The 288,358-nt window shown below is 40.1% G+C and overlaps 2 protein-coding genes across 2 annotated transcripts; one reads left to right on the top strand and one right to left on the bottom strand.

Moving 5' to 3' along the window:
• The first annotated feature begins 9,742 nt into the window (after positions 1-9,742).
• On the top strand, positions 9,743-69,035 carry ALDH1A1 (aldehyde dehydrogenase 1 family member A1). The gene is made up of 13 exons (XM_043567471.1): positions 9,743-9,877; positions 23,872-23,976; positions 31,807-31,947; positions 34,109-34,238; positions 36,402-36,463; positions 38,238-38,366; positions 39,802-39,915; positions 44,823-44,925; positions 46,488-46,672; positions 51,229-51,393; positions 56,408-56,565; positions 63,605-63,679; positions 68,419-69,035. The coding sequence occupies exons 1-13, from the start codon at positions 9,812-9,814 to the stop codon at positions 68,489-68,491; spliced, it is 1,506 nt and encodes a 501-aa protein (XP_043423406.1). The 5' UTR covers positions 9,743-9,811; the 3' UTR covers positions 68,492-69,035.
• A 39,368-nt stretch (positions 69,036-108,403) lies between these two features.
• On the bottom strand, positions 108,404-276,531 carry TMC1 (transmembrane channel like 1). The gene is made up of 20 exons (XM_043566852.1): positions 276,375-276,531; positions 213,318-213,365; positions 209,391-209,562; positions 200,598-200,726; positions 179,967-180,057; positions 178,166-178,247; positions 170,648-170,754; positions 167,648-167,746; positions 153,673-153,815; positions 149,312-149,456; positions 148,505-148,699; positions 145,619-145,798; positions 145,331-145,492; positions 138,139-138,267; positions 128,513-128,580; positions 123,169-123,408; positions 118,061-118,186; positions 114,128-114,206; positions 113,974-114,025; positions 108,404-110,006 (listed from the first exon to the last, which is right to left on the bottom strand). Exons 1-20 carry the CDS (start codon positions 276,529-276,531, stop codon positions 109,984-109,986), a joined length of 2,427 nt encoding a protein of 808 aa, XP_043422787.1. The 3' UTR covers positions 108,404-109,983.
• Between the last annotated feature and the right edge of the window lie 11,827 nt (positions 276,532-288,358).

Genomic DNA, 288,358 nt, shown 5'->3' with positions numbered 1-288,358 from the left:
TTTGTCCAAAATGTCAACCTTTTGGCTTTTTTGACTTTCTCTATTTTCTCTCTCTCTTTTTTTTCCCCCATTTAATTAATACCTGTCTTTACTTTTATTATCTCCTTCTTTCTACTTCCTTTAGGTACATACTGCTATGGATTTCTTAGCTATTTAAAATGAATATTCAATTTGAAAAATTCTTCTTTAACCTAAGTTTTCAGGAACAAAAATTTCCTTTGAAGTGTTTTTCTTTTTTGCTGGGCCTCGCAGATTTTAATACATGGCAATTTTATTATTGTACATTTCTAGATATACTGATATTTCATTCCAGTGTAAGTCATCAAATGTAAATCCAATTTAGCTTTATCTCCTGCATGCAGGGATTTTTTAATATTAGCAAAATCCGTAAATGTAACTGACAACATACAGAATTTAAAAAGAAAAAAGAAACATGAAAAGCTAAGATGATATGAAAGAAAATAAGTTTACAACATTCAACATATTCATAATAAAACAAAAGCTGTGACTAAAGTAAAAATAAAACAGAACCTTCTTTAAACTAACAGTGGGTTTTTACATATAAACAAACAAAACCCATTATAAAAATCTATCCAAATGAGAAAACACTAGCAAATGCCGGAGAATATAGATCCCCAGGGTCCTTTTTCCACTGAAGGCAGAAGCCTAAATTGATAGAGACGCTTTGGCGTTATATCCCAAAGTGTAACACTCATGTTCCTTAAGAACCAGAAAATTTGATTTCAGATATATACAGTCAAGAGAAATATACACAAGAATATTTTTTATAGAAGCACTATTCACAATAGCAATCCCCAAAAACCCACTATCAAAAGACTGGATGAATAAACTATTATCAGAAAGGTATAATATCCAGCAGTCAAAATAATATTCAGTGATATTCAATAATATGGATGACTCTTATTGGTATAATATTTAAGGAAAAAATAAGTTCATTTTTATAAAGTTGGAAATAACTTTGTGGAGCACCTAGAAACACAATGGAAGTCAGTCAAGAGAATAATGAATACAGGTTTCATAATTCTCCCATTTGGGTGAGAATGAGGGGACAGAGCAATCAGATGAAGGACCACAAGTATACGTGTAGATTATCCTCCCAGTACTTTGTTTTGCATAATGGCTTGTTGGTACTTATTCTTATTATACATAACTAATTATAGAGCCTTCCTCCCACCCAACCCCACCCTCAAAAGAAGGCCTCTGAAGTTCTAAAAATCCTTTCAGGGTCACTGCAAAAAAACAGAAGGCACACCTGGCTGGAGTTTTGAAGATGATTTAATGAAGGGACTCTTTACAGAACGTGGGCAGTCCACGAAGAGAACTGAAGACCTCAGAACCCGAAGATATAGACGTGGAAATGGTATTCTCAGAGCCCAGTAAATAAGGGAGTTGTAGAAGCCAATGCTCCACAGGGAGGGACACTCAGCAGGGCCTCGGTCTTGGGAGGAAGATGTCGCCCTGCCAGAACATGCCAGAACATGCCAGAATGTGCCAGAACGCACCAGAGTGTCGCTCAGACAAAAAAGAAGCAAGGGAGGAAGCACTCGGGCTTTCCTCTCCTCCTACACGTCATTCTCCGGTCAGCACCTCCTCCCCCACCCCCACCCCTCATTTCTACTGGTTAAACTAAATCAGAAACCAGGGAGCAAGAGAGGTAAGATTTGAGGCAGTAAGGAAATGGAAGTGGAGTGGAAAAAAGTAAGCTTGCCATGCACACAAACATGTAAATAAACATCTATCAGCAATCACATGGATATTGGGAGGGATGTAAATAAAGTGTTTCAAGTATTTGGATGAACCGAAGAAAAAAGTAAAAGCACCAATTAATTTTAGACTTTGATAAGTGGCAAAATACCCTTAGTATCTCAAAGAGCCATTAAAATAACAATAAAGACAATATGTAATCCCTAAACTGATAGAGCGAATGAGGAATTAATTTTTAAATTAATTAAAATGAATGTACACTAAATGTAAAATTAAAATTAGTTTGGTTTAATTTAAAAAAATTTCAATGTTTATTTATTTTTGAGAGAGAGAGAGAGACAGAGTGCGAGCAGGTGAGATGCAGAAAGAGAGGGAGAGACAGAGAACCCAAAGCAGGCTCCAGGCTCCGAGCTGTCAGCACAGAGCCTGACGCGGGGCTCGAACTCCAGAACTGTGAGATCGTGACCTGAGCCAAAGTCCGACACTCAACCCACTGAGCCACCCTGGCGCCCCTAATTTTAAGACTAACATCTTAAGTTAATTTAAAATAATTTTTAGAAAAAAGGTAAGAAAAGAGAGAAAAAGAACGTAGAGTAAGGAAGACCAAAGTATTTCATAAGATGGTAGAATTTTTAAACATAAATTTATCTGTATATTGTATTACATATCAATAAAGGAAATGATGCAATTAAAAAAGAATGTTTATAAAATTGCATAGGTAAATAAAACCCAACTATGGGCCATTCAAAGAACCATATGCAAGACATAAAGATACAGACTTTTTTTTTTTACTTTATTTATTTATTTATTTATTTATTTATTTATTTTAAATTTTGTTTAAATCCAAGCTAGTTAACACGCAGTGTAATAATGGTTTCAGGAGTAGGAGCCAGCAATTCATCACCTACACACAAAACCCACTGCTCATCCCAACAAGTGCCCTCCGCAAAGCCCATCACCCACTCACCCCATCCCCCCACCCCACACCCCTCCAGCAACCCTCGGTTTGTTCTCTGTATTTACAAGTCTCATATGGCTTGCCTCCCTCTCTGTATCTTATTTTTCCTTCTCTTACCCTAGGTTCCTCTGTTTTATTTCTTAAAGTCCACATATGCATGAAATCATATGGTATTTGTCTTTCTCTGACTTATTTTGCCTAGCATGGTACACTCCAGTTCCATCCACGTTGTTGCAAATGGCAAGATTTCATTCTTTTTGATTGCCGAGTAATACTCCATTGCATATATAAACCACATCTTCTTTATCCATTTGTCAGTCGATGGACACTTGGGCTCTTGCCTTAATTTGGCTGCTGTTGGTAATGCTGCTATGAACACTGGGAATATGCAGAGATTAAGTAAGGAGATGGAAGACGACATATTATGCAAACCCTAACTGAAGGAAAAGCTACTATGGGGATAATCTCTCCAAGGAAACTCTAGGGCAAAATCATAAAGAGGAGCAGAGAGAGCTTATAATGATAAAAAAAAGTTCAATTTCCTAGGAAGACGTAAAGATGCTAACTTTATAAGCAGATAAAAATATAGCCCTACTAATGTGAACTGCAATGATTGAGGGGTTGTTTATTGCCAGCCAACAGAGAAACGAAGAAATGCACTTCCAAATAAATCATGAGTCAGGGAAGAAATCACAATGGAAATTTGAAAGTATCTTTAATTGAGCAAAAATGAAAATACTATATTCAACTTGTGGATGTCACTAAAGACACTCATAGAGGGAAATTTAGAACTTCAGAGGGAAGAAGGATGAAAATACAATGATGTAAGTATCGAGAAGTTAGAAAAAAGGGACACCGGGGTGGCTCAGTCAGTTAAACGTCTGACTTCCGTTCAGGTCAAGGTCTCACAGTTCATGAGTTCGAGCCCCACATGGGGCTCTGTGCCTATAACTCAGAGCCTGGAGCCTGCTTCAGATTCTGGGTCTCCCTCTCTCTCTGCCCCTCCCCTGCTCATGCTCTCTCTCTCAAAAATAAAACATTAAACATTAAAAAAAGAAGAAGAAGTTAGAAAAGGGACAGCAAAAACAAATGTCGAGAGAAGAGAATGAAAGAAAGTGAGGTTATGAACAGAAATTAGTCAAACAAGTGAACCTACAGTAGAGAAAACCAACAGAGCCAAAAGTTCTTTGAAATACTACCAACATTGACAATCTCCTGACAAGAAGACAAGAATGTGAGCCTCTACGAGACTCTCAAAGAAGAAAACTATAGCAGAAGAAAGGGCTTAGGTAAAAGAATGAGCAATGGCCAAAGAAATTTTTATATAATTAAGTAAAGTAAAATAGGAATTGATTGAATAGGGCAATAATTATATAATTATGATTCCTTTGGGGCAGTGGAACAAAAATTTGTAACAGGCATATAACATGTAGAACAGGAATAGAGAATCAAGAGATAAAATTTTTAGAGTCCTTAACTTTTGTGTGAGATGGTGATTAAATGTATACATATGCTTCTAAGTGTGTTAAAATTTTTAGGTTAACCAATAAAAATAGATGCCTAAAGTTTGGTGGTACCGTTTTTGCATGATCAGAAACAGGAAATTCAAGAAAGAGATTCGATTTTGGGAAATGATACCAGGTTCAGTTAGGGTTCTTAAAATATAAACGAAAGGACTAGGTTAACTTAATTGAGTGCAACATGCTGTTTATAACAGAGATAGGTCAGGTCTATGTCAGAGCGCAGCGGTTCTCAAACCTAAGCTTGACTCAGAATCACCTGAAGCGTTCATTAAAGTACAGACTGCTGGGCTCTATGTCCAAAGATTCTGATTCAGTAGGTCTGAGATGAGGTCTGAGACTTTGCATTTTGTAGAAGTCTTCCGTGAGAAGTGGATGTTGCTGCAACTTTGGACCTTGACAAAGCGGAGTCAGAACTGCGTCAGTGGTTCTGACAGCTGACTACGCTTCAGAACTACCACAGGACCTTTGCGTGCATACTGATACCTGGGCTCAAACCACTCCCAGGGAATCGGAATCTCTGCCTTGTTTTGTTTTGCCTTGTTTTGTGTTGTTTTGAATTCCCTGGGTGATTTCAGTGGGCCAGCAGGCTAACACCACTCCTTGGGTCTTCTCCTTTAGGAAGTTAAAATCTAGGTCTTAATTTTTTAAACTAAAAGAAGAAACATTTCACATGTTTCTAGTTTTCTTGTTGTTATACACTGCATAGGTTCACATGAAACAAATATGTAGGCTCTTGAGTTTGGAAACCCAGGTATATGACTATGTGACATGCAGCTCAGGTGCCCAACAGGCAGCTGACATGTAAAGCCAGGAAAGTTCAGGAAAAAAGAAAAAAAGAATGCATGGCATTGTAAGTTAGGCTATTGGTGATATCCTAATGTAGGGTGAGAGAAAAGGGGATAGACATGGGAAGATATACAAGGTGGGCTTTGAGGTACTGATATTGCTCTGTTCCCTGACTTAAATATTGATTTTGTTTTGTTCATTTTATGAGTATTTATTGAAACGTACGCTTATGATTTTTACAGTTTTCTATATATGTATGGTATGTTTGACTTTAAATGTTTTTTTAAAGTGTTGAAAAAGCTGGGGTGCTTGGGTGGCTGAGTTGGTTAAGCATCTGGCTCTTGATTTCGGCTCCGGTCATGATCTCATGGTTTGTGAGTTCAAGCCCCTCATTCGGCTCTACCTTGACAGTGTGGAGCCTTGCTTGGGATTCTGTCTCTCTCTCCCTCTCTCTGCCCCTCCCCAGCTCACGGGCATGCATGTGCATGTATGTGCATGCTCTCTCTCTCTCTGTGTGTCTCAAAATAAATAAGCTTTTCTAATATATGTTGAAAAAGTAAAAAGCAAAACCACAGCATTGACACTCGTGTTTGTATTCACCCAGTTTAAGGCACAGTTTCCTCTCTTACCAATAGTCACATCTCTGCTCCAAAACCTGATCATTCACATGAGCCCTAGTGGTTCAATTGCATGATTGAATTAAATGTAATTTAAATTGGAGATTTATCTGGAGGAAAAGGAGTGTTGCATTTATGAAAACTATGTGTAAAACTGAGTGTTATACAAACACCTAACCTTGTCAAGTTGTTCAGCATGTTCTTGTGTAATCTACGCACAAGACCATGGTAAAACAATATGGGAAATGTCATAAAAATCTCAAAGTAGTCTACATTCACATTGCCTCAAAAATGCCATTAGTGTCTTTAATTTCTCTCTCCACTTGGAGGAAACAAGTGCACTGTGAAGGCCATGCAAGATTATTTCAAACTCTGGCAGCTGACCCAGTTCTAAGAAATGTCTTTGGCCCGTAAAATTTAGCAAACACCTATATAAGCTAAACTCAGGATCTGAGGGAGGCTTTAGCCTACTGTTTGTTTCGGTGACTCTACTAGTTGATCAGTGTCCTGATTGTGTCAGATAAGAGGGGCATCTGCCAAAACAAAGAGAGAACAATGGAAGGGTGTGTGAAGGGTAGGAGAAATCAGAGGTGAGGAGATATTGCTAATTGGAGAAGAATGACGGAGGAACAGAAGTTAGCCCTCAAATACGTAGGCTCCTGTACTCAAATGCTGCCTTCCACCTCCATTTTTAACACCAGCACGCCAACCAAGCACAGATACTGTCGCCACATACAAGACCCACTTTTTCCAAATTATTAAAGCCCCAATAGGCATAAGAACAATGTCGTGTCTGCAGAAATTGCAGCGATCCAAAGCAGAGGGATATATCCATTTCTGGATTAACCAACCGGCAGACTCATCCAGCCATGCTTAGGGCAGCACTGAGGAGCCAGGGAGGGAGATGTCACCCAGCATAAAAATTTAGCTCCGACAAATCGACCCTGGATTTTGAGAGCAGAAAATGTAAAAAGAAGCTATTTTTTATTTGACCAAATAATTATGTTTGTTTCACAAATTTGAGTGGTTTCTATTTCAACCACTCATGTGGGTGGGAGAAGGTAAGGTTCCATTATCTTTCCAGCGACTAAGTCTTTTTTTTTTTTTAATTTTTTTTTTTTAACGTTTTATTTATTTTTGAGACAGAGAGAGACAGAGCATGAACGGGGGAGGGGCAGAGAGAGAGGGAGACACAGAATCGGAAACAGGCTCCAGGCTCTGAGCCATCAACCCAGAGCCCGGCGCGGGGCTCGAACTCACGGACCGCGAGATCGTGACCTGAGCTGAAGTCGGACGCTAAACCGACTGAGCCACCCAGGCGCCCCGACCAGCGACTAAGTCTTGAATGGAGCTCTGGAGGGATTCCTTATAAAATAAGACAGTAGTTTCAGCAGTAGCTGGAGTCATAGTTTATATGTTTCTTGGTATAATGACAGCTTTCACAAAGGGCTGGAAGAAGTTATTAGATTCAAGAAAAGAATAAATTATGTTTCTCTTTCTGCCCCATCCCTCTGCCCCATCTATGTGTGTGTGTGTGTGTGTGTGTGTGTGTGTGTGTAATTTAGCTTGTCCATACGAAGGTAAGGAAGATTAAACATCTTTTGTTTATTACTCCCAACTTCAAGTCCCATACATATAAAAATGCAACAGGGGTGCCTGGATGGCTCAGTCGGTTGAGCGTTCAACTTCGACTCAGGTCATGATCTCACAGTTCCTGAGTTCGAGCCCTACATCGGGCTCTGTGCTGACAGCCTGGAAGCTGTTTCGGATTCTGTCAACCTCTCTCTGTCCCTCCCCTGCTTGCGCTCTGTCTGTCTGTCTCTCTCAGAAATAAATGTTTAAAAAAGCAATAAAAATAAAATAAAAATGCACACCCCCTGAGTTCAGTCTTAAAGTGGGTCTCCCCTGTGCTCTCACCAAAGCCGTGTGCGGTGTGTGAAGGAGGGAAGTGGTCTGATAAAGCCTTCCATCCATGCAACCATTCCCAGGAATACACTATTCCACAAGGCAAGCTCTCGGGACAGGACGATGCTTCCTTCAAAAGTAGAGATCACAGGCCCTGTGGTTTCTGGGCAGAAAAACAAAATTTGCCCTTCAAGTAAGATTAAAGTTGGAGAGTTCCTGATACTATAATCACGGGTGCTTCACCCATGAAAAGATACTTGGTAAATATTTGTTGAAATTAAATGGGCAGGTGTGGTAACCTGTTTCCAAAGCTGTTCTTTTTACCTACCTTCAGTAATGTCTGCTGTGAAGGGAAATCTTCTTACGTAATTATTCAGTGAAATAAAATCAAGGATGAGCATGGAACCAGTGAGCTGACACGACCCGTGTGTTGGACAGCAGGTGAACCAGTGTTTGCATCCACAGACCACTGCAAAGCTGGAAACAGAAAGACAGCAGCAAAACACAGCTGTCTGGGCATGGCCGGAGCACCGCTCTGCAAGTTATATAATAGCTGTTGTATAATTGTGCATTTAACTCAAAACACATTTTTAAAAGACAAAACCATTAGATTTTCCAAAAAGAGAGCAAGAGAAAGAGGCAGGGACAGAGACAAAGAGAAAAATAGTGAAATAACACAGAAGTTTCTATCTGGCCTTCAAGCACGTGGTGCGACAGGCATGGTCCTTGGAGATGGTGGTTTTAGAAATTGAGGGCTGGCCCATGAGCCCGATCTGGCCTGCCTCCTGTTCTTGTAAATAAAATTTTTTTGGAAAACACCTATACCCATTAATGTATCTATTGTCTATAGTTTCTTGCATGTAGAGTCGAGTAAGTTACAACAGAAACCATCTGGGCCAGAGAAGCAGAAAACATTTTCTGTCTCTTTAAGAGAAAATGTTTGCTGACCCTATCTTAGATGAGTAAAAGGGCTAATAACTGTAAGTGTGCGTGAGGGTGACTATTCACTTAGGGAACCCAACTGGGAAATGAAATTCTGGTCTTGCACTTGTTGGATCTGTGATCTTAAGCAAGCTACTTGCTCTCTCCCTATCTGTAAAATGGGGAACCAAGCAAGAATGGAAAGAGAAAGTAAGGCTCCTGTGCCTGATTTGGAGCAACTATTTAATAAGCCTACGTTTCCCTACCTAACTCCCATATTTGGGAGAGCTGGCAATTTTTCCTGGAAAAAGAAATTGTCATTCTCAACTCTCAGTAATCAGAATTAAGAGTATCCGTGGTTTTCCATCGTGTTCCTATTGTAACTTTTGCTTGAGCTTCAATACAATAAAGTCTTGTGTTTAAAATGGGACGAGTGCAGTTAATTTTTTTTTTTTTAATGTTCCCAGACTGAAACATTCATTCTAAGAAATTGAACGACTTAGGGTCCTGTTTGAGTCCACTTTTTTGTACAACTGCCCGTATCAATCACTGATAAACACAGCCAACTTCCAAAACCAAGGGTTACTTTCATTTTAGATGGTTGTGACAGATGCTATTGCCATCTTGCTATACGGGTGACTGTGTGTGACAGTGTACTCGGAGATCTGTAAAAATCCTGCTGACCTTTCTGTTCTCCTATATAACAAAGATAACTCGGAGCTCCTGCAATCACAGTAGGTCTGCTTACCCAGCACCAAGAATACACTCGATTGGTAGGATCTTTTAAACCTGACTCGAGGTAGGGTCTGTATGGAGGGACTTTCTTCCCACTCTGCTTTTCTGGCGCATGGACTGATTGGCTGACAGCATTGTCCTGAGGCCACCTGGCCAGGGACCTCCCCTCACCAGCTTCTTCTGAGAACAAGTGCCCTCTGAGACTCTTTTTCAATCCTCAAATTCTCTGATTCCAAGTCTGTCAGAGAACGGAAAGTTTCACAGTAGCATAAAAAAGCATGAAAAGCCAAAAAAATAATAACTGGCCTCAGTGGCCAGAGCAGCTGCACCGCATATCCTTATCACAGGTTTCGGCTTTGTCAATTAATTCGTCTGCAAATAGTGCCCTGTCTCCAGATGTAGTTTCAATGCTGGAGCACTGGTTTCTTAAGGATTTAAGTTTAAAGTCAAGGGCTTCCTGCCCTAGGTGTTACAAATAAGTAGTGTCGTTTTCTTTTTGCTCCGAGTTTGTTCATCCAATCATATTCCAGTATGCAAATAAACCTTAGCCCGTGCAGATAAAAAGGAACAAATAAAGCCAAGGGCTCTATCAGAACCAAATCGCTGAGCCTGTCACCTGTGTTCCAGCAGCCGAACCAGAAATGTCGTCTTCAGGCACGCCAGACTTACCTGTCCCACTCACCAATTTGACATATAAATATACTAAGGTTAGTACAATTTATATTTGCTGCTTTGCTTCAGGTTGCTAAAAACTACATGTGTGGAAAGCATAAAAGGTCAATGTAAGTAAACCTTGTGTAAAGAGCCCTTTGCAAATACAAAAATAAAAGGCTTGCAAAATGCAGGTTTGGGTTTGGTATCTTGATCAAATAATGACTTCTAGATCGTACCAGGCAACTTTTCCTAAATTTATTTCTTAAAATATTTCTAAGTGAAAGGAATTCTCTTCTGTGTGAAAGGTTCTTGCACCAGGGTTCAGTAGACTTTACTAAGCAGTTCTATTAACTTCAGTGTAACCCAGCATGCATGATAAGAGAGGCCAATACTTACTAGAGAAACTTACTGGAAAGAGCCAAACAAATAGGAAATGATCTTTTTTTTTTTTTTTAGGAAATGATCCTTTTTTTTTAAAGGAGAAAACGCACGCTGAAGTAAATGGTTTTTCTATATGTTTAATGAGTGCCAAAATCAAAGGACCCACGTCTGATAACTGGAGGAAAGCTCCTGTTTCAAAAACTCCAAATAGACTTGCATTATTTAGCATATCTAGGGAAAGAAAGCATTCTTATTTCTTTCTTCGGCCAAGTTTGTTGCCATTGGAGCAGATGCATAATTGTTAACTGATAAATATTTAGAGAAACCAGAGCAGGAGCCAGACCTGGACTTAAAAATCCACAGCTAGGAAGAACGAGGAAATGGATCCTGTTTGAGTTGTTCAAAAGTATCTCAGAACTTTGCCTGTTTCACCCTGTTATATGCCTGCTTTCCTGTGAGAGTCTAGAACTCCCAAGCGAACAGATAAAACGGGCAAACAAACCAATCTGAACAAAATCACTTAAAATTGGCTTTATGGTACACTACGCACAGCAAGCGAAGAGAGGCACCGTTTCCAACTTAGGGAGAGCCATTTTGCTTTCTGAATTAGCCAATGAAAAATCAAGAGCAATATAACTTAATGATAAAGCAAAAGCCCCACTATTATTTATTTCTTCCCTTACTTGTAACCAGGGATGGTTTTGAAATCCTAAGGTCGGTTACATTTTCATTTTCATAAGCACAACAAATGAGGAAGTTGCTCAGCTGACTGATTCTTTTCCTTAGGAAAGTATCTGCCGAGATCAGATTGTGCCTTGAACATGGTGATCAGCAGCTAGAAAATGTGTTGAGGTGTTATTTTTTATGATGTTTTATTCAAAAGGAAAACATGTTTTGAATTTAATTTTATTCCAAATGCGAACATGGAAAAAGGGGGTGAGTCCATACCCTCTAACAATTTGCACTTGGGAAAGGTGTGCCCAAACGATGACAAGACTTCAGTCTTCCGAGCTTCCTTACTCCAAATTGGTCATTCACAAAACATTCAGTCTAAAGCAGGCACATTAAGAAATGCATTTCATAAATGTCAAAGTCATTGGCAATGACTAAAAATTATCTTACTACTATTATTACAGGGTCTTTTTTCCCCCTATGATATACTTGGGAAGATATTTTCACAGTTCCAGAATGTCACATTTTAAAAAAAAGGTGGAGCGCCTGGGTGGCTCAGTCGGTTGGGCATCCCACTTCAGCTCAGGTCATGATCTCACAGTCTGTGAGTTCGAGCCCCACATCAGGCTCTGTGCTGGCAGCTCGGAGCCTGGAGCCTGCTTCAGATTCTGTGTCTCCTTCTCTCTCTGCCCCTCCCCCTGCTCGTGCTCTGTCTCTCTCTCTCTCTCAAAAATAAATAAACATTTAAAAAAATTAAAAAACTGCTTTGCAGAAGTTTGCGATCTTCTTTGTTATGTGTATCTTGAGGAAGCTCTAAAGTGAAATATTCTTTCTACCGCATTAAGCTTCATTTAGTAGCTGTGAACTGAGCATGTAAAAAACAGTAGTGGATAAATGAAATGGACCTTAAAAATCTAGCATGCAAACACAGATCTGACGATCCTTTAACACAGAGAGATGTTTTTTAAGATTGGAATCTCCTGTTCACTTCAAAGCCAGTAGAGGAGAACACCCCTCCAAGGAAAATGAGAGCCCTGAGTGTTCAAAAGAAGGTACAATTCAAAGAGCAGCCATTTGTTCTTGTTTTTAAGAACTTTTCTGGGTGGAAATACCCAATGCAAGGGAGAGAATTTTGATTGCTCACACATCTTCTCTATAAATCTGTTCTGCTCAGATAGCATTTTATTGTCTGATTTATTAGTTACAGCGTTTTTACACTTGGGAGGACACCAGTTATGTATGTAATTAAATCTAAATGGGTGAGCTTTTCAAATGCCTTTGCATTCGCTTTTTACTGTGCCCCACTGAAGAATCGTATTGAATTTGCACTTGCAGGAGGAGTTGGAAAAATGATGGTTATTCACTAAGTTGCCTGATTGCAAAGCATGGAAGGAGACATTTTATAGTGTGTGTGGAATTACCTTCAATGGCCAGCCCTTAAACTCTGTTATCTGTCTCTTACTATGTTAATGTCTTTCTCTATTGTCACCAGAAATATCTCGATCACTGGGGCAAGGTGGAGAGGAGGGACAGACAGCAGGGTTGAGTAACAAAAAAGTGATCACAGCTCCCCATTCTCAAGTTTGAGACTGCTTTTCACCCAAACCAAAGAAGTCAGTGTTGCATATCTTTTATGACTTATTCTCTAGTACAGTCTGATTATGTTTTTATTGTTGTTGGGGTGGGTAAAACAGAGGTCAGCGTTAAGAAGTTGTTTTAAAAAGATACAAACATTTTTAGAATTTAAAACCTTAATAACATCATTATGAATCCACATAAACTCGGATTCCATTCTTAACCTGATTTTTCCCCTTTGCAATTGTAAATGAATCCCATATCTACCAGCTCATCCGTTTTACTGAGGCTTTAAATGAAGATCTTCTTCGACACTTAGGTGATTGTTGGGCAAACGACATTGCCTCCCTCTGCCTCGGTTTCCTTCTGTGTAAAATGGTAATAATAAAGGTCCCAATTTCCTAAGGGGGATAAAAGCATTAAATGAGTTGAAAGCATATAAAGCGTTTGAAATAGTGCCTGGCACATGGGAAGTGATTGATTAACATTGGCTATCCCAGTCCTATTTATTTTTCTGCATTCTTTCCAATTTTCCAGAATCTTCTTTTACTCAGCCTTTCCAAGACCTCAGCCTTTCCAAGCCTTTCCAAGACCTATCACATTGGTGCAAAGTTCCCAGGGTTTATCCACTATTTCAGGGATCAAAACTTTTCTCTTACAGGATTCAGTACCTTTGTTTTCCATTCTCACTTTGCAACATTGTTGTTTTACCTTAAAAAAAAAAAGAGAGAGAGGGAGAGAGAGACAGAGAGACAGAGAGAAATAGAAAATTCAAGAAGATAAGCTTTCTCGGATGGGATTCAAACCCCAAAATGTTTACCTTAACTCACTGAACAATAAGATGTTCATACCAGAAAAGATGTTCATCTGCTAATGACATTTCATACACTTACAGACACAGGCGCTTACACGCAGAAAATAGTTGTAGCTAAAATTCATTGTGTTTACTCTGTACTAATGACTGACTAAGTTATTTGCATTGATTCTATTTACTTCTTAGGATAACCCTAGGAGGAGGTTCTTTTTCTTGTTTTTTAGATGAGGAGACTGAGGACCAGAGTGGCCAAGAAACTTGCCTTAAATCATACAGCTAGAGGGGCGCCTGGGTGGGTCGGTCAGTTAAGCGTCCAACTCTTGATTTTCATTCAGGTCATGATCTCATGGTCCTGCGATGGAGCCTCATGTCAGGCTCTGCTGACATAGAGGAACCTGCTTGGGATTCTCTCTCTGTGTCTTTCTCTGCCCCTCCCCCGCTCATTCTCTCTCTCTCTCTCTCTCTCTCTCTCTCTCTCTCTCTTTCTTTCACAAAATAAATAAACATTAAAAAAAAAAACATACAGCTGGAAAGTGACACAGCTAGACTTTGAATGGGACAAGCCCTCACACCAAGTGTCTTGTCTAAGATCCAGACCATTACTTGGGAACATGGAGTGGCTGGATTATTCTGTCCTTTATTCTGACTCTCATTTGTCCATTCCTGATTACTGGAGGGGACCTGACCATGAGCCTTTCCAGCTGCTGCTCAGCTGTTCCCAGGCCAACAGGAGGAAGTTGGCGGCCAACTGAGGAAAAAAAAAAAGGAGAACAATAGGGAAGCTTGGAAGCAAACAGACATTCTGCTTTGATTGAAAAGGTGGGGTTTGGCCTGGGAGAGGCTGTGATGCAGAGGATTTAGAAAGAGGTGTGCAATGTCCATGGGAACTATGTGTCTTCAACTCCTATGGAATCACTTTTGTTTGGAGTAAGAGATGACCTTCCTAGATTTCTGGTATCATCGCATAACACATCGGAGTTAAAGATACTTTTTGGTAGAGAAGAGTTGTGAATCACTGCACACTAGGGGCCACGGGCCAGTATCTCCTCTTTAAATTCTTACAGCAAACAAATTCAGGCTGCGTGCATTTCCAGCTACCCCATTCTCTTCCCTCCTCCCATTTTCCCTTCTGTTTATTTAACAAGTCACTGAATTACCACTCTGTGCTTGGTCGGATGTATAAGGAGGCTAATAGGGTTCTTGCCTTAGGGAGCTTATGTTCTTGGAGGGTGTGGGGAAGAAAACAAGCCAGTCAGTGAATAGTTTCATCATAAATTTTGATAAATGCTAAAGAGGACAACTGACGGGAAGAGCTTGCTTTTGATGAGCTGTTCGGGAAGGTCTCTTTAAGAAAGGGACATTTAAGGTGAGCCTGATTGATGCAGAGCATAAAGTGTCCTTGGAGACCTGGGGGTGGGGGTGGGGGTAGGGGGTGGGGGGGAGAACAAGGAACCGGAGGTGAGGGCAGGTGCAAAGTCCTTTACAGGGAAGAGCCTGCTGTGTTCAAAGATCTATCAAAAAGCTAACAGGGCTGTAGTAAAGGGAGGCAGAGAATAGAGCAGGTGAGGCTGGAGGAGGAGGCTGTGGCCAGACCGCCTGACGGATTTTGTAGGAGGGAGACCACGGAGGGCTGCTTCAAACAGAACGGGACTCAAGTTCAAGACAAAGCTGATTGTGCGGAGGCACTGCTTTCACTTGGGAAATGTTGCTAACTCCCTTCTGATTGAGGCAATATTCTGTTTGCTTTTGGCTTGCAAGCAGTTGAACAAATAGCTGGGTGGCTGCAAGGGACGGTGGCTTAACAAGATAAACGCGGCTTCGATTTCCAGCTCTTCTACTTATTTCATGCTATGACCTTGGCCAGGCTTCTAATCTCCTTGAGTTTCAGTTACCCTGTCTGTAAATTGGGAATAATAATAACTACCTTGGAAAGTGGCCGTGAGAATTAAGTGAGGGAATTTGTGGAAAACGCCTGGCACTTATTAGCTGCTTGGTCCAGGCTCTCTTTAACCCTCTCCTTTCCAAGATGACTCTTGCAATTCTCTAGGGATTCTATTCCTGATGGACATGGAATGAATTCTTGCAACGCCTGCCATAGTTTAAAAATGCTTACATCTACTGCTCTCATTTGAGGCTCCTAAGTAACCCATGGGAGGGAGTTAGAACATGTTACTAGTGTCCCATTTTAAAGCTGAGGGAACTGGAGTGCAGACATCTTCAGTGATTTGCTCAAGGTCACACGGCCCTCAGGAGGCACGGATGGAATGAACTGGATTTCGAAGCTTCTCATTTCAGATCTGATACTTTTCCACACGATACCATTTCCCCCTACATACTAGCCAGGGTCCCACTTGCATCCTCCTGGATGGTCTCTAACAAGTGCTTTCAGACCCATTGCTTCATTTGTATAGTGCCTTCCTCACTCTGATTGAAAGAGTGGACATTTGGATGATGAAAGAAGAGGTATGATTTGGGCACTAGATCCCCAGACAGGTGGACCAACAAGACAGAAGGCCCTCTAGGGTAGTGCTTCTCGAATTTGACTATGCAGGTGATTCAGGGAGGATTCTTGCTGAAATGTAACTTCTGATTCTGCAGTGAGGTCTGAGATTCTGCATTTCTTTTTTTTTTTTAATTTATTTTTGAGAAAAAGAGAGACAGAGCACGAGTGGGGGAGGGTCTGAGACAGAGGCAGACACAGAATCCGAAGCAGGCTCCAGGCTCTACACTATCAAAATGGAGCCCGACGCGGGACTCAAACTCACAAACCGTGAGATGGTGACCTGAGCCAAAGTCAGATGCTTAACCAACCGAGCCCCCCAGACGCCCTTCAGATTCTGCATGTCTAACAGACCTCCACATTTTGCTGATGTCACTCAAAGTGTGGCCACTTGACCAACAGTAATGGCCTAATAGTTTTGGGTCAACCTCATAATTTTACCTGTAATGACCATCACCTAGTTGCTTAGGGACCTGACTTTCTCTTCTCTCAGACACTTACATGTAGCCAGCTCAGAATCACTGACCTTCCCCCTTCAGAAAGTGCCTGAGTCCAACAGGAGCCAGGTGGTGGCCACGAACCCATGGTGGAACCAACATTGATTTTGCTCCCGGGAGGTAACCTTTCAGTACAAATGCAATGTTTTAGCTCATCTCTGAGGACTACTGTTGTGGCAAATCATTTCATTCTCAGGCACCTGCCTGCTTCAAGAAACCTAATCAGCAGCAATCCTAAAGTGAATAACGCATGCTCTAAGGGATAGTTTGAGCCCAGTTTCACGAGGAGTCTCGCTACTTCAAGTGTTCACGTGATTTCTTTAAACTGGACTTCACCTACTAGATTTGTCAATACCTTCTTGCCAGAATGAGAGGGCTGTGTGAGAAGACTCTTAGGGATTATGGGAAAAAGCTCCTTTGCAGAGGAACCCAAAGTTAAGGTCATGCCTCCGATGTGGCATGAGTAATCTGTGGGCTGATGTAATACAGATACATATCTGAAACCTCATGGGAAAACAGGCATTGATAAAATGGTGATACCTTTCTCTCAAAGCAGCGGTCACCTGGCTTGTGGTGGTGTTACTGATGGTGGAAGTTTGGGTTTTCATGATGCTGGTATAATTATGGCCAAATCCCTCACCCATTTACCAGGTTTAAGTAGCAACATAGAGCCATGTTCAAAAGAACACGGGCAATGGTTGCTTCACAACTCAAGCCACTGCTAAAATATCAGAGGAGCGGATATTTGTGTGAACCCTGATGCCATAAACCGATATATTTTGAGCACGTCTGTGTATCAAAATCTCCCCCACACAGACACTGTTTGCAAGGGATGTAAATTGTTGCTAATATTTGGTTTTCTGATCACATGCTGTAATCTCTCTACCTGATGACTGTATTGTAATGCTGAAATCGTTAACGAAAATTTGTTTCCTGGGAACCTATCTGCACAAATATCACAGACGTCAAAACTTTGCCTGAACAACTACCAACTCCCCCCTCCATCCAGGTCCTATCATGGGACTCTTTCCACTGCTCTTCTGATCCTTGAAATTGAAACAAGGCAAACAACACATAACTGAACTGCGCTCTGTGTCTGGCACTCTCTTTGGAAGGGAGAAGTCTCCCATGCAAGCAATTGTATTGTTGAACCTTAATATCGTGAAATATACAGAGAAAAAAAGGACGGACTTTCTGGTGCTTCTGCATCTCACCTCTTCGATATGGTGTATGCGTGATGTGCAGAGGTCATTGATGAGTACTTTTGTCACCTGTGGGACGTAGGGAAGTTGTGGTTCGAAACAGACATGCCTTCTGATCTTTTCCTTTCCTGATTGAAAAAGCTGAAGGGCTTTTTCAAACAAGAGTAAAAGAGTATACATTCGTGTTACTGAAGTCAGACTATAATATAAAGCAGAAACGAAAGGAAAATTTTCTTTCTCCTCCAATTGTTTTGGTCACTCCCACTGTTTTCATTCCTCTGACTACAGTTAAATATTTTCCTCCCTTCTGTTATTTCCTCCTTAATTTCCTTTTAGATTTTTTTTTCTTTTTCTTTTTTCTTTTTTCTTTTTTCTTGTTTTTTTTTTTTTACTTTCAGTCTCAACATTTTGCTTTGCTGCCTCAGGGTTTGGGGTGAAAGTAGTTGCCAGAGATGTAGCTTTGATTCTTTTTTTTTTTTTAATTTTTTTTCAACGTTTTTTATTTATTTTTGGGACAGAGAGAGACAGAGCATGAATGGGGGAGGGGCAGAGAGAGAGGGAGACACAGAATTGGAAACAGGCTCCAGGCTCCGAGCCATCAGCCCAGAGCCTGATGCGGGGCTCGAACTCACGGACCGCGAGATCGTGACCTGGCTGAAGTCGGACGCTTAACCGACTGCGCCACCCAGGCGCCCCATGATTCTTTTAAATGTTTAACACCTCCGCCTGACTTTTGTTCAGCCTCTCCTATTATTCATGCCCCATCTTAATATCCCCCCTCCCCCTCCAAAGTCTTTGGTACTTTTGTAGGTGCCTAATGCTGAGAAGAGTTTGCACATTTACAGCGTATACCCCTTCCTGTACATTTACCCATCGCTCCACATGCTGTGACCCAGGTTCTCAGTTTTGGAAATGCACACAGGGGACATAAGATGGGGAATTCCGTTACCCTCCCTCACCCTTGGTGTATCGCAAAAGAAATTCTCTGTGCATTGAAAATGTGAGCTATTAACATCCCTCTGCCACTGAGAAAGCGCTGGCTTCCCTTAGAGGATCTAAAGCCACTGCTGTAGCCCCAAAGAGGTGATGTGACCTTAGGGCACCTTAGATATCTATTGGAGGGAGTCAGGGCCTCTCTCCCCTTTAAGCCAACAGGTTCCAAAATGTTCTATCAACAGGAAAGGCTAATAGGTTTCATTTTGCCTATTAGTCAAATTCGGCTTGATCCAAGCCAGAAATATTTTGAGGAAAGGGCTTATTTATTTAGAATTGTAACTTTATGCCAAACACATTAAGACATAATTTTTACCCTGGAAAGCCCTTTTTTTTTTTTTCCTCAAAATTATGATGTATTCTTGGGCACTAAACTGCATTCAGGAAACGGCCACTTCTTTTTAAAATCAAAGGTCATGAGGCATCCCTTAAAGGCTGACATATCTAAAATTTAAAAAGTAAAAATCAATTTTTAAGTTTCCTCCACATTCCCATTGATTGTTTCCCCAAATGAGAAGCACTTGATGTCTAACAGCATGCATAGGAGTCTCTAATTCCCAATCAATATTGTGAACTTTAAGCTGAGGTCTAGTTACATATATTATTCACAAGTATCCTGCGTCCCAAACTCATAATTAGCATGTAGTTAATACAACAGTTAAATAGAACCCAAGATTTTTTTCTTTTATACGATGATCCCTTTCCTCCCAAAACTTGCTGAAGGCAAACAGCAAATGGAAAATGAGGTGGTCACCATGATAGATCATTTCCACGGGCCTGAAATAGGTTTCATGATTATTATACCAAACATCCGTTAGCCTACACGGCTTCACATAACCATTTTATACAACAGAAAAGATGATTATTCACAAACATTTGGTCACACGGTTAGCTGGAAGGCAGATGTCAAATGTAAAACCCACAAAAGTAAAGCAGAAAGAAAAAGGTCATTAAGGTAGTTCTTGCCCAAAAACTTCTCCACGGTTGAGGAGAAGAAAATGAAGGGAGGGTACCTGGCCTTTACAGCCACCTTGGTCATCTCATTAATATAGGCTGGGCTCTGTTTGTTTGCCGAAAGGCCCCTGTTTGGGGGAGAACGCATATATCTCGTAATCCGAAGACTGTATTGCTATCTCAGTATACTCTCCAGCCTTATGGACGCATGCCTGGAATGTTAAAAATTGTCTCCCAGCTAATCTCCTGGGACTCTGGCTGCTCTGCTTCAATCCATGTTGGTACATTGACATCAGCATTCCTAAAACACCCATTTGATCCTTTCGTGCCCTTATTACATCCGGAACAGAGTCCAACCTTCTCACTCTACAGACCAGATCAAGATTCACTACAATCTGGCGTCCTTTTCATCATCGAAATTTATCTATGACTTGTTTCCACAAATTCTCTGCCTGTGTCCCGTGACCTCTTCCCTGTGTTACACGTGTCCAGAGGCTGGTTCCTTCCTTTGCTCTTGTTCCCCTTCTTTCCACCAATCCGATCCTATCCTTCACGGATGCATTCTTCTGGCCCATTTCCTACCCTTTCGTGAGTTCCGCTCTGCAATTTACTGACTAAAGCACTGCTCTGGTCTTTACCCTACAACCTTCCATTTTTTACTGGCTGATCCTGATGGGAATACATGCTCTTCTTTGAATTTTTTTTTCAACGTTTTTATTTATTTTTGGGACAGAGAGAGACAGAGCATGAACGGGGGAGGGGCAGAGAGAGAGGGAGACACAGAATCGGAAACAGGCTCCAGGCTCCGAGCCATCAGCCCAGAGCCTGACGTGGGGCTCGAACTCACGGACCGCGAGATCGTGACCTGGCTGAAGTCGGACGCTTAACCGACTGCACCACCCAGGCGCCCCACATGCTCTTCTTTGATTACAAGCCCCTTGAAGGCAGGGGCTCACTCTCTCATGCTTTCCCATGGTACCTTCCAGGTGCCTCAGGTATTTACTATTTGGAAGAACATAAGTAATTTAATAGCAGGATATGAAAGGCTAGTTGAGGAACGAGGGGAAAAGAATGTCAAGTCCAATTGGACCAACTAGTGAAATCATCACGAGGAGATGATACTTTAAGTGAGACTTGAAGTATGAGTAGAAGAAAACAGTGAAACTTCAGCCTGAGGAACAGCATGAATAAATAAAGGAACAGCATGCAGCAGAAGGGCATGGTGTTTGAGATAGTAAAATGAAGCTAAAATACAGGGTAAACTGAGGAAAAAAATAAAAAGTTGGAAAAGCATATTGGGGCTATTTATGGTTAGGAGAAGCATATCTGGAAAACCTAGAAGAACCACCTAAGTGTCCCAAGGAGTGGCCAAAATGTGAATTGGGTTGGTTTAGGAAGATTATGATGGGGGGGGGTGGGGGGGAGATTATATTCTAATGAGGCAGAGGTGGGGGGCAGGAAGAACAAGCCATCTTTTTATGATAGTATAAGACAAAGTGATACCAAAGGATGACTAGGAATTGTGTGTGTCATTAACAAGAGAGGGAAAATTGTGTGTGTGTGTGTGTGTGTGTGTGTGTGTGTGTGCCTGTGAGAGAGAGAGAGAGAAGAAGAGAGAGAGAGAGAGAGAGAGAATGTGTAAACAGCATAAAGCTAGGGATGACAGTGAGACGAATCTGGGACACATTGTTTAAGATGTTTCCCAGCCATCCCTTGGGAAGAAAAATACAAGAAAGTAAGGACTAGGGATGCATAAAGGAAAATACTCTTTAAAAGTAATTACAAGATTCTCTAAAATGTGTTCATGAGGGCTAGAATGCTGATGCACTCGTTGGGCAAGTCAGTAACTTTTTAATTCTTTTTTTAAATGTTTATTTATATTTGAGAGAGAGATAGCACGTGTGTGTGAGCAGGGGAGGGGCAGAGAGGGAGAGGGGACAGAGGATCCCAGGGGGGCTCTGCGCTGACAACAGAGAACCAGATGCAGGGCTTGAACTCACGAGGGGCTCAAACTCACAAACCGGGAGATCATGACTTGAGACAAAGTCAGAGGCTTAACTGATTGAGCCACCCGAGTGCCCCAGGGCAAGCCAGTACTGAATTTTTCCTTCTTCGAGGTGAACTCAGATGACATCATGTTTTTCATGAAGGACATTATCTGCGTGCCATTACCCTTTCCCATACCTCCATGGCTCTGTCCTTGAACCTCTAGTCTCATCAGAACTGCTATGCACCCCCTCCCCCTTTATTTATTCATGCACATTTTTTCCCTGTCAATTCCAGGCTAGCACTACAGTTTTTCGAGCTCCTCTAAACACCTGGGCTGATGCTGTTTTGACATACAAATAATTGTGTTGGTGTGAATAGGCAGATAAGAAAGATCATCCTTCCCTTTGTTTTTTTTTCCAGCAAATCACAAATATCATAGTGTGCTCATGTGCAGAATATTATTGGTCTTACCCATGTGTAGCTACTGGATTGTTGGCCTTTTGATTCAATTTTAAGTTATTTATTCAAGAATCTTTGATGGACCTTAAAAATCACCTGAAGGCTGAGATTGTATTGGACTGTGTGGATAAACCAGAAAACCAGACCAACATAGTTCTCGACCTTATCTTACAAAGCTTACAGCCTAGGAGAGAGGGGAGACATTTAAAAATGACTTTTCAAAAAAGTGACAAGTTTTACGATGGAAGTTTAGGAGACCAGGGAAACAGTTTTGAGATCAGGCTGTCTAAGTAATCTTGTCAATTACAGAATATAGAATTAATTGTACTTAAGCATTTAGGGATACATCATAATATACATTTTACTAATTTGACAGAATATTAAGCTATGATATAGACATGACTTCATAGAATAGCTAAGTTAGTGTAAATTCACAGGTTATTTGAAATATATACAATATGAGTAACTAAACTGAAAATGTATAATCTTGATAGCTGCCACTGGGGAATTTTTAATAGCCAACTGATTTGTATTTAGTATAGCAACAAATTTAAACCTCGGTTTGGGGGAGGGGGGCAGTGTTTCAATACTTTCTTCCTCTGGGTTGCACTGTTAATAATTTATCTTTAAGTATCAAGTAAGGGGCGGTGTCTGAATTAAGATATATGTTAAAAATATAGTGCGTATGTCACCCTTCATTTAAAACTGCATGTATCACAGTGATTCTGTGATTCACAATTAGATACAATAATTCACGTTGTAATAATAAATCTAATGGAAGGTTGTAATACATAATGTTCAATAGCATGCTTTTGGTGACTTTTATGTTTCAAAACTAAATAAGAAAAAGGAGAATAAACAAGAAATAATGAAATGAGAGAAGGGACAAGAAATTCTAGCTTTTTCCAGAAACAAAACATAACTTTATTTACCACAAAAGGAGGACTTCTTAATTAGGCTTTGCAAAATATTTTTACTCTGTAAAATGACACATCAAGACCCTATTAGGCTCCATAATGAAGCAAAAGTTGAAACTCATACTTTTTAAATGACATACTAACATTTTTAAATATTACTATTCTTTCATACGCAGAACAAAATCCCATGTTTTCTAGACCCCTCTGTCTATTTAGATGCAAGTCTCTTAGATATCACTAAGAAATCTAGTGCCTGATTTTATCTGAGGGCAAATAAATGATTAGATAATCTCTTTAAAAGAATACAACCCTTATGCCTTGAAAAAGCCAGTGAAAACATGTCACTCACCAATTTTTTTTTCTACGCAAACTTCTTTTAAAACCTACCTTTAAAACAGTAAAACAAAGGATCAGAAAATAGTCACTTATGATACCAAATCTCCAGCAGCCCGACATGAGAAACTTCAGAATCTGAAGTGAAGAATTGAGATGATTAATCGAAATTAAAGCCACCAAAGCCTCTGTCTTTACCTCAAACTCAGATACAAGCACTATTTCTAGATTTTTTTCTCTGGTCTGTATTTTCTAGGGTTCAAACGACCTCATACCTCAGTGTAATTTCAAAGTATTGCTTTGTTTAAAAAAAATTTTTTTAATGTTTTTATTTATTTTTGCGACAGAGAGAGACAGAACATGAGCAGGGGAGGGCCAGAGAGAGAGGGAGACACAGAATGGGAAGCAGGCTCCAGGCTCTGAGCTGTCAGCACAGAGCCCGATGCGGGACTCGAACCCACAGACTGTGAGATCATGACCTGAGCCGAAGTCGGACGCTCAACCAACGAGCCACCCAGGCGCCCCATTATTGCTTTGTTTTAATAAGTGTGTGTACACACGCATGCACACGCGTGTGTGTCCGTGTGTATAAATGTCTTGAACGGCCCCAAATGCCTTGTAGGGTGGGGCAGGTGAGGTAGGTGAAGGAGGTAAGGTTTTAACATTGGCCTCACTTAGGCCTATTGAAATGCTGTAAGTCTGTAAAAGAACTTCTGAAGTTTGCTGCATATTTAAACGCTCCTTTCTTTTCCTCTCTATAGATTTTCATAAACAATGAGTGGCATAATTCAGTGAGTGGCAAGAAATTTCCTGTCTTTAATCCTGCAACCGAAGAGAAACTCTGTGAAGTAGAAGAAGGAGATAAGGTGGGTTTTGCAGCACATAGGCCGGGTTTCTTTGTTGGTCAACATCCTGAGCTCCCAAACAGGCCACAACTTGTAACATGTCATGAAAATACCATTTCTGGGGCCCTGTGGGAAAATTTTCTTGGTACATAAAGGGCACCCAGTAGCCTTGTGATAATGATGAGCCTAGGTTTCTGGGTGTTGTGCTGGGTTTTTTTTACACTATTTCTCCTTGCTTGCTCTTCAATTTAAATAATATTGGGGCTTATTGTACAAACAGACTATATGTAAAGTGATTGGTCATAGACGGATAGAGTAGAGAAATCCCTTATTCTTATAAAATGGTTTTTTTTGTTTTTTTTTTTTTTTTTGGAGCGCCTGGGTGCCTCAGTCGGTTAAGCGTCCGACTCTTGATTTTGGCTGAAGTCACGACCTCATGGTTTGTGGGTTCAAGCCCTGCATCGGGCTCTGCGCTGACAACGCGAAGCCTGTTTGGGATTCTGTCTTCTTCTCTCTCTACCTTTCCCTCACTTGCTCTCTATCTCTCTCTCAAAATCAATACAAATAAACTTAAAAAAAAAAAAAAGACTTAAAATTGTTCTTTTTTAAGTTGCAAAATGAAACTAAGCCAACAATGTAGGACGTTTGAAATGGTATATTGCCAAGTTAGTTGATTAAAAATCATTGAAAGAACATTGATTAGTACCTTTAAAAATTGAACTTTTAAGTCACTGAAACTGAACCATTAAAGGTATTGTTGCTTTCTAGCTAATCACGCTAACAACAACAAAATCCAATTTTTATCATTTTTTTAAAAAATTCTAAATATTAATTTAATCCTCAAGCATCCCAGTGGGAAACCTATCATTTGCGACCACTTTCACAAATGATAATGAAATAGCAGAACGGACAAGTTGGCTAATTTACTTTAGGTGATGTTGCTAATAAATAACAAAATCAGTATTCAAATGCTGTCCTTCTGACCCCAGAGCCTGAGACTGGCAGGGCAACCTTACTTTGTGATTATTATAAAAGTAAGATAGGGTAATATTAAATAGCCTGGGGCATGAGGAGAGTAAAAGCCTTCACAATTTTTATATGAATATATACCTTAAAATGTATATGTGTTTCTCAGTCTTTTTTTAAATTTTAATTTAATAATTTAATTTAATTTAATTTTATAGAAAGAGAGAAAGAGTGTGAGCGGAGGAGAGGCAGAGAAAGGGAGAGAGAATCCCAAAAAGGCTTTGCACTCAGCATGCAGACTGTTACGGGGCTCTATCCCAAGACCCTGGTATCATGACTTGAGCTGAAATGAAGAGTCAGATGCTCAACTGACTGAGCCACCTAGGCACCCCTGTTTCTCAGTCTTTAGTAGTCCAAATGTTATCAAGCTTTAAATCTCTGTCTCGTAAGGTATCAAAAGGTAAATTATTTCGCTACGTAAAAAGACCACTGAAAGATGAAGTCAGGATAACAATCCAAAGTGCATACCATTTGTGGCACAATGTTCGGTTCGCTGGGTCAGTGCCATGTTCCTACCCAGCTCCCACTCTTTCATTACCTTCTACCCACTTGGTGAGATCACCGAGGTGAGATTAAGCCTTGCAGATCTATTTTAAGATAGCCATAGACCTGAGAGGCTCGTCTGGGTCTAGAGAAGCGCCTGGATTCAGGTGGCAGTATTATCAGAAGACATAAGATCCGTGCCTCAAGGGGCAAGAATGCAGAGTTTAGCCAGAAGGGTCGACAGCTTGGGAAGTAGAAGCCTAATAGAAGGGAGACAAATGTCACCTGCTTTCAGATTTCACTTTGTGTATACACCAGAGTTTATCCGTACATAAATTCTTCACGGGCTTCTTACCAGCTCTGGGGAAACAAACAAACAAACAAACCACAACTCTCTTGGTTTTGGCTTTTTCTCGGGCCTCCCCCAAAATGTAGGAGTCCCACCTTCACCATGCCCAGAATCAGCCTCCATGACTGCCAAGGTCACGGTGCAGCCCTTGGAACCCAGTTCAGATCATTATCTGCAGCGAGACCACAGCTGTTCCATAGTTTATTTACCCTCTTTGCGTTTCTGTTGCTTTTTGGATAAAATGGGGAGATAGGGAAAACTTGGGGGAGGTTAAATAAGAAAAGATGTAAAATGTTTTAACAGTGCCAGGCACATAAAAAAGCCTCGGTCTTTTTTAAAAAAATTTTTAATGTCTTTTTTTTTGTTTGAGAAAGAGAGAGACAGAGTGCGATGGGGGCGGGGCAGAGAAAGAGGGAGACACAGAATCGGAAGCAGGCTCCAGGCTCTGAGCTATTAGAACAGAGCCCGACATGGGGCTCGAACCCATGAACTCTGAGATCATGACCTGAGCGGACGTTGGACGCTTAACTGACTGAGCCACCCAGGCACCCCCAAAAACCTCAGTCTTTATAGGGTTTTACACTTCTTTAAAACACCCCAAACTTCCCAGGTAGCATTGCCCTCTTCCTGTGTCATTAGAGGACATCATATGCACCTATATTATCACCCTTGTGTTGTATAGGTTTGGGTTAATTTGTCTGAGACAGCATGCTTCTTGTAGAGACCAACACTGCATCTCACCTTTATATTTTCAGGGTCTAACACTCTACAGGTAACGGATGAATGAGCTAATCTCCTCCGTCAAGCTCTGAGCTTCCATATACTCCACACACCTCATCTTAAAAATCTAGTACTAAATTAACTGTTGACTAAGGCAGTGGCTCTCACAATTTTGCGTGCAACAGAATTCCCTGGAAGGCTTGTTGAAACACAGATGGCCGGGCCCCACCCACCCCTAGAGTTTGTTTCCATAATTCTAGGGTGGGGCCTGAGAATTTGCATTTCTGACAGATTCTCAGGTGACTCTGATGTTGCCAGTTTGTTGGGTTGGAGGTGGAGGAATATACTTGGAGAACCACTGAACTAGGTATTAATAAGTTGTATCCCCTCTGTTAGCATTTAATGGAGGGCATGGACTTAATAAGTAAAATGTTAGAGTTGGAACCTGCGCTGTGATCATCACTCTGCACCTCTATGAAATGTGACAAGACCAAACTTGAGCAGAGATATACTGATGGTCCCTGGTCACATGCTCCAGGAGACCCGGAAGTCTGTGTCCTTTGGGCTATTCCTAGAAATAAGAGGAAAATGTGTTCTTCACATTCAACAAAGAGGAATGACGTTTTATCAGAGACTTCCAGAGATCTACGCAGCACTGCATTAAAGCACCATATTACATCAAGTGTCCTTCTGGTTGCTTGAGTAGCTCTGGAGACCCTGGGGTGGTGGGGAAAACAATAAAGGGCAAGATAAGGTACATTTGAGCCCCCTGACAGCTGCCTCCTCTTTCTCTTCAGAGGTATAAACGCTACTCAGGAGTAAGACCGCAGAACTGGTTGCAGTTTGCAATTAACAACAGAACAAGTATTCCGGATGCTTTGGCTCTGGTGCCTTGGACATCTCTCTTTGCCACGGGCTTCCAACTTTAGTTTCATCAGTGAAACAAATCTGTGCCAGGAGTTCCAGCTGAATCTCCTCAGGCAGTCTGAGGACTTTTCTTGGCATCGTGGTGGCATTTACCTTCTTCCTAAACCGTAGTGAGGGAGAGCTGATGATCAAACCTGAAGCTTTAGAAACGTTGGTCATTTGTTTGCTGTGTGCTTTTTGGCAGTTTTACTCCTGCTCATAGCAGAGCAGCATTGTCTGTGCAAATGTAGATCAGGGACACTCATTAACATCCAGCAAAGCTTCAAATCAGGTCACAATGCTAATCGAGTTGCTGGATACTTGATCATTTGAGTTCAGTTGTTTATGATATAAACTGTTCGGCGTAAGCAACAGCTTGCTTAATATTTAGCACTCTTGCCATCGTGTTCTCTTTCAGGGGTAATCTACTAACGTTTCTTTCTAAGTAATTATTGCTGGTCTCACAGTTTTGCCGACAAATGTGTACTAACTTCTAACGTTGCTTAGCGAAAGGTACAAATCTAGTAAATTACACAGTCACCGTAAACCTAATATTCTGGAACTGACTCTTTAGATAATGAGCCAAGAGGTTTGGGGGGTTTAATTTATGAGCAGAATGGAGCTAACAATGGGCTATATACCGCCTTTCAGTGGTGTTATAAAGAAAGGAGGAGGGGCAAGAACAAATGGAACTTACAAAGCAAAGCACTGATGTGGGTGGGAACTGTTTTCTTTTCACTTCACTGGCTCTTTTAGGCTATATTGACTAATCCTGAAAACTGCTTTTAATACTAAGCATGACCTAACAAATAATTGGTGGGGATAAAAGTAAATGTCCATTAAAGTAAGTGCTTATGACAAGTGTAAAAGTAAAACTGGTCTGAGAACTATTTTCTCCAAATTGGAATGGATTTACTATGGAAATGCACATCCTGGGAGTGATAGAAAAGTTTGTCTTTCCTTAACCATGTGTAGGAGGACTTTCATATTTTATCTTCATTCAATCCGCTTTCATCCATTCAGCTTTAGTCCCTTACTTCAAAAAAAGGAACATTTTAAACACTCTAAGGCAAAAGCGTGGTTGATGGTGGCAAATCTGAATGTACCAAACTGTTTACTGGTTGATTAAAAAGCTAATGTCCTTGCAGATGCTATAGTCCCGGAACAAAAAGCCAAGAGATACTAGTCGTAAAACTTTTATTATGTTTGTAACAACAAGCTTCATGCCTAATACGGTTAATGTAAAGGCTCTGTTACATAATGCAATTGATTAAAGTACGATTTACGATGTGAATGTCAATATCAGCAAATTATTTATATCAGGAGCACTCTTCTATAAAATCAATGTAATATGATGACTTTAAAAGATAGGTCATTAAATTATTAAATATTTATTAACGGCCTATTGTAGGCCCAGAATAGTAAGGAATAGCACAGCTTTTAATACAGATAGCAATAAATATTCATTGCGAAGATCACTATCAGGATGTTCTTGCAAAGCTATGAAATTGGACTTTGGAGCCAGATGTGAGATCTGATTTTGGTTGCTAGGTTTCCTGCTGGATTTCATGTCCTGTAAAACAAGGTGCGTGGTGCTTAACTGTGGTAGAAACTGCGGGGTTATGGAGGGTGTCACTTAGCGCATAGAGCTTGGTAAACTCTTAACTAGTAGCTATTATCAAGCTGGATTAGCCTGGCAAGAGTTTAGGTAGATTCTGATCTTTTTTTTTTTTAATGTTTATTTTTGAGAAAGAGAGAAACAGAGTGTGAATGGGGGAAGGGCAGAGAGAGAGAGAGGAAGACCCAGAATTGGAAGCAGGCCCCAGGCTCTGAGCTGTCAGCACAGAGCCCGATGTGAGCCTCAAACTCATGAACCGTGAGATCATGACCTGAGCCGAAGTTAGGTCAGGCGCTCAACAGACTGAGACACCCAGCTGCCCCTGAGCTGGGTCTTAAAGAACATGTAGAATTTTCAAAGTAAAGGAGTGTGCTGGTAGAACATTCTAGGGAAGGAGAATGGCAGGAGCAAAGATGAGAAGCAGTTGGGCTAGACAGAGGAGAAAAAAATGTAAACACGAGTTTGGGTAGGTGAGGTGGTGCCCCATAACGCTGGGTCTTGAAAATCAGGAAGAGGAGTATGGCCTTAAGACCGTAGGGCAAGGGGAGACATTGCAAATATTTGAAAGGGAAAGGGATCGATCACGTAAAATTGTTTGAGGAAGATTAGCCTGATAGCAGGAGAAAAGACAGTTTGGTGAGAGAAGATAATGGACATGGGAAGATTAGCAGCAGTATGAGATAATAAAGCCCTAAAATGATACAGGGTAGTGAAAACTGAAAGGAAAAAATTAAAATATACTAGAACTGAGAGTTGTTTTAAGGTTGTTTTGCCGCAAATATGATAGCACTTGCTACCACTTAGTGAACACTCAATGTAACGTCTGTCACATAGAAAATGTGTTTCCAGTGTTACCTTATTTAATTTTCAAAAGGACAGTCTCCCATCTTCGCTATTTTATCGTTAGCAACCTGATGCCGCGACTTACAGAATAGTGTTTGACATATTTTTGGATGGGTGGAAGGATGGATGGATGGAAGGAAGGATGGATATCCCAAAACTCACAGAGATAATAGATGAGGAAACAGAATTCAAACTTGAGTTGTTTTCTTCCAAAGCTGTGTATTAACCACCATTACTCTATTTCTATGCCTGCGAGATAAAATAGAAGATAGGAGAAAAGGAGGATTATAACCCAAAGGACACAACCACAAAAAGGTCTTTATTTCAGGAATGTATTTTCCGTATGACAGAGTTAATTGTCTTGAAGTCATTTTTTCCCATATCCCTTCGAGAGGCCAGGACGCCTACGATAAACCATATTTGGTTAAGGCCAATAGCAGAACACTGACAGAAGAATCCAAGAGAAAGCTGGGGCACACAGGTCTGTTTAAACACAGAGCAGCATATATTTTATAAGCTGTGATATCCACAGATCCTGCTGGCAATTTCAGACTCTTGTGTTTTTGTTTTTTTTTTCCAAACACTGCTGTCTGAAAATAACTTGGAAAAGGTTAGAGCCCATGGCCTAAAACAACGTCCAAATATAAACGATCAGTGTGATTAGCTGAATACCCAAAATACATCACAGGTGTGTGATGTATTACAGTGAAAGGATATTTACTTGTGCTCGGTGAATATTATCACTGCATCACACCAGATTACGCTTCTTTTAATTTTGAAAAAATTTTTATGTATTTTTAGAGAGAGAGAGAGCACAAGCAGGGGAGAGGGGAAGGGGGAGAGACAGAAAGAATCCCAAGCAGGCTCCAAGCCGCCAGCACAGAGCCCGACGCGGGGCTCGAACTCACGAATCATGAGATCATGACCTGAGCTGAAACCAGATGTAGACAGATCCTTCTCTATACCAGTTTCACTCTGCTATGCTTTTTTCTCTCTACACAAGAGGAATGAACACACGATTATGATTTTTCCCCTTCAACAGCAAAACCCAGTTCCTATACACCTGCAGTAGGTTCCAGATGAAAGTGTATAGGCTATAGGGTCACCGGCCATCCAAGAAGATACACACCATTTTAGTCGATCTTGAGCTTTCCCTGGAACTCTTGGTAACGCAGTCACCGAAGCAGTATCACGTAGTGGTGAAGAGCAGTCTCTACAGTCAGAGGCGCTCCGTGTAAAATTGCCTTCTGCCACTTCCTGCCACTGACCTTGGGCAAACTTCCTCTCTCTCTTTGCTTCACTGTCTTCATCGGTATAATGGGGAACGTAATTGTCTCACAAAATTCTTAAGAATCAAATGAATTGGGGCACCTAGGGGGCTCAGTCCGTTAAGTATCCCACTTTGGCTCAGGTCACAGTCTCACGATTTGGGAGTTTGAGCCCAGCGTTGAGGCTCTTGTGCCGTCAGTGTGGAGCTCACTTCAGATCCTCTGTCCCCTGCTCCCTCTGCCCCTCCTCTGCTTGTGCCTTCTCTCTCTCTCTCTCTCTCAGAAATAAATAAACACTTAAGAAAAGAATCAAATAAGTTAATATGCGTAAAGTAATTAAAACATGATTTGATATATGTATGGGAAGCCTTTCAGTGATAGCAATACTTAAATATTATAATATTTCTATTCTAGGAAATCAAGCCTGAGTTCTGTGTGTGGAATTCATCATTCCAAAGATTAGGCAGCAGGTATATAATTCCAGTATACGATACTTGAGTTTGTACAATGTGCTAGACGTTGGGCTAATGAGGACACAGCATCTACTTATGAGGACCTTTAGTCTGTTCTATAGGGTTCCTGCCATTGGATTCGCTAACGCGTTTAGGCTACTGAATTGAATTCCCTTTGACTTACAGGAGGATATTGACAAAGCAGTGAAGGCCGCAAGACAGGCTTTTCAGATCGGCTCTCCATGGCGCACCATGAATGCTTCAGAGAGAGGGCGGCTAATATACAAGTTGGCTGACTTAATTGAAAGAGATCGTCTTCTCCTGGCAGTGAGTATTAATCAAACTGGGCAGGTAGCGAGATCTCTAGAAAGTACTCGTTGTTTGGATTGGCACGTCGGTTATGTTTTAGTCATCACTACATGCTCACTACAAACAAAACGAAAAGACCTCGACCAGCTCCAGTACAGAAAATCTTATCAGTGAGCTTATTCTCGAGTAGTAATCTGCACTCTAGTTCCAGACGATGTTAATTTCTCCTCGTGTAGATTCTATAGTCTAAACCTTGGCAATCCAAGTTAAACCGATTTACACAAATTTCTTTTCTCTATTCTAGAATTCCTTAGAGCCTTCAACGAGGTCACATGCAGTGAATAGCCTAGAATAGTACACTGGGTTTCTCCAGCTTACTTGAACACGGGACTCTTTTTATGGAAAATCTCATACAATTTGTCAAAGGTGCCCAGAATATTGCTCTAAAATAAATCTATTTCTCTTTAATCTAGCCCACCAAGACACTTAATAAATACATGGCTGCTTCTTCCCCTCCTGAAATGTATGCATCCACAATGGTCTCGATTAAATGATATTCTCTTTACAGTTGAAAAAGGTGAAGAAGAAGGAAAGAAATCCAATCGTGCATGGCTTATAATAATTATATTTTATTGTATACTGATAAAAAAAAACATTTTGGCAGTTAGATGAGTCAGTTAAGTAAAATGGGCGGGTGTTTCCTTATTTTCTTCTTAGGTATTATAGTGAAGCCAATTGAACCCAAACCAATACCAACCAAGATCAAGTTTCAGAGCAAATTTTTATTACCTTTAGAATCTTTTACTGGCAGTAACAAAGAAGCCTCTATACTTATTTTTAAATCAACAGGAGCAATTATAGTTAATCAAAGAACTATTTATTATTTAAAGGTTCGGCGTAATTCAAAGTATGCAAAAGTGTGGACTTAGGAGTTACACACAATAATATTACATTAACCAAAATGTCCTGGAGGAAGAAAGCAGAATTTGCCAAAACTTGACTTTTCTTATTTAGCTGCTCTGTGGAGTGTAGAGGGCTTGCTCCCTCTGTCTGATAAGCGCCTAAGGGGGAAAGAAAATCAGGACACGAAAATCACATTTGATCTAAGTTTTGAGATGGCTCACAACATAATGCAGAGACAGAAGATTGTCTGATAAACGAGGAGCTGTTTTAACAGTTTGTCACCTGGACATTCCTGCCCTGGCCGGACATGAGGTCCCAAAGAGCTCTTAAGAGTTCCTGCTTAAGGAAAGGAGGAAAGGAAGACAGGCCATCTGATACCAATAGACGGTTAGAGCACTAGACCAGAAAATGTTGCGCTTTACAGCCTGACCACTCAAACAAGAATTTTGATAATAGTGGCAAAACTGGGAGTTTCACAATTAAAACTTCTACTGAAGAAAACTCATGAACTAAAAGATGCAGGGGTCACTGAAGTTTGTGTAACTTGATTGGTTATATCCAAATGGCATGCGAAAATTAAAAATCATTGAGGCACTATTTTTTTTAATTTTTTTCATGTTTTTTTATTTTTGAGAGAGAGAGAGTGAGTAGGGAAGGGGCAGAGAGAGAGAGAGGGAGACACAGAATCTGAAGCAGGCTCCAGGCTCCAAGCTGTCAACACAGAGCCCGACCCAGGACTCGAACCCACAAACGGCGAGATCATGACCCGAGCCGAAGTCGGACGCTCAACTGACTGAGCCACCCAGGTGCCCCAATCATTGAGGCACTATTAATAGTCCCTGACATTTAACTGTCCCACAGTTGTATTTATGCACTAAGTGAAATTTTGTTGGAGCTCTGATCTAACGAAACTAGGTGCACTCACTCTCACCAACTTCATGTCTATCAAATTGGAACCAATTCCTAGAAAGCTGGTCAGCTGGAGGACAGTCAGAATGAGATGGAAGAAAGGAACACTAGAGGTTAGTAACCAGAGTCTCACTGCCCTTTCTATCTGGATCTTGGTATGTGACCTTAAGCAAGTCTAAGTAAGTCATTTTAGCCCTTTTCTGTTTTACCCCCTTTGTTAGAAAGGGAAGGTGATATAAGATGGCTTACAGGATTTCTTTCTATTTCCAAAATTCTCTAACACATGATCATTGAAAATAATAATGCTGTATTTTTTAATCTAAAATGTTTATGGAAGTTTATCTTTGCGGTTTGATTTCTTTTTCAGACAATGGAGTCAATGAATGGTGGAAAACTATTCTCCAACGCATATCAGATGGATTTAGGGGGTTGCATAACGACATTACGCTACTGTGCAGGGTGGGCTGACAAGATCCAGGGTCGCACGATACCCATCGGTAAGGAGCTTTGAGAAACCACCAGGGATGGGGGGTAGGTGCGAGAAGATTACTGTAGAGCTGAATTATTCCAAATCCTCCTTTTTAAAGATGTCACCCAAAAAGGCAGTCTTATTTTCACCGTGACTTTGAGACGATGCAGCTCTGAACTTCTGCTAAGATTTATCACATAGCTTTTTAACGTTGTTTCTGCATAGTCACACAGAAAGTACCACTACAGATGTGTTAGACAATTTTAAAGCAAGAGCAGTCTTGTGCCCACAATCACTGAATTAGGGCAATTGTCTCTCTCACGGCACAAACTTTTCAAAGCTGGCCTCAAATTATTTATTGTGTATTCCAGTAGTGGCATTTATACCCCTCCTATAATGTAATTATTTAAGTGTCTTTGCATGTTCCAGAGTGAGTCAGTTATGGTCATCTGTGCCTGGTCTAACTCAGTAGTTACAGCAGATTAATTAAACAAACCAATTCACATTGATTTATTTCAAGTAGCTTCAAAGCAAGATGAGACTGTGTTTACAGCCCAATTTAAGAATTTGTGTGAGTAGATGTGTATGTACGTGTTTTATTATTTCAGTAGAGAATGCACATAATGAGATATGAATATAAAGAAGCATCAGTTTGGAAAACATGATGGGTAGAATTTAATTCCTATAAATGCACTTACTGGCTGTAGAAGTACAACACCCTCTGGGCTGGCCCTCCTGGGTATTTTCAATCTCATGACAGCCTCCAGCAGGTTAAAAGTGATAGCCAGGAATTAAAGGGGGGGGGGGTGAGACCATGGTAAAAAACAAGAAATGTGGCTATGTTAGAAATTCTTGCTTTACCCTTTGACGAGGGAGAAACCATTTTAAGTACAAATAGACTTGATAAGGAGCTTTCTTGCTATGATAGCCAGGAAGTTTTTGTGAGAACTAGAATAGAACAGAACAAAATGTGCCATGTAACCTCAGAATGACCACATCAAACTTTGAGGTATATCAATCAATGAAATCCAGATTGCAAAGCAATGTCTTTTACTTCTGACACTTTTTTTAGCAATGTCTTTTACTTCTGACACTTTTTTTAGCAATGTCTTTTACTTCTGGCATTTTTTTTTTCATGGATTAATAGAGTCTGCTTTTATTTTTTGGTAGGGAAAAAAAGCCTTTAGAATAAGCAATAGGCTTGTAGGGAGATACTTTTTTTTTTTAAATTCTACTCTCTTCTAATTTTATTAGTTTTACTTCAAAAAAATTCTGCCATTACTGATAGAAGTTAGAACTGTCAGAAATAGCACTCTAACAGGTATTTTCTTAGTCATACACCTTTTACCTTTTTTCTTTTTCTTTTTTTTTTAAGTTTATTTATATATTTTGAGAAAGAGAAAAAGAGAGAGAAAGAGCACATGTGCATGTGCGTGTGCACGTGCATGAGTGGGGTTGGGGCAGAGAAAGAGGGAGAGAAACAGAGAATCCCAAGGAGGCTCTGCACTGTCTGCACAGAGCCCAGCACAGGGCTGGAACTCACAAACCATGATCATGACCTGAGCTGAAACCAAGAGTCTGATGCTCAACTGACAGGGGCACCTAGGTGCCCCCCTTTTACCTTTTTTCTTAAGAAAGAAAGTAAACTTTGAGAATGAGGATAATTTAGAAAATAGCCCTTCTACATGGGTGAGAGATAGAACTAAATATCTTTCAGATATTTTCTGGTTTCACATCTTTTCCTTGACCTATATCAGTTTTATGGTTCTTCTCATTTCAAATTACTATTTCAGAACACAATTTTTCATTTTGTAAGTGGTTGGAGATATGTTTTCTTGGTTTCCTAAATTTTTGGTTTTGTTTTTATTATTATTTTTTTTCAATGTTTGTTTATTTGGAGAGAGATAGAGATAGAGTGTGAGTTGGGGAGAGGCAGAGAGAGAAGGAGACACAATCCAAAGCAGGCTTCAGGCTCTGAATTGTCAGCACAGAGCCAGACGTGGGGCTCGAACTCATGAGCTATGAGATCATGACCTGAGCTGAAGTCAGATGCTTAACTGACTGAGCCACCCAGGCACACTTGTTTTTGTTTTTAGTTATTGTGTATACCTTTCTGTAAGTATCAACCCAAACCACCATCCCATGTATGTCAAATATACTTGTCCATAAATGATTGTGTTTTATTTTCCAGATGGAAACTTTTTTACTTATACAAAACATGAGCCTATTGGTGTATGTGGCCAAATCATTCCTGTAAGTTGGTTTTCTATATCATTTTCCATTTTAAAAAAGAAAAAAAAAAAGAATTCTATTTCATTTGGTAAAGAAGCTTTATCCAACATAAATACGTTCTCGGAGATTTGCTAAATGTGGACCAAATGTAGTAACTGATGAGCTTAGGTCTCCCTGTGACTGAACTCTTTAGGTACAAATGAGTTAGTCCAGAATCGTGTCTATATTGTGGTGTATCTCTTGAGTGTTTCAGTACTTGAATGTGTTTCAGCATTGACATTGACATTTACTGTATGGTTTGTTTTTAAAATGCTGTGTTATATACTCTTTTTAAGACCCGTGTTTCACATGTAACCAAAGTGGTCATCACCAACTTCTCTGCTTCTATTCTTCACTTTTTATCTCCTCATTGAGACTTATCATGGAGAATAGTAGCAACCAGTGTTCATGTCCTAAATGCCTGTTTTCAATTAAAATGGAAGGAACTGTTGGACCACTGTATGGAATGTATCCTACCTTTAGTAGTATTTTTAAGCAGAATCATGAAGATTTTCTTTTAAACCCCCAAAAGAGGAGGCTACCTAACTGATTTCGCCAACATATTCAAAGAGGCCAAATAAAAAGTTGGCAGAGTATTCTGAAGTTTTTGATTATTTTTTAAAAATGTTTATTTATTTTGAGAGAGAGAAAGAGAGCAGGTGCGAGTAGGGAATGAGCAGAGAGAGAGGAAGAGAGAGAATCCCAAGCTGGTTCCAGGTTGTCAGCAAAGAGCCCCATACGAGTCTCCATCTCTGAATCATGAGATCATGACCTGAGCTGAAATCAGGGGTTGGTTGCTTAACTGATGGAACCACACAGCCACCCGTGAAGTTTTTAAATGAGGAAGTCACAATGAATTAGCTTCTGCTCCAATGAGACTGAAATGCATACATACAATTTTTTGAATGAAATTGCTCATTACTTCACAAATCTCAATAAAATTAATAAAAACTACGAAACCCTGGGCACTAATAATGGCTAATAGTTATTGCATGACTATGATGAATCAGTCAGTCTGTTAAGTCTTTGGCCTACTTTCTTGAAGAATCCTCAGGATGACCTTCCAAAGTAGAGAGGGTTTTTATCAGTACTTACAGGTGAAGAAATCATCCAAGGAGAGCATGTAACTTGTCTGAGTTCACTGGGCTAGTCAGTGACTGAGCTGAGATTTGAACCAAGTTCTTAGCCACCAGATGCTAAACTTTAATGTCTTCAGCGAGGTATTTGTCTTAGAAATAAACACATACCCACATACCCCCATACCCACACACACACTCACATACATATAATTTTTATTATTGAAGTATAGCTGACATACAGTGTTATATTTGTTTCAGGTCACTGTTAAGTCTCACTATTGGGTGTGTAGTTACAATAAATGATCTATAAGGAGGGAGGAATAATCACACTTTCAAACACGTACAGATAACTTCTAGTGTGTTTAATAGCAAGGTTTGATTTTTAAACCATGCAGTGATTTTTTTTCCCCTCTAGTAGATGAAGAACTCATAATAACAGCCCTTGATAAAATTGTATGGCTCTCTTCCACTCCCGTCCCACAGCTAGCTTATTTGGAGCTTTTTAGCATTTATGAGTTTGCTTTTAGCAGTTAACTGAATTCGAATACACCAGTTGACCACACAAAACTGCTACAATTATTATTTCACATCGATGGGTAGTGGATAATGTAGAAGTTAGATTGGCAAATGTAGCTTTCAGTGATACAAAGAATCTATTGTTATATATTGCTTTCTAGTGGAATTTCCCGTTGGTCATGCTCATTTGGAAGATAGGGCCTGCCCTTAGCTGCGGAAATACAGTGGTTGTCAAACCTGCAGAGCAAACTCCTCTCACTGCTCTTCACGTGGCATCTTTAATACAAGAGGTGAGTTTCCCCCATCAAAATATGCACAAGAACTCGGGAGCCTTCATTTACAATAAGAAGACCTCACTTCGTGCTCCCCTAAACTACCACCCAATGGCTCCTGGCCAGTGATGAAGACAAATTTAATATGGCTGCCAGTTGAGATTTTTTGCAATCAGCCCAAATGCACCTCTGCCCAAATAGAGATTAGATGCCAGATTCAAAGGCTTCATGTCAAACAGTCACCTTATGATCACTTTTGTTTGTTTGTTTGTTTCTTTTTAAAAATTTTTTAATGTTTATTCATTTTTGGGAGACCGCGCCCCTTGTTTATTTGTTTCTTTGGCCTAACTCTCATGAATGTGACTTCATGTTGAAACTGAAGTATCCTTCTTTCGGATATTGAAATGAAAATTGGTTTACAACCGGTACCGATGGCCTGGAGGTTCTGCGATTTAAAATTAAAAAAAAAACAAAAAACTAGTCCATTTGAAGGTTGGAGGCCTCTCTGCTCACTTGTAATATTGTGCCACATAATTTTTGAACACATCTACCCACAAGGGGACATGTTTATGTTCTGTTTTCTATTCTAGTTTCCTCTGCATTTGCCTTCTTGCTTAACAAGTGGCAAAAAAAAAAAATTTGCACGTGAAATTTATTTCCATCCACTGTCTGGATTGTGTTAATATCTTTTTTCTTGCAAACAGTTTATTGCCCATTGTCCTTCATGTCTTTCCAGAACTTAGAAAACAAGCTTTAGTTACTAGACACTTAAATTCTAAAAACCTGAGTGTAAATCTTAAAACTATTCTTCACTTTTAAAAAAAGGCAAAGATATATCAAAATGGGGCACGTTGGTGCCTACAACATGAAATGTGACTGTGCCCATCTCAGGTACACACTGTTTTCTACCTCATCATTTTTTTAACCAGGAATGAAATCAGTCTGTGCCACTTAATCATGCACGGGATGACAATTCTTATCTAATGTTTTACTGATTAAATGTTGCCAGTAGGCTTTTGCCACCCAGTTGGTATGCCCTGCACAATCAATAGCTAGAAACTAAAAATGTAAGATCCTTTTAGATTTGCCGATAGGTTAATAAACGCATTGCTTTCCTTCTATGTGAGTAATTTACCAAGTTCTTTTACCCACACTATCTTTCTGAGTTACCGTTAGGAAACTTGAGACAGCCATCACTGGGGCAATGACCCATAAAAGTCAAACATGGTCTTACCCCGCAGAGAAATACTTCCCCAGCAATGCAACTCTTGAGGTTATTTTAAGTGGGCTGAGAAATGAAATAATAATAATAAAACCACATAAACGAATCTTTCCTGGTAGAGAAACTCGTAAGCTCGGCATAAAGAGGCAACTTTGATCCCATACACGCCTCTTTTTTGTCGTAGAATGAGATTCTCAGTTCTGTTGTAAATATTTTACTTTGTATCTTCAGGCAGGTTTCCCTCCAGGAGTAGTGAACATTGTGCCTGGTTATGGACCTACCGCAGGGGCGGCCATTTCTTCCCACATGGACATAGACAAAGTGGCCTTCACAGGATCTACAGAGGTAATCAGTTACTCGGGCCAGTAGTGAGGAATGTCTGTATCTCCAGGTGTCAGAAGCGTGTGTTTTATGTTACTGTTTTTAAGCCGACATTTCTTTAAAACAAAAGTTCTTTTTAATGATTTGTTCCTTATTCGAGCCTTCAGACGTGTTTATAGAACATAAGCAGATGTAGTTGAGATGAAACGGAATACCTGTGACAAACTCGGACTACAGGGAACTGCTTTTAGAATGTTCATTCCTTTCCCTGATGAGAACTAGAGCCGATTGGATCCTGTCATGTGATTAGTATGGTTTATGATAGAAATTCTAAATAGAGCCACAGTGATTTGTATGAATGAATGTAATTTTACCCTGTAGATTACGAAAATTAAATTGCAGAACATCACCCTTAGCTCCTTATTTGGGGTTCTCTGTTTCTTGGTCGTTCTGAAAGGGAGCCAGCAACTCGGGCTTCCTGAATGTTACTGCTGGTTTAGCCTAACTTTTATGCCTTTTTGGCTCCAGTGCGACCTTCTGGAAGGCTAAAGAACAGGGTCTCAGCCATGGGCACTGCAAGAAGAGGCAGGAAGGAGAGAGAGAGAGCACGCTTCCTGGAAAGTGGAGTTTGGGAGAATAGATTCCCACCTATTGAGATGATTTCCTATTGCAAGCAAAAGACAGTGGAAAAATCATACTGTACCAAGTAAAACACAATTTGAGTCCTCTTATTGGATTATGTGACATTGTTAGAAGATCAGTGCAAACCTTTTACTGGTATTCAGTAGAAAGTTTGAAGAATGAGAATGCTTTCCTATAAAGTGGCTGTTACAAATAAGATACACAGCAAGACGTGATAAGATACTATGATATGTATCAACTGCTCTGAGGGCATTCACAGGAAGGAATAAGGAATGGTGATGTCTACGAAGGTGTTAGGACTTGCTCTGAATTTTGAAGAGGGGTTACTTTTTTAACTCCCTTGGAGATTGAGAAGCAAGAAGAACATTCTAGATAATGAGGAGAAGCTAATTGGATTATTTTATACTCCTACTTAGCCACTCCAGTATAAAGAAACATCTACATAGAGAATTAAAATGGTGGAGGGGCGCCTGGGGGGCTCAGTCGGTTAAGCATCTGACTTCGACTCAGGTCATGGTCTCGCGGTCTATGGGTTTGAGCCTCGCGTCGCGCTCTGTGCTGACAGCTCGGAGCCTGGAGCCTGCTTCAGCTATTCTCTCTCTCTCTGCCCCTGCCCTGCTCACACTCTGTCTCTCTCTTTCTCAAAAATAAATAAAACATTAAAAATTTTTTTAAATGGCGGAAAATCAAAAGTTACTCTTCTTGATTTTTTTTTAAAAATTAAATACTTATGTACTTTTTCTTACATTTCATAGACATAGAATAGAAAAAGTTTGGGGGCGCCTGGGTGGCGCAGTTGGTTAAGCGTCCGACTTCAGCCAGGTCACGATCTCGCGGTCCGTGGGTTCGAGCCCCGCGTCGGGCTCTGGGCTGATGGCTCAGAGCCTGGAGCCTGTTTCCGATTCTGTGTCTCCCTCTCTCTCTGCCCCTCCCCCGTTCATGCTCTGTCTCTCTCTGTCCCAAAAATAAATAAATGTTGAAAAAAAAAATTTTAAGAATAGAAAAAGTTTACATTCTGCAAACCCCTAGTTGATGCGAGGGAAAGCAAATCCTGCATTCGGTGGGACAAAATAATTGGAAATGAGACATGGCAATAAATTAGAAAGTGGTAAAGTCACAAATCAGAATCATAGCAGAGGAGATAAGGGCATGAAGGTACAAACTCCTCAGCTGAGCATTCTAGACCTTCCCCCAAAGGACTCCATGCATATTTCCTCCTCTAGATCCCATGCCCACTCATTCTCTAGTTCATCTGGGCTGTTGCCTGACCCCCTCTCTGGAACCACTGCCTATTTGCCTTGGCCCATCCCCAGGCCCCTGCAGCATTTTGGGGGACTTTACCTGCCAAAAATGGAAAAATTTTGAGGTTAACAGACTAGGCAACATCTGGGCTCAAATTCTGACTCTATCCCTTTACGCAGTGTGTCTTCCAAAAGTTAAGTATCATTGCTAAACTTGCATTTCTAATTTGTGAATGGGAATAATAATGTCTACCTTAGTGTACAGAATAAAATTGACAGAGCTAATGAGTAGTAAACACCTTACTAGCGAGCACCCTATAGAGGACTCAGATGTATCGTTTCCTTCCTCCAGGCTTGTGCCCACTGGTGGCCACACCTACTATGATAAGGCCTGCTGCCACATGTTACCTCTATGGCTCTCTCTGCAGTTCCGGGGGCATGCTGAATTTTTAAAATGCTGATTTATTTGTTATTGAGAGAGAGAGAGAGAGACGGAGAGAGGCTGAGAGAGAGGGAGAGAGAGAATCCCAAGCAGGCTCTGTGCTGTCAGTGCAGAGCCTGACACGAGGCTCCATCCCACAAACTGTGCGCTCATGACCCAAGCCGAAATCAGGAGTCAGATGTTTAACCGACTGAGCCACCCAGGTGCCCCCATCCTGAATTTGAACCTCCCCTCCTGTGTCCCCATTAACCATGGTACATGATTATAATAGCTCGTGCTCTTTGCTTGGCCGTGGATCTCTCTCCTTTGTTGACCGTCCTCAAAGACTATTTTATGCATTGTTATCTGCAGAAGCCAGTACAGTAACTACTTCTGAATAAGCATTAAATAATCAAGTGTAACCAAGATGATTTTAGAGGCCACGCAGAAAACTCGGTCTTCCTGGGCTCTCTTTTAGCTTCAGGTTTGTGTTTAGCACATAGCAAGAAACTTGCCAAGGGCCGTGAAAGAGACAAACAGGGGATTCCATCTTGCGTGGTCCTTATAGCAATGACACTCTTTCTAAAAATCCTTCTGGTAAGAGAAGAATGTTCATGCCTCATTCGATTCGTTTAAAACAGAATCCAACATACACTGTGCACGGTGAGATAAGCTCGGCTATTTTCACGAGCACCTGCTGTTTCTGCCCCACATGGCAATGCCACGTTATCATGCCACATGTTGTTGACCATGGTCTTGAAGGTTCTCATCCTTCTCATTGCAGAGCTTTTTAAAGAAAAATGATAAACGTTTACTTTTTTCCAAGTAAAGGAACAAAATCACAGGACAAAAATTGATGTTTCCTTCTTTTAGCGTTAGCTAGACCTTTGAGAAAACTCAAGCAAACCTTTTGTTTGCCATCTAAACTTGTCCTAAGCAGATGTGTAAGCCTTCCTCTCTTACTCATACTTCTAGCCATTCTTCATTCTCATTCTTCTGACATATGTGGCTTTAAGAAAAATATCTCCAATCTTATTCCCTTCCCCAAGACAAAACTTACCTACTTTAATCAATTTTCCCCAGTAAATGTTTCTAAGTTAAAAAATTTAAGAAAAAAAAAGATGCAGAAAGAATTAAATTCAAAGGAGGAAAAGAAAAGCATATTATGTAGGAAATACAGAATTCTTAATCATCTTAAATGAAAATTGAATAAGAAATATATTACGAAAGAAAATGGTATATAAGAAAAATTTCAGACAGGATTTCCCCACTGCAAGCATGTTAGTTTCTCTTTATTCACCCATATTAAAGGGTTTGTGCACAACATCTTGAAATAAGATAAAAACATTGACAGATTAATTAATGCTTTACTCTGTAATGCACAGTAGCATTTGGCTCAGTAACCACGTAAAAATCAAACACACACTCAGCAAGCATCTACTTATCTTTTGTTCCATTGGGATACTTTTTATTTAACTCTGATGTGTCAAATAGGAAAAGAAACCCAGAAGCAAGCTAAAATGAATCATCTCTCAAAAAAGAAAAGCAAAGATCATTTAAGTACATTCGGACTTCAATAAAACTAATGAAGAGGAAATAGTTGTAAAGCAGGCCAGGTTTTAGAGATGGAAAAATAAAACAACTACAGAAAATAATCTTGATGGGATGTGATCCACAAAGAAAAAAAATGAAAACAATGTCTTTCTCTGAAGAGAGGCAGCAAGCATTAAAGAAGAAACCAGAACAGTAGGATTCCAGCTAGCTGAAGTAGCAGCAGAGAGCACAGATCCAATTTCTTTTTTCTAGCTCTACTGTTCAAAGGTGTGGAGGGAGAGGGGAAGGGAGGAATGCAGGGGGGAGATAGAGAGAGGGAGAGAGAGAGAGAGAGAGAGAGAGAGATACCTGTCAGTCAGTTCATAGTTAAACAAACCCCCACCGCAACAGATAGTGCTAACAAGAAATACGCAATGATAGGACTTTATCACTGCTACCAAGGAGGTGATACCTGTTTGGGAAATTGATATGGACACAAATAATACAATCCGAGGTAGACACTGAAACAATCCTCATGAGCGTTGTATGGGGCAAAAGAGGAAGAAAAGGTCATGTCTACCCAGAGTCAACAGAGCAGGCTTCAAAGAAGTGTTCAGATATCAGCTGGACCCCAAGGAAGGGCAGGACTGGAGTCAACCCAGGTCACAAGGAGCACGTGATGAGAAACAGAGATGAGATTTGGGGGTTAGTGAATATGACCGTTCGGACAGAGTTCTCTGGATTGCTGTAGAGGGATAAAATTAAAGTAGGTAAGTTTTGGCTGGACCGTGACATCTCAAGTCCATCAGTAGAAAGGGGAAGTTCTGGTTAAAATGAAAACTACCTCCTGTCCAGTGGTGTTCATCAAGGTCAGCGGTGGATCTTTTCTCATGAGCGTTTTTCGGATTCATCACATGTGTGCTCGGTTGGAGGAGACTTTGATATCTGAAGGTGCCAGTCTCGAAAAATGCCACTAATGTCTCTCCCTAATGAAACTTAACTATGGCACAAACATTGTCTAAATTTAGAATGCCAAATAAACCCACCTTCACGGGAGCAGACTAAGCCTCCTCCTTTGTAATGCTCCGTTACAGGTTGGCAAAATGATCAAAGAAGCTGCCGGGAAAAGCAATCTGAAGAGGGTGACGCTGGAGCTTGGTGGAAAGAGCCCCTGCATTGTGTTTGCCGACGCCGACTGTGAGTGAAAGCCACTCTTAACTTTTCACCCCTCACCTTGGTGTCCCGTAATGCCGTACGGAGAACCTGCAGTTTATAAAAGGGTTTGCCCCTAACGTCAAAATGTAAGGCATTAATGAGAATCTAGAATTACTCGTGAAAGTCTCTCAAACTGTCCTAAAGTACAACACCTAGATAAGTCTAACACAGACACTCTTTCCTCGTGATTTGGAATAGTTTGCTATTTCCTCAGCTGAACTCCAGGCAAACTAACTGTTTTGCACTTAGGAGCCATGGTGTACTCTTAATTAAGTCTATGCCTTTAAATATTAGCATTGGGTTAGGCAGGGTGAAATTGTACTGGGACCAGCTAGGGAGACAGTAAATTTCACATTTGTCCTTTCCCTTTGCTCTGGGTCATACACACATTAAATGAAACGGCCAGGGGAAAATGACGCCTATTATTCAAGGAATTTCTCCCTCTCTTTCTCTTCCTAGCAAGTGTAGTCAAATTTACATATATTCAATCTCCAATCATGATCTGACTCCACTATACAATATCCCAGGTTCATTCTCAGTATATTACCGAGTAAAATCCCATAGTTATTTTCTAAATGGATGTCAATTAGCAGAAATAGGTTGTCAAGCATTCATCTAGCTCTTTCTTTAGCAGTTGAGGTATGTGGCAATGAACAAAAATGGCTGAATGTGGTCATAACTGAAGCTTTTCAGACCACACTACCTTATTATATAGTCTACAAACGAGATTCCTGATTTTTACCAAACCTTTCTCTGAACTGTTTCCACTACAACGTAAGTAGGTGTGGTTAGTTCACAAAAGAAATACAACAGCACTCGACTGACATATGTTCAATTAAGTGCTCAGCATTTAAAAAATTAAAATGCAGAGAAAACTTTCTTCATGTTGTTTAGGACTTAATAATGATGCAACCTTTTCCTCCCTTTCAAGACCCATTCTACCATCTCAAATACATAGGGAAGAAGAGCTTATAGGCATATATGAAATAATACAGTATATTTTAAATAAAGTTGGAGAATGTTTTTTTCTGGACCAGGGTTGTAAGGCTTGGTGAATGATTCTGAATATTGATTTTTCTTCAGAAATAACACTTTTCTTATTGATCAGGGTGTCTAAAAATATTTTTAAGTTATTTAATGCAATTGATAGTTCATATTTTCTTTGTCATGTAGTTAAAACTTGGAGCCTGAAACATTCATAGTCACCTAACTAAGTATAAATGGAGATATTTATAAAAATCGTTTGCAGGGGGATTGGATCTTGTGACACTTTCTATATTCTTGGTAATCCCTACATCAAAATTGTAATAATAACCACAATTCTTTTTAGATTCAATATTTTTTGCTATCATTTCCATATCACAGAGAGGATTAGAAAGGGTAATTTGTCACCCTGGATGATAAGAGGTGGGATGTATTGAATTTATGTCTGATTCTGCAACTCCTAAGTTTTCCACAGCACCATATTGCCTCTGACAGATATGTATAAAAATATGTGACCTTTCGAAAATAACTCTTCTTCAATGTGAGTGTCTTCTTTGCAGTGGATAATGCCATTGAATTTTCCCACCATGGATTATTCTACCACCAAGGCCAGTGTTGCATAGCTGCATCCAGACTCTTTGTGGAAGAATCAATTTATGATGAGTTTGTTCGAAGGAGTGTTGAACGGGCTAAAAAATACGTTCTTGGAAATCCTCTGACCCCAGGAGTCAGTCAAGGCCCTCAAGTGAGTATAAAATGGAAGGAATAGCTTTCACAGAGGACAAGAATAAAGTGCCCTCTTTAGGCTTACTTATTACTGAATAAGATTATTTCCTTGCCACAGATCTTCCTAGGTGACAATACTGTATCAGTTTGGTATTTAACAAAAATAAATAAATAAATAAACAAATACAGCGCCCGATTTAAAGAAAGCATCCTTTCTTGTGTGTTGCCCACTCTTCATGTCTTGAAACAGTTTAGAAGCATGTTGGAAATGAAAGATGTGAGGAGAAACAACAAATGCTGTAGGTTTCTTGTTTTTCTCCACCTGCACACCTCTTGATTCCTGTATGTGGTCTCCGTCCACTTTGGAAGTTTGTATACAGTCCTATCATTTATATCTTCCTCTGAGTCAGTCCTTTTTCTCAGTTTACATCTCACAGATGTGGGTAGGAAGCATACCTCTAAACTCTCTTCAGTCTTCAGTTACTCTGATTGGCCTTCTAATGGTGGCCTGGGTGTCCTAGAAGGTCCTGAGTTCCTGGCTCTGTGACAAACTTCTCATTTTAGGTGGAGAACCCTAGTTCTCCAACAACCCTAGGCTTCCCAGTTTTTTCTGTCTCCTTAGACCCATTATCAACATGAGAGTCTTGTTCTTGCCCAAAAGCTATCTTTGCCCTTTCCTTCCTTCCTGTTCATTGTCTGTTATGCAAGCTCCTGGATCTTTGGTTCTAAATTTACTCCAACCCTCTGGGACCTTGATGTAGAGCAGTGGTTCTCAGTTGGGAAAGGGGGTGTTTCTACTGTTATCTAGTAGAGGGTAGAGGCCAGAGATGTTATAAAACCTCTTACAATGCAACAGGCGAGCCCCACAACTAAGAGTTATCTGCCATAAAATGCCAATAAGGCTGCTGTTTAGAAATCCTTCTCTAGACTGTAGACATTAAGCTTAGAGTCTCTATTCTTTCACACTAAAAATTATACACTGTTCCATGCTGTTGATTTGAAGCAAACACTAATCTTAACTTACTAAACCAAAAATAAATGTGGTTTACCAAAATACTGAATTTACTGGGATACGTACCTGGCAAAGCCAAAAGGAACAAGGAGGATATGATACCTGACCTCATGGAGTTTACAGTCTGGAAAGGTTAAAAGGATGTTTTGGGTTCTTCTGCTCGTGCAAGATAGCCAAGTGGGAAAATCTTAGGATTTAGACAATGCCAGGTATTGAAACCTAAAAGCCCTAAGATAACTCAGCTGGCAAATGAAGTAATACATTGATTTATCTCAGTCACATGTGTTCTGTTTTTATCTTTGAGTTAATGAGTACATAGAAGTAATTGATGACTTTGCTCATATTAGGTAGGCTTTCAAATGGATGCCAAGACATATAATAAATTTGATTTTGATTTGGTCCCCAATTCTAAAAGAAGGATGGGATTCTAAGTTTTCAGTTTGATTATTTCTCTCTATAAATGACTACCTATCTATGTAAAAGTAAAGCATTTTTCCCATTTGATGTATTGATAGATGATAGATAGATAGATCCAAAGAGGAACAGGGAAGGAAAGAAAGGGGAAATGAAGAGAACAGAACATGTAAGATACTTAATATTAAACATTGTTGGGCAATACACTCTCCCATTGGGGGATCGGTGCAATTCAACCAGAGGCTCAAAAATTGATCTAGAATACCTCATTATTCCTAAGAGAAGGGAGTTAAAATAGACTTTAAGAAGATTCCTATTCATAGAATCTTAAGTAAACAGTGATCTAACTGCTTAATATGAGGCCTTAATCTCTATAAGCAAATAGATTTTCATCGCAAGTTTTACTGAGTAAGTAGAATAAGTAGATTTTTGAGAAGACTGAAAAGGCCTTGAAACTTCTTCACCCTTAAAAATATCTGTTGTTATAAGACAAAACTTACAGAAAGAGACATTTGTGCACTAGGTACATTTATAGATACAAGTATATGTAAATACATATTACATATATACACACACATATATACATGTGTACATATATATGTGTGTGTATTATATATACATATATAAATTTCTTAATGGGTAAAGTGATTTTCCAGTCTGATTTCACAGACCAAAATGTGCCTTTTTCAACACCTGGAAATATCTATGTTTTCATTTGAAAAAGAAGTAATGATACCAATATTAAATGTTGTAACATTATCAGCACAGTTGCATTTGTCTTAATGCGGAGAGATGGGCTTTGGAAATAGAGGTTGGATTTAAAATCTAACCTCCCTGAGGCTCTGTTTTCTCATCTGTAAAATGGAATTAGTAACACCAATCTTGTGGGGTCATTGTGCAGTGAAATGCAATAATCTATATAAAGCATCTATCTAAGTGCCTGGCTCACAGTACCTGCTCAAATGTCTGTTAAATAAATGAGAATTGCAGGCTCCCATTTACAACTGTGGTGACAATTATTATCACAGATCAATAACTCCATATATCTGCTCTCATTGCTTTTGTTGATCTATGGTTTCCAAATAAGTTGAAGGATGTGTCCGTGTCATTTCCCCCTTTTTCTTCTTTCTCAGCCCACGAACCCTAAGGAATGAAAGAATTTGCGCATTCAAACACATCAAAATGTATACTGTGAGGCTATTACAACGCCATGCCCTATTACATTTCAGACTAGCCCATGAGCTAACGGCCCATCGCACAGTAGAGAGCCCCTGCTACATCCTAGCATTATTGAGAAGTTCCTGAGGGCCAAAAGGAGAGCCAAATTCAGATACGGCCAGTCTGAAACCTTCTGAGGAAGATTAGTATGTATGGTGAATCAAAATCAGCGGGACTCAACTGAGTATGTCCCTAAGTATAACTGAAAACTTCCCTCACTAGGCCTAGCTCTAATGCAACATGCCCAATCTTTCCTGTGCATTTGAATCACCAGAGGATCTCATTAAAAAGACCAATTCTGACGCAGTAGGTCTTGGGTGGGGCCTGAGAAATGCATTTTCGCCACCAAGTAATGCTAAAGTTGCTGGTTAGAGAACCACATTGTCGGTAGGCAGACAGTAAAAGATGAATTCCTATATTTTTAGAGGTTATTGACCATCGAAGTCTTCCAATAGTCAAATCCTTTCAGTCTTTACCTCCCAGTGCATAAGCCAGACTAGCACGGTCACCAAGTATCCACTCTGGTCATAGGCAGGGAAAGGTTATGGCTTAGGGCCATAACAATCACGATTGTTTTGAGGCCACAGTCAAGTGACTATTTTGGAATAGGCCAGGGAAGCTTTGCACGGAGACACAAGGATGCTTGGTTATTTGCTGACAAACCAGAATATTTTCACCAGGCAGAACTAACAGCACCACTTAGTCTGGCTGTAGAAGGTATTATGCAGCAATTTAAATATCAAACCAACCTTTCTTAAACCAACCCTACGACTTCCTTAATTTGCTGGAAATGAAGGAACATTTTCTTTGGAGACTATTCAATTAAATATCGTGCACTACGGAGGATTGAGCAACGTCGTACCGAATATCGTGCCAGATTTTAGAAAACCGTTTCTGGTTTCAGATAGCACGTAATCTAATTGGATATGGGAGCTGGTTTGTGTGGTCAGAGGTCTTTGAAACCTTTTTCTGGGATTTAGAAGATGGGGGAGATTGCAGGGTAAAAGATGATGAAGAGCAACACTTTTTAAGTAGTGAGAAAAGACAAGTTGAGCTAGCAAGAGGGTCCCCCCCCCCACTTGACTCCTGGATCTTCAATCGTTTTCCTTTAAAAATTTTTAATAATGTTTGCTTATTTTTGTGAGAGAGAGAAGGGGAGGGGCAGAGAGAGAGGAAGACACAGAATCCGAAGCAGGCTCCAGGCTCCGAGCTGTCAGCACAGATACGCGGGGCTCTAACCTACGAACCGTGAGATCATGACCTGAGCCGAAGTCATGACCTGAGCTGAAGTCGTAACCTGAGCTAAAATCGGATGCTTAACCGACTGAGCCAGGCAGGCGCCCTTAATCTTTTTCCTTTAAAACTAAACCTTAACCTGCTGAGAGGGACCTGAACTGAAGAGGATGACCAGACTGTGGTCAGCATGGATCTGGCCAGAGGAGATAGGAATGAGGAGAACCAAAGAGAGGTCTAGGGATCGGCAAAGTCCCAAAACATCTGCTTGCCAATTGCCATATTTAATTAAACCCATTCCCAAAGTTCTTTTTTCCTTTCACTCTTTATTTCACTTTGGACTACAGTAGTCAAGTAAGTATGTTTGACTATGAACAGGCATTTTTCCAGGGTAAATACGTAAATAATGTAAATAAATAACACTTGTTTGCAGTGATCGTGTGCTTTTCTTATGTAACTATAAAACAGATACTAAATACAAATATTTATCTTTAAGTGTGCTTTCCAGAAAAGTCAGGAGAATAAACACAGAATTAATCTGAGCCTCTGTCAGCTATTTTGATAGGATATTTGACTTCATAACAATATTCGAGCATTTTGAAGCCCTCATTAACAGGCTGGGTGATGTATTACTTCCATAAACTTGCTTTCTTAATTCATTCACTTATTTTCCGCTCCGTATGATATTTTTCAAATAGATCGACAAGGAACAATATGAAAAAATACTTGACCTCATTGAGAGTGGGAAGAAAGAAGGGGCCAAATTGGAATGCGGTGGAGGCCCCTGGGGGAATAAAGGCTACTTCATCCAGCCCACGGTTTTCTCTAATGTTACAGACGAGATGCGCATCGCCAAAGAGGAGGTAAATGCTTTCATCCTGCTCTGTTCCCTTTGTTGCCAGGTTTTCTCTACGTGTGTGGGTACAAAGTGTCCCTTTAAAATTCTCGGTTCTTTGAACATCGTTATTGGTTTGCATGTAACTTTCCATTTCTGTTACCGATAAACGTTCATTTGTGATCAAGACTCAAAATAGTAAGGGAGTCATGAGCCTGGCCAAGAGTTTCCAGCCAAGGGCAGATCAGGATGCTTAATAACTTCTAGGTGATTCTTCCACAGCCTGAGAGATGAAGAAAACTTCATCTTCATTGTTCCTTTTTCTCCTCTGGAAATAATATATTTGAAGATTATTGGATTGATTATTAATGATTATTATTACATGATATGAAGGATTTTTAAAATTTTTTTAAGTTTATTTATTTATTTAGAGAGAGAGAGAGTGAGAGAGTTTGGAGGGGCAGAAAGAGAGAATCTCAAGCAGGCTTTGCACTGCCACCACAGACCCAGACACGGGGTTCGAACTCACGAACCATGAGATCATGACCTGAGTCAAAAGTTGGACACTTAACCGACTGAGCCACCCAGGTGCCCCAGATAGGCAGAATTTTTTTTTTTAATAAGGCACTTAATTGTGATATGCACTGGGTGTTATAAGGTAAGTGATGAACATTAAATTCTACTCCTGAAACTAATATACACTATACTTTAGCTAGAAATAAAAAAAAAAAAAAAAACTTGAAACAAAATTAAGCCTCTTATTTTGAGGTAATTGTAGATTCAACTGCTGTTATGAGAAATGATGCAGACGGGTCCCATGTGCTTTTTACCCTGTCTCCTTCAAATGGGAACATCTTGCACAACTATAGCATAACATTACAGCAGGTATGTTGACGTTGAAACAGGCAAAACACCGAATGTCTCCTCACCACATAAATCCTTCATGTTTCCTTTTGAGTCAAATCCATGTGCCTCTACACACACTATCCTTCAACCACTTATCTGTTCTCCATTTCTATTACTTTGTTGTTTCAAGAATTTTACATAAATAGATTCATTCTCCACGCAACCTTTCAGGATTGGCTTTTTTGGTTTTTTTCTCACTCCGCTTAACTTTCTACAGATTCAACTACGTCATTGCGTGTAAGGATAGTTTGTTCTTTTTTACTGCAGAGTAGTACTCTGTTGTATGGATGTACCACCATTTAACCATTCACCTACAGAAGAACGTGTGGATTGTTTTCCATTTGGGGCTACTATGAATAACGCTGCTATAAACATGGGTGTGCATGTTTTTGGAAGAACCTAAGTCTTCCTTTCTCTGGGATGAATGCCCAGGAGTACAATTACTGGGCCGTATGGTAGACGGAAGTTTTAAAGAAACTGGCAAACTGGTTTCCAGAGTGGCTGAACACTTTCACGTTCCCATTAGCAATGTATGAGCGACCCAGTTTCCCTGCACCCTCGCTCACATTAATGTTGCGATTGTTTTTGATTTTAGCTGTTTAGCACTATGTTGAATAAGAGTAGCAAGAGCAGACACCTTTGCTTTGTTCTCTATCAAGGGGGAAAAGCATTCAGTCTTTGCCATTGAATGTGATGTTAGCTGTGAGATTTTCGTAAATGCCTTTAATCAGGTTTGGGAAGTGCCTTTCTTCTAATCTGTTGAGAGCAAAAGGAGAATGGTTTTGTCAAATGCTTTTCCTGTGTTAACTGAGATGATTATGCAGTATTTTTTTTCTTCATTCTACCAATGTGGTGTATTATATTAATTGATTTTTGAATAATGAACCAGCCGTACATCTCTGGAATGAATCTCACTTGGTAATGGTGTGTAATTCTTTGTATGTATTGCTGAATACTATTTGTTAATACTTTTTAAGAACCTTTGCTGTGGTTGATATTTGTCTTTAGTCTGAGGGATATTGGTCTATAGTTTTGTTTGTTTTAATAATAAGAACCATTTAGTGATTACTTATTATATGCCAGATATAGTGCTAAATGACTTATCAGGACCAATATAAAACATAAATATGTTCCTATGAAATATATTAAATATAAATATTTTATTTATATCATCAATACATATTTATATTTATGACATTTGTATTCATTTTTTATAAAGTTTAGTGTATATAAATATATTTTTATAAATAAATATAAAATATTTACTATAATATAAAATATTCTCATTTCATTCTCACATCAACCTCTTAAGAGGAGTATTATTATATTCTTTTCTTTAGTCTTTTCTTCCCAGAAACAAATGCTCTCTTTTATTATTTTCACCTATTTAGAGTGGTAGTATTTTTCTAATAAAAACCTCAGGGCATTTATAAGGTGTAAATTCCTACGTTACATTTTTATGACTGGTTATTAAATAAAATTAAACATAGTGTTTCAGTCCAAGAATTTTCCTAAGTAATGACATGGTAGTTGTTTTCAGCGTCTACACATTATACCTATTTTATTACCCCTATGAATATAACATGTCAAACTTTTTTGAACCTTTTTGTATTGTTATGTGTTCTGGGTCTTGAGTTTGCCTTTGATCCACAGACTCAACTATGATTTGGGATTCTTGTCCTAAATAGTAAATGAAAAACCTAAGTTCTGGAGCAGAAAGGGGTAGGTCACATGGCTAGCTAAAGGCAGCTTAGGAGTACAGCCGATTCTCATGACCCCCATTCCCCGCTCTTTCTACTGTGACCTACTTTTGCTCATCCCAACTTCATTATCCATCCAATTCCACTTAACCGGACATTGTAGAACCCCGTGGAGCATGTGGGAAACTTCCTGCTAAAAGGTGATAGAATGTTAATGCTACAAGGAACATTATGAATGATTTAAGCCAAATGTCAAATTTATAAATGAGGTAATTAAGATGCAAAGAGCCTAGGTGACTTCTTACTGTTACAGAATTGTAGATAGCTTCATCAAACTAGAAGGATCTCTTAAGCCCACCTCTCCAATCTCCACTATGTCCATCCGTTTGCTCCTGACTAATGGCCAGCCAGTGTCTCTTTAAACAAATCCATCAATGGGTAACTCATTATTTCTTAGGCTTTTCCATGTTTAGACAATGCTAAGCATTAGAAAGTTCTGCTTCTGGCGGCCTACGAATCCCTCCTCTTATGTTCTATCTATTGGCCTCATATCTGCATCCTGCCCTTTTCCACATAAAAGCCATCCGTATAATCGAAAACAACGTTCGTCCCCTACATTACTCCTTACCTTCCCTACGTTCTTGGCCCTGTTTTCAGCTCTTACACTTCGTAATTTTCCTAGACAAATATATTTCAGCTAAATATTTTGTGAGCACAAACCAATTGACATCAAGAAGATATTATCCAGAGATATGATATGTAACTAGGAAAGGCTAATTTGCACTTGGGAATTACGAATAATCTACCTCATGGAGAGAGGGGTTTTAGCAGATCCAGAGATAGATTCATTGACCTTGGGCTACGAAGGTGTTACACAATATGCACTACAGCAGCAAGGACCTGCCAACTCAAACACACTGAATCAGAATCTTTTCATTCAATGAACTTGTATTTCATGTTTGTTATACAATAGAGAATCTGGGAGAGTTATTTTCTCTACCCCCCAAAATGCTATCAGGGAAGAGGGGAAGTGCAGAATCAGATTTGCAAACGGTAAATAAATAGGAAAAATAAACCATAACAAAACAGATGCATACGGATAACCAAACAGTTTTTCCACATCAATTCAGCCCTCCACTGATTTTTTGCATTTATTTGCATATAATTTTTGCGTGTGTTGACAAATATTTGTCTTATTAGAGCTGCCGTTCTTGCATACCATGGGAAAGAACAAAGAAAGACACCATTCAATCCAGGATGCATTTATTGTGTCCCTATAATATACATAGTAGAGTAGCTTTGCTTGTTTCAAAGAAGACTTGAGCCACGTGCTGTACTCAATTAAAATTATGTAAGATATTAACATACTTATTACGGTCGCTGCTATATATCTGGTTCCCAGGTTACGGTATTATTAGATTCACAGCCTTAGGATTTGCACTCAGCCTCTGTGGAATGGTAGCCCCCAACTCCCAATACTTAGGTCAGTGATGAACACTGATTTTTGTTGCCTCCCCTGATTTCCATTTCCCAGAAAATTCTCATAACACTCCGAAGGACCCCTCTTCCTTTAGTTTTAATATATGCTTTATAGAAACATAATACAGGAGCTTAAGTTTTAAGAGAAAACTCAGTCGCTTTTCTCCCATCTGGGGAGGAGACAAAGAATAAGTTGACTTCGGGCTGAGCTAACTAGAGAATCCAGCAAAAGTGAAAGAGTAGTTTAGGCTTGAATGAGCAAACTGTGATTTTTGTTTCCTATCCTGTGATTATGGTCATCGTTAATGAAACCATGTTTTGGTTAGTGGTTGAAGGTTTAAGCTCTTTCAGTAATTAGACTATTTGGTTTGGTATATGTGAGTTGCATAAGATTTGGCCGAAGAGTAGGAGCTGAACAAAAATTCATGTTGTTTCACCTAATTTGACTGATTGTGAAAAGATCTAAGTCCAATAGATTTCAGTTGATGGTACACTGATAGCTAAGACAAATAATTATAATTATCATCCATTGTTGCTTTGCTCATTTATCCAGTAGAACAAGTATTGGTTTCTTGGGTTTACTGTTTAGGTAGTGATTTGGATGATGAAGAAAACAAGAGAGAGAATATAACACATTCCTAAAGGTAAAAGAAACTCAAAGTTAATAACTTTCTACACAATGGTAAGTCTTGGAAGTCTAATTCCAACACCAAGAAAATAAATATTGCCTTATTTATCGGTGCTCCATTTTGTTCCAAAGGGAATTTAACCCATGACCATTGCCTGTCCTAACCTGCCAACCCAGGACCTACCATTTTGATTCCTAAATTTTAAAATACAAAATAAAATCTTGATCTGGGATAGTTTGTAGGGGAATAAAACTACAATACCATGTAAAACATTTAGTTTTAACCTGCCACTCTGATTTATTTCATTCATTTTCTTTTTACGGTATAGATATTTGGACCAGTGCAGCAAATCATGAAATTTAAATCTTTAGATGAAGTGATCAAGAGAGCAAACAATACCCTTTATGGCTTATCAGCAGGGATCTTTACCAAAGATGTGGATAAAGCCATAACAGTCTCCTCCGCTCTGCAGGCTGGGACAGTGTGGTAAGTCAAATCTACATCATCTTGCCTTTTCACTGGTAAGTGCGTTAACATGTTACTTTGAATGTTTTGTTTCTTTATTTACTTATTTATTTTTGAGGTATTCACATTATATTAGTTTCAGGCATACGACACAATAATTTGATATTTGTATCCGCTGCAAAGTGATCACCACAATAACCTAGTTATCATCAGTCACTATACAAAATTAAATTTTTTGTGTGTGGTGAGAATTTTTAAGATTTACTGTCTTAGCAACTTTATCAAATATACAATACAAAGTTATGAACTAGAGTTGCCATGTTGTATATCATATCCCCATGAATTATTTATTTTATGCCTGGAAGTTTGTACATCTTGACCCCCCTTCACATATATCTTCCACACCCCAAACCCCTGCCCTTCTGGCAACCACCAGTATCTATAAGTCTTCTTTTGTTTGGATTTTTTAAAATTCCAAATGTAAGTGAAATCTTACATTTGTTTTGTCTCAGATTTATTTTACTTAGTATAATACCTTCAAGGTCCATCCGTGTTGTCACCAATGGCACGATCCCCTTTTTTTATGGCTAAGTAGTACTCCATTTTATATACGTATACATCTTTATCCAGTAACCTGTTGATGGGGACTTAGGTTGTTTCTATATCTTAGCTATTGCAAATAATGTTGCAATGAACATAGGGGCACATACATCTTTTCAAACTAGTATTTTTATTTTCTTTAGATAAATACCCAGAAGTAGAGTTGCTGGATCATATGGTAGTTCTATTTTCAATCTTTTGAGGAATCTCTATGCTGTTTTCCATAGTGGCTCCACCAATTCACATCCCCACCAAAAGCGCAAGAGAGTTCCCTTTTCTTCACATCCTCACCAATAGTGTTATTTCTTATCGTTTTTGAAACTAGTCATTCTAACAGGTGTGAGGCGATATCTCCAGTGGTTTTGATTTGCATTTCCCTGATAATTAGTGATGTTGAGCCTCTTTTCATGTGTCTGTTGTCCATCTACATACCTTCTTTGGAAAAATGTCTATTTAGATCATCTCCCCATTTTTTTTTACTGGACTGTTTGGTTTTTGATTGTTTGTTGCATGATTCTTTATGTGTTTTGGATGTCAATCTCTTATTAGGTAGATGATTTGAAAATACTTTCTCCCATTCGGTGGACTTTCATTTTGTTTCCTTTCATTTGGTTTCCTTTGCGACGCTTGAGTCTTTTATGTTGCTGTAGTCCCCACTTGTTTACTTTCACTTTTGTTGACTTTGCTTGTAGAGTCAGATTCAAAAATTTATTGCCAAGACTGAAGTAGCTTACTGCTTATGTTTTTTTCTAATATTTTATGGTTTCAAGTCTTAACTTAAGTCTTTAATTTATTTTGAGTTATTTTTTGTGTATGGTGCCCAACAGTGGCCTAAAGCCAGTATTTTGCATGTATTTCTCAACAACACTGATTGAAGAGACTGTCCTTTTCCCATTGTCCGTTCTTGCCTCATTTGCAATAAATCAATTCAGTATACATGCATAGGCTTATTTGGGGGTTTTCTATTCTGTTCCATTGATCTGTGTGTCTGGTTTTATGCCAGTACCATGCTGTTTTAATTATTATTGCTTTGTAGTATAGTTTCAAATTGAGGAGACTAATGTCTCCAGATTTGTTTTTCTTTTTCAAGATTGCTTTGGCTTTTAAGGATTTTTTGTGGTTCCACACAAATTTTAGAATTGTTTGTTCTGTATCTGTGAAAAATGTCATGGACACGTTGACAGGAATTGTATTAAATCTGTAGATCGCTTATGGGAGTATGGACATTTTAACAATAGTAATTCTTACAATTCATGAGCACAAAATATCTTTCCATTTATTTATGTCTTCTATTTCTTTCATCAGGGTTTTATAGTTTTCAGTACACAGGTCTTTTACTTCTTTAGTTAAATTTCTTCCTCGGTATTTTTCTTTATCATACAATTATAAATGGTATTTTTTCTTAATTTCTCTTTTTGATACTTCTTTTTTTTTTAAATTTTTTTTTCAACGTTTTTTATTTTTGGGACAGAGAGATACAGAGCATGAACGGGCGAGGGGCAGAAAGAGAGGGAGACACAGAATCGGAAACAGGCTCCAGGCTCCGAGCCATCAGCCCAGAGCCTCACGCGGGGCTTGAACTCACGGACCGTGAGATCGTGACCTGGCTGAAGTTGGACGCTTAACCGACTGCGCCACCCAGGCGCCCCGATACTTCATTTTTAATGTATAGAAACGCAACTGATTTTTGTAGAGTCTTTTCTTGAAGTCTATAAGGTTTTCGATGTATAAAATCATGTCATCTGCAAGTAGTGACAGTTTTACTTCTTCCTTTCCTATTTGGATAGCTTTTCTTTCCTTTTCTTCCTAATCACTCTGGTAAGGGCTTCCAATATTATGTTGAAGAAAAGTGATAAGAGTGGATATCCTTGTCTTGTCCTTGATCTTAAAGGAAAAACTTTCAGCTTTTCACCATTGAGTATGATGTTAGCTGTGGGTTTGTCATATATGGCTTTTATCACATTGAGCTATATTCCCTCTATCCTCACTTTTTGAGAGTTTTTATCATTAATGGATGTTGAATTTTGTCAAAATTTTTATGCATCTATTGAGCTTATCATATGATTTTTACCCTTCATTTTGTTAATGTGGTGTATCATGATGATTGATTGGCAGATATTGAACCATCCTTGCATCCCTGGAATAAATCCCACTTGATCATGGTGTATGATTCTTTTAATGCTAATGCAAACGTTGAATTTGGTTTGCTAATATTTTGTTGGAGATTTTGCATCTATGTTCATCAGGGATATTGGCCTATAATTTTCTATTCGTTTTTTTTTTTTTTTGGTGGTGTCCTTGTCTGGTTTTGGTGTCAGGGTAGTGGTGGCCTAATGAAATAGTTTGTCTTTAAGTTTTTGAAAGAGTTTGAGAATGATAGATATTAAATCTTTGAAAGTATTGTAGAATTCACCAGTAAAGTCGTCTGGTCCTGAAATACGTTTATTGGGAATTTTTTAAAAACTGACTTAATTTCCTCATTAATAATTGGTCTATTCAGATTTTCTATTCTTCATGATTCAATCCTGAAAAACTCTGATTTATATTTTTTGGAATTTATGTATTTCTTCTAAGTAGTCCAATTTATTGGTGTATAATTCATGGTATTTTCTTACGATCTTTTTTATTTCTGTGGTACTGGATGTAACTTTTCTTCTTTCTTTTCTGATTTTATTTTTTAAATCTCTCTCTTTTGCTCTTGGTGAGTTGAGGTAAAATTTATCAATTGGTTTATCTTTTTAAAGAACATGCTCTTGGGGCACCTGCATGGCTCAGTCGGTTAAGCGTCTGACTCTTAATTTTGGCTCAGGTCAAGATCTCACAGTCCTGATTTCAAGCCCACCTTGGGGCTCTGCACTAAGGGTGGAGCCTGTTTGGGATTCCGCACCCCATCCTCCCTCGTCCCCTTCCCCACTCTCACACACAGGCTCTGTCTCTTTCTCTCAAAATAAATAAATAAACATTTTTTTAAAAATAACATGCTCTCAATTTTATAGATCTTTTCTACCATTTTTCCAGTCTCTATTTCATTTATTTCCACTATGATCTTTATTATTTCCTTCCTTCTACCAACTTTAGGCTTCATTTTTCCTTTTTTTTTTTTTTGGTTTCTTTAAGTTAGGTTATTTATGTATGCATCCATGGAAAAAGGTAAGTTCAGGATGCTCTTATACTACTGCTTTGAGTTGCTCCTCCCTTGAATTTTTTTCAGACTTTGATTTTTTTTTCCTAGACTCACCTGTCCTATTAGACAAGCAGTTACTGCCTTAAAAGCCAAACCACACCAAAAACAAACAAAACAATACAAAACAAAATAATAACAAAAATCAAATTTGTTTTAAAATTTTTTTTTTAATTTTTAAAAACCTGCTATATTGGAAGAACTTCGGAAGGGTATTTTCTGTCTGGCCTCCTAATAGCTCCCCTAAAATATTTCATTGTCTGGCTAATATAGTATAAGTGTTACTAATTTCTAGGTAGTTGGCACTATGCTATACACAAAGGAGATGAAAGTTCTGCTTTCATCAAGTTAATTAAATTCTAGGACAATATTTATTCAATGTCCCTATGTCAGAAAACATTTAATTCTTATTTCAGTTTCTTTTTCTAAGATTATTAGAAATGTCGGAAGGTCTTAATTTGGGAAAACATAGTGAGTTTTGAGGAACGTGTCTATTCCTTTTTAACTGATTTATACCCATTTTGAGAGAAAAAGAGAGAGCTGCACAAGCGGGAGAGGGGCAGAGAGAGAGAGAGAGAGAGGGAGGGAAACAGAATCCAAAGCAGGCTCCAGGCTCTGAGCTGTCAGCACAGAGCCAGACGCAGGGCTCAAACCCATGGACTGTGAGATCATGACCTGAGCTGAAGCCGGGTGCTTACCTGACTAAGCCACCCAGGTGCCCTGTGATTTATATTATATCTTTATTTATATCTCCAAATTTTATACTTTAAGCCTATGCCTCACAAACTGTTACACTTCTGTCCAGCCCCCAATCTCTGGACGGCTTTGTTGGTAATGCCCCCCTCCCCAAACCTCACTTTGTTCCCTCAGTCTTGTCAACATTCAAAGTTTATTTTCTTTCCTGATGATAAGTCACATCTACTCAGGTTAAAAATCCACTGGACATTGAAAAGTATTTATCTTTAAGAGACAGCCAAGCAGTCCTTGCCTCTCTCTGTAGCTCTGAAATCTTTTTTCCTAATCAAAGAGAGTCACCATTAATTAATACACTCTATGCTAGGCATTATTCTGCATTCCTTATGTTCATTATCTCGTTTCACCTTACAACTGTGCAATTGTTAATCTCTGTAATTTGTGTAATTTGTCAATGAAAAAACTGAAGTTTAGTGAAGTTCAGTCATTGATCAAAGCTAACACAATAAATGGCAGCCGAGATGCAGACCTATTTCAAGACTCTAAAGTAGTGATTCTCAACCCAGCTGTACATTAGTCATCTGGGGAGCTTTAAAAATAATAAACTGATTCGGCATAGGGTGGTGCACATAAAATCCATCAGTTATATCAATCTCTGTGATTCAATATGGATTTTTATTTAAAGAGTATTTTTCAAAGCTCCCATGTGATTCTAGGACTGGGACTAGGACTGAGAAATTGCTCAAAAAGCCTGATTCTTTTTATAATGGGATGTTTTCTTTCAGAGGCTTAAAGTCAAGCAATAATCAGTCAGGATAGTGATTAAAGTGGGATTTTCCTACGATAAAATTATTTGTAGGATTCAGCATTCCTAATGCATGTATGTATATTATCTCCAGTCAGTAAAAACTTACTCAGTACCAACCATTCTAAGAAGCACATTTGATGCATCATCTTACTTATACCTTGAAATAACCCAATTAAATATTGTCACTTCCGTTGTACAGAGAGAAAGCATATATTTAGAGAAGCCAGACACCTTTCCCAGTGCCAACTAGGTACTAAGGGGCAAAGCCAGGATTTGTGGGCTTGGAACCTTCCTTCTTTATAACAAGAAAGGACTGTGGAAGGAGAACCAGTTGGCCGGGCTGATTGTTTTGAACTTGCAGCTTTCTCCAACTGGATATTTCTTAGTTCTCCATTTACTTAAACTAAAATAGTTTCATTTCCAGTATAGGGTCAAAAGACTAAACTCATTTTCGGCACCTTTCAACAAAGACGAGTTTCAGGTTTTTGACTTCGGAATGCTATATGCCTGCTGGATCAAGAAGCTTAGGACATCATTCTGCCCAGTGGCATGGAAATCCCCAGTCAGGAATTCCTCTGCTATTAAAACAGAGGCATATTCTTACTGCTACTTATTCTAGAGCATAATTCTAGTTCTGGCATTGTCCCAGGCATAGTTTCCACATGGTGTATTCAAGATAACTACTGAATCCCAGGGTTGCTGGGATTTTACCCATAATTTCAGAGTAGGGATCTTATTTTGCAGTTTAAAAGGCAATTAAACAAAACTGAGACAAGTTGTCTTTTGAAAGCATACATTTTTTTAAGGAACTATGCTCCAGAAGGAGAGACTTGGATAAGAATCTGTAGTCCAGTGAGAATATGGAGCTCTGGGAATCGGGATTGTAAATGCTTCACTGAGGAAATTTGTGGATATTATTTCAGGATCAAATTAGTAACCAAACTTCATGCGTAATACAATGTATTTAGAAGTCCCATTGTTGTTTGCCTATTATAATAACATCAAAGGAGAGGAAATACTTTAAAAATATTGTTTCTCCTTTAAATAATATATTTTTCCTCTTATATATGATGAGAATCATATAGGTAATTAAATTTTGCTGTTGACTTTGGCCACCAGGAAATTTAAACAAATTGTTCATGTCCTGCGAGACTACATTCTAACCTTTCCTCCTTGTCTTGACTTTCTACTGTAACTTTTTTTTTAATTCTAATTATTCATGTTTTTGTAACTATATTTGTTCATACAAGCATCTTTAAACATTTTATGAAATACAGCACGGAAAAAACAAATTAATAGTGAAATCCAACTCCTGCCAAGGCCTGTTGTATGAAAGCAATTAATGAAAAAAGGAAACTGAGGAATGTGATACATGTTATAATTCCAAAAGATAACTGATTCTAGCCTGTTAAGTACACAGTCCTCAAGAGAATTATAAAGGTTATGAATATAGGCAGTAGAGAATATCCACCCACCAAACTCCATTCTCTGGCAAACCATATCCTTTCTCCTATGCTATGTTGGCTATCCTATTATCATTCAAAATGGCTCTCTACACACAGAGCTGTACCATTCTATTTCTTTCTAGGCAGTACTTATCCATATACTTATACTTCTGCATTCTAATTTATAGTACTGCTTTTTTGTTAAATAACAATGAGCATGTAACATTGAAATTAACAAAGTTGTTAAAGAGCTTTCTGAATTTCTAAAATTCCAAATTTAGGAGTTATTTCATAGGTTATGTATGATCTACATATACTTCTTTTTTTCCTCAGGGTGAATTGCTATAGCGTGGTATCTGCCCAGTGCCCCTTTGGTGGTTTCAAGATGTCTGGAAATGGAAGAGAACTGTAAGAACCACTTTCTATTAAGACAAATGTTTACCTTGATAAAAATGGTTGTCACTCAATGGAATTAATCCATAGTTGCTATTTGAATTAAAACCTACCTCTGTTCTTCCCTGGAAATTCCTACTGTCAAATAGCTTTTAAAAGCCGGATTTAGCCCATGAGTGCAAAAAAGTGATGGCATAGGGGAAATATAACATATTAAGCTCCTACTATTCATAAGGGACCATGCTAAGCACTTTACCTTAGTTATTGAAATAATGCCAACTTTTACGATTTCTTCCTGTATATAAGAATGTAATCCATCTGGGAAACATTTCCACAAAGGAGGCAGAAACTACAAATTGGTGACTGTAAGAAGTGTGATTATAAGAACACTCTAGTCATTTAAATATGCCTCTTAAACAAGTAAATCATGTGACTTTATCTCAAAAAGCTTTTCAGCGTAAGAAGAGTGATTCTCACGTGTTGAAATATTTTTGATGTGGAATCTAAAACTTTAAATTACCTCAACTAATTATCTTTTTGTACTAAAATATAAGCTGAAAGGGAAATTTAACTAAGGAAAACATGTTTTATAGTCATGACTATGCTCAGAATATATATACAAAATCATTTATAAGCCTTTAGTTTTTAGAAACCTGGGTGTATAGACTTTTTATAATGTGCATATACACGTGTATACACAGAAAGGGGTGACAAAATGTTTGGTTGATTTTATTCAAACAATTCTAACCATTTTATTTCTTAAACATTTCTTGTATTTATCAACACATTTTAAAAGTCATGCGGCAAAAAGACACATCATATACAAACCCTATGGAATCAAACATAGTTAAAGCTGTTCATTCTGTAAATAGCAAGAGCAAATGAGTCTCAGTTTCTAAAGGTCATGAATGCATTAGGTAGCCATCTACTTTGTCATTTGAATAAATCAGCGAAATTGAAATGACGCAATCTCCTTGGAGAACCAATAAAAAAGAAGGATGATAAAATGATCCATCCTTCTCCTCAATACTCCTCAATACAAGTACTTAACATTTGTTAAGTACTTTCCCAGGAGCCCCAGAAACATGATACCACATCCCATCCTCCACATAATTGTGGTGGCAGGAGGAATATGTCAAAAGATAAGTAGTGCAAAATAACCTATACACACCATGAAGTAAATAGTCATAAACTGTGAGTTCATAAGTCATGAGGTAGAAAAGTAGATAACATGCAGAGCACACAGCACTGAAGGACAGAAAACCTGGGCACCACCAGAATATAACATCCGTGGCATGGCTCTATCTTCCACAATTTTCACCCATCAGGTAAAATCAGCAATTGTGGGTGGGGATAGGAGTGGGAGAATGATGTAGAAGGTCTACGAGCTCCTTTCCATACTTAAGATTCTATAGTATTAACCCCTGTGATAACTCAGTGGATAAGAACTTACTGGCAGTTGACCCTACAGAAAATACAGGACTCGATCTAGGGCAGGAAACAAATGTAGGATGTCAGTAAGCAGAGAAGAGAGCATTCTTGAACACAACGTTACATGTGACACGTGGAGGGGGTTGTGAATTTGGATGGCTGGCGAGGATTTGTGGAGTTGGGGAGTATGATACCAGAGTTAAGTAGGATATAGATTAAGAAGTCTTGGCTTACATTTCATTAGTAGAGCAGTGAAAAGCCATGGCTATCTGTAGAATGGCGTTGGGGAGGTGGAATGGCAAAGGATCAACATATAAAGGGAGCATGGCCCGGTAGAGGAAGCTTAATTGGACACTAAGCGACCTGCACTTGAATCCCAACTCCACCTTTTGCACTTGAATCCCAACTCCACCTTTTGCTGGCCATGCAGCCTGTTTCACGTTGTCCGACTTTGGAGCCTCCATTTCCTCTTATTCAAAATGGCGATGTTAGCAAGCCTCTTGAGATAGTCGTTTGAGAGTGAAATGACACACCCTGTGCCTGTTCGCCAGCATTCTGTCACAAGGTGAGGACTCTGCAAATGGTTCCTTCCTTCCCTGGTTTCTTTTCTTTACAGTATTCATTATTAGAGAGTGCCTTGGCAGAACTACTTTGTACAAAAAGCTGTAACAAAGGTTAGATTATTTTGAAGGGCGGAGTTCGCGGCCCGCCCAGCTACCTAAGACATTTCCCTAGGAATATTGAAGATAAAACGATCAAAGGGGACAAAATGACTAAGAAGGACCAAATAGGTCAATTTTGTTGATTATAGTTTGGTCCAACTTTATGGTTGAGGCATACAGAAATCAAATAAGGGAGGACGTGGAATGTAAGAATTAAACTTCAGTAATTTCTTAAAATTCTGGGAAATGAATACAGATAATTCCTTTTTACATCTGTACAAATATAAAGAAAAGAGTCAGTCTGTAATTTTTTCCTTCAAAAATTCCAGTTGAGGATGCTGTTAATTTCGACTTGAAGCCAAATTTGGTGAACTTAATAAACAAGTCATTTGCTACAAGATGTTTAAAGAGAATTACTGAAGCAATAACCTCACACGACTCCTAAGGGCTCAGTTACAATTTATCCTCAAAGATAGGAAGGTATAATTGATCAGTTGGGAACAAATTCCTTAGAGAGCCAGAAATAGTGGTACACAGACCTCAGTGTGGTGGTAATACAAAGCGCCCAAACCAGGGTTTGGGTCTCAGATCATGGTGCTGGCCCTGCAATGAGTCAAATGGTAGAAATTCCTTCCTGTGTGTAATTGTACTAATTTTCACTTCAGTTAACATAAGTCACTTGAGACTTTACTAGTATATCATTGCAAACTCCGTTGGTTCTCAACCCCTCACAAGCTCTTTCTTTCCTCCTGTCCCTTGGAGAAAAGGGGAGCATGAAATTGTTGTGAACTACTGAACTTACAAACCAAGCTCGCAGGAATATTTTTTGTTTGATTATGTTCACCAAGTCAGTCTAACAAACATTACCTCTGTGCTTAATTAAGTAGTGCCAGGCTCAGTTCTGGGTACAGAGTGAAAAAAAAAAAAAAAAAGCAGATGTAGCTTATTTACTAGTACCTTATTACTACAGTGTGGACCTTGGGTGAGAAGCAAGGTTATCATGTGTAAGTTTGTTGGAAATACTACTACTGAAACAGAATCAGCATTTTAATAAGGTCCCAGGTGATTGGTACATTGAGGAATTTAGCACAAAACTAGTAGCTCATAGACTGGCAAGATAATGAGAAATGCAAACAGATATAAAAACATAATTTTTAGATATTAAGACAGGAATGTCTATGCATTGGAATACTCCAGAGTGGGACTTAGTTCAACCTGCGTATGACAATAATGACACTTAGTACTCTCCTGAGAGTTTCAAGTGTCCCTGTAACAAAATACAATGGAAAGCCTATTGGCAGAAATCATGGGTTAATTTATCTAACTTTGTGAGATAAAATACTTACTAAAATATTATCCCTTAATGGGTTTCAGACAACTGAGGCTAAGCCCTTTAATTACTTTGAAGAACATGTTCATTGAAGCTTTTAGAAGGTATTTTCAGAAGCTTAATTGCCCAGGAAAATAATCAGTGTAAGAAGATTAGGTTACCCAAGAGAAAAAGATGTCTTCTACATACCTGTCGACCTCACCAGAAGGGAGGGGTAGAAAAGGATCAAGATCATTTTCTTCTGCAAGCCTGCATGTGCCTGAGTGTTATAATTTTAAGAGTGTTTCTATGTACATGCGATGTAGTCCTATCATCAAAATAATCCAGAGAATAAGGAAGCTCAATGCTTTTTGTTATTTCTTCAGCAGAGGGTAAATCACAGTTTCCAAAATGGGTAGGAACTCTCAATGAACCCAATAATGGGATACCAGGGTCCTAATTGATTAACTCAGGTTAATTCTTGGTCATTTGGTTTGGATTTAAGAGTTATAGAAGCAAATGGCAGTGGTTGTCTGAATAGAAAAACCCCAAACCCACAAGCAGGCCAAAGGTCTGAAATTGGGCCAATGAACCCTGTCTTCTCTCCCTTCAAAACAAAACAGAAAGAAAGAAAGAAAGAAAGAAAGAAAGAAAGAAAGAAAGGAGGGAGAGAGGGAGGAAGGAAGGAAGGAAGGGAGGGAGGGAGGAAGAAAAACTGTAACAATAAAAGTCAGGATTTGTTTTGTTTTCCCAAAAGTCAAGAGATACTGTTAATACTACTGCTAGAAAATATTTTGTGTCAAACCGTATCAGGGCACTTTAGAATGAAAATAGAAGTCTGGCCATTTTTTGGCCCCTCATCACTTCCAGGCCAATCACACACAGTAAAAACACTAAGCTAAGCTGTACTTGAATTTACAGTTTTACTCCACTACTCAAGTGATTGTATATTACTACTTCTCCTTTTGTACTAATATGTCTTGTTTATTTGAACCTAAACTAGAAATGATACAATTCTTCTTGGACTGAACCGTCTTTTTTCGTGTGGTGACTATTTGTTTATAGTCAAATAGAACAATGTCAAAACTGGACAATTTCTGTGCAAATCAACAGAATGTACATGGTCATTTAAAATGCAAAAAAAAAAAATTTGAAAATTTGCCCCACAAGGGGATTTATGTGAGACCAGATATCTTATGGGTGGCTGGCTGGCTACTATTTGAAATGCTTCTGTACGCAGAAAGTATTTTCCATTGTCCCTAACCAGATAGGCAAGAACAAATTTGTACCAAATCATAGACTAGTACAATTGTACTGCTGTGCTAAATTCTGTGGGTTTTCCCCCTGTCTAGGGGAGAATATGGTCTCCACGAATACACAGAGGTCAAGACGGTCACAATGAAAATTTCTCAGAAGAACTCATAAAGAAACTACAAGAGTGGAGCAAAGAATCCTCAGTGGATAAACATCTCCTCCAGTCGCTAATATATCGTAGTGGGTTTTAAATATAAAACTGTTCTTTTCTTGATTTTGTTTTAAAACGTAAGCTAATCATATTAGCATTGAGATTATACATAGAACACTTGACATGTAGCTTATTCTGAAAGAATCCTTTTTCTTCTGATATGTGACCCCCAAGTCCTATTGGTAATAAAAAGGATGGATTAGAGGCAAGATCTCTCTAAGCTCTGTGATAGTTACGTGCTTCTCTTTGTAGCTACTTGTCCGGAATAATCATGTTATAGAAGAGGACCAGTTGCCATGTAGCTTCTTTCTCTAATGACCCCTTAAAGTCCTCAACACACCCTTGAACTGCAGACTAGATGTGTTCTGTTCCCAATAGTTTTGACGTCACTGGAGTTTGTTGAAATGTTTCCTAGAATGTCATGTCTGCTTGTCAAATGAAGTCCTGCTTGAAATACTTAGCTGTAATCTAAACGTAAAGCTTAATAAAAACAACCTTGCATGATTTTTGTCAAGTTTGGATTTTTTAAGTAGAAGTTTTGGTTATGGGGATTTATTACTCTCCCTGTCATTCAAAAGCAATGCTAAATTGGGCACAAATATGTATTTAAGAAGAAAAGTCAAAACCACTCATTCTCAAATAGGTAAAGAAAGAGATTTTCTTTTCCAGAGGAATTCTTGAAATCAATAGTAAACATTTAAAGTAAGTGGCTTCCGTCTTTCAGCAAGTATTTATTGAGTTTGTAGATAGATCTGTGCACTACATTAGGTATTATTGAAAAAAAAAAAAAACAGGTGAATAGTGGATGTTCCATTACCTCAAAATGCTGTGATTTAATGGGGAACAAAAACGCCATACACCAAAAAAAATTTTTTAGTGATGGGGCATAGAAAGGGAATGAGAATTGAAGAAAACTAAAGAGCATGATAATAATGTACCAATGGGGTAGAGATGACCTTTAACTGAGGGAATTGGGAAGAACCTCATGGAAGAAATTTAACAGGATATGAACCTGAATAATGAGCAGATTTGCAGTGAATAAAGAGGAAAGAGGCTCCATATCATACTTTCTCTCAGGGCATATTCCATTGGAAAAAATGGAAAAATTCTATATCATATTTTCCTCTCCTGGAATTTCAAATTGCACATTGCTGTTTTCTAGGTTCTGAGAAGTTCTAGCACCTGCTCAGTTTTGTTTAATACATATTTTCTTCTCAATTTATTTAACCGTAGACCTTCCCTTTCTCCTGTCAGTTAATACTGATTAACATTAAGGAATCCACATTGCTGGACACTGTCCTACACAACAAATTAGCACTGAGTGCTCTGAGGAGAGCTAGAGATCAAGGCGGGGCAGCTGGAAGAATGAATGTCCTCAGTGTAAATTAACATATTTATGCCCTCAGACAAAGAACTTCTGCCTGGGTTCCCATGTAGAAAGTAAAAACAAGTGAGTATTTTGTGTGCACATATATTCTAAAAGGCTCTTCGTTCAGCAACCTAAAATGGTTAGATTAACATTTTTTTCAGATTCAGATTTTATAAAAATAATTATTTATCGTCTTACATCAGCAGATACCTCAGTAACACTGTGGTTAGGACACGTAACAGCCGCCACAATGTATGAACAGACGCAATTCTTTGGCTTCTCAGACCCGAAATAATCCGAACTCCAACTGCAAGAATTTCTTGGGATTCTGTGGGCCTATAAGATTTGCAGTCTGGACCACCTCGTAGTATTTGGGACCTCATTACTTTGAAATCCGGAGAAGTCAAAGGCATAGGGAGAACTGAAAGGTCTTTGGGCGTTGGGAAGAAAAAAATATCCAAATACAGAGGAGAATCGCATTTCCCCAAAACCAGACAATGTCTACATTTTTAAAAGATGTGTTTAAAACTATGCACAAATAAATTAATAGGCGGACAAGTTAATATTGTAATGGCAACCCACCAGAACATTTTAAGATGTAAACCAAAGAGGGCTGATCCCAGAGCAAGATAAAAGCCAGAAGCAAGTTTAAATATTTGAAAATCAAATCTTCATTGTATAAATAAGACATTACAGGATTAAACAGAAAATATCTGCTTTATATTGGCTTGCCCTGAGCCTGTAGACACTATTTGTATTCCTTTTCTTCCGATTTATAAAGCTATGCTGGCAATAATTCTTAAAACCTTGAAAAGTTAGAGGGTATTTTATTAGCCTATGCGCTACAGAAAATACAAGGAATTTTATCATGAAGAATTGAGTTCTGCCATCATGAATGTGCTATCATTGTCCCCAGTATCCACGTGGTAGAAAGTGTTTTCTGTTCCAGGAATGCCAAATGATGTCACAGACGTGGGAACCACTGTTCCGGTAGAGACAGCGTCAGGGATACGATACAAATGTCCGAATGTCTGCCCACCTCCTTTCCTCCCCGCACCCCGCCCCTGCCCAGTTTCTATGATCCATGCTTCTGGGTTCCAGTGTAATAGCCAAGGGGAAACGGGGGAAAGTATTTTTTCTTAAATTTTTTTGTGGCCAATTGAAAATAGAACCAACTCAAAGTAGGGAATTTTAGCCTCACATACTCGGAGGCAGTGATGAATTAGAAGACCCCCTTCCCTGGGTAATGCATGATTTTTTTGAGTCACATTTCACTTGGACCTTTAGAAGTGTACATATACCATCTACTGAAAGCTTTTTTTTCTGTTTATTTTCTTTTCTTCTTTCTTTCTTTCTTTCTTGCTCTCTTTCTTGCTTGCTTGCTTTCTAGTATATCAAATAACCAGGTTATATTTTGACATGAAGCGGAAGTTCCCAACTGAATTTCACTCGTTGATTTATCTTGGGATTTAAAAAAAAAAAATTATTTTATATATTCTCTGGAGATGCATTTGAGCCTTATCATTTTGATGGTAAAAGAATATACTGGAACGAATTGGAGATGGTGGCTGTTCTCCCTCGATATCAAAATGCAGTGACTGCCAGAAGGACAGGGAAGCTTATTCTTACAGCATGCAGGGACTGTGGTATTCTGGAAGATGCTATCCTGAGTCAAGACACAAATGAGAGAGAAACAGCTCAATTATCACTCTGACATTCTGTGGAAGGGTAAAGACGGCCACAAACTTCTTAGTTGGGCTTAAGATTGCAACACAGAATGGGGTGCCTGGATGGCTCAGTTGGTTAAGAGTCTGAATCTTGATCTCGGCTCAGGTCATGATCTCACAGTTCCCGAGTTCGAGCTCTGTGCACTGATAGTGCGGAGCCTTCTTGGGATTGTCTCTCCTCCTTCTCCTTCTCTCTCTCTCTCTCTCTCTCTCTCTCTGCCCCTCCCCCACTTACTCTCTCTGGCAAAATAAATACAGTTAAAAATAAAAAAAAAAAAAAGATTGCCCTACATTATGTCTCCAAATGGGCCCTTGGATTCTGAGCAGTGGGTTTATCCCAGGGAAAAATAGTCACATCTGTCAACACTTATTTTGGCATTATCCTAATTCCAAAATCCCTAGAAAGTTAACTTTCTTTCCAAATGAAATATCTACGGCAAAGGTATAGCAATGCTTTTCACATGTTTATTTTAGTGCCATGTGCTCCCTAGCCTTTTGTTTTATTTAGAAAAATGGACATCTCTGGGGGGGCACCTGGGCAGTGCAGTTGGTTAAGAGTTGGAGTCTTGATCTCGACTCAGGTCCTGATCTCACCGTTCATGAGTCGGAGCCCCCCATCGGGCTTTGCACTGATGGCACAGGGCCCACCTGGGTTTCTGTCTCTCCTTCTCTCTGCCCCTCTGCCGCTTGTGCTCTCTCCCTTTCAAAATAAATAAATAAACTTTTTTTAAAAAGATAGAAAATGGACATCTCTGAGTTTTATAGAAATGTTCACAGGAGGCTGACATAGTGTTTTCCAGGAGTGGATTTCACCGGATTTTAAAAGTTTAGTTTGTTTGTTTTTTGTCAAGTCACTTAAAGATTCGTCAAGCCTAGGGGTGCCTGGGTGGCTCAGTCAGTTAAGCTCCCGACTCTTGGTTTCAACGCAGGTCATGATCTCATGGCTCATGGGTTCAAGTCCCATATCGGGTTTCATGCTGGCAGTGCGGAGCCTGCTTGGAATTCTTTCTCCCTCTCCTTCTCTCTGCCCCTCCCCTACTTGCTTATCTCTCAAAATAAATAAATAAGACTTTAAAAAATAATAAATATTCATCATGCCTAGAAAAATATTACCAAATATAAGAACACAAAACAGTTTCCTTCAACTTATTATTTTAAAATAACCTCACTTTTGGAAGTGTTGCTATAGCAGTTCAAAGAACTCTCATATATCTTTTATTCGCTGATTTCTAATATTTTCCCTCATTCACTTTATCATTCCAATTCTCTGGATAGATTCACTTTTTTCTTGAGGGAAGCTCTGGAGAATAACTCTTGGATATCAGGTCCTTTTGCTCCCAAATGCTTCAATATCTTTTTCTAGGAACAAGCTCATTCACAAAAGCCACGGAGTAATGACCTAATTCAGGACATTTAACATTGACAAAATATTAGTATCCAATATACAATCCACATACTATTTTCTCAAGTTGCCCCTATTGTCCTTGATGGCATTTTTTTCTGCCTGTGGTCCAAAACTTGATCCAGGATCACGAATTGCATTTGGTTTTCATGCTTTTCTTTCGTCTTACTCTTCCTTACTAATGGTGGTGTAACATGAAAACACATCTAATATTCTTCCAGGCTGGTTAATGTCTTGGCCTGGAGAGAAACCTAGGGAACACACAAAACTCACAGAGTTAGCTAAATTAAGAGAAGCCAGAAAAGAGCATTAAATAGTTTTAAAGAATAAATACTTCATTTCTAGATTGATTATTAATTGCCATCCTTCATGATAAAACTGAGAAGGATTCTATACATACAGACTGACAAACAGGCTGACAATTCTGAAGAAAAGTTGTGTTCCCTTGAGGACGCTAGTCCCTACTTCTTACATGCATTATTGCAATACTGCCCGTTTTCATTTCATTCCCTAGATTATTTGAATATTTTCCCATAATAACAGGCTGTCTGCATTCTGATGACATCTAGGGAGGCACCATAATTGTACTTGGTTACAAATCCCTTGGTGACTTAGAAACATCTTAAATGACTTTACTCTCAAAGTACGGTTGTGGTAGGAAGATCTTGATCTTTGGAGTCAAAGAGACCCTAAATTCTGGTTCTACCACTCACGAGTGGTATTAGCTTAGGTCAATTATTAAGCCCTTCCCATTTAGCCATCATTCAACAGGTAATGGTGGCTGTTGATATTTAGAAAGCGATATAATATTGTACATAAGCCCATGGGCTCCTGGAGTCCAGCAATCTGGTTTCCAATGCCTATTCAGCACCCACTGGCCTTGGGATTTGGAAAAAAATAACCAACCTTTCTAAATTTCAGGTTTTTGTTTTTGCTTTTTAATCTGTAAGGAGGAATTAATACTGTACTTACCTAACTGAGTTATTCTATTAAAAGAAATAATGTCTGTAAAATGCTTAGTAAGCTTCGTAGCATATAACAAATACTCAATACATGTTACTGATCTACTGATGAAGATTCTGGAATTAATAATAACAATATCGGGGCACCATGGTGGCTCAGTCGGTTGGGCATCCGGCTTCGGCTGAGGTCATGATCTCATGACCAGTGAGATCGAGTCCCGCGTTGGGCTCTGTGCTGTCAGTTTAGAGCCTGGAGCCTGCTTCAGATTCTGTGTCTCCCTCTTGCTTTCCCCTTCCCCTGCTCATGCTCTGTATCTATTTCTCAAGAATAAACATTTTAAAAATTTAAAAAATTAATAACAATATCAACAAAGATAATAAAATTTCTTTAGACACTATAGGAAGTATCTTTCTCTTGACCCTGACTTTGTATCTCCTGTAAGTTCTTTCTCTGGTTTCCTGTGTCCTAGCTATTAGGCTACCTTCAGTTAGGGCCATATAATTATGATTTGCCCATCCCTCCCCACCATCTTTTTTAAAAAATATCATTCCTTTAGACACAGGTGAAAATTATCAAAGAAAGAGCAGAGTGGAGGACAATGTGAGCAAAAAACTTGGCTTAGAATCGAAGTTAGAAACTTAAGTATATTTAGTACCAAAGTGGGGCTAGTTCTAATTAAATGAACCCAACTGCCTTTCACCCCTGAGTTGCCAGTCATAATGATTAATCCGTAAGCTAATAGTCAGGGACAGCGGGACTAAGAGAACAACAAACTGAAGAGGCTGGTTTCAAATGCAGCACAGGAGCCTACAATGACATTGGTCATCCGGTGATTGATTCAGAGACTCAGCCCACATGCATTCAGTGAGGATTAGTGGACTTAAAAGCACATGGCTTAGCATTTGTGTTCAATGTTCAGTCACCTTGCATTCATGCGACCACAAAATGTCAGAGCTAGAAAAGAACTTAGCGTCCTTCTAACCCAATAGCTTCATTTCACAGAGGCATGCAGAAATCAAGTGATGCTTGAAGCATCACTAAATTATCAGTGGCAGGGTTTAGCTAATAACCCCTATATTCTAACTCCTCGTTCTATGCCACTGCCTGTGTCCCATGTGGTATCGTAGATGCTTACATTGATACTTGATTAAATATGTAACATGCAGTGCTGTATTTTATTTATTATTTTTATTCCTTTTGTCTAAAAAAAGTAATGCTGCATTTTGTTTGCATGTATTTTATTTATTGGAATTTACTCCTTTTGTCTACAAAGGGAAAAACCTCCAAGTGATAGTTTTTTTTTTTTAATAAGCCTTCAAACACTTGCAAAGCAGAGTGTCTTGATAGAGTTACAAAGATTAAAATCCATTAAATGTGCTAACTTCTTAACTTATCAGAAGTCTACTGTGTACAAAATATTGTGTATTGCAAAAGAAAGGATGAATATTAAGTCCTTGTCCTGTGCAAACACAATTTTAGGTGCCTGAAACAGGTTATTTGTTTCATATAAAAATGAAAAATCCTGCTCGTACAGTGCTTCCATCTAGTAGAGGAGATGAGAAATATACACGAAATCATGAAAAGAAAAGATTAAATGTATGAAGTACCGTAAGATGGATAGCAACAAAATCTGCAATTGTTTGCGGGAAGGAAAATGGTCAGTTTCTGGAGTGACTTTCATGAAGTAGGCAGCACATGGCCCAACCCGACACAGAGCAGCAGACCCTGAACACGAGCAAATAAAGCAAGGACATGTTCTATCCTGGAAATGAAAAGTAATAGTGGAAAAGCCCCACTTTATATGGTGAACGGTGAACTTACATGGCCCTGGTGGGTGGAGAAGTAAAGGTGGACAGGCAATTTGGGGCAAGATCATGGAAAACTTGAATTCCAAGTTAAGCCATAAAAATTTAACAAGGAGAACTCTTAAAATCAACAGTAAATACATTGTGGTGGGATTTTTCTTTTTTTTTAAGTGGATTTTTTTCATTTAAGCTCTTAATTTTTTAATCATTATAGATTCACATGTAGTTGTAAGAAATAATAAAAAGAGATTCGGGGGCGCCTGGGTGGCTCAGTCAGTTGAACATCTGACTTCACGATCTCACAGTTTGTGGGTTCGAGCCCCACATCGGGTTCACTGCTGTCAGGGCAGAGCCTGCTTCAGATCTTCTGTTCCCTTCTCTCTTTGCCCCTCCCCTGCTTATGCTCGCCCTCTCTGAAAAATAAATAAACATTTAAAAAAATGGAGATCCTATGTGCCCTTTATCCAGTTTCCCCCAATGGTAACATCTTACAAAACGGTAGTACAATATCACAACAGAACATTGATGTCATCGCAGACGAGATACGGAACCTTTCCATCATCACATGGATTCCTCAAGTTGCTCTTCTATGGTCATACCCTGTCTCTGCCACCTTCTCCTTCTTTAACACCTGGCCATCTGTCCTCCATTTTTATAATTTTGTCATTTCATAAATCACACAGTATGTAACCTTTTTTCTCAGTATGATTCTATGGAGAGTCATCCAAGTTATTGCGTGTGGTAAATTATAATATATGGCTGCATTTTTACCACTTGTTTTTTTTTTAAGTGTATTTATTTATTTTGAGAGAGGATGAGGGGCAGAGAGACAGAGAGAGAATCCCTAGCAGGCTCCACACCCCTACTCAATCTCACAACAGTGAGATCATGACCTGAGCCAAAACCAAGAGTTGGAGGCTCAACTGACTGAGCCACGCAGGTGCCCCTGCATTTTACTACTTGTAATGGGAAGCGTCTTGCCAGATCCTAAGATAGATACCTCTAGAGAGACATTCATTATTTTTTTCTTTAATAACTTCTCAATTGAGTGGAATTGTCTTATCATATTCCAACCAAGTATGAGTGTACGATAACAATGAAAGGGTAGGTAAGTAGGAGGAGGATCTGTTGGCAGAAACAGAGAATGTTCCATTTCCTCACTTCCAGAAAGTGTAACCGAATCTCCTCTGAAGTTCTGAGTTAGATTTGAGAAAATAGAAGAAACAATTCTTTCAGCATCCGTGTTAGATGCTCAACAAAGGCTTGAGGGTACGGTGCAGGGCACCATGGGAGAAAGGGTGCTTCATAGTCTTAGACAACCAGGTCAGTAGATTTTCGACACTATGTGTCTTCTTCATTCATTTCCATTCGTGAGTGCTCCCCAGAAAGCTCGAGGAAGAAAGCATGTAATTTCTCCCTCAGGAGCTTTTGACATACTGCCAAACAGACTGGTTTCCTCCTGCTTCTCCCCCCCTCCAGAAGTTAGATCGGCTCCACATGAACCTGGATTGTTCTCTACTCTTCCAACTGCTAAATCCGGCTATGACTATGGTGACACACAGAAGTACTCGTGACCCTCCCTGCAGAGTGGAAGGTGCAGCCGCCCCAGAATACCACGAAATACCATGGGATATCACCCAACACCAGAGAATAGCACACAGACCAGCAGCACCCCTCTCTGACCACTTAGTTCACTCCAGCCACTATTGTAGGCGCACTCAATGAGTCATCTCATCACCTCTTGTCAACAACTACATTAGACCAGAACTACTTTCCTGAACTTGTGGGCGAAGAAACTGAGGCGCAGAAAATTCAGCTTACATGTCGAGTAAGTAGCAGCATGAGAATTCAAAGCCAGGCAGTCTAACTACATAGCCCTCCTCATTCTTAACCAATAAACTGTAATAACTGGGCATCAAAGCACAGTCAGGCAATCCCAAACTATAGAGTATAATTAGCAAGACTTAATTTTTTTTCCTTTTGCCTTAAATGTTGCATGAAAAGTCATTGAGACTTTTCAGATTTCAAGTATATTTTATTTTTCCTCCTCTTTTTGACCTTTAAGTCCAGATGTCCCAGACTTCTCTGTTAGATTCTTCTTGACTTCTGCTGTCAAAAAGATCCATAGGCTGGGAGGTCTTGGTGGCAGTTAACCCCCAAAGACACAGCTGCTGGAGAAGTCCCTCCATGTCTCTTTCATGCTCATTTTCACGAAGGAGCACACAAGGGAAGCCGCCATCTCATGCATTAAAATGTTCCCCAGCTCCATGATGCTCAAAACACTGGCATCCACAACTCCAGTGCCCAAGGTCTTCTTCAGCCAAGGGAATTGATTGTCATACTTCTGTAACATCTCAAGACTTTTAAGCTGCTCTCAGCCAATGTTCAAAGATAAAAGGATTTTATTAGGGCTCATCGCCTCCAATAACCAAGGGAGTGCTCGTTTTCGGTCAAATCAAGTCTGAAAGGAAAGGGTGGAGGAAGATGTATTTACTTTTAAGAATTTTTAAAGAGCAAAGTGATGGTTCAGGGGAAAATCAGGGTAAGATTTGTAGAAGTAAGGAATGAAAGCACAAGGGGATTGGAGTCACGGGTGCTGAAGGGGAAAGAACAACTGTATTTTCTTACAGCGTTGACTTTGGTGATGCTTCTTCATGGCTTCAGTCAATGGTCACCTTAACCCAGAAGCCTCCCTACTGCACACTTGTCTCCCAGTCGTCTAGTTATTTGGCTCTCCTATGTACTCCCCAAGATGCTCGGTCGATCTCTCACCTGGAAGTTATTGGTCCAAACTGTCACCCTCTTCTTACCTGTTTGCTTTACTCATCGGATGGAAAAGTTGCAACCTGAGATTGGATGCTTTGCTTTTATTTTACATTTTGAGATCCAGTATCGTGCTTTACCATGTATTAGAAGTTCAAATAAAAGCAACTGAGTGAATTTGCGCTCCAATACCCTGGTCCTTTGCAAGCTCTGTTTACACTTCCAAAAAATGGTCTCATATATAAATCATATATGTTGGATTTGCCACGACCCTGGTTTTGGCCATTGGCTCTTCCCACTCCTCTATGTCTGGGAATGATGGAAAGGGTATGGAACCCAGTGATGAAGAAAAAGAAACTAAGAGAGAGAGCCAGAGCTGCCCGTCATTGCATGGGCTGCAGGTAGAAAAGAACAAGCTAAGAAGATCAGAAATCCGCCCTTCTTCACCCAGGCAGGCACAGCGATCCTTACAAGAAATACTATAGAGATCTTGCACGAGAGAGGTAACTCGAACATCACACAGACTTGCTTCAAAAGAGCCAGCTCCCGACTCTGATGTGAGTAAGTGAGCCCCTTTGGGTGGAATAACCGTTCTAGGTTTTACTCTCTTCATCTTCTCAGTGAAACGGGGACATAACAGTGAAAACTCTGGAGGGTTGGAAGAATCCACGTAAGTAACTAACTTAGCCTGATTCTCGGCTCACAGCCCCTGGTTCGTAAAGGTTAGCTGGGAAATCGTTAACTATGAAATTATTCACGACAGCTAACATTTTTACTGCATTTTATATGGTAATTGCCCACACTTTATTTTATTTGATCCTTGTGATGTCTCGTGAAGTGATCTGGGAAGGTACGGTTATCCCACTGGATATATAAGAAATCCCAGCTTCTGAGAGATTTACCGACTTGCTCGGGTTCACACAGGTAAGGCATAATGGCACAAAGATTATGCTGAAATCTTCTGATTTCATTACTTCAGGCTCCTAGACAGTGCCCTTACATCAATAACTGTTCTTTCTCTCACCATACTTTTTTTTTTTAATTTTTTTTTCAACGTTTATTTATTTTTGGGACAGAGAGAGACAGAGCATGAACGGGGGAGGGGCAGAGAGAGAGGGAGACACAGAATCGGAAACAGGCTCCAGGCTCTGAGCCATCAGCCCAGAGCCTGACGCGGGGCTCGAACTCCCGGACCGCGAGATCGTGACCTGGCTGAAGTCGGACGCTTAACCGACTGCGCCACCCAGGCGCCCCGTCTCACCATACTTTTAAACTCAGAGCCTGCTGGAGAAGCAGCTATGGCAAAGGACAGTAGCTCAGTACTGGGGAAAGAGTCAAAGGGAGGAAGGAAGGTGGTGCATGGAGGCAGTGTGGCATTTCTCCTTCACTTTGCCAATGAATGTCAAAGGAGAGCTGCATGTGGTTAGCTCTGCATAGGGAAGGGATGCACGTATGGGATACAGCGCTCAGTGTTCCTGGGATGACGACACCGTAACATGACTTCCTCAGGGATGCTCTGTTTCCTTTCAAAACTCTGACCTCCTAACCCTTACTTGTTTCCTTACCATTTCTAAATAGTAAGTAGAGCATAGGGCAGGGTGGGTGGGGACAGTGTAAGAATAGAGGCTGTCTGTACCTCCATCCAGAAGAGATCCCTCTCTGTTTGGAGCTTGTGAATTTGATCGCAAATCCCTTCATATCTAAAAGACCGACAAAAGCTTCAAAAGAAGGTCTGAATGGTGATGGAGGTGGAGCAATATGGAAATTTCTGGATCTGTCATCCAAGTAAATATTAGAAGCAAAATGGCCATTATTAAAGAGCCAAAAAACCTCCCCCAAACAGGATTTGCAACATCAGGCATTCTAAAAGGCAAAAGCCCTGAACCTTGCCAATCCTGGACCTTTGCATAACTGAAACTGAGAAGTCTGTCACAGCCTCTCCTCGGGCAGAAAGGGTTGAGGGTAGATGAAAATGTTTAGCTACAACCTGCCCTTGGGATAATTGCACGTTCCACACGACATCAAACAAAAAGGCAGTCTCGACTTTATTGGCATGAAGTGCTATTAGGTTGTCAAGAATCCTGTGATCTCAAACTGCAAGAATAGGCAGAAAATGACTATGCAGAGGATATTAAAGGATTGCAGGATATTCTCTCCACTGTTGCATTATCATTTTTTTTCTCTCCAATCATTTTGAGTTACTTTCTGGAGAGGAAAAACCAGGTAGGATTTTCCCATAAGGCAGACGAGGCAATTTGAAGAAAAAGAATGGCTTTGCTAGGCTTATAAATATCCCATCTGATCTTCTCCTGGTTTATAAGCTTTTTTAGAATCAAGGAAATGTGGGCAGCTCTGACACGATTATACCCAGCAGGTAAAAGAGAAGCACTGAAATTCCATTTCTGTAAGTCATCCACATTGCAATGAACTTTCCAGGGTTCTTCTGGCTGTGACAGATTGTTCGCTGTAGATGTGAGGAGGAAGTCAGCATCGAATGACTGCAAAGTCAAAATCAGCCCTCTAGAAACAGACAAGATCATTCTATACCTGCCACGGGGCTATAAGGGAGAAGGAATCATGTATACATTTAGCCCAGACCTATCATTATATAGATGAAGATACTGAGGGTCCTAGAGGTAAAGTGAGATGGTCGCTATCACACAGCTACCTAGTGGCAGCTTTACAACTAGAATCTAGGATTGCTGATTTGTCGCCTGGGATCTTTCCCAGCAGCTCGCAACTTACAATTTTCTAAACAAAAACTGTTTGCTATTTGCACCTTGAGTTGGGAAGTGACTTGAGGGTTGCTGCCATACATATTGGTGGTGGTTGTTTTGTTGTACCAACTTAGTATGTGTTTGGGGAGCCAGCTTTACTCCATTCTCACTTCATATGGTTTGGGAAAGTTGGAACCCGTGCATGTTCTCTAACTGCTGGGATGGGCATTAATTCCCATCCGGTTGACTCTGAGTGAATTCTGATCTTCCTGCGTTTGTAGTCCCATGCCAGTGACCTGCTTAATTTGCATCCTATTGAGGGTGACAGCCTACCATATGTGGAACGGTCTTGCTCTTTTAGTATAATAGCCTTGCAGTTCAGTTTTGATAAGAGGTTATCATTCTGGGGCTCAACAGGATGGAGGTTTGTTTTAAAGTGACAGCCTGCTTCTCGCGCATTCGTTCTGGTTTGTGCAAACTGTCCCACGTGGCCTGCTTGATGGAACGCGGCAGAGGTGTTTTGCAGCAAGGCAAAGGGTGAATGGCCAGCTTTGGGGAGCTCTGCCTGCTCCTTCCAGCTCTGACCAGAACATCTCCTGTATTAGTTACATACTCTGCTTCAACAACAGATTTTTAGTTGAAAATGAGATACAGAGGGTCACCTGTGTGGCTCAGTCAGTTGAGTGTCTGACTCTTGATTTCCACTCTGGTCATGATCCCGTGGGGGATCACAGGGTGGAGCCCCGGGTCAGGACCTGGTCATCCCAGGGTTCCTGAGGCACATTGAACATGTTGGACTCTGAAAAGCTGTCAGGGTCACTAAAAGCAACTTGTGGCATTATTTAGTGACTGTAACGCCAAACCAATAGATTATGATGTTTTAAAATTTCCCATTTCTTGCAAAAAAATAAACAAAAAAAGGATAGGTCCCGTAAGAAAGGTAACAAATGGTTTCATACCACTGCAAAATTAGGAGGGAGAAAGAACGAAAGAAAGAAAGAAAGAAAGAAAGAAAGAAAGAAAGAAGATTAAGAAAGAATCCAGAGGAGAGATACCTGTAATCAATAATGCCTAACCCCCTGGGCCCCTGATGAATTCCAATCTCCCGCTGGGAGGAAAACAATATTCCATCCTCTTCCTTGAGATGTACCCAGGTATGACATAAAATTCCCAAATGGAGTCCATCCTAAGGCACGGGCCAGTGAGCCAATAAAGTTTCCTTTTAACTTGTATCTTTGCCCTTGAAAACAAGACAAAAGCTGGCTAATTCTCATTCTGTCTCTTTTTCTTTCCCTGTCTCTTCCCCCATACCCCCCCCATACTCATAACCAAATGAGATATTCCCATATTATATACCTACTATTTCCTCTCTCTTGAGCTGCCACCATACTTTTGATAGAAACCATTTTTCAATGTTTGGGCAGCTTCAACTCTGCATTAAAAAAGACACAGGGCAGAAGGTGACAGCAATCACCACAATTTATTTTTTGTTGTTGCATGTCCTAGAAAAGAAACTCATCATTCTGGGATAATTCAATACTTTGAAGAACAGCCCGGAAACACAAGTAAAAGGCTTCAGTGCTCTTCTAGGCAATGTAGCTACAAGAACTAAGGGGTCCAACTCTGCTTTGGAAGAGAGCTCTAAATGCATCTCACTATTTTTGAATATGTGCAAAGGATCTTAAAATGTCTCTTCCTGGATTCCATGTTCTGTTCTGTTTTGTTTCCTTCCTGTTGTTCTTGGGGAGTATGGATATGGGAGACGGCATCAGCAAAAAGGACAAGGCAGAGAATTATTTCTTTTCTTGAGTTTTCTTTTTGCCACTGAAATAAAAATATAATAACCATGATAGTTATTGCATATTAAATTCTGCTATGCACATCATGGTTTCATTTAAGCCTTGAAGTTCATGCCAAGAAATAGTTGTCTCTATTGTATTGATGAAGGCTGTAGCTGGGGAGGTAGGGATGAGAATTTGCCCAAAGTCATAGGATGTCCTCGTTGCTAAGAACCTGTGTCCTGAACGAAGCATTTCACACGGACTATTTTGTGAAATCTTCACAAGACCCCTGGAATAAATGCATGATTATCAACAGTTTTGTAACTTGTCAAAGTAACAGGCTAAGTGGTAAGTTCAGAGCAAAATTAAAACCTGGATCTTTCTAACTCTAAAACAAATGTGCTCTGACTATACCATAAACATTCTCATACCTCATCAAAACAAATGGCCTGAGTTTTAGTTATACATGGTTATACATGGTGACCATGCATAGCCAATGATAATAGATTTAGCTTTTTATGGACTTCCTGAAAAGCATTTTTTCCAACATCCTTCAGCAAGCATTTGTTGAGGCCTCTGGGCCCGGCGTTGGGCTGGACAATGGAAGCATGGCCATGATAGACTTGCCCCAACACTTGCCCCCAAGGAGTTCGGAGTCTAAGAGAGTGGGGAGTGAGGATGGGGGAAGAAGAAGAAGAGAGTGAATTAGAGCACACAACACAAAGTCACACCCTTATACAACACAAACTCAGTGAAACAGAGACCCAGTAAACTCTAAAGTAGAGTTTTCAGCCATGGCACCATTGCCATTTGGGGCTGGATAGGTCTTTTCTGTAGGGAGTGCCCTGTGCGTTGTGGGATGTTTAGCGGCACCTCTGAATTCTACCCACTAAATGCCAGTAACACTTTCCTTCCTCAGATCTGACAACCAAAAATGCCTCCTGGGGATGGGAGGTAGGGTAGCCCCCAGTTCAGAATCATGGACCTGGGGGTACACCATGGCAGAGATAAGCAATGAAACAAAATTGCAGGTTGTTAATAATGCTGTCTGATTTTTCTAATTTTTCTTAATTGTTTTTAGCATTTCATTTTTTGATGAGACAGACAGAGAGAAAGAGAGAGAGAGAGCACGAGCAGGGGAGGGGCAGAGACAGAGGGAGACACAGCATCTAAAGCATGCTCCAGGCTCTGAGTGGTCAGCACAGAGCCCTATGCGGGGCTCGAAACCACGAACATGAGATCATGACCTGAGCCGGACCCTCAACCAACTGAGCCACCCAGGTGGCCCTGTCTGATTTTTAAGTAAGGGCTTGTTACGTGCCAAGTACTTTAGAAACCTGCTATCATCCCACCCTGACAATAACCTTTTGATGTGTATAAATCATATTGATGGCCCTTTTATAGGACTAAGGCTCCAAGAACTCAAGTAACTGACCCTATCAGCTATGTAGTAGTTTCAGGTAGAGCTAAGATTTGAATCCTGGCCTGTCATCTTAATCCATGCACTGACATATGAACAACATTTTTTAAGTCTTGCTGGTTCTCTCATGTTCTTTACATGTCCACAGACTAAACATAAAACTGTCAACATAACAGAACGCATATTTATAGGTTTACCCACTTCTTTTGTGGGTATTCTATCTTGTCCACCTCGGACCTAATTAATCTAGTTAATTCTAGATGATTCAGTTATGGGAATAATGCCCATAGGCCATATATCTAGGAAAAATATGGGCTTTAATTCTGAAGAGTGGAATAAGTTTCATATCTTGGTTTATCTTTTGGCCATCCAACCACTAACTGTGGAAATAATGAAATACTATTGGCTGAGGCTAAATGTTTCTAGATATTTTTATTGGAATGAGTTAACAGAAGGCAAACAAAACAAACAAAAAAAAACAACCTGGATACCTTCTCTCCTTTAAATAAATACCTACAAAGGATCTCCTGGATTACTAGAAAGTTTTCATTTAAATTTCCAATTCTATCATTCCAGCAATACAAGTGCATTAGTTATGTTTTCTAGGTATTTCTCAGAAAATTCTAAGTGGAATATTTCCTTTATGGACAGAGTTTTCTTTTTTTTTTTTTTTAATGTTTATTTATTTTTGGGAGAGAAACAGAGTGTGACCAGGGGAGGGCAGAGAGAGGGAGACACAGAATCTGAAGCAGGCTCCAGGCTCTGAGCTGTCAGCACAGAGTCCGACCCGGGGCTCGAACCCACACAACGTGAGATCATGACCTGAGCTGAAGTTGGTCACCCAACGGACTGAGCCACCCAGGCGCCCCTAGAGTTTTCAAATAGTCCATTTGCTAGGCTTACGTAGCTAAGCGAGAATAGTGATCATTTTATACTCATTCATTTACTCCAGTAGACTTTTAGGATCTGCTTCCTGTTCTTCAATTTTTTGTGTGTGCATCTGTGGTCTATTAATATGTATCCCAAATCCAGTAACTATAAGAACATCAACACAGGCATCAGAATTGTTACTGGAGCTTTATTAAATCAGTACACTAATTGTGGACTGTTATCTGTGAAATCAGGACCTGGGGACAATAAGGCCACCGGTAACCTTGTGACCCAGGGTGGCTAAAGTGCTGATTCACAATTAGCCTGCCGCACTGTGGCTAAGGATTAGGGAGAATTAGGACTGTATGTCAGATCTCTGACACTCAAGTCTACACCCTGGACACAGTGGCACCAGATGCGTGTCAGGCGGTGTGTGGGGACGTTCGACGACTTGATTTAAAAGAAAAATCATCTGTAGATAGGACGTTGTTTATTTGCCCGGCTCAGATTTGACTTTGTGCCGTTTTGGTGGAAAGAAAGAGAACCAGATCTGCTAGTGTATGTAATAAATCTCCCCAAGAGGCAGGGAGTTTGGCCAACTGAAAATGTGAAGCGAGTTATTTGCATACACTTTAAGATTACTTTAGGAACAAGCATTGGAAAACTTTGTGTCAGTCACAAATTGATGATTTCTACCTTCAGGTACTACATAAAACAAGTATAAAATAAAAAAACCAGGGGCGCCTGGGTGGCGCAGTCAGTCAAGCGTCCGACTTCAGCCAGGTCACGATCTCGCGGTCCGTGAGTTCGAGCCCTGCGTCAGGCTCTGGGCTGATGGCTCGGAGCCTGGAGCCTGTTTCCGATTCTGTGTCTCCCTCTCTCTCTGCCCCTCCCCCGTTCATGCTCTGTCTCTCTCTGTCCCAAAAATAAATAAACGTTGAAAAAAAATTTTTAATAAAATAAAAAAACCAGTCTGAGTGGAATAGCACTGTGTATATTTCAAAGGTTTTTACAACAAAGGTTTTTCACTAATTTTGATAAGATTTCCACCACTCACCACAAATATGTATGCCCCTTATTAAAATAATAAGGTACTTAAGTAATAAGACTTCTGCCTATGTATATACATAGAAAATAATTGGATTCTCATTCACACACTTTGTAACTGAGCAAATTTGCTTCTTCACTCTAATTGGGCCGTGAGTCGTCTTTTTAAGTCCATACTTAAATGCCACTTAAAGAATTTTTTCCCATAACCTCATAACTGTAATTAAGTCCCCATGTTACACTGTCTCTTAAAAGCCACGCATTTTATGCGGAGCATTTATAGTGATTTACAATTTTATATGCATGTTTGTTTAATATCTCTCTTCCCTATTAATGTCTTATCTACCCCTGTATCTCAAGTCCCTAGCACCATAGCAGAGACTTTGCATATTCATGAATGAATAATGAATAAATGAGAACCAGACATAAGAGCGAGTATGTGTTCCCTCAAAGAAGCAAAGAGCAGCCCCCGGTAAGCCTTTGCTGTGTTTTGTTTCTCTTCCAGAAATGTCTGTGATATTTCTTCTTGTATATTTATAATAAAATTCTCTTTTCTTGAGCCAGCTGGAATGAGTCTCCATTCCTTGGAACGGAAGAGTCCCAAGTCATAGCTGGAGAATGGGGCACATTGACAGAATTGTCAAAGTGAATATAATAATAACAAGGTAACGTTCTAGCAGGAAACATCACAGGAAAGCAAGAGTCCCCTTGGTATTGTTTATCCTTGCTTGGTCCAATCTGAAACTGAAACTCCCAACCAATTTGCTTCTTAAATTTAACCCTTTAAAACTGGCCTCTGACTCCACCTGGTGGAGATTCAGAAACCTGTGGAAATAAACCAATCCAAATGAGGATAAAAAGGCACCAGACTGATTTCATTTCTCAAAGAAGAAAAGACACATACTGAAAAAGTAAAATAGATGACCTTCTGGAACGTTTCACCCACTCAGAGTCCCTGACAACAAGTAGGCTTGCTGTTCTCAGCTCATTTCAGAGGGTCCAGGGATCTGCATGTTCCATTTTCACAGATTCGTGCCCCAAGCTTCTGGGATCCTTTCTACCAATGGGAAGTACAGGCAGGAGTCTTGCAGGCTGGAGTGGGGAGACGGGATTTGCTTCCTGTTCTGGATTCTGTTGGCACTTTCCAGCAGCAAGAGAGCAGCCAACACTCCATCATCATCTGATGGCACTTCTGGCATCCGCAGCAACGGTAGGTACCATCGCATGCTGGCCAGTAGCCCCTCAGCTGCCCCAGTACGGGTTTGGGTGGTGCTTTATTTCTGGTTTCAGCACTGGCCCAGACAGACCCCTTCTCCAGGATCCTGGACTCTGATGGCCCAAAGCCTCCAAATATTCCTTCAGGTAGAGGGTTTGTTGCTGGTCCCACAGAGCTATCTGAGTATGACCAATTCCCTGTATTTGATTCCTCTGTATGAAAACCTAGAGTGGATTTTGACCCACTTCTGCCTCGAGGTCTGAATATCCTGATTCAGATCAATTTCACAAACGAATTAAAAATTAAAAGTTGGGGCGCCTAGGTGGCTCAGTTGGCTGAGCGTCCGACTTCGGCTCAGGTCCTGATCTCATAGTTCCTGGGTTCTAGCCCCGCGTCGGGCTCTGTGCTGACAGCTCAGAGCCTGGAGCCTGCTTCAGATTCTGTGTCTCCCTCTCTGTCTGCTCCTCCCCCTCTCACACTCTGTCTCTCTCTCTTTCAAAAATAAATAAACATAAAATAAAATAAAATTTAATTTAATTTAAATTAAAAGTTAAAAGTTAACTTTTTTTAAACCATAGAAGAAAACAGAAGAACCTCAAAATTTGTTTTAACTTTAGAAGTTACGAATCAAATCATGATGTAAGACTGATATGTTTGCATACAGAGACATTTAACTTTTTTAAAATTTTCGATTCAAAGAATAAGAATACACAAATGAAAAAGAAAATCTCAGGTTAAAAAGATGCTTGCAATCAATACCTTAGTTCAAGCTTTTATCGATTACATTACAACAGGATCCTCTGAACGATTCTCTCTGCTTTGAGCCTCTCCCCTTTCCAAACCACTTAGCACATTGGCATCAAAGTTATAATTCTAAGGAACAAATCAAATGTTATCACTCCCTCTTTAGGGCACCTGAGTGGCTCAGTTGGTTTAGTGTCTGACTTCGGCTCAGGTCATGATCTCACAGTTCATGGATTCGAGCCCTGCGTGCGGCTCTGTGCTGAGAGCTCAGAGCCTAGATCCTGCTTCAGATTCTGTGTCTCCCTCTCTCTCTGGCCCTCCCCTGCTCATGCTCTGTCTCTCTCTCCCAAAAGTGAATGGACATTTTAAAAAATCATGTAATTAGACAAGAAAAATAAATAAAAGACATCCAAATTGGAAAGGAAGAAGTGAAATTATCTCTGTTCACAGACAACTTGATCTTATATGACTCATAAAACTTTATACAGCTTTAGTTCATAGTAAAGAACTGATGATTCCATAGACACACACACACACACACACACACACACACACCTGTTAGAAGTAATAAATGAATCGAGCAAAGTAGCACTATACCAAATCAACACACAAAAATGAGTTAAACTTCTATGCATTAACAATGAACAATCTCCATAGAAAATTAAAAAAGCAATTCCATTTACAGTAGCATCAAGAAGGATAAACTCCTTCAGGAGGTTAATTTAATGTGCTTTTCTTTTTTTTTTTTAATTTTTTTTTCAACGTTTTTTATTTATTTTTGGGACAGAGTGAGACAGAGCATGAACGGGGGAGGGGCAGAGAGAGAGGGAGACACAGAATCCGAAACAGGCTCCAGGCTCTGAGCCATCAGCCCAGAGCCTGACGCGGGGCTCGAACTCACGGACTGCGAGATCGTGACCTGGCTGAAGTCGGACGCTTAACCGACTGCGCCACCCAGGCGCCCCTTAATGTGCTTTTCTACTCCCACCACTGAGCTGTATCCAGCATCTAACTTTTGGTCTTTAATACTCTGGTGGACTGAAGGGACACAGGATCCTTTGGAGGAGAGCTCTACCAAGCCCTAGAGAAAAAAAAGACAAAAGTCTATGTAGATCTGGATTATACTGTTTTTGCCAAACAACTACTCCTTATAATAAATCTACTCCTTACAATAAATTTAAAATTTCTCCTGTTAAAAAACATGTTTCTCACCGTTTCTACACTTGAAATTTGGTTTCTTCCACACTCCCTCATTAATTTCATTCCAGAAGTTTACACTCCTGATGATTCTCCCAGTAATCATGACACCCTCATCAAAATATATGTAAATTTCCAGTGATGCCAAAAACCCTCAAAATGAGAGGACTACCAATCAGTATTTGTCCATTTTCAAGCATACATTATTCTTGGAAAAGTATCAAGTTTCAAAAACAGATAATTTCATAAAATATATGGTCTCAAGGTCTCATGATCTAACAAGGGAGATTGATCATTAGAAAGGACTTATCCTAAGCGTTGCATCACTTTGAACGCAACTTTGGGTCCTGCAACTCAACGAAGAATCAACTGCTCTAGAATGTAAACCCTGGACCTTGGCAAGTCAGAGAGAGTATTCATTTGCTTTAGGGTTTGCAAATATTATCACCACTTCCGGTAAAATTACTGCAATTTTGGAAAAGTAAACACATAAGAGCAAAAATAAGAATGTAAATATGTAATGAAATCATTAATTAATGCAGATAAATGCTTTCATTGTTATCTTTACAGCTCCAGTTGGCCCTTGAACAAAGGCAGAGGTTAGAGGCTCCAAGCCTCCCCTCCACCCTTATAGCACAGTGAAAAATTCTGGTATAACTTTGAGTCCTGAAAACTTAACTACTACTATCCTGTTGACTGGAAGGCTTAGTGATAACATACGGCCAAGTAACTCATATTTTGTATGTTGTATGTATTATATACTGTATTCCTATAATAAAGTCAGCTACAGGAAAGAAAATCATAAGGAAGAGAAAAATGCATTTATACTATAAAAAATCCACGTATAAATGGACCTGCACAGTTCAAACGCATGTTATTCAAGGGTCAGCTATATTTGAATTTTACTCTAGTATTTGTAATTGGTGTGATATTATGTCCATGTTTTAACTGCTCCTTAAGTTGCTAAAGGCATTTAAGAGATTTTCATGTCTTATGTTTTGATTTTAATTAAACATTTAGAAGAGTAAAGTGAAATAGGTTCCTAATTGTTTAAATATTTGAGATATTCTAACTTTAACTTTAAAAGTTTTGATGGATTTGCTTTATAAGTAGTACAGAAATATTTAGAAAGTCTGTGGTCACTCAATGTTTAAGTGAGTGTTAATAACAGAGAGGTTTTGAGTTTAGTGAATTAAGCATTAAACAAAGTAAAAAAAGTATGTGTTTTCCATTGTGGAATTAAAGGATCTATCAGTGTATTTGACATTCTGTGTAAATTGCCACACACTGATAGAGGTATGTATTATTCGTTGGGGTCGGGGGAGGGATCTGTCAACTCACTGGTCTCTTCCTCCTCCAACGCCACAGATACCAGAACCAGGAGCCCAGCAGGCCATAGCTTCAGCTTTATTTGGCTTTTAATATAGCCATGCCTTTTAAATTGTATACTTTTTGTCCTTTACCCATCACTGGCATATATTTGAAGCCAACTGCAGTCATGATGATCTAGGGCCATCTTAACTGAAAATCTCTCCTAATGGGTTTTTAAAATTGAACTGGAAGTACATTTTTCAGATATCTGTATCTCCTATTTAGTTACAAACTTCTTTAGGCTTTATTCTTCTTTGTATCTGTAGACACATAGAAAAGCATTCAATAGGGGCACCTGGGTGGCGCAGTCGGTTAAGCGTCCGACTTCCGCCAGGTCATGATCTCGTGGTCCGTGAGTTCGAGCCCCGCGTCAGGCTCTGGGCTGATGGCTCAGAGCCTGGAGCCTGTTTCGGATTCTGTGTCTCCCTCTCTCTCTGCCCCTCCCCCGTTCATGCTCTGTCTCTCTCTGTCCCAAAAAAATAAATAAACGTTGAAAAAAAATTAAAAAAAAAAGAAAGAAAAGCATTCAATAAATATATTTGAAGAAATTACAAAAATAGTAATATTTTGTGAATACTAGAAATGCTGGAGAGGACAGATAATATCGCTCTTATATTATTGATGGGCAAGTAAATCAGTCCACCTCTCTGGAACTGATGTCTGCAATGTCTTATAAACATGTTCATAAGTTTTGACTACACTTATAGGAATCTGGCCTTAGGTAATAATGAAAAGGAGGCAAAACAATACAAAAAATATTTGGAAACAAAGTGTATATCCACCCATAGGGACTTGGTTAAATGAATTACAGTTCACTCACTGGATGGAAAATTAACCCTCCCTTAAAATATGTGTTGAGTATCATATAGTAATATGAAAGATTATTTGTGGCATAAGCTTATTTTAAAGGCAGCATTTAAAGCAATTATGACAACATTATGAAACATATGGATTAAAAACTGGACGAAAATAACATCAAAATTGTAACAGTGTTAATTCCATCTCTCTTCCATTTCTCAAATTATGTAAAATGTGGTTTTGTAAATTGCCTTGCCTTCTGTCCTTAAATTTGCATCAGAATTAGATGCAGTTTTAAAATTGTTACTTCCTCCAACTATATATTTAGTTGCAAGAATCAAACAGAATATGCATTTTGGAAAATGTGATGTTTCATCCAGGAACAAATTCTACTTTCAACTTTTAGCTTAGAGTAAGCATGAATTTAATTTCAAGCACCCTATTACTTTTAATATATCATATCTCTACAAGTTTTGTGTACACGGTTAATGTAAGTAAATGTTGCAACAGCTTTTGGAAAAATGAGAAGGAAGGGAAAAGAAACATGGAGTTGAGATTACAACAAAATAAGGTTCAGACAGACTTAAAAATGATAGTAAACATCCCAGTCTATGACCACCACCCACAGGAGAGTGAGGCCATCTTGAATCTTCCACCCCACTTAGCTTCCGATCTTTCAGATCATCACTACATTTGAAATCATGCAGGAGTTTCTCTCTGGAGGAGAGTACTTGTCGTATGCCATCGTGTTGAATGTTCTTTTATGATCTTGATAATGGAGATCGTCTGGCACAGAGTCAACAGTCCTGGCAGCTCTGAGATTCTTCCCAATGAGCTCAGCAATCCAGGAAACTTCATACCCCCTGGAGCAACATGCCTTCTTCAGTTGGAGGTGGTGGGGAACACATCTCCAGAGACTTAATTTCCTCCAGGATTCCTGTTGGTTTAAATAGACAGAGCAATTGAATGTTATCCTGCATAGATACACCAAGGGAGTCTGTTAAAAATGTAGAGTTCAGGGTCCACTCAGCAGGGACGAAGACTGAAAAGATAAAAAAGATAGAGATTAGAAATTTGTATATTTAACAAGCATTTAATAACCACTCCCATCCTTACCAGTGAATCCATTGAAGATGGTATGTATGTCCTATTTATTGGTAAATAGTGTCTTACACATTTCTCAGAGTAGTCTCATGCTATACATTGGTTATGAAACTGTTTCCAATTCAGAGGCCTTCCCTAAACTCATCCAGAGATGGTCAGACTGGGTTGGCTTCCCTCAGCCTTCCGTGACCTTCAGCAGCTTCCGAATCCACGTAAGCCGCATCCTATTGACTTGGTCACGAAAGCTTTGGGAATTTGTGCTGGGCTCTCTCGTGGTCTGTGTGAAAAATTTTAGTTCCTCTTTTTGAGAAATATATGATAACGAATCTGTTGACCAATATACCAAACATCTCTTCAAATTCACACTAGTGTAGTGATGAGTCATGGGTCAGGATCCGCTTGACATCTCAACTTAAGAGTGGGTTCATTTGAATCTCGGGCTTCATTTCTTTTTTTTTTTAATTTTTTTTCAACGTTTTATTTATTTTTGAGACAGAGAGAGACAGAGCATGAACGGGGGAGGGGCAGAGAGAGAGGGAGACACAGAATCGGAAACAGGCTCCAGGCTCCGAGCCGTCAGCCCAGAGCCCGACGCGGGGCTCGAACTCTCGGACCGCGAGATCGTGACCTGGCTGAAGTCGGACGCTTAACCGACTGCGCCACCCAGGCGCCCCTCGGGCTTCATTTCTAAGCGGAGGCCCTGTTGCCTCGGAAGAAGAAAAGATGGCAGCTCAAGATATGACACCACTGTTTACGCTTCCTTTCCTTTTTTTTTTTTTTAACCTTTATATCCCCTGAGTGCTAAATCAATGCTCAATCGCCTGAAATAAATCTGGCTACTGGTAACCGGTACTGGTATCCTGGTACTGTTGTTTCAGATTACAGAAGTTCTCCTCACCACCTACTTTTCTGGCTCATATTCACCCCTATCACTGGATTTTCCCTGAAAAAAACCCAAACTCACCACATGTCATCATCAGCCTCATTGTTGTCGTCGTGGTCATCGTTGCCATCAACATCAAACGTTTATTAAACACATACTAAGTGACAGGTATTTTTCTGAGCACTGTAGCTTTCATTGAGTTACATTTCAGTTTCCCATTCTTATGAGGTCTGTATATTACCCCTAATCTGTAGGTAAGGAAATTCCATAGTGGCTTTTTCCCTTTCATTCCTACTTCCACAATCTACAGTGAAAACCCCCTCAAAGGAAACCCATATAGTTGCAGCCTGGGGCCTTTTGGTTAGTTCTTTTTCTGAAATAGAGTTAATCTTCTGCTTGTTCATGTCACACATACTTGAAAAATGTGTAAGACTGTTGAGTGCATATGTTGTACGGAAGATTCTCCTCTCCGAAAAATAAAATATGCTAAAAGTATTCAGTCAAGATACACACACACACACACACACACACACACACACACACAGTATTTTTCCCCTCAGTGGGTTTCCAATGGGTAGCATGTCTTGGTGCATCACGCATGTGAGAGTCAAAGAAAGTTTCTGACTGACTGAGCCTAAGTCACATGCCGGCTCTGTGGCTGTATCAGAATAGAGACAGATGTGGCCCCTTTGGCTTCCACAGGGGAGACACTACTCCAAACAGAAGTTAACCTCCCCAGTGGCACTGCAATGGCTCATTTTATGTGTCAACCTGACTGGATATTCTGGGTATATCTATGAGGATTTTTTGGGTGAGGTTGTGTTTAAATTTTAGACTGAGGAAAGCAGATTTCCCTCCTTGAGGTGGGTGGGACTCATCCAATCAATTGAAGGCTTGAATAGAACAAGCCTCCTATTTGAACGTACTATTTGAACGTAATGGGAACTAATGACTGCCTTGAGCTGGAATGTTGGTAACTCTGGCTCTGCCTGGATTCCTAGCCTACCAGCTTCTGGACAGGATCTATACCAACAGATCTTCTGGTGCTCAAGCCCGACTCAGATTGTAAAGGCATCATGGCCTTTCCTGGGTCCCCAGCTTGCTGACAGCAGATCCTGGGGCTTATCAGCCTCCATCATCATGTGAGCCAATTCACACACACACACACACACACACACACAACTTATGGGTCCTTTTCTGTTTCCCCAGAGAACCTGATTAATACAGGAAGTCAGCCAAAAAGTGTCAAATTTCACTACAACAGAGTCTTCCACCATTTGGAACATGTTCTTAAATGTATTCTTTTCTTTCTCATCTACACACCTCATTGAAGTGTTAGACGTAGATCGGGGTTTATCATTTAAGTATCTTTTAGAGAAGTCCGTTTTTATTTCCGTGGTATTGTTACTTGTTCCTCTTTAATTTTCCCATTTGTCACCTTTTAGTAAAATAAGATTTAAAAATGTCATCGTTTTTATCCAGTTGTCTGATACCAGCATTGCCTGGGTTAAACTAAAATGCTGGGTTGCAGACGGCGCTACGAATTGATGGCTTGTGGTGCTCATTTTTCAACCGTATGAAATTTCACTGGGAACATGCTAGTCAAGGACTTCCGGTGCCCCGTGTCCCTTCCCATGAGGGATTTAATTCATTCCTCCTTCCCCCGCTATAAAGCAAGACTGATGGGAAATGCTTTGGTGGGGGAGGGTCTTGGAGGGAGACTTTTCTCATTCTCACTCATTCTGCTCCTTTACCTGTAAAGTGTTCACTATACAAATTAAAGCAGAGTAACAAAGAAACGGGCGTCCTAGAAAGCATTAGGATTGAAGCCACATTGACTATTCTAACACTCACATGGTCCTGGGGAGGGCAGCTGTGAGCAGCGAACAGATTTGAAGCCAGATTTGCTCATGACGTGAAAGTTGTCTCTAATCACGCAGCCAGTCATTTCAACGGCACGGTATAATGAAATATGGCATTTAGTCAGAAAGCACTGATTAATCTATCAAAGCAGTTGCAATGAGAACGGTTCGTTTTATTTTATTTTTTATTTATTTATTTTTTTAATATATGAAATTTATTGTCAAATTGGTTTCCATACAGCACCCAGTGCTCATCCCAAAAGGTGCCCTCCTCAATACCCATCACCCACCCTCCCCTCCCTCCCACCCCCCATCAACCCTCAGTTTGTTCTCAGTTTTTAACAGTCTCTTATGTTTTGGCTCTCTCCCACTCTAACCTCTTTTTGAGAACGGTTCGTTGTTTTTTTTTTTTTTTTAATTTTTTTTTTCAACGTTTATTTATTTTGGGGACAGAGAGAGACAGAGCATGAACGGGGGAGGGGCAGAGAGAGAGGGAGACACAGAATCGGAAACAGGCTCCAGGCTCTGAGCCATCAGCCTAGAGCCCGATGCGGGGCTCGAACTCACGGACCGCGAGATCGTGACCTGGCTGAAGTCGGACGCTTAACCGACTGCGCCACCCAGGCGCCCGAGAACGGTTCTTTTTAATAAAGATTAAAAAAAAAGAATCAAACCACTGCTCGTCAAATTACTTAGTGCCCAGGCACAGGTTATAGGAACAGCTCAATATAGCACCATTTTTCCCTAAAGCAGGGGGGACTCCCACAGCTCCTTCATTTCCAATACCACATTTACAAAGAGCGTCTACTTATCTCTTTACTGAAGGAGTCAGTTTAGAAATGGCATTGCTAAACTGTCATTTCAAGACATTGTAATGGTTGCACTCTTTCTCACATCAAACCCACAGAGATGACAGAAAACACATTTTAAAGGATATTCAGCCACGCTGAAAAATAAAAAGAAGACATCTCTTATAATAGATAAGAAATTGTGAGAAATTCTGGAAATACAAGAGCCCAACAGGTTGGATTTATAAGGAAACTCATAGCGCAAGAAAAGTGTGAGAAATTTCCCGCGGAAAAGGTGGGAACAGCACCCAGAGTATCTTGCACTGCAGTGTCAGTGTGGATATTCTTGCCCAGGATGTCATTGGAAGTCATGTTTTGCAGAATCTCAAGAAAGCTCAGTTGAGGTATTAAGGTGGGGGGGGGGGACTCTAATTCTTCTGCAAGCTAATAATCAACATGGAGGAATTACTGGTTGTAAGGAATTCACTGGTATCTAGTAGAAAGCAAGACATCTGAAGGACTGAAGTTTGGGACTAACCTTTCCAGAAACCTGAACGGGAATACAGAGGACAGAAGCAGGAATGATTTAATCCAGTATTGCCGTAGCTCTTGTCATGTATAAATGAGAGTTCATGGTCCAGTCTGCTAACAGTTATTCTTGTCAATGAAATAGATACCGATAAGTTTATCTCATGGCATATTTTAAACAAATCCAATGAGTGGTGTGTCAAAAAATAAAAAGTTTGGAAAACAGAAGATGTCCTTAAATTAGCAACTTCAATCAGTGATTCTGAACAGTCCTGTGAACTTCCTAGGAGATCTTACTGTCATTCATTCATATACTGCCCAATGGTATTTTCTGGCATTTTGAGGGTCTGAATAGTTGCTCTAGGCTACAGTTCTTTGTAAATGCCTTAAAAGAGGAAATGCAAGGAAAAGAAGATGTAAATATGATTGAAGGATTATCCCTTGGGAAATCAGAAATTGACCTAATATCTGAATGAGCAAAAGCATATTGATTTCAACAAAAACTCGACATTGTTTAAAAAGGAAATAAACTTATATGAAGCAATGTGTATCCTAATACCTAACTTAAAGATGGCTACGGGGTACTTGGGTGGCTCAGTTGGCTGAACATCCAGCTCTTGATTTCAGCCCAGGTCATATTCTCATGGTTTGTGGGATCAAGCCCCACATCAGGCTCGTGCTGACAGTATGGAGACTGCATGGGATTCTCTGTCTCCCAATCTCTCTGTCCCTCCCCCACTCATGTTTGCTCTCTGTCTCTCTCAAAATAAACTTTAAAAAGAAAAAAAAAATTCTTTTGGATGAGTGAACAAACACCAATGCAGAATAAAAGCGATCTTCGTTGCAAAACAGATCATGGTTATCAACGTGTTTTTTTTTTTTAATTCAAGGATGTTAACTTTTAAACATTAAATACATGTAGTATGTGGTAATCTTTACATTTTAAATAATTTTTATTTGACAATTGTTTCGGTTTCATGTTCCAGTCTCCCAATGCTAGTCATTAATTCGTAAACTTTCTTCATGCTAAAGATCATGGAAAGTAAAATATTAGCAATCTAGCTAGAATTTTCTTTCAAAAAGCTTAAAAAACTGCCTTGAAAGCTATGAGCTATGTCACAGTTTGAATTCCAGGAATGTCAACTCAGCAAGGTTCATCCACATCAAATGTCTGCTGTAACTCCTAGCCCGTCTGAAGTTCCATGTGCCAGACCCTGCATGGAGCGCTTCGTGGACTTTAATTCAACTTCTTGCAAAGCCTCATGGGGGAAGTGTTGTTATTCTCCAGGCTTTACAGGGAAGGACAATAAGGCTAAAGGACAGTATGTCTTTCCCCAGGTCGCTCACTTGGTTAACAAGGGGCAAATGCCACCCGAACGTTGGACCCTGGAGCTCCCGCTGTTCACCAAGGCTCCATGGCCCCCCTCCTCCACGTGGCATGGGCACCCTCGAGCTGGGACAGTGACAAGACTTGGCCTCTAACCTTCAAAAGCCAGACTCTAATGGGGTAAATAGATGCATAAATAAGTAGCTGTAATGATGATGAGGAGGAGGAGGAGGAGGAGGAAGAGGAGGAAGTAAGGGAAAGGAAAGGGAAAGAGAAGGAGGAGAAGAAGGAGAAAAGGAAGTTATAGATGCTAAGATAAAGCCATGAAACCTGTGCTGTACCAACCTGTCTAACCTAGCAGGGGGAGACTCGCCCGGTTCCAGTGCCATTAACCGTGCTGGCACAGCCTCTTGCTCTCCACTGCCTCAACTGCACGACGAGGAGAACTTTCACACAACCTCCCGGTCTAGTGTGAGCCTGCCCGAGTGAACCCCTGTGTGGTGCTCAGAGCCTGTGTTAGAACTTCTTACCCTCAGGGAAGACGAGGTTAGTAAAGCGGACCGAGAAGGTCTGGAGAGACTTCTCAGAGAGCTTTCGATTCCAACTAAGCCTGGAAACAAGAGGTATTTGCAAAAACAAAAACACAAAATGGCCACGGTCTAGGTGGGCCAACAACTCACCTTCCGGACAGCAGGAACAACCAGGAGACAAAACCACACACAGGCTACATCTCAGCTCAGGGCGTGGTGTGTGAATGGACGTGTCAGGAGAGCGAGCTTGACAGAGATGCCGAGAAGCCTGAAGGGACTGAAGCCGGAAACCTAGGAAACAGCTAGATTCTAAGCTGGAGAAGTGTCTTTATGTACCTCAGCCTAGAGGGACTAAATGTAAGTTTTCGTTTGCCTAAATGAAAACCTATTTCTGGTCTCTCAGAGAATCCTGGGTTGTTGTTTATTTGTTTTTAATTTAAAATTTGAATTATGAGCCGATAGGCCCCCAAAGCTCTGTACTCTTCCTGCTCCTTTACCTCTGCCTGGAGCACATAGCGTCGCTCAAAAAGGAAAAAAACAAAAACAAAAACAAAAACAACAACCCTGAATTAATTTGGAAAACAAAAACTATACAGCGTAAAATAAAAATAAAAATAAAAATAAAAATAGATCGATAAGGCTGTAAGGCTGGCTCTTAGCGGAGTTTGTTTGCTGCCTGATTTTACAGTTATTGAAACAATTCTTAACAAAACCAAGCCGCATAAACAATCTCAGCAGGAAGAGGTAGCCGGAGACGTCACAGGATGAGAATTTCTGCTACTGCATTAATTAGCGTTACCTTCCAGTGAAACTTTAAAAAAAAAAAAAGTTTGAGCTCCCCCTTGTGGTGGTACATTTTGAGAGCTGAACCCAAATCCTGGGGGTTTTTTGACCCTGAGGTCCCTTGGACAGCATCCTGCTGACAGATGGAGTGTGCCTGTGTGCGTGTGTGTATTGTTTTGTGCTAACTGCTAACATTTAAACTATTTTGGTTCTCTCTCTCTCCTCTCTCTCTCCCCCTCCCCCTGCTCTATCACTCTCAAAATAAATAAATAAACATTTAAAAATATGTTTCTATTTTTTTTTTAAAGGGAGCGCCTGAGTGGCTCAGTCGGTTAAGTGTCCTACGCTTGGTTTTGGCTCAGGTCATGATCTCATGGTATGTGAGTTCAAGCCCCACACTGTGCTCCAAGCTTGCTTGCGATTCGCTCTCTCCTCTCTTTCTGCCCCCGCCTCTCTCAAAATAAATAAATAAACATTTAAAAAAAATGATTTTAAAATAATTTGGTATGTGACATAAAAATTCAAGTTTCTGGCTTCTCTTTAAATATCAAACGATCTGGGGGCACCCGGGTGGCTCAGTTGGTTAAGCATCCGACTTTGACTCAGGTCATGAGTTGGAGCCCCACATTGGGCTCATTGCTGACAGCCCAGAGCCTGGAGCCTGCTTCACATTTTGTGTCTCCTCTCTCTGTCCCTCCCCTGCTTGCAATATGTCTCTCTCTCTCTCTCTCTCAAAAAGAAATAAACATTTAAAATTTTTTTTTAAAAATCAGAAAATCTGAGAGCCCTGGTTCTGCAATAATTAGCTAAACTGAGTAGTGAAGGCTCCCTAAAGATAGGACAGTTCTTTTCATTTTTTCATATGCCACTAGACAAGTTCATTCATTGTGTTATTTTCTTGGCCTCTGTCGGCGGCTGGGTTTGTGGTCCCTGATAAAGCAGGAAGTGCGTAACAAAAAGGCGCCAAGGTCCTTGGAAGAGCACAAAACACGAACTAAAGGGTTCTTCTATTTCTCAGCTTTGTCACTTCCTGGCTGGGTGACTTTGGGGAAAAACAGTCCCTATCTTTAAACCTCTGCATGCTCACGGTTTCTTGTACTCATCCAATCCTGCTGGGCTTTCTTTTTTAACTAAAGAGAATAAAACTTACAGTATGTAAATGAGGTATGGCTTATACCCTGCAACACTATTTTTTAAAGAAATATTTCTCTAAAACAAACAAACGATGGTCAAGCTTCCAAATGTCTAGTTCTCTGTAATTTAAACTCGTTTTGTGAGGTCCCTCCCACTCCCCAAGAGGGAGTAAGTAATCAAAACAGACAAGGAAGTGCCCTCTGGGTGTCCCTTTCTTATCAGCTTTGTCTAACTATGGTGTCACCATCCCTGACATGCTTCCCCAATGACCTTGCTAAAGCGGCCCTCCGTCTCCTCCATCACAGTGACCTCTTTTTACCTTTCTCTTGGTCATTATCAGGGGCAGAAGTTGCTTTATTTATTTTTTTTTTCAATTTACTCATGTGTTTATTCAGCGTGTTTATTTGTTTTTGTAACGGTTATTGTCTGTATCGTCTTCATGGAAACATCTCTTGTGTTCACTGATGGGTTCTGGAGCCTCCTACAGTGCCTGACGCTAATTGTCCCGCAAATATTTATGCAACTTATACTGAAGGCTCGTTGGTTCTGTATATCCTCACGGAGGATACATTAGAAAGGAGGGAGATTAGAAAAGGGGGAAGGAGGGTCATGGAAGTCCAGCTGATGTTATTAAGGAAGACAGAGAGCAATCAAGGAGGTAAGGATTCACTTTGCTGGGTTGTGTGCTAGCAGGGGGGAAGCAGTTCTCAGAAGTCAGTATGACCCTGAACGTGAACCCCATGAACCCAAAAGCCAAAAGGATTCATTGGATTCATCGAGGAATAGTTGGTGTCACTTATGAGTCACAGAATTGTGACATTTATGTTTCATAATTTCTAACTATAAAGTAGGTTTAAGAATAAAATAATTAGGGACACTGGGAAGAAAACTGACATCTTGATCCTTATGTCCTTGATCTCTTTTATTAATTTTTCATAGTTTATCACAGATCCACATGCATGTTAACAACAGTAAGAAGACAGTCAACACCCATGTGAAAAACGTGGTTAAGAAAAGTTAACCACAAAAGCTATTGTAAAGTAATAATTTGATTTTTTTTTTTTAATTCATAGGCTCAGGAAATAGTACGAGTTAGTATTCAATCTCATCATTGCCTCAAGAATATTATCCCTGGGTCAAAGAGAAGGGAGCTCTGGGATCCCATTTATATGCCACTGGTTTTTAAGCAACAGAAAAGGTGATACAAAATTGTCAAGGGGCATGTCTGTCAACACTTTCTTCCTCCCTCTTCACAGACCCCTGCACCTCCAGACAATCTAGGCAATAACACCGTGAACCAGCTGCCTTCTCTTTGACCTGGCATGTCATTGCTTTCAAAAAACTCTCATTTTTATTCTATATTATTTTATTTTAGTAATTTCTACACCCAACACGGGGCTCAAACTCACGACTCTGAGATCAAGAGTCGCACGTTCTTCTGACTGAGCCAGCCAGACGCCCCAGGAAACTTTGATTTTTAAAAGATTATTATCGCTGCTTAACTAAAAAACTTCCCTGGGTGTTACCAGCCTTAAGTCCAAAGGAGGTATTTATTCATTAAGATCCCAAATGTATTGCACCCATGTCTCAGTACCTACGCACTGGTACCCTGCAAAGTGCCACCTGTTTATGTGTGTTGGTCCACAGTTTATGAATTGATCTCTCAGGCTCATTCATCATGAAGCTTGCGTTGTACTCTCATTTTGCACCTCCAGTCCCTCAAACGAATATCTGAGAAGTGCCTGTCATGGATGTCTGTCGTGCGGATACCAGAACCCTTTCAAGAGGGCCATCTCCCGTGCTCCCCAAGCTGTCAGTTGATGGCAGAACCACAGTGATGTCATGCTCCATTCATAGGGGTGCAGAATGTCTCTCTTCCCTTCTCTGTGTTAGATTTTATTCCCTGGCCACAAGTAAGCATCACATGTAGCCCACTGTCCAGAGTCCCCCTCCACCAAGTTACTCCATCAGGCTCTGTGTCCAGTGGACTCTAATCCATTCCTATTTCCCTTCCCCACTTCCTCAAAGGCAGCATCCCCCACCCCCAGTGCAAATCAGCTGCTGAAATTAGATGGGCGGGAGCCACCAGCCCTAACAGTTTATCGTCAATTTCCTAGCACATCTGAAACCCAGCTCTGCGAACGATGCACTGGAAACCTTCACAAAGTCTTATTTCATAAACACAGTTTGGAGAGCAGCGCTCAACTGTCCAACAGAAAGGGAAAGCAGCCACAAATGTAAGCCACGCGTCACTTAAAACGTCTTAGCAGCCACACTAAAGAAAGGACAAAGAAACAAGTGCAAGTAATTTTAGTAATTCAGTTCACTTAGTCGAAAATACACAAAATGGTATCTTTCCCACACTCGAAGTGAAAAAGCAATATTAATGAGATATTTTTACAGTAGCTTTTTCATACAGCCTTCCAAATCAGGGTGAATCTTAAGTCGCTAACACATTTCAAGTGCCAAACATGTTGCAAGGGCTCCGTAGCCCCACGTGGCTGGTGCCTACCTGACACAGCGGGTCTGGTTTAGAGCACAGGAAGGAATCTGAGAAATCACGCGTGCAACCCCCTTATCTTGCCAATGAGACCGAGGGGGGCTGCACCCTTCCCAACAAGTCAGGCAGCTAATCAGTAGCAGAGGCAGGACTAGAACACAGGGCCCCTAATGCTCAGTCACATGCATGTTTATTCATTGAATGCTGCTTATATTTGTTAAGCCACTCTGCTACTACAACCACCCTTCTAAAAAATACTAAGGATGTTCCAAAAAACTGAGCTGTTTTTTTTTCTTTTTTCTGTTTTTTCAAAGTAGCCTCAATGCCCAAGGTGGAGCTTGAACTCAAGACCCTAAGACTCAGTTTCCTGCTCTACTGACTGAGCCAGCCAGGCACCCCCAGACAGTTGTTCTTATTGGGTCTGTGAAAGATTAGGTTTTCCCGACCAAGCAAAACCTTCTTTGCAATTGGTTTCTGACTAATAGCTCTCTGAAGCAGATCAATTTAAAATCATCCTAATTTTTTAAACTAAAACATGACTGACGTCTTCAAATCAAAATATTTGATTGACAAGAAAAGGAGAATTATGGGTGATATTTATCCAGTTGTTCACTGCGTCCTCCATGCCAAACGGTGCCAGGCGGTTTTCAGCATCATCACCATCTCATGCAATCCCGATAGCAATTTGAATGGAGACAATTATAATCCACTTTAAAGGTGACATAAATGAAACTTAGTGACAGTCAGTAGTTAGCCTGGGTCAAAAAGCTAATAACGAACATCAGAAAATCACATGGCCAGTGAACAGCGCTTTTCATCGGAAACAGAACTTGAACTCAAACCTTGGCCTCAACTCCCAGGTCAGCACTGTTTACCAGTCATCCCACTCCTGCCCGCTGCACTCCATTCAGTCCCCAGTTAGTAGCCTGTTGAGTTGACATATATGGAGCCTTTTCTGTGATACAAAGGTTGAGTATTTCCACTGGATCTTATTACTTCACTAGGGATAAGCATTTCCCATGAAATCGACTCATTCCATGTTCCATTGAAGTCAGTTGTCGTTCCAGCCAATGAATGGTTCCTTCTGCAGCGGGGTAATTTTCATCTGCTGATGGGCCATGCCATCGTCATTTATGCAACTTTGAACTCCACTGCAAATGTATTTGTCAATTCCGAGGTCTATGTCCTAAGCACCTTGCCCTTCAGACCTTCTAATCTCTCTCTTTTCCAGAGGTATCTTCACATCATGCATAACAATACTGCATTCACAAAATTTCTTTGAATTAATGTTGACCTGCCTTAGCACACACAGGATTATTTCTCAAAACGTGTATTGAAGCCATTTCTCCACTTACTCCTATTATCAAATCTGTGCTATATTCACACAGGAAAAAAGTCTGATCCCCAAAAGAAAAAAGAAAGCATTTTAAGATTTTAACGTTCAACTCAGTCACGCTCTCTGTTCGTGTTGACTCACGGTCCTTATTTAACCCATTTATATAATCCTTGCAAAGTGCTAACCATGCCCATAGGGCCTTACACTCTAAATTATAAGCACATCAGATTGCTAATTCCATGTCTGGATTATACGATACAGCAAGTAAGCAGGTGTTTAGAGAATCAGCAAAGCAGGATTTTTTTTCTTTTTTGTTTTTTTAGAAAGGAGCATCTGACTTCAGCATCCATGTAGTTTAGTATTTTAAGACTAATCTTGTTTTTGTTTAAAGTTAGATGTTGGGGATCACCATAATATTTTCAGTGTTCCACCCCTATAAGAACTATGATCAGGCTCTGGATAAATCTTATTTCAGTAGTGTTCTCGATTACTTCACAGAGCTGATATGTATAGTCAAGCAGAAAAAGTAGTTGTAGGATAACTACAAATATTTAGAATTCCATGATAACAAGCATGACAACTGTGTCTATTCCTGAACGCTAGCTGCAGGCCAGGCCCAGTGCTATATTCTATAAAGGTTCTATCTCTTTTAACCCCAAATAGACACTTTATGGAGCAGGGCTCTTATTAGCTCCATTTTTATTTTTTTTTAATTTAAAACCAAAATTTTTTTATGTTTGTTTATTTTTGAGAGAGAGAGAGAGAGAGAGAGAGACCAAGTAGGGGAGGGGCAGAGACAGAGGGAGACAGAATTCAAATCAGGCTCCAGGCTCTGAGCTGTCAGCATAGAGCCTGACGCAGGGCTCGAACTCACGAACTGTGAGATAATGACCTGAGCCAAAGTTGGCTCAGCTTAACTGACTGAGCCACCCAGGCACCCCAGCCCCATTTTTAGAAATGAGAAACATGAGGTTTTGAACAATTTCCTTAAGGTCACGTGACATATTTTATAGCCATTAAAAAAGGTCTCGAAGTTATTTCATGGCATGGGAAAATGTTAAATCAGGAAGTAAGATAAAACTAAATATATCTCATGATCCAAAATCTTTTATTAAGTCTGTGTGTCTGTGTGTGCGAATTTGAGGGAAGGAAAGTACACCAAAATATTAAACAGCAGTTTTGTTGGGGCGCCTGGGTGGCGCAGTCGGTTAAGCGTCCGACTTCGGCCAGGTCACGATCTCGCGGTCCGGGAGTTCGAGCCCCGCGTCGGGCTCTGGGCTGATGGCTCGGAGCCTGGAGCCTGTTTCCGATTCTGTCTCCCTCTCTCTCTGCCCCTCCCCCGTTCATGCTCTGTCTCTCTCTGTCCCAAAAATAAATAAACGTTGAAAAAAAAATTAAAAAAATAAAATAAAATAAACAGCAGTTTTGCTGGGTGGTAGAATTACAGGGTTCTTTCACTTGTTTTATTTTATTCAAACTGTTTAAATTTGCTATAGTGAACATGTACCTCTATTGTAAGTTTTTAAATAACCATAAGGATTGATATGAAAACTTCCTGGTATGTGTGAAAAAGATGTGTGTTGTCCAATACCTAAGTTCCCAGAAAAGGTCAAGGATTCCTTATATATGTTTTTCCATTACTCACAGTTACCAAGTCACCAAGACTGATCCTGGAAAAGACAGCTGGACCATCCAAGGCCAAGTATCAAAGCAATCCATTACAAGAGAAGTCAGAAAAATAAATCTAATAAAAGGGCTTGAGAACTGTCACCACCATACAATGGTATTTCCTTCTTGCAGGAAGTAAACACAAAAAGAGGCCATGACTATAGTTCATTTAAAAAAATACATGGTTAAGTCGCAGTGTCTCTCTTCCAAAAAACGAAGTGCATACCTGCATTGAGAACTGGGAACATTTGCCAAACCCATTCTTAAGTCTCTTGTTTTTGAGGCCTGCTTACATCTTCTTTTGGGATATATTTCTTTACGAATAAACTGTGGAGATGCTTTTACCCTTGTATACCAAACAAGGCAAAAGAAAGTTATAACTGGACATTATATTTTTTGACTCAAGGAAGGAAATAAAAGTCATTAGACACCTATCTCCTTGGTTTCCCTCTTTGAAACACTCCCTTAGTTTTCCCCCAAAGAACAAAGCCTAAACTGTTTTGTTTGCCTTCCACTCACTAAGCATGTGATGCCAATTCTGCATTCCAGGGTTATTTGTCCATCAAAAAATCCTAGTTGTGGATGAAGGCTGGAAAAGGTGAGAATAACATCTGGATTTTGCTCGGCATTGCACTTGACAGAGAATGAGAGAGAGTAAAACTCTTTTCCAATTTCTGATAGTGTATTGTAATAGCTGCCTCACTGTGAAGAAAGGGACACTCTTGCTTCGAATGGAAAGGTATCATTGATTTTCCTCAATCTTAAAACAGTTTCATAAGTTCTAGTATCATTCTAGAAGATTCTGGAAACCAAGAAGATCAATATGGCAGGTGGTACAAAACAGTGGGAGAAAGTATAGAGAGTAGGTGATACTTGGGGTACATTACGTTTAATAAACATTTGACACACAGTATGTGATAAATGTTTATCAAGTGGATGAAGATGTGCTGGCTTCATTGTGGTTCCTAACGATCACACACCCGGTGTGGTCCCAGCATGTATGAGAAGCCCACTTCCCCACAGTCTACCCATACTCTTTTAGGAAGGGGCTGGTAAAGCAAAGTGAAATATTTCAAGTTCCAGTAAAGTCTATTAGGTTAAAGGCAGGGCTCCAGCCCTTAAGTGTTAAACAGAGAAGTTGACCCGAAACCTCTTCCTATTAACTCATCCACTGAGGAGTGAAGATAGCAAAGGCTGACCCCCTGTGGCAACGAGGGGAACTATACCCCGCCGTATGATAACATTCTGAGTCACCAAATAATATTTCCAAACCCTGGCTAGCTCTGGCTCTGGTACTTGTAGGGATCCATCAGAATAAGAAAACATAGTTCAGGTCAAAGTATTGTTAACACGAGCCCCTAGGTATGGTTTACACTATGTGCTACTCTCAGAAGTCAAAGGAGATAAGTCAAAGAATGTGTCGAAATGCAGTTTTTCAGTTTTCAAATGAATGGCGAAGCTCTGCAGAAAAGTAAATTTCGTTTTCACATACATTGGTCAGAATTTGTTCTTTATTCCTCTTAGAAAAAAAATAAAAGGTGCAGTCTGGTTGGTTGGTTGGTTAGGTTTGCCTTCTCAAATTTTTCCTATGGTTTTGATCATTATATAGAGAAACAATGATAGAGAACTAAATCATAGCAATCAGAACCTTCCCAGTACAAGGCCAGTCTCCGAATTGTGCTCAAACAGCTTTGGAAATGGCACTCACCGTTTCAGATGCTTGTTCATGTAGTAAGTACTATGGAAATATTTTTGCCAGCTCTCTGGAGACGAAAAGGGTTAAATTTTCTAAAAATGCTTAGCTTAAATCAGAGGAGTATTTAGGTGCAATCAAAATCCAACTTAATTTTCAATGTATACAAAGATTGAAATTTAGAATGTCATGTCTGAATTCTTTCTTATACCCTGAGCGTTTGTTCCCAAAGTACATTGTTTGAAGAGGTACAAACTTTCCGTTATAAAATATGTAAGTGATGGAGATACAATGCACAGCATAGGGAATATAGTCAATAATATTGTAATAACTTTGTATGGGGACAGATGGCAACTCGAGTAAAAAAAAAAAAAGTGCATTGCCTACCTTGCCTTTCCGGAGATGAAGTCCTTGGGTGAGAGTTTGTCAGCTTTCATCACTTCTCTTATGAAGTAGATCAAGAACAAGGGAGTGTCATCCACATTGTAAATTTGGCAACACATGTACACCAATTCTCTAATCTTATTACTACACAGTACAAAATGATCCAAGTAGAAATAAGCACTAACTTTATTTACTCATCTGCATTATAATCGAATGAGGCAAGAAACCCTGCATCGCAACAGATAATTCCATTTCTTCCATCATAATAACACTTTTCATGCAGATAACACAAGTTTTTGTTTCACAGTGTGACTGCTGCAAGTTAAATTGATTCAATTTAATTAATAAGCATATGCTCAGTGCCTACCTGTGCACAGCACTATCCTAGGCATACAAAAGAGTTAAAAGATATGATCCCTGCTCATAGGGAGCTTACAATCTGGATAGGAAAGACGATGCATGCATACAGGAGACAGTGAAGTACTGTTAAAAAAGCACAGGAAAACCTATATAAATAATAGACTCTGAAATAAAGCCAGTAGGGTCCAAAGAAACCTCTCAAGTTTGGAAATGGAGGCTAATCGGGAAAAGTGGACCAGAGGAAGGAAATCTTGAATTTGTGTCATGGCAGTGATGGGCACACGGATTGGCAGAGGAACAGGGCATCCTTTTGTGGCCAGAAGAAGAGTGAAAAGAAGGAAGAACTCCGGGACAGGGTAATAAAAACCAGCAAGTCACTTGCAGAGAATGGCAGGCAAATTGGCTCAGCTCGCGAAAAGGACATTGTGGGTTCGCATATGTAACTGAAGTCACACAACAAGGCTGGCTGAGGGCATTGATTGGTGCTATTCAAAGTTTAATCAGATGATAACGCTTAAACACATCTATAAGCTAAAGCCCCCTGTCGAAGTGTGTGTTTTCCTAACCTTAACAAGAAAGCAAAGACAAATTATGGAATATTAGAATCCAAACTCAGGAAATGTGATCCTTGGAGGTCATGATTAAGCTGTGATGGAGTTGCAATCATGTAGAATGCCTTTTTTTTGTTTTTAACTCATAAAGAGGTGGGTTGTCTAAGGTGAGAGACTTTCAATCCAATGCTAATCAGGCCCCTACTTCCCTTAGGATTTTTCTTTTAAAAAGCCCATTCCTTTTCCTACTGAATCCAGCACTTAATAAAAAATCTTGGGTGTATAGTCATGGGGGCCCTAGATGGGGAGATGGAGAAAAAAATGGAAAAACAAGATGTTGGTTTCAAAATGCAAGTTAATGAATAATTACAGTGACCACTTGATAAAGATATTTCTTAACTTTGAGGGTAAAAAGAGGTGAAGTATTTCTGTTCCCAGGCAAAGAAAACTAAGGCAGAAGAAGGGTATAAAATGAAAGTCCATATACCCAAAGTTTTTTTTAATTAACCCAACAGGTAAACCAGTAACCTGTATGGTTGAATCACATCCACTTTTAAATTCCATTAGTTAGAAGAAAAGCCAGGGAAATAAGTCAGGGGAAAAGTTGGTGGTGGGGGAACAAATCCCTGAGTTTGGAACAAGGTGGAGATCCTTCTTGCTGAACTAAGACTGGTGACGCCTTGATTGACCAGCATGACCTTGACGATACATCAGGGTTAGAAGAGGGGAACGGCAACTTCACAATGCTTGTGTTCTTGCCCTTTTCAGAAGTGGCTGGTTTTGAACAGCAAGGTGAAGAGTCCTTCTGGGCCCCCAGTGTACCTGGGAATGCTACTGGCCACCAGCAGCTGCAGCTGTTCAAAAGAGAGAGAGAGAAAAGATGAAGGAGCAACAAATCAAAATTTAACTTTCAGGGGCACCTGGGTTGCTTAGCCAGTTGGGCATTAGTTCAACTTTGGCTCGGCTCATGATCTCGGGTTTCGTGAGTTCAAGCCCCACATAGGACTCTGCGGTCAGTACGGAGTCCGCTTCAGATCCTCTGTCCCTCTCTCTCTCTGCCCCTTTCCTGCGCATGCTCTCTTTCTCAAAAATAAATAAACATTTTCTAAAAAATTAGCTTTCAGTGTGCTTAATGTTATGAATGAGGTGGTCTGAAATCTGTATCTTCCAAATGTGCTCCAGGTCGCCATAATATTTAGCATTTTTACCTACAAAATATTTCTATATTTCTTACTTTACAAGGGAGTGAAAGTTCTGCTCTTTTTATATTTAGCACTGTTTTTATAATTAATATAACAATTTATTCTTTTTAAATTTTTCAAATAAAAGAGTTCCTTATTGGCCAGTAGAAATTTGGTAGGCCTTTCCTGAATGACTGTTATATAATAAAGTTCTGTATTAAGTTCTGAGGAAACAACTATGAATAAGATAGTCTCTGCTTTTGCAAAGGTTGTAGATGTTTTTAAGTAAAAATTATGGGAAAATATCAAATAAATAGCATGCTATACTATTATATCTTTAAAGCAATGAAGATAAAAACTAGCCTTACCTAGAATTCAGATCTTAAAAGTCAGAACTTTTGGCTCACCATTCTTTTTTTGTAAGATACTTTTAAAAAAATGTTTCTTTCTTTATTTTTGAGAGAGAGAGATAGAGCATGTGAGAGTCAGGGGTGGGGAGCAGAGAAGGTGGGGGACAGAGGATCCAAAGCAGACCCTGTGCTCACAGCAGCAAGCCCAACATGGGACTCAAACTCACAAGCCATGAGATCATGACCTGAGCCGAAGTCGGATGCTTAACCAACTGAGCCACCGAGGTGCCTCTTCATTCACCATTCTAAACACGAATTTGATGATGTTAAGTTATAGTCACAATCTATAGCAAACACAAGAACAGCACAGATATGTGTGACATGCGTGCTTCAAACTAAAAGATGCCCACAAAGGTCTCACGTCAGCTTTAAGGACACATGTAAACTGATAGCGAGAAAATGGAAAGAGATATTCTGTGCAAGTGGAAACCAGAAGGAGGCACAGCTATACTTATTTCAGACAAAATACATTTTAAGCCAACGCAGTAGTAACAAGAGACAAAGAAGGTCATTATATAATGATTAAAGAAGACACAAATAAATGGAGAGAAATTTCATGTTAATGGATTAGAATTGATTTTGTGAAAATGTCCCTACCACCTAAAGCAATCTACAGGCTCAGTGCAATCCTTCTCAAAGTTCCAAAGACATTTTCAAAGAAATAGACAAAAAAAAAAAAAAATTCTTATATTCGATGGAACCACAAAAAGATCCCTAGTGGCCAAAGCAATCTTGAGAAAGAACAAGGCTGGGACATCATGCTTCCTGATTTCAAACTATATTACAAAGTTGTAGTAATTAAACAGTATGGCATTGGCACTAAAATAGACAACAAGATCACTAGAACAGAACAGAGTAACAAGAAATAAACACATGCATATGTGGTCAGTTAGTTTTTGACCAAGTACCAAGGATATACAATGAAGAATGAATATTCTTTTCAATAAATGGTGCTGGGAAAACTGGATATCAACATGCAAAAGAATGAAACTGAACCCCTATCTTACAACATACACAAAAGCTAATGCATGATGATTAAAGACTTGAATGTAAGACCCTAAACCATAAAACTCCTAGAAGGAAACCTAGGAAAAAGCCTCCTTGCCCTTGGTCTTGGCAATGATTTTTGTACTTGGCACCAAAAACAAAGGCAGCAAATGCAAAAATAAACATTAAACTAAAAAGCTTCTGCACAGCAAAGGAAATCATCAATAAAATGAACAGGCAACCTATGGAATGGGAGAACGTATCCGCAAACCACATATTTGAGAAGGGGTTAAAATCCAAAATAGACAAGGAAGTCATACCATTGAACAACATCAAAACCAAATAACCTAATTTAAGATGGGCAAAGGATCTGAATAGACATTTATTCAAAGAAGACTTATCAATGACCAATATCTGTATAGTACATGAAAAGATGCTCGACATCACTCCCAGGAAAATGCAAAACCAAACCACGATGAGATAACTCCCCACACCATTAGGATATCTACTATCAAAAAGGCAAAGGACAGCCAATGCTGGTGAGGATGCGGAGAGAAGGGAACCCTTGTGCACTGCTGGTGGGAATGTAAACTGGTACAGCCAGTATGGAAAACAGTATGAAAGTTCCTCAAGAGATTAAAAATAGAACTATCATATGATCCAGCAATCCCACTTCTGGATATATCCAAAAGAAATGAAATCATTAATTTGTATTCCCATGTTCATTGCAGCATGGAAGGATGGAAACCACATGAGTCTATCTATGGAGGAATGGATAAAGAAAACGTAATATAGATATACATAGATAGATTGATAGAGATATAGAATTATATAATATTTTTCAACCTATAAAAGAAGGAAATCTTGCCATTTACAACAATGTGGATAAACCTGAAAGGCATTATGCTAAGTGAAATAAACTAGACAGAGGAAGGCAAACAGTACGTGGTGTCACTTACATGTGGAATAAAAAAAAAAAAAGGCAAACTCATGAAAACAGAGAGCAGAATGGTAACCCAGGAGCTTCGGGGTGGGGGAAATAGAGTTTGGTAATAGAGTACAAATTTTCAGTTGTAAGATGAAGAAGTCTGAGGAGGTAATGCATCACATGTTGAACTATAGTTGATGATACCGCATTGTATACATCGCAATTTGCTGAGACAGTAGAACTTAAGGGCTCACACACACACACACATACACACACACACAAAGGTAAATATGTGAGGTCATGGATGTGTTAATGAACTCAGTGGTGGGAGCTCTTTCATAATGTATGTGCATGTCAAATCGTCACATCGTACACTTTAAAGGTTTTACAATTTGTCACAGCTGAAAAAAAATGCTAATGCAATTAAAAAAAACAAGTAGCTTTACGGTGGAAAAACCATCTAAGACAAATGTAATTTAAGGACATAGCACTGGAAATTGCTACATCCTCTCCTGTTGCCATAAAGGTCAGCTGACACGGAGGGAGAGCAGTGTTGAAAGAACCATAAAGAAATGGGGCTCAGCCCTGCTCACTTCTAAACTTGGGATAAAACGTGGTCTCAGGCCATCCACACCACTCTCCTATTCATTTGTGTGGACTAATGAAGTTTTTTTCTACTTAAACCAATTCGGACTGACTTATAGTACTTACAAGGGGGGAAAGCCCTAGTAATATAAAGAGTTTTAAAGTCAAGAATGAGGGAAAAGTTTGAAAAAATGTTCCCTGAGGTTCTTAGACATTACTTTCCCATGTGGAATGCAGAACGTATCGGGAATTTTGGCAAATAAAGGTATGCCTTATTTTACTGGTTTAAAACTTAAGAAGGTTATAAAAAAGAGAGATTAATGAATTAGAAAAGGCTCCAGGAAATCAACACTGGTGAGCTCAGAAGAGCCTAGTGATATCTTCCTGGTGTATCCATCTATGTATAAAAATGGCCCCAGGGGGCAGAACGTCTGCATTTGTGTCTGCTATTTGTACATGACTATGTGGATGCTGTCTTTTTCTTCTGTCAATTTGCAAAGTCACCTGTCTATTACTAGCGCTAAGTTTCCATTTTTCAAGTTTTCTTTCCCTTGCCTTTCCTCCACTGGAAAAGCTGAGAGGCTCTCAAAAGGTGAACAGTAAAAATTGTGGAATGACTCACGCAGGGCAGTAATGGTATACTACATCAAATGCCCACTTGGAAAGAAAAAAAAGGAGGAACACTTTATCCATAGCGGGGAGATTTTGCAATCACAAACATTTCTCCAACCTGCTCGGGCAGCTGCCATTTTCTTGTTGCGCATTTTGTTCTCCAAAGCTTGCTACACAATACAAAAAGGAGAGAAGGACGTGAGATTTCCCGGTGTTTCCTACTACTTGACATTAATAAAGATGATACTTTTATAAAATAAATTGTATCCTACCTGTTTCATCTTCTTCTTTAGATCCAGATTTGCTGCCTTCTGGCCCTTGGCAGTAGCATTGAGATAATAGATGGTCAAACTACATTTTAAAAAATAATAAAATATATGGTAGTTTTCAGTTCGAGATTCTTTGGAAATTTACATTCACTAAATCATAGAATCTAGATAAAAGACTGAAGTACACAGAAGTAAAAAAAAAAAAAAAATGCACTCGGAACATGGTTAGTAGAGCTGGACCTGGGAAGGTGGGACTCAAGGATTCTCTTCCACAGCATCAATCTGTCTACCATACCTCGCTGCCTAATTGTATCTTCTTGGAAATGTATTAACATCAGTTTAAACTATAATTAAAAGTAACATTTCAAATTGATGCCAAGGGAATCCAAGAGAATGGAAAATCTACGGAAGCTTAGGGAATGTGTGGAATAAAAAAGAAATTGACTTTCTGCCTTAAATTCCCTCCTTTGGCTTTCACAACAAAGAATATAATCCTCATAAGTCATAGTCAATTAACACAGATATTTTTTTCCATAGGATGTATTGTTTGCATTTCTCCCTTCTTTGAAACGAGAATGTTTTATAAAGGAATATCCTTGGCTTTTAACTGACATTTACATTTCTAGAAAGAGCAAATTCCAGCCAAACATTTGTGTAAAAATAAATATGTTCATCTTCACTTAAAGCAAAATAAACAAACAAAATGCATTAAAAAAAAGGTAACTGGCATTGCTCTTTGTTGCAAATAACTGGATACTAAACACATTTCCTCTACTCCCCAACCATGCCAGATTATACCCTTTACGAGCCATCTGGTGCTAGCAACACAATTATTGATATTGTTTAGCTGGGTTTGTTTATGTTTTATATGAGTGATGGGAATTTGAATGAAATTATATACACGAAAGCATTTGGCATATACTATTTGATATGAAGTAGGTGCTCAATAAATGTGTGTGTGTGTGTGTGTGATAAAGATTTTTTTAGAAAAGTGCCTGGATTTGGAGGGTGAACGCAAAAGACCCCCCAAGTCATTTGCAGTTCTGGAATTCTCTCTTTATTTGCCACTTTTCTGTCTTGTGATGCACCTTAAATAAATACTCTTCATAAATCATTTTCTGGTCTCCAAAAGGAATGAACCTGGCTGCAGAGAACCTGAATTCTATTCAGTTATCCCAAAATCACCCAAGCTGATTTAGTATGAGCCACTGGGGAAATTCAAAATGTTTGTAACATGTAACATTCTCTAATTAAAGGTAATAAAGAGCCAGGCCAATTGTGTGAGCCCCATAAACTAGAAGATGACATCTCAGGATTTGAAAAATCAAACCAGCAATAAACTGAAATTGGGTTTTAAATCAGAACCTCAGAACTACAATCAACCTTGCAGGACATCTATTTGACCTTGTATCCTGCCAACTTTTCTTCTGCACAGTCTGTATGAGGGGTTGGCAAACCATAATCTCCAGGGTAAAACGGACTCCCAGCCTGTTTTCCATGGCCCATGAACTAAGACGGCTTTTACATTTTTAAATGGTTAGGTAAGTGCTTACAGAATATCCTCAATTTTTCCTTTTGACCCATACAACCTAACATATCTACTATTTTGCCCTTTTAGAAAAAATGTGCTGACCCTGAGTGTAGACCATCCCTGACAAGTGGCTTCTAGCCTTTCTGTCTATTCCCACTCATTCCAAACTCACTGTTTGGTGCTTCAAATGATTAGGGGAAATAATAGATGGGAAATAAGACATGAGCTTGCATTGACTTATCAGCCACTTGATTTGGGGCATATCTTCCATGTGATAGCAATAATATGATTAATGAGGCCAACCTTTTAAGATTATCGTGGAAATGCAATGATTAATATACGGGTAGTGCCTGGACATAGGCCATACTAGTTCCTCTTCCACACTCTTGGGACAACTTAGTCAACTTTCAACCACTGGCATCAGAACAATGTTGCTCCTCAGTTTAGAAATAAATCTGTCTCTTACTAAGGTAAGACTATACTCATAAAATCTAACATGAACTTTGATCTATTTTTTTTTTTTAATTTTAACGTTTATTTATTTTTGAGAGAGAGAGAGACAGAGCATGAACAGGGGAGGGGCAGAGAGAGAGGGAGACACAGAATCCGAAACAGGCTCCAGGCTCTGAGTGGTCAGCACAGAGCCCGACGCGGGGCTCGAATCCACAGACCGTGAGATCATGACCTGAGCCGAAGTTGGATGCCTAACCGACCGAGCCACCCAGGCGCCCCTGTTTGTTTTTTTTTTTTTTAATACAAGATCTCATTTATACCACTAAGGGGCTTTGACTTTTAAAAACCACTTAATAACTTAACATCGTCCCACAAGCCACTGTATTACGAAAACTTGGAAAATAAAAATCACTTCAAGGGCCATCTGGTGAAACAGGTGGCTTCCAGCAGGTCATTTTCTTTCTTTTTTTTTAATGTTTATTTATTTTTGAGAGAAAGAGACAGAGAGAGAGAGAGACAGAGTGCGAGCAGAGGAGGGGCAGAGAAAGAGGGAGACACAGAATCCGAAGCAGGTTCCAAGCTCTTGAGCAGTCAGCTTGATATGGGGCTTGAACCCACAAATGCGAGATCATGACCTGAGCTGAAGTCGGATGCTTAACCGACTGAGCCACCCAGGTGCCCCCAACCAGATCATTTTCTAACATATCTGCACCAGAGATTCACCATCAGATTCTGAATGCCACCAGATGATCAAGGTTCTCTAATATACAAAAGTAATCTGTTTTACCGTTTAATTATTCCCATGGGCTTTCCTTCAAAAAAGGTGTCATAGTATAAAGCGGGAGGTAAAGGTTGGATTTACTGTCAGAGTCTTACTATTACCATTTTGCTATAGTCCTACCAGGGGAAAATCATCTTGTCCCTCTAAATTGGTGCCTTAATAAAATTGAAGATGAAACCTGTCTTCTCTGATGTGACTCATGACCATGATCATCACAAAGTAGATGGTAACAACTTGGCCCAGAACCCAGCTCATTTATTTCAAATCATTGGGATTTCTCTCCCTGAGCTTTCCTAATTTTACCTTTTAAAAAACAAATCCTGTGCATCAGCTTTATTTCTAAAGTGTTTCTGAGGGTGGTTTCATACTTGCCCTCCTTGACTGCGAGCAGTGACAGTACCAGACTTTCTATTTAGGAGGGCCTCAGGGGTTGAAAGGAAGGACCAGGGTGCTTTTCCTAGCTCTTCAATAGCAAATATATTTTTTTTCCTTAGAATGTAAGTTTATCTCTGTGCTGGTCAAGAGTCAGAAGCCAATGAAAGTTGCAAGGGAACAAAACCCCCCTCCCAAATTCTCCTTTGGATATCACCTCTGACTTTTGAAGGGACAGACTAAGCGACCTTTCCAAGACCCTTCTGGGCCTCTGATTTTATTATCATGGACCCACACTTACTGATAGCCTTTGAGGAACAAGGACATGATGGTTTTTAAGACCCCTTAAACCTTTAGCCCTAAAATGCAGCCTATAGGGTCCCCAAAGGGAATATTAACTTAGAGACTCATCATTTCTGTGTGTTCACAGCCATCTGCTTTATGGGACAAGAGCTGGGGGCCAGGAGATCGGGGGAGCTCAATGTGCTGATTAGATTTAGCATTTAGCATTTATGTTTCCCTTGCTTTAGCTGTTTACTGATAATTATTTTGGTTACTTGGGAACAAATCTTATAATCCTAGGCAGGCAAAGACAGATGCAGATGGCTGGGAATTACATTCAATAGGATCAGAATATGGCTCATGAATTTCAGACTCTCACCACCATGTAATCAGCACTGAATTTGCTGAGGTTACAGCACAACCCTTAGAGAGCATGAGAAAGCTAAGAAAGCTGGAAATTAAAAGGAGCCAGGAAAGACATTACAGAGTCTCTTCCTATGAGAGGGGAAGCACATACGCCATAACCAAAACGACAGCGATAACCAGTCCGGGGTTAGAGAGCTGTCTCAAGATCTTTGCCATCCAGCTTGGGAAATCATGCTCCAGTGTTTCTCCAATGACTTCGAACATCCTATTTTTGCCACTGAAAAACAAAAAGGGGGGGAGGGGTGGAGGACAGAAGTTCATTTATAACATATGTAAAAGCCATGGTTACAGCAAGAAAACTAGACATCTTTCTCAAACACCACCTAAGTACTCTTTCAGATTGGGAACCTAATGTTTAGCTACAACTCCTGGCACTTCGACCTGTTATTATCAACATATGGGTAAGACATGAGAACTGGTATCCCAACGTAAACACGCAGTCGAGCAGTTAGGAAATTAACCACAGCATTAGGAGAAGTCTGGTTTTGTTTTGTTTTTTTCTCAAGCTCTATCCCTAAGATTTTGATTGAAATATATTTTATAAATAACTCGCAAGTCTACCCCTTAGCCAGCTGTCCTTGTTGGAGAACATTCCCTTTGGGCTGCATAAAGAGTGCACTTAATTGTTGAATTAGCCTTGGAAATAAACATACAGAATAGCTTAACAGAATCAAGTCCACAAATAATCCAGTATCTCTCCCCATGCAAGAGCTGCTATCTCATTTTCCACAGAGCTCTTTCATCAGAGTTATTAACAGGTAATCACACTGAAGGGTGAGTCCTTTCTCTCACTGTCTTTCTTGTGGACAGGCTCTAATGACCGCCAGCTCGGTCCTACGGCTAAGAACAGACCATGCGAAGAGAAGGAAAGAAGCCTAAAGGGCCAAAGTCCTTAATGGATTTGTTCTCAACCCATTGAGGTAAGAATCAGCCCCTATAAACTAGAGAAATGAGGGCAGGATGTCTGTCTTATCTTAATATGTAATAGTCAGAATTATTAAGTAATACCCATCATGTCAAGTTATTTTTTCTGTATACGCATATTGATTCTACCATGAAAAGCTATAATTTTCAGAGCAGAGATTAGGTTATTTACCACCAAGTTCTTCATAACATCAGGATAAAGGCTGGTATAACACTTAATATTTTTGTTTCACTATCGTTTATTGATCTTCATACACTCTCAACTACTAAACAAACATGACTCACAAGTTCCAGATGAGATTTTTTTTTTTTTTTTTTTTTTTGCCTCTGGCCTCACTATAATAAAGTCTTTCAAAACACTGAGAGTAATTCCAGATATGTGGTCAAGGGGTTGCTGGACTGCCGAGGTGTTAAGTTTTGCTTCACAAATTACAGATCTGCACCCGGCAAGACCTGTGATATATTAAGGGGGAATGGAGTTTAGAGATAATTCAAGATTATATTGATTATTTCTCTAGGGTTTCTTTGTCGCCATCCATTCTACCTGGCCATGCTTTCTTCCCAGCCATAGGGGATACAGCGAGAGTAAGAAGGTAAGCAAAGATGAGAGAAGGCAAGACATTCCGCTCCCCAGCTTCTTGGTCTGAAGCTGATGGATGTGGTTAGAATAGGGGAACTGGAATTTTACCAAATGTTCCCCTCCCATAAAGGTCTTCTCTGCATTCAGTGTGTCCCAAAGTCAAAGTCTTTGGCATCTCTGGGGATTCTCCTCTTTCCAGGTCTGGTGTTCTTACTAGGAGTCCAGATCTCTTATGTACAAGCTAAAGAAGCTTCTACTAATCCCTGGTAATCCTTTTATCTGACAGTTAGCCAAAGTGTGCCATGTTTTTTCTGGTCTGCTGTGACTCTACAGTCAAATGAAATGATAATGAACTTAAGCTTCTATGGGTGTGGCCCCACCCACCCTGGCTTAGAATAGTCTATAAGCAGACCTACCTTCCCAGTGGACTGAAAGCTTCCCAGGACCAGAATCAGTGTCCAATTTACTCCTACATCTCCTCTAATGCTTAGTGTCCAAAAAATAGCCATTATTCATTCATTACTTCAAGTTACTGGCCAACACTCTACTGTGCTTAGACTCACAGACATAAAATACCTTTTTTTTAAAAAATATTTTTAAAAGTTCATTTATTTTGATAGATATAGAAAGTGAGTGGGGGGAGGGGACAGAGAGAGAGAGAGAGAGAGAGAGAGAGAGAGAGAAAACCCCAAGCAAGCTTTGCACTGTTAGTGCGGAGCCCAATGTGGGGCTCGAACTCACGAACCATGAGATCATGACATGAGGTGACTTTGGACACTTAACTGACTGAGCCACCCAGGTGCCCCCAGACATGAAAATATTCTATCCCCAACTTCTGAAAGTCAGCCACACTATTAAAAAAATAAACACATAAGGTATAATGGCAAATAAATAACACAATGGCAATGTCGCAATTTAAAACAAAAAAAAATAAATATAAAAGTGTCACAATATAAATCTGCACTTATTGTTTGATCTCAGTTATTTTAAAAAACTGCATAAAAAGAAAACCAGAATACAAAATTCCGAAATGTTGAAATGTGGAGGGTTGTTATTTCAGGTCTTTGGGGCCTTTGAAAAGTGTTTATTTTCAAGGAGAAACATTTTTATAATTTCCAGGTTTTCTGGGAGAAACACATAACAAGGCCTTTGCAGTGAGATGAAAATACATAAAAATATAATTACCATAATGCTAGCAGGGAGGTATGTGAGAACCCAGAGAATTATAAATTGTTCAGAATTATTAGCGAGAGGTTGGGGGAGAAGCATCGTGTCAGCAAATGTGGTGGGAGAAATTAGAATTTTCTTCATCTGGGTACAAAATAATTGGTTTTAAAATTGTTGAACTGTTTAAGGTGAATCCACTTAATAGCCTATTGGAATAATTTTCTGACAAATTCACCCTCCCAAATCAGGTCAAGCAAGAATACCTCATCAAATTTCTTACAGAATTCCTTTTTTTTTTTTTTTTTTAAGTTTTATTAGAGAGAGAGAGGGCAAGAGCAGGGAGAGGTGGAGAGAGAGAGAATCTTAAACCAGATGCAGATGACCAATCAGGAGTTGGACACTCAACGGACTGAGCCATCCACGCGCCCCACAGAATGGGTCTTCTAAGGTATTGTAGCCACTTTACCTGCGAACATACCTGTCCCTGGGAGTGATTAACCATCACTGTGCTATTGGGTGGGTGTGGCCATCCATTAACCTACCACAAATGCAAGTTCGCTGCCCACCCAGGTGCCAAGTAGAGTCAGACACTCTTCTGGAGGCAGGCTGACAAAACCATTCCAAACTCAGGATCCTTGAGAATGCCAAGCCATGAAGATCCTAATTCATGCTTTCTCACCTCATTTTTAGGGCAGAGCAACCCTTTCAAACTTCTAACTCCAAACAAATAAATGAAGTATACATTTTGCTCCAAAATGAGTAAACTGACAGGAGAAATAGACTAGTTAAATAAGATAGAGACACCCCTTTCCTGACATGCTACTGAAAATATTTAAATTTTCTTGATCTCAAAATAGTGATATATGTGCGGTAATTTTGCCTAAGTCTGCCAATCAGGGAACACTTGGTTAAAATCAGCTACTATGCCTTAGATACAGGTTCTTTTTTTTTTTTTTAATTAAAATCATAGCAACTCTATGTGATATAAAGAGAGGCAGAAGAATTAGGCTCAAAAAGCTAAAATTGTGTGGCCATTGTGCCTGTCTAGCTCAATGATAGTTTTCACAGGAACGCCCCCTGTGTAACCACCATCCAGCTCCATGTGGACATTGTGGGGTTTCCCTCCCGTTGATACATTTTTCTGAGAAGCATCAACTTCCAGTTAGAAAGCCAAAAGCACATCTAAAACCCATCCCAGATATTTAATTGTGTGGGTAATTTGCAATTAAGTAAAGTCTTTGAATGGCTTATCTGTTGAACTTTGTACCCAGAGATTCATTAGGGATTTATGAAGACCAAGCTCTTCTTCAAGACTGCAATTTCATATTTAGTCTCCAGATGTCACTGTCTGCATTATTTATTTCAGCCCAGAGTGGGGGGGGGGGGGGGGTTGGGGGTTAGGATTTGTCAGCATCAGCTTCCTGAGTATGACAGAACTCTAGTGGTTTTTGCCCTATCAGCTGGCTTAACATTTTCTTTCTTTTGTTTTGTTATTTTTTTCCCCCAGGAAAGCAATAATAATAACTCAGCCTATTATTAGAGTGAAATGCCTCTTTTATACTTAAGTGTGTGGGCAACGAAACTTTTGACTTTAATTTAATAACTTGCGTCTGACAGCACGACGGGGATATTACATGTGGCCATTATTGCCTCACGCTCGTCATTCACGTGGCTTTTCACATTCACATTTCTTTCACTTGAAAAGGAGAAATAACTCAAATGCATGCTGAGCAGTGACTCAACAGGCAGAGATTCTTGCGGTTGCAGAGAGGAACTTGTGGTAGATTCATTTTTAGGGCCCTATTTAGGGAATGAAATCTCAATTCCCCTGATCCCGGCGACTGGCTTTCTTGATAAGTGTCACCATCAGAACTCTGTCATAGAGAACTGGAGAAAAGGACCTTTCAGCTTGGATCAGAGAGACCTCTTGACTCTTTATTACTGACTTGAGCGATCTGTCCTTGTTCGGGGAGAATATATAGGAGCGAATGTCACCCTCAATTGTTTTGCCACCAGGTAGCATTTTGGATTGTGAATTGTGTGACCCACTTTATAGTCACAGTTATCGAATGATGATCCCATTTCCTAGGTAGCTTGTGGAATAATCTATTTTTAATTAATTAATTATTATCTATTTGACGTGACGTAGCACGTCAAAATTCCTTCCGACTTTTGGACACGCTGGCCTGGCACCAAGAAAACCGACACATCCCAACTATCGTAACCTAAACACGCTCTTTGCCATCCCCTTTGAGCTCAGATTTATCATCCATATTTACCCGGGTAGAGCCTGGCGCCCTCAAATCCTTTTCCCTTTTATGATTCTCAAATAAGAAACCAATGCAACTTGCCTAAGAATCTCCATGTTACCTAATGAGCCTGGACGCTCAAAGAATCTCATTTCTACAGGCCAAAATGCCATTGTTTGGAGAAAAAAAACAAAACAAAACAAAGCTTATAGGAGTGACCATTCCTATCTCCACGCCTGGAAGAAAACGACACCCGGATGGAATTTCAAAGGCAAGAACCTGAAGGGGCCACAATCAAAAGATGGCGGGAGGGATACGATCATGTACAGGACAGGCATGGTGGACAGGAAGAGAATGAGCAATAGCATGCCCAGGTAGAAATTATTCGATCTGGAAGCTTTGAAGACCCTGGCCTCGGGAACGTTGCAACACATCACGGCCCAGCACTGGAAGTACATGGATGTGTGGAGTCGAAGGATATTGATGCCTGGGAGGCTGGGGGCGAAGAAGGAGCCCATCCTGGAAAGAAAAAACATGGCTCTGCTCACTTCAAGTCGTCTCTTCGTAACAAAGTCACACAGCACCTTGCTTATCTCACGTCATGTTTATTTGCCAAAGGCAGAAAATGCAGTGCCGCTTTCAAGCACACAAACTCTTTTCATAAATAAACTTGCCTAGTCAATTTCCGTCTTTGATGCACATGTTACCATCTTTCCCTTTACCACAGGGATTGCATACATGATGCTCTCACGGCAATTATGCTGTCCGTTAACTATATCTGTTAGCATTAATCAATTTAAACTACACCAGAGAATATGTTACATATATTTACTTCTCTCTTCTACTTCTAAAATAAACTTGATTTCCCTTAACACTCAAATTATCAATTAATAACTAAAAATCTAACCTCTTTCTACTGTTACCCTTAAAACCACTCATTCTATTCGAATAAACTACACATCTGGATTAATTACTTTTCTTGTGGGCTAATTAATTTTTGCTTAATGGAAGAGAAAAAATAAAATGAATTTTTCTTTTGCTGATGGTTTTCCCTATTAGCTATGTAGCTACTATGGTGCTTTAGAGCTGATGTATGTATGCCCAGTAATAGACTGTGTTTTGTTGATAATCTATAGGAAGCTTTATGTGTTTGAGATGAAAATGCAACACATCCATTTAATTTAATTTAATTTAATTTAATTTAATTTAATTTAACTTAATCTGTTTACTTCCTTACACTTCTGTTTGTCCTGGAAATCTACCACTTTGTATATCTGGCTTTTAAAAACTATTTTTAAATGCCACTTTTAAAAAGGAAGTAGTTAGGTGAGGTCACTTTTACTTGATGGCTTAGTTGGTTATTTTCAACAAAATAAATTTCACTTTTCTTTGATGAGAAAATCCATTAGCATCATCAAACAGTATTAATAGCAATGTATTGGTCCAAAACCAAAAAGAGGATACATGTGCACTTATTTTAGAAGTATAACCAGAGTCACATCTTTTCAACTGTCCCAGCTATGATAAAGCCCTCAGTAGCTCTAGTTAGGGCCAGCAGTTTAGATTTCCTACATATGTAGAGAGGCTGTTTCAACCAATCCAATGTGAATTTGGTATATTATGTTGGAGGGGGGCAAGGGGTGAGTTAGATGAAGAAATTCATTTCTGCTATTTCTATAATTGAAATGCTGCAAACCAGCGTTAAGCTATTTCATTTAAAAGTGGAATCTTCCCCAAATCTGGATTTTCTTGTTGATAGGATTTGATACCACAGATCTGAATGACATTTGAACATAACGAGTGGACCAGACACTCTGAAGAAAGATAAACTATTTTTTTTTTTAATGGTACGGACTTCAGGCGATGACCTACCCATGCAGGTTCATCAATCGTAACCCATGTGCCACTGCGGTGTGGGATGTCAATAGTGGGTGCGCCTGTGGGGGCCTGGGGGCGTATGGGAACGCTCTGTACTTTGCACTCAGTTTTTCTATGAACCCAAAACCTCTCTAAAATATAAATTCTATGAATTAAAAAAAGTAAGAAGATAGACTTTGGAACAACACGGGGTATCTTTGTTACAGGATAGCCAGAGAGAACCCGGAGCCTCAAAAATGTGAGCGAGTGAGTGACAGTCTCAGGTAAGGGGCGACAATTACATAGCAGTGCACTGTATTCTCAAATGCCAATATTAGTCATGTTAGATGCTTGTGAATGATTATGTGTGTTCCCTTCTAAAGCCGGGCTTGGCCATACGATTTGTTTTGCCCAAGGAAATGGAAATCAAAATGAGGTGTCTCATTACTGGATAGAAACGTTGAAAGCCCTGTGTGGATTTTTTTCTCATGTCTCTGCTACCCTATCCAGTGTTGTTCCAGATGGACTCATTTTGGCCGGTCTAGGACTCTGGAGTGAGAGTAACTCACAAGAGCAGATCCCGCTATCAACCCACATTGAACATGCAGAGTACATAAGAAGAAAACTTTTCCCTTTGTAAACCACTAAGCTTTGGGGGGGAGGGGGTGGTGTTCAGCTGCTATACAACCTAGTTTACCCTCAGACACAATTCTGTATATAATTTAATACCTAGACTTACCTAAAGCCACACATATTTGTATATATATATATATATGCATCATTCATCTGTATACGTATATATGCACACACCTAGGTACGTGCACCTATAAACCTCAGATTTTCAAAATAAATATCAAATGGGCACTCTGAACAAACAGGTTCAAGAACCATAACCTAGAAAAACAGATCCTGGCACAGTGATAGCTGAACCCTAATGCTCAAACTGTCTTTGCCGGTGACTCACTAATCAGCTCGGCTCACTAAGTCCCTTACCCACACTTGATCCTGTCATCTGTCAGTTCAAGATCCTTGTAATACCTTAGCCTTATAAAGTGCTTTTCTTCCAAGAAGATCAAAGCGAATGAAAGCTTCTTTCATTGAGCTCTCCTTATTACTCCAGTGACATGGTACATGTCAGGTAAATTATTCACATCTGATCAACCAAGAAAATGAGGTAGCAGACAGGGACAAAGGTAGAAGAGGTACACAAAGAGACAGTGTTGGAGCAATGTCCACATCCATCTTCTGTCTCACTGTTTTCTGCTGCCCCTACACCCTGTACTGATAGAGATATGACGTGTGTTTGTCGTTTTAAAATACGATGACGAAGCCCTGTGCTATCCATTTTAAAATGAAGTGCGTGATATAAAAGTGTACTGATCATGTCAGCCAATTACATGCCAAAATGGATTTTACCTTTAAAGTTGGACTTTAATAACATCCACTAATTAGAAACCCCTAAAGCTGTACCTGAATGTCTCCAGTCACAAACCAACGGACGTGAGTGCAAACGTCCCATAGTCTTTTGTTTCTGTGTGACCAAGCTCCAGTATCAGTTCCTTGTGCCTCATAAGATAGTAGTTTACTGTGTGTGAGTCCCCTTGTGCGGGGGAGCCTACCACACTTGGAATACACACTCCTCACACCTTGCCCACCAACCACATCCTCCCTTCTTTACCAACTTTCTGGGAGTTAGGAAAAAGACCATCTGTCCAAAGGGTTAACCTGAAAGTAAGCAATAGTTCTTTTGCTTCTGTGACTCCGGGGTGTAATTATCTCTGTACGCTCAAAAAAACACCATCACATTCTAATGTCCTCTTCAGACCAACAAGAAGCAAGGCTTGACCACTATCTAAAGGAGGAATACACAGAAAGGGATAGTGGAGAGATTTTGGTAATGGGTCTGCCCATGAGAGAATGGGGGAAGGGTTTTGGATATTTAAGAATTTCAACATGAACCATAGTGGACTAAATAGTTGCAAAATTATAAGCGAAACGAATCAGGACAGCCATTTCAACGGCTTTTCTGATCATGAAAATGAATTTCTAGGCCAATCTGTTGTCTTTGCTACGAAAGAACAAGAAACAGACATGTAGCATGTGTCTGCACAAATGGCATCCACCAGGCCTGAGGGATTTGTGGCACTCTGTGTAGAAGCCAGGGAGTTTTAAAACTGATACAAGGTGATGGTTTCTCATTGTTCCAGTAGTGAAGTTAGCCATCTTCTGCTGTGACAGCAGAATCCCCTCCAGAAAATGAAAGATCCAGAACTGCTAGAAGCTTTTCCCTTTACTCTCTCTGTTGGTGGTCATATGTTGGACCAACTTGACTTTCCTCCTTGCTTAGAGAATGAAAGATGCGTTTTGCTCTTTAATGACTCTCTGGGCACATGAGCCATAACTTGCAAAATTTAGAAAGCGAGAGGGCAGGAATTAGATTTTTAAATGTACCTGATAATGGAAAAGATCATCTTTTTATAGCCTTTTCTTCATATGTATTGACCTAGTGAGGCACAGGAATTGGACAGACCCCAGGGCAGGATGATGGGGTCCTTGATTATGGTCTTTATATCACTAAAGCAAGATAATTTTAACATTTGCAGAGAGGTGCAGTCTTGCAAAGGTTTACCAGCTCAATGCAGCTATGGTTGAAGGATTTAAGTGCTATATAAAGCTTGTGCAAAATTTGAGCCAAGTTACTAGGACTAGTACATAGGACAATGGCGTGGTCAGTGGCACGGTGTTATATTAAACAAGTGTCAGTAAGATAAAGATGCTCAATTGTAGCTTGTGGGTTGGGTGTTCTTAGTTAAAAGTGACAGATTTCCAAGACACATGGTCCCTAGATGAATCGCATGCCATGAACCAATTTTTAAACTCAAAAACAGTTTCTACTATATCGGCTCATCTTAACCTGTCAAGGTTTACAGTGAGAATGCTTTCATTTAATAAAAGATATGACAATCCTTTGTACATCAAAAGACATAATTCTGATGTGTAAATGGCCTGTGAAACAAGTTACGAAACAGTGATCGTATTTTTAGCTTGAACTTCCTAAAACATAAGTTACATCTCCAGTAGTCCAGTTACCTAAAACTACTGGATTTGGTAAGATATTTTTTTCAAAAGCAACAAGTTGTATTCTAAACATACTCGATAATGACAGAATAAAATCAGTTTTTCAGAAGGGCCTGACATTAATTTATTTCATACTTAACATGTGGCTATGGGACCATTAATGTTTCACCGGTAGACCCTACTGTCACAGGATATAAAAGTATAAAAAAGCTTTCAAAGAAGCTACAAAGCGGAAATACACTCCCAGTATTTGATAAAGGAACGCTCTGCAAAACAGGCAGATGTCTTTGAGGACGAAGAGTTAAGATATAAATATAAATATAAATAAATAGAAATATAATATAAATGTAATATAAATATAATATAAATATAAATATGAATAAATACAAATATAAGTATAATATAAATGTAAATGTAAGTATAATACAAATATAAATATGAATATAAATACAAATATAAATATAATATTAATATAATATAAAATAAACATAATATAATATAAATGTAATGTAAATATAATATAAATATAAATACAAACATAAACAAGATTTTCCTATCCACTTTGCAAAGGCAACAGTTGAGTTAGACCCAGACTGGGGACCTCTCTGACACCAGGCTACAATGCATTATGCAATAATGTTCTTTGCGGCTTTTCTGTAAGTTGTAAACAGTCCAATAGCAGACCTACCAGATCATGCCTTGGTTGAAGATCAGAGCGAGGACATTGCCGCTGATGTCAAATTCAGTGTATGAAGGCTACAGAAGACACAGACATTTGCTGGATTAACATATCAAATGGTGCAAACTGAAAAACCCGAGCGGTACATGTTTCTGCATAGGTATGCTTCCATGCAGCAATAATCACGGAATAATCAATCTAATAAACGAGTAGTGCTAAATAAAATAATGCAGCACCCTTTTTAACAAAGTAAGGCTCATTTTCTAAAGCAGTCATTCAAAATGTTGTGAAAGCGTGGACCACTGGGCTCTCATGCATGGCCCATTGTAAAAATTGGAGCAACCTTCTGGGAAAAGTTTGACAATATGTATTAAAAACTTAAGAAAATCTCAGTCTCTTTGGCCCTGTGAGTTTACCTCTGGGAATGTGAGTTAACAAATCGAGCTTAAATGCTGACAAAGTGTAACAAGCAGAGATGACACCATCTAAATATCCAATAATGACTCTCTGGGCACATGAGCCAGAACTTGGAAAATTTAGAAAGTGAGAGGGCAGGAATTAAATTTTTAAACATACCTCATAATGGAAAAGATAACCTTTTTATAGCCTTTTCTTCATATGTATTGGTTAAGTAAATACAGTATATCTATACTATGATATACAGTGCACATAATCAAGGTCACCGTTTGAAGAATGCTTACTTACACAAAAGAAAACCAGGATTTGATGTTAAGCAACAAATATATAAAATTATACATTCATTATTTTTATCAACTGAATATGAAATTATGCATAAGGAAAAGACTTGAAAATGCCCAACAAATCACCAGGTGTTATATAGGTGGGGGATGTATCATGACTTTCATTTTCTTCCTTAAGTTTGCATACTTTAAAACACCGTAAAACCTTGGTTTGCGAGCATAATTTGTTCTGGAAACGAGCTTGTAATCCAAAGGACTCATATATCAAAGCGAGTTTCAAGAACCATTGGCTCACTTGTGATCATGTGACATTCAGCGTCACTTACTACTTGCATTGCAAGGCATCCTTGACTATAAAGTAAAGATTTATTAGAAATGCTTGCTCGTCTTCTGGGATACTTGCAGAATAAGTTACTCGCAATCCAATGTTTCACTGTATTTTTCAAAAAATGTGGATTTCCTTTACAATAAAATGAATATAGAGAGAGACAATTAAAGTTTAAGAAGCTGTTCAACTCAATATCCAGTGTTTGTCTCCTAGATGCCACCCTGCTTAGGGTGCAGCATCAGGCTGTTTTTTTTGTGCAGAAGGCCCACCAATAGGAACTGAGGTGGGCATCTGTCCCAGGGTGGCCTGTCGAAAGGCTTTCTGGTAACACATCAGGCATCCTAGAAGGAAAGCGTCTATCAATGGGAGTAATGCTAATTAGCAACAGCAATGAAACTGGCTCCTACTTGAGCTGGGCTAGAGAACAGTCAGGAAACTGACTAACCAGTGACAAGAGAAAGAAAAGCAAAATTGTGAACTAAGAGCACCAAGAAGACCATGAAAGAGAGACCAAACGGGAAGCAGGTCCTTAATCCTGTCCCAGATCCTGGCATCTGCAGAGGTGGCTTCAGACCCCCTGTATCTTCATCAAAACTCCCTGCTGACACACATACACACGCAGCCCACACACACGCATGCTCACGCCCACACACATGCACATGCAAGCGTCACTCTTCTTTTCAAACCCAAGAACCCCTCCTAAAAATATCTGTAAGAAGATGGGAGAGTTGTCTGGTTTGGAACCCCAACAGAACGATCACAGCTTTTGAATGCCTTGCCTCGAGAGTTCTTGAATCCAGGCCCCAATTTCATCAGGAGCGCTTTGCTCTGGACCACCTTTCCCTTTGCCTGAAGCCTTGTGAGCTCACAGAACACATTTGACAAATGCTCAGCTGGGTGGCCTGTGCCATCTGTGGCCTTGGAACGGCTCTTCTCCATGTCAGTTTAAGAACCAAACCTTCATCTTTGACCTCTTTAGAATAGTGCCATGATTTAGCCCACCAAGCTATGTAAAATTTAAAAAATTCAACCCTTTAGAAGTGTATTTTCTTTACTCTCACAAATACATAAGCCTCTTAAAGCCCATTTGAGATATTTTTATAACTAGGTAACTATAAAAACATAAAGGACACATTGGGAGCCTTTGTTCGCATACTGTGTGTGCAGCAGGGTCAGCCGGAGGAATACAACCTTTGATGCACAAATTGACCTGATGCGAAAGATGGGTAGAGGGTGTCCCTACTGTACCAAGGGTTTGGGGTCCACACACTTGTCTGAGTATTAGACCTTGCCCTGCCACTTCCTAGCTGTGTGAGCTGGGCCCGTTGCGTATCTCGTCAGGCCTCAGTTTCCTCACAGATAAACTGGTGCGAAAATCTAGGTCAGTGGTTGTCACACTGTGGACCAGAAGCCCAATCTGGACCACTGTCTGTTTTTGTAAACAGATAGTTATTAGAAGACAGCGGCCTTCGGTCGTTTATGTATTGCCTGTGGCTGCTGGACACGAAAACAGGAGAGCTCAACAGTCCCCACCGAGACCATATCGCCTGCTGAAAGCAAAAGTGTTTTCTACGCTCCATGCACAGTACTTGCTAAACAGTGCCCCGATTCTCTACGGACATAAGCCGGATGCTTTAGCATTTAACTCAGTTCTGACACTGACTGTCCTGAGCTAGTGCAGACCCCACAGGTTAAGGGCGCAGTCCCACAAGAATGCCGCACTGCAGACACCAATCACAAGTTCACATTGTCGCCTATGCCGAGTGACTGGCTCTAAGTCAGAGGATCCTACATCTCCCTCCTCAAGTTTGATAATTTGCTAGAACGGCTCACAGAACTACAGAAAACAGTTGATTTGCTCGGCTACTGTTTATTATTAAATATGGCAAGAATAGACAGATGGAGGAGGTGCACATGCATAGGGCAAGGTATGAGGAAAAGGGCACAAATGTCCTTTCCAACCACACCACCCTCCCAGCACCTCAACGTGTTCAGCGACCTGCTAGCTCTCTGAACCCCACAGGTCAGGGAGTTTTATGGAGACTTCATCAGTAAGCATGATCAATCATTAACTCACTCTCCAGCCCCTCTCCCCTCCCTGGAGGATGGGGGAGATAGGGCTGAAAGTTTCAAGCTTCTAATCGTGGTTCGGCCTTTCTGTTGACCAGTCCCCATCCTGAAGCTATCTAGGAGCCACCAAGCATTGTCTCATTGGAACAAGCAATGTTCCCGTCACCCAGGTAATCCCAAAGAATTTGGGGGCTCTGTATCAGGAACCAGCGTCAAAGACCAAATATTGGAATAAAAGATGATCCTAGCACCTGAACCGCTTAGGAAATTACAAAGGTTTTAGGAGCTCTGCCCGGGAGCTGGAGCTGGAGACCAAAATATATATTTCTTATTTTATCACAATATCACACCTGCAGAAGTGAGAACATTTACCATCCAGCCCTTTACTTTACAGGGAAAGTCTGCCAACTTCTGAACTAGATCATTTCTAAGATCCTTTTCTAATCTAAAATCTGTAATGGGTTGAAAAATTAGATGCAGTTATTAAAGAATTGCTTCTCTGTAAACATCTTAGAAATGCACTTGAATACTATATGAGTTCAACTCAGAAAATCTCACTCCAAAAAAAAAAACCAAAAACAAAAGTAAGGAGGCAAACACACATGTGCGTGCACACACACACACACACACACACACACACACACTCACACGCTATAAAATTCAATGCTCGTTCTTTTAGAGATGGATTTAATGAAAACCTGAGATGATATTGTATTTTAAAGTTTTAAAAGCAATACTTTAATAACACAAGCATAAATCAGTTTGCAATACGTTTGCTTAATCGCCTCTAAAACATAAATAGCTTGAAGGTAAATGATGCTTGGGAAAAAATAGGTTTTCCTGAAAACTGAGAAATGAACTGATTCAAATGGGATGCATATAACAAAATCACTAAGGGCTGCTCATCCCTGATAAGACTTTTAGGGGCCAGCAAAAGCAGATCCCATTTGGATTTAGGCTGAGGTCTGTAACAGTCAAGGGATTGGAAATTATCTTGTTTTATTTCTGGACCTTTGTGGCGGGCGGGAGTCAGTCATCTGCCCACAACGAAGACAGATGGTTGTCACTGGACTGAAGAGCCATGAAAACTCATCCTCTGTCTGCAAGCTTAGTTATTTGGGACAGATCATTAACCTATGGATATTGTGGAATATCTCAGAGAGAATTCTGTCATTGCAATGTCCTGTCTGACATACAAATCTCACTTGCCCACAGCTGAAATCACTCTGGGTCAATGGTTCTCAAGACTATTCTGGTCCCCAGACCAGAAGCAGCAGTATTACCTGGGAGTTTGTTAGAAAAGTAAATTTTGGGAGCGCCTGCATGGTTCAGTCAGTTAAGCGTCGAACTTCAGCTCAGGTCATGATCTCACGGTTTGTGGGTTCGAGTCTCGTGTTGGGCTTTATGCTGACAGCTCAGAGCCTGAAGCCTGTTTCAGGCTCCCTCTCTCTGCCCCTCCCCCACTTGCATGAGTGCTCTCTCAATAAATAAATAAATAAATAAATAAATAAATAAATAAATAAATAAATAAATTTTTAAAAAGAAAATGAAAAGTAAATTCTCCGGGACCTGTCCCAGATCAGAAATGCTGTGTTTTCACCTGACTTCGGGGGATTCTGGTGTCTCCTCAAATATAAGAACCACTGATGTAGGACAAATCCTAGCCTCGTCTACTAGGGTGACTCAGAAAACTTGGGGCTTTGTACTTCAACCCTCATTGTCTGCACAAATACTGTCCAATGTTCAAGTGGAACTTCACATCCAGAATGTACTGTCCCTTTTCCCATGTTGTCAACCCTTCATGGGATACTCAAGACTTCTTACTGACTCCTTAGCATGGCATCTTCCTGGACTGTTAAATAATACCTCATTCCCAGCTGGAGAACATCAGTTTATTTCTAATCGGAGCCTGACGCAGAGCTCGACACAGGGCTTGATCTCACAACAGTGAAATCGTGACCTGAGCTGAAATCAAGAGTTAGATGCTTAACCAACTGAGCCACCCAGATGCCCCTCTTTCTAATTGTACATCACAGGCTTTCTTGTTAACTCCGTTCTATTGCAGGTGACCTGTCTAATCTTGGGAGTGCTTTGAGTTACCCATGTCATAGATTGGCTCATGAATTCATCATGACTTGACAGAGTCCTTGAAATTTCTAGGGTTAAGCGTTACAGTGAAAATTTAACATGACAGAAATCTGGTTGATGGTCTTGAAGCTGATTCAACATGAGTTTGAGTCCTAGTTCCACCAATGATTAGGGATATGTCTTTGAGCAAATTATTAAACATCCTCTAAGGCTTATTTACTGTAAAGTCGGGGAAAAAAGGAGCTACCTCATAGCATTGCTGGTATGAATACATGCAATAATATGTGTAAAGTATTTTGTAGAAGTTCTGACATATAATAAGAACTACATAAGATATACTATACTATGGAGTCCACTTTTATGATCTGTCAAACATATGCCTCTCATTTATTAATAATCTTGAACCCCTTCATCAGATCTCAGGGAAACCTCTTATATTTTCCATTTATGTAAATTTAACAAGGACCACCTCAAAAATGTAACTTGAAACAAGATGCTGAGGTTTCATTTGATTGACCATGTTCTAATACCACGCTGTGTATTCAGTTCTATTTCTTCTTGCATACCTGTTACCTTTTTTATTGATGAATAGCAAAGGTAATGTTAACACAAGCTAAACTGAAAGTAAAGGCATTCTGTGTTGAACTGTTGCAGGAAACCCAAAGAGTTTACGTGAGGCTTTAGGGCAGTTGTGCCGAACCTGGGGGGCTAAAATCCCTCCTGGGGGAAACCATTCCACGTCCTATGAGTCAGTGAACACTTCAGAACATTGAAAATTGTCTGCTCTGCTTGGAGAAGCCTTGGAAAACATTAACTTACATTACGTGCTCTAACAGCCTACCATTAGCCAGTAATTTTCGCAGCTCAGCTCATCTTTATAGGTTTGTTGTGATAATACTTCGGCCATAAACTTATAACCGGACAACCATATGGGGTCGCTTTTCATTCCAGTTACTCTGATACGACCAGTATATACCATTCAGCATATTTAACATAATGGCTGTGTCCTGCCCTCGTTTATTCCCTGGCGGCCACACAAGCCTAGGCAACTCACTTCGATTCATAAGCTCTCAATTTTCAGGTGTGAAATAAAGGATGTATGACTGTGTCAACATTCCACCAGACATTAACATTCTGTGGCTCTCTGGAGCTGAGGCGGAAGTCCACAGAGTTTAGTCGTTACAGAAGCTGTTGTAATAAAAGTGACCGAAAGTTTGTGCTGAGAATGGAGCCTGTTTAAGATTCTCTTTCTCTCCCTCTGCCCCTCTCCCCAGCTCGGATGCTGTCTCTCTCGCTCTCTCTCAAATTAAAAAAAAAAAAAAAACGATAATAATTTTTTTTTTAATAGAATAAATAAAAGTGAATGAATTTTTTAAATTCTACATTCTCTAGGACTGGGCAATTCAACGTAGAGAAATTTCTCTTAAGGAAACAATCTGTGCCTACCATTATAATTTATCTGTGAGCATATTTATCTACATGCCTATAAATAAACGTAACCATAATATTTATTACCATAACTAAAAATTAGATAAAGTTTAACTGACACCCAATAAAAATTTAATCAATGCTGGGCCCTGTCTTACGTTGGTCCCTCCACTGAGAACCCTTGCTTCCACTGGACCTTTGAAATTCTGAGGCTTTCTCAAGACCGGCTCAAGGCCCTCTTCCTACAACACGCCTTTGCATTTCTGATCTCTCTCTGTCCCTCTTCCTCTCTCTCTCTTTCTCCCTCTCTTTCTGTTTCTCTCTTTCCTTTCCTCCCTCTCTCCCTTTCTCCCTCCCTCCATCCACCCCCCAAAGTCATGCAACCATTGGTTTCTTCTGTGGCATTTATATTTTCTGCTCTGTACTAATAACAAGAACTTGTGGGATCAAAGGGCAGTAAAGAGTATGCGGGCCAGGGGATGCAAATTCCATCTGCCGCCAGGCAGTGGCTTCTCACTGCAGCCAATTTCTGCCGTGTGGGAATGTGAATCTAATGTTGCCAGCCCTCCCAATATGTCACGAAAAGCAAGAAATCCATATTTTTTTTTTAATATAAAACTTCCAGTTGTAAAATATGAGCTCATTAAAAAATAAATAAATAAAAACCAAACCAAACCAACAAACAAAAACACTCTGTAGACAAGAGAAAAATACATACATCGGAAAGCTGAATCGAGGCATCTAGCCCAAGTGTGCAACCTCTCCTTAGGCTTACATCGTCTACATCTCTGTACCCCTATCACCCAGCACAGAGGTTTGCTCATACCGATTTGCACCTGGTAAGCACTCAACCGTGTACCCTCTCTACGTGATGGGCCAATGATAGTAGGATCCACATCGAAGATCCACCAACCACCCTTCACTGTTTAAAACTTGTTTTGATATTGGGCTTCTTTCTAAAGAGCCTTCCAAAAGTAACATGGGAACAAAGTCTCTGTGACCTAAGACAGGAACTCGTCTTTTTTCCTGTACTTTGTACTAACCCAAGAGCACCGTCAGCACTCAATAAATAATAAATTACAGTCATTTAATTACAGCTTTTATGCATCCAGGTCATGTTTTATTGACTTCATATTTGAAGCAAAATTTTCTAGCACTTAAGAAGAAAGCAGTAAGGGATAAAAGGCAAGCATAAGCCAAGCAATGGCCTAAGAAAAGAATGGCAACTTTTACGTCGGCCTCAGAAGAGCTGAATCAGACAGGGAAAATAGAAATGAAACCAAGCCAGCTGAATACCTCATAGCAGGGAATGGGAAAACAATACAACAGCATCCTGGATCCATAGCATTACCTCACTGGAGTTCACCAAAGAGCATTACCTAACCACTTCTGGCCCGTCCCAGAGGCACTTTCAGTGAGGGTGGCAGAGATGACCTAATCATCAAAGGTACAATCTCAAAGTCAGAGAGCCACGCTGAGGATCCAGGCTGGTGTCTTGGAAACCGTTCTGAGTATAGGATTTGTCCGGAGACTAGAGGGCATGGGACTGAGGAGAGGGCGGCAGAAAAGGAGACCCCTCCTCCAGCAAGGGGAGAAACAGCATTGGCTCCGCAATACAAAGCCAGAACTGATCCCATGGGCACGTCCCTGGAAGCAGGCAGAATTCTGTCAATAGGCGGCGTTGCCTTGATGGTGTTAGAAAGCAGAGGTTCGACACTGAAGCAGACAGTCAACATATAATGCCTGCCATGTGACAAGCATAGTTCTAAGCCGAGAGGTCAGAGCTTCTGTTTTTACAGGGCTTTCATTCAAACTGTGAGAGATAGGTTATAAAGTTGTTTTTAAAAGGAAATGTCAGATAGTTATACATCCTATGAAGAAAATTAATCAGGGTGTTGAGACAGAGTGCCTGGTAAGCTCTGATAGATGGGAAGGTCAGAGAACAGCTCAAAGGAGATGACATAGTAGCTGAGTCCTTAATGACAAGAAGGCATCAACCGCACCAAATTCTAGGAATCTGCACCCTACAGGGAAAAACAGCTAGAGCAAATGCGAGGATCATCTTGTGTTTGAGCATAAGAGAGAATTCCCAAGTGTACTGACTTTGTAAAGCAAGAACAAAATTGGTAGAAGACGAGCTCAGAGAGAAATAAGAAACAGATCCCATAAGGTATTGAAGGCCTTGGAAAGGGATTTGGAATCCATTTTAAGTACTTATAAGCCATTGGAGGATCTAAAGCAAGTGATTACAGTCAACCCTTCAGGTCATAGTTCCCAAGATGACTGTTACACTTGCAAAAGAGGGACAGCGGTCACCTGACAAGGTGGTAGACCAAGAGTGATGTGTGCCCTGCTGCTGCCCTTGAACTTTGCGGGGGGCACCTGGGGTTTAGCGTAGAGGGTGAGCTGGGGAGGGAGTCAGAGAAACTTGCACTGTTGTTGTGGGGCAGGAAATCATCTTGCCAGAGTTCAGAGCTCAGGTTCACCACTCGCCAAAGCTCTATCAGCACCCTGGGCCTTCCTTGAAACTTCCACATCTCCCTGCTCGTGTCTCTGCTGAGCTCTCATTACCCCGCGAGCTTTATGAAATTAGCACCATATTTGCTGAATTCTTTTATCCGCCAATGCACTGCACAGTAACTGTCCAGGACTCTGTTTTGTAGAAACAAAGGAATCAACAGAATGTGCAGTTGATACACCCATCTTGCCCTGCTTCTAGAAATGTCGGCAAGCTTCAAGGGGAAGGGGCTGCCTATGGGTCCCAGATCGATTGAGTTCATCACATTCACGGAAAGGTTGAGCTCCGCTGCTTTAGCCATCCCGGGCTAATTTTACCAGAATGTCCGAAATCATGACACTCCTGTCTGAAACCCTTCTGAATCAGAACTGTATTCCCTGGTCTTCATTATTAATGTCTTACAGGTGGCCCCACCTTCTAAAGTCTTTTTCTTGCATTGTGTGTGCAAATGATAATCCACAAAGGAATAATCTGATAAGAGAAAAGTGAATATCATACTTACATATCCATATTCCAAATCCCAGCACCAACAGTAATTGCAAAACCTCACAAAACATGCCCTGAGAAAGTCCCCAACGAGGATTGTGACATAAGTGGTCAGAACATCAGAAACGGTCAGCCGCACAAATTCCTGTTGGGATATTAGCCAGATTAAAACGAGCATTTCTCCTTTCAAATGGCCCTAGTGTCAACATCAGGTTTGTTCTGCTTCTGCATAGTATTAGCTTAGAAACCACAATGAATAGTTAAAAAAAAAAAGGTCTATCTAGCAAGTGAAGACTATTTCACCCTTATTTTTTTAGTCTAAAAATAATTGTCTCGGGGCGCCTGGGTGGCGCAGTCGGTTAAGCGTCCGACTTCAGCCAGGTCACGATCTCGCGGTCCGTGAGTTCAAGCCCCGCGTCAGGCTCTGGGCTGATGGCTCAGAGCCTGGAGCCTGTTTCTGATTCTGTGTCTCCCTCTCTCTGCCCCTCCCCGTTCATGCTCTGTCTCTCTCTGTCCCAAAAATAAATAAACGTTGAAAAAAAAAATTTTTTAAAAAAATAAATAAATAAAAATAATTGTCTCAACATTCCAAAGCCACGGTATCGAAAGTCTTCTTACTGGGAAACTTTTATAGGTATGACATAAGAAATAAAACCAGGAATATATTGACCACATGTTAGTTTAAGACTTTAATCTAGCAAACAGCAATATTTATTGAGTTGAAAAGACACACTGGGAAAAGTACTGGCAGCAAATGTGATACAGGATTAGTTTGTCTAATGTGTTAAAAATGTTTATAAGTCAGGGGCACCCGGGTGGCTGAGTTAAGCATCCAAACTCCCGGTCTCTCGATCTCTGCTCAGGTCATGATCTCACAGTTTGTGGGATGGAACCCCGTGTCAGGCTTTGCACTGACAATGAGGAGCCTGCTTGGGATTCTCTCTCTCCCCGCCCCTGTCACTTGTCTGCTAGCTTTTTCTTTCTCTCAAAATAAATAAATAAACGTTTTAAAGATAAGATAAGATAAGATAAGATAAGATAAGATAAGATAAGATAATTCGTGAGAAAGAATTTCCTCATGGGGCAAAGGACCATTTGAATAGCAGTCATTAGGTGAATTTCCAGCCTCACATGTCAGAGCTATGCTTCCCGAAAATTGTGTACCACCTCCAGGATTCTTGGTATGTCCAAGTACCATACGGAATAGAATTTATCTCTTATTTCTTTTAACTTTAATATCCCTTGTTCTTAAAAGATAACTACTACTCTTTTAAACATCATCTGCCATAAGTAGTAGTTAACTACAATACGGATGGAACAAAAGCAAAAACTATGATATTAAACACTTTAAAATACGAACTTTAAAACTTAGCGTTAGTTTTCACCACCAGCAATGCCTGTGACAAGGGCCTGGAGGCCAGCAGTATATTTTGGGAAGTGTTGTGAGAGAACAGGAGTGGAGGTTGGGAAGAATGAAACAGAAGGAAGGAGAGCTTTGGCCCAAGAGCATGTTAAAATCACGTGAGTCTTACCCTGGTGGGCACCCACCTGGAAGCCTTGAAAGCCATATAGAATAAGCCTCCGAACTGTCCATGCCAGAGACAGAAGGGAGACTTATTTAACCGGCACCGTCCCCCCACTAGTCAAGGGTGGCCCCACGTGGAATGATCACCCCACCCCGTGACAGCACGGAAACTTGGAGGGTGATGCAGACGGCTGAATTGAAATGCTACCAGGTAACCGGGATGCACAGCTGTTTGGGGCAGCAAGAGCCGGAGTAAAAAGTGGACCAAGAGAGCGTGGGGTTCCTGCACGCTCTGGAAGTTTCTGTATAATCCGACGGCTGTGTAGCTCCCCATATGCTTCTGGTATTGCTTTTCGCCTCTTCTTCACTCCAGCCCCACTGGCTTTCCTTGAGAGCCTCAGTCTCCATACTTCTTCAGACCACAGGGCCTTCGCATGTGGTCCTCACTCCACTCAGTCATTCTCACTTCACTTCTTGACTCAGTTTACACACCAACTCATACACATCACTACAGCATCCCTGAGTGGGGAGAGTTTCACTCCCCTCGGTGACAGGGGCAAGCCTCTCTGTACAAAGTTCTCAGATTCCTTGCATTTCATCGTCACCCTTGTAAATTCGCAAATTTGGCAAAATTACTCAAGAACATAGTTTCACAAGGGCAAGGAACCAGCCCACCTTTATGCCCAATGTACCCCTAGTATCCAGCACGATGCCTGCTTCTCAGCGGCTGTTCGATAAATACAGAATGAATGATTGGGTGATAGTAAATTCCTGAAGTTATTTCCGGCCACAACTTTTCCCTTCCCTGTTCTGATTCTCCTTTTCATTCCCCAACCAATTTGAGTTCAGGCTCCAATGACTAGTATCAATCAGAGGTAGGCGATGAGGGATATTTTTTTGGCTTGCACTGCCAGCTCAGGAGGGCCTCCTCAGGTAAGAGAAAATTTCAGAGCGGTTTTGAAGTTCCTACATGTTCCTAAACATCCTCACCCAATAACAGAAATCCTACTGTTCCTGAGCAGCGTTCTGTCACTTAAAATACCAGAAGTGCCTGGGTGGCTCAGTCGGTTAAGTGTCCAACTCTTGATTTTGGCTCAGGTCATGATCTCACAGTTCGTGGGTTCAGCCCTGCATTGGGCTCTGCGCTGACAAGGTGGAGGCTACTTGGGATTCTCTCTCTTCCTTTCTCTGCCCCTTCTCTCTCTCTCTCTCTCTCTCTCTCTCTCTCTCTTTCTCTCTCAAAAATAAATAAATAAACATTAAAAAATGTACCAGAAGAAGATCCAAACATTATACCGAGACATAAGAATATTTATTCACCAACCATTAGAAGAAAACAATGCTTGGGGCGCCTGGGCAGCTCAGCCAGTTAAGGGTCTGACTTCGGTTCGGGTCATGATCTCCCCGGTCCGTGAGTTCCGTGAGTTCGAGCCCCGTGTTGGGCTCTGTGCTGACAGCTCAGGGCCTGGAGCCTGCTTCAGATTCTGTGTCTCCCTCTCTCTCTGCCCCACCCCTGCTTGCGATTTGTCTCTCTCTGTCTCTCAAAACTGAATAAACATTAAAAAAAAACCCAAACAATGCTTTATAAGAGAATCCCCCAAACAGTGGCTCAGCTCACCTCAGGGGCACGTCCAATCCCAGTTCTAGCGTGTTAGTCAGGATGGGAGCACACTCTCCACACAGGGGCCCCGTTGAGCACCACACCTCACACTTCACAACTTAACACTCAGTCAGTTAAAATGTCTAGGCAGCTTTGATCAGTAAACCTAAGAGTCATGAGTATATAACAGGAACACCATAGACAAGGGGCATCACAGAGGACCACAGACTCTAGAACTCTAGACGTCCCATAGTAGGACCTTGGAGTGTATGTGTTGATGTTAATTATGTTCCTAGTGACAATTCAGCACTATGGGTCAGGATGCAAACTCTACACAGACTATATGGGTTAAACGTGGGCTCCCGTCATTGACGTCGTTTAAGAGCTTGAGCAAATTATTTTACTTTTTTGGGTCCCAGTCTCCTTAACTATAAAATAGAGATAATAGAGATAATATGATTTATCTCAAAGGATAATTTCATATCCAAGGAGACAGCGCTGAGCACATCAGAGCCATTCAATAAATGCCAGACCTTGCTGTTGTTACGTTTAGCTGTTGGCTGCTTTCTCCTTCCCCAGAATGCAGACCTCAGTATATAGCTTCAAAGAGCAGTCTCCCAAGGAGGGCTTTGCTGCCTACCCATCAAATACAATTGGAAATGGGACTAAGTGGCTACATCTTGAGATTCCCTGGAGGGATAAAGGAGCCACCAAATCATCTCATATCCAAACTCAAAGAGAGGTTTGAGTCTTACATCATCCTTAAGGAAACAAAGCAGAGGGGATCCATGGAGAAGAGGAAACATCTGGAATGTTCTGACGGAACAAAGAATGAGCCTTTGGGGTGTGTCCCCAACATTACATGCAAAGTAGATGCCTCTACTATTTCCCCTGGAGTCACTATTTTTAAGTAGTTAAAAGAAATGTTTCTAGGTGCATGGATAGAGATATTGATCTCGTAAAGACCAGACTTTCCAGACTTTTCACGGTTTTTATGTTCCCTGTGTTCTCTTTGTCCCCATGGACTCTACCTCCCTCATCAATAGTCTATTCAGAACCACAACCTCATGGGCCAGCTCCTGCAGACTTTCCTTCAAGTGCTGAAGGTCCTTCTTAGAGAAAGGAAGGTGAATGAGAAGGGGGCAGTAAGGCAATATAATTAAGCATGAAGATGGGATTAAAAAAAAATTTTTTTTTGAGCAGGGGAGGGACAGAGAGAGAGGGAGACACAGAATCAGAAGCAGGCTCCAGGCTCTGAGCTGTCAGCACAGAGCCCGACGCAGGGCTTGAACTCACAAACCGTGAGATCACGACCTGAGCCGAAGTCGGTCGCTCAACCGACTGAGCCACCCAGGCGCCCCAAGATGGGATTTTTTTAAAAAAGATCGAGACAAGTAGCATGGTCCCCAGAAGAGTGAGACAAGTGACTTTTCCTTTATTTCAAGTCAGTCTGTGAGGAACTATTGCAGAATCTTCTGCATAATCAGAGACATAAGTAGCCTCCTAGATTGCATTGGCATTCCTACCTAATTAATCACTTTCTCTTCCCCAGAAGTGAGAAGCCTCAATCGTATTCTTTTTTTAATGTTTATTTACTTAATTTTGAAAGAGAGAGAGAGAGAGAGAGAGAGAGCGTGTGTCCATGCACAAGAGGTGCAAAAGCGGGGGGGGGGGGGGGGGGTGGGGAGAGAGAGAGAGAGAGAGAGAGAGAGAGAGAGAGAGAGAGAGAATCCAGAATAGGCTCCAGGCTGTCAGCGCAGAGCCCATGCTGGACTCCATCTCATGGGAACCATGAGATCATGACCTCAGCTGAAATCAACAGTCAGATGCTTAACCAACTGAGCTATGCAGGTGCCCCGCCTCAATTTTATTCTTTACAGTTTGTTCTATCAAGACTGTTAAAGGGTAAATTTCTTAGTCCACATGCCAGTCTGCGTTCTGGGATATATAAAAGAAAACATTTCCAGCTCTTTGAGTTTGTGCAAGAAACTTATTTTCCCAAGTTTTTCATTTCTTTCAACTTTAGCTGCAGAGTCAAGGAGCAGTGTCCATGTGATAAGATTTGTGTTAAGCGCCGTGACCAGACTTCGCTTCAAGACCCTTGGAATCCAGAAACCTGTGTACTGCTGTGTATTCATTTCCCATTGCTGCCATGAAAAATTAACCACAAACTTAGTGGCCTAAGAGAACACAGATTTATTTTCTTACAGTTCTGGAGGTCAGAGGTCTAAAATCAAGGTGTGGGCAGCAGGAAGGAGTCTGTTTCCCCTCCTTGTTCAGCTTCTGGAGGCTGCCTGCATTCTTGGGCTCAGAGCCCCCTCTCTCCATCATTAAAGTACATCTCTCCAAACTCTTCCATGGTCACATCTGGTTTTTCTGACTTTGACCCTTTTGTCTCCACTTGCGATTTCATCAGGTTCGTCCACATAATCCAGGATAATTTTCTTATTCCAAAGCTCATCACTTAATCACATCAGCAAAGTCCATTTTACCATGTAAGGTAATATAGTCATAAAGACTCCAGTGATTAAGACACAGACGTCTTTGAAGGTCCATGATCCCATCTACCCACACCTCGGATCACCACGCCTCTCTACTAAGTAAAGGCAACCTTCACTTCACTCCACTCCATTTCATTTCATTTCATTCCATACATAATATGTGCTATAAACATGTATGGAATGTGCATGTCTAAGAATTGAGTATTTAATAAAATGTAACTGGAAAGGGAGTTTATCTGGCCCCCTGAAACCTTAAAAATAAAATAAAATAAAATCCTTAATCATGCCAAACTTTTTGGACACAGTCTTCGAGGATGTGTGTCTAGCATCATACACATTTTTCTTAATTTTTCCCCCCACATTTGAAATCACAGTTGATTGGCTTAAGTCTGATGAGCATCTAACTGAGCATGAGGGTATCTAATGATATCCACTTTTGTTTATTTTTTTAATTAATTATTTATTTATTTTTAATGTTTTATTTATTTTTGAGACAGAGAGAGAGTGCAAGTGACGGAGGGGCAGAAAGAAAGGGAGATGCAGAATCCAAAGCAGGCTCCAGGCTCTGAGCTGTCAGCAGACCCCCACGCGGGGCTCGAACCCACGAACCACGAGATCACCACCTGAGCCAAAATCAGAGGCTAAACCGAAAGAGCCACCCAGAAGCCCCTACCCACATATGTTTAAATTATATTAGCTTTATAAGGTTAACACTAACTTTTAATTTTTCCTTTTATATTTCCAAAAATAAGTACACAGCAAAAAAGGGCTCAAATAATTCCACAAGACCATGTTACTGCTGAAACTGAACTCTGGTCCAACAGGCAGGCAGACTCATGATGACATATTTAAAAATACCTCTTCATCATCCATGAACCAAAGCCCAAAATCGGTTTATGAAATTCACATTAAAATTAAAGGCTTTTCAAAGTAAAAAATGGATCTGTCTAGAAGTAAGACATGTGCAACAGTTTATCGTTGTTGCTTTTGCTTCGTGTGGTTTCCTCTATTGGACAGAAAGCCATGTGATGCGTTACTTCTTTTCTCTGGTAAAATAACAGTAGTGTTGGACTGGGGCCATTTACATAATTATCATGAAAGCAACTCGCCTAAAATAGCATTTCCTTTAATACTTAAGGGACAAGTATCTGACAAAAGTGGACTCATTCTTGAAATGAGTATTAGTGTGTGCTCCCAAAAGAATCTTTTTTCATGGAAAACAGGTAATGATAGGTAGAGTTCCATTTAAATATTCACTTGAGCCTGTATCCAAATCTAGGTGCTTTATTATGACACAAATGGAAAATAACCATCTCCTCACACCACTTAAAAATATCCTTTCTTTGTACACAACTGTAAAAAAAGGTGTAAAAGTAGTACTTACCTCAAAAATGGCTGTGAGGACTGCATGAGCTAATAGATATGAAACTCACAACCAGCACGTGGTAAGCATTCGATAAAGCTTAAGTATTTTTTTTTTTATTAAGCAATGAAAACGATAGGCCACCCTTATGAAAAGGAATAATTGATTCTGCTCTTTTTTAAGCCATTAATTGTCATCCACTTGTGTTTGTGACATTACCTGTCCCACCATTGTTTCCCAGCAGGGTCCTCGAGGTACATCTGCAGGGTGCACGAAAAAAGGTGGCCCAGTGCTATTTCCAGAGAGCGATGCATTATAGGCCTTGATCATGTTGGCTTCCCAGAGGGTAATATTGGCCTTTACCAGCTTCTCTTCTTCAATCTTGGGAGCAAAGTGATGCACACAAAAATGGAGACAACACAGATTTCAAAGGCATTTGTAGCAATCCGGAGACAGGCAATTGTAATAACACTCTGATGCCAAGAACAATCCAGATACAAGACTCACCTTGTTGTTAATCTCATCCATCAAGGCAAGAATAAATACGTACAAGTTGCCTAAGAGTAGAGCAAAAATGCGTCCCAGTAGCCATTTCAGAGCAATTAGAGGATGGTAGTCTTCCAGTTCAGCAAATAAGTCAAACAGGGTTGGACAGAACATCCCCAGGAGGGACATGACCATGTTCATCTACAATGAGACACAATGAATCAACTAAGTTAATGGTATTTTTAAAAATATTATTGCTTTCCTCCAGAATTTTGCAAGATTTCAGCTAGGTTTCCTTTATCTTTTATAAGATTAAAGAAGATTATCTTATGCATCTTTAAATTTTGATCTTCATAAAACAACAAAGACATTATTCAGCCCCCATTCTCGAGATGTACTTGTGTATGAGCTTGTGTATGTGCCAGTAATAATAGTCTGTTTCCTGGTATAATGAGGGAAGTAATTGACATCACGCTCTATCCAAAGAACACAAATTGTTCTGCCTGAGAACTGATTCCGACATGGTCATACACTTTGCAACAAGATTTCCAAAGGAAATGGAAAATGGTCTGATTGAGGAATGAGGTCCAAATTGGAACTACTCATTTGACAATTACCAGTTTATGGGCTGGTTCAATCAGTTAGAATAAATGAGCTCCCTGAGATGGGCTCAAGACTAAATACTGAATTCTGGGGAATATATACTATTAGGAGCAAAAAAAAAAAAAAAAAGGTAATGGGTTTATCTAAGAAAACAGGATATTCAGAGAAACAAAAGGAGAACACACAACACGATGTTATCACAGCCAAGGTAGGAAAGTTGCAGAACTGGTTTATAATCCCAGTGTGTGTGTGTGTGTGTGTGTGTGTGTATGAGAAAGAGAGAGAGACAATATATGAAAAGTAGCAAATGTCTGACACCGTTACAATTGCCATATGAGGCTAAATTAAGTCAGGGAAAAGAATCCAGTGCATGTACCACTTTTTTGATGGGGAAAAAGCCTCCTTAAATGAAAAAAAGATTTCTGGTAAACCTTGGCAATGGTCTTTCCCAAATACCTGCTTCAGGACTGTCACCACTAAACATTTCCTATTTCCCACTTCTTGACTCTATGTTTTGAAAGATTGTAACTACCAGACTGTATTTATAGTATTTTTAAAAAATATTTATTTATTTTTGAGGCAGGGAGGGGCAGAGAGAGAAGAAGCCACAGAATCTGAAGCAGGCTCCAGGCTCTGAGCTGTCAGCACAGAGCCCGACAGGGGGCTCGAACTCATGAACCATGCGATCCTGACCTGGGCTGAAGTCAGACGCTTAACTGACTGAGCCACCCAGGTGCCCCACTACCAGACTGTATTTAGAAAATAATTGTCAATGTGGTTTTTCCCATTTGTATTAAGAACATTATAGGAGCATGACCATAAGGAGCATGATATCATTTCAGCCTAAAGTAAAAACTTGGTAGACCCCGTGCTACCTGTTACAAGGTCAATTTAAATCCTGTTTCAGCAAATTAATCCCCATTACTACCTTGGCTGGCCCTGAGGACTTTAGGGGTAAAATGGCTGTTAAACAGACTCTTACACAAAGTGACCCTTCTAATGAAGGTCATTGGCTATGACCTTTACTGTGGTTCATTTATACAAAAATATGATCAAATATGAACCATGGATCAAAGTGGCATGATAATTTTGCCTGTGATAGCAACTATCACAACCGTAAGAAGAAACTTTGACAGCAAGCTTAATAAATGCTTTGAGGTTCTCCTCTGTTTTAAATAAATAAAATCACTCTACCTAAAGAAGTCTGACAGTTATAGTCTCTTAAATGTATGGTCTCCAATCTCTACTGCTACCAGTTCTGAAATACCTAGAACGTTTTGGAAACTTTTATTGTAAATAGGTTATCTTATATCTTGTCCAAGTATTTCTTTCTAGGAAATATATGCTTATAAAGGCTTTCTTAATCTTTTTGGTCTCCCAGGCTTTGTAGAAGTTTTGGTGTGGGAAGTCTACACTTCCAACAGCCTAAATCTATATATGTTTTGAAAATGCCCAAGTTTCAAATGATGCTGCATCATATTCCAGAACATTTTATGAAAGGGAACAGGCCTTAGCAGCAACACATAACCAATGATTTCCTTATTCTCAACATCTAAATTTCCTTATTCTAAATGTCTGACCTCCTTCCTGTGGCCCGCTAAATGGGTAGATATCCTGAAGATAAATCACAGGCATATTTAATTCCAGGCAAAGAGCTGGCCCTCCTTATTTGAATATCTCTTGAAGGGGGAGGAAATAAGGCAAGGGGAGGAGAAGGTGGTAAATGTGAGGTTAGGCTGCTAGGGAAAACCAGAGAGAATTCCAGACTTGCCCAAGGTGCGGGAGGCAATCTGAATGTTTCCAATGAGCTAAACATAGGAACCACGGGCTCTATCATCGCTGCTTCAAAGAATTCAAGCAATAATTGGATCTTTCAGAGACAGGTGCAGAGTCAACAGAGAAAGAAACATGGAGTCATGGAAGGACGTTGGCCTTGAGATAAAGATTCCTAAATTTTAAGTCACTCTTCTCCATGGTTCTGTGACCTTGAACACATCTCCTCCTCTCCTGACACTCATTAACCGCATCTGTAAAATGTACTGGTGGGAATGTATGTGTTCTAATATCCCTCCCAACTCTAACTTTCCACAAAGTCACAAAACGCAAAACAGACAGCAGACAGTAGACAGATTTGGAAATAAGGCTGGAATAGAGTGAAAATGCGTGACAGGGCTATTTAACTGTCAGGGCAGTGTGGAGAAGACAGGCAAATGATGGCCTTATTTAATGTTCCACCATAGAAACATAACCCACACAATCTCAAATGTCAGGTTCTAAGCACATAAAAAGCATGCAGAGACGAACTTCATTCTTTTCCCACCACCCAAGGGTGTCAGGATCTTGCTGTGCAAATTCCTGGGATCGCTTCACAGCCCAAAAGATGAGGTATCCACTCCCTCCAAGTGTTAGAAACACGAAGAAGTTAGCAAGAAACCTCAGGAATCTGATCAAGTGGACGTTTTCTTCTACTTGGGCTGCTCTCTCCTCTATGATAGCTTCCTGTACCCAAGCAAAACAGAAAAAGAAAGATGTGTCCGAGTTACAAAAAAGTATCATAATCTCAGAAAATATTCTGCAAACATCAAAACATGAGAAATGAAAGTCTTTGCTCTACCTGGGATTCCACAAACCAGGTGAATATCGCCAGCAAGTGAGGACAAATGAGAGAATGAACGACGAATTCTTACAAACTCTGATTGGTCTAATGCTGAAATAACCTTCTTTCTAAATTATTTTCCAATAACGTGTTTTTAAAGCTACAAAAATAATACTTCAGAGTCATTTTAAATATTGAGCTAACCTATTCCTGTAAATAATTATGAGCATCGTCTATTATTTAAACTATCTGATTCTGATTACTAACGGTCTCCTGTTTCAAGTCAATGGCATTATTTTTATTACCAAATTTAGAGAAGAAATCGTGCCATCGTGGATCATCAGATATTTTCCAATCTCAATCAGAACAATGTCCGGATCCTGCTAGGCTGAAATAATGAGTTGCTCTTTCTTTTAATTGTCAGGATATTTCGTTCACTTTATAAACCATACAGAGTGGCTCCAGTTTTACTCTTAGAAATACAGAGGAGTGGCTCTTGAAGTTGATGTGTTTACCTTAAAGTTCATGGTGATGGAATTGAATTTGTTGTCTGCTGTTTCTGGATTGCCAATCAGGTAGTCCCAGCTGGTGAATACCTTCCAGCTGAAGTTGAAGGTGTTGTCATCACCACCCCCATCGTCCCCGATATTTTTGGTCATCCTGTAAAAACAGGGAGTTTAATCCAGCCCCCAAAATACACACAGAAAGGGAGAGGGTGGGCAGTGGTAAAATACTAGTTATAGGGAAAGTGGAGAAGCAATATCCCAAAAGCATGTATTTTCAAATGAAGTTTGCTCATATCACCAGAAAATCAGTATATTTTTAAATTTTGGTTTTGTTTTACTTTTCAAAACTGTTCATTTTCCAGGACTTTCAGGATCAAAAGACTATGAAGCATTGATGATTTTAACTATTAAGCAGGTTTTATAAAAATATATGTATTTCTCTTATTTTCCTCCACTGTTTTCATAGCATCTTATACTTGGTTCTTAATCCTCTGTGGGATAAAGATCTCTTTAGAAATCTGATGAAAATCAATGGGTCCCTCCCCCGGGGGGGGGGGGGGGGAAGGGGCAGGTGGAGGTGGGAATATGTGTAGACTCAAACTGCTCTACCCAGTTTTAACTTATTTCCAGATCCCCCTGAAGCTAGGGATGAGCTAACCTAGGGCACAGCAGCTCCTGCATGGATCCAATTCCCCCCCAGAATCTCTTCCCAAAGAACAGATGGAATGCATGAAATTTTTCCATACTATACAACTCTTGAACAAAAATCAAAATTCTTATACACACACACACACACACACACACACACACACACAATTCTTATACAACCTTAGTGCCAACTTGTTATGTATATTCTAATCTATGTATTCTAGTATATATAAATCACTGATTGGAATATATATATATATATTTTTTTCTTTGTGTGGTTTTTGTTTTGTTGTGTTTTGTTTTGTTTTTTCTTGGGGAACTTTAAATGCATTTACTTACAGTTTATTTCAGTGGTTAGAGATCTATATTCCACTCACTCCACTTCCTTTTTTCCCCTTATTACTATAAATAGCAAAATTAAAATTTCATATGATACATATTATAAAATGATCCCAGAAGGTTTTGGTTTTGTGAATGTTATAGTGATATAGAACCAAAAAGGAAAGAAACACAATGACATAAAGCTGACATGATAGGAATACAGGCATCTCTGAGGTCACCCACATTCAGCTCCCCTTCTTTTTAAAAAATTTTTTAATGTTTATTTATTTTTGAGAGAGAGACAGTGAGAGTCAGGGAGGGCAGAGAGAGAGAGAGAGAGAGCGAGGGAGACACAGAATCCAAAACAGGCTCCAGGCTGTCAGCACAGAGCCCGACCTGGGGCTCGAACCCATGAACTATGGGGATCATGATCTGAGCCGAAGTTGAACACCCAACTGACTGAACTACCCAGGCGCCCCTCAGCTCCCCTTCTTAGAGAGGTTTATACATTTTAAATGAGTTAATGTGTTATGAAAAAAAACCCTGAAAACAATTATCCTTTTCATCAGTCTATCACTTTATCCTTTGAAATTGTGTTTTGCACATTACCATATTTGTCCATTCTCAAAAACTGGGCAAAAGGTCAAGGTAGTTACTATTATTCTTTTTTCACAGATGGGGAAGCTAAGGGTTTACATTATGAAGTGATTTGCTGGACGTTATTCAGCAGTTAACCACAGAGGGAGGTCAAAGGCTTAGGTTCTCTGATGTCCCTCTGGTGCCCAAGCTAGGACTCCAAGAGATCCGTCGAATCACATAAAATGCTTTTTTGAAGGTCAAAAGGTGTTGAAATTAAAGATTCCCAATGGTTTAACCTAGAGAGAAAATTATTTGCTTGATTAATATGCCACTATCCATTTCTGTGCTGTCCCTGAGGAAAGGGAAGGGCCTCAGGTAAACATCTAAGTTTTGAATGGAGCTTCACTGGCAAAACTGTGTAGCTGAGACAGCCTTCCAGATAAGGGAGCGTGAGCTGCACCAACAAATCGGGAACACCTAGTGTGCGGGAATCGACAAGAAAGGGAGTGGGATGCTGAAAGGAGTAAGGAAAGATCCCAAAGACAAACTGCTTATAGCATATTTTTGTTGAGAGGCAACCCAGATATCTATAAAACGTTCCACGGACAGCTCTATCCCTTGCCCGTAGAGGGAAAAAGTGTACATACCTATGAAAAGTCTTCCCTTTTCAAGAAAGCTATAGTTTTGAACTACTGTTTCTATGAGAAGCAACCTTAACCTATCATTGGCTTTTCTGAGAGGTTGTATCTTTTTTTTTTTTTTGAGAGAGAGAGGGAGGGAGGGCACGAGTGAGGGGCAGAGAGAGAGAGAAAGAGAGAGAGAAAGAGACAGAGAGAGAAACCCAGGAAGGACAGAGAGAGAAGCAGGGTTCACCTGAAGTGGGGCTCAAGCTCATCCAATGTGGGACTTGAACTCACAAGCCATGAGACCATGACCTGAGCCAAAGTCAAATGTTTAATGACTGAACGCCCCAGGTGCCCCTTTGTGAGGCACCCCCTTTGTGAGAGGTTGTAGTAAGTAACTGTTGCTGTAATGCCTTTGTCCAGGGTTTTATACTGGACTTCCTGCATTGGACAAGTTTATATCTCTGTTTACATGCTGAGGTTACTTGGTCATTTTGTGGATGTATATAAAGGTTTTTACTAAATCAAATAAATGCTTCCCTAAATCCTAAACCAACAGGGTCACTACAATGTAGCCTCTGCTAAAATGAAAAGTCAGGAAAGGAAAGGGGATTGAAAGGCAGGTAGGAAGCAACTCTCTAGAAGCTCACAGGATAAGCCCATTACAGATGGGGGGGTGGGGAATTATAGTAAGCACTATACTATACTAAATAGCATGGATTACATTCTTGAGAAAGAAGAAATTGAGGCAAATATTTGACTGCAAAGGATAACATATATATTATATCCATAGATATAATATATATGTTAACTGTATATTGGCCACAACCTCTGTTTGTTCCTTAGTTTACAGACTGTTACTTCAACTGAGCATCACGAGAGCAAGAACTTTATTTTGCTCACCATTAAATCCTCAGGCACTGAGTAGCTCCCTCTACCCAGATTGCCCGTAACAATTGCTCAATTTTTAAATAACTGAATAAATACATGAATTGTGATTTGGGAAATCAAGTTAGCAATTGACTGAAGGACCAACATAGAAACAATACTCCTGAGATCTCTGGAATGTAACTGACGCCCCTGATTTTAATTTTTCCAAATCAGAATGTTTAAAAGACCAGAAATAGCATAGATTTTGGAATGTGGTAATACTTTATTAGGTAGACAGACACCTTACACTTAGGATCTCTGATTGCATTTGGACAGGTAGATCAATATTTGGAAGTGAGGTCTACATTAAGGCTTTCTTCAAGTCCTCTCAGGACTTGAAAACTAAATAGGAATGGTGTTCTCCAGTGGAACCAGTAAGTTTGACAGACAAGGCACAAAGCGTGTCACGGACCGTTCCAGAGAGCTCCTGCACCGGGTGACATGGACCCTCAGGCAGAGGTCCTTTCCTGCAATGAAACAAAAGGCCAGTTCACCTTGTTCATGGTCAAATAAAAGGGCCGGGACATTAATTGAGATGTCTTGAGACTTCTAAGCTAGCTCAGAGAATTAGTCGGAGGGTTACATAGACGGCTCAAAGCCCCAGATGGCTGTAGTCGGTTTCTGCAATGTCTTTGAACAGGGTGTAACACATATATTGCAGGCAGGGGGGGAAATGAATGGCATCATTATCACTTCTCCAATGAAAGTCTTCTCCATGCTCTAATAAATGTTCTTCCAAGATAAACCATGATTCTGCAGTTCATCATGATGGTCGCATTGGGCCCCTTTGTTTTTGCTGTCTTACACAACTGATTTTTTTTTGGTTGAATGACTATTGTGTTTTTGTTTTGTTTTGTTTTGTTTTGTTTAATGAACAGAGAACGATTTCTGCCTATTGAGCTGATTCTGCAACGTGCAAACTTCTCTGCACACAAAAACAGGGGCCAGCAGCTGTTTCCCTGTCTTGCTTGCAACGTTGATCCATACCTTGAAATCCAAAGAGGCAATCTCTTCAAAAGATGCTTAAACGCAGGGTAGGTGTGCAACCCCGTGAGGTGATCCAAAGGCCTGTACTTGAGTTCACCCCTTTTGTTCTGGGGATGTCATAGTCTAACAGTAGCGTCGATATTAAAACTACATTTTATCTCTTACCGACTCAATATCCTCTAGGTATAAAACAGAATAAGAATTATATCCAATTCTGAAATTAATTCTTCCCTTTGATTCTAGACATCATTGCTTGCTTCACAAGAGACCAATAAAACTTACGCTTTAAGGACAACCAGAAAGCTGTATCCAATGCTCATGATCCCCACCAGAAAATAGGAGAGCGGCAGCCTGAAATTCATCCATCCAATTGTTCGTTTATTGTCATAATAGCCATAAAAGAGGATGGAATATTGCGCCAAGCCCTAAAATCCAACAACAAAGCCACTTAGCAGATGTTATGAAGAACAACTCAAAGAAAAAAAGATCGACTTTTAAGAGAAACAGCAAAATGGCATGAATTTTCCAACTTGGGAGTTGAGCCCTATTGTTTTTGCCTCGTAGAGCAAATGTCTCCACTGCCACGTTGATTGGCAAGGCTCTTGATTTACTCGAGGTTCAGGGACTTCTAAACAGGCCAAATTTTTAACCGAATACAGGCTTGCTCAGCTGTGGAGCCATTACTGTGAAATGCCCATTGATTGAAACATCAAAACACACTTCATGGTGTCATTAGATTTCCAACGTGAGGAGCCTGCTGCACATTTGGGGAGGATCTGAGATGTGCTTCCTCAAAGTGTGGTGGCAGGTGTCCACTTCCAGTCACCTGAGCCACAGTTAGATTGCTTCTTCTTGAACTACAGAGGCGGTGAGTGGCTCAGCTCACACTGAGAAAACCTGTAGAGCAGGTGAGATGTCATGGGAACCGATCTGCATAGCCTTGTACGCATCAAGACCATGAGAGCATTCTTCCATAGCAAGCATGTTCAGTCACGCCAAGCCATGCTCTCTCCTTACGATTATCTGCCAGATAATTGGTATCGCCATCTCCCAAGGCTACCTGAGTGACCCTCTTTCTACTCAGAACATTGGCATATTCTGATGCTCTTTCTTTTATCATGGTGTTCATCTTTCTCTCCTCGAATTCACTGTGTTTTTCACTCCCAGCTTTGAAGCGTGTTTCTGTATCACTGCATATACACTTCCCCAGCTTCCTTCTAACTTCTGTGGCAAGAAGTTAAAATTACTATGTTTTGTGAAGTGAGACAGTAATCACTTGCCAGAGGCTTCCTCTGGAGATCAAGTGAGTCACCCTTGAACCTTGGAAAGTCCAACTGGCTACCTTTAACATCATTTATCCGCAGCCAGGGACTTGAAAGCCCATTACTGAAGAAGACAGGAGAAGTGGGGAACAAGGGTGGAAGAGGAGGAGGAGGAAATACCCTGGATGCCAATTCCCAGAGGAAGATTGAAGAGAAGCCATTTAGAAAATTGCCTTAAACGAAGATCGTGCCTGGCTCAAAACAGAGGCCAAAAAAGATCTGGAATAATGATTGCTTTCAAAATTTGCAGCAAGTCTATGTCCCAATACTGTGTAAGAATTAGCAGGGAAAAAAAAATAGGAAAAAATAAAAATAGGAAAAAAATAGCCAAAAAATCTCAGAGGAGCTCATGAGTTTCCAAGAGGGTCAGCATGGAATGAGAGAGACGTAGGTAAAAACTGAAGGACTTCCCTGCACCACCCCTGCCTGTTGTCTGCATTTTTTCAGCTCAAGAAAAAAGAAATCTGACCCAAAAGAAAATCTGGGACTAAAGAACTAGTAGAAACCTAGGGGAGCCTGGGTGGCTCCGTCAGTTAAGCATCCAACTGTGGCTCAGGTCGTGATCTCATGGTTCATGAGTTCAAGCCCTGCATCGGGCTCTATGTTGACACTCGGAACCTGGAGCTTGCTTCGGATTCTGTGTCTCCCTCTCTGCTCTGCCCCCACTCGCGCTGTGTCTCTCTCTCTCAAAAATAAATAAACATTAAAAAAAAATTGTTTGAATAATAATAATAAAAAAAAAAAGAACCAGTAGAAACCTCAAATTGAGGAAGCAAATGGGCTAATCTCTGCCCAAGATAAGAAACCACATAGAGAGGGACTGATCAACTGCCCAAGACCCAGAAATAAGGCCAGGAAAATAATCACTGGCAGGATCTCTGCACCTAGTTCAATGATATCTTTTTGTTTCATACCCCTCTAGTTCAGGGCTCTGCTTCCTCTCAACTATTTGATTTTTAACTTTATTCACTTATTTTGGGAGAGAGAACATGAGCAGGGAAGGGGCAGAGAGAGAGGGAGACAGAGAATCCAAGCAGGCTCTGTGCTGTCAGCACAGAGCTCAGTATCAGGGGCTCAGTATCAGGAATTGTGAGATCACGACCTGAGCCAAAATCAAGAGTTGGATGCTTAGCTGACTGAGTCCCCCGGGCACCCCCAGTCAATAACTTTTGCTGAGCATTTAGTATTTGCCAAACACATTTCCTCATCTCACAGAATGCTCGAAAGAACCCTCTGGCGTTGTTATGGTTAGGGCCAATGGTTTTCCTCCACTCTTGGTGTTGCCTTCCATGTGGGGAAGATCCGTAAATGTAACACTCCCAGATCCCCCTTACTTCCTTCTCCTCCCCGGGAGAGGAGAAACCAGTCTGATAACAAAGCATAGGTGAAGAAATGGGGATGATGCATTCCACCTCTCTTTCCCATCCAGAGACAGCACACGTGGTGCTCTACCCCGGGAGGGGGCGTCCTGTTGTGCTCTGGAGCTGCTGGGCAGAAAGTTCTGGCTATGAAGTGCACTTGCCCATAAAGAGATGCCACCATCTTTAAAATCAGCCTTAGCAATAATAAAGCTGGCATGTTGACCTCCACCCATCTAAGGCTTTGTCTTATTTCTGGTTATCTCACAACCTGGTTGAAGAAGGTAGGGGGTGTTATTTACCATGACTCTCCCACCCAGCAAAGACTCAATAACTCTATTGCTACTTTGGGGACGAAGAAACTGAGCTTTATTTTTTTTAATGTTTATTTATTTTTGAGAGACAGAGTGTGAGTGGGGGAGGGGCAGAGAGAAGGGGGGAGGGACGGAGGATCTGAAGCGGGCTCCGCACTGGTAGCAGCGAGCCTGATGTGGGTCTCAAAATCAGAAACCATGAGACCTTGACTTGAGCCAAAGTTGGACACTCAACTGACTGAGCCACCCAGGTGCCCCAAGAAACTGAGCTACAAAGAGGTGAAGTAGCTTGTGCGCACTTACATAACCAGTAAGTGACCGTCTGAACTTGAACTGGGTCTGATTCAAATCCATACACTTAATGACTGCTTTGCTGTACCGCTTCTCCCACACATCGCTTTCCACCCCTTGTGTCACGCTAGGGCCATATCTTTCCAGCAATGCAAAGAAACAAGAAACCCTACCAACTTAGCCGGGCCTTTTGACCTACACCCTTGGATGGATCCATGTTGGTGCCAGGACCTCTGGAGAAGGACCTGAACACCCTTTCTGAAGATTTCAAAGGGCCTCATCTTCACGTCCTTAACCATCACAACCTGACATCTTTTTCTAGTTCATAATGACAGTACTGGGATTAAAAAACACCTCCAAAACAACATGAAAGGAGAAAGTGGATACATAACAAACATCTGGTGAGCCTGTTAGGTTAGCACAATAGCTACTGGGGCAGCTGGCTCCTCTGGTGTATGTACCATTCAATGGCTGGCACTTCATACATATTAGATGGCAAGCAAAAGGCATAAGGTTTGTAGCTGTTTTTTTTTTTTTTTCCTTCTTTGGAATCCTGATTATTTCACAAAGGTTTCTTCCATTTGCCTATCACTACCTAAGCAGCCAAGCATGTAAATGAAAGAGGCACTATTGAAGAACACAATTTTAAAAAGCTTTTTCCAAGTCATCTTAGTGGCATATTGAAGGGTGACTTTAAACAACCCTCCCCTTCCACCCCGTGGGCCCCCCACACTCCACACATCTTTCCTTTTCCCTTCAAACTCCAACGGCAGACATCTGGAAGTGACTAAAATAGCAACGACTCCTAGCCTAGCCAAAGTTCTATTCAGTTTCCATGTCAGCGCGCATGGCTTTCCCTGTGGGAGCACTCTCCCACCCCAAAATCTGTGACAGAGAAGCCACAGTCAGAGCCAAGTTTCAAATGAGGACGAACCATTCCCGTCCAACTCTGGGTTCTATGCTTGCACATCGTCTATTAAGCTTCTAATTTCTGTTTGAATGCTGCAGCTGGTCTAGGAATCAACTCATGTATTTGTTTATCTAACTAACTCTGAGAATTTACTATTTCCCCAATACTATACATTGATGGAGTAACCTATCCCTAAAGGGGATGGCGGATGCCCCCAACAACATTCTGCATGCAAAATATCCCCTTCGTAAGGATCTGTCACCTGAAATTACATTAGAGCTCCACCCCTTTGGCGTTTCTCATGACTACAAATAAATACCCACTGGGAAACATGACATTCCATCCCTGGGATGGGAAATGAATTTCATTGGCTTTAGCAACTCTTTATAGTTGGTAGTAACCGTCAGACCACTATTTTGTAAAAACAAACAAACAAACAAACAAACAAACCAAAAAACCAAAAAAAAAAAAACCAGAAAGAAGAAAAAAGAAAAGAAAAAGAAAAAAAATTCTTAAAGTCAAAACTAGTGGAAGGGAAGATATGATTTCTGACCATGCCTGCTGAAGACATGTGAAGGGAGAGTGGCACCAGGTGTGTGTGTGTGCGGGGCGGGGGGCAACTCTGTTGCCACTTATCCTCCCCATTTCAGAGCCTAGTTCATTCCTATTATTTCTTTAAAACCTTTTTAAACAACCTCTGTAAAGCCTTTACTGACCTCTAGACCAGAGCAACTTGTTATGGGGAAAATGGTCATTTCCTCCAGGTGCACAGAGCTTTGCTAGATGAAATACTTGCCAGGGCCCCCACCCCCTCTACTCACTTTGTCCCAGGGGAGGTGTTGTCACTTCCCCAATCGATACTTTTGGAATGAATTAGCTGTACTTGCTTGGCCCAAATATAACTTTATTCCAGTAGGAAATAAGCTTTCCCGGGGTAAGATGCATTTGGAGTCCCATATTAGCAAGACCATTTGGCTAAGAGTCCCAGATTAGCCCTCCAACTTGGTCCCTATTAGTAATGAATGTGAAATTTTGGTGCCCATCTGCCTCCCCTCTCAGACAAATCATTCAGAACTCAGAGGAAAAATAGAGTTTTTGCTTTCTGGGGCTTCGCAAGTCTCCAGTAAACTGAACTCCAGTGAAATGTAACACAGAATCCTCCCTCCATTATGCCTCCCTGTGCCTAGGACATGTGTCTGTTGGCTTGAGGTTGTCTCAGTGTATGACAATTGTTTGCACATCCAATTAAACCAAAAGATCCCCGTGGGCAGGGAAAATATATTAGTTATCTATGTATTTCCAGCATCTCACATTCAACTTATGTTTGTGGAATGACCGATTGAATAGAAAAATTGCTTCCGGTGGTCATTAACAGTCCTCAGTGAGATGAAGCTGTTCCAAATTATCATCTAAACTACCTTTTTCCATTTTTATTCTCTCTACTACCCATTTTAATAAAATAGAGTCAATCATTCAAGACAGTAGCATGATGATAACAATGAATCAAAACACCAAGAAAGTGTCTGAGAGACACTCACATTGGCAAAACTCCTTAATTTTATCTACTAATTGTCTAAAACTCTTGTAAAATAAGAAATTCTATTTCTTATAAAATGCTATATAATGAGCTTCTACATATATTTTCATCCCAAATGAGAAAAATGGTCTTTTGTTTCACAAGATGGAGATTAAAAGCATTATATTATGGGGTTTTATTGTTCAGTTGACTTCCAGTCTTCTAAATCTGCTTACTAATTCTTTCAAGTAATGAAAAATGAAGCATCATAAATTCATATATGAAGAGAGATATGTCTGATTGTATAGACACAGCCTATAGTGGGAATTACCTTATTATTATCTATTTTTTAAGCTTATTTATTTATTTTGGGGGGAGGGGAAGGGCAGAAAGAGAAGAAGAGAGAGAGAGAGAGAGAGAGAGAGAGAGAGAGAGAGAGAGAGAATCCCAAGCAGGGTGCATGCTGTCAGCACAGAGCCCGATGCAGGGCCTGAACTCACAAACCATGAGATCATAACTTGAGCCAAAATCAGGAGTCTGATGCTTAACTGACTGAGCCACCCAGACACCTCACTATTATCTATTTTAAAAGAAGTTATGAACAAATGAAAATACAAAAATAAAAGTAGAGAAAATAAGAAACTACTTGAAAAAAAATGAAGTTTAGAAAATTTCAATCTTATATGAGCAGCATATATTTTATTTCAAGCATTTAAGATCAATGGATGTAGGGGCACTTGGATGGCTCAGCCCAGCTCTTGATTTCGGCTCAGGTCATGATCTCATGGTTTGTGAATTCAGGCCCACATTGGGCTCTCTGCTGACAGTGCAGAGCCTGCTTGGGATTCTCTCTCTTTCTCTCTCTCTCTCTGCCCCTCCAAACTCTCTCTCTCTCTCTCTCAAAACTAAATAAATTTAAAAACTGAACAAAACAAAATCAATGAATGTAATTAATTTAAAGTACAATTCATAAGCGAATAATATTTATTGGAGATACATGATGCTGGAACATAGGATGGAGTTTTTACTGAATTGTTTTCAAATGTGACTTTAAGTAATCTATTTTCACAGCAGACGTATCAGACTCAAAATGTGATGCCATTCGGTTGTGTTATGGAATATAATTTAATGGATTGTGAAGTTCTAATCTGGCTCAATGGCTCAGCCTTTAATCTATTAGGTTGACAGCCAATATTCAGAGGTCAACAAATTCCTATCAGGCAAACTGAGATCTTGCAAACAATCTTAGTCTCTCACTTACTGATATTTATCGACACATGATATGCTCACATATCGTTAGACTCTTCTTGGTCTCCTCACATTCAATTTCCTCCTCTCTGATCTGTTCACCTTTTTAAGTTTCAAGTTTGATAATGCCACTACTCATCCACCACTCCCTAAAACTACTTTCAACTGCTCTGAGAAAAACACAATATCATGACCTAGATTCTAAAGAGTTCCACACATCTTGATACCCCTTCTATCTCTGTAAGGCCAACCCCCCCACCCCGATGCCCTTTCACAGTCTAGTTTCACTAACCTCCAGTCAGTCTCTTGAGTGAGGCAATCTTCTCCCACCATAGGTCCTTTGACTTGCTGTCCTCATTTTCTAAAATGCCTCTCTGCTCTCTCAAACTGGGAGCTCGTACTGACTCTTCAGAGCCCAATTCAAGGGTTTCTTTCTCAGAAAAATTCTGCCATCCTCTACTTCCCTCTCTTAGGCTGTGAACTAGGTCAGGATCCCTGCTGCATGTTCGCTTAATACTGTTTACCTTTCTTACTTGGCACAGTTGCATTTATTTTTGTGATTACCTCACTACTCGACTAGACTTTAAGTTTCCAAGGGCAGAGACCTTGTTGGGTTTTGCTCACCTTTGCTTAGCACCTGGCACATTATCTGGCATCTGGCAAATACTAAATAAATGTTCACTAAATTAATGAAAAGAAGACTTGTTCTGGGACCACATCCAAAGAACAGATGCTGTTTTCATGTTGTAAGTATGACATCAGGATCATAAGCATCCCAAATTTTTGCAAAAAGAAAGGTCAGCTTTGGTTTGGCCAGGTGCAACTTGAGATGTTGAAAACTGGAAGTTGTTGTTGAATTAAAGAAAACATTGATAGAAGTGAAGACCCGAAGGAATCAGTTTTCCAAGTCTACAGAACAAAAGGATCCCAAGAAAGCCAAAAGCAGACCCTGGGATCTCTTCTACTGCAAGCTATAAATGTGTATCAACAAGTCCAGGAGTAGCAGATTAAGAGGCCTATGAAGCAAGAGGAACTATGAGTGAGAGCAGAATTTGACATGGCTTTTCTGTTAATGGAACCTACTGAGCCTATTGAGAGGGACCTGGGCTGGACACTGAGGAAATGAAGCAAATATGGCGGCCAGGGATGGACAACCTTTGGATGCTGCCAACCCCGGCATCCCTTGGCTAAGCTGCACCCACCCTGTTCAGTGAAGTCTTCTAAGGAGTCTCACTATGGGTACAGAGGAGAGGATCCTGGCCCCTTCCATTCTTAAGATTTCCATTTCAGGGGAGAACTATCCTCTGTCTTGATGAGCATGGTAATCTACAAACCTAGTTTTGTCCCAAGAGGCTTAGCAGTCTGCCTCGGGGTCCTACTTTTGCCCTCGGTGAGGGCACTAGATGTTTATCATCTAGGGGTCTGGTCTTTGCTGAGCCAGCTCTGGGTGAGGCTGAGACAAGGGCTGAAGCAAAGAGGTTATATTGGTGTACTTGAAGCTTGTTGCAACTAAGTAAGAGCAGCAGGAGAAACAACAACAACACTTCTGACCTAAAGTAGAGGAACCAAGTCACACATTCAAGCCCACAGACCCTGACAGCAGCCATGCAGGTGTGCTACTCAGAGAGCCTTTGGGAGATGGCCTCCAGATGCCACCACTTTGAATCAACCAGAATGTAATATCGCGTGCTCGTCCTGAGACTACATCCTCCCAGGTGGCCTCCAGCCCATGACCGAGAATAGTGAGAAATAGTAGAGCCAGTGATATGGGGTTCCTCCAATGGACAGACTTTGCTTGGAGATTCACCATTAGCCTCGTCAAGACTTTTTTCCCAGAGCTGTACTGCAATCTTGAGATTCTTCCTACTCAGTGTCCCCTCCCTCTCTCCCTTCTCAAGAGTCAGGCTGGCTTTGCCATCTGGACACTTTCCCCACCTACTCATGCTTCCTCTCTCCTTTCTTGTTTGTAGGTATTCCCACCCTGCCTCCAGGTATCTCCTGCATCTAATATTGTTTTTGTGTGTGTTTCTTGGGAAGCCAAAAATGACTTGCTCCTTCAAAAGGGCTCCCTAAAAAAACCCTTGTGCACTGTTTGTGGGAATGTAACTTGGTGCAGCCACTATGGAAACCAGTATGGAGGTTCCTCAAGAAATTAAAAATAGAAATGCCATATGATCCAGTAATCTACTGCTTGGGATTTATCTGAAGAAAATGAAAACGCTAACTTGAAAAGACAAAAGACACCTGCACCTCCATGTCACCGCAGCATTATTTACAATAGCCAAGACACGGAAACAACCTGTGTGTCTGTCAGGAATGGAGGAGTGGATAAAGAAGATGTGGTGTGTATATATACAGACATATACATGCTGGCATATATTATTCAGCCATAAAAATGAGGAAATCTTGCCATCTGCAACAACATGGATAGACGTTGGGCATTATGCTAAGTGAAATACATCAGATGGAAAAAGACAAAGAACATCGAATCTCACTTGTATGTGGAATCTTAAACAAAAAAACAAGCTCATAGACACAGAGAATAAACCAGTGGTTGCCCGCGGCAAGAGTTGGGGATGGGAACGATGGGCGAAGGAAGTGACAATGTACAGATTTCCAGTTATAAAACAAACAAGTCGTGGGGGGTGCAACGTACAACTCGCAGACCATAGTTTGTAGTACTGCATTTCATATTTGAAAGTTGCTAAGACAGTGAATCTTAAAGGTTCTCATCTCAAAAAATAAAAAATAATTCTGTAGCTATGTATGTTGCCAGATGTGAACCAGTCTTATTGTGGTGATCATTTCACAATGTCTCCAAATATTGAATCGTTGTGCTGTACACCTGAAACCAAGGTGATGTTGTATGTCAATTATACCTCAATAAAAAAGGGGGCACTCTCTGAAAATAAAGACGTATTTGAACTACTAAAACATCCCTTAAAAAAAGACGAGTTATTCCATATGTATATCGCAAAAATATCTCTTGTAAATGTGGTCAGTACCATAAGACATGAAGGAACTTAAGAGAACTGAGGGGAGATGCCGTCGCTCTGGAAGATTATTATTTAAAAAAAAAAACAAACCTGTTGATACTCATAAAATAAGGAGTGGACCTGCTGTTTGAGAACATTCAGAATGTCTGTGACAGTTTCCCTTGAGGACAGACTTCAAGGGTGAGATGTGGCACAGGTGGGCAGGGCAGAAGGAGTCGGCTTGGGGTGTGTTAGAAGTAAACTGACGATTTGACATTAAAGTCAGCCACGTTTTACTTTGAATTTCAGCACCTCCTCTAATTACCTTTGTCGTCTTTGGCAAACTGACCGACCTCTCCGAGTCCCAATTCCCTCAACTATAAAAAGATTATTGATCTTCATCCTGAAGGGTTGTTACGAAGATGAAACTTAATGTAGGTGCCTGCTTAACACATACAGGTGCTAAATGTCCTCTCTAGGGCCCCTTTTAGAGCCTCGCCCCACCAACAGCTACGACGACCAGCTGAAAAGGGGGACGCAAAGTTGACTCCCGTTTATCCACACGCAAGGTACAAGACGTTCACAAGCTGGAGAACTGAGTGCCTTTCCCTTTATCCACAACTCAAATGATCTCACCCTCTGATATCATTCTTGTGTCTCCGAGTATTTTGACAACAAAGACGTCCTCTTCTTCTTGACCTAAACTCATTCTTCCAATTCTGTTGCTTCAAATCATATCATTTCTGCTGATTCGATCCATAACACGCATATTAGACAATCTCCCTATTTCTTACTATTTTAAGAAAATATATTTCCCTCTAGGTTGGTAAGACCCGCCACTAGGTACTCAGTACAAGCCTCGAAAATATGGTGCTTTGTAAAGCACGGCTTTGAAAAGCTGTCAGACTGGCTGACCTTTGCAAATACCAAATGGCATTTGTCTCCTATTAAAGTGAATGTGGATGAGTTATGACATGTGTTTACAAATGACAGAGCACTGAGCTCCAGGGAGATACTTCAGTGGGGAGGGTCCGGAGGGAAGTTCCAAGGTTCCAACCTGAAACTCCACTGCCCCACCTCCACCCCACTTCCCATCCTATAAGCTCCTCTACCACAAGAGGTCATGCTTGCATCTCTGTCCCAGCATTCTATCAATCTTTTTCTGTTTCTCTTCACCTGCATCTATATGGAATTGTTTAGCTAAGCGGTCACACTAAGCTTCTTAGATGCGACAAACCCATGGCTTAATCAGACCATTCGGGCATTTGTTAACTCTGCCTTAGTCCTGAAACACGTCTTTTTTCCTCCTTGCGTCTCTGGGCTCTTTGGAAGTGCAGAATTCTGAGTTTTCAGGGAATCTCAAGGATATTTTGTTGATGGTTTCCTCCATGGTGCCATGATAGATGGAACACTGTGCTGTCCAGGAAGATCATCTTATAATACAGAGAGGGCACCTCTATTGTTCAGAGGACCAAGTAAAGAATTCGGGCAAGAGTAAATATTGAACCTACTATTCTACTTAAGAAGCTAATTTGGGAATTATATTTATTATGAAAAGTGAAAATGGGATCCAACTGTTTCAACTCCTCCCCAGTGAGATAGCTATGGCACTGAAAGGAGTCGATCTGTGTTCTAGAAACAGTAAGTGAGAATGCTGTTGGAAATCAATGCAGGAAAATTAGTTTTTTGGAACCACTCAATAGCTATAAGACCCTGAGTAGGCTTCTATAACTCAAAGTTTCCCTAACTTTATAATGTGAAACATGGGACTGAAGAGGTCTAAAAGCACTTGTATCTCTAAAAATCTCTTATGTGGGGAGTACCTGGGTGGCTCATTCGGTTAAGGGGGTCCAACTTCAGTTCAAGTCATGATCCTACGGTTCGTGAGTGTAAGCCCCACATGGGCTCTCTGCTGTCATCATGGAGCCCACTTCAGATCCTCTCTCTCCCTCTCTCTCTGCCCCTCCCCTGCCCTCTCTCTCTCTCAAACATAAATAAACATTAAACAAAGTAAGAAAAATTTTAAATCCCTTATTTTATGATACATGCCAAATAACTGAGTGGTTACCATACGCAGAAAAATTAAGAAAAGCTGCAAATGAATAACGCCACTTTAATGGCTTTTCATATTTTTTCTTGGCCGTTTATATTCTCTCTCTCTTTTTTAAATCTATTCTCTTATTGCTTTAGAACTGTTTTCAGGCAGGCCTAGATTATAAAGGAAAATGAGTATCATAGGATACTCTGGTTTCTGTCTTCCTCTATCCGCTGCTAAATTGCACTTCACCAAACTGAAAATGAGACAGCTGTCAAGGGCAGTAAGAAAATCTTGGCGAACCTATGTGTTGCCCAAACCCTCTCCCCTGGCCTTTTCCTGTATTCACCTGTTAGAGCTTCTGGTTTGACCCTCAGAACCACATTCCTCTTTGTCTTCCAATCAGCTGATCAATCTCTTTCACGTCGCTAATGGACTTTTTCCCCCCAACATTTTTTGTTTCAGTTAGTTGACAAATTTAAAAGTGTTTCAACTTCATTGAATATTTGTTCACAAACAAAACACGCTTTTGTTCAGACTTTCAGTTCTTCTTTTCTCTGGTTTGATTAAAACATCAGAACATGCCAATGATATTATTAGTTTGGGCTCTTACTAACCAGACCGGAAGTTTATTATCTTGCTAATCAGAAGATGAGAATGGGAAGGAAAAGCAGATTCAAGAGAACACAATAAGAAACGATTTGAAATCTAGAGAGAGGGAGGAAGAGAGACGGAGGGTAACAGAAAGGAGAAATACACAAGAAGAAGTAAAATCTAACTCAGATGCCATATCCTTCATAAATCCTAGACCTTGCCAAGCAAAACTAGCAATCACTTCCTTGGGGCCCCCCCCGTTGTCTTTTTCTTTTTTCCATTTTGCTAACTTAACACACAACATGTGGTATACTGGTTGACCAACTATCTTCTATTATCGTGAGTACCCTGAGGCCGAGAAGCATGTCACATTTATCTTTGTAAAACCAGTGCATGTTTATATTCCAGAAATGAGCGCTGAATTGAAAATGAAAAGTCCAACTGACAAGGATGATCGGAGATTCCAAATGCCACAAAGTTGGGCCTGCTGATGCTTATAAGCCTTATGCTTATTTCTAGTGCTTACTCAGAGACTGGGAACCTTTCTTAAAGTTTACATTTTCTGGTAATGCTCACGTAATTAATTTCTATGGTTCCAGGGCTCTACAGATCATCCCTCTACTTGGGGTTGTCAGTCAAGAAGATTCACGAAGACTTTATTGGTTGGGTATCATATTAAGGGCTTCAAAGAAGGTGTAATAGATAGGATCCCCTCTTTAGGAAGCTCATAATTTAGGGAGTTTGAGGACAGAATTCAAAATATCTGTGAAATATACCTATCAGCACTATGAACATGAAGAGTGTTCATTGTTTTTCTCTCCTCCTTTATTCCCCAGGTTACATAAAAGCTTGTCCTCATTTGCCACTGTCCAAAAATTCCTTGAATTATCAATTCCCCAATCTCCACCTTGCTACTTTCTTATCTTCTACACTTCCAACCATCTCCAATCTGGTCACTATTTAGAAAAGAAATGTGTGAAATTTAATAATTGCCACAGACTTGACTCAAACTCTTGACATGATTTTTTCAATGGGTAAAAATGAATCTCTGCCGTAACAATAATCCTCACCCAGGGCAGCTGAAAGAGTGAAACTTACTCCCATACTATAGTGGAGTCATGCTCATACAGGTACCACAATCGTGTGGTACTCATTTTAGTATTATTTATCAGTTAATATTTAGTACTGTTCAGTATTTAATATTTCGCTGTGTCTGGAATTGACTATTGAATAATACTAAATAGACTTGTTTACGAAGCAAAGCTCTAATTCCCTAAGAATCCTATGAGATTTTTCAAAAAGCACATTTGCAAATTCTTCCTTTGTTCTTTTCCAAAGCCAGAGATAAAGATATTTGTTTCAAGTCTTTGAACTCTGAGCTCACCTTCATTCAGTCATCTATATTCCCATTTAATCATATTATCATATTATTAAACCTATTCTTTTTTTTCTTTCTCTCCCTTCCTTCTTTCCTCTCATTCCTCCCACCCCCCTCCCTCCCTTTCCTCCTTTCTCTTTTTCCCCCTTCCTTCCTTCCTTCCTTCCTTCCTTCCTTCCTTTCTTATTTTTTTTTAACAAGGGACAGGGACATATCTCTTAAGACCTTCGTCTACCCCAGAAGAGGAGGCCATGGGGCTTCAGAGAGTAAGGACAAATCCATCCTCCTACTAACACAGCTATGTGGAGACACTTACGTTGAAGTCGTACAACACACCGAAGTTTGCCGCAGATGCCTCTTCAGCTCTGGGAACTGTTTTCCTAGGTAAACTGCCATATGGCAAACCCCAGAGGTACTGTATAGAGAAGCAAAGAAAGCAGTTAATAATTGGAAACAAAGTCTGAGCCACACATGTGATCACAAATGGTTTTGTTTAAAAGCACTTCTGAAACTTTTTCATGGAGACTCTGTGGATCTCCACATGGGGTCCCATTTTCTGGGAATTGACTACTAAATCCAGAGTTAAGAACAAAGGGAGTGCTAGGAACCCTTCCTTCTAAGTTCAGTGGACCACCAGCAGTCGGGCCAACCACAATGCCCAGAAGGCTTGCTGAGAAGCCCTACGACCCACCACCACCTCCAAACTGGTCTCCTTTAGGGGAGGTCTGGAGAGGAGAAAAGAGGCCTTTGGGGGAACTATAGTGTTCAGACAAACCATACTACCCACATCTTCATGTGGGGCTGCTTCTTAGGGTTGGGGGTGGTGGGAGATTCTCTCCTTCATGTTAAGAAAGAGAAGACTCAAGGGAATCACCTATACAATTTGAGAGGGTCAAATGGGAGGAAAGATGGGTCCTCTGATTATATCTGCTTTACCACTAATTCAGGTTTGCTCCCCTGATCTTATGCTACCAGATTCAAAGAGGAATTTTTAGGGGCCGAGCCAGCCAGCAAGGGGACAAGAATAGGGTCCTGGCAGATTTCTTGGTGAGAACTGGTAAAAGCACCCCGCTAGGGCAGGCACAAGGCTTGCCAAGCAGATGCTGCTTCTTATGGGATATGAAAATTTCTTCCCTGGGGCTGGGGATGGAGGATGAATGTGACTGGACGCCTGAGTGTGCAGCTTTATGGAAGTCAGCCCCTACTCCTACCCTCCACATAGGCTGCACAGCTTCCATGGAAGCTTCTTGGCTTCCTAGGACTGAACAGAGCAGAAGGTGGGTCCTACCCTGTCTCACTCCAAAGTTGAGGGCCACAGAGAACAAAGGAGATTAAGGTCTCAGGCTTGGCCCTTTGGGCGAAAGGGCATTTGAATCAAAGGAAGGCTGAATGAGTCTGTGGGCTGGAGGCTGCTGAAGAATGGAGCCTCATTGCCAGGAGGGGACCAGTCTTGGCCTCTGGCGGTTCTGTAAAGCTAGCACATGAGGTTTCTATCCTCTTTTGTTCTTTTGCTGGAGCTGGTAACCAATGCCCAGAAAACAGGATGCCCCTCACAGCATCTAACACAAACCTATAAGAAAGCATCCAAAGACAATATGCTTCTTAGTTCTAGGAATACATCCAATCAAACACGTATTAACTCCCTCCACTATACACCGGGCATTCTGTAATTTCATATAGTTGGAACAAATCAGCCATAACCTTTCATTTCCACGGAGGCTGTGTGCTGTAGGGGAAAGAGTAAGTGCCGTTGATAAAACTCCACGTATGCCCCGAGTCTGACACTAAGGAGTGTCATAATAGCCAGTGATGGAGTTTCAAGTTTCCTTAGAGACATGAGCAGAAATAAAGCTGGGGTTAATCTGAAATAGATGAAATACATACATTCTGCTCTATCGCCTGAAAGTTTTCACTTGAGAAATGGACTCGCCAGACTTCTGATCTATGTCTACTGACTTCTAAGAGCCACATAGCTGTAGAATGCTCCGAATTATCTCAGGGATTATAAAAGTAGTGGATTGGGAGGCAAAATCTTGGGACAAAAAATAGAATCATGATCCCAGTCCCAGAACGACTTGAAAAAAAACCCTCACTCTCAGATATCGGTTAAGCCCAATAAGCAACCCGTGACTCTGTTTCCACATTTTTAAAGGGGAAAGAAAATGCTTCTGTAGTCTACTTCTTACATTTGTTGTGAGGCTCAGCAAGTAAAAAAAATGAAAGTGTTTTGCACTATTAAAAGCAAAATTCTTCATGAATGTAAAGCACTATTGGGATTGTTATGCCCATGGGGAGGCTCAATGCAGAAGCTGGCCCTGATTTAAAACCATGGGGATTCGAGACCAGTGCTCTAACCTAACAATCTGAGGGTTGATTGGGGGTGGGAGGGAGGGCAGGGTGGGTGATGGGTATTAAGGAGGGTACCTGTTAGGATGAGCACTGGGTGTTGTATGGAAACCAATATGACAATAAATTTCATATTTAAAAAAAAACGTGGAAATAAAAAATCACTCAAAACGCTTAGTTTTGGCTGTCGGCAATACTGTTCTGAACAAGTTGGCTTTGAAATAATGGCACCTAAGAGACCCTCTGTAGCCCGAATAAAGCCTAAACTGACTTCTGTGTGATAAGTAAGCATCCAAAGATCAGAGCCATCTAACCTCTTATGACTAAAGACTCCAACCTCAGTTTTGTTTGTTGGCCTTAGTTGATTGACTCTTTTCCCCGCATCAGCTCAGGGCTTTGCCTCCTTCTTCACTCTGGGCCCACTATCTGCTTTACTCTCCTCTCTGACTTTGATCCTAAAAGACCCCACCCCACTGTGCATGTGTGCGTGTGTGTGTGTGCCTGGGTTATCTTACTTTACGTGTGGAAGAAAACTGCTCATGTTGTGTTTCTTCAAATAGAAAAGACAGATGCATTAAGGAGTATTTCTTTTCAAGCAAACTTGGCAAAATAAATAAATACAATTCACAAGGTGTCAAAGCTTTCCTTTTGAGCAATTAACATTTGAACACAGGGACCACCTTGGGAATCTGATAGAAGCCATGAACCCTTCCATATAAAAATGTACATTTAAACAGACACACTACATTTTATATATGATTTCAGGAAGCTCATGTACCCTTTGGAGCAATGAGTAGGATCTTCGGCCCGCGGGCACCATTTTGAAGATTAACCTTGTTACGTGGGCTACAGCTCTCAGAGTGGATACGGCCAGTTAATCATTCTATTTTTCAGAAGAGGAAAGAAATTTTCTAGGACAGGAGAAACTTGTTCCAGCCAATTTTTTGCAACCCGGAAGTCAGAATCTTACCTCTGGCAACATGATGAGGCTGAATGTCAAGATAAAGAGAACCATATTTACTCCATACATCCATCTCAAGAAGAGGAAGTATGAGGCCACCGATGAGCCAAACTGACCTACCAAAAAGAAAAGTTAAAAGATTGAGAGACAGGTCAGAATCAAAAGGAAACAAAAGCCACTGTCTTGGTGCTTTCCATAAGAGATCTGCTCCTGGCGACACTTGGGTTCTTTTCACGTGGACATGATATCGACAGTCTCTGGCGTCCTCCTGTTTCTATCCTGGAAGAGGGAAAGTTAATGGCGATGGAAGTGCTCTCTACTGTGTAGTTGCCGTTGTGTAGAATGACTGTGACCTATGCCTTTAGAGTCCATCCGAGGGAAAGCTGCCTTGTGCTTAGCAGCTAGAAGTGCTCCTTGAAGAGCCCATTTCATGCCTGGAGGTAGTACAGTTGTGTGAGCAAATAGCTGTAAGGTGGTTGCTGCAGTACCTGGCCAGCAGTTTTCCGCCATTATCATGATCATCACTGCCCTTCTGCCTCCTTCCTGTCAGCCAACAAGGCTCTTCTCAAAAATGTTTACCACACCCTTTCTGGACAGCTGTCCTAACAGACCGCCCCGTGCTATTTGTCTGACTTAACTGGCATTTTTTAGGTACAGCAGAGAAGCTGAAGGCCATTCACTCACTCCTCACATATTTAAAGTATCTTCTGGGGCTCCTGGGGTGGCTCAGTTGGTTAAGCATCCGACTCTTGGGTTGCAGCTCTGGTCATGATCTCACGGATCCTGAGATGGAACCTCACGTTGGGCTCTGTGCTCACAACATGGAGATGGCTCGGGACTTTCTCTCTCCCCTCTCTCTCTCTGCCCCTTCCCTGCTCGTGTGCTCTCTTTCTCAAAATAAATAAATAAACTTAAAAAATAAATAAATAAAATAAAGCATCTTCTGCCAGGAATTACTTTAGATGTGAAGCACAATGTCATAGATAGGGTTGCTGCCCTAATACAACTTACATTTTAGTGAGGTATGAAAACAACAAAAATGCAGGAATTTAAAAACTAAATACATTAATTAAATATATGTATTTATCATAATATGTTATATGTTATATTATACATCATATCATGTGTGAATAGCATGTATATTATATATCACATATATGTATATTCACTTTATACATTGATTAATGCATATATATTATGTGTGGTATAGCATGTATGCATGCATCATTTATATGATATGTATGTATTATATATGATATATAAGATTACATATGATTATATTTTTGTAACAATTACATATATGTAATTATTATAACCAGATAGGTCCTGATTATACAATATCAAGAGGGTTGCTTTCAATAAGTTCATTGAGGAAGGTATATCAAAGAGGGTAGCATTCGAGCCTTGGTCTGAAGTTGGAGGAAGAGGCACAATGCCCAGGCTGGGGAAGAGCCACTCAAGCAGAGGAAAGAGCCAGAACAAATATCCGGAGGCAGGCAAGAGCTCGGGACAATTGAGGAACAAAGCAGAGGACTGTGTAGTTGGAGCCCAATGAACAAGGGAAATTGGTGACAGATGAGGACAGAGAGACAAGCCAACCCACACTGCGTAGGACCTCTTAAGGCAAGGTAGAAAGTGAGGCTTTTATTTCAAATGTGATGAGAAGTCACCAACAGGTGTTAAGCAGCTGGAGTGGGGTGGCGGTGGGGGGACCGTGACGTTTAAGAAGTCTTCTCCACTTTGGGAAATGAATTGGGAAGGGACAGGCAAGAATGTGCCATCGACACTTGTGCGCCACCGTGGATAGTGATCTGTCCAAATCGTATTTGCTGAGAAAAAAATAAAAAACATGATCTTGCAACAGAGAATGGAAGAGGAAGAAAGAACAGGAATTTAAGGTCTCACGTTGAGATTTCACCAATTAACAAAAGCCAGACTTTTCTTTACCACTTAAGGTTCAACGTTAAGTTACTAGTTTCCTTAATCTTCCCAATTCCCATTTTTGGTTGCCCAAGAAGAAACAATGAACACTGGCAGTCACCCCCACTGCATCGGGCCCTTTTTCCTGACTCATTCAGCAAAATACCTCCAGTGACCAAAGCTTTTCTTGGCCCTCTGGCTTTGCAACATTACTGGTGGGGAAACATTATTGCAGAAGGAAGGAGGCTGCTCTGAAGCAAATTCCAGCCTCTGCTTAGTAACATGAGGCTGAGATCACATGAGAGTCATGCTGCTATTTCTGGAACTTAGAATATTCTTTAGGTGCCACCTTGCCTATTCCCACAACACAGAGGCAATTTTTATAGAAACTTTAAAAAAGTCAATGGTTAAATGAACGTTTTTAAAAAAACACAATGATTTTGAAATCTGAATCTTTGGATTCATTTCACTTTGTAGAGGGATACAGAGTTCTACAGGATTTCTGAAAGCATGTGGTTTTGCTAAACACGCCCGCAGGTGCTGTAACCAGATGCGCTGGTCCATCTGCAGAAAGGCTAAGCAGATCTGCCCCTCCCAGGACATCTGATCATCCACCTGGCTCCCAGTGATTTCATATCATTTCATGGCTGTTATCTATGTTCTCTGGTAACAATTGCCCAAGGACTGCCTCAGCCAGGTTCACTTGTCATGTTTTATTGAAGGCAGTAGACTTCCAGCTTGCTAGTCATTATAGTTACTCATTAATTGGAGAAGAAACTTTGTCTCTAGGTACCTGGAGTAAGCTTTTCCCTGAAACACACATGAGATCTTCTGGTATAGAATCCCAAGCATGGGATGCTGACTCATGCTTTCCTCCTTCTCTCCCTCCCTCCCTCCCTCCCTCGGGGCCTTCTTCCCTTCCTCCTTCCCTTCCTTCTTTCCTCCCCTTCTTCCTTTCCTACTTCCCTTCTTACACAGTTTTGCTCTACTCATTAGCACCCACGGCTAATGGTCCCCTGATTGGGACTAAATCTGCCATTTACTAAAGAGAGAAACCTGACTATAGTGTAGCTAAAAGATAATTGGAAAGAACATCCATTCCCATGTGCTTAGTCTCTTAGATAAAATTGTAAAGAACAAGAATAGGTAGTAGTAGTGGTAATGATAACAACAACAACAACAATAACAACAACAACAACAACAATAACAACAGCTGGCATATCTCGCTGGTCAATTATGCATACTGAAAACTTTGGCATCAACTCGTTTAACTACCTCTAGAACCCAATAAGGTTAAGTGTTATTAGGCCCACTGTGTGGATGGAGAACTCCAAAATTAAACATAAGCATTGGACTGAACCAAAACTTGACTAATGATAGTAACAGCTGATATGTAATGAATGTTTGTTTCAGACATCTGTCTTGATCTTGTGTATTAATTCATTTCGTCATCGAATTCCTGCAAGAGGAGAAATACTGTACTCTCATCTTACAGAGACTTAAGCCCGTGGGTTACACAGCTAGGAAATGATGAAACTGGGGTCATGTGGGTAGTTCTGTAGGTAGAAAATGATGGAGCCAGAGTTCTAAACCAGGCAGCCTTGATTCCTAGGTGTTTGACTCTAAATCTAGATCTCTTTTAACCACAGTGCTATATTGCTCGTCAGGTAGAATCATAATCAAATTATCTTTTTAAAACTATAATATATGGAATAATTATGCCATGTGCATGTATGTCTGAAAGAATATAGGCAATATCCATGAATCAGCCAAGGCCATGCACATTCATAAATTTGGATTGTGCCCAGAAATGACCTGTTCTTTTTTTCCTTAATCTAACTAATAAATCCTGTTTCCATAATGAATTATTCATGTATTAAAACAGAGTCCTTGGTATGTATTCAAGTGAGACCTTTTAAGCTTATGCAATATTCTGGTTGCTGAATTTTCTTGCATTTCTTTTAAATTCAGGTTAAAGTTTCACCTCTCCCTCTGGTTATTTATTATTAAGGCAAAGCAATTTGTAGTCTGTCATCATGGATAATTTCCTCTTGAACAGTTAGGTAATAAGACAGGCAGACAAATATGAGCATTTCTAAATGGGAAAAGACCAATTAAATCACCTGCTGCATGAGTACAATATACATATCATCTTGTTGGGCTAGGACAAAAAGCATAGTTTCTTTCAAATTGGTCTAGGAAAATTAAATGTGGCAAATTTGATCTGTATTATCTGGAGCCAGTAAGGGGCAAAAGGACCTCAACCTTTAGAAAAGGTTGGAACATGATTGCCTTTCCCATCTCTTTTCCACTTTCCATTTAGTTAAGTTTCAAAGACCATCGCAGATACATGCTTCCCCATCTTTGGTAGGGTACTTTCTATGGGATGGTTACTACGACCCAAGGACTTTGCTAGTACAGTCTTAGAGAGGTTTCATACTTTTCAACTAACATAATAGCCCCAGAGTCTATGGTGTATTTATGATTATCATTATGATCATAATGCATTAAGCATCTTATAGAAGATGAAGTATACAATTAAATAAATAGCTCATTCAAAACTAAATGCATGAGAAAATGGAAAATAATTCCCCAAGTAGGATAATGATCAAGAAATTCTGTAACTACCCACCCTGCCATTGCCCTGGTAGAATCCACTCTGGGAACTGTTGCCAAAGAAAAAGTTTATAAAATGTTCTGTAAAGTGATAAATGAGCAAGCCACATTGAGGAAACCACAAGCTTTGGACCCAGACAGACTTCACCTTGCATTTCAGCTCCTCTAGTGACTAATTCTGGCACAGTTAGGTTAATGTGCACATTGCATGCATGGTAAAGAGTATATGAAATGTCTGCGGAGTATCTGAGTGATGCTCAAAGGGCAGTGGTTGTGGCAATTGTTGATAGACTAGAAAATGAGGGTCAGTTCTTCACAGGGAGGCATAGCACCATGAAAGGTGAAGAAATCAGGGCAACCTAATCAAATCATAAATTGCATAAGGAAGAGAAAGTAATGTGCTTGACATCATCCAGCTGACTGTTCCAAATTTTCTGGAGGAAGAAGAGAGGAAGGAAAATAACTAAGAGTATAACTGAGTGGCCCTCAATCTGTCTTCCCCACAGTAACACACATGATAGATGGTGGCCATATATGTAACTCATTCTTGTGTGAAATTCTGGCAATAAAAATAATCCCATCTGTTTCTGGCCTCCTCAAGATAGGCTACTGCAATGCAAGCGGGCATGACATTGTTATTGAGACAAGTTAGAACTGCTCTAGTGTACCTTCGAAATAAAATATGTGCAAATGTACATATTTTAATGATCATTCTTACAAATGTATGGGGATACATCTCAAAACTGGTCAAGATTCAACCCTATCATCTCACAGGTGAATGGGACTGAGGCCCAGAGAGATTACATGACCACCGAGGAGCAGAACAGCTAATCTGTAGCAAAGCAAGAGCAGAACCCAGAGTTCTTTCCACACAAATTGTATCAAGATCTTCATGTTCCAAATGTCTTTCTGTTCCTCCATACCTCTCAGGGGAGCGTATTTCAGCTGCACACTTGAAACCTAAGGATTCCGTGATGTCTGTTCTTTTCTGACGTGTCTAAATTCCTTTTTCCACTTCCTAGAATGGTAGACATGTGAGGAATGTCTACTCTTTCATTTTATTCAACACGTATTTATTACAGTCAAATTCTAGGTCTGGCAATCCAGGAGGAAGAGAACCAAACCTCTTCTCTCATGTCTATTCGAAGAAATAAGCACGAAATGAAATGAAATGAAATGAAATGAAATGAAATGAAATGAAATGAAATGACAGTTAAAAATTAAATTTAAGGCATGCCTGGGTGGCTCAGTCAGTTGAGCGTCTCACTTCGGCTCAGGTCATGATTTTACCGTACGTGAGTTCAAGCCCCCCATCGGGCTCTGTGCTGACAGCTCGGAGCCTGGAACCTGCTTCAGCTTCTGTGTCTCCCTCTCTCTCTGCCCCTCCCCCACTCACACTCTGTCTCTGTCTCTCTCTCTCTCTCTATCAAAAATAAACATTAAAAAAAATTAAAATTAAAATACAGTATTTAAAAAAATTTTTTAACAGTTATTTATTTTTGAGAAACAGATTGAGACGAAGCATGAGCCGGGGAGGGGCAGAGAGAGGGAGACACAGAATCCAAAGCAGGGTCCGGACTCCGAGCTATCAGCACAGAGCCTGATGTGGGGCTCGATCCCACGAACTGTGAGATCATGACCTGAGCTGAAGTCGGAGGTTCAACCGACTGAGTCACCCAGGTGCCCCTGTTAAGATGTATTTAAAAAGAAATCACATTCATAGTTTTTTAGAGCCTTTTTTAAAATGTTTATTTATTTTTGAGATGGAGACAGACAGAGTGTGAGCAGGGCAGGGGCAGAGAGAGAGGGAGACACAGAATCCAAAGCAGGCTCCAAGGCCTGAGCCATCAGCACAGAGCCTGATGTGGGGCTCGAACCCACAAACTGTGAGATCATGACCTGAGCCAAAGTCAGATGCTCAACCGACTGAACTACCCAGGCGCCCCTAAAATACGGTATTTTAGATAGTAAGTGTTAAGGAAGAAAATAAAGTAATAATGTGATCATACAGGAATATGTGGGAGGAAGTGTGATTAATTAGCTGATGTGTTTTTAATTCATTGCCACTTGATAATGAGAGACAGAGGACCGAGGACAGGCACTCCTAAAACATGCCCAATCATGTCCATGAACTATCCATCAACTGTGTTATCTCCCTGTGGAGCCTCCATTTTAATTATGCAAGGCCAAGTTTAACCAGCAGGAAAATCTGCTTCTCAGTCTGAAAACTCAGGGAGGAAATTCAGATCCTAGTCGAAACTCTTAGAAACCAAAACATGGCAAGATTATGCTCACCCTCGTTTTAAATATGACCCTTTTTCTTTATATTCTGTATTATATTCTTTCTTATTTAAAAACATTATTTATTACATTTACAATATTTAAAAATTTTATTGGCTTTATTCCAAGTCTAGAGCACTGTTCTAAATAGGCTTTTGATCAAGTATATTCTCCTGACTTCTCTGTACCCTGTGAATACTGTATAAAATGAAGGCACAATAACGTAATGGTATTCACATAACAAATTCCTGGATGGTGATGTGATTAACTTATTCTACTTCAGATGTGAAAATGAGGCTTTAAGATTTCTTCAGTCTTTGTAGACATTGTTCAATTTGATTATTGTCTAAATCTCATAAGAATATATATTTTCGATGTCATGTTCATTGCCAAAATAAAATCACTGCCTTCCCAATGATATATATGACTCAGTGTCATTGTGCACAATATTGACTTCCCTGTATAGGAGAGAACACAAGGTCAGAATGAGAATATTTTGGTCTAATATACGAAGGGAGAGTGGAGTCTCCAGGGCTGTGACTGGTGAGTACTAACAAATTTTCACAGTAAACAAAAAGAATGTTAAAAATGATAACTTTTGTTTGTTTGTTTTCTTTTTTTTAATCTTTCCAATAGTACAGAAACCGAGAAATACATCTGATAAGCTTATGAAACAACCTTCCCATCTAATGAGATCTCATGAGCACTTACTTTCAATTGCTTTGATTTTGTTTTCCCACGGGACACAAGCAGCTTTGAAGTTTTCAAAATCACGAAGAAATTTCGCCCATTTCTGAAAAGAAAGCCAAATAGAACAATAAAACCCAGCCTCTTGTTTGTCAAGATGTTTTATCCTCCACCCCATCCCCAAATATCACAAGACAATGAACTTGGAAAGATCTCTCTGGTGCCACATAACGTTTTTTGTAAAAAGAAATAAAAACCAGTAGGATTCACTTGCTTCTCTGTTCCCCACCCACCTTCACACCAATTCAATTAAAAAAACTTTTATGGACCCCCTATTTTATAAAAAATATGCTGAGAAAGATCTGTTTATTCTTCCAGACAATAAGGGAGCAGGGACTGGGGTAGCACCTACTAAGTTGACTGGCAAATTGTATATGTTTAATTAAATACTTGTTGCATGAAGAAATTAATGAACTATGAATAAGACATCGTTCCTGCCTTGAAGGGCTTCTGGGACTATTAGAGTAAGCTGTACCTAAACAAGTAATTTCGATACAGGATGGGAAGTGTTATGACATGGGACACTTTTTATTCTGGGAGAGGTAGAGCAACTAACCAAATGGAAAGTCATGGTATCATAGGAAAGGGAAGAAGAAAAAGAATCATACATTAGCTTTTTTAAAAGTTTATTTGTTTTGAGAGAGAAAGAGAGAGAGTGCAGGGGAGAGGGAGAGAGAGAGGAAGAGAGAGAATCCCAAGCAGGCTCCACACTGTCAATGCAGAGCCCGATGTGGGGCTGGGTTCCACGAACCATGAGATCATGACGTGAGCCGAAATCAAGAGTCAGATGCTTAACCGACTGAGCCACCCAGGCCCCCCCTACATTAGTTTTATAAAAGACCTTCCTTCCATTTTACTCCACAATGTTGGGCCATCCATGTTCAAGAGGACCACAAGGAAGAAGGGGAACAGGGAAGCTAACTTTGCATATGTGCACACAACGCTGGGATAATGTGTGAGATGGACAGGTGCAATAGAGCCCAAATAACAGTATGAGACAAGTCTGAAGTTCAAAAGGTTACCCAACCTAGAAAGAGCCCAAATATCCATCTACAATAGAACAGATGAGTAAATAGTGGTACCTTCATACAATGGAATACAACACATCGATAAAAATGAACAACTACCACAACACAGATGTGTCTCATGAATATAATATTGCGTCAAAGAAGCCAGAAACAAAAGCATAAATATTATGATTCCATTCATTTAAATTATAAAGACAGACTTATTACTCCCTGATATATATCATAAATCTATATTTCATATTTAAGGTGTGAATTTTATTCACAAAACCTCATCTTTATGGAAATGAATTTAGCTTACAAGTGGTATAACAATTATAAAGAGGGGATAATAATACCTACATACCTATTTTGCTTTGAGAATTAAATATGGTACCTTCATAGAGGGATTCGATTCAGTGCTTGGCATAAGTAAATACTAATGAAATGTTAGTTTCTCTTCTATCTTTTCCAAGGATCTATGTTTATATTACTGTATCATTTGGGGCTTTTTTCATATTCTATTCAATTTATAGTTAATGTTCCTGGTAGCTGTATGGCCCTGAAACTTGTAGAGCAACAAACTTTGACCCAGAACCCCTTAACTACCAGGGAATGGAAGTGAAAGGGGCACAATCTTTGCCATTTCAGAGTGATAAAATCACACAGGTAAGTCTTTTTGCCATAAATCACCATTTCATTTGAGAGGTCGCCACCGAGAATATACAACATCGACCAAACTGAGTTGTGAAAATGCTTACCTTAGCCATCATCATCTTAAACGCAAACCACCGCTTTCCTTTTCCTTTCCCAAGGGCTCCTTCATTTTCACTCACAAATTTTTTTGCTTCCCTGAGAAAATAAAACAAAATAAGGGGTAAGAGGGAATGGGGTATAGGTTGAGATGCATAGAATAGAGGTAGTGGACATTTCATTTTATCAGGTTTGTAGCCTTATTTCTTCCAGACCCTTAGCACATGAATTTAAGCTCTATTTCAAGCTCCGGACTCATAATAGATGTTTAAGCTTTTTAATTCCGGCCAGGAAGAATAAGATATTTTAGTCTCACTTATTAATCAGCTGGAGTCATCAAAAAGCAAGGAATTTATGCTCAGTGTCAAAATCGAGAACTCTAGCTCTTTTCATTTCCACCACATATAAAATTGAATCCAAAGTTGACTTCAGCTTCTGGCAGTCAGAATGTTTACTTTAAAATATTTTCTCTTCTTCTTTTTAAAGGGTTCCTTTTGTAAAATAAGGCAAAGAGTTTAGGACAAACTGACATGGAGCACAGTTACTGACCTGGTATTTAATCTCATAAAACCAATTATGAGTTGAAACAAAAATGTTATGTACAGCAAATTGGGTTGAGGGAAGGAGAGAAAGGGAAGGAGTACTTTTGGCCTCACATTCAGAAAGGGCCTCAAAGATAAACTTTAATATTATTCCCAAATAGTTATACCTTTCAGTAGTCACACTCAGGTCTCTCTGTATGTGTGTGTGTGTGTGTGTGTGTGTAGAAAAGCATCAGTTCACAAAAATGGAGAATGTTAAATATACTATAATTTTATAAACTTGGTTGGCCAATTTTGCTATTGCTGTTTGTTTGATATACGAAAAACTTTTAAAAATAGAGGTGGCCCAGGTTTGTCTTGACTTTTCGGGACAGCAGAGGGCATAACCCAGGAGAACCCAAACCTGAACTATGGTTCAATAGCTGCAACATCGTCCTTCGGTTGGAAGGCCGCTGGACCGTGAGATTTTACAGAATATTATTGACACAAAAAAGCAAATTAAAAAAAAAATGAAAAGTCAGTGAAGGATTTTTTTTTTTGGTAAGGTGTTCCTGAGTAACAGTTCTAAACTCAAGATTTTATAATACCCAGGGATTGAAACACAACATGCACCTGCTGACTTACCCAATAACTACACAGTGGTGCCTCCTGAATTGCCTGGGCATGTGAACCCACCCATATTCTGCCATAAAAACACAAGTGCAACAGAGAAGATTCACTGTAGGCATCAAAGAGAGCTCCCAAATTAGTTCCTTGATGGCAGAGATGAAATCCTGTCCTTGTGTATCTCCCACAGCACCGACCACTACTTTGACCAGAAGAGGATGCTTAATAAAACTAGACCTTCTGGAAGTGGAGATGAGAGGCATAACTTGGAATAGTTGCCAGATTGGGGAGAATCTGGTAATTGTATTTTCCATATTAATTAATGCTCAAATACAAGGTCATTCCCAAATGCTGGGATTGTACCCTTCTTCAGGAGTCTACTCGGAAACTATGACAGTCTCCTGGAAATGACAAGGGTTACTAGACTGGCGTTGTCAAATGGCCTGACCATTTGACATGACCTCAGAGCTATGAAGATTAATTTGATAATGGTTTCTAAAACACTCTACAGATCCTAAAATGTTTAATGCAGCCACATCACAAAGTATAAACTGAGCTCTCATGGCTGGGTTTCTATATCCACGCAATCAGAAAGCGCACCACATTTAAGCCTTAACTATGTGTTCTAGAGGAGACAGGGCAGGAGTGAGTATGGCACCTCGCTGACATTTATAAAATGTTGAAGTGACCTAAACTAAACTTGACTCTGACTTGAGTTCTCAACCAGCCTCTGATTTGTCTCTGTGAGCAGGGGAGGGGCAGAGAGAGAGGTAGACACAGAATCCGAAGCAGGCTCCAGCCTCGGAGCTGCCAGCACAGAGACGGACGCAAGGCTGGAACCCAGCAGCCATGAGATCGTGACCTGGACCGTAGTCGCAGGCTTAACCAACGGAGCCACTGAGGCGCCCCTGATTCTCCTATTAATACTTGTTTCAAAACTGAAAATTTGCTCTAACATGATTGATTCATTACAGAAGAATTTAAGCATAACACAAATTTTGCGTTTGCTGACACGAGATTGTATCTACAAGAAACTCGAGGGGAATGCAGAAAAACTGCATCCAGCTAAACTTAGCGTATTCGCGAAACGTGCACACCTCACCCGGCTACCTCACTGCGCCCCCTGCCTTATGGCTGCAGCCATTCACAGCTGGTCTTAAAGAACTTCCTCCAAACGCCACATCCCAAATTGCAAACCTGTTGAAGGCCACTTCCACGAGCAAGCTTCAGGTCTTTTGCAAAGGAAACTGCCATCATTTATTGTAGCTTTTCTGTATTTCTTAACCACTTAGCGTGTGCAAAATGTTGCTGCCGTTTTATACCTATCTTTTTTAATGTGTCACTGATGATATTCCTGAGTATTGTTCCCTTATTCCCAGGTTTCCTATCAGCCCTGTGGTTTTCATTGCCCTATTTTGCATAGTGTGGTGGATTTTAGGTACCCATACAATGTATGACAGCCGAACTGACTACAATTCAACTATTTGGTATCAAGAACTTTGAAATTCGTAAAGTCAGGTCTACATAGGAATCATCACATCACTCTATTATAGTAAAACATATAAATAGAGAGTCAAAAATTCTTCCTGGTAGTAAAATCAAAATTTGTTTTTCAAATGTAAAGTGCCTACTTTATATGGGCATTTGCTACTCTAGATACTTAGTTTGGTCTATAGAGTTACATCACTTTCTAGATGAGTGGCCAATTAGAGAACATGACTGCTCTAAACAGCCATTATTCTACTTCATATTTCTGACAAGATTTTTAATTTTGTAAACTGATGATTATGTAATAGGATCATTAAACTGGCAAGGTTTAAGAGAGAGAGAGAGAGAGACAGAAGTCAGGGTTATAAACAAATTAAAATCATCACAAAATTAATGGAACCTATTTCCATGGCGTGCATAGGGTTTTTTTGTCAGTTATTATAAGTATAATTTTCCCTGGAGCCATCTAAGCAAGGTTTTATCGTTTGCCTCCTCAATTGCCAAGTTTTTCCTGATGCTAGGCACAGTTTCATACTTCCCTCCAAAGCACTACCGTCCCCCACCCTCAACATATGTATTCTTTTTTTTTTTAATGTTTATTTATTTTTGTGAGAGACAGAGACAGAGTGTGAGTGGGGGAGGGACAGAGAGAGAGGGAGACACAGAATCTGAAGCAGGCTCCAGGCTCTGAGTTGTCAGCACAGAGCCCGACATGGGGCTCGAACTCACAGAGTGCAAGATCACGACCTGAGCCAAAGTTGGGTGTTCAACCGACTGAGCCACTCAGGTGCCCCTCAACATGCATATTCTGGTGCTGGTTTTCAGATACCAGCCTGGACCGCACTCAACTCCATGTAATCTCGGGTATACATTTCTTCTCTTCCTAATGCCTTACCCCCTCCTCCATTCTCCAAAAGGCCTGTCTCTAGTTTCATTCCTGAAGGATCCCTGAAGAGCCATTCTAGCTCCTTCTGCTCCCCACTGCCCACCCTTGCCAAAATAAATCCTAGACTCAACACATCAGAAGTCTTGTGGGGGTGGGGGTGATGTTAAGACAAAGCCAGGGGTAATGGAGTAGCCAGAGAATAATTTTTTTTAGCAAGTACAGATTCTTGAAATTCCTAATAGGGTGCTCTTCGGATATAAGGAAAAACTCTTGCATCTTGCTGGTCTAGAAGAAGGGACATCAGATGGGAAGACGTAGGCGACTCTGAGAGAACATCCTTTCACACTATTTTCAAGGCTAACCTTTGTAGTGAGCTGCATGACCTCGGGATGAAAAACAAACAAACAAAAAGTAGTACGGCCCAATCCCATCGTCTCCAACAACAGATTTCTTACCCAGAAGACAGCATCTTTCATTGTGCTATTAGAAACAAGATACAAAAAGAAAATATCCAATATGGAGAGGAGCACTGACTGATACTTATCACACTCAAGTGCCCATTACCGATAGCAGAATCCAAGTAAATAAAGAGTAGAGCCTTCGAAAACTGTAAAGCAAGACAACTTCTTCATGGTTTTCTTACAGGTAATCCATTTTCCTACCCATTTGTATTCATCTGGATAATTTAAAGGGATTTTTTTTTGACACGGATAACATGAATAAGATTGTGTGGATAAACTTGGAATATCTGTTGGCTTCGAACCATCCAAATGTCTGACTGAAAAATGTGTGTCATTCCCTTGAACTGCATTCAAAAAAAGCTGCCTGCCAAGACCATAATCCGGTCCCCAGGTCTCAGAGCTCCAGCCGGCCCTGGTACAATATGCACAGGTCCATGAGCTGTAACCCCAGACCCAGGGATAAATAATTGAGTGAGATCTATTTAATGACAATGATACCTGGCCTCATCATTCATTTATCAACCCCTTGTGTTGGTAATTAGAATAATAAGGTTTCATGGGCTTTCAAGAATGCTTTCACAGTTAGTTGGAGGAAGACACTTTGGTCCAACTTACAAAATAGATAATTTACCCATAACACATGATACAACCCTGATCGCCCAGGGGAGTCAGGACATGCAAGGTTGCCTTTGACACATTCTCATCCCAGGAAACATGTTCTCTGTTTGGGTTAGGTTAAGTTGACTTTTCTTCCCTCTTGTTTTCAGATTGATAGTACGATTGGGCAACCAACTTCTTGCTCAAGTAAATGAAAGACATTTCAAAACTAGTCTTCAAGGCAACTGTAATCAAAACTTGCACTCAGGAGCACTTCCCAGTAAAGGGATCCGGGGAATGAGAAGCCTTTTCTTAGTAAACACAGTTGTTAAAAAAAAAAAAAAAAAAAAAAGACCAATGTAAATTGACTCAAAGTCAGAACTCTGACTTTTCCTAAAACAGTACTGAGTAAATTGAAAGAAAGGAGCAGAGGTTGGAAGCTATTCTAAGCACAGAGATTGGAAATAAAGACTATAGGCTACTAGACTACTAGGTAATGTAATTCCATAAGGAGACTGGTGACATAATTTAAAATCATCCTAATCCTGGAAGTGATGATTCCAAACACCTGTGTTTTGTTTTGTTTTGTTTTGTTTTTTATAAAGGAGACACTGGTGGAAGTGGGTGCAATGGTTTGAGGCTGAGTTGCTACAGCTATGAAGTAAGATCATATTAGCTCCATCATGGGGCTGTCCTGTGTTTTACAGGAGATAATGCATACAATGTGTTTAGCAATAGCACATGTAATGGGACCATGGCAAATTGTAAGAGCTCTATAAACAGGAACTATTATTCATAGCCCTAGTACTGGTGGTACTGACTTCGATTTTTGTGCCTGCGTCTCCAAATTACAAAGTTGAGAAACAACTAGATATTTCCAGGCAAAAACCCCTCAGAAAGCCAGCCCGTTTCCCTTCACATGATGAGACGTGGGAAGAGCGGGAATAGTTCTTGCCACTAAATGAGCAAGAGAGGAACCAGCCCCGCATTTAAGACGCAACGTGAGGGCCCTGGTGTCGGGCTTCCGAAACCCCGCTTATGACTCAGCCTGAGAGGAGGCAGCAGTGAATTCCAGCCTGAGTCCTGCTCCCCCGGGGGCTGTGATGCCTCTGAGAGCTCAGGTCAGCCGGGGAGTCTCTGTGCTCAGGGGCAAAAAGAGATCTCTCTCTCTCTTGAATAGGACTATATGCCGTTCAATTCTGTGATCTGTGTCTTATCCGCGAGACACGGGTTTGGATCCTGGCTCCGCCATAGACTAGCTGTGTGCTCTTGGGAGAAGATTACTAGACTTTATGGATCCCGAGCGTTCTCACCTGTATAATGGGATCAGCAACAGCAATGGCGGTGTCAGCTAACAAACACTGAGTGCTTGCCGCGTACCAGGCATGATGGATGCCCATCGACTCATTTTCTCCCCCACAAAATCCAGCAAGACAGGAACTATCTCAGAGATGAGAAACTGAGGGTTGGATTAATGGAATAAAGGTCCAAGCTTACCCAAAGAGTAAGTGTCCCAGCTTGGCTGGGATTTGAGCTCAGTGCCCTCCGCCCCACGCCAGTTTTCCCCTGATAACAGCATCATCTACCTCGTGCGACTGGTATATGGACACATATGAGACGACATAAGCAAAGCACTGGTTGGTACACTTAGCCATTTTTTCTAAGCATGTGTTGAGTGTGTTTGTTCTTAGCAGTGCGTTCAGTGCTTTGAAAGAAATAAAAGAAACATTGATTCTTTTCTGAAGTTCAAACTCTGTTAAGAAAAATGAGATACAGACCCATAAAATTGTTATATAACAGTGCTAGACAGCTTTAAGTGAAAAAGGAGAGGAAAAGGGAGGCCTGAGAACATGTTGAAGATGGAGATAAGGGAAGAATTACACTGGACATCAAAGGGCTGATAGAATTCAAGTAGGCAGAGAAAGGCATTCTAGGCATTGGTTTGCAGGAATTTTTCTAACAAAGGAGATATTTCCACCATGGATCACATATACAAACTCATAGTCTCATATAGACTAACAGCCTTTCATGAGGCCATTTACAGGGCTTGGTAGGCACACTGAACTGATTTTGCTCAGTTCGGGTGCATTTGAATCAAATGCATGTGACACATTCTCAATGCCGTAAACAGACGGATTTACAAGGTGTTGCCTCAGAGTGAGACAGGCGTTGTGCTTTGGAAGGTTGAGTAGAATGATTCTGCACCATATCTGTGTGTTCCTGTTTCTACCCTATGCTAAACATTTCTAAGTACTATGGAATATTCTTCCAAAATGTTGTGTTGTGATGATTAGGAGTGCAAAAAAGTCTTAGTTTTCTGGTGGAGCAGTGTGCTCTGCCTTTTGATCCTTCCTTGAGTGGGCAAGACATTTCAAATGATGGCAGTTCAGTGAGCTCTGAAAATAATTAAGACCACCTAGTAAACTTGACTGCTTGCCACATGGCAAACTTAGCTCTCGAGGTCTGTCCTAAGCACTTGGCAACACAACTTAGGTGAGGTCACCCACAGAGAATTCTACACTCCTCTGTGAACTAGACTTTCTACTGAGTTGACGTATCTCTTACAATTTCACTGTTCTTTTGCATAGCCTCCCTTCTAAGCTTCCCTGATCCTTCTGTCCAAGCACTGGTCAAGAACACTATAATAGGATATACATAAAATAAACAATTCGTCCAGAGTCGTGTGTCTTTATGTAGATATCCCAGTATGTATGTATATGTCTATATGCAAGAACATAGACATATATATACATAGATATGCAAATTCATGCATGTATACCATAAACACATAATTAGCAACTATTTGAAATAAGTGGTTTAGAATATTTAAAAATTTCTAATTTTCAGGACTGTAGAAAGAAATTTTAGACACATTATACTGAATATATGAAACTACTCCCCTCTCTTCTTCCCGTCTAATTTGTCATCATATTCTAATACAATGTTTTCCAAATGTTTACTTTGGTATATGCATTTTAATAAGGCATTTTAATAACCACTTTTATTCTACAACAGGCTTACCTAAATCCCCCAAAGTAGTATTCCATTTGCCATTCTTTTGTCCTATACATAAAAACATCCTCAAAAATGCCTTGGCCACCCTCTTATTATAATCCTGATAAAATAAAGGGTTATCTTCAAAATTCATACCTTATCCAAGATCTGGATGACACTCCCCCAAACCAAAAAAAAAAAAAACCACATTCCTCAAATTAATGGTATTCTGTGCTTATCATCTACACATTTGCTTTCCTTTTACTGTTAATATATTATGTCAAACACACTTAAAAGCATTTCTAGATAATTGCAAGTGGTAATTAATGCATTTCTCTTCTTAATCACCTTTCAAAGATAATATATTTATGGAGAGTCTAATAGCAAGTTGTGAAAATTAGCTGTCACCAGCAGCTGACATCCTAAAGAATGTGAGTTAGGTGAAATGGTTGGAGAGTAGGACACCCTGGCAGCCTGGGAAACCAATTCAGTTTGCTTTACCACACCTAATATATTGACTGATAACACTCTAGGGAAGTCATAGACAACGGAATGCAATTAAGAAGATAGTAACTACACTTTACCTACCTAGAAGAAAAGTTTAGAACTTTCTTTTGTCTCATATTTACTTTTTGTTGTAAGTATTATTATCTGATAATGCACTCTAAAAATGCCTGTCTATTTGAAATTTGAGGTTATCTGAATTCTGGATAAGCAGATATTTCCGGAAGGTAGTGAATAATATTGATTGACAAGATGAATATTAGCATATATTAGACCCATTTTCCAATGACCGTTACCCTTCTATCAACCATCTGGGCACAATCTCAGGCTGATTTAATGAGGCTGGGAGCCTGAGATCTTGACATAGGTACAAGAGCTATAAATGCCTTTACAACTGTCCAAAAGAGATAGGACCTGTGGCTCATGGGCCATCTAAAAACCATGCCAGGGGCGCCTGGGTGGCACAGTCGGTTAAGCGTCCAACTTCAGCCAGGTCACGATCTCGCGGTCCGTGAGTTCGAGCCCCGCGTCAGGCTCTGGGCTGATGGCTCAGAGCCTGGAGCCTGCTTCCGATTCTGTGTCTCCTTCTCTCTCTGCCCCTCCCCCATTCATGCTCTGTCTCTCTCTGTCCCAAAAATAAATAAAAAACGTTGAAAAAAAAAATTTAAAAACCATGCCAAACCAAGGTGAAGAATAGGACATCTCCAAGTATCTCTGGTAAAATGATGCAGTATAGATAGGAAAGATGAAATAAATCAGGAAACAAACAGAGAAGAAGAAAAGAATTTTTGGTAGGCAAAAGTATATTTATCCCCAATGCTTCAGAGCTGACTTCCTTTTTCAAGTCTCAAGAAAAAGAAAGAAATATGATTTTGTCATGTGGTTCCTACCAGCATCCTTTCAGGGAGAATTTCAAAATATTATGTGAAAAGCATTATTAAAATTACCCAGTGATTTTCTAAGCATTATTAAAATTACCCATAGTGATTTTCTAAGCACTTACAATAGCACAGAAAATATTAACAGGCTAAATCTGAAAGAGAAAGAATTATAAAGAACATTGTGCTTTTATTTAATAAAGAAAGATCACCCTTAATTCAGTGACAATGATAAGATAGTTAGGACAAGTGAACGCAAATGTGAATGATAATGGGAATGCAAACTGGTGCAGCCACTCTGGAAAACAGTATGGAAGTTCCTCAAAAAACTAAAGATAGTACTACCCTACGACCCAGTAATTGCACTACGAGGCATTTATCCACGGGATACAGGTATGCTGTTTCGAAGGGACCCATGCACCCCCATGTTGATAGCACTATCAACGATAGCCAAAGTATGGAAAGAGCCCAAATGTCCATCGATGGATGAATGAATAAAGAAGAGGTGGTATATCTCTACAATGGAGTATTACTCGACAATCAAAAAGAATGAAATCTTGCCATTTGCAACTATGTGCATGGAACTGGAGGGTATTATGCTAAGTGAAATTAGTCAGTCAGAGAAAGACAAATATCATATGACTTTACTCATATGAGGACTTTAAGAGACAAAACAGATGAACATAAGGGAAGGGAAGCAAAAATAATATAAAAACAGGGAGGGGGGTAAAACAGAAGAGACTCATAAATATGGAGAACAAACAGAGGGTTGCTGGAGGGGGTGTGGGAGGGGAGATGGGCTAAATGGGTAAGGGGCACTAAGGAATCTACTCCTGAAATCATTGTTGCACTATATGCTAACTAACTTGGATGTAAATTAAAAAAAAAAAAATTAAATTAAAAAAATGTGAATAAGTCAGAAGAGATGTCTTATCCTAATCAAGACTTGTTTATTCTTAAAAAAAAAATTCTCTTTAAGATGAATTTTAAAAGGAGAGAAAAGAAAAAAAAGAGATAAAATCAGACTCTTAAATACAGAGAACAAACTGGTGGTTGCCAGAGGGGCAGTGGGTGGGGCATGGGTGAAATAGGTGATGGGGATTAAGAGCACAGTTAAACATGTTGAGCACTGAGACATATACAGAAGTGTTGAATCATATTGTACACCTGAAACTAATGTAACGCTGTATGTTAACTATACTTCAATAACAGAGAGAGTGAGAGAAGAGCAGAATAGGAGAAGGTAAAGGGAGAAAGATTGAAACTCTTGGTCATGCTCACAGATTTGGGAAGAAATTCTAGAATACAAAATGAAAGACATTTAGCAGGGTGTTGAAATAGAAACTAGAATAAGAGGTTATCAGTGCACTTTGGACCTTTATCTGGAGTTCTGAAGTTAAGTCCTTAATGCCTGCTTTTCTCACAGGCAGCTCTAATTCAAGCATTTCATTGTTGGTTACCAATTAAATAAAGGAAATATGTTATATCATAACAAACAGTTCTTTCTTTAGCCTCTGTTTTCTGTTGTTCCAGATTGAGATTCCTCTAACACAAACTTAATCAAAGGGCATTCTTAGATCCCCCTATGAGGTGCTGGAACTGACTTGGCTACTGATTGTTACATTTTCAGGGATTCTGTAAACTGGTTCTTAAACTGTTAGTTGAAATGGATTGTAATGGGAGTGTTTATACCATGGAAATTGGCAAAAGGTACAAATCAAGGCTTTTTACCAGCACATTCTTGCCTTTTATTCACACATTCATACAGACCTTAAAAGGCTCCATCATGTTAATGATTCTCTTGCCTTGATAATGAGTGTCCAACAACTAAAGAAATGATTGTTAATACCGTCACCCACACAGGAGGCAGTAATTCAATGTTTCTGACATACAGAGCGTTATGCTAGACTCTGTAGAACTAAAGAGCTCACAGTCTGTTTTGAAGAGAAGGAGATTTTTGTACAATTTTTAAACTGTAATGCAACACAGCCTAACAGCAGAGTCAAAGGAGGTATAACTGGAAGAAGCATAGGAAGAAGAATAGCAGAGAAGTGGACAGGAGACTCGAGTACAGTGGGAAAATGTACCCAGAATATCTACAGAAAATTAAAGTCATCTTCCTGGAAAACATGGTTCAAATGAGAAGTGATGTGGCACAATAGAGAACGCATGAGGTTTTGGGGATGGAGAAATCTGGATTTAATCTTCACCTTGACAGTTACTGGCTGTGTGAGGCTACTTTACCTTTGTCAATCTTAGCTTGCCTATCTGTAAAATGGGTATAACATTCTGTTTTCAAAGTTCTCATGAGGATTAAAAGAATTAATGTGTGCAGCATCTCCTAGCACAGAACCTGATATGTAGTAGACAAAAAAAAAAAAAAAAAAAAAAAATTAAAGATAGTGTTGTCCACCTTCAAACCCTCATGGTCATTGTCATTAGTACCTAATGATTTGGAAGAGAAGCTGGACTTCAGAGTGTGAATCCAGATTGTAGAGCTCACTGATTTGCTAAGCAAAAGCTTGTAAACTTTGTTGATTACTAGGGAGATACGGAAGGCCTTGAACGTGGGGATAACATGTTCCAAGTGGTGTTTCAAAAGAACACCCCAGGGGCGCCTGGGGGGCTCAGTCGGTTGAACGTCTGACTCCGGTTCAGGTCATGGTCTCATGGTGTGTGAGCTCAAGCCCCAAGTCGGGCTCTGTGCTAACAAACAGCTCAGATCCTGGAGCCTGCTTCGGATTTTGTGTCTTCCTCTCTCTCTCTCTCTCTCTCCCCCTCCCCTGTTCATGCTCTGTCTCTCTCTGTCTCTCAAAAATAAATAAATGTTAAAAAACAAAATTTAAAAAGAACACCCTGGCAATAATGCGTGAACACTGTCTTTGGATTAATATAGACTTGGGTTCTGTTACGTGAGTTTGCTGTGTTTTTTGAGAGCATTGAATTATGCTATTACAATGAATGGAACTCATCAGAAATATTACGCATAGGTCACAAGAAAGCTCTTGGCTCATAATATTCAGGTGAAACTCATGGGCAGAGTAAATTTGGTGTACTGTGACTGTCCTGATGCAGAACCATAGATGAGCCCACTGCCTACTTTAATGCTCTGCCATAGGTGTCTTGAAATTCTTTTTTTTTCATGTTTATTTATTTATTTTGAGAGAGAGAGAGAGTAAGCAGGGGAAGAGCAGAGATGGAAGGAGAGAGAGAATCCTAAGTAGTCTCTGCTCTGTCAGCACAGAGCCTGACGTGGGGCTCAATTCCACAAACTATGAGGTCATGACCTGAGCTAAAACCAAAAGTCAGATGCTGAAACCGAGAGTTGGATGCTTAACTGGAGCCACCCAGTTGCCCCTTGAAATTCTTAATAATTGACGTTCTTAATTATTTTTTTAACAAAAGGCCTTACATTTTCATTTTGCACCAGATCCTGCAAATGACATACCTGGCTTGGCACATAAGAGGTGTTAAGTGTAGCTAATAAATACACTTTAAATAAACTTGTAGCATGTGACACACAGGCATAATTTATACAATGTGTTCCAAAACAGATAGCAAGTAAGTTAGGAACGTGTAATACCTGACAAGGAAAGACAAAACAGCTGAACAAATAAGAATATTAAAGTTAGAAGTGGATGGAAAGACCAAGTTATGATCCTGTCGCTTTGGAACTGATATCTGTCACCACTAAATTGACCACCCATTGGTGTCGTCCAATATGTTTCCGTTCTCCTCGCGTGTGTTCCGCTCAAGAAAAGCAGCTACCACTTGTGGCATTTCAACAGGCTAATTGACAAGGTACTACTATCGTTGAGTGTACTTGCTCTGTGTCATTCTGATAGAGCAAATGCCTATCATTGGCCCAAGTCATCTTCATTCTGTGGGGGCCTTTGGGACCTCAGCCTTCTTAATGACACTGCCAGCAGGATGGTGAATATCAGTAGGGCATGTGAGCATCGTGAACCCCAAGATTCAAGAAATGTGATCCTGTGGCCTCCCCCACTCTATTGCCATTCCTTGCTTGGCATGTCCATTTATGCCACCTCTTTGCTCTTGCTTATCACTATACTTTAACTTGACTTAACAGACCATGTGAGTTGAGCATGTTAGTTTGGTCTTTCAGTCCTATGGCCAGTGGTCAAGCTTGCGTAGTAGTATAGTTAAAGACCTCCATCTCATCAAAGTAAGTTCTACACAAGTCCAAATCATAGTTCTACCACTTAATAGTTGTCTGAACATAAACAGTTACTTATCTCTCAGAGTGCTGGTTTCCTTATACACAAAACCAAAGTAATGATACGTGGTTGAGAGAGATAAATGGAATTATGACAGTAAAATAATAATAGCTAACACATATAAAACAATTCCTACATGCCAGGCACCACTCTAAGTGCTTTAGATCTTAACTGATTTAATCCTCCTAATAATTCTATGAAGTAGTATTACTTTTTATCCCCATTTATAAGTGAGAAAACACTAAGTTCCAGAAGAAAATTGCCCAAAGTCACAGCATAGCGCTTGATACCTACTAAGCCCTGATTAAATAATAGAACAATTGAATGTCAATGTTACATTTTGATCAACAAAATTCAGCCATACTGACTTCCAGTAGTCTCTATTCTTTGGATGAGAAAATCAATATACTTCAGATACCTGTAACATACAAGAACTGAAAGTTGATGCTTTGGTTGAGCTATTGACTAAAAAGAATCCCAAATGGCTGAAGGGTGTGTTAGTAGGTGTGTACATGTGATTAAAGGTCCTCTTGTGTGGAATCCCTCATTCCTTCTCAATGACAGATGAAGGAAAGGCCTTTGTGAACTGAAGGAGAAATCATGGTTCTTACCTATAAAAATCTCAAGCTCCAAGGAAACTTGAGAGAAAGGGATGAAAGCCAGGGGGCTATTTTCCCAGATAGTTCCAGCAGAGAAAATCAACCCCAGTCTATTCTTACTGCCCTAGAAATATATTAGTTCCCTCAACCAAGAAAATTCAATAAAATCAAAAACGATACAAACAAAAAAGAATACAGGATTGTGAAGGAAGATTGAGTAAGGAAGAATGTTACCTTAATGACAATCTGCCAGTTTCAAGCACATGTTTAAATGCAAATGAAATAGTAAGGATTCCTTTCGGCTTTATTGAATGTTTCACTAATAAATCACTAGGCCAAGTCGGCCGATGGACAACTCCCAGAAACACTGGATCAGGGTGCCACACAGCTAAGAAATTAGAACAGTCAGTATAAGAGCTAAATAAACATGCTTGTTATCAAAATAAGTGCATTTGAAATGGCTTCTACCCAAGAACCATTTCCTTGCAAAAGTATATTGGAGTACTCCCATATCTTACTTGGTAGACTCATGAAATGTTAGAACTGCTCCGTCCCCAAAATAAGCTCCTTTAAATATCCAGCTAAGTGAGGGTTTTTAATGATTTCTTATGTTGATAGGCACAGAAGCATTTTTTCTTCAAATGGGTGCTTTAGACACAAGTACATTCTGAAGAAGAAAGAAGTCATAGGTCTCTGCTCGAAGCTGGTGCTGTTGGCCAAGCAGCCCCCCTTCTTACCTCTGCCTCCCTTGCCCTGAAGGGATTTCACCAAACCGCCTTAACTTAACATTAATTTGCAAACCATGGGCCACAATCCAATCCCTTCATTTTACAAATAAATACAGGAGACTCAGAGAGATGAAGTCAGAGGTAGAGCTCAGCTCGGAGTCCGTGTCTCTTACTTTTCAATCCCAAAACTACCCTACTATAACAAAATAAAGTGATTGCTTCATCAGGATTAGTCATGCAAGCTTTAAATCTACCATGTAGAAAGTTGTGGTACAGTTAGGTTTTAGGTTTCAGGATGAGTAATAAGTAGATGGTTATTTTCCACCCAGGTGTTTTATTTCACCTGTGATGGTTGCTCTCAGATCAGTGTAGCCACCTATAACAAGGAGGAAAGATCTAGTTAACCCACTTCTTTTTTTTTTATTTTTTTATTTTTTTTTAATCTTTATTTATTTTTGAGAGAGAGACAGAGTGTACGCAGGGGAGGAGCAGAGAGAGAGGGAGACACAGACTCCGAAGCAGGCTCCAGGCCTGAGATGTCAGCACAGAGCCTGACACGGGGCTCGAACCCACAAACCGTGAGATCATGACTTGAGCCAAAGTCGGATGCTCAACCGACTGAGCCACCCAGGTGCCCCTAGTTAACCAACTTCTAAGTGAAACCCATTAATAACTTCAAAATAGATATGCCTAAAATCCTATGTTTTTAGTTCATTAATAAGAATAGGAACTGATGGGAATGCAAGCTGGTGCAGCCACTCTGGAAAATAGTATGGAGGTTTCTAAAAATACTAAAAATAGAACTACCCTACGACCCAGCAATTGCACTACTAGGCATTTATCCACGGGATACAGGTGTGCTGTTTCGAAGGGAGACATGCACCCCAATGTTGATTGCAACACTATCCACAATAGCCAAAGTAGGGAAAGAGCCCACATGTCCATCTATGGATGAATGGATAAAGAAGATGTGGTATATATATATATATATATATATATATATATATATATATACATACAGTGGAGTATTACTTGGCAATCAAAAAGAATGAAATCTCGCCATTTGCAACTATGTGGATGGAACTGGAGGGTATTATGCTAAGTGAAGAGAAAGACAGAGAAAGACAAATATCATAGGACTTTACTCATATGAGGACTTTAAGAGACAAACCAGATGAACATAAGGGAAAGGAAGCAAAAATAATATAAAAACATTGAGGGGGACAAAACAGAAGAGACTCATAAATATGGAGAACAAACGGAGGGTTACTGGAACGATTGTGGGAGGGGGGATGGGCTAAATGGTTGAGGGGCACTAAGGAATCTACTCCTGAAATTATTGTTGCACTATATGCTAACTAATTTGGATGTAAATTCTAAAAAAATAAAAAATTAAATTAAAAAAATAATAATAGGAACTGACTTTCTTTTTTTTTTTTTTAATTTTTTTTTTCAACGTTTATTTATTTTGGGGACAGAGAGAGACAGAGCATGAACGGGGGAGGGGCAGAGAGAGAGGGAGACACAGAATAGGAAACAGGCTCCAGGCTCTGAGCCATCAGCCCAGAGCCCGACGCGGGGCTCGAACTCACAGACCGCGAGATCGTGACCTGGTTGAAGTCAGACGCTTAACCGACTGCGCCACCCAGACGCCCCTAGGAACTGACTTTCAAATAGTTGGAAAACATACCACTATTTCCCCTTCCCTGTCTGCCAACATATTCTCACCCATTCAATAAATAGTTTAGAGTAAGGTAAGATGTTCTGCTTCTGAGGTTTTCTGTTTCTCAGAATTGAAAGACGGTGGCCCTCAATCCTTGACTTTCAGAGTAGAAAATTAAAATACACATAGCCTGGTCTGGGCCAGACACACCTGTCCCCTCCACCTAGAGATTATTATTTGATAGGTTTAAGGCTACCTGACTGTGTGAAACATATTGAAACCACATTGCAAAACACTGTTCCACAGTGACGGTGGAAAGGATGTGACCTCTCTTCAGTCCTAAAAAGCCAATACTGCTGCCTTCAAAATGCTGAGCTCCAATTCCTGAGCCATGTTTGAGAGTCATTAGGGATTAACAACCCATTTTTAGAGCTTCTTGCCTATATATTAACTGCTTCTTTTAACTGTAGTTGGGTCCTCAGCTCTGAGGATGCTTACCTTGCTAGCGATAGATATTCTTTCAGAATGTGGGACTCCCTGAGCGCCACCTCCCAAGGCATCCTCAGAACAATAAGTTACCGTTCCTGAAGTTTACTCTAAAACACATCTTGAAAGCCTGATCCTCCATAGAATCTGTTTTAGAAGTTTCACAAGCTCATCAGAGTCCAGAGCCAGATGGAAAGCCTTGGAATCCCGACATAAATCCAAACCTGTGATCAAAATATCTGCTCCAGTTATACTGAGACTAGTATCTTGGTCTCCATGTAGTTAGCAAGGATTGATGACTGGAGGCAAATTCTGGGAATAACACGGTCCTCAGAAATGCATTCTCAGAGTCAGAAGTCCCTGAAAGAAATAAAGGGTGCGAGAAAAGCTCCCTGACCGCCATGTTTCAGTGGCATTGGGGCAGAGAAACCTTTATCTCTCCACACTATCAAGTATTCACCGCTTGTCCTAATAATGCGATTGAGATCCATGCGGGAGAAGCTCAATACAACATTCAAAAACCCACAAAGGGAGACAGGCTGGCCACAGTAGTGCCAACAGCTTCATCCCAGAGGCTGAAACCAAGAGGATCAGGCTGACCATGACCACTGGTACCAGCTGTGCAGAGAATTGCCAAGCTACAAAGCAGGACTGACTTCTGGCCATGGAGAATCGTTGTAAGACAGTGAGCGTTACTAACAGGTGAGAAGCCATAGTTTCTTCTTCTCTGGGCCTAAATCTGTGCTTCCATTCTGCAAGCTGGCTTTGAACTTGATGTTCTGAATCACTGCCTTGGTAACATGCCTAATTCGCTCCGTGGCTGCACGGGTAGGAGGCAGCAGACTGGAATGCGTAGAGGGTTTAACCAAATAGCGTGACCAACTGATGTGGATCGAGAATTGTGCGCACTGAAGACTGAATTCCCTGTTCCTAAGTGCAACTATCACTGAGCCCCAGCTGCTATTTTCATGTAAGAATGTGGGACCAGATGCTCCACTTGTCCAGCAGGAGCTGGACATGTGGATTTTTTTAGTGTGAAATCTCCTACTTTTTAACATTTGACAACAAAGAAAAATATTGTTAAAAAATACACCCCAGGGGCGCCTGGGTGGCTCAGTCGGTTGAGCGTCCGACTTCAGCTCAAGTCATGATCTCACAGTTCGTGAGTTCGAGCACCACGTCATGCTCTGTGCTGACAGCTCAGAGCCTGGAGCCTGCTTAGGATTCTGTGTCTCCCTCTATCTGCCCCTCCCGTGCTCACGCTCTGTCTCTCTCTCTCTCTCAAAAATAAATAAACATTTAAAAAATAATTTAAAACAAAATATACCCAAAAATGGTTAAAATGGTCAATTTTATGTTATAGATATATGAATAAAAAGAACAAAAAAAAAAAGAATAAAAAGAAAAAAAAAAGGATGTGTGCCAAATAAAAACCTAACACTCAGATCTAAAACCTAAGATCTAGACTGAGTTGCAGACTCATTTTCAACCTCGGCCCTAGCATTAGGGCCATCCCAAGCCTCATCTCTCCACTTCGCAAAATGGGTTAATTCCTGGACTCAATTCAAGGCCCCAGGTCCTAAAATCTGCCACAGGATTACCCTGGGTCCATTTGGAAGAGCTGAACGTGGCCTGGCCCTCGATTCTGCCAAATTGTCAAGAGGCTCTATTCTTCGCTGGAACGTCAAAATCAGTTACCCATCTAGACTGCTACCAATGTGTCACCATCCCCCAAGGTGGCTAAGGTTATCCCTGACCAGGTGTGCCTCCACCTAGCCCTGCCGTGCCTCACACTCACTCTGTCTCTCCTGACATGCTGCAGGGGACCAGGCAACATTGACTCTGTCCTGAGGTGAAATAATAATTACAACTTGTGCTTCCCAGCTACGTGCTATGTTCTGGCAGCGTGCTAAGTGTTTTATGTAAATTATCCCACTTTATGATTCCACTAACCCGGTAAATTAGCATAATTTCATAAGGAACCTGAATGTCGGAGAGCTAAACAATTCATTCAAACTTGCACAGCTATGAAGTGAAGGTCTGAGATTCAAACTCAAATCAGAAGCCCATTCCTACTCCATTTCCCGGCATGGGACAGACAGACCAGGGAGGGTGGGGGTATTTCTACACTTTCTGCAGGTGGAAAGGGAAGATACGCTCTTCGGCATTCTTACCCAATTTCACACCACGCTTTGAAAGTTCACAATATCACTGCTTTCCAATTTTACAACTTTCTACATACAGTTACTTGTGGTTTCCAGTTTTGGGCATTTTATGGCCAATCGTATTTCAAATGATATTTTGGAAGCAACGTAAAGTGGTTGCCAAACTCCTGTTTTGCCAAGCAAGGATATTTTTATATCTATCATTTAGCGTCATTATCACCATGTCGAATGCGTACGCGCACGCACACGTGTTACTAGCTCCAGGGAACCAGGAACCCTGCTTGCCTTTGTTTTCATTCAGGGCTGGTGGGTACAAGCACATGCATATAGAGTTCCCAGCCTACGACTGTGCAGTGTTATAGAAGTTTGCTGGGAAAACCACTGTTTGGAACTTGGAAAACTTTATCCGCAAACAAAACAATGCCATTACAAACGATGGCTAGGTTCCCACTTCACAGAATAGATGGAGAATTTCTTGTTTTATTTTGGATATGAGGCCCCAGAAGTCTAAGCAGTGTCCTCAAATAACACATGCTCGTTTACAAAGCTAAGATTAGAAGAGAATTATCCTGATAGCTATTTCAATTCTTTCTCTCATCACCAGAGACAATAATATTCTCCTCTATAATATTTAACATTATTAGTTAAATAGCCTGGTGGAGAGACAGCTTTGGAAATTTACCACTACTTACAAAAATGGTTCTATGGAAAAATGCAATCGGTAGCACCACTGAAAGATATAAACATGGCTGTTATCACCGACACATTCCCTTTTATTCATGCCTCATCTCCCCAACAACCGTGGCAAGGAAATGTAGTGTGATCCTCAGAAGTGATCAGAAGCGAAGATGCTTCCATCCCCCAGAAAGAGATAATCATTTGCCTTTTCATATAGGAAGTTTGTAAATCCGGGTGCCCCGAGTGTGTTTGTTACCCCCGTCAACATTCAACGTAAGAGTGAAATTGGGTCACTGACGTGTCACCATGGAATAGCTATTAGCATAATCCTTAATTGGAATCCTATTTACTCTTCTGTTGGCTTAATATCTTCCCTGTGCTTTAAAGAGAGCTGTCACATGATTATGTCACCTGAGGCTGGGACCCTGCAGAGAAACAAGAATCTGCCAGTCACACAGACTTGTAAAATTCAAATACATTATCTCTTTCAGAGAGAAAGTAATGAATGCATTACATTAAAGAAATTCTCATGAACAAATGGCTAAAAGTGACCAGAGGTTATAAGACTCCAAACAATGAATTTGCTCATAATTTTTTAAAATTTATAGGGGTGCCTGGGTGGCTCAGTTGGTTGGGCGTCCGACTTCGGCTCAGGTCATGATCTCACGGTCCCTGAGTTCGAGCCCCGCGTCGGGCTCGGTGCTGACAGCTCAGAGCCTGGAGCCTGTTTCAGATTCTGTGTCTCCCTCTCTCTCTGACCCTCCCCCGTTCATGCTCTGTCTCTCTCTGTCTCAAAAATAAATAAACGTTAAAAAAATTTTTTTTAAATAAAAAACAAAATAAAATTTATAATCATTAGCCCAGCCTCTCTAATGATGATATATATATATACATATATATGCATATATGCACACGTTTATGATATATGATATGTTCACATACATGACATGTAACGTATATAATATGTTGTATATGTGTATATGACCATGAACGTTATATATAATAATGAGCATTTTATATATATGATATATTATATATAGCACTATGTACAAAACGTAGGTAATAGAGGAGTTGGGAGATCAATTATCAAGGACAGTGTTTCTAATTATGAAAAGAGGCATCGTACTTGAGAACTTCAATTTTCTTCTCCATTTTCCAAGGCTTGCATTTGACAGTAGCAATCATTTGTCTTTTCTCATCTAACTCTGCCTTCAGTCTTTCCAATTCCTCCTCATCAATTTCTTCTTCTTCTTCCCTTTAAAAGACAGAAAAGAAAGAAACCTTAATAGAGTTAAGCTTTGCCTGACTACCAGACTTAAAGAAGAACGCTCTCGGATACTCAGTCAATGGATATCAACTCGGTTGTACATAGAGGAGGCTGAGATTTATAAGCCTTAGAGCTTGCAGATATCTGAACACTGATGCGGGATTTCTGGAATTATTGCAACTTTAAAATAATAGCGTTTACCTTCTGAAGTCCTGAAACAGTTTTACATCCATAGCCTCAGGACATAACTCTCAGGACTAGAAGACCTGTGGAATATTAGTTGCAGATCTATCAAGATATTTTCCTCTCTACTTAGTTCCCTTGTATGCTTTCCCCAACCAATTCTACATTTCATTGAGAAACATTACTTTTTGATAAGGATGGTAAATGAGAGGGGAAGATGTCTTTGAAGTGCCCTTACAAATTTGTTAGCCATGTCTCAAGAGAAAGAGAAAAATTGAAATAGGAAAAAATTAAAAAAATCTATTTCTCGAAGGTAACTTAATCTGTTAATTAAATTCAAAACTTCAGTTGATAAAATTCAACTTGAAGTTTATTTGGTAGAAACGAAACCTTTGAAGGGACCTTCAAAGGAACTTGGCTTCTCACTGAGCAAATGAGATGTTTCTTTTCTCTTCTGTGTTTCTCGGATTGCAAAAATGCCATAGGGTCCAGAACTAACGAAACAAATCAAAACAATCTAAACATGAGCAGCAGGATTTTAAGGTGAGGAATGTAATGCCCCATTTTGTAAAGGTCAACTTTTTTTATAGATAGCTTCGTTGATTGAGCTATTGTCCTTCAGCTCCAGACTCCCCTTCTATACTGAATATTGGGATGCTGGGGCTGGGGCTCTGTAGGGCACATTTCTGCTTTGTCAGCTGCCTCAATAGTAGGCTGTCAATAAGAGATACCCAGAAGAGACTTGGGATTCCTGTTTGCTTCCTGGGGTGGTACTTCCTCCCTGGTAATGCTTCTTCACCCCACTAGCTGAAGGGTCCTCCCACAGCTACAGGTGAATCCAGCTTGCCAATTTCCCCAACACTAACAGAACCAGCTTCCTCACCACCCCGGTAGAAACCAGCACCGCTGGTGGATCACCCCCTTTGCAATGGTTTCAGCCCCATACGTCTTTCCTCTATGCTTCTTGGGTTTCTTTATTTTGAGAGAGAGGGGGAGGAGGGGCAGGGAGAGAGAATCCCAAGCAGGCTCCTCGCTCAGCACAGAGCCCGACTTGGGGCTCGATCCCACAACCCTGGGATCATGGCCTGAGCCAGAATCAAAAGTCAGTCGCTTAGCCAACCGAGCCACTCGGCCACCCCTCTCCTCTATGCTTTTAAGTTTAAATTTCAACCTCTCTCCTCTGTTCCTGTAGCCCTTGGAGAGGTAGCTGCTTCATATACTTGTCGTCACCATGATACCTGAGTGTTGTCTTTTCACCTTCCCAGTAACCTAGACAACAATTATTTATCCCTACTCAACAGTTCTCTTATCAAATACTTTCTGTTCAATTAACTGCAGAAGTTTCTTTCTCCAAACTAAACCCTGACAGAGAAATTGCAATCTGACTCAGTGTTAGTCAGAAACATACTTTTCTGTGGGGTACCTGGGTGGCTCAGTGGGTTAGGCATCCAGCTTCGACTCAAGTCATGATCTCGTGGTTTGTGGGTTTGAGCCCCGCATCGGGCTGTCTGCTGTCGGCACAGAGCCTACTTGGGATCCTCTGTCACCCTCTCTCTTTGCTCCTCCCCTGCTTGCATTCTCTTTCTCTCTCTCTCTCTCTCTCTCTCTCTCAATAAATAAATAAATAAACATTAAAAAAAAAAAAGTAACAGGGGTGCCTGTGTGGCTTAGTCAGTTAAGCATCCAACTTCAGCTCAGGTCATGATCTTGAGGTTTGTGAGTTCGAGCCCCCATCAGGCTCTGTGCGGACAGCTGAGAACCTGGAGCCTGCTTGGGGTTCTGTGTCTCCCTCGCTCTCTGCCCCTCCCCTGCTCGTGTGCTGTCTCTCTCTTTCTCTCTCTCAAAAATAAACAAACATTAAAAAAAAATTGTAAAGAGAAACATACTTTTCTGTTGACTATACTCATCATGACTACACACAGTAAGACCATGGCAGAGCTGCTTTTGAAAGTTCCAGCTGAGGGACACAGCCATAGCATTACAGGCCACCGTACAAAATGACTGTGCACCCTCTTTTCTTTCCCACCAACCCAGTTTTTAATCATGTCATGATTACTGAAATAAAAACTCATATTAACTTTCTAAAATAACACTTCCTGTTGACAGTTGGGTTTCTTTACCAATTCAAATGTTTTGCTTAGAATAGTAATTTGGGGTGCCCAGGTGGTTCAGTCAGTTGAGTGTCTGACTCTTGATTGTCAGCCAGTTGAGTGTCTGACTCTTGATGACTCTGGTCATGATCCCGGGGTCATGGGATCAAGCTCTGTGTCAGGCTCCGTGCTGAGCATAGAGTCTGCTGGAGGTTCCCTCTCTCTCCCTCTGCCCCTCTCCCACACTCTCTCTCTCTCTCTAAAACATATTTTTTTTAACTTTAAGAAGAATAGTAAGAGACCAGTAAGAGTACACTCTAAAATACAACTCTGATTGCCAGTAGGTTGTTTTCGTTTTAATTATTTGTTTGATTATTATATAAAATTTCATGGCGGTTGCAACTCTGACATTTTTACTGCATCTATATTCACAGTTTTTGTTTGCTTAATTTGCCAATCAGAATAACAATATGTGTGTTGATTTGTCACAGGAAGAAAATGTATGTTTTAGTAAAACTGATTGTTTTGGTTGTCACATCACTATGTTGAACACCTGAAACTAATGTGACATTGGCTGTCAATTATACTTCAATTGAAAAAAAGAGACTGTTTTACTGAATATTACTCAAAAACTTGTTTCCATGTAGACATAGACTAAATCCAAATTTAATAAATATTCAAAATCCATGTAAAGCAAGAATGTGCAATGGGAAAAAGATAATCTCTTCAACAAATGATGTTGGGAAAACCAGACAGCTTCATGCAAAAGAATGAAAATGGATGATTTTCTTATTTCATACACAAAAATAAACTCAAAATGGATTAAGGACTTGAATATGAGACCTAAAAGCATAAAAACCTAAAAGAGAGCACAGGTAGCAATTTCTCTGACATCAGCTGTGGCAACATTTTCTATATATGTCTCTGAGGCAAGGGAAACAAAAGCAGAAATCAACTATTGAGACTACATCAATATAAAAAGTGTCTGCACAGCAAAGGAAACAATCAACAAAACTAAAAGACAACCTACCCAAAGGGAGAAGATATTTGCAAATGACAGAATCTGATAAAGGGTGAGTATCCAAAATATTTAAAGAACTTATACAACTCAACACCAAAAAAACAAATAATCCAATTTAAAAATGGGCAGAAGACATGGAAAAGACGTTTCTCCAAAGAAGATAGATATACAGATGGCCAACAGACATGTGAAAAGATGCTCAACATCACTATCATCATGGAAATGCAAATCACAACCACAATGAGATATCACCTCACACCTGTCAGAATGGCTAAAATCAACAGCACAAGAAACAACAAGTGTTGGTGAGGATGTGGAGAAAAAAGAACCGTCATGCACTGTTGGTAGGATTGCAAACTAGTGCAGCCACTGTGGGAAACAGTATGGAGGTTCCTGAAAAAATTAAAAATAGAATTACCATATGGCCCAGTAATCCCACTACTGGATATTTATCCAAGGAATATAAAAATACCAATTTGAAAAGATGTATGCACCCCCATGTTTATCACAGCACCGTTTACAATAGCCGAATTATGGAAGCAGCCCAAGTGTCTATGGATAGATGAATGGATAAAGAAGAGGCAACACAATGGAATATTACTCAGCCATAAAAAAGAATGAAATCTTGCCATTCACAACAACATGGATGGATCTAAAGAGTATTATGCTCAGTGAAATGTCAGTCAGAGACAGACAAATACCATAGGATTGCATTCATATGTGGATTTAAGAAACAAAACAAACAAACAAAAAAACCCAGACTCTTAACTACAGAGAACAAACTGATGGTTACCAGTCTGGGGGATGGGTGAAATAGGTGATGGGGGTTAAGAGTAAACTTATCATGATGAGCACCGAGTGTTGAATCACTAGATTGTGTGCCTGAAACTAATGTAACACTGTATGTTAATGAAACTGGAATTAAAATCTTTTTAAAAAAAAGGAAAAAAAAAATCCATGCAATTCAAAACCATGTTGTTCAAGGGTCAACGGTATCTACACGTAAGTACCTTAAAGCTTTACATTAATGGATTCCCGTTAGGAATCATATCTGAAACAGTATCTTGCTTAATGTAATATCATCAAAGAATTAAAAAAAAAAGATCTATTAGGATGTGGATTTACCATGTAACTAAAGTTTATTTCTTTACATGCCAATTTTTAGAAACCACTTAATGGAAATCTTCCTAACACGAATTCTATCCTTTCCTGCTATCTTAAATCCAGTTCTTTATGCATTTAAATTCTATGATTCCTTAAAAACTTATGTCAAATCTCTTCAACCCTTTTCTGATTATTCATATATATTATCCCATATAATAAATAGATTTGTCCTTTCCAAGACTCCAAACAACCTTGTTCTTCTCCGACACATTTATACTGTCTTACTTCACAATGATTTGGGTCCAAGTAACCCCTCCCTTACGCTATTACGAACTTCGGGAGAATACAGTCAATTGCATATTCATATCCATGTCTTCCAAAGAAATTAGCAAATTAGCTTCCACAGCAGTGGAGCTGGATAAATATTAATTAAATAAATGTTTATGTACAGAAATTTTCTGGATGACAGGGTTATCATCATAAATCCACTGCTCAAAGTCCAATAAAATTGAACAATGTCCTCCAAGATTAGTATGGTATGGAAAGATAAGAATAAATTCTTACACTAAATAACCCCAGACCGGTATATTTTTAAAGTCTTTTTTGTTAATTGTTGATTGCTCCAGACGGATTGCGTTGTGCTACCAGGAATGGTTCTTCAATAAGTTATCTTCAAACAGGCAGATAATTATAACATTACTTTCACCAGCATATAAGGGAACTGTTTTCCTAAGAATCACTCAAAGAAAGTGCTAATCATATTAAAAGAATATCGCAGAGGTTTGCTTCATCTTCTAAACTGTAGGGCTAATCTGTGCAAGAATGGCTTTCTATCTTCAGTTTGATTTATTTAAACAACAGTTGTTAGGGGGAAAAGAAGCATAATGTGCTGAATTTCTCACTGCTATGAACATATTTCTTACACTTAAAACTGGGTCAGGAAAAGCCTGTCATATTATTAGAAATCCTCCAAAATGTCTAACGAGGCAGTATTTTTTCACTGTCTCCAAAGATAGTTAGCATTGCAACCTTGGTTTTAGTTGGCTTCAAATGTTTTGTTAGTGCAGGGGAAATTCCCTCAGGTGTTTCACTTGAACATTTAAATTTTAAAAGACCATAAATCAGTTAATCTAAATAAACATGCCCTGATTTGCCTACAAATCTTTCTCGCAATATATTTGCCTACAAATCTTTCTCACAATATATTTGCTAATATATTTTCTTTAGAAAAAAAAACAAATGCTTGGTGGGAAGCCTAGATGGTTCAGTCGGTTGAGCATCTGACTTAGGCTCAGGTCATGATCTTGCAGTCTGTGAGCTCGAGCCCTGCATCAGACTCTGCTGACAGCTCAGAGCCTGGAGACTGCTTCGGATTCTGTGTCTCCCTCTCTCTCTGCCCCTCCCTCGCTCATGCTCGCTTTCTCTCTCTCTCTCTGTCAAAAATAAATAAACATTAAAAAGAAAAAAATTTTTTAATGTCGTCAAAATGAACAACAGAAAATGAACCTTCATATTGGGATTGGAACCATCAATCACCAGAAATAATTTATGATACTATTTAGACGAGTTGCCCAAATTATGGAAGTAATCATGTAATTTGAAAAACCTTTGGAGACAAAGCTCACTGTAGCCAGGTTTGGCTGTTTGGAGGAGTGAGGAGAAAGGGGAGCAGGGCTACCTTGGGCCTCTGAGAATCAGGGTAAGACTGGTACCAGCTAAGGACAGACACTGTCACAGGGACAACTTTCCTTCAGGCAATAGGGGCCAAGACCCACTGATTTATATGGTCCGATTTCTAGGAGTTGAGCAGTTAACATGTGGGCCTTAAGCAGACCGAGAGAGCACAGAACTTTTCTTTTTCTTTTTTATTTTTTATTTTGTTAACGTTTATTTATTTTTGAGAGAGAGAGAGAGAGAGAGAGAGAGAGTGTGTGTGTGTGTGTGTGTTCAGGGGAGGGGCACAGAGAGAGAGACAGAAGGAGAGAGAGACAATCCCAAGCAAGCTCTGAACTGTCAGCACAGAGCCCAACATGGGGCTCAAACTCACAAACCACAAGATCATGACCTGAGCCAAAGTCGGACACTTAACTGACTGAGCCACCAAGGCGCAACCTCCAGCCCCCAATTCACCTTTTTGAAAGGACCTCTCTGAGGCACAAGTGGAGAAGAATAGCAAATTCTGGAACACAGCCTATATCATGCATGCATCTATTGTTGAAATCTCACTATCAGAAAATGCAAGCTTTGCTAATAGGAAATATTACTGCATCATAATAGTGATGACAATAAGGACATAGAGCTTAAATGTATGAGATGAGGTGGCTCATTTGGTTGAGTGACCAAGTCTTGATTTTGGCTCAGGTCATGATCACATGCTAACAACATGGAACCTGCTTGGGATTCTCTCTCTTTGCCCTTCACATGCTTGTAAGTGTTCTCTCTCTCAAAATAAATAAATAAACTTTACAAAAATTTTAATTAAAAAAACCATGAGATATTTTGTTTTCAAAAGTAAAAAGCATAAAATGCATAAAAAGAAAATAGAAAAAAGAATACCAGAGGCAAAAATTTTAAAAAGGTGATGTCTTGATATTCAAAGATGGAAGAAAGGAGTTTGGGGAGGAGGAGAAAAAGAAAGAAGGGGAGGGAGATTTCAAAACTGAAATCAACAAAAATATGATGAAGAAGTAGGTGGGGTTAGTCTTTCATTTTAAAAGGAACCATCAGCTATCAATGCTAAGCTTCTTTACCTGCCAAAATTTCCATACAATTGTATTTAATTACAATTATTTACGAAAAGGAAAGTAATAGCTAGTTGTTGAACACTGGAATGTATCATTTGGGGAGGACATCTTAGAAAATTCCTCTTCATCTAAAGTCCTAAGAGTGTTTTGGAGGAAATCGTATCACCTTGTAGTGGTTCCCATGACCCTACTACCTGAGAGGGGCAGAGTAGCTGCTCTCTTAAAGCCTTTCCAAAGGGTCAAGGTTTTCTATTATTAGATGTGTATTACACGCACGCTTTTCCTACCAGCCCGCCATCTGCAAATTTCCAGAAGGCAAAGACTCGAAAACCATTTCATTAGATTTTTCCTAACTAGCATTTAACAAACTATTCTATATAAAGTCAGTGCTCAGTGAAATGTTCGCCTGGTGGAAATGGTTAGTGCAGGGTTGTGTTAAAAAGGAAATGACAGCCCCAATGCTCTTCTGTAAAAGAAGAGATGCTTAATATTTTAGGCTTTGAGGGTTACATACAGTTCTGTCCCATATTCGTCTTTGGTTTTGTTTGTTTGTTTGTTAATCAACAACGCTTTAAAACTCTAAGAACCACTCTTAGCTCTTGGGCTGGAATTAGCCATATTTTTCAACCCTGGCTCCCTAAGCTAAAGTGATTTGGGCTCACTGTTTAGGAATTTTCCACTTAACTTTGATAACAATATATGTCATTAATGGGATAACTTCAAAATACCTAAATGAACTATTAATATCAATTAATAGCAATATCAATACTAATTAATGAACTATATTAATAACCATGACAATTTAGATGTCTCATTAGGAAATTTCTCTTAGCCCATTCTTTTTTTTTTTTTTTTTCCAATGTTTATTTATTTTTGGGACAGAGAGAGACAGAGCATGAACGGGGGAGGGGCAGAGAGAGAGGGAGACACAGAATCGGAAACAGGCTCCAGGCTCTGAGCCATCAGCCCAGAGCCTGACGCGGGGCTCGAACTCACGGACCGCGAGATCGTGACCCGGGCTGAAGTCGGACGCTTAACCGACTGCGCCACCCAGGCGCCCCTCTTAGCCCATTCTTAATACATGTATTTGTTTTTAAATTCTATTTAAATTGTAAAATACATTTAACTGAGTGGAGTAAAAAATGGCAGCATTGGATTAAGCCTGTGTTTATTGTTTTTAAATTTATTTATTTTTGAGAGAGACAGAGGCAGTGCGAGTGGGAGAGGGGCAGATAGAGAGGGAGGGCTCCGTGCTGCCAGTGCAGAGCCAGACATGGGGTTCGAACTTATAAAGCCACAAGATCATGACCTGAGCCAAAACCAAGAGTCAGTCACTTGAGGGACTGAGCCACGTAGGGGCCGCCAAGCTGTCTTTCTAAAAGCAGTTTTTAATTACCAGTTTTAAGGCCACAGAGAGCCTAAAGGGTGGGGGAGTGGGGGGGGGTCCTCTTTCAGAGTCAAGTACTTTTGAAGGAGTCACAGTTTCAGTTACAGATCAGAGCGAACTTACGCCCCCCTCTTCAGCCTCCTCCTTCTCTCCTTCTCTCTGGCCTTCCTTGTTTCTTCATCCTCTGGTTCAGGTTCTGGGTCATCCTCATGGATAACATCTCTTTTTCGCTTCCTCTTTGGTCTCAAGCTCTCTCTTCGAGGTAATTTATCTTCCTCCTCCTCTTCCTCTTCGCCTAAACATAGCCATGAATGCTTCAGTGAACAATATCAAAAAGCGCTCTCTCCCACTACCAAATGTATGCTTACCATTGTCACACGTGAGATCATAATTCAGCAAGTCTCCGCACCATAAGAAGATGCACTGTGCCATTTATGTATTCCATAACTTGTCTTTCAAATACACTCATCTAGATTTTCATTCCTTTTGTGGTTCATCTACTCACATATGTGAATGTGGATCCCCAAATTGTAATAATCCTTAGAATTCCAATCTTCATTTAATGTCATAAATGTCATACCATGACCTCTCAGACAAGTATAGAGGTTACTGATATAACACATAAGGGTTAAGTGATTAACCACTATATGTTTACTACTACTTCTGTTTTGAAACAAAGGACCGGAAGAACAAGGAAATGCAATAAACTAGAATAATTTTGAAGAAACTAATTCAGTCCCTGAGATGTCTTCTAACTCAAATTCTCTTTATTCCTGATTCCAAATTTTTTCTTCCTTTTCCTAAATATTTTTCCCTTTCTTAAATGAAATTGATACTAAATATATTTATTTACATAAATAGTTGCTTGACCATAGCATCTTTATGAATAGAAATAACTTATAATTTTAATGTAAAACTGAGAGAAATGACTTTATTTTATTTTATTCTATTTTATTATTTTACTTTATTCATCAACTAACAATGCTTCCTATGTCCATAGCTTCACTGGAATCTTCCAGGTAAAGAGTAAAGAATTCAGTTCCTTCCTTCACAGTTTATAACACACAATCTTACTTCTCTTTCATTTTTGTCACTTCTTAACTTCTGATATTTAGATTCAACCATCAAAAAAGTCAAATATTACTCATAGTTATCACCATCCTCTTTAAATTTTTTTAATGTTTATTTATTATTGAGAGACAAAGAGAGACAGAGCATGAGCACGGGAGGGGCAGAGAGAGGGGGGAGACACAGAATCGGAAGCAGGCTCCAGGCTCTGAGCTGTCATCACAGAGCCCGATGTGGGGCTCAAACTCACAAACTGTGAGACCATGACCTGAGCCGGAGTTGGACGCTTAACCGACTGAGCCACCCAGGTGCCCCTTTATCACCATCCTCTTAAATATAAGTACTATAAAGAAAAAGTTGTCTTCAATGGAAAACTATAAATTGTCTGCAGTGTATCCTTTTGTGTTATTTGATTCTGATTCCATGGGAGCGATTTTGTACTTTTGAAAGTTCTAGATCACTGCATAGTGATATAAATATGTGATATATAGCAAAATAATAGCATAGTGATATATAGCAAAATAACCCTTGTCCATAAACATGTCAATGAACTCTGTTCAGTGGAGACACAAACCTTCCTCACCAGAAAAAAAAAGAAAAAAAACTCCCACAAAACAGTGATGCCTCCGTATGCAAATCATTTCAATCAACCTGACCTATAAATGTATCTGTTCTTTAAATTTTCCTTTGAACTGGCCATAACAGCTCACTAGAGTTCTGATTCATTAATGAAATATGTTCATTATGCCAATTATCTTTTAACATTACTTGCCAAAACTTTTTTTTATTGAGATTTCAAATATGAGGCCTAAATATTACCTTTATTACTAAAGTTTGGCTAGCAGAGGAAAACAGGAGGTTAACTGTTCAAACTAAGCTTTGAGAACTGTACCCTGTCATCAAAACCAAGAATGGTTTTTCCATTTGTTAAATATGCGGCAGATGTTGTATGTTACTTGAATCCCATTCTGACATTCTGAAAATCTGCCCAGTCTTTATTAGTCACATTAGTCACTAATTATAGAAAGGACAAGACCTTGATAGGGATTGAGAAGCAGTTTTCCCACAAATAACTCAAAAAGTCAAGCAGCCACTTAGTACGCTGCATGATAGTATATTTTGTATTAAGCCTACCATATTAAACTAGCAGTTCTACCATGGACAAAAAGTGTTTCATTGGAATTCTCTTGTACCATGTCGGAACAGAAAGACTGCCTCTGGCGCCTTAACTTGTTTCCAAATATTCCAATTCTAAGAAAAAAAAAAAAATCAATATTTTACAGTTGCCTCCTAACTGTAGATTTGCCTACAATCTTACCATTTGAAATGGGCTCCACTCAGGACGGAAGCATAGCAGAATATACTACCTACTACCTCAAAACATGACTGTAGGAGTTAAGGATACGCCACTCCAAACTACGCCACTTTGGTATATTGATTGTTTTGGGCTGTAGACGCTTGAAAAACAGCAAATTCAGTGAGAGGTTTTTTTGTTTTGTGGTTTGTTTGTTTGTTTGTTTGTTTTTCTGAACTCCCCTCATCTGCCCAAACACAGACACTTCAAAAGGAACTCATTGTCATAAATCCCCTCACCAAGAATTTCACCCTTAGGGAAGATTGACTCTTCCCACAAAGGAAGATGCTAGAAGTCAATACCACACCCAAACAAACTTGGTCACAAACTATCAAACTTCCCATCTTTTTCTAAAGGCCCACTCATCTTTCTTTCAAATTATTCTCTCCTGAAAGGCTTATATCTCTATCTTTTTTTTTTCCTTATTAGGATGGTATTTGAGTCTAAATTCTAAGCCACCTCAGAATGTTACATATTACCTGAGTATCTCTCATGTACACATGAGGCATACATGCTAATGAATTTCTGTATGTTTTTTCTCTTGTTAAACTGTCTTCTAGGGGTCTCAGCTAAGAACTCAGAAGGCTAGAGGGAAAATTCTTTTTCCTCCGCTACAGTACGAACGCCATGACTTGCGGAATCTGTATGAGACTGAGCTGTTGGCATGTAGAATGCACTGACTGACTCAAAACACCTGGCATCGTGAACATGCCCTGGCTGCCATATTGCATTCAGGTTATTAACTTGATTGTATTGATGTATCCCCTAATTGAACTTTTCTTGAGCTACGGCTCTTTCTTTCAGTTTGAGTACATTCAAAGCTTTTGCTTATATAATGATCTTTCTCATGCTCCAGTCCATGAGGGGTCTGCCTGCAAGGGATCACAACCCAAACTCTTGAGCTGAACCTACACAGGTTAAAAACGGAGCAATTCTGATGAAATACCCATGAATTCAGTACAAAATAATGTGCTTATTCGTTTTAATTCAACCACCTGATCAATTCAGTCAAAATGGCCAATCTATTCTATTATAATAGACTCAGCCCTAGAGAAGAGCTTTTAGGACAAATGCCTTAATAGAGAAAACAGTAGAGACATTTTAAAAAGCAAATTTTGGGAGAACCTGGGTGGCTTAGTCGGTTGGGCATCTGATTCTTGATTTCAGCTCAAGTCATGATCCCAGCCAGGGTCGTGGGATCAAGCCCCCCGTCTGGCTCAAGGATGAGTGTGGATCCTGCTTGGGATTTTCTCTCTCTCTCTCTCTCTCTCTCTCTCTCTCTTTCTGTCCTTCTGCCCCTCTCCCTCCTTTGTGCTCTGTCTCCAAATTTTAAAAAAAAAAAAAGGTGGATGGGGATAAAAAAGCAAATTTTTGTGGACTATCATCTATTGGATCATGAGTAACTTACACATTTGGTAAAATGTGTGTGGGCCAATTAAATGGAATCTAGAGTGGAGATCCTATTTGCTGGACTTGATCTCTTTTGTGAGACCATCAAAAATCACCCACATAGGTGGTAGCCTGTGCTCACATGCGGCAGCATGATCCCACAAGATAAGACGACAAGTCCTCTGAATTCACTGCCATTTCCCAGGAAACACATTCCATGCGGGTCCATTCTCACTTACTTGAGCTTTCCTCGGTGTCATCTTCTTTTTCCTCCACTTGAATTTGTACTGTTGAAGAAACGAAAAATACGGCAATTCTTTAAATGACAGTACAACCGTTAGTAATGGGCTTTTATGATTATTTTCATCATAAGGTTTTCTGTGCAGTTAATAAAAGCATTTTTCAGTGAGCTTGTCAAAAAGAGCGTTGTTCATTAAAGATATACCGCTACCGTATCTTATACAGTGTTGTGCAAAGACTTCTCTGCTTCACTGTCTTCGAAGATTTGCAAAACACATCAATTATAAGCCTGTCAGCTCCATTGAAAATAACTGCTACTAAAATAAATTCTGCACTGCAGTGAGTAGTCTCGGGGTTTGGTGGATTATTTCATTCTATGATAAATTGACTTGTTAATAAAGCTATATCCGCATGCACAAACACTTTGGTTATTAGAACCAAAGGAATTTATTAAAACCGAGAACAGTTCATTCTGAGCAGCTACCAGTGTCCAAGAGCCTTTCAAAAAATGCCACAAGGCTGATATTTCCTATTTCAATTATTTCTGTAGGCTGTATACGGACACAGCCTAAATTTTCCAATGTATGATTTACCTTGACAGTGTGGGGACAGGTAATTTTCCAGTTCTTTCCAAGACAAAGAACATCTCTTCTGTGTATTCCTCACCTTATACTCAGAAAGCACCTTGCTTTCAGTTTTGCTCTATTTTTGTAAAGACATATAGAGCTTTCATAAGAATTTTAATTGACCAATAACATGTGAAAATATATTCATTGGCAGATGTTTTTCCACTTGTCATCTACGGTCCATTCATCACAGATTTCAGCAGACGCAAAGCTCTGCAACTTGCCCAGGTAAAAATTAGAGTTGACTATTTTTTTTAAAGCCGTAGCCTCGTAACTTGCTTATAAAATATTAATTGTATCATATTTTCATTTAAGTTGGATGAGCATCAGTCTGAAAAAGCAAAGATGACAAAACGACGTTGCTGTGAACAGAGGAAACAACCTTCGTTTTGTTTCTGCTCGCACACCGTCAAAGGTTATTTTTCAGAACTTGACAGGCATACTGAAAACGGAACAGTTGCCAAGAGTTTCAATCCCATTCACAAAGAAGATTATTGTGAAAGCCCATTTTGCCTTTAAACAGCATCTGCATAAAAATTTTTAGGATATGCAAAAACGTTATCACTCAATGTCAGCCGCGGAATGTGAAAATAAGTCTGCTTTTGTTCAGAGTGGACATATGCCTTCTGTTACTGGCTGTAACTGGATCTTCACGGAACAAAGATCTTTATGTCACCACTGAGAGTCCGCCAATAGTGAAGGCAGACACTTCTAAGAAGATATTTTACGTTTAACAATCGGTCTTGGTCTTTTGTTTGTAATTAATGCTGCCATCAAGCTTCTCCGGCCAAGGAAGAATTCCCCAGGAAGGAATTTGAATGATATAAGCTTAGCTTTGGAGCAGAGTCAGCTCCGTGTGTATATAAAAACTGCTAAGGATAAATAGCAAAGACGGATATACAGCCTGTTCTGCAACCTTATAGCCAAAGCGAAATTCACACAAAATATTACACTGATTTGTAATAATCAACTCACTAGCCGTGATTAAATGAAACAGAAGAAACACCAAATGGACAAAAATATAAGCAAATCTTTAGGAAGGATCATATATTAAATAAAAACAGCAGAATGAAATGTCCCACGCCAAGGAGATGAGCAATGAATCAATCTCCTCTGATAACCAGGGGAAGGGAAAAAACAGGGCTGGAGTCACGGATCATCTTCTCAAGTACAGGAAGGATAGTAACAAATGGCTATTAAATAAAACCTAAGAATCCATCAGAGGAGACATCCCTGTGGTTTCAAGTAAAGAACTAAAAAAGAGCTATGGTTTCTAAGTGACGTAATGGAGAGTACTGCAGAAATAGCCCTGTCCCTCCTCATGAGGTGACTCTCCAACAGTAACATCATCTGTGTGTAATCATCTGCACCTTCTCATCAGGTGCCTTCTTTGCTCAACAGCGTTTCTTTGGCAGTTGAGTCCGGGACAATGAAACAGTTGTTTGTATAGTTGTTCTGATAATAATTGATGGGTTCTGGATTTGAACCAACAGCAAAAGCATCATCAGCATCAAGAACTAAACAACAGCACCGTGACCAAATTTAAGACTCCTTCCAGGGCCTCAGACCGAGCTTGATTTTAATGGGACATTATTTGGTCTGAAAAACAACTGTCCATGGTGGTCTGCATCTATCTCCTGCAACTCCAACCAAGGCTGAAGAAGCAAGACAAGAAACCCCTCCAAGACAAAAAGCCTGTGCAAAAGAATTACTCAGAACACTTAAATGGGAGCTACAGAATGTCTTTCTCTCCTCAGACAATTTTTGGCATGGCCTGTTGCCATCCCTTCTCTCAGCAATCCCCAGTAGCTTATTCCCAATCATATGACCCCCCTCAGGCTTTGGCTGCTTCCCAAAGCCTATTGATTATGTACTTTAAAAATAACCTCTCTCCTGTGGAGTGATGGGAGGGCAGTGAAAGGAGGGGGTGGGGGTGGGGGTCCTGTCAAAATGTTGAAGGCCGGCAAGGAAAATTTCCCTGAAGTATGCTATTTAAGAGAGGAATATGCATTCGGAGCAGATGAATGCCTAGGCAACCCAGATCTTCATTTCATGCAAATAGACCCAGTAATTAAAAACAGTAAAAGGAAACAACAGCAAAATGTCACATTTTAGAGGCATTGGAATCGTTCAGAGAAGTGGATGCTGTTCCAGACTTTCTTTTTTAATCTATAGCCCTGAAAGTAGTTTATGGTTCACAGTAACCAAGGGGCCAGAAAAGTTAAGTGGTATTACCTCTTGCTCGACGCCACATTTGGCTCTTGAAGGGATGTTTGTAGCACTAGGTTATTACTCTGGAAACTGAAAGCTTGTTTGTCCAATTAGCAGTTATCGTCCACTCACAAGGAGTACAGAGCAAAATGCTCAGGGAGGGAGTCTGTAGAGCGCAGAAGAAAATACCACTGCCTTTAAGGAGTCTTGCTATTTTATGCAAAAGAACGACTTTCTAAAGGAGATCCAAGATTAGGTACCAACATCTTATCCAGCTTACTTGCATGCAATGTATTTGTTATGTTTCTTAGGCTTTTTGTGTGTGTTACTTTTCAGGGTTCTTTTTTTGTGTGTGAGGAAATGTCAACATTGGCCATTCCTGTATAAGTGCGGTACATGTCTCACCTCAGACTAAACAGCATTGGAAGGGATATTCGCCTATGCTGTAATAAGTATTTTGCCAAATCTTAGCGGAAGAACCCATACCATCAGTATGAGGTGTGACGTGGAATGTGAAAGAAAGAGAAGAATCAAGGACAGCCAGAAGGCTTTTGTCCTTGGCAGAAAGATAGATTTGGAAGAAAAGGAAATGAAAAGGCCATAGGAAGAGTAGCTTAGGTGGGAGGACTTGAAGATCAGAAATTTAATATGACATGTTGGTGTCAGGATGCCTGTAAGACACCCATACACGAGTTGAGTAGGCAGTTGGGTATTTGAGTCTAGAGTTCAGAAGAAAAGTCTGGGCTGGAAATAGACAGTTAGGAATTATTAACATATTGATACTATTAGGAGCCACAGGACCAAGTGAGATCACCAGGTAAATGAATATAAACGAAACAGAAAAAGAGGGCTCCAAAGTTGAGAGGACAGGGAGAAGAAGAAAAATCAACCAAAGACACTGAAAATGAACAATCAGTGACGTAGAAGGAAAATAAGAAACGTGTCGTAGGCTTGTAACTCAAGTATAATGAGGCCTAAAGATCGACCTTTGGATTTTGCCATATGGATGTCGATGATGATTTTGACAAGAATAGATTTAGTGAAATGGTATAAGGAAAAGCCTGAATTTCAGTGGCTTTACAAGAGAATAGGCAGTGAGGAATAGAGGACAGCTAGTGATGTTGGCCAAACTGTTCTTACATGTTGATGGCAAAGATCTAGTAAGAATGAGCATTCGATGTAGGTTATGAAAAGATAATGTTACTCAAACGACACATACTAGATTCCAAATTCTTTTATTTCATTGATGTTTTTTGTGGCTTTGTTACTGGGCTGTGTGTCTCTGACTGAGACTTTGTTAAGAGACTGGCAACTTGCTGGGGTGCCTGGGTGGCTCAGTCGGTTGAGCGGCTGGCTTCAGCTCAGGTCATGATCTCACAGTCTGTGGGTTCGAGCCCCGCGTCGGGCTCTATGCTGACCGCTCGGAGCCTGGAGCCTGTTTCGGATTCTGTGTCTCCCTCTCTCTGCCCCTCCCCCGTTCATGCTCTCTCTCTGTCTCAAAAATAAATAAACGTTAAAAAAAATTTTTTTTAAAAAGAGACTGGCAACTTACTAATATAGCCCTTGCTTACGTATATAGTGCTGACTGTTTAGCAATTCAAAAGTATGGGACTAAAGTATGGTGAGGGAAGAAGAGAGAAAGAAAAAGAGAAATGGGGAAGGGGAAGAAGGGAAGAAGATAGCAAAGAAAGGCAGTTAAAAGGGCAAAAATGAGATGACATTGCAGTAAATGAGAGGTGAAAAAGTATACATGTAAAACAAAACATTATAAAAGTATACATGTAAACAAAACATTATAAATAAACATACCTGTATTTATACTCATGTAAGTAAGTATTCTAAACAGAAAATGTTATCAGTTCTAAATTTACATACTTAATATTATTTCATATTTTAGAAACACCTTGGGTTAACAAAGTCTAGACCATCTTCAACTGGTTCTCCTATCAATACTTTTTCCTGACAAGAATTTGAAGGTGAAAAGGCTAGACAACGTGAACAAAATAAAAATATCTTTTTTTCTTAAAAGAGAATATATTCCAAAGTAAAGGTTGCCTTGTTCTGTAAGGAAGACAAGTTAGGATTCCCTTACCCAAAACATGAAATCTCTTTTTTTTTTTCAAGGGAAAAAAAAGAAGAGAGAAAACTGACCAGTGAAACTATGAAAAATAAGCTATGATTTTAAAAAATCTCTTTTAAATGTAGCCTCTTTATGAGTAGACGCTGTAAATTTTATGTTTTAGGTCTGATGCCTTCCAGTAGCTGCTCAAGTGGATGATTATTTATTTATTTATTTATTTTATTTATTTATTGTTGAGAGAGAGAGAGAGAGAGGGAAAGTGCAAGCAGGGGAGACGGGCAAAGGAAGAGGGAGAGAAAGAATCTTATTTAAGGCTCCATGGGCAGCACGGAGCCCAATGCAAGACTTGATCTCAAGACTGTGAGATCATGACCTGAGCCGAAATCAAAAGTCAGTCGCTTAACTGACTGAGCCACCCAAGTGCCCCACTAAATTTGATTATAGTAATGATGATGATGGTGGTGATTCAATTATGATATGGACAAAATTATATGTATGCATATGTATGTGTGTATTTATAAGCTGTATATAAATTATGGCCGAGGATAGCATTTAGATATTTTGTTTTCTAAAAACCAAACAGAAGGTAAACCAACCAAAATCTCAAAAGGAATGAGTAACATTAGCCATAAAGAAGAATTTCCCGTCAGTGGGACACTTGGGTGCTAGATCAAGTCACCAAACCATAATGAGGTATCATCTCTTCTGCAAAGAACACCCCAGCATCCTGCTTTCATTCAATTATTGATGGGCGCTAAGTAGGGAACAGGAGGCACTGTCTGCAAAACGGAATTAAAATGTTGGGATGTGGGGCGCCTGGGTGGCTCAGTCAGTTGAGCGTTCGGCCCTTGATTTTGGCACAGGTCATGATCTTGCAGTTCCTGGGATTGAGCCCCACATCGCGCTGGGCTCTGTGCTGTTGCACGGAGCCTGCTTGGGATTCTCTGTCCCTCTCTCTCTGCCTTCTCTCTCTCTCAGAATAAATAAATAAACATTAAAAACAATGAGGAAATGTGATTCTTCTTCCTCAAGAGTAGTATGTGCCCAAGACATGAAATCTGATTCAGTTTAAATCAGCAGCTCCCTTTACTTTTATTACTTCTAGGGAAGGACAAAAAGATGCCCGTGACATTTGTGTATAACAATCCCAAGTCCTTCAAACGGTGGAATTAAGCATAATATTTGGAAGCCATTGAGTAAAGAGGAAACTTACTTAGTTCTTATATCATTCAAATGCCTTAATAAACCCGTAAACTATAAGACATTTACAAAATCCTTGGGGTGGGAAAAAACAAAATGAGATCATTACATTTGAATATCATGAAGGTATCTGGGGAAAAGGTGTAATTTGACAGGTTGGGGCTGCTATTCTTTCTGCAGGTGCTAGCATCCTTCTTATCTGCCCTAGACCATAGAGAAAATGAACCGCGGAGCACATGCGTTCAAAAACACCCTAATGAAAACTTTTAAAACAATGCCAAAAGGCTGCTCACATTTTCAATCATTATAATATCTTGGAGATGCTAAGCAGTTTAAATTGCTGTGCTTATAAAACTACAACGATAATAATGTTGATGTTGACTTTGGGTAAGACGCAGCCGACCGGAAGAAGCGAGTGGGCGAGAGATTCAGCTGCTATAGTAGCTGTCACTCTCCAATATTTTTCCTTCTAGATTATATTTATTTTTTGAGTCTGTGAAACCCTTAAGAAGCAGAGAATAAATAGCCGCTGATGTCTGCTTTATTAAAAACACAATATAAGATACTGCAGTTGCCAAATCGAACAGGATGGATTCTGGAGAGAAACGTGTTGTATGATGAGGTCCTGGAGAGACAGTAGCTAACCCCAGGAAGAACAGAGAGGAAAAAAAAAAAAAAAAAAAGAAGATCCACTCAAAAGAAAAATCCCCCTTCTATCTTTTCACAATGATAATAATCTTTTTTTATAGACATAAGAAGGAGGGGCAGGAGATGCACACCAATTTTTTTTTTTTGCACTTTTTCCTTCTGTTTTTATGGTACACGAAATTAAAATGAAACACAGGCTGAGTGAAGTGGGTAGCTGATACATTTCCAAATTCTACCACCCTTGAGCTCGAAGAGCAAATATGAAATGCTAAAGCATAGTTCTTCAAATAGTGAATTATATGCTAGAGTATTTGGGAGAAGCTGTAATTAGATAGTTTATGACACCATCGGTCTACAGAAAAACAAAAACAGTTCTTATTCTCAACTGGTTTGGGGGGGTTGGCTTATTTTTTTTTTAAGGTTACATATTCAATAAACAAATAGCTATTAAGAAAGGCATTTGGAGCTCCCCGTGGTTACGAAAAACTAAGTGGTGAGTCTTGGCTTTTTCTTTGCATTTAGAATATTCTGGAGGAGGGCACATTTCTTATTTAACCATGCTGTCACAATATATATTCAGAGTGTGTGCTCTCACATTTCAGTTACCACCATAAAGAGCAACCCGTGTAAATAAGTGTGCTGAAATGAAAATATATTCTCTTGTGTGAGTTTTTGTGGCTCAGATCTTTTCTAGTAATAGGATACCAAAATAACAACCAGATGAAAATAATGTGTTGTAAGCCCTTGGCATCCTTATATCCTTGGATAACCTAGAACAAAAAAAGGAATGTGTCTGTCCCCCAAAGCATTTCTGCAATATTCCAAGTCATGAAGGAGAATGCTTGTCAAGATTCATGGTTAAACAAAGCGAAACAAACAAAAGGCAGTAAATAATTGCGTCACAACTGAAAGCAGACAATTCCTCCAGCGCAAAGAAGCAGGAAGCAAGGCTGACTGAACTCGGTGGGCCTTCATCTTTCCTTCCCAGCAACGCACAGAAGATGCTAATTACTTCTCATTAGCATACATTAGCAAATGTTAATGAGTGTCTTCTACAGAACAAAGGCAGTGTGGGGAAGCACTGAGGCTGGAGGATGGCTGAGCTGTAAGTTAAGGGCTGCAACCGAAGACAGACGGAGAAAAAGAAAAAGAGAGTGGCTTCGGGATTGTTCCCGAAAATTTGGAACAACTGGCTTCCTAACAAAATAGTAATAGCACCAAAATGGAGGAAAGGATTTTGTTCATTTTTGTTTCTAAAGAAAATTTAAAAGAAGGAGAAGGAGAAGAAAAAGAAAAGAAAAAGCAAGTCATTGACTAGAATGAATCACTCTTTCTATTCTTTAGCGTTGGGGGAAAATCATACTTTGTAGGATTTGCTACCCAACTTTTAATTAGGGATATTAATTAACATCATCACCCATTAAGGGAAAGGAACTCTGAATTCTAGGTGTCCTCATGAGTTTATAAAAATTGTGACCACCCACCTATCCATTCCAGTCTTTTGCCCTACAGGCTCAATCTATGATATTCAATAAAACAAAACTTGCAAGTAATTTGCATGTGGTATATAATTTTATCAAAATAGTTCACATAGAATGTATTCATTTATACCCTAAAGGCAGCTGAATCATTACAATACATATTATATGCATATATACTATGTATAATTTCTTATAATAAATAAGAAAATACTTTTGGGGCACCTGGTTGGCTCAGTCAGTTAAGCGTCTGACTCTTGATTTCAGCTCAGGTGATGATCTCAAGGTTCCTGGGATTAAGCCATGTGTCAGGCTCTGCACTGAGTGTGGGCCCTGCTTGGGATTCTCTCTTCCTCTGTTTCTGCCCCTCTCCTGCTCACACACACACACTCTCAAAATAAGCAAATAAACATTAAAAAATACTTAAAAAAAAAAAAAGAAAGTAGTTTTTAAAATGATAAATAGAAAATATATAAAGCAACTCTAAAATAATAAATAAACTAAATTCTTTATAATAAATCTCTTGATAGATGACAAATGATAGAAAGAGAGTGGTAGATAACCTACTGGTCTGTTTCTCTGGAGAACCCTAATCCAAAGTCTTCTCTTTAAGATGACCATGATGGAATCAGACGAATACTAGAAACTAGAAGCAATAACACAAGATATAATTTGACACGTTTCACCAGAAAATACAAGCAGAAGGTCTGTTAGAGTTCATAAGAGAGAGGGGGAAATCATGTTCACTAGGGAATTTCAGGATATTGCTTTTTGTTACATTTCTTCAAATTTTTCTGGGAACAGGCAAAAGACTCATCAGGATAAATAAATGTATGTTTCACTACCTGATTTCCTTTGGATGAATCCCAATTCCTTCAGGACCATGGCCATGAAGAGGAAAGTTTATTTCCATGACTAGCCAAATACTGAGAAATATGAACAAGAAAGAAGTTTTGTTCATCTGGCTCCCCAAAACTATTGCACTCATACTGTAGAACTAGAAAAGACAACTCAGAGCTTTCAAGTAAGCAACCGATTTAGTAGAAAGATCCCGAGTTTTTGAGTTAGACGGATGAATATCTGTGTTTTGGCTCTGTTGCAATTTTATGCTATCTTACAACTTCGGATAGTCTATTTAAATTCTCTACGTTGTAGTTACAGGAAGGAGCACTAACCACTATACACAGGTGCTGTGAAACTAAATGTAATAATAAATGCATGTGATGTATATAATATAGAGTACCTGGCATATAGCAAACGTTACAATAACCTACAAGAGCTGTTCAAATGCTTTACCACACACCTGCACCCAAAACTTCACCTAAAATTCTAGGAAGACAAGGAAGACACATCTACTCTGACCTTCACCTTAATATCTTAGACTCTGCAAGTAGAAAATTGCCATAATTTCAGTCTGTGATCACATTAAAGGCAATTTAACCAAAAGATGAAGACAAGGAATAAAATATTTCCCTAAACTCTCCGTCCCCTAAAATTGATAACTTTTAACTGAAAATAAGACATCACTTAGTGGGCACCTGAGTGTCTCAGTCAGTTGAGCATCGGGCTCTTGATTTCAGCTCCGGTCATGAGCCTGCTTAAGAATCTCTATCTCTCCCTCTGTCCCTCTCCCCTGCTCGTGTGTGCTCTCTCTGTCTAAAATAACAAAATTTTAAAGTTATCAATTTTATCTTGGTTAAATACCAAGAGGTTGGGACTGTAATTTTAACTATTGTATGCCACAGGGAAGGGAAATGGTTAAAAACTAAGATCTAGGGGTGACTGGGTGGCCCAGTCAGTTAAGCATCTGACTCTTGATTTTGGCTCAGGTCATGATCTCATAATTCATGGGTTCAAGCCCCATTTCAGGCTCTGTGCTGACAGTGTGGAGCCTGCTTGGAATTCTCTCTTTCCCCCTCTCTCTGCCCCTCCCTTTCTCTAATAAATAAATAAACATTAAAAAAATAAATAAATAAACATTAAAAAAAAATAACCAACCTAAGATCTAGATCTAGTTCTATGACATCCAGGTAGAAGGTGCTTTTATATTTATAATTACACACTATCCCTTCCTTTCCTTTCCATAAGATGAAATTACTTTGATTTATTAAGACCTTCTCTAATTTCTTTTAGCAGTGTTTTGTAGTTTTCAGTGCTTAGATCTTAGAGTGCTTTGGTCAGATTTGTTTCTAAGGGCTTTGTAATTTTTTATTCTGATATTGAAATGATAGTTTTAGAAGTTCAATCTCTGATTGTTATTTTTATACATTGGCCTGTAGTTTTGTTTTCTTGGAATGTTTTTGTTTGATTTTGGTATCAAAGTAATGCTAGTGTCTGAGAAAGTTGGAGAATATTCTCTCCTCTTTGTTCTTCTAAAAAAAAAAATGTGCAGAATCAGAATTACTTCATCCTTGAATATTTGGTAGAATTATCCACAGAGGGGCACCTGGGTGGCTCAGTCGGTTGAGTGTCCAGCTTCAGCTCAGGTCTTGATCTGGTGGTTAGGTTCATGAGTTTGAGCCCTGCATCAGGCTTTCAGTTTGCAGCCCACTTTGGATCCTCTGTCTCCCTTTCTCTCTGCACTTCCCCCACTCAAGTTGTCTCTCTCTCTCTCAAAAAATGAAATAAAGGAAGAAAGAAAAGAATTATCCATGAAAGTAGTCAAAGCTTGCTATATTATTTGTAAGACAATTTTTTTAATGTTTATTTATTTTGAGAGAGAGACAGAACGAGCAGGGAAGGGACAGAGAGTGAGGGAGAGAGAGAGCTCCACGCTCATCCCAGAGTCCAATGTGGGGTTGGATCTCACAATTGTGAGATCATGCCCTGATCTGAAATCAAGAGTCAGATTCTTAACCAATTGAGCCACCCAGGTGCCCCTGTAAGACAATTTTTAACTATAATTTCAATTTCCTTAATACATGTAAGGCTATTAAGTTCACTGATTCTTTTCTTGAGTGAGCTTTAGTAGCTTGTCATACAAGTAATTTGTACGATGTATCTAAGTTATCAAATTTATTGGCCTGAGTTGTTTCTAACACTGCCTTATTATCCTTCAAGTATCTGTAGAATTTGTAGTGATGCCACATTTTTCGTTTCTATCTTAAAATTGTTACTTCCTCTTAATACATTTCTAATCAGTCTGACCAGTGGTTTACTAGTTTTACTGATCTCAAAGAACATATTTTGGTATCATTTTCTATATTGTTTTCCTGTTTTCTATTTATTTCAGTTCTGGTCTTTGTCACCTACTTGCTTCTGTTTATTTTGGATTTTATTTATTCTTTTTCTTTTGTTTCTTAAGGCAGAAACTGAGATCATTTTTTTCTAAAATAGGTATATCATACTATAAATTTTACTCTAATTACTACTTTAGCTGCATCTCAAAATTTTGAAGCTTGTTGTGTTTATTTAAATTCAGTTCAAAACACTTTCTAATTTCTCTGTTGATTTTTTATTTGGCCCATGGGTCATTTAGAAGGGTGATATTTAGTTTCCAAATATTTTGGGATTTTTCAAATATCTTTTGATTTCCAATTTAATTCCATTGTAGTTAGAGAATAGAATTTGTATAACTTGAATCCTTTTAAATGTGTTGAGATTTACACCTTACAATATGATATATCTTGCTAAATTTTCTGTATGCCCTTGAAGAGCGTGTATTCTGCTGTTCTTAGGTGGAGTTATATAAATGTCAATTAGTTAAAAATGGTTGATAGTGTTGTAGAGGCCTTTCATATGTTTACTGATTTCTTTTTGCTTTTTCTATCAATTATTGTGAAAAGGTGTGAAATCCAACTGTAACAGAGGATTTGTCTATTTTTTCCTTGCAGCTCTATCAGTATTTGTTTTATGTATTTTGGAGTTCTGTTATTAGGTGTATAAATGTTTACATTTGTTATTTCCTGTTGATCAACTTACCTCTATCATTATGAAATAACATTATTTATTCCTGATAATATTCTTTTTTCTGTAATAAAACTCATCCAACATGAACATGGCCACTTTAGCTTTCTTTTTACTATTTTTTATGGTTTATTTATTTTTGAGACACAGAGTATGAGTAAGGGAGGGGCAGAGAGAGAGAGGGGGAGAGACACAGAATCCAAAGCAGGCTCTAGGTTCTGAGCTGTCAGCACAGAACCCGAGGTGGGGCTTGAACTCAGGAACCGCGAGATCATGACCCTTGCCAAAGTCAGACGCTTAACCGACTGAGCTGTCTAGGTGCCCCTCTTTTTACTATTTTAATATAGTATGTCTTTTGCCATCCTTTTACCTTTAACTTATTTGTATCTTTATACTGAAAGTGGGCTTGCTATAGATGACATTGAGTTGGATATTGAAATTTTTATCTAATCTGATTATTTCTAACTTTTAATTTGGGTACTTAGACCATTAATATTTAACATTCATACCCACATGGCTGAATGATGAAAGCTCTCCTCTTGCTATTTAATTTTTATTTGTCTTGTCTCTAGCTTCTGCTTTGCTCTCTTGCAGCCTTCTTTTGGATGAATTAACTTTTCCAGTGATTCTCTTTTATTGCCTTTTATGGCCTATTATCTATAACTAGTTAAATACCACTTTGCTCTAAACCAGATACTTAATACAGTACCAGAGAAATTTATATAAATAGCAAGTGATATTATGCCATTTCATTTAGAGGATAAAACCTTACACCAGAATGTTTTCATTTCTTTTTTTCCAGACTTGGTGTTGTCGTCATACATTTTTTTCAAGTTCAGTAATCTTTTCTTCAGCAATGTCTAATCTTACATTAAGCCCATAAAGCATTTGCTCCATCTCACATATTGTATTTCTCATCTGTAGTAGTTGAATTTTGTCTTTTTACTTTCATATGTGTCCCTATTTTTTTTCCATTAGCCTTTTGAATATGTACAATGCAGTTTCATGACTGTCTACCAATTATACCAATTGTGTAATTTATGGGATGATTATGTTTAATTGATTTTTCTAATTACGGGTATTTTCATGTTTCTTTGTATTCATGGTAATATTTGATTGCATGATAGACACTATTAATTTTTCCTTTCTTGGGTGCTGGGTATTTTTATATTCCCAGAAATATTCTTTAGCTTTGTTCTGGTATGCATTTACGTTATCTGGAATCAATTTTATCCTTCAGGGTCTCACTTTAAAGCTGCTGGTATGACCAGAGCTATGTTTACTCTAGGACGAATGTTTTCCTACTGCTGAAGCAAAACCTTCTGAGTACTTTACCTGGTGTCTCATGAATTAAAAGGTGCTAAACTCTTGTTGGTGGCAAGAGAAGCCACCCATACCCGTGTGAGCTCTAGGGATTGTTCCCTTTACTCCTACTGGGTGGTTCTTTCCTAGCTACATGTATACACTGATCATTATTCAGTTGAAGACTCAGAATGCTCTGCAGATCTCCAGAACACTCTCTCCATTCAGCTTTCTCTTCTCTGGGACACTTCCCTGGGAATTCCAGCTGCTTTAATATCCCCACTCTCAGCCGTAGCTCCTCAGCACTGACAGCTCACTAGTCTCTATTTCCATTCCCTCTGGTTGCTTCCTATTCCTCTCTTTTTGTCTCATACCCAATCATCTGCAGGTAATTCCACATGTAATTACCAATTTTGAGGGAATAATTACATCAACTAACTGTGCATCCACTAAATGGAAGTAATGCTCATAAAGATCTTAACATGCAGAAATGTTTACAATCTATACGGTGCAAAAATATTATTAAAATTCTATTTATCTGTATATCTGAAATAAATGCCTTATGCAAAAAAGGGGGGATGGGTAGGGGCTGAGATGAAATACGCCGAAATGTTAGCAGCCACGTCTGGATGGTGACATTGTCAGATTTTCTTCTACTTTAGATTTTTTTCCATCTTTTCCAAATTATTATAATAGATGCGTATTATGTTTAAAAAGGCAAACTTGAGGTTTTTTTTTTATTTTTTAGAATGAAATTTAGGGAGACAAAAAAAATGAGAGACAATTTCGGTAAAAACTACAGAAAGTCAAAGATTCTTGCTTCGCCGTCTCCTAGGATCTCATGCACTGTTTTTTGCTTGGCCTTGCAGTTACAAACATACCCCTACGTCCCTCTAATGAAAGCCTGGATTACAAAACATCATGAAAAAAATAGGAATTGAGCAGCCAGAATTTAGCAAACAATGTTTTATTCTCCTGGTGTCGGGAAGGAGCCAACTCATAAAATGTTAATAGTGCTTTCTTCAGTAATGGCTAAAATGTTCCACCTTGTAATGGAGCTCTGGAAAATGCTTCTGAAACATTCTGGAAGATTAAAGAACATTGATGGGAGTGAGCTTTAGTTAATGAACTCTACTTTCTCTCGGTTGCCAAATTAAGAGACCTCAGTGGACTATTTGATTCTTAGGTCAGGTTCCTACCGTGATCATTTTACAGAGAACAGTAAGTAGTGAAAAGAGGTCCAGAGAATTCATCCACTAATTCACTCAGCCACCAAAAATATACTTAGTGTCTCTGGAGACAGGCACCTACGGAGGGCTGTACAGCTCTTTATAGCTGAAGAAGCACTATCTCCTTCTTAGGATTAGACGGACCTAAATTCAGACCCTAGCACTGACACTTCAGAAAGTGTAACCACAGACAAAATTTTAACCCCTCTGAGTATCAGATCTCATCTCAACAAATCGTGAAAACAAGTAATCTCACGGGAGTGAGGTGATCAGGAAGTGAATGATATGTGGCAGTTTCTAGCATAGGAAAGGCACTCAAATCTATATTAATCTAACAAAATCTGGGCAGCCATAAAGTGAATAAGATATTTTCTTTTCATTCCAGGAGGTCCCCACCTAGCTAGAAGACAAGATATGCACAACAAAAAGAGTTGTTGTAGGTGAAATATAATTGAGCATCCTGATATTTACTATCAAGGATAGAAGCTGAGAATGGGAAGACATCCCAGGGAGCTGAAATGGTCAGAGCATGTAGACTTAAATTGAGTCTCTAGATGCAAGAAAATGTTTTTGAATATATGTACACAATTTTATATATAATGCAGCATCACGTCATGTAAGACATTTACTTTTCTTGTTTATATTCAGATATGTTCAAAATAGCTCTTAAGGCTACAAACAGAACATAGAAACACAAACAGGAATATATTCAATACTTATAAAAAGTGATACGATCAAGCATATAAAGTACTATTTTCCTTTCAACACTTCAAAAGATATGTACACTTTTTTTGTACAAGTAACATCACAAATAATCACATCTTCACATGCTTTTAAGTATTATTTGGACTCAGTGTAAGGCTATTGTCGTTTTCATACATAAAATTTTTCTAGCACTGTAACAAGGCAATTTTTCATCTGCGTAAGTCATCACTCTCATCCTATAAGAGAAAAGCTAAGCAGAGTGAAAAATCAACTCTTCTTAGATCTGTCAAAGAATGGAACTTCACAGGGAAAATCGTTGCCCCTCAAACTGGAGAGACAGATAGGCAGATGCCAAGAACCCCAGTTTAACAGAGCAGAAACGCACAAGCAGAAACCTCTGTGGGAACCGTTGCCAGGGTAAGAAAATTTCAACCGTAATCGACAAACTACTGGAGGTTCTACATGGACAACTCTGAGAGTTAAAATGAACCTCTAAAAAAGAAGTAGTGGGGCCCCTGGGTGGCTCAGTCGATTAAGCGTCTGACTTCGGCTCAGGTCATGATCTCGCGGTCCGTGAGTTCGAGCCCCGCGTCGGGCTCTGTGCTGACAGCTCAGAGCCTGGAGCCTGTTTCAGATTCTGTGTCTCCCTCTCTCTCTGACCCTCCCCCGTTCATGCTCTGTCTCTCTCTGTCTCAAAAATAAATAAACGTTAAAAAAAATTTTTTTTTAAAGAAGTAGGATTGGCAAAGAGGAAGGACAGCCCACTGAGTGATGGCTGAGTTATCATCTCAGTTTTAAACAGATTAAGTGGGTGGATCCATTTGGATGTGATAGATTGTATACATGTGCTGGTCTTTACCACTTCTCAAGATCCAACCACACAGAGTAGTAAAGGGAGTTTAAAAGGTATAGACCCACCACACAAAAGAAAAGAAGGAACGCCTGTAGATGAGGGACTTCTATAACACTATGAATATGAGAAAAAGAGGAGAGGTTTCTAGTTTATCCAGGCCAAACAGGGTAGTGAGGCAGCAGGAAAGAGAAAGGGAGCTATCTTCCACTGCAGATCTTAGAGACTGGAAGGAGAGGGTAAGGATGAGACGCGGAGTGGAAAACTGCCCCAACCTAAAAGTCAACACTGCAAGTTTCCCTTGCCAATCTGATTCACTGAGGGGGCAAGAGCATCCAGACAGATGGAGACACCAAAAACTACACGATCACTAGTTCTCCTGCCCTTCTTTGATTTTCTACGTAACACCATCACCCACCCAACATTCTGTTATCTAGTTATTTGTTCATTGATCCACTATTTACTTTCCCCACAAGCAAGTAAGTGCCAGGAAGACAGGACCTTGGTTGATCTTCAACTCTTTGTCCTTAGTGCCTGGCAAATAGTAAGCACTCGGCCAATATTTATGACATGGGTGAGTGAATGAATGAATGAACCAATCCATCAATGAGCAAAAGGGATATTACACAGCGACTTCCTTCTAGCCTCAGGCTTACCACATTTCCTCCTGAGTCTTGGGGTCTTTGGATTAGTATCGGAAATTTTTCTAAGAGGAGGGAAGATGTGGAGCAAAGTCACCTGGAAGAAGGAGGCACAGGCCATGGAGGGGAGAGAGATTTGCCAGACTAGATCGGGACAGCTTCTGCAGGGCTCTTTCATATTTTCTTTTCTTTTTATTTTGTTTTTTTTTTTTAACGTTTATTCATTTTTGAGAGACAGAGACAGAGTGCAAACAGAGGAGGGGCAGAGAGAGAGGGAGACACAGAATCCAAAGCAGCCTCCAGGCTCTGAGCTGTCAGCATACAGCCTGATCTGGGGCTCAAACTCAGGAACCACGAGATCATGACCTGAGCTCAAGTCCAACACTTAACCGACGGAGTCACCCAGGTGCCCCTTTCATCATTGTCTGAAAAAAGATCCTCTCTTTCCTTAACTGTATCTCTCGTGGCTCTCCATATCAAAGGATGTTTTAATGTAGCCATTATAAATCATTCCCTTGAAATTTCTGGTTTTTTTAATTTGCCATCTTCTCCCTACCGCATTCATGCTGGCCGCCAGCTCTGTCCCTCACACAACCCAAGCCTCGGCCATTCAGAGGAGACACAACTGCAGGGGATCAAGGTCATGGCAGGGAACTCGGGCTGTGTTCCCCATTTCTAAACATCGTTATACAGATCCTTTCTCTTCACAGAGAAAGCAAACGTCTGTCACTCGTGAGTGAGATAATTTTCCCTCCTCGCAACGGGTGCCGAGAGCCCACGAGGATCCAGCGTCCTCGCCTACATTTGAACATAGACCAAGAGAGATTTAGAGGGGGACAAAAATCCACACAGATTTGTTTTAATGAAGTAAACTACCGAAGGGTTGCCAGATTAACCTCCAAGTCTGCACACTGCAGTGACGTCACGGTGCCAGACCTCACACCCAGGTCTCCTGACCCACAGCCTGAGTCACCAGCTGCCAGACCGGCGGGCTCCAAAGAGTCGCTTGCATTGGCTTATTTCAGTTGACAGAGGCTTCCACCCGTCCCATCACAGGTCACTTGGATGCAGTGTTAAAGCACCCTGGATGTGATGTTCGACCTGTGAATTATCTTTGCACCACTTTCTATTGCAACCTACTTAACTACGTCACTGAGTCTAAAAACAGACCTACTTCCTTCAGTTCTGCCTTTGATTCCATGGAACCTACAGAGGAAAATGGTACCAGAGGCCACCCTCGTTTTCAAAGACCTCCTACAAGCATGAGCTAAGAATAGGCAGTGGGACCCCAACCTAGAATTACGTCCTCTTATACCCACCTGAAGGCTGGTCTCAGGAGGTGTCTTATAAAACCTAGTTTCACTCACTCATTATGCCTATACCTACTCTTATAGTGGGCTAGTCACTCAATAAAAATGTACGAAGTCTTAACTATTCTTGTTGCAGTAAGGGATATATGGTATGAAAGGCTTGCCATGTCTCCACTGTCCACAGATTTTCTAGGGCAATTCGTGATAGGATGATACATCCTAAATTTCCAGAAGAGTCCTGATTACAAATGTTTTGCAAGCTATGATATATTGCTGCAGAATTTTCTATTTGTCTTTATTAAAAAGGCAATAGAGTGTTGCATATACAGCTTCTTAAGTGAGCACACTTTCTCTAATCTCATTTAAAAAACACACACAAACAAAGGGACGCCTGGGTGGCTCAGTTGCTTAAGCGTCCAACTTCAGCTCACGGATTGTGGGTTCAAGTCCTGTGTCTGGCTCTGTGCTGACAGGTCAGAGTCTGGAGCCCGCTTCAGATTCTGTGTCTCCCTCTCTCTCTCTCTCTGCCCCTCCCCTGCTTGCATTCTGTCTCTTTCTCTCTCAAAAATAAATAAACATTTGGGGCACCTGGGTGGCTCAGACGGTTAAGCGCCAGACTTTAGCTCAGGTCATGATCTCATGGTTTGTGGGTTTGAGCCCCGCATGGTGCTCTGTGCTGACAGCTCAAAGCCTGGAGCCTGCTTCAGATTCTGTGTCTCCCTCTCTTTCTGCCCCTCCCCCACTCTCACTCTGTGTGTGTGTGTGTGTGTGTGTGTGTGTCTCAAAAGTAAATAAACACTACAAAAAATTAAAAATAAATAAATAAAATTTTTTAAAAAATTTAATTAAAAAAAAAGAAAAAATCCAAAACTTTTATGTGTTATTAAACACCAGAACATAATGGATAAGATCTGTCATATGCAAAACCTTCCTAAAGAGACAATGGTTCCTAGAGCAGAACAAGTAGCCAAAATGACAATATTGATACACATGAAAAGGAAAGGAGTTGAAAGAGAGACAGTGATCAGATAAAGAGGCACAGAAAATGGGAACCCAAAGAAGAAAAGTGCTTACTAAACATTATCCCGTTAAAGAGATCTAAATGTCCAGGAGAAGGCAAGCCATTCCAATGTGTTTGTTTGTTTGTTTGTTTGTTTGTTTGTTTGTTTGTTTGTTTGTTTTCCTGCTGGCGAAATTGGAATGTTCCATCAGACCCGGCTGAAATATCCCTCAAGTCTATTCGTGGGTCCTTCCAGCAACATGTGCATTACAGTGTGGTTCCCCATGTAACTTTTCTCTAGGCAATATTGTGTTGGCCAGCAAACACAAACCACCAGTGAGTTGAGCAATTAGCCAACTGGCCACAACAAGCGCCTTTCATCTTGAAAATTTTCAAGTTCACCACCTAACAAAACAGAATTTAATTTTATAAGTATGTAAAGAAGTTATACAGAGAAACCCACAAACTGGAAAAAAAAAAAAAAAGGTCTGGCTAAGTATGTCAATATTTGGTTTGGAAAAAGTGGTCACTAGCTGTATAAAGGACATAAACAACATCTCCACTCCAAAGCACTTGGAGAAGAGTAATAGGTAAGAGATGAATACTTAATGCCATAGGAAATATGAAGACAAAGAAATGATATTTTGCTGAGGAAACCCAGGAAAACATCACAGAGGAAATGGTAATCAACTGAACCTTGAATGATGGATAGGATAATGATGAGCAAAAATTGAGAGAGGTTAAGGTGATTACTCCAATAAAATAAAACACAGAGGTTGAAAAACATCTGCAGGAAGTGGAGAGTAAATCAAATAAGTTTGATATGAACTTAAAATAAGACTAAGTTCGGGGCACCTGGGTGGCTCAGTCGGTTAAGCGTCTGACTTTGACTCAGGTCATGATCTCACGGGTCGTGGATTCGAGCCCTACATCAGGCTCTGTGCTGACAGCTCAGAGTCTGGAGCCTGCTTCGGATTCTGTGCCTCCCTCTCTCCCTGCTCGCCCTGACCCTGCTCACTCTCTGTCTTTCTCTGTCTCTCAAAAATGAATAAACATTTTTAAAAAAATTTAAAAGATTAAGTTCAAATGGCAAAAGACCATGACATACCAGATTGGGGCATGTAAACATTACACGACAACGAGGTAAAACCATCTAAGCTTTCTAATGAAGGAAAGGACATGATGGAATGATACCATGGGAATTAGGCAAGGCTGAAAAATGAGCCAGCGCTGAAAACTGAAAAAGCACTCTTTTAGCTACCAATAATTTACGTTGTAGTGTAAAAATATTGCATTCATTTTTTTCTACCCAGGTACCTGCAAGAAAGCAGCTAAAATGAAAAATGGAAGACCAAGGCTTTAGTGTACTGGATCCTAGATTACAGTGGTATTATAGTAATATGGGGAAGCCATGGGAGGACATGAATCCAGGCTTACTTCATAATTTTGACTGAAACTTGCAAGCTTTCACCTGCAGGGTCCAGGAGATGGTTTTGCAAGAAGAACCTTGCCATAAAGATATTAAAAACTAGAATACATTTATTCTGTAAGTATTCAGCAGAAGGTTAGTATTGCCACCATGTATGTATACGCAAAATCTTTTATGTGGAGTCAGAAAATCTGGAACTCTGAAAAACCGTGTATTTGGGAGTTGGAGCAAAAGGAGAAAGGCAGGAAAACTTTTCTTGAGACAAAAAAATTTTTTAAGTCAGATAGAATTGGGGAAAGAGAGGTTATTGTATTGGTCACTGCTTCTCAAAAACCAGATGTTTAAGAACTTGAGAACTGACCTGAATGCAACTCAGTAAATTCAGTGAAAAGGAAGTATATTTGAAGTCGAGAATTCCATTTCACACAATCACCATATGTGAAGGCTTGAGCTTTGTAACGTTAACTTGCACACAATATTGATTATGGAGTGGAAAAAAAAAAAAAAAACCAAAACAGCAACTATTGTTGGGAAGGCTGTTTAATTCTTTATTACTCAGGAAGTGTCATGGTGTTGCACAAATGAGGGACCCATTTCCAGTTTAGACTTTAAGCAGAAAATAGCATTAACATCAAAGAGGGAGAAAGGCCTCTTCAATCTACATAGTGTGTAGACAACCCTCCCCTTCAAGAAGAAAGGACAGACATGAGGAATAAGACAGAACATTAGCCCATAGGAGTAGAAAGGGACTTGTAGCATCATGAAGTCATTCTCAGAGTTAGAAAGCAAAGATTGTGAACTCTTGGTCATAGGTTATTAACGAGCAGGAGTCACAACTAGTGATCTCAGCGAAGATCAGGCCAGGAGCAGCATGAAACCAGAGAATGCTGGATGAGCCATACCACCCCCTAAGCAATTCCTTACCTGTGTTCCTTAAAGGTAAGTTGTTAGTTCCCTTAAGACAAAGAACTGAGTATTCTATCAAAATCTACTATGTGCCCTACTAACTACAACTATACTCATGTCAAAAAGTGTGGATCATTTACTTAAAGGGTAAATAAATGCCACCTTAATTCAGGCTCCATTGGATTTCATCTTCCCAGCCCTGGATAACATTTCAGGCAGATTCTGTAGCGTTCTGGTCTTTTCCAGTTGTAGGTACCACCTCACTTTGATAATTCATACCCATTTTCTGGTAGTAAGGTATTAAAGTACCCAATCCAGTTCAAATTAAAACTGAAATCCCACAGCCTATTCAAAGCTTCTCCCTTCTCCTTACTCATGCCAACAATTAAGGCCTGGAGTCCTAGTTAGGGAAGGAAATGGAAGCATATCTTCGAAATATATCCTGACCATTTCTCCTACTCACTATGTACCTTCTGTTTCTTGCCTGGAATAGTAGAATGAGGATTAGAAGGGCGAGAAGTTAAGTATCTTTGCTCACATGGTGGCCACCATGCCTTGTTGTGACCATCCATGGCCATTGCATGAGAAGGTTTGTGAGTTTTTCAAAAACCATCCCTCTGCCCTAAGGGAACCCCTACACTATGGTTTCTTGACTTGGTTAATACATTTTCCTGAGGGTCTTTTCCAACACTCCCGAATGACACCCGAGTAGTTCACCCCACAGGCAGCTTCTGTATGTATACGATCCTCACCCCAGCAAATAACCTTCTTGGGTGAAGAATCTTCAAAATCACTCAATCTCTGTTACTTACTACAGCATCGACTTGGCCCAGGAAGAATATATGAATCCCTACCTTGATAAATTATGGAAATATAAGTTGTTTTATAGAAACATATTCCTATTGGTGGGTAGTACATATCATGTACTCTTAACAGAAAATTGTTTAGGACAGAATGAAAATTGACTGGAAATGAATTAAGGGAGAAGAGAGTTAATATTTATGGAGGACCTCCTGTATATAAGTAAGTTAAACTGAAAGAGGTGAAATGATCAGGTTTTTTTTAAGTTTTAATTTTATTTTATTTTATTTTATTTTATTTTATTTTATTTTATTTTTATTTTTAGTAATGTTTATTTATTTTTGAGAGAGAGAGAGAGAGCGCACCAGCGGAAGAGGGACAGAGAGAGGGGGAGAAACAGAATCCAAAGTAAGCTCCAGGTTCTGAGCTGTCAGCACAGAGCCTGATGTGAGGCTTGAACTGATGAACTGTGAGATCATGACCTGAGCCGAAGTCGGACGCTTAACATACTGAGCCACCCAGGCACCCTTATTTTATTTTTTTAATATAATTTATTGTCAAATTGGCTAACAGACAATGTGTACAGTGTGCTCTTGGTTTTGGGGGTAGATTCCCGTGGTCCATCACTTATACACAACACCCAGTGCTCATCCCAACAAGGGCCCTCCTCAATGCCCATCACTCATTGAAATGATTAGTTATAGTGAACAATCATCACTTGATTATCCCAGTTACTCTGATTTTATGGGAACTTTTCTACCACCTCCCCAACATTTTCTGTGAACTGTACTCTGACATAAATATACATATATGCAGCCACCCACACAGCTTTGGTCACTCTTAGCCTTGGCCATACCTGTCATGTCTACTATAGAAGGGGGTGTCTGTCTGCAGCCAGATAGAATGAAGCATATTTGCTATCGTGCTTCAGTCTCAGGTTCTATCTGAGCCTGAGAATCAATTTTATTCTTGCCTTTAGGTTCTGGGAGTCACCCCCTATGATCTTTTAGCTTAAGCCAGCTAAGCTGCAGTATATGGTCTTCAACCAAATTGCCCTTAACTAATATACACCCTCAAGATCTACAGGTTGCAAAAAGTCTAGCAAAGATTCAAACCCAGGTCTGCATGATTCCAACATTTGTTCTGCTACCCACATTGCCAAGAGATAATAATATTATGCAGTGATAAGAACAAGTACAGTTCTGGGATGCATAAACAGAGCTGTAGCAGTCAGAACACTGATATAATCATTCAAACATACTCAGAAGTGATCATATTCTTATATTCTGAATACTTCAGCTCCACAGCTAAGGAATGGTCTGGGTAAATTGAAGAATGTTCACTAGAGAGCCATAAAAGAAGATTAAAGAGTTGGAAATGAGAAAAAGTACATAGCATGCATTTGCCTCTACAAGTCTATTGACACTTCATATCCTGCATCCAAACATCTTTCTCATTACGGTCTTATACTGTTTTGTTTTTGTTTTTGTTTTTGTGTTTTTTTTAACATTTTATATTGCTTTGTCTCGCCTCCCCAAAAAGGCTATGATCTTCTTGATGTCAAGGAATAGCTATTATATTTTGTTGCATTCAATAAATAATAAATATTGTGTTAAATGATCTAAAACTAAAGGTATACAGCTTGTTCAAACACAGGGAACTGAGAAAACAATTTAATAATTTGATATGAATGTCTACATTGATGGGAACTGACTTTTCTCAATACCACAACCAGAATAAGAGGAAGAAATCTCACATACTAACATGAGATATTTAGTTAGTTTAGGGATATATGTCCAGATTGGACATATATGAATCATTGTGGGATGTGTCACAGAAGGAAAAGCCTTAGATATTCAGCTTCTTCATAGGGATATTTGTCATTGTCTCAGGCCATTTGGGTTTGGATCTTTTTAACTTCTCACTTCATAAAGAGTTATGGACTTTATGACTCTTCGAGTCTCTCCAAGACCTATAAAGGCATCAGAGAGGAGTGGAGTTTTATCTTTTTTCCCCCTTTTAGAACACACCATATGGATATACCTAATATTTATGAATGTTGGCATATGAAACTCAGATACTAAAAGTTAATATCTTTAGTAAAGACCAGACCTGTGAAAGAAAGGAGAAAGATATGTTTTGAAGATGTTCCCAATTTTCTGCTTGCATCGTGTGAAAGTTTTGATAACAAAAGGAACCCTTGAGTAATGAAGTCAAAACATATTGTAAACTCAGTTTTGGCATTTTGCTTTCAGCTACAATGAAATACCTAGGAATGAATTAATTCTCTTACCTTAAGCAACTAGAAATCCAGACAAAATGCATGAAACATTTTCAGACATTGCTCAACAGATAGCCCAAGACAGTAATCCGTGAAAAAAGGGGAGTAAATGAAATGAGCCCTGACATTGCCTGATCACTTTGCCTAAGAAGTTTCTAGGCTGCAAATGGAGGTGGTGGGGGTGGGGGGCAAGATAGGGAGGTTTGTGGTCTCACTGAGTTAAGGAGACATAGTTATGTTTTTAGGGAGTTTTCCAAAGCAGCTAAGAATTTGTGAGGTGAAATACCAGATAGGAAGGAGCAGGCAGAATAATTTCTGGAGCTCGCAAGAGTCAGGAATAGTTTGAGTTTTCCACCATCCATAGGGAGACCTCCCAATTTGTGGAGCATTGGTTAACAACCCTCAGAGAGTTATTGCCTAGACCAAGTTATTCTGCTGTGAACTTACCCTAACAGAGCTTATGATCAAGACTCCAAAACATCCAGCTAATTTGAACAGATTTAACTGCATCCCAGAATATAGTCCAAAAATATTTAAAGGAATAGCAAAAAATCCTGGATCCAAACATGTAAAATTCAACATTTCCAACAGCAAGTGAAGTAATTACCAGGCAGACAAAGAAGTTGGAAAATTAATACTTCCCTCCCAACAGAAGACCAATCACGTGAATCAGGTCCAGAAATGTCATAGATGGTAGAAGCAGACATTAATAGTAAACCAGCATAAATATACACCATGTGCTTAAGAACATAATGTGAAAAATTACAAAAAGATATACTTTAAAAACACAAATCAAATTCTAGAGATGAAAAATAGAATATCTGAAGTGAGAAACACACTGGATGTGATAAACAGTAAACTTGACAATGATGAAGAAAAGCGCACCAAACTTGAAGATGGAGACTTTATCCAAAATGAAAGAAGCAAAATAGAAGATTTTAGGAAATGGAAGACTATCTCTGACCTGTGGGACGATATTAAACCATCTAAAATACATGTCATTGAAGTCCCAGAAGGGGGAGTCAGAAAAAAGTGAGGAAATAATGGCCAAAAATGTTTCAAAAATTTGACAGCTAAGGGAACTCCAAACAGAAAAAGAGATAAACAAAATTATACCAAGGCATAAACAAATTGCCAGAATGAACAGTAATAATGAGCACTTTAAAAGCAGGCAGACAAAAGTGACACAAGATAAAAATAATCACAGACATCTCATCAGAAACTAAGAAAGAGAAAAATTTTAAAGCACTGAAAGGAAAAACAAACAAAGAAAAGGAAAACAAAATTTTTCAGCCCAAAATTGTCTTCTCGCCAAAAAACATCTTTCAAAATAAAGATACTTTCAAACATATAAATCTTGAGAATTAATTGCCCACAGACCTGTCCTACAAGACATAGTAAAGGCAATTCCTCAGACAGAAGAAGAATGATACCAGAAAGAAAAAAATTTGCTTCTGAAATATGGAAGAAAAACGCCCTGAATATGGTAAATGTATGGGGTAAATATAAAAAAGACTTTTTTTTCTTCTTTTTCCAAACGTCTTCGTAAAGATACTTGAATGTTTAAAACAAAAATAATAACGATAAACTGTGGGGATTATAATATATATGGAAATAAAATGTACAAAAACAATAACACAAGGTACAGGAGGAGAAAATGAAATTACACTACAGCAAATTTATTAAAATATTTGTAGAGTGATATACCATTATTTGAAAGTGCAATGTGTTAAGTTAAAGATGCATGTTGTAAACTTACTAAAACAGAATAACAAAAAAAAGATAAAGCTAATATACCAATAATGGAGATAGAATAGTTGGAAAAAAACACTAAATCCAAAATAAGGTAAGAAAAGAGAATAAAGAACGAAGAAGCAATAAGACAAAATAAAGAAAATAACATAAAACACACTGAACATTGTTAGTAATTAGGGAAATGCAAATGAAATCATAATGACGTACATACTACAACACGCTTTCTCAAAAGGCTAAAATTAAAAAGGTTTACTTGCAATATCAACTTTTTGTGAAGATTCAGAAACTCTCATATATTGCTGGTGAAAATACAAAATTTTATAGCCACTTTGGAAAGGAATTGGGCAGATTCTTATAGAATTAAACAATCACTCACCATACAACCAAGCAATTTAAATCCATACATTCACACAGAGACTTGTATTCAAATGTTCGTATGCGTTTTAATCACAATAGCCCCAAATTGGAAACAATTACAATGTTCATCAATAAGTAAATGGATAAACGAACTGTGGTACACCCATACAAGGGAATACTACTCAACAACAAAAAGTAACAAACTCTTGGTATATCTAATTATGTGGGTAAATCTCAAAAGCATTAAGTTAAACCTAAGAAGCTAGATACAAGAGTACTTGCTGTATGTTTCCATCTACAGGAAATTCTAGAAAATCCAGACTAATCCATGGCAAAAAGCAACATAGTGATTGCTTGGCTCCAGTGGTATGGGGGGTATGGGGTATAGAGTATGGGGTATGGGGTATGGGGTATGGGGGGTGGGGATAGAATGTATAGATTTATGCCAAAGAGGCCTAAGGAACATTTGAGAGGGGCAGAAGTCTTGATTGTGTTGGTCATTATAGTACTATGTAAATATTTGTCAAATCTTCTTAAACTGGACATTTTATTTATTTGTTTCTTTATTTTTAATGTTTATTTATTCCTGGCAGAGAGAGAGAGAGAGAGAGAGAGAGGGAGACAGAGTGCAAGCGGGGAAAGGGCAGAGAGAGGAGACACAGAATCTGAAGCAGGCTCTAGGTTCTGAGCTGTCAGCACAGAGCCCCACGTGGGGCGTGAACCCACAAAGCATGAGATCATGACCTGAGTTGAAACAAAGAGTTGGATGCTCAACCAACTGAGCCACTCAGGTGCCCCAAGTTGGACATTTTAAACGTGTACAGTTTATTGGGCAGAAATTGTATCTCAACAAAGCTGATTTTTAAAGCGGAATTAAAGAAATGGAAATAACATAGTGTTAATAGTTTATTGTTCAGATGAATGTCATCCCTTAGTCATCGCTGATGGGCATTTCAAACCCAACAAATGCTGTCTATTGCACAGAAATTCTGAAGGCACAGACCCCATGAGAAACAAAAACATCAGGTTTTTTTATTTTTAAATTTTTTAAGTTATTTATTTATTTATTTTGAGAGAGAGCAAGCGTGAGTGGGGGAGAGGCTGAAAGAGAGGGAGAGAGAATCTCAAGCAGGCTCCTCACTGTCAGCACAGAGCCTGACGCGGGGCTTGAACCCACAAACCATCTGAGCTGAAGTCGGATGCTTAACCAACTGAGCCACCCAGACACCCTAATGTAAAGCAATGTGTTGATTCTGGTTTTGTTTCAATAACTATTCAGTACTTCCACGAATTATATTAATCTATAAACTCTTTGAGAAGAAGGGCAACTCTGTCAAGTCAAATTCTTCCTAGAGTACATAAAAAGAATCAAACGAATTGTTTGTTGAAGTGACCAAATAAATAAATGAATACAATGAATTTCTATGATAATCTATAATTCTAACACATCCCTATATATTATTTATCTCTTATAGGAAATGCTATCTATTCATCTTTAAAACATCATCCGTATGAGCATCACAGATTTAGAATCTTGAAGAATCTGGACAAGCAGAGCTGGGGTTATCTTTGCATTGTTGGGGGTAAAAAGCACAGGGCCAAACAATAGTATAGCAACATGGCGATGATTGCCATCCGCACTGTGCATGTCGTTTCCGGGTTTACAAGTGTCCTTCACAAGCATTAATTCATTTAAGAGCACTATGTTAGCAATAGGCAATTTCTACCCGTAAATAACAGAATCTATTACGCACAGAACAAGAATTTCTAAGGGCTTTTCTAGTTAATACTTTGTTAATCTGTTTGAAACAAAGACACACAGAGAGAAAGATCAACATGATTACATTTTAAATTACAATTCAGAATTATCATCGTTTTTACAGATGGCTAGTCTGCATTGCAAGGTATTTCTTTGCAATATATTGATGTTCTTAACTATCAGCCTTCCTCCTGGAAACTCTCCATTCCCTTAGCTTCTGTTACTTTCTTCTCTCACCCCTCTGGCCCATCCTTTCTGTTTCTTCCATGGGCTTATCCTCCTCGACTCACCACTAAATGAGGAATCTGTCCAGGGTTCCATTACTGGGTCTCTGATTGTCTTGATATTTTATACACTCTTCCTGGGAAGTCATGTGATTCTAGAAACTTCATCTCTCAGATGTTGCCAGAATCTCTATCACCGACACCCACCGTCTTCCTGAGCTCCAGAAAATGCTTTGCAGATAAGCAAGTCATTCTCCCAACCAAACCTTTTTCCCCCTCAGTCTTTTATTTGTTGGAATTTCCTTCTACTCAGCTGACCAAGCCGGAAACACAAGAGTTATTTTTGATACCCTCCTCTCCCTCATCTTCCCACACTCAATCTCACCAAGTACTAGTATTTCTATATTCCGAATGCTTTGGGAATCCTTCCTTTCTATGCCAGATGCAAACCTCACAGACCTCATAAAATTTCCTTCAAATGCTTCCTTCCTCCCTACAGCTCCAACAGCATCCCAGCCCCAACCAATCACTTGACCTTGGAGTGCCAAACACACAGCAGAGTCAATGACACGCAAGCCCAGAGTGTTAGGATCTCTGCCACTTCCAGGCCTGGATAGAACACCACACCATGGAGGGTGGGACCTGACATCTTACAGTGATGCCTTGTTGAAGGGGGCTAGGTAACCCAACTCAGCAATGTGTTGTGCTAACTATCCATGGGGTGAGAACAGGACAGGAGGGATCCAGGCCAATAAATTTGCCTTCCTTCATCTCTTCATGGGTTACCCCTTGGCACAGTTTTGCCTTGTGTGCTGTCTGGAGAAGTTTAACATACTGAGCAATGCACCTGCCAACTGATCTACTTTGTCCCTTCATAGCTTATTGAAAGTGGTAGCCATCACGTTAAGTTATCACTTGTCAACCCTTCACATCTAACCATCACGGTAATTCATCACTACATATTGTATAGAGTCTGACATGTAATATGCACTCAAAAATGGAAGCAATTAGTATGCTACCATTATGCAACCAAAATAGGCAATGCTATTGTTCTTTTCATTTCTTATGAAGCCAGAACATTGTCTTAAAAACTACATTCATTGTGTTAATTAATTTGTATCTATTTTATTAAATATAAAGCAAATATAACTTTCATAGAAAAAGTTTTTCATGGAAGAAAAGTTTTTCAGAGAAAAAGTTTTTCACAGAAAAAAAAGCTTTTCAAAGAAACAATTTTTCATAGAAAAAAAGCTTTTCAGAGAAAAAGTTTTTCATAGAAAAAAGTTTTTCAGAGAAAATGTTTTCCATAGCAATAAAGGCTTTCAGAGAAAAAGTTTTTCATAAAACAAAAGTTTTTCAGAGACAAAGAACTTTTCCAGAGAAAAAGTTTTTCAGAAAAAAAGTTTTTCAGAGGAAACATTTTTCAGAGAAAACGTTTTTCAGAGAAAAAAAGGTTTTCATAGAAAAAAATTTTCATAGAAGAAAAGGTTTTCATAGAAAAAGTTTTTCATAGAACAAAAGTTTTTCTCATAGGAAACGTTTTTCATAGAAAAAAGTTTTTCATAGGCAAAGTTTCTCAAAGAAAAAAAGCTTTTCACATAAAAAATGTTTTTCATAGAAAAAACGTTTTTCACAGAAAAAGCTTTTCGTAGAAAAAAAACGTTTTTCATAGAAAAAGTTTTTCGTAGAAAAGAAAGTTTTTTGGGGTGCCTGGGTGGCTTAGTCAGTTGAGTGTCCGACTTCAGCTCAGGTCATGATCTCACCGTCTGTGAGTTCGAGCCCCACGTCGGGCTCTGTGCTGACAGCTCAGAACCTGGAGCCTGCTTGGTATTCTGTGTCTCCCTCTCTCTCTCTGCCCCTCTCCCACTCATGCTCTGTCTCTCTCTCCGTCAAAAATAAATAAACATAAAAAAAATTTAAAAAAAAGAAAAGAAAGTTTTTCATAGAAAAAGTTTTTCACAGAAGAAAAGTTTTTCAGCGAAACTTTTTTCATAGAAGAAAAGTTTTTCTGAGAAAGTTTTTCATAGAAAAAGTTTTTCATAGAAAAAGTTTTTTGCAGAAAAACTTCTTTCATAGGAGAAGAAAACCAAATGTCTACAGCCATTTATTTGTGGTGGGATTCTTTGTTTTTGTTGTTTTTTTAATATATTGCATTTTTCTAAAATGTATATATTTCCTGCAACAACATATATTCCATTCATAATCAAGATAAGATGATTAAACTTTAAAACATGTGTTGTTATGAAAGCAATAAGATGAACACAGAATAAATAATGGCCTGAATAAACAGCAAGGATCATCAATCCAATCTTGTTCAATGAAATGGTTGGCATTTAGGAGAGCTTGGGCAACCTTATGTAAGAATCGTTAGATCTAAAGTGAGCCTGCAAACATCCTAACTACCAAACTCACCTGAGGAACTCAAGGACGGAAGGTACTAAAGAGGCTGAAATTAAACATCTTGATAAAATGTAAGCCCTGTCCTTATTAATGGAAAACCAACCCCACCTGATAAAAGCGAATATCCAGCTCTGGGCCATTTCCAACAGTTTCTTTAAGAAATTCATGCAGATCCTCAAAAGAAGTGGATGTTTTTGTTTTTGTTTTCTGAAAACATTGACCTACTTTGATAATGATATTCCTAAGACCGTCCAGATGTTTGAAGTCAATACAACAACTAAGCCTATTAAATAGGATCCTGCTCACATTATCAAGACACAAGCCTGAAGCCCGGTGACTTTTAACAGATTATCTCTAAGCGAGGTCTCTGTCTCCACTTTCCATTCTAAGATTCATTAAGTCAGCTGAAGAAATGACCAAGACCAAGGTCATCTGGATTAGAAGTTCTATGCCGAAAAGCAAACATGTATTTCCAGGTTTTTCCTTATTTGAAAATTCTACCAGCTTGTCTTTGGGGGACTGAAATGAGGCTGAAAACAGATCTCATGTAAACATGCCACACATTATCTCCAGGGTACTGAAAATGCACCCTTGTGACCAGTCACGGCAACCAAAAATGTGTTTCATCGCATGGCTGACCCTTTCACATGCATACCCCCTAGGAGGGGTTTATGTCTCTTTTCTGCATTTCCTCTGCCTTAATTCTCCTTCCTCTCCTTTTTGACTTAATTTGGAACTATATTTAATTCACAAACCGCAGCAGAAATGGTCTCCTTCACCAAGCTGCCCCCCACCCCAGTCTGACAAGAGGTCACTGCTGGGGAACAGAACCCCCAGTTTCAGTTATTGCTCTGGTTGTCACTGTATTTTGCTTTCCCTTATTGTCTCTCTGAATGAAGTAAGTTCAAGCACTTACTAGTTGGTGAAAGCATTTGTCCATTAAAGAAATAATGAGCCCTTTCCAATTTCTTAAGACACAAGAGGACTCTAACCACAAAAATACAGAAAGGGAAAGCCCCAAAGAGGGAACAAAAATTATGGGGCGTGGGGAGTGGGAAAGCAACTAAAGTTTCCAATGTCTAAGAAAAGTAGAATATTCTAGAACCAGGTCTTTCTTTTGAAATACCTTTCTTGGGTGGCATCCTGGCGGCGTCCTGTCAGAATGTCTCAGCTGCCAGGTGACTTGAAGAAGGATGACAGGTTGAAGGGACAAATGATTCAGGTTTGGTCCAGCATATCCACACACTTCTGCCTGTCGCTGAAGGCGCTCTCTGGTGCCATTTAACAGTCTGAAACATAAGAAGGTACTAATTTCCTCGCCATTAAATTTTCATGAATGCTTAGTTTGCCATTTAAGGATGGAGGACTCAGGTCAAAAGGGCTGTATTTGGGGCTCATGTTTGAAATAAAACGAAACTAATCGTGTAAGTTGTATTCAAAGCAAATCTGGCTTTATCCCAGTATGTATCCGCTTGCGTGCCTCTTCTGGAAAGCCTTCGGTTCCAGGGCTTTATTGGAATTACAAATACAGAGGCCAGTGTGAGCGTACTCTTAGAAAGGTGAGAAATACTGACCGCCAGCTGTACTTGTGAAATTAAATGAGTAAATAAACAAGATACGCCTACATCAGGAGTTCAGGTTTAAGTGCAAAGCTATAGAGCATTCAAGTTAGCAATCAATCTCCAGTATGAGGAAACCTGGAGACATTGCATTTATTTTCTCAACTTTTCCCGAATAAAACTGACTGAAAGAAGAAGTGGCTACTTTCTGGGCAAAATTTTAAAACTTTTCTCTTTGTCAAAACTTCTCATCGAATGGTGGTCATCTCTGATTTAGAATGATAAACAAAAAAGATTTCCATCATTGAAAAGAAGGAAAGGGACAAAGAGTGCTGTAATTGAACGTTGCAAAACAGGCTGCCTTTTTGAGAGGGAAGACACTGGCATTCTCTGGTTACTTTGGCGATAGCCGCTGACCTTGGCAAGAGAAAGCGCTGTTCTGTAACGGATCCCAGTGGCCCATTTACACCAGAGTAGCTTGTGGCTTCGCAAGTGGATTTGTGCACAGATCTGACCCACTGAGAATCTAAGGAGTAGTACAAAGGCTCCAGCCAAAGTTGCATGTAGCACACTCAAAACTATGGCTTAAAACAAAGCTCTGTAAGGATGATACTCACCTAGTTTTTCCCTATGCAGACACTGTATCGTCACTGCAACAGTCAGACAGGATAGAGCTGATACAAGCACTTGTATTTAAAGATGCCCTGAGGGGTTCTTTAACTTGCGAATGTCTAAAGACATTAAGAAATTTTATTGTAGGGACACCTGGAGGGCTCAGTTAGTTGGGCAACCGACTTCAGCTCAGGTCATGATCTCAGAGTTTGTGAGTTCGAGCCCTGAGTCTGCCCTGGGCTGACAGCTCGGAGCCTGGATCCTGCTTGGGATTCTGTGTCTCCCTGTCTCTCTGCCCCTCCCCCGCTCATGCCTTGTCTGTCTTTCTCACTCAAAAATAAATACACATTAAAAAAAATTTTTTTAGAGGAGGAAGATGGCGGCGTAGGAGGACGCTGGGCTCACCTGGTCCTGCTGATCACTTCGATTCCACCCGCATCTGCCTAAATAACGCAGAAAACCACCAGAAGACTAGCAGAGCAGACTCTCCGGAGCCAAGTGTAGACGAGAGGCCCCCCGGAAGAGGCGGGAAGGGCGGAGAGGCGGTGCGCGCGATAGGGACCGGCGGGAGGGAGCCAGGGCGGCGGAAGGGCGGCCCGCCGGGCAAGGCAGAGTCTGAAAGCGGAGGGGCCTGACTCCTGAGTTCTGACAGCCAGTGGGACTTAACATCTGGAAGGTTACAAGTCGACAGCTCTGCTGGAGAGCGGGAGGGAGAGTTGTTGAGCCCCGGACGGCAGAGCTCAGCTTGGCGGGGAACAGAGGCGCCCTCCAGCGGGGTCTCCCTCGCCCATCCCCCAGCCGAAATCCCAAAGGGAACCGGTTCCCGGCATGGAACTTGCTGGCACCGCACAAATACCCAGCGCTGTGCTTCTGCGGGTCTATCCCTCCTGTCGGGTCTGCCTCCCTCCTGGTGCCGCAGGGCCCCTCCCGCAGGGGACCAAAGACCTAAGCCTGCCCCTCCCGCCCCTGTGCACCTTGCGGATCCACCCTAGCTAATACGCCAGATCCAATCCAAGCCTGGCAGTGTGCAAGTAGCCCAGACAGGGGCCACACCACTCCACAGTGAGTCCCGCCCTTGGGAGAAGGGAAGATAAGGTACACACCGGTCTGACCGTGGCCCCAGCGGTGGCCTGGCGGCAGACATCAGGTCTGACTGTGGCCCCGCCCACCAACACAACTTACTCCAGACAGCGCAGGGGAAGGGCCCTGAAGTTCTGTGCCACCCCAGGGACTATCCAAAATGACGAAACGGAAGAATTCTCAAAAGAAACTCCAGGAAGTAGTGACACCTAACAAATTGATCAAAAACGATGTAAGCAATATAGCAGAAAATGAATTTAAAATAATAGTCATAAAATTAATCACTGGGCTTGAAAAAAGTATAGAAAACAGCAGAGACTCTATTGCTACAGAGATCAAGGGACTAAGAAATAGTCATGAGGAGCTAAAAAATGCAAAATAAAATGCAGGCGACCACAGCTCAGATTGAAGAGGCAGAGGAGAGAATAGGTGAATTAGAAAATAAAATTATGGAAAAAGAGGAAGCTGAGAAAAAGAGAGATTAAAAAATCTAAGAGTGTGAGGGGAGAATTCGAGAACTAAGTGATGCAATCAAACAGAGCAGTATCTATATAATAGGAATTCCAGAAGAGGAAGAGAGAGAGAAAGGGGCTGAAGGTGTACTTGAACAAATCATAGCTGAGAACTTCCCTGATCTGGGGAAGGAAAAAGGCATTGAAATCCAAGAGGCACAGAGAACTCTCTTCAGACGTAACTTGAATCGATCTTCTGCACTACATATCATAGTGAAATTGGCAAAACACAAGGATAAAGAGAAAATTCTGAAAGCAGCTAGGGATAAACATGCTCTAACATATAAAGGGAGACCGATAAGACTTGTGATGATTTATCTACTGAAACTTGGCAGGCCAGAAAGGAACGGCAGGAGATCTTCAATGTGATGGACAGAAAAAATATGCAGCCGAGAATCCTTTATCCAGCAAGTCTGTCATTCAGAATAGAAGGAGAGATAAAGGTCTTCCCAAACAAACAAAAACTGAAGGAATTCATCACCACTAAACCAGCCCCACAAGAGATCCTAAGGGAGATCCTGTAAGTCAAGGTACCAGAGACATCACTAGAAGCATGAAACCTACAGACATCAAAATGACTCTAAACCCATATCTTTCTATAATAACACTGAGTGTAAATGGACTAAATGCTCAAACCAAAAGACATAGGGTATCAGAATGGATAAAAAAACAAGACCTATCTATTTGCTGTCTACAAGAGACTCATTTTAGACCTGAGGACACCTTCAGATTGAAAGTGAGGGGATGGAGAACTATCTATCTTGCTACTGGAAGTCAAAAGAAAGCTGGAGTAGCCATACTTATATCAGACAAACTGACTTTAAATTAAAGGCTGTCACAAGAGATGAAGAAGGGCATTATGTAATAATTACAGGGTCTATCCGTCAGGAAGAGCTAACAATTATAAATGTCTATGCGCCGAATACAGGAGCCCCCAAATATATAAAACAATTAATCACAAACATAAGCAACCTTATTGATAAGAATGTGGTAATTGCAAGGGACTTTAATACTCCACTTACAACAATGGAGAGATCATCTAGACACAGGATCAATAAAGAAACAAGGGCCCTGAATGATACATTGGATCAGATGGACTTGACAGATATATTTAGAACTCTGCATCCCAAAGCAACAGAATATACTCTCTTCTCGAGTGCACATGGAACATTCTTCAAGATAGATCACATACTGGGACACAAAACAGCCCTTCATAAGTATACAAGAATTGAGATCATGCCATGCACACTTTCAGACCACAATGCTATGAAGCTTGAAATCAACCACAGGAAAAAGTCTGGAAAACCTCCAAAAGCCTGGAGGTTAAAGAACACCCTACTAAAGAATGAATGGGTCAACCAGGCAATTACAGAAGAAATTAAGAAATATATGGAAACAAATGAAAATGAAAATGCAACAATCCAAATTCTTTGGGATGCAGCGAAGGCAGTCCTGAGAGGAAAATACATTGCAATCTAGGCCTATCTCAAGAAACAAGAAAAATCATGGGGCGCCTGGGTGGCGCAGTCGGTTAAGCGTCCGACTTCAGCCAGGTCACGATCTCGCGGTCCGTGAGTTCGAGCCCCGCGTCGGGCTCTGGGCTGATGGCTCAGAGCCTGGAGCCTGTTTCCGATTCTGTGTCTCCCTCTCTCTCTGCCCCTCCCCCGTTCATGCTCTGTCTCTCTCTGTCCCAAAAATAAATAAACGTTGAAAAAAAAATTAAAAAAAAAAAAAGAAACAAGAAAAATCCCAAATACAAAATCTAACACCTAAAGGAAATAGAAGCAGAACAGCAAAGACACCCCAAACCCAGCAGAAGAAGAGAAATAATAAAGATCAGAGTAGAAATAAAAATATAGAATCTAAAAAAACTGTAGAGCAGATCAATGAAACCAAGAGTTGTTTTTTTGAAAAAATAAACAAAATTGTAAACCTCTAGCCATGCTTCTCAAAAAGAAAAGGGAGATGACCCAAATAGATAAAATCATGAATGAAAATGGAATTTTTACAACCAATCCCTCAGAAATGCAAGCAATTATCAGGGAATACTATGAAAAATTATATGCTAACAAACTGGACAACCTGAAAGAAATGGACAGATTCTTAAATACCCACACACTTCCAAAACTCAAACAGGAAGAAATAGAAAGCTTGAACAGACCCATAACCAGCAAAGAAATTGAATCCGTTATCAAAAATCTCCCAACAATAAGAGTCCAGGACCAGATGGCTTCCCAGGGGAATTCTACCAAACATTTAAAGCAGAAATAATACCTATCCTTCTCAAGCTATTCCAAAAAATAGAAAGGGAAGGAAAACTTCCATACTCATTCTATGAAGCCAGTATTACTTTAATTCCTAAACCAGACAGAGACCCAGTAAAAAAAGAGAACTACAGGCCAATATCCCTGATGAATATGGATGCAAAAATTCTCAGTAAGATACCAGCAAATCGAATTCAACAGCATATAAAAAGAATTATTCACCATGATCAAGTGGGATTCATTCCTGGGCTTCAGGGCTGGTTCAACATTCACAAATCAATCAATGTGATACATCACATTAATAAAAGAAAAGATAAGAACCATATGATCCTGTCAATTGATGCAGAAAAAACATTTGACAAAATTTATCATCCTTTCTTAATAAAAACCTTCAAGAAAGTCGGGACAGAAGGAACATACTTAAACATCATAAAATCCATTTATGAAAAGCCCACACCTAATATCATCTTCAATGGGGAAAAACTGAGAGCTTTCTCCCTGAGATCAGGAACATGACAGGGATGTTCCCTCTCACCGCTGTTGTTTAACATAGTGTTGGAAGTTCTAGCATCAGCAATCAGACAACAAAAGTAAATCAAAGGCATCAAAATTGGCAAAGATGAAGTTAAGCTTTCACTTTTTGCAGATGACATGATATTATACATGGAAAATCCGATAGACTCCACCAAAAGTCTGCTAGAACTGATACATGAATTCAGCAAAGTCGCAGGATACAAAATCAATGTACAGAAATCAGTTGCATTCTTATACACTAAGAATGAAGCAACAGAAAGACAAAAAAAGAAACTGATCCCATTCACAACTGCACCAAAAATCGTAAAATACCTAGGAATAAACCTAACCGAAGATGTAAAAGATCTGTAGTCTGAAAACTATAGAAAGCTTATGAAGGAAATTGAAGAAGATATAAAGAAATGGAAAAAAAAATCCATGCTCATGGATTGGAAGAATAAATATTGTTAAAATGTCAATACTACCCAAAGCAATGTACACATTCAATGCATTCCCAACCAAAATTGCACCAGCATTCTTCTCGAAGCTAGAACAAGCAATCCTAAAATTTGTATGGAACCACAAAAGACCCCGAATAGCCAAAGTAATATTGAAGAAGAAGACCAAAGCGGGAGGCATCACAATCCCAGACTTTAGCCTCTACTACAAAGCTGTAATCATCAAGACAGCATGGTATTGGCACAAAAACAGACACATAAACCAATGGAATAGAATAAAGACTCCAGAATTGGACCCACAAATGGATGGCCAACTCATCTTTGACAAAGCAGGAAAGAATATCCAATGGAAAAAAGACAGTCTCTTTAACAAATGGTGCTGAGAGAACTGGACAGCAACATGCAGAAGAATGAAACTAAACCACTTTCTTACACCATACACAAAAATAAACTCAAAATGGATGAAGGATCTGAATGTGAGACAGGAAAGCATCACAGCACAGCCACAGCAATTTCTTACTTGACACATCCCCAAGGGCAAGGGAATTAAAAGCAAAAATGAACTATTGGGACCTCATCAAGATAAAAACTTCTGCACTGCAAAGGAAACAATCAACAAAACTAAAAGGCAACCAACGGAATGGGAAAAGATATTTGCAAATGACATATCGGGCAAAGGGCTAGTACCCAAAATCTATAACAAGCTCACCAAACTCCACACCCAAAAAACAAATAATCCAGTGAAGAGATGGGCAGAAACATGAATAGACACTTCTCTAAAGAAGACCTCCAGATGGCCAACAGGCACATGAAAAGATGCTCAACGTCGCTCCTCATCAGGGAAATACAAATCAAAACCACACTCAGATATCACCTCACGCCAGTCAGAGTGGCTGAAATGAACAAATCAGGAGACTATAGATGCTGGAGAGGATGTGGAGAAACGGGAACCCTCTTGCACTGTTGGTGGGAAAGCAAACTGGTTCAGCCACTCTGGAAAACAGTGTGGAGGCTCCTCAAAAAATTAAAAATAGACCTACCTTATGACCCATCAATAGCACTGCTAGGAATTTACCCAAGGGATACAGGAGTGCTGATGCATAGGGGCACTTGTACCCCAATGTTTATAGCAGCACTCTCAACAATAGCCAAATTATGGAAAGAGCCTAAATGTCCATCAACTGACAAATGGATAAAGAAATTGTGGTTTATATACACAATGGAATACTACATGGCAATGAGAAAGAATGAAATATGGCCCCTTGTAGCAACGTGGATGGAACTGGAGAGTGTTATGTTAAGTGAAATAAGTCATACAAAGACAGATACCATATGTTTTCACTCTTAGGTGGATCCTGAGAAACTTAACAGAAGTCTATGGGGGAGAGGAAGAAAAAAAAAAAAAAAAGAGGTTAGAGAGGGAGAGAGCCAAAGCATAAGAGACTCTTAAAAACTGAAGACAAACCGAGGGTTGATGGGGGGTGGGTGATGAGTATTGAGGAGGGCACCTTTTGGGGTGAGCACTGGGTGTTGTATGGAAACCAATTTGACAATAAATTTCATTTTTTAAAAATTTTTTAATAAATAAATAAAAATTCTATTCATCAAAAGATGTTTCAAAGAAACTAGATTTACATTTCACCCAAGACTTTATAAGAGTATAAAAAACAAAGAACTTCTACCTTTCAACAAAAGGCACATACCCCAACAAAGGAAAAAAGAAAAAAAGACAAAAGATTTGAACAAGTATTTCGTACATAAAGATATAAAATGGGCTATAACCCAAGAGAAAAATGAACAAAAACGTGAACAGTCATTTCACAAAAGAAGGAAACATAGCCAATTGACATATGAAGAAAGACCCAATCTCATCGTGGGAAACACACCACTAACAGTATGGGCATGTTGTTCCAACACCTCAGAGTTCCCCTGGGGTGAACTTGAAACTGGCCTCCAACCACACAAGGGCAGGAAGCATGGAAGAGGCAGGCCGCTGCAGTTTGGTAGGTGGCAGGTTTTTGTGTATTTTTTAAGATTTTTTTTTTAATTTATTAATTTTTAGAGACAGAGAGAGATTGAGAATCCCAAACAGGCTCTGCCAGAGGCAAAGAGCCCCACACAGGGCCCGAACTCAGGAACCCCGAGATCATGACCTGAGCCGAAATCAAGAATCGGACACTCAACTGACTCAGCCACCCAGGCACCCCAGGTGGCAGTTTTAACAAACAAGGGAACATACTTACTTATCAGGTTTGTCTTCAGCAACCTCCAGACAAGTGGATCTCTGCACTTACCCGCTGGAATCTTCAGAGTTCATACGGAGGCCTGAATGCAGTTCAAATGGTCTCAACAATACATTGCTCTCTCAAGGCTGCGTCCTTGAAAATGGCTCCACCTATGAGGATGGCAGGCAGAGTATAGTTTGCAAAGATGAGGTGGGGGGGGGGGTGGCTCTGACTTCCTCAGGGCCAGCTGGAGGGTCAACTGGCAGTCATGTCCTCTACATGACCTCCTCCAGCCCTCCACTGCTGGTGACTGGCTCTTGCAATCTTACATACTTCCCCTCTTTCATAATGTGCCCTGAACAATTAGCCAGGGTTTCATTAGCTTGGAGGTGACTCAGCTGATGGCTGACAATACTGGAGGCAGATACCACAGCCACAATATAGGCACCTGGGTGGCTCTGTCAGTTAAGTGTCCAACACTGGCTTAGGGCATGATCTCACAGCTTGTGGTTTTGAACCCTGCGTTAGGCTCTGTGCTGACAGCATGGAGCCTGGAGCCTGCTTTGGATTCGGTGTCTCCCTCTCTCTCTGCCCAACCCCCACTCGTACTTTGTCTCTGTCAAAAATAAATCAACATTATTTTTTTTTTAATATAGGCACATGCAAGAGAAAACATAGATTAAGATGACAATTCCCAATGTTTTTTCATCAAGAGCCCCATGATTCAAACCACTGATTTATTAAGTCTCCTGGGCTGACCGTCAAATCATTCAGAATGTTCGTTTGTATCCTCACATGTTTTAATAAAGATAATACAGGGCTCCTGGCTCTCTCAGTCAGTTGAGTCTGACTCTTTATTTCAGCTCTGGTCATGATCTCATGGTTCTTCGGACAGCTCAGAGCCTGCTTGGGATTCTCTCTCTCCCTCCTTCTCGCCCCTCCCCTCCACATGTTTGCACGGTCTCTCTCTCTCTCTTCTTCTCAAAATAAATAAACTTTAAAAACAAAAAAAAGAGGGGCGCCTGGGTGGCTCAGTCGGTTAAGCGTCCGACTTCGGCACAGGTCATGATCTCATGATTCATGAGTTCGAGCCCCACGTCGGTCTCTGTGCGGACAGCTCAGAGCCTGGAGCCTGCTTCACATTCTGTGTCTCCCTCTCTCTCTCTCTGCCCCTTCCCTGCTCATGCTGTGTCTCTCTCTGTCTCAAAAATAAATAGACATTAAAAAAAATTTTTTTAATAAAAAAAAAATAAAAACAAAAAAAGGTGATACATTAGCAGACTCATCAGCTAAGACCACACAACATTTTGCTTGGATAATGGCCCGGGGTCTCCTTGTAAGGCAGTATTAATGTCCAAGGCTGTCCTATTTCGGAGGACAGTTTTTCTCATTACAGACATTTCAGAGTTCAGCCAGCTATCATTTAAGGCTTGCTGGGTGAATTTATTAAGGGCTTCTATGTGTTTACCATGTCTTTCAGGTCAATGTAGGGAATAAAGATGGTGGCCAGATGACTATACCAGTGGAGAACTGAATATCTCCACCTGACCTTGAGGAGAGGGAAGTTGGCAACTTTTGTTATTGTCAGATGGATTGTCCCTTCTGTCCAGGGAAAATGCAGGGTGCAGCAGCCCAACCACCCAGTTGAGTGTCATGGTCGAAGATTTGTGCCACACAACGACTGGGACTGATCTGGAGCTACCCGGTAAATCCCTGAGCAGCGTGACCAATCAGTACCAAACCGGCCAATATCCTTTAATGTTACAGAATGACTGCATGGTTCTGGTGATATTCATCCTATATCCTGTATGTGTTGGCTCTGTTGAGAGTGGTTTTTCCATTCTCAGCATAAGAGTGCGGGCGTGCTCAAATGTCCAATACCCAGGGTAAGCCACACGAACCCATCCCAAATTTGAGTGTGGCCACCATGGCTCTGATGGTGGTACTTTTAGCAATCCTCTGATGAGCAGTTTGATAGGCTCCCTGCATAGTCTGATTGACAGAAAAAGAATACCCATGCCCAAATCTGTTAATAGTGTGTGCCACAAGCCAGGTTTGGGGGTCACTATGGGTAATATTATGAATTAAGTGTGCCTATCCTAGCTTGTTCTCCCTTAATGTATTGTGTTAGTGCCTTCCAATTCCGAGCCCCAAGGCGGGGGTATCCACCATAGCAGTCCTGAAGACCCAGAGAGGGACACCTGACCACATACCTAGCAGTTAGATTGATTCCTTTGTGGGGCACACAAGTGGACCCACTATAGAAACATATTTCCATCAGGTGCCCATGACTGGATACCACAGGAGCAGCAGAAGTTTAAGATCAAAAAGATAATTCGTACAAACTTGCATGGGACAGTCTTTCCCTTCTATAAGAATTAACACTTGTGGGGAGCATCAGGGTGGCTCAGTTGTTCGAGCGTCTGACTCCTGATTTCGGCACAGGTCATGATCTCATGTTCATGAGTTTGAGCCCCCCATCAAGCTCTGCACTGACAGTGTGGAGCCTGCTTGGAATTCTCTTTCTCTCCCTCTCTCTGATCCTTCTTGGCTTGCACATGGGCTCTCTCTCATTCTCTATCTCTCTCTGTCTCTCTCAAAATAAATAAATACACATTAAAAAAAAAAAAAAGAATTACACTTGAGGCCTGATCAGCAGAAGTCAATGTGGCTTGCAGCTTTAGGAACTTCACCTGGTTGTACACACCATACGTGTTGGCCACAGAAGGCAGCACTGTCAGGTATCAGGAGACGGGCTGGGGGTGGGATATGCCAGACTAGGGTCCCCTCCTTTTCCCCTCCTTCAATGCTGCAAGTTGCATTCCAGGTAACGTGTGTTTCAATAAGTCCAGCTTGCAGCACGACAAAGGGATCCCAGTAGAGACTGAATAATTGTTCCTCACCCAGAGGTACAGAGGAACTCACCTCTCCAGGTGGGATGTCCTACTGAAGATTCCAGTAGGTAACATCTCTCCCTGGCATGGGGGGGCTTGGTGTTTTCAGCAGCACGGCATGTTGATTCACAGTGAGAGTCGGGGCAATGGCTGTCTCCTGCAACTTCCATACATTTCAAATATTGGCTGCCATACATTTCAAATATTGGCTGCTTAAAAATAAATAAATAAATAAATAAATAAATAAATAAATAAAATCGTTCGGTGTTTCAGCAGGTGTCCCCAGTGTAGTATACAGGACAATAGGACCTATTAGTTGATCATTCAAATGTAGCAAATCCTGGGATAGTACTTTAGTTTGCCTAGCCGAGGCAGTTTTACCTATTGGAAATTTAATCTGCTGCTTTACCATTACTTTTCCTTCCTACCAAACCTGCTACCTGCAAGCATAGGGGCAATGGGATCTTTGTTCAATGTCCTGTTCTTTTGCCCAGTCTCACTCATCGTGACCCTTAGTATCTAACCCCTGATCGCTGTTTATTCAGCGAGGGTATCCAAACATGGTATTCAGTTTCTCTCATCTCCTAATGGTGGTGGTCTGGTTTGCATGGCAACGGGGAAAGCTTGGGTTAGGGAAATAAGGTATCCTCACAAACGAAGGCCTCAGTGGGAGGCAGGGGACCAAAATAAAATCATCAATTTACCAATCCCTCACTGGTTGAGAACTCCAGAGGATGACCCCCAGACTCCTTTGGTAGTTGCCTTGGGCATCGTTCAGAACACACAGGACGTGCTGTTACTGCATTGACCGAATCACTGTGCTTCAAGGGCAATCAAGCATCCTTGGCAATACGCCATCCCACCTGGGCACTGCAGTGGCTGCTCCTTCTATGTACCCAATCTGCTGTATCTCCTGAAGGGTTATATGTTATGACTTTGCCTAGGCTAAGGCATCAACTGCCCCATTGCCAGAGTATGTCAGTGCCATAAGAGCCTGAATATGGAAAACAGTAAGGACTGCCTCAGGCTCTTGCAGACAAACCCAAATGGCTTTCCACATATCCTGCCCCTAACAAGGGCTTGTTTATGATCATACGCCCCTTGGCTTCCCAGTGTTCAAGCCATAGGGTTAATCTTTTTTTAAATAGCCCAACTCCAAATGAAAAGGGTTAAGGGTCAGAGTGCATGCGTAATCAATCACCTGCCAAACTGCTCACGGTCCAGCCTATTGGCAGCCATGTGTGATTCATTCCTGTTTCCACCCAGATGGTGTCAGTGTTGGGCTGAATAGCAACTGCAGTGCACGTGGGTGGTTTGCCCCCTAGACCCATCTGTGTAACTGGCACCAGCGGGAATCTCCTAGTTGCCTCTCTGCAGGGGCCACAGGAACAGAGGCAGGAGCATTCGGAGGATCTACGCTCTCAACAGGGCCCAGTAGTGCCCCGATTTCTAGAGACAGTGGGCTGATAGAGAGGGTGGCCCTCTGCTGCAAATAGGTAGGCCGCTTAATCAAAGTAGGAGTTTGAGCAACAGCAGGGGTCAATGGAACATAGTCTCAACCCATCCCTTAACAGGAAGAAAGTTCTTCCCGTGACCTGCTGTTGCTCTGTGAGAGGCTTTAGCTGGAGGAGTGCTTGTACACGGCTAGGTGCTGTGCTCCATGAGAGGTTTCTGCCCCTCCCAACGTTGGGACCGAAATCCCAGGGGCATTCTCTCCTTCTGTTGTTTCCGTCACAGTGCCTTCTGTGGTCACAAATACAATGTTGGACACAGCTGTATTGACGGGGTCATCACCTTGTTCAATTCTGGGTAGTCCGCAGTCAATTGGCTTTTTTTTTTACCGGCCATACTGGACTATTGAAAACACTGTGGACAGGGCGTACAATGCCTATTCAGTGCAGTTCTCAGATACTTTCTCCTATTCCTTTATGCCCCCAGTTTATATTGCTTGACAGTTAACGCTCTCCGCTGGGGCTCCCAGTTGGTTTTCCCCTTCAGTACTGGGTTGATTACTCTTACCCAGAAGCAGAGTTCACTGATAGAAGTTTGCAGAGTATGATCTTGTAGTATGTCAATGCCCGATATGTTCTCCGGTATTGGAGAGACAAAAACCTTATATTCTCATGGGGGAGAAAACCCAACTTGCAGCACCATAGGGACCTTCCTGACCATAACTTTTTACCCTGATTTTGAAGGCCCTGATTAGGCCACGCTCACTGCAGGAGTGAAAGCCAAGATGCTGCACTCCACCCCCAGTACCTGGCACAGGACACTGATACCTGTGCTGACCCCAGTCATAAGACAAGACATTATGATGTCGGAAGTCCATTGCTGATCTGGGGGAACTGACAAATATCGGGAATGGGGAGAGGCTGTGGGAAAGACCGAGACAGAGAGGGAACTTGAGAAGCCAACAGCTTATCCCAGTCAGCTGGAACAGAAGAGAGAAATGAGAAATAGACCCACACATCTATGGTCAAAGGATTTTCAACAAAGGTGCAAGACAATTTAGTGGAGAAACAATAATCTTTTCAATAAATTATGCTGGAACAATTAGATATGTGTACATTAAAAAAAGAATTTCAATCTGCATCTTACATCATATACAAAAACTAACTCAAAGCAGACGATAGACCTAGGGTAAAACCTGAGAATATAAAAAGTCCAGAGGAAAACACAGAAGGCTGTGGATTAAGCAGAGTTTTTTTGACATAACACCAAATGTCCAATCCATAAAGGAAGAGACTTATAAATGGGACTTTACTGAAATTATAAGGGTCTGCTCTTCAAAAGACCCTGTTAAGACCATGAAAAGATAATCACAGACTGGAAGAAAAATTTGCAAATTACATCTCTGAAAAAGGACTCATAATCAGAATACATAGCAGAATATTTATAACAACTCTCAAAAGTTAATAAGAAAACAACCCAATAAAAAAACTTGCAAAAGACTTAAATGGATATTTCATCAAAAAAAAATAATGATGCCAAATAAGGACCAGAAGAGACACTCCACATCATTAGTCATTAGAGAAACGCTATTAAAACCAGTGAGATACCATTATGCAATTATTAAAATGGTTACAATTTTTAAACCTGGTTATACCAAGGGTTGGGGGAGGAAGAAACAGGATGCTCATACACAGCTGGTGGGAGTGTGAAATGGTACATACTTTGGAAAACAGTCTGGCAACGTCTTAACTCATAGCTATTCCACTCTAAGATATTTACCCAAGAGAAATGAAAGCCTATGTCCTTAGAAAGGCTTTTACATGAAGGTTTACAGCAACCCAAACTGGAAATGACCCAAATGTCCATCAACAAGTGAATAGAGAAATTGCAACGGATCCTTATGACGGAAAGCTACTAGACAATGATAAAGAATCAACTGTTGACACACACAACATGTATGAATCTCAAAATGATCACGCTGAGCGAAAGAAGCTAGACAGAAAAAGTGCACCTGCTGTACTATTTCGTTTACATGAAATTCTGGAAAATGCAGTGACAGTGGTAGGGATAGTGTTCATCCACCTAAGTTTTCAAGTTGTACAAGTATATGCAGTTTATTGTGTATCGATTTCATCTTAATAAAGCTCTTAAACTAAAAGGCATGTGTAGGTCAATAATGGTGTATTATGAAACAGGTATCAAGATTAATCTACTTTTGTATAATTGTTATCCAAAAGGAGAGAGAAAGGAAGAAGGAAAGAGAGAAGGGAGAATAGAAGGAAGAAGGGAAGGAAGGAAGGAAAGAAGGAAAGAAGGGAAGAAGGAAGGAAAAAAAAGAAGGAAAGGAGGGAGGAAGGAAGGACAGGAGAAAGGAAGGGAGGGAGGAAGGAAGGAAAATGCCTTTGAAAATTAGATAAAAATCACCCAAATACATAGAACGACATGGCTAAATCTCAAATGCTTTCTGCTAAGTGAAGAAGCCTGTCTCCAAAGTCTACATACTGAATGATTTCATTTATATGGCATTCTAGAAGAGGCAAAACTATAAAGGCAGAATACATACCATAGGAGCTGGAGAAACTGACCACAAGAAACACAGGCAACTTTTGGGGATGATGGATTTGTCCTATATCTGGCTTGTGGTAGTTGTTACACAAATGTAGGTGTTCGTCAAAACTCAGAACTATACACATAAAAGAGTGAATTTAATTACAGATGAATTATATCTCAATAGATCTGACTAAAAAGAAAAATTAGAAACTGACATCTCTTGGGTTAACTTTTGGCTGCAGTTATTTTTTTCTGCCCATGTTGAGATTTTTTTAAAGAAGAAATTAATTGACAACAGAAAAAGAGCATTTCGTATAATTTTTTTAGATTTCTAACTTCTCTTTGAAAAGATCTGACCACACTGTGACCACACCTCACATGGCAATAACCCTCTGCAGTGAGTAGGCATCTTTTTTCTCTGCAGTCACGAGTCAATTCCTTTCTGGTGGTTTTACTTCTTACGGTATATGATCTGCCCAATCCCTGAAGGCAGCTGAGTTAGAACCCCTGCCTTAAACTCATTTCAACAACCACTTTATTAACATGGTCTGTCACCCAGCCATGAATAAACTTCTCTGTAGAAACGGAACAGGCAAAGCATGGGTTGGTAAGAGATCCGGGGAGACTGAGACTGCTGGGTTCCTACAGTTAATACATAGATCATAAGAACATGGAGGAGAGGATTTGCAACTTAAGACTGATGTCTAGAAAATTATAGCTGAGCATTTGATCTAAAGGAAAACAACATATAACCAAAATGTGTGTGTTATTTCATCTACCTTGTGGGGATGTTAACCACCAGAATCTAAAAGTAGGGATCTTGGAATCTAAAAGTAAGCATATTTTTATTTTCCAAAGTAAGCATAGTGCCTCATACATTATAAGTGGCTCGTAACTGTTAGTCGGAAGGGAAATGAAAGAGGCTGATAAATGGAAGACCCAAGCAGGGCCAACTGCACAGGTGCTTGATTTAATGTTCTAATCTTGCCATCTTGAAATTCTTAGGAATTTTTGAACGAAAAGAGGCCCTACACTGTCCATTCACTAAGCCCCCAAAATTATGTAGCCGGTACTAAATCCAAGAATTTTGGAGCCACACCGAGCTTTCTGTAAGACAGGACAGCAAAGAGGACTGTTTTTGACATGGTGCATCCATTTGACATTGTCATAAAGACCCAAGAGACAGAGTGAAACACATTTCAAGTTATAAGACTTCATCGAGGTGTGCTGACAAACCACAGCAGCAACACACAGGACAGACTGGAGGGTAATCACACTACATGGACAGTTTGGAGTTGACAGTCCCTGAAGCAGAAAGAAGGAAGGAAGGAAGGAAGGAAGGAAGGAAGGAAGGAAGAGAGAGAGAGAGAGAGAGTAGGGGAGGGGAGGGGAAGGGGGAGGGGAGGGGAAGGGAGGGGAAAGGGGAAGGGAGGGGAGGGGAAAGGAAAAGGAAAAGAAAAGAAAAGAAAAGAAAAGAAAAGAAAAGAAAAGAAAAGAAAAGAAAAGAAAAAAGAAAAGAAAGGAAAGAAAAGAAAAGAAAAGAAAAAGGCAAGAATGGAAATAGTGCCTACAACCTCAACATAAATCACAAATAGCAGGTATGGAAAAGATTGTCACTCAGGTGCCACTAGTTTGGGCCATATCTGGAAACCACTGTGATCACAATTCTTGTCCATCTTGTCTGCCAAATGAGAAGGCAGACAAAAAAGATAAATTTTTGTTCAAAACCAAAACTCAACTAAAAAATACCCTGACCTGGGCACCTGGGTGGCTCAGTTGGTTAAGCATCCCACTTCAGCTCGGGTCATGATCTCACAGTTGGTGAGTTCGAGCCCCACGTTGGGCTCTGTGCCGACAGTTTCAGAACTCGGAGCCTGCTTCAGATTCTGTGTCTCCCTTTCTCTCTGCCCACCCCCCCTCACTTTCTCAAAAAATGAATAAACATTTAAAAATTTTTTAAATGATCTGGGTGCTCTTGAAAGGAGGTATATTCTCCAATTATTAAGTACAGAGTTATATCTTTATTCCTTAGATCAAGATTGTTCACTGCATTCCTCAAGTTTTCTTTGTCTACAGTGATTTCTCTTCCCCAGCTAGAACTCTGGCTCTCAAAAATAAACAAACATTAAAAAATTTTTTTAAATACCCTGACCAGAAAGGTAAAGAGAGAGATAAATGCTGTGGTCTTCGTTTCTTAATTGTTGTCTGATTCTTCATCTACAAAGCGTAGAGGCGCTGGGGTGCGTATGTGAATTTGAAATATCCTTTCCCACACGTGGGAAGTTTACTGCCGTTCAGGCGGCTCACCCTGTCCCTAGGCCTGGAAGGTGTGGAGGCCAAATCAAGAGATGGGTGATGGTGCCTCAGGCCTTCTTATCACAGTTCCTTCTGCACTTTCATTGGTGACCAGATAAGGGACCACCCAAGTTAGGACCCTTTTGAGAGTGCTAAAATGTAAGGCTGGAGGAGACACGGGGACAATGAACATAAACCGTGATTCCCCCAGGCCAGCTCTGACAGGTAGTGACCCTAATGATAACATTATCATGCATGACACAGGCATCCCATTAACCTTTAGTAATACCAATATATGTCATCAGTAAACATGGCTGCCAAGAGACATTGTCATAGATATTATCAAGTGCTTTTACTATGCCAAGCGCTATGCTAAACAATTTTTTAAATTTTATATTAAAAATGTCAGAAATGCCTTTTTTGGAAACAGGTGCATAATGCTTTTGAAAAATGGGCTATAAGGGGCACCTGGATGGCTCAGTCCTTTGGGTGCTCGACTTCAGCCCTGGTCATGATCTCACAGCTTGCGGGCTTGAGCCCATGTCAGGCTCTGCCCTGACAGGGTGGAGCCTGCTTTGGATCTGTCTCCACTCACTCTGCCCCTCTCCAGGTCATGCTCTCTCTGTCTCTCAACAATAAATAAACATTTGAAAAAAAATTTTTTTAAGAAAATGGGCTATGAAATTAGTTCTTTGGCCTGTTACAAATTATTCTGGTGCAAATTGGGGTTCATTTGGGTTGTTAGAGTGCGGGGGGTGGATAACCTAAAGAACTGAGAGATGAACAATGAGAAGACAATAGCCATTTTGAAATGTAGATAATGGAAGATGAAATTACCTTCAAAGGCAGTTTGAGTATGATATGTAATTTTAAAGTAAATCGTCTTTTGGGGCACCTGATTGGCTCAGTTGGTGAAGCATGCGACTCTTGATCTCAGGGTTGTGAGTTCAAGCCCCACGTTGGGTATAGAGATCCCTTTAAAAATCAAATCCATGGGTTTCTGGGTGGCTCAGTTGGTTGAGTGCCTGGCTCTTAGTTTCAGCTCTGGTCATGAACCCAGGATCCTGGGATTGAGCCCCATGGGGTTTCATGCTGAGTTGGAGCCTACTTAAGATTCTCTCTCTCCCTCTGCCACTCTCCTCACCCCTCACTGTTCATACTCTCTCTCTCTCAAATAAAAATACATACATACATACATAAATATCTTTTTTAATTAAGTAAAAAGTAAAATAAATATCATCTTTCTTATTTAATTAAGAAAGGATAACTTTGATATTAAAATTTCTTTAATTTATTCCTCTACATATTAGGTAAGTGCTTATTTTAATAACAAATGTAATAGCAACTATACACATTTCAAGCATATATTTCATATGAGTGACTGCCTATATGTGGAGACCAATGATGAAATTTATAAATAACTTCAGTACTTTATACATATATCCAAAAACAACCTGCAAAGAAAGTCTTTGGGAAAATGCAACTATTTTATATACATTAATGTGGCTTCTAAAGATAGATATAGATGCATAGGTAGAGTTATGTTATTGCTACGTTACCTAATAAAAAAAGCTGTAAAGTTTTTTTTTCCCCTTTCTCAAAAGACTTTTCTAAGAAATAATTAGGTTTCTACAGCAGTGAACATTTTGCAGTTCTTATAACCAATTGTTATGAAAATTCAGGGGATTGGGAGTCGTATGCAAATTTCTTACATTTATTAATTGTAATGGACCGTGTTTAAAATTATGAAGTCTACTTTCCTAAACTTACAGTTAGCATCCTCTAAAATGTCTTTCCACACATTATGGAAATTCATATCACACAAATTGTAAGCAAATACACTAAATATTAGAATAAATTCCATTAAAATATCACCAGCCATTATTTCCCAAGAATGAAATTCTTTACACAGTCATATAACTCTCTATGTTTCCTGATTATAAACATAAAGGCTTACATATGGGAAAGAATAATAATTAGGGAGAAAAGTGTACAGATGAAAGTAAAAGTTACATGCACGGGAGACTTATGAATTGCTCCTTAATTCCTTCCTGTTCTCCAGCAATGTAATAATTTTTACAGCAAAACAGTATCAATTTTCCAATCAAGATGAACAATGTGCATGAAAGTAAAATAAAATGCTTCATATTTGTGGAGAATCAGAAATAATGAGGAGATATGGCAACGTGTTCTCTATAAATAAGCCCTTGACCATTCTTAGAAAAATTGGGTTTTAGTCCTAAATCTGACACGTGCTAGTTCTGTGACCTTAACCAAGTGGCGTAAGGTAAGCCAGAGGAAGGCTGTCTGTCAATCCATTCTCTCTGTTTATCTATTCCTATCTATTCATTCATGCGGCCAATACTATTGAGATCCCATCTATGACAGGCTCTGTTCTAGCAAGACAGCAAACACGCAGTCATTATTTTTATTAACCCTTTCCAGTTCCTCTGGGCTGATGGGTTATAAAGGGGTATGGTGAAGTGGGGCAGCAGGCAGAGGCTCCTTGTGCGCACCCCGTGCTGATGGCCTTGGACTAGGGCAAAGTCAGTGGAGACTGAGAGAGGCAGACAAGTTCAAGACACGTTTGAAATTAGAGCAGTCGTGACTAGCCAATGAAACAGAAGAATTGTAGGAAAGAATGAAGAAAAGAAGGACTTAAAAATAACTCCCAGTCTTGGGGTGCCTGAGTGGCTCAGTCGGTTAATTGACCGACTCTTGACTTCAGCTCAGGTCACGATCTCATGGTTTATGAGTTCGAGCCCCACGTGGTGGAGCTGCTCACTGACAGCGTAGAGCCTGCTTGGGATTCTCTCCCTCTTTCTCTGCCCCTCCTCTGCTCATGCTCTCTCTTTCTCTCTCTCTCCAAATAAATAAATACACTTAAAAAAATAAATAAATAAAATGAAAAAAAAAAAAAAGAACTCCCAGGTTCCTGGTCTTCAGTTACTTATAGAATGAGAGCAACCATTGTAGCATATAAGGAATGGTGGATGATTAATGTATAAGCAAGTAAATAAGAGCCTTTTAGATAGAAAATCAGAGTCACGGGATAGAAAGGGATTAGGATAGTACAGAAGGGTGATGGGGGAGGAGAGAAGGTATGTTTTGTTTTGTTTTTTTTAATTTTTTTTTTTTTCAACGTTTATTTATTTTTGGGACAGAGAGAGACAGAGCATGAATGGGGGAGGGGCAGAGAGAGAGGGAGACACAGAATCGGAAACAGGCTCCAGGCTCTGAGCCATCAGCCCAGAGCCCGACGCGGGGCTCGAACTCACGGACCGCGAGATCGTGACCTGGCTGAGGTCGGACGCTTAACCGACTGCGCCACCCAGGCGCCCCTGTTTTGTTTTGTTTTTAATTTCTTTTGTTTATTTAGTTTTCAGAGAGAGAACGAGTTGGGGGAGGGGCATAGAACGAGGGAGATAGAGAATTCCAAGCAGGTCCCATTTGTCAGTGCAGAGCCTGATGTGAGGCTCGATCCCACAAACTGTGAGATCATGGCCTGAGCCAAAATTGAGAGTCGTACACTTAACCAACTGAGCCACCCAGGTGCCCTGAGAAGGTATGCTTTAATCAGGATACCAGGAATGGACTTCCTGAGAAGTTGCATTTAAGCTCAGACCTAAATGAAGGCTCTAGAATGGGGGACATGAGCATCTACACTACTTCAGGACCAAACCCTGAAAATTACAGAAATTCAAAAAATTTCTTTCTGATTCTACATCAAAATGTACATGGTGGCTATTCCCGCACTAGACTATCTTTATTTAAAAAAAAAATTCAAAAAACTAATGAACTAAATAAATAAACAAATAAAAATTCAGGGATTCCATATTATTGTAATACTCATTCTCTTATAACTTTCCAGTTATAAAGATATTTATACAATGCCCTTTACATCCAAGAACATGGTCTGGACTACTTAGAATCAAGGGATTTTGCCAGTGACTTCCCAGGATTCTCTAGTAAAACTGCTGGTCAACTTGGTTTTCAGGACAATTTTCAAGCGATGTATCTGACCCTACTGCATATTGGATAGAAAACAGCCTATGATTATTACAGTCAGATACCACTCTCTTGGTGCTCTTTGGGAAATAAGTCTTCTAATATTGTAATAATTCAGTCCTCTATACTGACTCTACAAGAATGATTCAGAGTTGAATACTTAGGACTTACCACAGAAAGATTAGTGTTAAGAAGTAAACAGCTCAGAAGAGTAGGGTGTTCTAATTATGAAATTGTTAGGAGCTGCTATATCCCAAGTACATGGAAGAGCTTGTAGAAAACCTGCCAGCTGGGGATGGAAGCAGACAGAACTATGGGGAGGATTCAGACTTCTTGGATTATCGGCGTGAAGGATGGATTAACTAGGAATGTCTTAAGTGAAAAGGGTTCAGCTCTCAGATTAAAAGGGATCTTTATCTTAGACATCTCCACCCTAGGCAATTAAAATAGGCTTTTGAAAAGAGAAAATGGGGCGCCTGGGTGGCTAAGTGGGTTAAGCATCTAACTGGCTCAGTCATGACCTCACACAGTTTGTGGGTTCGAGCCCCACATCAGGCTCTGCACAGCCTGTGTGGAGCCTGCTTGGGATTCTTTTCTCCCTCTCTCTCTGCCCCTCCCCAACTCATGCTTACTCTCTCTCTCTCAAAACAAATAAATAAACTTAAAAAAAAAAAAAAGAGGGGCGCCTGGGTGCCTCAGTTGGTTAAGCGTCGACTTTGCTCAGGTCATGATCTCATGGTTTTTGAGTTCAAGTCCCACATCGGGCTCGGTGCTGACAGCTCAGAGCCTGGAGCCTGCTTTGAATTCTGTGTCTCCCTCTTTCTCTGCCCCTCCCTCACCTGCTCTTTCTCTCTCAAAAATAAACATTAAAAATTGAAAAAATAAATAAATAAATAAATAAACAAACAAACATAAAAAATTTTAAAAGAACAAGGAAAATAACAAGGATGTAAATAATAGGTCTCGGTGAAATCTCTAAACTTCACAAAGTAAAAGCAAACTGCTGACACTGATGAACAGCAAATGTCTGAAGCGATCCAGACCTGAGGGGTCCTGGACACCGTGAAGGACTGCTAATACTTTTGCTTATTTTCCCCATAAGTTTTCTCATTCCTGGATTAAACAAAAAAAATCGATAGAAGTTGTAGGCTGGAGAAAATCTAGGGTAGCTTTCTCAATCTTGTCCCTGTTGACATATTGGACCAAATAATTCTTTTTGCGGGTGGCTGGGCCTCTGTCCTGTAGGATATTTAGCAACACCTCTGGCCTCTGCACACCAGATGCCAGTTGCAACAGCCCCCTAGTTGTGACAACCAGAATTGTCTCCAGACATTGTCGAATTTCCCCTAGGGGACAAGATCATCCCTGGTGGAGAAACACGGCTCTGGGGGAACGCATTACTGTATACCACAGAATCAAAGAGCCGCACATTGCTGGACTCTTTATTAGCGACAGAATTAAAAGCACAGGAAAGATCTGGGGCAAAAAGGTACAAGGGCACCAACCCACAAACCTCGTGTCTTCTCATCTTGGCTCATTCTCTCTTAGTGACTTTGTGCCCCCGTTTCACGATGCTTGTGTTTTCTCGCAACCCGTGTTCATCTGTACAGGCTTCACTGATGTCTTTTGTTTTTATTCGTCCCTGACAAGGAGATGCGATGTGTTCAGATTTGATGTTCTGAAATAGGCGGGGTGTGTGGAAGGCTGACGTTTTTGGAGTCACTGGATTGCCGTCTCTGCTTCCCTGAACACCTTAATGTCTAAAGAGACAGCATCTTAGACAAAACAACAGTTCAAGAAGGGTGTATTTGGTGGAGACGAGCTGTGAAGCATTATATCCTGGGAGGTATAGTTCACAAAATAAAGAGTCATACTGTTTAATAGATCCTGCAGCACATAGTAATTTATAGATGGTAGATTGTAATTTTTCATGAATTCTGTTTCTAGAAAGTCTAAAAGGCAAGCGGCTTGGGGGAGAAGAGCTCATTCAAGCCCAGCAGAGTTATGCCTAGAGAAAGTTTGCCAATACTGGGAATTTTATTTATTTACTTATTTACTTATTTGCTTATTTATTTATTTTGAGAGAGGGAGAGCCCAGGAGATACAGAAGGAGAAAGAGAGAGAATCCCAATCAGACTCTATGCTGCCAGTCCAGAGCCCGAAGCGGGGCTTCAACCCACAAACTGTGAGATCGTGACCTGAGCCGAAACCAGGAGCTGGACGCTTCCCTGACTGAGCCACCCAGGTGCCAATACGGGGAATTTTAAAAAATAATTATCCACCTGCTGGCCAGCTATAGATATAAGAAGTTTATCAGACATCAGGAAACATAAAGTAAAATTGGACTATATAATACATTTTTCTTGTTCATCAACAAAGAATATAAAGTAATACTTCTTTCATAAAAGTTACAAAAAGCCATTTAAAAATGTGGAAAATTCATCAAAGTACAAAGAAAAAAATTATCCATAGTACTGCTATCCAAACCCAAATACCATCACTAACGTTCTGTGGATTTCTTTCCAGTTTCTTTTTTTAACGTACAGTTTTAGAGAGTGTAGAACAGTAGGGAAGAGGAGATAGAAATATACATACATAAATATATATATGTATATATATTCAGTACCCTACTTTTTAAGCTGGAATTGTATTAAATGCACTTAAGTGTTATTCATAAACATAATTTTTAATGGTACATTAAGTTGCATCAAAATGATTTACCATGGCTACTTAGGCTGATTCTAATGATGCGCCATTAAAGAATCTTGGAATACATTTTTGTAATAATTTTGTTATTATAGAGTTCCAAAGCTAATGCTATTGAATCACAGGGAATAAACATTACAAACATCTTAATATGTATTGTGTGTAGCTTTATAAAAACTTGAATCAATTTATAGACCAATCAGCAAAACACAAATATGCCTACCTCATCTTGTCCTGGCCAATATCGATATTTTTATTAGTTTTATTCTTTGGTTGGACTAATTTTTTTCTTTGCTTTCATAGCCAGCGACACTGTTTTCCCCAGACATTTGTGTACGAATTGTATTTCCTCTTTGGGAAAATACTATGACTATCGCCGTGTGTCTTCAAAAGAGAGAAATCAAAAGCGGAAGGAAAATATCTATGTTACCAAGACAATGTGGAAAAGTTTATGGTCATTATAAAAAGTAGAATTCCTGATTTCACCGTTCTCAAGTCCTTTTGTTCTCATTTCTCATCATCCTGCCACCCATAAGTACTATTTTCCAGTTAAAGCAAACGAATTGCCGCTTCTCACATAAGCTCATGTAAGTTGACATTGCGCTCTCTATGTGCTCTCCACTCCTTGACTTTGCACATGCTGTTCCCTTGTCTGGAATGTCCTTTGACTTACCCCAAACACACACACTACAAATGCACACAGAGCCTGTGACCTTTCCCAGGCCCCAATCAGAGCTTGTTGTTACCTTTCTCATAGCCCCTAACATCCTGCATCCCAATCATTAACACTCTTTTCAGACTTTCCCTCAGGCCCATGGGTTCCACAAAGGCAGGGACCCCTCATCTTTGATCTCTAGATTCCACATCATCTATCATCATTCCCAGAAGAAAGTAAAAACTTAGTAAATGGTTCTTTGAATGTGGACATTATTTTTTTTTTAATTTTTTTTAACGTTTTTATTTATTTTTGAGACAGAGAGAGACAGAGCATGAACGGGAGAGGGGCAGAGAGAGAGGGAGACACAGAATCAGAAGCAGGCTCCAGGCTCTGAGCCATCAGCCCAGAGCCCGACGCGGGGCTCGAACTCACGGACTGCGAGATCGTGACCTGAGCCGAAGTCGGACGCTCAACCGACTGAGCCACCCAGGCGCCCCTGGACATTATTGAATAATAAACATAGCTGCCTTCCTCATAATACAAATCCTGTCATTCCCAGTAATTGCTTTGATTTTGAGGGATAGACTGATTGAGAGGAAAGAGTACCAGCTTCAGCGTCAGCCAAACCTAGATTCAAACTTCCCGTTCTGCCACTAACCAGTGCAGTGTCCTTGGAAGGTTACTTGGTATCTTTGACACTCCATTGGAACAGATAGCGATCATAACACATACTTTATAGGATTAATTGAATATAAATGAGGTATTGAATATATGTAAAGAATCTGGTATGTAGAAGTGGCTCAATGGTAAACATTTTTCTAGGTATTGGTGTATATTCCAGTATGTGTGTATTTCCATTCTATATATACTTCCTGTACAATAAATATTACCTAATTCATAGCATCTGATACCTATGGATGTATTTTTCTTAGAATCACAAAGGCCAAGACACAAGGTCAATTGTACTGACCGTCTTCTTGCTGCCCCTGCAAGAATATTCCATTTAAGTAAATCTTAGAAAAGAATTAGTTCTAACCACAGTTGAGAAAAGTAGGTCTATATTTTCCAAAGGCAAGAGAAATAAAGTTCTCCGTGAAATAACACGTGATCTAATCATCTACTGCTTAATTTTTTTTCGATTTGCCCCGTTAATATTACTGAAGGTATTTGGGGACCTCAAATCACTATAAATAAAGACTTGTTATCCCTGATGGCAGAAGAAAAGAACTTTTGGAACATGCTCTACTTTTCATTTCTAAAAATATATTCACTTGGGCCACACTAAAGGAGCACGTGAAATCTTCCCAGTCGAAAATCTGCCTTCCACTGGTGGTAGGTTCAGCACGAGCGTGCGCGCACACACACACTAGAAATCCTCTGAAGCTCTTTTTTTTTTTTTAATTTCTCTAAAATCCATATTCATACGTGCCTTCGGGGTGGCTTCCTTAGGGCTGAAAGACATTTGCATCCATCTGCCAACCAGATGAACCCGGAGAAAAAGTCACAAAGACCACATCAACGAGGATAACACAAGTATTTGTGCAGGATAAATGTGCCAAGATCTTTTTCCTCCACCCTTAGCCCAACCCCATCACAAGCTGGTTTTATGTCCCACATGTTACAGTCTCCCTTCTGATGACAGCTCACACCGTCCCTCCCAGGACCTTGTGCTCTCCCGCCTCATTCTACACATGATTTTTTTTTTTTCAACGTTTATTTATTTTGGGGACAGAGAGAGACAGAGCATGAACGGGGGAGGGGCAGAGAGAGAGGGAGACACAGAATCGGAAACAGGCTCCAGGCTCGGAGCCATCAGCCCAGAGCCTGACGCGGGGCTCGAACTCACGGACAGTGAGATCGTGACCTGGCTGAAGTCGGACGCTTAACCGACTGCGCCACCCAGGCGCCCCTCTACACATGATTAAATGTAGAATGCAAAGCCCCCGGTACAGTGCTAAGCATAAAAACACGCTCAGTACATGAGTGTTTTCTTTCTACCTTTTCAAATCCCTCTGAGCATTCACGAGATCATCCTCCACACCCCAGAATTCCTCCCACAGAGAGTCAAAGTTATTGCCCCAAGCAGGCTTTCTCAGATGCTGAGAAATGTCCAGGAATTTCCCATTGTAGAGGCTTCTGGAGTTCTAAAATATGAAGAAATGCCAAAAGGGGGACTTTCAGGGGCTCCTGGGTTGCTCAGTCAGTTAAGTGTCTGACTCGTGATTTTGGCTCAGGTCATGATATCGTGGTTTGTGAGATCGAGCCCCTCATTGGGCTCTGTGCTGACAGCGCGAAGCCTCGTTTGGGATTCTCTCTCTCTCTCTCTGCCCCTCCTCCACTCATTCTCTCTCTCTCTCTCTCTCTCTCTCTCTCTCTCTCTCAAAATAAGTAAATAAACATTTGGGGGGGAAATGGCTTTCAAAAACAATAGTATACTTTAAACTTTACATCTAACAAAAGAATGTTTTTAAGTACAACAGTATACTCTATGATGGTATTTACATGGTTACCGTAGGATTTATAAAAAGACTACAGCAAGGGTAGCTCGAGAATGCAACAGGAATTTATTTTTTTTAATGTTTATTTCTGAGACAGAGAGAGACAGAGCATGAGTGGGGGAGGGGCAGAGAGAGAGGAAGACACAGAATCAGAAGCAGGCTCCAGGCTCTGAGCTGTCAGCACAGAGCCGGACGCGGGGCTTGAACTCACAAACCATGAGATCACAACCTGAGCCGAAGTCAGTCACTCAACCGACTGAGCCACCCAGGTGCCCCTGCAATAGGAATTTAAAATGCACACTCTATGTCATCTTCCAAATCTGTTCATTGTGTTTTGTCCACGTGTAAACTTCATTTGGAAGTGACATTTGAAATATAAATTTTAAGCTCTTTGAACAGTAAACTCTTCATTTAAAGGCCTTACTCGCATCTTCATGAGAGTGCTTGCCTCCACACATCTATGAAAATAAAACCATGAGCAAATAATAAAAAAAGATGGGGTAAGATACCCCCTGAAAAGGTGGGGAAAGAAGCTTAGAGAAGCCAAAAGAAGCCATTGCAGCAACATCAACTTACAAGTTGAACTGAGAAGAATTTCTCTCCAAAACCCCCTGGCAACTCACACACTGTCACCGAGGGGGCCTTGACCCTCCCCCACTTGGATAAGCAGGGTCCCAAGGTGGGTGAACTGGAACCGGAGCCGTGACAATCAGGCCATGAATTAGCAGGCTAGGACTAGAGTAATTTTCCCCAGGCTTCTCTGGCAAAAGTAAGCTATTCTTCCCGCAGAGATGCCTCAGGAGTTTATAACTATTTTTTTTTAAGTTTGTTTACTTATTTTGAGAGACGAAAACACTGTGAGTAGGGGAGGGGCAGAGAGAGATATGAGAGAGAATCCCAACCAAACTCCGCACTCTGTCCCCATCACTGCCTCATCCTGCCACTCCCCCACCGCGACTTCCCTGAAACTACTTTTGCCAACAATGTAAACTCGTTGTTGCTAAATTCAAAGACACTTTTCATCCTTGTCTTACTTGATCTCCCTCCAAGGCATTTGACTCTGTGGCAAATGCCCTTCTTTCTGTGCGCACTGGACCGTGACTTCCTTGACTTCATCTCTTTGGATGTCATCTGATCACCTTACCCACTCTTCTCAGTCTCCTGGTAATTGCTTCTTTCTTTTTGATCCCTTCAGGATAAGGTCTTTTTTCCCTTTCTCGTATACTTTATCTCCCTGGTGATTTCATCCATTCCAATGACTTCAAGTGCTTTCTCCTTGCTAAAGACCAAGTCCCTCTCCAGAGCCCCACGCCTATAGAGCTAACTGCTTGCAGGACAACTGGATCAGTTATCTATTACTGCACAACAACCCCCACGCCCCAGAAGAGTGGCTCAAATCCATGACAATTATCTTCGTCATGAATCTAGAGGTCAACCGGGCTCAGCTAGGCAGTTGACATTGCACGCAGCCCTCAGGCCATTGTGGCCAGATAATGGCTGGGGTTGAGATCATCTCAAAATCTTGATTCGAATGTCTGTCATCCAGGTTTGAAGACGAATAGTTGGAAACATCAATTCTGGGCCATTTCTCTCTATGTGTATGTATGTGGTCACTCCGTGTGGTGGCCTCCAGGTGGCCAGACTTCTTACATGACAGTTGAAATCTCTGAAAAAGAACTCACGTTCAGACACGATGTTCTCATGTTCAGAACTGATCTGATATTCACATGTTGGACATGTTATTCTCCTGTTGGACACGGACAATCTCATAGAATATTGGCCTCAGACAAGGTTACTCTGGAGCCGTGACCAGATAAAATAAAGCAAGACCACTTCATAATTTTGTGCATGCACAGATAAAATGTCACTATGACACCCATAAAATATCTGTAGAAGTAACCCCACTTTGTGACAGCATCCAATCTGGACCTAATCTACGCTTTCTTAAGCCTTCTCCCAATCACCAAACCAAATCCCAAATCGTATGATAGGTTCTTTCTAACACCTTCTTACTGAAACACCCCACAGTTCCTGATGAACTTTGATCGAAGAGTACTCACAGTTCCCGGAACATGTCTCTGGAGAAACCAACACAGCCTTTTCTAAACTAGACTTGTACCTCACGGGGCCTCATCTCTGCACATTCTAAGGAGAAAAGATATCATAGATCAGAGAGAAGGAAGCCTGGAAAAGAGGGATGAGGATGAGCCTATGGGGACGAGCACAAAGCAGATCTCACATTAACACCCGCCAAAGAGTGTCCTCTACAGAGAAGATTCTCAATGACCACATGCACAGGATGATCTGTCTTGTGACTCTTAGGTAGTCCCCCCTTCAGACTTCCCGATGCCTATGCCAGAAGCCCATAAATAGCGCTCATAGTGTGGCAGTAGAAGCCATGCACCACTGACTGCACCATCCACTGCTGAATTACCAGCCCGTCAGCTGCAGAGTCTGACGCCAAGCCCTTGATAGAGCACCATTCTCCAGGGAAACTAGCTAAGCCCCCGATAGAATATTAATCATCTCGGAGCCAACGACCTCAGAGCAGATAGCAAGTGATGGAAGTCACTAATCTTCACCATTTACCTTGTAGCCCAGAAGCTTCTAGAATGGTGGGCTAGTCTGTTAAAGGCTCAGTTAAGGCACTAGCTCAGGGACAACACCTCGTGGGGTTGGGCATTGTCTTCCAGGATTTGCTATATGCACAAAGCCAATAGCTGATACATGGTTTTCTCTCCAGTAGCTAGAATGCATGCGTTCAGGATGCATATCTAAGAGGTAGATATAGGATGGACTCCCCATACGGGGTGATATTTCTACCAAGGAACACATTCATGTTCCCACTGAACTTGAAGCTGCCACGATCAACTGGTTACTTTGGGTTCCACGAGCCAGTGGACCAGCAAAGACAAGAATTGATGCATTGGAAAAGGTCATAGATCACGATCTCCTTGCGGAGCCGGGATTGATGTACAAAGGGATAAGGAAGAATATGTCTAAAACCCAGGGGATTCACTGAGGCTCCTCTTGGTACTTCTCTGACCAGTGATACTAGGACATGGGCAATCACAGCAAGTGTAGGCCAATGAAGGCAGAAAAGACCCTTTCAAACCAGGCTCTGGGTCACCTCATCAAGCAACCAACTGATAATCAAAACAGTATTAGTCCATCCTATGGATACATGCTCATTTATTTAACTAGTCCCATATTGTTGCATTTCTAACTTATGTATCAGTCAAGGTCCAGTTGGGAAACAGAAACTATGGCAGTTATTTGAACAGGGTAAATTGGACACCCAAAAATGAACTACTAAAAGAGGCAAAAATGGACTGTAAGAGATCCAGAATCACAAATTCAAAGAGCAGGTACCCGGAGGCTGAGGAAGAGGGACAATAAAGGAACTAAGGGTAGAAGCCCTCCTGGCCCCACCCCACATCTGAGATTCAAATCTCTTCAAAAAGGGAATGGGTATGACAGGCAGCCTGCTGTGGCAGAGGGACAGGCTGGCACTTGTCTGTAAAAGCAGTTCATCGGTGCTGGTGAGCGTGGTTGAGTAGAAGCTGGTCGGCCTTTGCTGCTCTGTGTGGGTGGGCCACAATTGCTCTGGAGAAGCCACCCAACTATTGCTGGTGGGTACAGAGGGCCGGAAATGCTCTGAAGAGGTTGCTTACAGGAAGCGATGGCCTGAGGGTGCAGGTCAAGTTCTTCCTTAATGCTGCGGGGCTCTTCTCGAGTCGATATGGAGGACCGTCTATATGGAGGACGGAAACCTGGAGTCATCTTCTTGTCACTACCTCGCTGCAGCGCCCTCTCTTGATGCAGCTCCATATCCAACCAACAGGTAAAAGAAATGTTTCCAGGGCTTCGCCAGACAAAGAAGGATGAATTTGGAGCTCAGCGACAATACACTGATAACGGGCCTTCGCAAGTTTTAACTAAAACTATTGTTACAACTAACCTATTGTTATAACTAAAACTATTATCAGCCTTCACATGTTTTTTGTGGATACCTGACGATCACATTCCTCAGGATAGATTCTGAGAAGGAGAATCACCGAGTCCAAAGATCCAAACTTTTAAAAACCTTGGATATAGAATAATAAAACTTCCTTATGATGCTGCGTAAATTTGCATTCACTCCAGGAGAACATGAATATGTAAAGAATACTCACACTCTGGACAGTTCTAGAAGGCTGATATACCGGAACGTGTGCTTACACAGTGAATGATCTTAGTTATCTGTCCAGCTTAACCAGCTCCTGTTCTCTACTCATGTTCTTTGGAATCTTTCACTAAGGACATTTTGATTTGTTTGTTTATTACAATGGCTATCAAAGCAGAGGTAAAGCTAAAGTTCTAATAGGGGAAAGACGTGTGTTTTAAATGGAACATGAGAATATCCGCATGTCTTATCTGGTTCTTAAAATAAATGTGATTCAAGAAAGTCAAAAAGGCATGTCTGCATTTTGGGATTGAAAACGGGAGATATTGAAGGTGTCCTCCCTAACGTCAACGTCCTCCTCTGATACACTAACTTGCTAGGTAATAGCATATGTAAAGCACACAGGAGGACTCAATAAATAGTAGCTTTATTTCCTGAGAGTATTGCTGTTCTAGTGCTAAAAATCCAAGTGTACATATTTTTCATTCTGCCCAAGTTGTTTTCATTAAGGATGAAATAGTTCCTTGTGCCCAAGCTAAAAGTGTGTTATGATACAATGTTAAACCCCAATGACGATTCGTTACAGATTTGATAGTATTTCTTCCTAGCTTCTTAACAAACACCATTTGTCTTCTTTAACCACTTTTGCTGAAGTAGAAATCTCCATGTAATGGGCAGAAGTGGAAGGAAATCAGATATGACAAGATCTTTGTGTTTATCTTTGTTCCCAATATCCTTAACTTGCATTACCATTTGGGCACTTATTCTGCCCACGGCGTAGTAAGCCATTTGCATTGTGCCTTCATCCTGATACTCCATGAAACAAGAGCTCATTTTAGTGAACTGTAGCTAACATGGTGCTTTGCATGTACGATTTCCTTAAAAAATCATGTGTTGCAAACGCAAACATTTTCACGTGCCAGGCATGTATCATAAATTAATGAACCGGGGGCACCTGAGTGGCTCAGTTGGTTAGGCATCCGACTTCAACTCAGGTCATGATCTCACGGTTCATGGGTTCGAACCCCATGTTGGGCTCTGTGCTGACAGCTCAGAACCTGAAGCCTGCTTCTAATTCTGTGCCTCCCTCTCTCTCTGCCCCTCCTCTGCTGGCACTCTCTCTCTCTCTCTTTCAAAAATAAACATTAAAAAAATGTTTTTTTAATAAATTAATGAACCAGGAATAATATAAAATAATAGGGATCCATGGGTACATATGAAATTGGAGAGAGCATACCCACCTAAAAGCATTTATATAAAATGAAGTAATTAAAATAAAATAAAATAAAATAAAATAAAATAAAATAAAATAGAATAAAATAAAATAGAATAAAACATACTGCTAGGGAAAAAAACAATAAGCTACCTTAGACTATAAGACAGCCCACTTATGACTTCTGTATAAATCTTGGGTGAATTGAATTAGAAGCCGAAGCAGTGCTAAGAAAGAACTGAAAATGGATTAACCAAAGAAAATCGGGACTCAGGTCTGAGCCAGAAGTCCCACTGATTCCAGCCGGGTCTCTATTACCCTCAGTCTCCATCCATCTCCCTTCAGCATCCATGATGCCAGCACCACCCCCCAACACATATCATTCTCCCCAGTGCACTACATTTAAAGTTTGTATTTTTTTTATGGTAGAACTCACATAACATAAAATACATCTTTTTCACATTTTAAAGTGTAAAATCCACTGGCCACTGGTACATTCACAATGTTTTGCAACCATAACCACTGTCTAGCTCCAGAACATTGTCATCACCCCAAAAGGAGACCCTATCCATTAAGCAGTCACTCCTCACCCTCCTTTTCCCAGCCCCTGGCAATGGTTAGCTGGATTTTTGTGAGACCTTTATTTTTGTTTTCCCTTGCATTCTCAGTTCGGCCAACATCCAAAGAAAATCAGAGTAGAATTCAGGTCTGATAAGGTGAGAAAACAAATGCAGAGTTAGGGCAGAATAAAGCCCTCTGGATGCAAAGTTAGGTAAGCCTCATGCGATAATTTCCCTGTTGAGGATTCTTTTCTGTTCTCCATTGGGTGATTCTCTTCTTTGTGCCTTAAATTAAGGCTAACTACAATACTTTTGGTGTATGTTTTGAGTCAGCTGGAAATGAGTTCAAAATGCCTGGTGTAAATACTCACACATTCCATCCTGTGCCAAAGCATTTTCCTTGGCTGAGACAGGATTGTTGACTGATGGTGTCAGGCTTCTTGGAAATCACTTGGGGCATTTCGAGAAAGATTTCCCTGCAAGGCTGAATTTTTCTAAAATGGTGAATTGCCAGCTAGTTGCACCAATGCATTGAAAATGCCTCTTGAGATGCAACACAATCTCTCTAGACCAGACCTTGAGATTCCTGAAGGTCAACCTTCAGTCACATATTCCTCAGACCATGGAAAATTCACTTGTACCAAGTCTGGCCATTTTCCTCTAGTTTTAGGAGAAAATTACAAGGCTTTGTGTGCACAAATAGAGACTACAGGTTAACTTTGAAGTAATGCAAATGTAATTTTATTTGATTTGATTTGATTTTCAACGTTTATTTATTTTTGGGACAGAGAGAGACAGAGCATGAATGGGGGAGGGGCAGAGAGAGAGGGAGACACAGAATCGGAAACAGGCTCCAGGCTCTGAGCCAACAGCCCAGAGCCTGACGCGGGGCTCGAACTCACGGACCTCGAGATCGTGACCTGGCTGAAGTCGGACCCTTAACCGACTGCGCCACCCAGGTGCCCCAATGCAAATGTAATTTTAAAACTGCAACTACGTTTTCTAATTTTCTTTTCTTTTTTTTTTTTTTTTTTTGATTCTTTTCTTTTTTTGGTAAAAATGTTCTTGGACAAGTCATCTCAGTTTTGGGAGGTCTTCTTTCTCCTTTATTCATTAGTAAAATTAAAAAAGTTTAACTAGATCAGTAGTTTCTTACTCCAAGCCTCAAAATCTGAACATAAGTGTTATCATCTATACTCTGAAAAATAATATATCTTTCCATTCATATGCTGTCATTTGAAACAATATTTGGATGTTTTGTTCAACAGCAGCTTTTAATTCAAGAAACACAAAATTATGCATGCTAACTATAGAAAATTGAAAATAAAGTGAAGAGAAAATAAAATCACCTGCAATCCTGTCACACAACGATAGTGACTATTCACATTTCACTGGGTGTTCATCCAGTTTTTCTTTCTGTGCATATTTATACATATATTATTTTTACCAAACTGAAATATACTATAGGCATAATATTTTATAATTTGTGACTTTACTTAATAATATATCTTAAATATTTTCCTAAATTGTGAACTATTTTTCTGCAAGGTTTAAATGACATTCCTACACGGAGAAAGAGGATCTCTGTGACACTGCTGGTGGTAAATGCAAACTGGTGCAGCCACTCTGGAAAACAGTATGGAGGTTTTTCAAAAATTTAAAAATAGAACTACCCTATGACCCAGCAATTGCACTACTAGGTATTTATCCAAGGGATACAGGTGTGCTGTTTCAAAGGGGCACATGCACCCCATGTTTATAGCAACACTATCAACAATAGCCAAAGTATGGAAGGAGCCCCAAATGTCCATCGGTGGATGAATGGATAAAGAAAATGTGGTATATATTTCTACAATGGAGTATTACTCGGCATTCAAAAAGAATGAAATCTTGCCAGTTGCAACTACACAGATGGAACTGGAAGGTATTTATGCTAAGCGAAATCAGTCAGTCAGAGAAAGATAAATATCATAGGACTTCACTCATATGAGGAATTTAAGATACAAAACAGATGAACATAAGGGAAGGGAAGCAAAAATAATGTAAAAACAGGGAGGGAGTCAAAACATAAGAGAGACTCTTAAATATGGAGAACAAACAGAGAGGTTGCTGAGGCGTGTGGGGGGAGGATGGGCTAAGTGGGCAAGGGGCACTAAGGAGGACACTTGCTGGGATGAGCACTGGGTGTTATCCATAGGGGATGAACCACTGGAATCTACTCCTGAAATCTTTGTTGCACTATATGCTAACTAACTAGGATGTAAATTACACACACACACACACACACACACACACAGGGAAAAAAATAAAAAAATAAAAAATAAATAAATGACATTCCTATATATAAGTATATACTGCTATTTTTTTTTTTAATGTTTACTTTTGAGAGAGATAGAGAGGTAGAGGGAGCAGTGAGAGGAGGATGGAGGGCCTGATGTGGGCTCTGTGCTGACAGCCGCGAGCCCGATGTGGGGCTCAGACTCAACAACCGTGAGATCATGGTCTGAGCCAAAGACAGACACTCTACTGACTGAGCCACCCAGGTGCCCAATATGGTTACTGTTTCATATTTAGATTGTTTCCAATATCTGATTATTTTTAACAATACCACTATGAACATCTATGACGTGATTACATTCATATGACTGTGAATAAAGAATGGTTATTTTTATTCATGTTCAGATTATTGCAGCTCGGGATGATCGGTGCCCCTTTTTGATGGCTCCTGAGTTCTTTTGATATATCCTTAGAGTCTTTCAAAGCTTCCGTGTTTTCTAGTGTGATCAGTGTCCCAAGCACCTTTTATATGTAGTCTTCCCTGTATTGAGAGTCAGTTTTCCAAGGAACCCTCATTCCTTGTAGTGGAAATAGTATTTAGAGAGCACCAGCTGGGCACTGGGAGCAAGGAAGCTTGCTGCTCCTGCTACTGGCTTGGTAACTGTTGCTAGGTCTTTTCAAGGACTTGAACTAGAAAATAATTTTTTAAAAGGAAAAGCATAAGTTTACAGCGATGTTTCAAATCCCGACTTATGATAAAGTTATTACTGATTTTTTATAATAAAGTTATTACTTATTTTTTTAATTTTACATTTTTATCTCTTTTTCCTTACTCATACTGGACAATCAAGCACTTTGCATGCCCGGGCAGGGTGGCAGGTGGGGGGGGAATGCATGAATCGTTCTTGAAAAATACCCTCTATCTCTCTCATTTTTATTTAATTTTATATATGATAGTAATGTTATTTAAATATGTAATACCAAATGAGATATAAGCCACTTATGATTATAGTTCTTAAATTTTTTTTATGTTTATTTTATTTTTTAGAGAGAGAGACACACAGAATACAAGCAGGCTCCAGGCTCTGAGCTGTCAGCACAGAGCCCGATGTGGGGCTTGAACTCAACGAACAGTGAGATCATGACCTGAGCCGAAGTCAGAGCTTAACCAACTGAGCCACCCAGTCGCCCCTGTAGTTCTTAAATAATAATAAGACCAAAAAACTTGGCAAACTCAAAGCAAACAGGCCTACAATGCTAATAACTTTGAATTTAACAGCACTCATTTAACTTGACAGATAATAATGGCTTCCATAAAATGGAGCCATTGGCTTCATTGTGTGACCATTATACTGATTAGGGAGGAAGGGAGCAGGTTCTTTAGAATTTGGTCCACCCATCCTCCTGTGTCCTCCTGCAGGTTTGATTCTCACCACTTAACTCTATTCAACTGACTGAAAACCACAACAGACCAGCTTCATTCCATCATTGGCCTCAATCACAAATTAGGTTGACCTCTGTTCCCGTATGTTCTTACTGAACAATTGCAGATATATTGCTCAGAACTAACACGGTCCCCATTGTACGTCGGTACCAGGCTCTGAGGTTCAGTCTGATGATCCTGAAAATTACATATAAATCCTGGGCATTATGTATAAATACATATACTAACACACACACACACACACACACACACACACAGGTTTTCATTTTAACTTTCCCCAGTGTTTCACATCTAGTAAGGAGTAGAGCTGAGATTCAGATCTTTCTGTTCTACTAAACTGCCCAGGCTAAAATAGGCCAGTGGTTTTTCATGACTTGGGAAAATAAAGCCAGAGGGGGTTGTGTTGTACTGGGAGAGCCCTGGGATCTGGATCCCGATCATTGTAGCCCAGCTCTACCACAAACTAGCCTTGTGAATTTGGACATGCCCCTGAACCTCTCTGGATATCAGCGTCCTCATCTGTGGTGTGAATGGGTTAGATCATGGCCCTTTTCGGTTCTGAATTTCTGTAAGTTTTCTCCACTAGCAAAACATCACTTTTATGAAGAGGAATGACTTAGGCAGTATTCTCCATCTAAGCATCAACCAATGAGGTCAGAGAACAACCGAGAAATTATTCTGCAAATTTGGGAAGTGTTTATTCCAAATGACTTAATACTAAAAAGCTGACCCAGGCACCTATGTGGCCCAGTCATTCAAGCAGAAGACTCTTGATTTTGGCTCAGGTCATCATCTCAGGGTTGGTGGGATCGAACCCCACATCAGGCTCTGCACTGACACCTCAGATCCTGCTTGGGATTCTCTCTCTCTCTCTCTCTCTCTCTCTCTCTTTCTGCCTTCCCCTGATTGTGCACTTGCTCTCTCTCTCAAAGTAAATAAACAAACATTTTTTAAAAAACGACGGCCATTTGATTGAAGGTTAGGGTTAAAAACATCTCTACTCTATCTTGCCAAAAGTAGAGAAGACACTTTAGAAATCACTCAGTACACACCCTCATTTTACTGATGAAAGTTTGTGTGATTCCCCCCAAGACCAAATAGCTTGTTTGTATTATAGAAAGATGACTAATTACCTGGGTTATTAATATCTAACATACCATAATGCCCTTAAAATTATCTTCTCATATTCACCACCAAGAATATACAAAAAGGAAAGCAGTATAAAAAAAGTGATTAAGTACAGGCTGTGAAATAAAATTGCCTGCTTGCAAATTCCAACAGCAACACTTACTGCGCGACGTTGAGACAATTAGGTAATGTCTTCATGCCTCAGTTTTCTCCAACTATAAAATAAGGGTGACAATACCTGTACATACCCCTGCTTAATCATAATTAAAATAGTAATCCATATGAACTGCTTAATATATTGTCTGGCACATAGGAAATAACCAATATCAGCCAGGATTTAGATTAAATTGTATTTTTTTTTTAAACTGAAGAGAACTTGATCTTCCTTTTAACATTTTTTTATCATCAACAGGGGCTCAGTTCTATAATCAACGTTTTTTTTTTTTTTAATTTATTTTTGGGACAGAAAGAGACAGAGCATGAATGGGGAAGGGGCAGAGAGAGGGAGACACAGAATCGGAAACAGGCTCCAGGCTCCGAGCCATCAGCCCAGAGCCTGACGCGGGGCTCGAACTCACGGACCGCGAGATCGTGACCTGGCTGAAGTCGGACGCTTAACCGACTGCACCACCCAGGCGCCCCGATTAAATTGTATATTTAATGCAGTGGCTCAATTTGGCTTAGTGTCTCCATTGCATTTCTTTTACTAGTATTCAGGGTCAGAATTAGTAAAAAATGACCTTACAAGAATTGTCAATCTACAAATTAGACTATGATAAAAATGCCCACTAGAAAAAAAGGAGCTTTAAAATTAATTTTAAGAAGGATGGACCCTGATATAGAGCTGTTTCCCACTGTGGTACACTAAGGTCAAATTGTTCCCTTGCAAACCTTGCAAAAAAGAAAACCTCTAAAATCACACATAAGTAACATCTCATCCACTGTTCTCCAGATTTTTGTCCCCCATCAAGCAGTCGATGATTTGATTTTTGCCAGTGTATGGACATTGCTTTAACATCACCATATTTAGGGGACAGTGATTAAATCATTTAACACACTGTGTATGAATTTCAAAGGCCTTTATGACTATTTATCTCATCTTTATGGACCTTTAAACTTAATAGCTTTGGTTACAATAAAGGAGTGATTTCCAAAAGTTAAGCATCTCTTCAAGGCCACAGCCAGGCTGTTCAGCTGATCAAAATTATGATGTCACCCAGACACAGAACTCCATGTGTCCTTGTCTCCAAATTGTCCACTAATTAACAATATGTGTGTGGGGGTGGGGGAAGGAGGCAGAATATGTTTTCTCCTGTCATTAAACAAGGACATTAGTCAAAAGAAATATCAGCTCAGTTCAGGGAATACAAATGTTGCAATTTTTCTCTGATTTAGTAGTTTTAGGATAGTAGATAGGCTTATTTAAAACTGACAGTACATGGGAATGCAAGCTGGTGAGCCACTCTGGAAAACAGTATGGAGGTTTTTCGAAAAACTAAAAATAGAACTATCCTACAACTTAGCAATTGCACTACTAGGCATTTATCCACAGGATACAGGTGTGCTGTTTCAAAGGGACACATGCACCCCCATGTTTATAGCAGCACTATCAACAATAGCCAAAGTATGGAAAGAGCCCAAATGCCCATCGATGGATGAATGGATTAGAAGGTGTGGTGTATATATATACAATGGAGTATTACTCGGCAAGCAAAAAGAATGAAATCTTGCCATTTACAACTACGTCAATGGAACTGGAGGGTATTATGCTAAAATTAGTCAGTCAGAGAAAGACAAATAAAATATGACTTCACTCATATGAGGACTTTAAGAGACAAAACAGATGAACATAAGGGAAGGGAAACAAAAAATATATAAAAACAGGGAGGGGGACAAAACAGAAGAGACTCATAAATCTGGAGAACAAACTGAGGGTCACTGCAGAGGGTGGGGGGGGGATGGGCTAGATGGGTCAGGGGCACTAAGGAATCTACTTCTGAAATCATTGTTGCACCATATGCTAACTAATTTGGATGTAAATTTTTAAAAATGAAAAATAAAATTAAAAAAATAAACTGACAGTACAGGGGTGCCTGGGTGGCTCAGTTGGTTAAGCATCTGACTTCGACCAGGTCTTGATCTTGCCACTCCCTAGTTCGAGCCCCACGTCGGGCTCTGTGCTGACAGCTCAGACCTAGAGCTTGTTTCAAATTCTGAAACCCTTCTTTCTCTGCCCCTCCCCCACTCATACTCTCTCTCTCTCTCTCTCTCTGTCTCAAAAATAAACAAGCATTAAAAAAATTAAAAAAAAAAAACAAACCTCATAGTACAATAATCCATATTAGAATTATTCATTCCTCTCCTTCCACTTCTGAAATGTTAAGGTGGCCAGTCTGAAACAGAGCACCGGAAGATTATAATCCAAAGACCTAGGAGGGAGCCAAGATGGCGGAACAGCATGGAAGTTTTTTGTGTGTCTTGCATCCATGAAATACAGCCAGACCAAAACTAAACCATCCTGCACACCTAGAAAACTGATCTGAGGATTAACACAACAATCTGCACAACCTGAACCACAGAATTCAGCAGGTACATGGTGTGGAGAGCTGAACCTGGGGAGACAGAAGCCGCAGAGGGCAGGGAGGAGCTTTTGTGTGCGGAGAGAGGACTGAGACAGTGGGGAGAATACAGGAAAAGCACCCCTCCCCAAGAGCAGCTGGAGAGAAAATGGAAAATTGGAAACAGCTACAAGGACTGAACTAAAAAGGAAGAAAGGAGAAAGGAGAGGGTTTGAATTCCATTAAGACTGTAAACAGGAGGAGAACAGAGTCTGCATCTCCACAGCTCGACACCTGGTGGTGCTCTGGTGGGAAGGGTGAATCCCCAGGAGCAGAATGGGGTCCAGGAGGTTCTCTGGCCACACAGGGAGAAGCGGTTCCACTGCTAGAAGGATATTTGGTAGAGACTGTGAGGCCACCTGGGCCCAGCAGACCCCAGAAAACAGCCACATTCGCTGGTGCTGGAACAAGGTCGTTAAGGGTGAAGCCTGGTGCCAGATGTGTGTTGTGATTTTCCATAATCCCTGAAAGGCTGCTGCTACACTGTCTCACAAACTTTTTCTGGGGCGGGCTGGCACCTGGCCGCAGTGTCTGGACATCGGCAGCAGCACGTCCCCCGAACATTCCTGGGTGTGGCTGGCACCCAGCCATTGCTGGGTGAGACCCTCCCGCAGAGCAGCAGAACGGGTCAAAGCCGCAGTACCTCAGAAGTAAGGGGCCGGGGAAAACAGCCTCACGGGAGACAAAACTCGGGAGGGCTTTGGTCACAGACTGTGTAAAAGTGGGGAGTGGACAAAAGCTGAAGACAAAGGACAGGTGTGCGATTGCTGATTGGGGAGAACAGAGTTCTGATACTAGAGACTGGGTAGCTCAGTGACGCCATTTTCACCACTTCCGTGTATGCGCATACGCACCTACAAGCGCCACAACAACCCACCCCAGAAGGTTAGCAGCCCCATCTAGTGAAGAACGCAACCGTTACACTAAGCCCTGCCCAACTGGGTCAATCTCACTCTTCAAGAACAGAAGTCTCACTGCCTACTTAGTTTATGGACTATAAAGCGCTTCATAGTCTGACTTATAGGGGAAAACAAAGTGATTTCAGTTGTATTAAAGTCTGTTAGCAGGTGCATCTATTCAATTTTCTTTCTTTCTTTTTTTTTCTTCTTTTTTCTTTTTTTCTTTTTTATTTCTTTCTTAAATACAGAAAAAGAAAAATTCATTTTTATTTTCAATTTTTATTAAAAATATTTTTCTTTAATTTTTTTCTACTATATTTTTTACTTTTGTATAAATTTTTTTCAAATTCTATTTTACTCCCATCATTTTATTTTAGTCTACTTCAGTGTATTCATTTTTTTAAATTTTCAAACAATTTCCTTTTATTTTCTTTTTTCTCTTTTCTGTTTCTTTTCTTTTTATTGAATATAGAAAGAAAAAATTCATTTTTATTTTTAATTCTTATTAAAAATATTTTTCTTTAACTTTTTTCTACTATGTTTTATACTTTTGTGTAAATTTTTTCAAATTCTAGTTTACTTCCATCATTTCATTTTAGTCTACTTCAGTGTATTCATTTTTTCAAATTTTCCAATGATTTCCTTTTTTTTTCCTTCTTTCCCCTTTTTTTTCTCTAATCTATCAAGGCACTTTCAACACCCAGACCAATACACACCTAGGATCTAGCATCATTTATTCGATTTTGTGTGTGTGTTTTTTTAATTTTTTAATTTAATATTTTTTTAATTTTATTTTTTTAATTTTAATTTTTTCTACCTCATCAATTCCTTTTCTTCCTTCAAAATGATGAAATGAAGGAATTCACCTCAAAAGAAAGAGCAGAAAGAAACGACAGCCAGGGACTTAACCAACAAAGATACAAGCAAGATGTCTGAACCAGCATGATAATAAGAATACTAACTGGAGTCAAAAAATAGATAAGAATCCCCTTCTGCGGAGATAAAAGAAGTAAAAACTAGTCAGGATGAAATAAAAAATGTTGTAACTGAGCTGCAATCACAAATGGATGCCGCGGCGGCAAGGATGGATGAGGCAGAACAAAGAATCAGCAATATAGAGGACAAACTAATGGAGAATAATGAAACAGAAAAAGAGGGAGACTAAGGCAAAGGTCATGATTTAAGAATTAGAGAAATCATGGCTCATTAAAAAGGAACAACATCAGAATCATAGGGGTCCTGGGAAAGGAAGAGAGAGAAATAGGGGTAGAAGGGTTATGTGAGCAAATCATAGTGGAAAACTTTCCTAACCTGGGGAAAGACACAGACATCAAAATCCAGGAAGCACAGAGGA

Source organism: Prionailurus bengalensis, chromosome D4 (genome assembly GCF_016509475.1).
Source record: "Prionailurus bengalensis isolate Pbe53 chromosome D4, Fcat_Pben_1.1_paternal_pri, whole genome shotgun sequence".
NCBI classification, from domain to species: domain Eukaryota; kingdom Metazoa; phylum Chordata; class Mammalia; order Carnivora; family Felidae; genus Prionailurus; species Prionailurus bengalensis.
The sequence above is the reverse complement of the archived record's forward strand: the minus strand, read 5'-3'. Positions and strand labels throughout refer to the sequence as shown.

Excerpts from the sequence above, each read along its gene's own strand:
- TMC1 (XM_043566852.1), bottom strand. The coding sequence starts at position 276,531 with ATGGAGCTGCATCAAGAGAGGGCGCTGCAGCGAGGTAGTGACAAGAAG. Across the intron at positions 149,457-153,672 it reads TTTCTGGTTGTCCTTAAAGC|GATGACCAAAAATATCGGGG; the intron begins GTAAGTTTTATT and ends CTGTTTTTACAG. Across the intron at positions 123,409-128,512 it reads TTCAACCAAGGCATGATCTG|GATGGGCTCCTTCTTCGCCC; the intron begins GTAGGTCTGCTA and ends TTTTCTTTCCAG.
- ALDH1A1 (XM_043567471.1), top strand. The coding sequence starts at position 9,812 with ATGTCGTCTTCAGGCACGCCAGACTTACCTGTCCCACTCACCAATTTG. Across the intron at positions 36,464-38,237 it reads TATGTGGCCAAATCATTCCT|TGGAATTTCCCGTTGGTCAT; the intron begins GTAAGTTGGTTT and ends ATTGCTTTCTAG. Across the intron at positions 46,673-51,228 it reads GAGTCAGTCAAGGCCCTCAA|ATCGACAAGGAACAATATGA; the intron begins GTGAGTATAAAA and ends TTTTTCAAATAG.